Below are 259,183 nucleotides of genomic sequence, written 5' to 3' on the forward strand. Positions count from 1 at the left end.
GTCTTGGGAAGGCTTCTCCTCACTTTTGGGGGTGATTCCTCATTGCCAGGGCAGCATAACGGTTCTTTATCACTGTGGTGGGTGGGTTGGGAGTAGGAGTTGAGCATGGCCTGTTGCCAGAAGTAACCAGAGGCCAGTGTCCTCCCTGTGACAGAGCCATATCCTCATCCCCTGGTGGTGTGACAGCAGTCCTCTCTAGGTGGATAGCTTCCTCAGCCTTGGATGTCTCCATATAAATACTCTCAATGAATTCCTCATAGGCGCAGATGCTCTTCAGCCTAGTCACCTCCTCCTGTAGCTCTCCCAGCTGCTTCCTCAGAGATTCTACCAGCAGGCACCTTTTCACACTGGATGGTCTCCCCAGCCTGACTTTCTGAGTGGGAGATGTAGGTCACAGTCTTTGCAAATCCACACCTGGGTCTGGATAGAAGCATCCATGGTCAGGTTCTCTGGGCTTGTCTATACTACCGTGCGGGTCAATCTAGATACACAACTTCAGCTACGTGACTAGCATAGCTGAAGTCGACGTACTTAGATCTACTTACTGCGGTAAAAAGCAACAGAGGGTCCTGTGGCACCTTTAAGACTAACAGAAGTATTGGGAGCATAAGCTTTCGTGGGTAAGAACCTCACTTCTTCAGATGCACTTGCATCTGAAGAAGTGAGGTTCTTACCCACGAAAGCTTATGCTCCCAATACTTCTGTTAGTCTTAAAGGTGCCACAGGACCCTCTGTTGCTTTTTACAGATTCAGACTAACACGGCTACCCCTCTGATACTTACTGCGGTAAGTTGACAGCTGACACTCTCCTGTCGACTCCGCTTGCGCGTCTCGTTCTGGTGGAGTACCAGAGTCAACAGGAGAGTGCTCAGCGGTTGATTTATTGCTTCCATACTAGACATGATAAATCAACATCCCGTGCATCGATTGCTGCCCACTAATCTGGCGGGTAGTATAGACAAGCCCACTGTCTGATCACAGGTGGAGGAGACAGGCGCAGTGTTGACACTGGTGATGCGGCCCTTCCTAACCATAATAATTATATTACCGCTCCCTCCCACAAACTCCCGCTCAGACTCCCCTGTTTGCATGTAGGTGACTTGCTCAAGGTCACCCAGCAGGCCAGAGCCAAGACTAGAATACAGGTCACCTGAGTTCCAGTCCAGTGCCTCATCCTCCTCTCTGGCTTCTGCCCATTGAGACACAGCACCCCTGTTATGTATAGATCTCATGTCAGGCATGGGAGCCATGGCTGAGCCACATTCCCATTGACCTTTTGTTGGTCTCAAAGCTCTAAGGCAGGGGTCGGCAACCTTTCAGAAGTGGTGTGCCGAGTCTTCATTTATTCACTCTAATTTAAGGTTTCACGTGCCAGTAATACATTTTAACATTTTTAGAAGGTCTCTTTCTATAAGTCTATAATATATAAGTAAACTATTGTTGTATGTAAAGTAAATAAGGTTTTTAAAATGTTTAAGAAGCTTCATTTAAAATTAAATTAAAATGCAGAGCCCCCCGGACCGGTGGCCAGGACCCAAGCAGTGTGTGCGCCACTGAAAATCAGCTCGCGTGCCGCCTTCGGCACGCGTGCCATAGGTTGCCTACCCCTGCTCTAAGGTTTCAGAAAGCTTCAAGATCTGCTTGGGCAATGATGCCCTGGCTCCAAATACAGTAAAGTGGGGGAGGAGTTCTCGCTGCAATCCTGTGATCGAGAGTGGGGGCACTTTGTTCTGGCCTGAGGATCTCCCAATCCAGCTCTTGACTCAGTTCCTCCTGGCTGAGCTGGTGGGAGCAGGGAGCTGCACAGAATTGACCCTTTCAGGGCTGGGTGTGGCGGAGAGGTGCTAGGGCAGGACTGACTCAGACCCAGATGGCCCCAAAGGAAAGGGTGAGGGGCCCAGTAGTGGGGCCACGGCCTCTCCATGGCTGCAGACGGGGAAGAGGAACAGGTGAAATTCTGCCCTAAGAATCAGTGACCCTTGACCTCACCATGTTTGCTCAGCTCCCTGAGTCTGCCCTGTCTGACCCCATGAGCAGACGCTGATACCTGTCCCTCTTCCACAAGGTCCCACACAGCTGCAGGTTCTTCTTCGAGTGCTTGCTCATATCCATTCCAGTCAGGTGTGCGCGCGCCGCGTGCACGATCGTCGGAAAACTTTTACCCTAGCAACACCCGGTGGGTCGGCTGTGGAGCCCCCTGGAGTGGCGCCCTCATGGCGCTGGCTATATACCGCAGCCGACCCAGCGCCCCCTCAGTTCCTTCTTACCGCCCCTGACGGTCGTTGGAACTGTGGAGCACAGCATAGCTGGTCTCCACACTCCCTAGCTTCTAGTTCTCATTTCTGTAGATAGTTGTGTATAGTAGTTAAAGTTCTTTAGATAGTTGTTTATTTAGTTTGTAGTTGTTGTAAATTGTTAGCGGGGGTTAAGGGGGTTGTTCTCCCCCCTTTTCCCCCCGGAGCATACCGGGCTCATGCCCAAGGCTCCTGGCTTTAAGCCGTGCGCGTCCTGCGCGAAGCCGATGCCAACGAGCGACCCGCACACTTCCTGCTTGAAGTGCCTCGGGGAAGCCCATCAAGCAGATAAGTGCCCAATCTGCAAGGCCTTCAAGCCTCGAACAAGGAAGGAGCGGGACTTTCGGCTTCGGCAGCTCCTAATGGAGGCAGCGCTCAGCCCGGATCCTCCCTCGGCGCGCCCAGCCCCGGCACCGAGCGCCTCGGTGCGCAGCGCCCCAGCGGCCCCGACCGGCGCCGCGGACAAGTCCTCTCTGCACCGGCAGACTTCGGCACCGCGCCCGCCTCAGGGGACTCGGCGCCGATCTCTATCTCCGGGCCATAAGAAGGCCCGCAAGGCACAGGACATTGCTGCCCTGAAGACGCCGGCTCCCCCGGTGCCGGGGGTAGAGCCGCGTCCGCCTTTGGACCGCCAAAAGCAGGCGGCCACACCGTCGACTCCGGCACCGAGGCCGTTGAGTCCGGTGCGGACTGTTTCACCACCTAGGCTGGTGGTGGAACCTTGTCTTCCCTCGACTCCGGAGACATTTACGACCGCGAGGGACCTGATCGCCCTCACGGAGCCGGCACCGTCGCAACTCCCGGCACCGGTGGCTCCACGCATAGTGCAGTCGAGAGGCAAGCCTGCACTGGTGCGCCCACCGTCTCCAGCCGTAGACTCTCGGCACCGCTCCAGGTCTCGGAGCAGGTCCCGACGCCGCTCGGAGTCCCGGCGCCGACTATCACCTCGGCACCGGTCGTACTCGCGGTCGAGATCCTCTTCGCGACGCCGCTCTACATCTCGGCACCGTCGCGACCGCCGGCGCCGATCGGACTCGAGGCGCACCTCCCGGTACCGGTATGAGCGCCGCTCGAGGGACCGCTCCCGGTACCGGGTGTCGTCGCGATCGTCGTCTCGCTCCAGATCCGGATCGCGGCACCGGCGCGGCTACCGGCACCGATCCCGGCACCAATCTCCGGCACGCTGGGACAGATCGCCCTACGACCAGCACCGACCGGCACCGCACCAGCCGGGGACGGATGCATCGCGCTCGGCACCGCCATGGCCGTCGAGATCTGCATCCCATTCCTCTGAGGGGGCCTCTAGATCGGCCTACCCTCCCCAGGGGCAGGCGGCTTCGGCGGACTTCGGCCATTCGCAGGACACTGCAGAGGACCCTACGCAGGGACCTGCACACTGGTCCTTTTGGACCCCATGGGCCTACCACCAAGCCCAAGGGGCTCCGCCGTCTGCCTCCCGCTCGGCACGCTCTGAGCCCAGAGCCCCGGAGGCCACCATCTCCCGCCCCCCCCAGGGGGCATGGAGGCTCCAGTGCCCACGCCGGCGCAGGCCATGGACCCTGGGGCGAGCGAGGCCCAGCTCCAGGAGCACCTAGAGCAGGATTTGCCATTGGACCCCTTGCCACCGGGGGCATCCTCCTCCTCCTCCCCCGATGAGGCGGTAGCGGGGACATCCGCCATGGGCCCGCCCCCTATAGACCTTCGGGCCCATCAGGACCTGTTGCGCCGGGTGGCGCGCAATATGGACCTCCAGATGGAGGAGATCGTGGAGGTTCACGACCCGATCGTGAACATCCTCTCAGCGGACGCCCCATCCAGAGTGGCGTTACCGCTGATTCGCTCCATACAGGCTAATGCCACCTCGATCTGGCAAACCCTGGCCTCTATTCCACCCACGGCCAGAGGCGTGGAGAGGAAGTACTTTGTTCCCTCCAAGGACCACGAGTATTTGTACACCCATCCCCAACCGTGCTCACTGGTGGTGTCATCAGTGAATGCACGGGAGCGCCATGGCCAGCAGGCGGCAGCGCCAAAATCGAAGGACGCTAAGCGCTTCGATTTGTTCGGGCGCAAGGTCTATTCGGCGGGGGGGCTTCAGCTTAGGGCGGCCAACCAACAGGCGCTCTTAAGCCGATACAGCTTTAACACCTGGTCCTCAATGGAAAAGTTTAAAGAACTGGTTCCCCAGGAATCTAGGGAAGAGTTCGGCACTTTGGTAGAGGAGGGTAAGCGGGTGGCACGCACCTCCCTACAGACCTCCCTGGATATAGCTGACTCGGCCGCTAGAACCCTGGCGTCGGGTATAGCTATGAGGCGAACCTCCTGGCTCCAGGTGTCAGGCTTGCCGCCTGAACTGCAGCAGACCCTCCAGGACTTGCCCTTTGAGGGTCAGGGCCTGTTTTCTGAAAAGACGGACTCGAGGCTCCAAAACCTCAAGGACTCTCGGACAATGATGCGCTCCCTGGGGATGCATGTCCCAGGGCCACAGCGCAGACCCTTCAGGCCCCAGCCTCAGAGGTTCTACCCTCCCCCGCCTCGCCCGAGACAGGACTTTGCCAGGAGGCGGGGTCGAGGCGGTAGGAGAAGGTCGACTGGCCCTCAACCCGGTCAGAACCAGGGCCAGCCTAGGCCACCTTCAGGGCCGAGGCAAGCCTTTTGAAGGTGCGGTCGAGGACGGCACCATAACCAGCACCCAGGATTCAACTCCCCCCTTCCGGGATCGCCTCTCCCGTTTCCACCGTGCTTGGTCCCTTATAACATCGGACCGTTGGGTCCTTCGCACGGTGGAGAGGGGATACGCCCTCCAGTTTTCCTCGCCCCCCCCCCTCCCACTCCTCCTCCCCGTCCCTCTTCAGGGACCCTTCTCACGAGCAACTCCTTACACAGGCGCCATAGAGGAGGTTCCGCCAGAGTTAAGGGGCAGGGGGTTTTATTCCCGCTACTTCCTGATCCCCAAGTCGAAAGGGGGTCTACGGCCCATCTTAGACTTGCGCGGACTCAACAAGTTCATAGTAAAGTTGAAGTTCCGCATGGTATCATTGGGGACCATTATTCCTTCACTGGATCCTGGAGACTGGTTCGCCGCCCTCGACATGAAGGACGCTTATTTCCATATAGCAATTTATCCGCCTCACAGGCGCTTCCTGCGGTTTGTAGTAAACAAGGTGCACTACCAATTCGCAGTCCTTCCCTTCGGCTTGTCCTTGGCTCCCAGAGTGTTCACAAAGTGTCTGGCAGTCGTCGCGGCATACCTTCGTCGACAAGGGGTACAGCTGTTCCCGTATTTGGACGACTGGCTGGTGCGCGGCCGCACCAGAGACCAAGTTCAAGCTCATGTCCACATAGTGACACAGACTTTCCACGAGCTGGGCATTCTACTCAACAGAGAGAAGTCCACTCTAGTGCCAACCCAGAGAATAGAGTTCATTGGAGCGATCCTGGACTCCAGAAGTGCACGAGCCATTCTGCCAGAAGGCCGGTTTCAGACCATCGCATGCGTCATTCACGGACTGCGGGCATCTCCGTTCACCATCATAAGGACATGCCTTACCCTGTTGGGTCACATGGCCTCGTGCACCTATGTAACCAGGCATGCCAGACTACGGCTTCGCCCACTACAGGCTTGGGTGTCAACAGTGTACCGTCCTCACCGGGACGACCTGAACATGCTGGTCACGGTCCCGTCCTTGGTCTTGACCTCCCTCACCTGGTGGTTGGATCGCGCGGCGGTCTGTGCAGGAGTGCCTTTTCACGCCCCACAACCCTCCCTCCACCTAGTCACGGACGCTTCATCTCTAGGATGGGGCACTCACCTCGGGGAGCATCATACCCAGGGCCTGTGGTCCGCGTCCGAACTAGCCCTACACATCAACGTCCGGGAACTGATGGCGGTGCGACTAGCCTGCCAGGCATTCCTCAATTTCCTACAGGGCCATTGCGTGCTGGTCCTCACCGACAACACGACAGCGATGTTTTACATCAACAAGCAAGGCGGAGCCCATTCATCGCTCCTATGCCAAGAATCCATTCGCCTGTGGGACTTCTGCATCGCCCACTCGATCCATCTCACCGCATCATTTTTTTTTTATTTTTTTTTATTTTTTTTTTAATGGAGATATCCCATCTCCTAGAACTGGAAGGGACCTTGAAAGGTCATCAAGTCCAGCCCCCTGCCTTCACTAGCAGGACCAAGTACTGATTTTGCCCCAGATCCCTAGGTGGCCCCCTCAAGGATTGAACTCACAACCCTGGGTTTAGCAGGCCAACGCTCAAACCACTGAGCTATCCCTCCCCCCCCCCCGGAGTCCAGAATACGCTGGCGGACCGTCTCAGCAGGTCCTTCCAGACGCACGAGTGGTCGATTCGCCCGGACATCATCTATTCCGTCTTCCGGAGGTGGGGATTTCCCCAGGTCGACCTGTTCGCATCCCGGGCCAACAGGAAGTGCCAGGCATTCTGCTCCCTCTACGGCCGAGCTCCAGGCTCTCTGTCGGACGCCTTCCTTCTATCGTGGAAGGGCCACCTGTTCTACGCCTTTCCCCCATTTCCGCTGGTCCACAGGGTACTGCTCAAGATCCGCACCGACCATGCATGAGTAATTCTAGTCTCTCCCGCTTGGCCGAGGCAGCACTGGTACACCACACTGTTGGAGCTGTCGGTTCAAACGCCGATCACGCTCCCCTTGAGTCCGGATCTCATCTCCCAGGACCACGGCCGTCTGTGTCACCCCGACCTACAATCACTCCACCTCACAGCGTGGATGCTCCATGGCTGAATCAGACAGAGCGGCAATGCTCGCAGTCCGTCCAGCAGATCCTGCTGGGAAGTAGAAAGCCCTCTACGCGGTCCACCTACTTAGCCAAGTGGAAGCGGTTCTCCTGTTGGTGTGAGCAGCGGGCTACGTCCCCCTTACAGGCACCTATCCCTCTCATACTGGAATATCTCCTGTCCCTAAGACAGCAGGGCTTGGCGATATCTTCAATCAGGGTTCACCTCGCCGCTATTTCGGCATTCCACCCAGGAGAACTCCCGTCCTCGGTCTTCTCTAACCCGATGGTCGTTAGATTCCTCAAGGGCTTAGACCGGCTGTACCCACAAATACGCCAGCCGGTTCCAACGTGGGACCTCAACCTCGTTCTCTCCAGGCTCACAGGGCCTCCATTTGAACCATTGGCGACCTGTTCGCTCCTGTACTTATCCTGGAAGACGGCCTTCCTCGTAGCCATCACCTCAGCACGGCGTGTTTCTGAACTCAGAGCGCTGACGTCCGAGCCCCCATACACGGTGTTCCACAAGGACAAGTTGCAGCTTCGCCCCCACCCTGCCTTTCTTCCGAAGGTGGTTTCACCCTTCCACGTAAACCAGGATATCTTTCTCCCGGTCTTCCATCCAAAGCCTCACGCTACTCGTCAAGACCAGCGTTTGCATTCTTTGTACGTTCGCAGGGCCCTGGCTTTCTACATCGACCGTACAAAGCCATTTAGGAAGACGACGCAGCTCTTCATTGCGGTGGCCGACCGGATGAAAGGCTCTCCGGTCTCTTCACAGTGCCTGTCCTCTTGGATCACGTCCTGCATTCGTGCTTGCTATGACCTGGCCGGTGTCCCGACGCCACGCCTCACCGCTCACTCCACGAGGGCCCAGGCCTCCTCGACTGCCTTCCTGGCTCAAGTCCCGATCCAGGACATTTGTAGAGCTGCAGGGTGGTCTTCGGTACACACATTCGCTGCTCACTATGCGCTGGTGCAACAATCCAGAGACGATGCTGCTTTCGGGTCAGCGGTTCTGCACACAGCGATGTCTCACTCCGACCCCGCCACCTAGGTGGGGCTTGGGAGTCACCTGACTGGAATGGATATGAGCAAGCACTCGAAGAAGAAAAGACGGTTACTCACCGTTGTAACTGTTGTTCTTCGAGATGTGTTGCTCATATCCATTCCAAACCCGCCCCCCTTCCCCACTGTCGGAGTAGCCGGCAAGAAGGAACTGAGGGGGCGCTGGGTCGGCTGCGGTATATATCCAGCGCCATGAGGGCGCCACTCCAGGGGGCTCCACAGCCGACCCACCGGGTGTTGCTAGGGTAAAAGTTTTCCGACGATCGTGCACGCGGCGCGCGCACACCTGACTGGAATGGATATGAGCAACACATCTCGAAGAACAACAGTTACAACGGTGAGTAACCGTCTTTTCCCTATGCCTGCTGGGATGGAGGCAAAAACCCTATCGGTGCCAGTGCCTCCCTGGCTGCAGCCAGGCAGTCTCGACCCCAGGCGATATTCCACCCTGCTCTGGAGGGTGCGCAATGGGACCAGTCAGCCAGGCCATTGCTGGGGTGAGCTGCTGCTGCATTGGCTAGAGACGCTGCATCAAAGGAAAACAGATCCCACATAAATCAGAGTCCCACACAGCTCGCCTCCTCCTGAAACTCTGCTGCTTCATTGTGGGGCCGCCAACCCAGGGATCTCAGAGCAAGTCACAGAGATTCCTAGATTCCTAGATTCCAAGATCAGAATCATAGAATCAGGGTTGGAAGGGACCTCAGGAGGTCATCTAGCCCAACCCCCTGCTCAAACCAGGACCAATTCCCAACAAAATCATCCCAGCCAGGGCTTTGTCAAGCCAGACCTTAAAAACCTCCAAGGAAGGAAATTCCACCACCTCCCTAGGTAACACATTCCAGTGCTTCACCACCCTCCTGGTGAAATAGTGTTTCCTAATATCCAACCTAGACCTCCCCCACTGCAACTTGAGATCATTGCTGCTTGTTCTGTCATCTGCCACCACTGAGAACAGCCGAGCTCCATCCTCTTTGGAACCCCCCTTCAGGTAGTTGAAAGCAGCTATCAAATCCCCCCTCATTCTTCTCTTCTGGAGACTAAACAATCCCAGTTCCCTCTGCCTCTCCTCATAAGTCATGTGCTCCAGACCCCTAAGGGACCAATGTGACCATCTGGGCTGATCCCTTGTGTGATTAAGGCCAGAGACCTGCCCCAAAATAACCCCTGGAGCAGAGCTTTTAGAAAAACAGCCAGTCTTGAGTTAAACATTGTCAGTGATGGAGAATCCACCTCGACCCTTGGTCGTGCGGGAGAGGTTCGGGGTGCGGGCTCCGACCAAGCGTCGCTTACCTCAGGCGGCTCCCGGGTGGCAGGGAAGTGGGGCTAATGCAGGCTCCCTGCCTGCCCTGGCCCCGCACCACTTCCAGAAGTGGCCGGCATGTCTGGCAGCGGCTCGGGGGAGGTGGGGGGGAAGGGGCAGGTGGCGCTGCATGCTGACCTTGCCTGCAGGCACTTCCTCCATAGCTCCTATTGGCCATGGTTCCCCGTTCCCGGCCAATGGGAGCTGCAGGGTTGGTGCCTGCAGGTGAGGGCAGTGCGGGGAGACCCCCTGCCCCTCCCCCTCCACCCGCCGGAGCCACTGCTCCCCAATCTAGCAACATCCTTCCTGAATTGTGGGCACCAGGACACAATATTCCAGCAGCCGTCTCACCAGTACCAAATACAGAAATAAAATAACCTCTCTACTCCTACTCAAGTTTCCCCTGTTTTGGCCTCAGTGTCACACCAGCAGCTCATATTCAGCTGATTATTCGCCACAATCCCCAAATCTTTTTCAGAGACACTGCTTCCCGGGGTAGAGTCACCTATATGGGCTACGTTTATTTCTAGCCTAAGACATGAGGCCTTGCATCAGAGGCTCAGTATGAGGCCTGAGGTCTGAACTAAAGTAGTGGTCAAGCCCGCTAATATACAGCAAAGTCAGGCTGTGAGCAGAAGTCAGGCTCTGCCTGTGTGTAAAGCTCACAGAAACTTCACATTTATCCATATTAAAAGCGCATATTGTTCACTTGTGCCCAGTTTGCCAAGCTGTTTGCCCTGAATCAGTGACTGGTCCTCCTCATTATTCCCCCCCTTTTTGTGTCATCTGCAAAATTTACCAGTGATAACTTCATGGTTTCTTCCAGATCATTGATAAAAACGTTAAATAGCATAGGGCCAAGAAGTGATCCCTGCGGGACCCCACTGGAAACACATCTGTTTGATGATGCTTCCCCATTCACAATTACATTTTGCCAGTTTTTAATCCATGTAATGTGTGTAAAGCTAATTTTATATTGTTCTAGTTTTTTAATAAAAATGTTGTGCAGTATCCAGTCAAATGCCGTAGAGACGTCTAAGAATATTACATCAAAATGATTGCCTTTAGCAACAAAACTTGTAATCTCAGCCAAAAAAGGTATCAGTTTAGTGTGATGGTATCTATTTTCCATAAATCCACCTTGATTTGCACTCCTTTAATTCTGTATTAATCGAGTCCTGTATCAGCCGCTTCATTATTTTTGCCTGGGATCAATATCAGATTGATAAACCTATAATTACGTGGGGTGGCCGATTTACCCTTTTAAAATATTGGCACAACATTCGCTTTTCCTCCAGTCTTCTAAAACCAGTGTTTCAAGACTTATTGAAAATCAACATTAATGGTCCAGAGAGCTCCTCAGCCAGTTTTTTTCCAAACTGTTGGATGAACAGTATCTGGATCAGTAGTGGCTGTTTAATAGCCTCTAGAAATACTAGTGGAATGGAAAGAATGTCAGCATCATATGACATGCCTACATCATCATTTCCCCCAAATACAGAATAAAAATATTTATTGAATTCTTCTGCGTTTTCTGTATTATCATTGAGAATTCTACCATTTCCATTTAATAATGAACCAGTACCATTGAACCATTAATGAACCCTCATATCCCACAAGGAAGCAGGTGTAATTATCCCATCTTACAAATGGAGAAACTGAGGCAGGCAGCAGCAGTGACTTGACCCAGTTCACATAGGCAGCCTATGGAAGAGCCAAAACCAGAACCCAGGAGTCCTGACTCCCAGTCCTCTACTTTAGCCATGCACATGTCATCTACCTTTTACCCTCTCTACTGTAGCCATCTTCCAGCAGCTCCCACCTGCATCTGCCCCTCTGTCTTGCTTTTGGCACTGGTTGCCTCAGTCAAATAGAAGCAGTTATTGCATATTTTAGAGGGAGGCGAGGTTGGCATCTGCTGCATAACCTCCATCCCCACCCCCACCCCACCCCACATGGAAAGTCACCATGCTCATGTCCTCTCATCTGGCATTTCAGGAGCAAGTTGTTGCAGCTCCTTGTCATGTGGCAAGGGCAAACTCAGGGACCGGGCAGGTGGGTGGCATCACCCTCTGTGCCCTCCAATGACAGTCTGCATCTGTTGCATTTGGCTACTGCAAAGGGCACTTTATGCCGAGTGTATTTACCTCTCCATTCCGTCCCTCAATGTTAAACGTTCCTGGGCTGTGTCTCTTCCCCTGGACTTGAGCTGATCTGCATGTACCAAGGCAAAGGGGCTACAGTTATCACAGTGCAGAAACACGTTTGGAGCCAAGCTCAGCCCCAGTATAAGCAAGTGCAACTCCCCTGGGTTCATTAGAATCAGGCTGATTTACGTAAGGCCTGAATTTGGTCTTTGGCCTTGGAAACCTTCCCAAGCTGGGCCTGAGCAGAGTCCTTCAGAACAACACAGCAGCTGAAGCCAGGCCTCTCAAGGCTGGGGCAAAAGCTATGGTCCAGCCCCAGCAGCTCCCCATCACCAAGCTATCCATCGGCCCACCTGTGAGCCCCCTCCGGCTCTCCTGGGCAGGTGAAGTAAAGCAGTAGGTGCACTGTGTTACACACAAGCAGAGGATGGCAAGTTGCTAGAAGCTCTGTGACCTGCTCAGACTGCTGCTTGGAGCATCGGCTGTCGGAAAGGTCCCCACCTGGTGCTGACCTTCTGGAGTCCTGGTCATGGGGGAATCAGGTATAAAAATGATGGGTAAAACGATCAATACCAGCAGCAGGATAGCAATCCAGAACACAGCCAGGCGACGCTCCCATAGGAGCTGGCATAGCCCCCTGCACATGGACAAGCGGGAGGGATGGTGGATACCTATCAGATCTCTTCTACTGACGTCCCGAGGGGCTGGGTTGTATAATAACTCCACTGTAACCAGAATCTCAAGGGCTTCTTCACCGGCACTCACTTGACAGGACAAAGACGGCTGTTTGATCCAGCACAGTCTGTGTCCATCTAGCCAGACCTCCTGCAGGGTCTGCAGCCATGGAGGGAACTGGGTCACAACATCCATATTGGGCGGGAGTTTGGGGATCCCTCCGTCAGGGACATGCACTTGGGCTCTGCAGAGAGGGCAGGGGAAGGTCTGGGCTTGTTTCACGAAGACACAGATCCTCGACAGGCATTCCAGGCAGAAGGTGTGAGCGCAAGGGAGGAGCAGGGGCCTCTGGAAGATGTTGTCGTAGGGGCTATAGCAGATGGGGCACTCAGGAATGGACTGCTGAGGGGCCTGCAGCTCCTTCTGGTTGGGAGGGCTGGGACCCCAGTCCATAGCCAGAGTCTAGCCACAGCCCCAGCAGCCCGGAGCTGTTTAACCCGAGCGGCACTTGCCAGGGCAGCAGAGTTGAGTAAGTTTTATCAGAGCCACCAGCAGTGAGTGAAGCTTTTCCTGCTTCTCAGCCCATCTCAATGCTTGTTGCTGCATGGCCTGGGCTGAGGCCCCAGGCTTGGGCTCCCTCCTCTGCCCGGCCAGTCGATCTGAGGGGCAAAAGACCAGCACTGCTCTGCTGCATAGCCAGCCTGTTGTGAGTTCCTTCGCTTAGTAACCGACATTGAGCTCTAACTTTTGCTGAGCCAGGGTCAGTTCAGTCCCTCCCTCCTCACATAGCAACTCCAGCTCTGCATACACACAGCCAGCTCGCTGGGACACAAAGGAGACAGAGGCAGCCTTGGAAACTCAGAGCTCCCCAGGGTGGTGCAGGCATGCTCAGCACCCTTCAGACGAGCTAACAAGTGGCACGGCCCAGGATTTGGGCTGCTATGGTGGCAGGCCCAGTGGCACATGCTCCTGGGCCCCCATTGTTACAGGAAGCTACCACACCTAGGGAAAAGCCAAGCCAAATCTGCTCTGTCAAGCAGTGAAATAACCATGGCCTTTCCTTAGTCATTAGTAGCCGCAATTGAACCGAGAGCTGAAGCCAGACTTGATGGAGCCTGATATCCCAGTCACAGGGCTGGGTCAGCCAGCTGCCCTGGACCACTCAGGAGTGCAAGGGGGTGGTACTGATCTCCTTCACTCACAGGGAAAGCTGGGTGAGCCGGGAGCCACCAACAGCCCTCTCCAGCCGCCCCAGTGCCTGTCCAGCACAGAGACCCCAATCACCTTGGCTGAGTGGGTGCCAAAGCACAGCAGGTGGTGGGGGAGCAGGGGATGCCTTCTAGTCTCTGAGTAGGAGCCGATGGTATAACAGGTGTCAAAACAAAACCATGGAGTGGGCTCAGCAGCTGGGGAGAGAGCTGGGGGTGCTGAGCTACTGCAGGGCAGTGCCCGGCTGAAGAATCTAGGCTGGAACAGAGGGTCAGGTAATGCTGGCCTCCTTGGCAAGAAGGATGGGTCACCTCAGCAAGGGGCTGATTCACCTGTGTGTTGTCATTTACACCTGTGCTAGGAGGGGGAGCAATCCAGCAGTGCATTCTGCCACCAACTCTTCTCCCATACAATAATCCAACATGGCCAATCGTGCCCACTAGCGCCCAAGCCAGACCTGGCAAAGGCTGCCTCGCCTTCCCCAAGCTCAACACAGCTGAGGCAGTGCTGGAGTGAGTCCCCGCAGTGTGAAAGTGCCATGACTCAGTAAAGAGGGTGCAGTGCACTTACTGGCCTGCTAGCAGAACTAGACAGTGAAACTGCACTTGTTAAAGACATGCAGCCATCCAGAGCTGCAGAATTTACCTACAAAGACCCCTATGAACCTCTCAACCTTCACACCTGCCCATGCCTGACAGGAACCAGCTGTGCGTGTGACACGAGAGCAAAGTGTGCAATGCCTGTGTCTGGCTGTGTTACACAAGTGACAGATTTCAGTGAGGCTTTAAGTGAAGAATTAGCTGATTCTTCTAGGTTTTAATGTTTTTTTAATAACTAAGTTTGTCCTTAAGAAAAACATGAATGAACTTTACGGGGAGTGGGGAGAGGGGAGGAGGATATGACATAATATAGGTCCAAAGATGCAGATCAACATTAGCAAACTGCTGCCTACACACTACATTTTAGGCCCTTTGTGATGCTGCCCCTTGTCCCGATATGTTAGCAAATATTGGTGCAGGGCGGGGCCTCACTAGGCTGTTTCCATTAGGGGAAATTTATGGTAGAGTCAGGTATTGCTCTGGGCAATTCTGCTTATTTACAAAGCACACACACACACAGCCCTGTTTCCCTGAACACAGCAGGAACAAACAGCATTAGGCAGTTTCCTTGTTGACAGTTTCCGAGCCTGCTTCTCCAGACAGCCCTGTAGCTCCAGAAGCTCTGTCTCTGCTCCTGCTCAGGGCTAGCCACATAGTTGCTTCTCTGGGATTTCTGGTCACTTTCCACCTCTGACCCTCACAAAGGCAACCAATCAGTGTTCCATCACTGCATTTTAAATCAGTCCCCAAAGAAACTCCTCTTATTTGCCCTTAGTTCTTGCTCAGGCCTTCCATATGGTCCAGTGCCTTGGACGGTGGCTTCTGTTATTTCAGCTACGCTACGCCATAAACGAGCTTAATTGCTTCTTCCATTTAGCCTGAAGTGAGGATGGCTAGCACACCCATCCACTTGAGCTCTGAGGTATGTGATTGCCTGCAGACAGGGCCGGCGCTTCCACTAGGCGACCCTAGGCGGTCGCCTAGGGCGGCAGGATTTGGGGGGCGGCATTTTGCCGTTCTCGGTGGCAATTCGGCAGCGGGGGTCCTTCCACTCCGCGTCTTCGGGGCTCTTCGGCAGCGGGTCCTTCACTCACTCTGGGACCCACCGCCGAAGCGCTCCAAAGACGCGGAGTGGAAGGACCCCCACCGCCGAATGCTCTGAGGAGGAGCGCTGCCGCGTAAGGCGGCAAAAACCCTGGCACCGCTCCTGCCTGCAGATCAAAGCTGTGCCATTAACACCATGCAGCATAACTGCTATAACATTGGATTTCCTCTGCAATGTTCATTCACGTTTCTCCTCATGTGAAAAATCAGCAAAACCCCATAAAAATCCACTGAACTCATCAGTTAGTCACAATGTCGATAATGCCACCAGTGGCACCCAGCTCATGACAGACAAGGAAATAAGAACATAACATAAGAACGGCCATACGGGGTCAGACCAAAGGTCCAGCTAGGCCAATATCCTGTCTTCTGACAGTGGCCAATGCCAGATACCCCAGAAGGAATGAACAGAACAGGTAATCATCAAGTGATCCATCCCCTGTCACCCATTCCCAGCTTCTGGCAAACAAAGGCTAGAGACATATCCCTGCCCATCTTGGCTAACAACCATTGATTGACCTATCTTCCATGAATTTATCTAGTTCTTTTTTTAACCCTGATATAGTCTTGGCCTTCACAACATCCTCTGGCAAGGAGTTCCACAGGTTGACTGTGTGTTGTGTGAAGAAATACTTCCTTCTGTTTGTTTTAAACAGCAGCAGCCCATTCATCTCCTTGGGTGACCCCTAGTTCTTATAAAGAGAAGAGCCCTGTCCCAGAGCGCGCACCCAGCTGGAGTGGCGATGCTGGCACACAGCTGATTAGCTCCATATTTGAGAAATGCATTAGCATGTCAGAGGGAATGAGGGGTTTACAACCTCCTACAGACAGTAAGGCCTGACTGGCCTCCTGGAAGCCATGTGGTTATTTCCAGGGGGGACTCTGGCAAGCAGCAGAGCAAATGAGTGGGGACGTTCTAAGCCTTGAGGACTGGATGGAAGAAGGTGCAGAGCGAGTGTGAGCAGGATGTGAAGAGAGCAGTGCATTGTGGGGCTTAAGTGGAGTGAAAACAGAGGGGAATGAAGAGTTGTAAGAACAGCAAAGCAAGCAGGTGCTTGGGGCAGCACATTTGCAGGGGCGGCAGGGATCCACCATGGGAGCTGAGAACCAACAGGGGGCCCTGGAAGCTGTAGTTCCTTGGTTAGCTCCTGCCTATAGAGCCAGCCCTGGAGCAGGGAAAGAACTACATTTCCCAGCATTCCCTTGGCAGCTATCAACAGGAAAGGGAAGGGGAGGGAGTGAGGTAGCTGAGACCTCATGCTGCAGCTTGCTGTGAATGGAGAGATCACTGCTAGAATGGGGCGGCACTATGAACGGTAGGGTTATCATATTTTAACATTCAAAAAAGAGGACACTCCACGGGGGGGGGGTAACCCTGCCCCCTATCCACTCCCTCCCACCTCCTGCCCCCTGACGGCCCCCAACAGAACCCCCAACCCATCCAACCCCCCCGGCTCCTTGTCCCCTGATCGCCCCCTCCCAGGACCCCTGCCCCTAACCGCCCCCTGGAACTCCACCCCCTATCTAAGCCTTCCTTCTCCTTGTCCCCGACTGCCCCCTCCTGAGACCCCCCACCCTAACTGCCCCCCTAGGACCCCACTCCCTACCTGTCCCCTGACTGCCCCGACCCCTCTCCATACTCCCACCCCCTGACAGGCCCCCCCGAACCCCCCACCCATCCAACCCCCCCTGCTCCTTGTCCCTTGACTGCCCCCCGGAATCCCATGTCCCTTCTCCAACCTGCCGGCATGGCGTGCAGAGGCTGCAGGGGAGGAGAGGGGGGGAGCAGAGGAGGAGGCCTGGCTGCTGGAGGCCCCGATGTGAGCAGCTCAATCCGTCCGGGCCGCCCTGTCAGCCGCGCTGCGCTCTGCATTGGGAGGGAAATCTCAGACCTTTTGAGAGTTTTACAAATTCCTCCCGGACGGCTATTTAAAACCCAAAAAGCCAGACGTCCGTGAAAATACAGATCTATGATAGGTAACCGTAGAACGGGGAACAAGTATGTCCAAGGAGTAGAAGGCTTTGGCCCAGATATCCCCTTCAGAAGACATCCCCAGACTGGATTAGGGATACTGGTGTGACCTCACCTTGCAGCCCCCAAAGAAAGAATTGGGTGGACTAAATGGACAGTGCACCTCTCTCTCTCTGAAGCCTAGCAAGGGAAGTACGTGGATCCCACTAGAATTTAAAATGAAAAGTAAGGGAGGGGAGGCTCTGGACCTGGGCAGCTTTAGATACAGTACCAGGCACGTAGGAGGATTTCCACTTCTGAGCCATGGAAGCAGAAATTGACTTTTCCTTTCCAGATTTAGCTAATATTCAGAAAGGGAATCTAGCACCTGCCTTCCAGATTTGAACACCCTCAAAATTCAGGAGTGCTCAAGCTCAATTTGGGCAGCTGTTACTTCATTTCTCCCAAATCAAATATACTGATCCACTGTAACTTGCTGTAGAAAAAGTAGGATAACATTGAGCAAGAAATGCTTCCCAGTGGTTATTAGGAGTGGAATTGCTATTTTCAACAGCCATTGCCATTTTTTTATTTTTATTTTTTTATTTTATTTGTTTAAAAGGAAGACAGTGACATTGCATTGGCAAATTCCCCATAGAAACAAAGAGTGGAACAAAAGAATAATAAAGGCACCTCAACTTTTCCTCATTTATGTAGGACAGTCTTATAATATGCATCCAGATATCCTTCAATCACACAAGCTGAAAATTGTTCCACTTTACTGCAGTTCTGTAACCATATGGGAACCAATCCTGTCTGTGTTCTGTGCACATCCAAAATTCCTGCTGAATGACCCGCCCTGGGAGCGAGTTACCAGTGACCCAGGGCTGGGGCGGCAGGGGGGTGCGGGTGGGGGCCAGAGCTGGGACAGCAGGGGGTGCGGGTAGGGGGGAAGAGCCCAGAGCTGGGGCAGCAGGAGAGAGCAGGGGAGAGCTCAGGGCTGGGGTGGGGGGCACCCAAAATTTTTTTTGCTTGGGGCGGCAAAAAACCTAGAGCCGGCCCTGCTTCCAGCTCAGTATTTCTATTGCTGACAGACACCTCGCCATGGCGGGGCAATCAGCAAGACAGATGGGCTTCTGTTAATTACAGCTCCCATTAGCAAGCTGCCCTGCCAGCATAATAACACGGACACTGATGACTTTGAGGCTGCTGTATTAGGGCTCCCTGAGCTGCGCTCTCCTCTCTGGATGTGATGGTTGCACCAGACACAGGCCCTTTGACATACCTGGGCCAGTGCTGCTGCCCTCTAGGCTCAGTGCAGCCGCCATGGACAGTGAGTGATCAAAAGAGAGCCATGGGCATGCTGGGCAACAATGAGATTTTCAAAAATAAGCACCATCCTGCATGCAGCCTGAGGACACAGCTCAGGTACCTTACAAACACACCTTAGAAAGCAGGTATGAAAGGAACAAAGCAGGACAGACGGGAGGCTGGTTTTGTTTTGGGGGGCAGAGTTAAGGTTGTTCGGGTTCCATCACTCTATCTCTATGCCTTTCAGTGTTTGGGCTGCTGTTAAGGTTAACCTTAACTCTGAATTTCCTGGGTTTATTTTAATACCTGCAATAATTTGTGAGGGTTTTTACACCCGTGTTACAGGCTTTGACCCTTAACTTGAGCCCTACAAAGATTTTGCCTGGAAGTTGCTCTCTGCAGTACAGAAGGCTGAAGCAGTGGGCGTTGTTCTTGCAGCATTGATCATTTCCCCAGACTATGTCAAGAGCAGTATGGTGCTTCCAGAGAGCCTCACAAGGCAGGGCAGGGGCAGTACTCCAGGACATATGCACAGCAGAGCCTTTGCCAATCTCTCCCTCATCTGTTTACACAGCACGCAGGTCACTGATCCAATTAAACATTAACCCAGATGGTGAGAAAACAATCCTTAATTAGCCCTCAGTTCCCTGACACTGGCTCTCTAGCGTAGCATTTCTCAAATGCGGCCACTGTGACAGCATGCAGCCACCAGGGACTTTTCTTGCAGTCACGGCCTTCTGGGCTGTGATGGGGGGAGGGCAAAGTAATGCCCTCTCCCCCTCCCTGTTGCTCCTGGATGCACTGCCTTGGTGTTGGTTGCTACCAGCAGGGATTGGGCCCTGCCCTCCTCTGGAGTCACTTGGGGCACAACGCTGTAGGAGCAGGCAGCCAGTAAGTTCCCCACCTTCCCAGGGGAGTTGGGGTTCAGGCTTTGGGCTTCAGCTCTGAGGTGGCGGGGGCAGCGGGCTCTGGATATGGGGCTTCAGGCTCCAGCCCCGGGCTCTGGCTGCGCAACAGCAGGCCCCAGGCTCCAGCCACATGGCTTCGGGCTCCGTCCCTGAGCCCTGTCCTCTGGCCGGGAGGCTTCAGGCTCTGGGAGCAGAGCTTCAGGCACCGGCCCTCCACTACCTCTCCCAGCCTCCAACCCCCATCTCCCCTAGCCCCCACTGCCTTCCCCGACCCTCCATCCAGGGCTTATTTGTCCCTAGGCTTGCCAGGGCTGAGTAAGGCTGCTGTAAGAAGTGATACTTGTATGTTTGTTAATACCACTTTTCACAACAGACTTACTGGCTATCAATAAATAAACTCCAGTGATTTGGACGTATCTATGTGCATATTTATTTGGTTTTCCTAAAGCTAATGAAGTATTTTAGGAAAAAGTGAGAGCAGCCACCAGCAAGAGTTGGTGGCTGCATTCTGAGTCCACCAAAATTTTTGTCCTGAGAACCCCTGCTCTAGCGGGAGTTGTCAAGGCTCCTTCCCCACTCTGAACTTTAGGGTACAGATGTGGGGGCCTGCATGAAAACTTCTAAGCTTAACTACCAGCTTAGATCTGGTCCGCTGCCACCACTCCCAAAGTGCTAATTCCCTTCCCTGGGTAGCCTTGAGAGACTCTTCACCAATTCCCTGGTGAATACAGATCCAAACCCCTTGGATCTTAAAACAAGGAGAAATTAACCATCCCCCCTCCTCTCTCCCACCAACTCCTGGTGGATCAAGATCCAACCCCCTTGGATCTAAAAAACAGGGAAAATCAATCAGGTTCTTAAAAATAAGGCTTTTAATTAAAGAAAAAGGTAAAAATCATCTCTGTAAAATCAGGATGGAAAATAACTTTACAGGGTAATCAAACTTAAAGAGCCCAGAGGACCCCCCTCTAGCCTTAGGTTCAAAGTTACAGCAAACAGAGGTAAACACCCTAGCAAAAGGTACATTTACAAGTTGAGAAAACAAAGATAAAACTAACACGCCTTGCCTGGCTGTTTACTTACAAGTTTGAAATATGAGAGACTTGTTCAGAAAGATTTGGAGAGCATGGATTGATGTCTGGTCCCTCTCAGTCCCAAGAGCGAACTCTCCCCAAAAACAAAGAGCACAAACAAAAGCCTTCCCCCCACCAAGATTTGAAAGTATCTTGTCCCCTTATTGGTCCTTTGGGTCAGGTGTCAGCCAGGTTACCTGAGCTTCTTAACCCTTTACAAGTAAAAGGATTTTGGAGTCTCTGGCCAGGAGGGATTTTATAGTATTGTACACAGGAGGGCTGTTACCCTTCCCTTTATAGTTATGACAGGAGTGATGAATGTTTGATACATGTAGATGTGCTAGACAGAAAATCCAAAGCTATCTGATAAATCCACTGTGCCTGGCTGGAAAGCCGCCCCACAAGTCCAGTCTTTGGTATTGCATCGGGATCATGACTCTGGATTAGATCCAAACAACATGCAGTGTGAAAGCTCAGCAGACTGCCTAGAATTTGTGACCATTGCTCTGACTGAAAGCCTCGGATTTCGCCAGCCACACTCACAGCCATGGTACTTGCTGGTCAGGAACAGTCATGTCAGTGAGGGTTGTTCAGGGGTCAAGCCCCCTCAGATCTGCTTGTTTGCAAACAGGGGGGCTTGTGAGAACTAGACATTGCCAAACCTATGGTCACCCAGTGAGAGTAGCAAAAAAAGCATGTGACAAAAGACAAATCATAGCCTGCAAATGATGAATGTGGAGTAGCGTGGTACTCGAGAGAAGCATATAGACAGGAAGGGCTTGCATGAACTATTGGCTGAATAATTGTGTATAAGGAATAAACCAGTAAAACCCCAAGTCACTTTTGGGGATAATTCATCCCCAGAAACAGGGGCCTCATTGATTGATCGATCTTGATTTTGATCTTAAAATTGGCCACTTGCCACAGGGTGCTCACCCACAGCTTTGGGTGCCCTTGGCATGCATTTAAACACACTGTGCAGGAATCCGCATCAGTCAATGAATTCTTTGCATCGGTCTTCACAGCTGAGGATGTGAGGGAGATTCCCAAACCTAAGCCATTCTTTTTAGGTAACAAATCTGAGGAACTGTCCCAGATTGAGGTGTCATTAGGAGGTGGTTTTGGAACAAACTGATAAAGTAAACAGTAATAAGTCACCAGGACCAGATGATATTCACCCAAGAGTTCTGAAGGAACTCAAATGTGAAATTGCAGAACTACTAACGGTAGTTGGTAACCTATAATTGAAATCAGTTTCTGTACCAGATGACTGGAGGATAGCTAATGTGACGCCAATTTTTAAAAATGGCTCCAGAGGTGATCCCAGCAATTACAGACCAGTAAGCCTGACTTCAGTACCGGGCAAACTGGTTGAAACTATAGTAAAGAACAAAATTGTCAGACACATAGAGGAACATAATTTGTTGGGGAAAAGTCACATGGTTTTTGTAAAGAGAAATCATGTCTTACCAATCTACTAGAATTCTTTGAGGGGGGTCAACAAGCATATGGACAAGGGGGATGTGATGGGTTGGGTCACAGAAACCCCTTTGGGACTGCCACCTGATGTGTCTAGACTACCTCTGAGCCCATTTTCCCTGCCAGCTTGGGACTTCAGTACCTTGCCTTGTTTGAGCCAGACACGCTTGCCTGCTGCAAACACAGATCCAAGTCTGAACCACATCCCCCACAAGCTGCAGACTTAACTGAAAACAGCTTAAGAAGTGCTCCTGTCTCCAGCACTCAGATAACCCCAAATAAATCCGTTTTACTCTGTATAAAGCTTATAGAGGGTAAACTCAAATTGTTTGCTCTCTATAACACTGATAGCTGTGCATATCTCTCTGTTCCACCCCCCAGGTATTAATAAGTAAAAAGTGATTAAATACAAAAAGTAGGATTTAAGTAGTTTAAAATAATAACAAACAGAACAAAGTGGATTACCAAGCAAAATAAAATAAAACACCTAAGTCTAAGCCTAATACAGCAAGAAAACTGACTAGAGATAAATCTCACCCTCAGAGATGTTTCAATAGGCTTTTTTCACAGACTGGACGCAGGGGCGGCTCTATGGTTTTTGCCACCCCAAGCACGGCAGTCAGGCGGCTTTCGGCGGGGCCACGCGGATTCGGCGGCATGCCTGCGGGAGGTCCGCTGGTGTCGCGCCTTCAGCGTCCCCGCCACCGAATTACTGCCGAAGCCGCGGGACCGGCGGACCTCCCGCAGGCATGCCGCCGAAGGCAGCCTGACAGCCGCCCTCACCGCGACAGGCAGGCTGCCCCACGCGGCTTGCCGCCCCAGGCACACGCTTGCTGCGCTGGTGCCTGGAGCCGTCCCTGACTGGACGCCTTCCTAGTCTGGGCCCAATCTTTTCCCCTGGTACTGTCCTTATTCCAGCTCAGGTGGTAACTAGGGGATTTCTCATGACTGCAGCCCCCTTTGTTCTCTTCTACCCCCTTATATGTCCTTTACACCAAGTGGGAATCCTTTGTCCCTCTCTGGGTTCCCACCCCTCCTTCTAAATGGAAAAGCACCAGGTTAAAAATGGATTCCAGTTCAGCTGACATAATCACATGTCACTGTAAGATTTCATTACCCACTTGCCAGCACACAGGAAGACTTACAAGTAAAGAGAACCATTTACAACCAGTTTGTCCTGGTTAATAGGAGCCATCAAGAGTCCAAGCCACCATTAATGGCCCACACTTTGCATAATTACAATAGGACCTCAGAGTTATATTTCATATGTCTAGTTTCAGATAACAAGAATGATAAATTTATACAAATAGGATGACCATACTCAGTAGATTATAAACTTCGTAATGATACCTTACAAGAGACACTCATTAGCATATTTTCATAACATCATATGGAGTGCACCATCACAGGGGAATCTAGTGGATATAGTGTGCTTAGATTTTCATAAAGCCTTTGACAAGGTCCCTCACCAAAGGCTCTTAAGCAAAGTAAGCTGTCATTAGATTAGCGGGAAGATCCTTTCATAGATTGGTAACAGGTTAAAAGATAGGAAATAAAGGGTTGGAATAAATGGTCAGTTTTCAGACTGGAGAGAGGTAAATAGTGGTGTTCCCCAGTACTGGGACCAGTCCTATTCAACATATTCATAAATGATCTGGAAAAAGGGGTAAACAGTGAGGTGGCAAAATTTGCAGAGAATACAAAACTACTCAAGATAGTTAAGTCCCAGGCAGACTGTGAAGAGTTACAAAAGGATCTCTCAAAACTGGGTGACTAGGTAACAAAATGCTAGATGAAATTCAGTGTTGATAAATGCAAAGTAATGCACACTGGAAAACATAATCCCAACTATACATATAAAATGATGGGGTCTAAGTCAGCTGTTACCTCTCAAGAAAGATCTTGGAGTCATTGTGGATAGTTCTCTGAAAACCACTCAATGTACAGCAGCAGTCAAAAAGCGAACAGAATGTCAGGAATGAAGAAATAATAGATATTTCTTATAATAAAACAAAAGATATCATATTGCCGCTATATAAATCCATGGTATGCCCACATCTTGAATACTGTGTGCAGATGTGGTAGCCCCATCTCAAAAAAGATATATTAGAATTGGAAAAGGTTCAGAAAAGGGCAACAAAAATGATTAGGGGTATGGAACAGCTGCCATATGAGAAGAGATTAATAAGACTGGGACTTTTCAGCTTGGAAAAGAGATGACTAAGGGGGGATATGTCCTTGTAGCTCTGTGAGTGCTTCCCTCACTGTTGTACGGTCAAGCACCCCTGCTGATCTCACTGTGGGCTGGAGACGGCAGTGTCTTTCAAATAGGTAGGTCAAAATCTTCAGGCCCTACCAGCAGCCAGAGCAGACCCTGTAGCACCTGGCCAGGACCTCTGTTGGCACTGCTCTCTCCTGAGCACTCTACCAGCTCAGCGTGCTGCACAGACATTAACTAACCCACCCACGCAGCCCTCCAGGAGTTTGAGAGCAAGGCAGCAGGGGGCAGGGCCATCCTTAGGCATACACAGCTGCATAGGGCACCCGAAAATTTGGGGCACCACCGGGACAGCAGGTAAGAGCGGGTTCGCTTCTGCACACTCAGTGCATGCTGCAGTCTCCTTAGACAGGGGCCGTAATCACAGAGCCAAATGCACCGGTGCCACACATTTTGCTTGAGGGAGAGGGAATAGGGGTCTGTGGGGAACTGTGACTCTCTGCCACTGTGAGGTGGGCCGGGTGGCTCGGTATCCTTTGCTGCCTCGTCCCTCCCCCCCAAAGCCGCGAGCCCAGGCTGACACAGCGTCTGCTGCATACAAAGCTCGGTGTGTGTGAGCAATGGTGGGGAGGGGTTCTTCTGGGGGTCCGTGGGTGGGGGTGGTGTCTGTGCCCCAAGTCAGGCATAGGGGCACCAGTTTAATAATACTGCATAGGGCCCCATAAATCCTGGCAGGGGGCAGAGCTCCCCTCTCTGCTGAAAGCAGATGGACATCCCCGTTCCTGTGCCTGGCAAGGGTGAGCTCTCCCACAGCACCCCAGCTTTGGCCAGTGAGAGCTCCCATGCTCAGCTCAACCCACTTTTGCCACGAGAGAGGTCCATGAGCATTGGACGGTTAATGCCAGCCTGGAACTGTCATCGCTGCACATTAGCACTAACACCCCAGGACTATTAAGAGGTGTATGGGGAGCTCATTGGTCAGGCTGTCTTACTCAGGTAGACAGGACTGCTTCAGTTGCACTTGGTTTGCACAGGGAATGTTTTCTTGACATCCCAGGGGGTTTAGTTGCTTGAAATGAAAGCTCAGATTCTAGGGGATCTGGCTGTGCTGTGTGGCCCCTAAATACAGCAGGGGGGCTGCCTCTTTGGGCCCTGGTTTAGATTCTACAGTCAGGATTACAGGCATCAGGCTCCCAGTAGAATCTCTCTCCTTCCCACTGGCATGCCTGATTGCCACCCCGCCCATCCCATCGCCACCTCCCCTTCACCCTGCGCTGGGAGCGCAGGTGTCACAGATCCACAAAAAGAACAGGAGTACTTGTGGCACCTTAGAGACTAACGAATTTATTTAAGCATAAGCTGTTGTGGGCTACAGCCCACTTCATTGGATGCATAGAATGGAACATATAGTAGGATCCACAGAATCAGTGCAACGCCCACAGCACTGGGACAGGCTCTCGGAGGAACCCCTTCGGTGTGCCAGACCGCCAGCCGGGCTCACTCTTCCTCCATGGCAGGCCACACAGACTCATCGCCTCCTGAGACTGAATCTCTGGGGCCCCAGCCCTCCTGCTTCACCCTGTGAGTTCTGCCCAGCGATTCCAGTGACTCCGAATTAGAGACATGTTCACTCTGCAGGGACTGATGCACTTCACCCAGCATTTGCAGTGACACTCAGACAGCGCTGTCCATAGGCGCCGACTCCGTGGGTGCTCCGGGGCTGGAGCACCCATGGGGAAAAATTGGTGGGTGCTCTGTACCCATCGGCAGCTCCCTGCCCCAGCTCACCTCCGCTCCGCCTCCTCCCCTGAGCCTGCTGCCGCCGCTTCGCTTCTCCCCCCTCCCAGGCTTGCCGCGAAACAGCTGTTTCACACGGCAAGCCTGGGAGGGAGGAGGGAGAAGCGGAGTGGCAGCATGCTCGGGGGAGGAGGCAGAGCGGAGATGAGCTGGGGCGGGGAGCGGTTCCTCTGTGCCCCCCCCCCCCAGGGTTACTTTCTGCGGCCCTCCCCGCACACCCCCTCCCTGCCCCAGCTCACCTCCGCTTCGCCTCCTCCCCCGGGAAATGCGGCACGCCCGGGGGAGGAGGTGGGGCCGGGGATTTGGGGAAGGGGTTGGAATGGGGCAGGGAAGGGGCGGGGCCGGGGGGCATGAGCACCCACTGGCGCCGGGTAAAGTCAGCGCCTATGGCGCTGTCAATCAGGTGGGTTTATTAGTCAGCTGGAACACAGCATGGGAAGTCCTTAGGTTGGCAGAGAGAACTGAAGGTTAAAGCACAGACCATTCTGGTCAGTCCAGAGTCCAGCCAAGCCGTAGTGAACTGTTCAAGCTCCCACTCTCTCTCTCCATCTGACCTCCTGGGTTGGTTCCTGGGTGAGAGCCCTGACGCCTTCCAGCAGCCAATGCTTATCCCCCATCTCACACCTCCCCAGCCCTTTGTTCTCCAGCTGGGGATTGCGCTCAGTTTCCCTGCTAAGAGGTGGGGAAATCCATCTCCCCCGGGCCTTGCTTGCTAGGTGTCAATGTGCTGGTGATTGGCTTTGCTGTTGTCTTTCATATTCTCCATTGAGATGGGGTTGGCCTCGTCCAGTCCTTTTTAATGATGGTGCCTGGCTCAGGCATCTAGGTACCATTCACACCCATGTCTCCCAGCCTGCACCGAAAGCAAACAGTCCTTTTCTACCCACTGGGTAACAATACAGCAGATAGGGGAAACTGAGGCACACATCAGGGTCATAAAAATATTACTGAAAATTCCCACTTTGTGAAGCAGCTTCACAATGTCCAGTGTAGTCCTGGCCTGTCTGTGTGGCCCGGCTGTGCCTGTGCAGGCTGCCCATGTAAATGTGCTGGTTTGCATGGCTAACTTCCTGTAGCAAAGCATTCCCCTCTTATTTCCTGGCACACCTAGCTTGCTCTCAGTAAAGCTTGCTGGCTTCAGTCAGTTCAGAGAAGGTAGGGTTGATCCTTTGGGGAGGGCTGAACTTCTGCTGGCTCCCCAGCCTGAGGACGCTTTGCTTGGACACTGCAGCCTGCTTGGCACCCTATAGATAAGAAGTTACTGAGTCTGTCATTGGCCTTTAGAACAAAATCCAGGGAAAGAAAAAAGCTGAAATAAGAAATCAGAAGCTGCCCAGGGTTGTTACTCACCTTGCTGATATCAAGGTGAAATACGCTGAAGTAGTGACTCTCTGGGAGAAGTTAGAGGGTTCCTAGCATGCTGCGTCACCTGCTTTCTCCCCTTACAACTTTTTGCAAAGTTCATGTGACTGCGTTAGTGCATAAGTAATCCAGTGCTAGCAATCCAGGAGCAGTGTGCTCAGCATCCAAGCACACCCCTGCCATAATGCAGTGTGCACCGGGCAGCCTTCCTGATCATTGGCTATTAAACAAACAGCATTTTCCAAAAGCCACTCCTGCATTGGTTTAGTTGTTGTTAGTGGTGTTACTGGAGCATCCAGGAGTCCCAGCCATTGAGCAGCCCCCCCCCCCCCCCCCCCCAGTGTGCTAGGTGCTGGACAAACCCAAACCAGAAAGCTGGGCCCTGCCCCAAGGAGCTCTCAATCTGAATTAAAGCAGCTCTGTAAGTGTAACCCTTCCGGAGTACGATGGTCTGTTCCTGGTTAACAGCTAGAACTCCCAGGCATAACGCCTTGCTATAGCCTAATTGTTCCTATTCATATTCAGCACCAGAGCTGGTTGAATAAGCACCAAATAGACTCATGAAGAAATTATATGGTGGCAATGTCTGTTCTGTGCCAATGTTCCCCTAGCCAGGTACTCGGGTACCATGGTGATGGGCCCGGTGTAAGAACCAGACGGAAAGAGAATGAAATACTGAAAGGTTCATGCAGTAGTATCAAAGAACAAGCTGTTCCTAGGTCATCCTTTGCTGGTCACCCGGTGCTTTCTCCTCTTAAAAGGGCTGCTCGATTCAGAACCGGACCCTGGGGCTGATCACACATGTGAAGAGTCAGAGCGAATGGTTCAGGTAAGCACATTGGTGGCGCCTAACAGAGAGCACAGACAGTGGCAGATGTAGGGGGGAGGGGTTTAAATTAGCCAGGTTTCAACTAGCCAATGGTGGGTCACTGACTCCTGGACAACTATGGGGTGGATGGGCTGTAGCTAATGCTGTGGGGTGGATGGGTTGTAGCCAGCACGTGGGGGTGGATGGGTTGTAGCCAGCGCTGTGGAGTAGATGGGCTGTAGCCAACACCGTGGGGTGGATGGGATGTAGCCAGCACTATGGGGTAGATGGGCTGTAGCCAGCGCCGGGGGATAGATGGACTCTAGCCAGCACTATGGGGTGGATGGGCTGTAGCCAGCGCCGTGGGGTGGATGGGCTGTAGCCAGCGCCGTGGGGTGGATGGGCTGTAGCAAGCACCGTGGGGTGGATGGGCTGTAGCCTGCGCCATGGGGTGGATGGGCTGTAGCCAGGGCAGTGGGGTGGATGGGTTGTAGCCTGTGCTGTGGGGTACATGGGCTGTAGCCAGCACCGTGGGGTGGATGACAGGGGGTAATTCCCAGAGTGACCTGCCCGTGCACAGCCCAGCATGCAGTAAGCAACCCTAGTGCAGCCACACAAGGAGGGAAGAGGCTGGTAGTTTCTGCACTGGGCCCCTCACTGTGGGTTCCCGGGGCTGGGTGTCTCATGGGCCATGCTACTCTCACAGCTGTTCTTGGCAGGGGCTACTTGGAGCCTGTGTTAATGCGTCTTCTGACTGCCTGTGCCGCAGGCAGGACCAGCTGCCATGGGCTCCTTGGAGGAGCCAGCCCCTGAGGTGGAATGTGCTGTCTGCTTTAATCACTACAACAATGCCTCACACACCCCCAAGGTGCTGCCGTGCCGCCACACCTTCTGCCTGGAGTGCCTGGTCTGCCTTAGCTTCAAGTCCCAGCCGCCGGACGCCATCCAGTGCCCCCTGTGCCGGCACTGCACCAGGCTCCCGGCCAGCGGGCTTCCCCGGTTGCACAACAACCTCGCCTGCCTCCCTGAGCGCATGGAGAGGGCCTGCAGTGTCTGCTTCAGCCACACTGAGGGACAGCTCTGGGTCTGGCCCCAGGCCTCCTGTGCCGCTGGGAGGCCACAGAGCCATGTGAGCAGCATCAGCCACAGCTCAGAGGTGGGCTGCCTGCCGAGGCAAGAGATGTGGCCCCGCCAGGTGGAGCAACGAGATTGCTGGAGCCTCTTGCACAAACCGTTGTGCCTCATCTTGCTGGTGATGGTGGCTGTGGTCACCTCGTCAGCTCCATTCTATTCCTCACTGTGCACCACTCCTGCAGTGTCAGTCACAACCTGACAGCCTCCAGCCCTTCTGGGGCACTCCCCAGGACCCCCTAACAGCAGGCGGAGCAGGGCTAGCACTGGCTCCAGCAAAGACTTGGTCAATCCAGGGCCAGCTCTAGGTTTTTTGCTGCCCCAAGCAAAAAAAATTTTTGGCTGCCCCCCACCCCAGCCCTGGGCTCCCCCAGAACCCTCCTGCTGCCCTAGCCCTGGGCTCTCCCCCCCCCCACCCACACCCCCCTGCCGCCCCAGCCCTGGGCTCTCCCCCCACACCCACACCCCCTGCTGCCCCAGCCCTGGGCTCTCCCCCCCCAACTGTGCCCTCCTGCCCTCCCAGGGCGGGTAATTCAGCAGGAATTTTGGATGTGCACAGAACACAGACAGGATTGGTTCCCATATGGTTACAGAACTGCAGTAAAGTGGAACAATTTTCAGCTTGTGTGATTGAAGGATATCTGGATGCATATTATAAGACTGTCCTACATAAATGAGGAAAAGTTGAGGTGCCTTTATTATTCTTTTGTTCCACTCTTTGTTTCTATGGGGAATTTGCCAATGCAATGTCACTGTCTTCCTTTTAAACAAATAAAATAAAAAAATAAAAATAAAAAAATGGCAATGGCTGTTGAAAATAGCAATTCCACTCCTAATAACCACTGGGAAGCATTTCTTGCTCAATGTTATCCTACTTTTTCTACAGCAAGTTACAGTGGATCAGTATATTTGATTTGGGAGAAATGAAGTAACAGCTGCCCAAATTGAGCTTGAGCACTCCTGAATTTTGAGGGTGTTCAAATCTGGAAGGCAGGTGCTAGATTCCCTTTCTGAATATTAGCTAAATCTGGAAAGGAAAAGTCAATTTCTGCTTCCATGGCTCAGAAGTGGAAATCCTCCTACATGCCTGGTACTATATCTAAAGCTGCCCAGGTCCTCTAGTAGAGCCTCCCCTCCCTTACTTTTCATTTTAAATTCTAGTGGGATCCACGTACCTCCCTTGCTAGGCTTCAGAGAGAGAGAGGTGCACTGTCCATTTAGTCCACCCAATTCTTTCTTTGGGGGCTGCAAGGTGAGGTCACACCAGTATCCCTAATTCAGTCTGGGGATGTCTTCTGAAGGGGGTATCTGGGCCAAAGCCTTCTACTCCTTGGACATACTTGTTCCCCGTTCTACAGTTACCTACCATAGATCTGTATTTTCACGGATATGTCTGGCTTTTTGGGTTTTAAATAGCCGTCCGGGAGGAATTTGTAAAACTCTCAAAAGGTCTGGGATTTCCCTCCCAATGCGGAGCGCAGCGCGGCTGACAGGGCGGCCGGGACGGATTGAGCTGCTCACATCGGGGCCTCCAGCAGCCAGGCCTCCTCCTCTGCTCCCCCCCCTCCTCCCCTGCAGCCTCAGTGCGCCATGCCAGCAGCACTCTGGGGGGACGGGGCTGTGCGCTCCGCGGGGGAGCGCAGCAGCGTGTCTGGCTCCGCGTGGAGCCAGACACGCTGGTCTGAGTGGCACGGAAAGGAGGCCAGGGGGTTGGAGAAGGGGCAAGGGATCCCGGGGGGCAGTCAAGGGACAGGGAGCAGGGGGGGTTGGATGGATCGGGGGTTTGGGGGGGCTGTCAGGGGGTGTGGGTGTGGAGAGGGGTCGGGGCAGTCAGGGGCAGGGAGCCGGGGGGTTAGATGGATCAAGGGTTCTGGGGGGGGCCAGTCAGGGATCCCGGGGGGCAGTTAGGGGCAGGAGTCCTGGGAGGGGGCAACCAGGGGACAAGGAGCAGCGGGGGTTTGGATGGGTTGGGGGTTCTGTGGGGGGCAGGAAGTGGGAGGGAGTGGATAGGGGGCAGGGCTACCCCCCCCCTGTGGAGTGTCCTCTTTTTTGAATGTTAAAATATGGTAACTCTACCATTCACAGTGCCACCCCGTTCTAGCAGTGAGCTCTCCATTCATAGCAAGCTGCAGCATGAGGTCTCAGCTACCTCACTCCCTCCCCCTCCCTTTCCTGTTGATAGCAGCCAAGGGAATGCTGGGAAATGTAGTTCTTTCCCTACTCCAGGGCTGGTTCTATAGGCAGGGAGCTAACCAAGGAACTACAGCTTCCAGGGCCCCCTGTTGGTTCTCAGTTCCCATGGTGGATCCCTGCTGCCCCTGCAAATGTACCGCCCCAAGCAGCTGCATGCTTTGCTGGTGCCTAGAGCCGGCCCTGGGTCGATCCCTGCCTGCAAGTCAGCAAAGCGAGATTGTATCTCTTTCCCTTTCACCTGATCTCTTCCCAGACTGCCTCTCTCGCTTTCCTTCCCTCCACGCTCCCCACCCTCCGGCCACTCCCTCTCTGGACGAAGTCATTTATCTTTTGGCCGCTCTCCGCCAGCGCCTCATGTTTGGGGGTGCCTCCTGAAGCCCAGGGCTCTTCCAGCCAGATGGTTTCTCCCTGCAGCCAAGCTGTTCCCAAAGTCATGGTTTCTTTAGTGGTCTCTTTCACAGTCTTTGGCCAAAGCGTCCCCCGGGGTTTCCTGACAGGCAGGCCAAGATCAGGAAGATGTTGCTCAGACTAACCCAACAGTCTCCTCCCCTGGAGCTGACGGAGCTATGGGAAAGGAACGAGGTGTCTCAGGGTGGTTCCCAGGACTCATGAATACATCACAGACCAGACATCCCCCCTAAGTGGTACTAATGGCCAACTGTGTTGTCCATGGAGCCTGCCCTCTCCCTCACTCCTGGGGGTGCTCCCTTCAGCTCAGCCTGAGGGACACTGGCAGGGCAGTGCTGGGAAGCTCATGGTGCCAGGGCAGGTCCTGTTTTGTGCCTAAACCAAGGCTGTTCATCTCCAGAGATGCCAGGCTGGCACCTTCTCCACGCTTAAGGCATACAAGAAACCAAACAAGCCTCACATCTGTAGAGATGACAAGTTTGGCTGATAAAGGCAATAGTGGTGACATATGAGACAGACTTCTGTCAGATGTTTGACTTGGTGCCGCACAACATTGCGATTAAAAAAACTAGAAAGATATCAAATCAACATGGCACATGTTACATGGATTAAAAGCTGGCTAACTGATAGATCTCCACATGTCATTGCAAGGTGGGGAATCATCATCAAGAGGAGGTGTTTCTAGTGGGGTCCTGCAGGGATCAGTTCTTGGCCCTACCCTATTTAACGTTTATCAATGACCTGTACGAAAACATAAAATCAATACTGATAAAGTTTGCTGATGACACCAAAATTGGGGGGGAGTGGTAAATAATGAAGAGGACAGGTCAGTGATACAGAGCGATCAGGATCACTCGGTAAGCTCGGCACAAGCAAACAACATGTGTTTTAATGTGACTAAATGTAAAGTCACACATCTAGGACCCAACATAGGCCACACTGACAGGATGTGGGGGCTCCATCCTGGGAAACAGTGACTCTAAGAAGGAGTTGGGGGTCATGGCGGAAAATCAGCTGCACATGAGCTCCCAGTGTGATGCTGTGGGCAAAAGGGCTAATGCCATCCTAGGATGCATAAACAGGAATAATCTCAAGTAGGAGTAAAGAGGTTATTTTACTTCTGTATTTGGGGCACTGGTGCGTGCGACCAGTGGTGAGCTGGAGCCGGTTCGCACCGGTTCGCCGGAAACGGTTGTTAAATTTAGAAGCCCTTTTAGAACTGGTTGTCCCGCGGGGCAACTGGTTCTAAAAGGGCTTTTAAATTTAACAACAAGTAAAGCTCCGGCAGCTCCCCGCCCCCGGCCCCAGCTCACCTTTGCTCCGCCTCCTCCCCTGAACGCTCCGCCCTGCTTCTCCTCCCCACCCTGCTTCCCGCGAATCAGCTGTTCACGCAGGAAGCCTGGGAGGGCTGAGAAGCAAGCGCTGCCCGGCTCCAGGCGCTGCACTGCGCGGCCCAGCTCGGCTCCGGCTGCATGGCCCGGGCCCGGCCCGGCCCGGCCCCGGCTCCAGCCATGCGGCCCGGGCCCAGCCCTGCCCCGGCTCCAGCCGCGCAGCCCAGCCTGGCCCCGGCTCCAGCTGCACCAGCCACCTCCAGGCAGCACGGTAAGGGGACAGGGAGCAGGGAGGGGGTGTTGGATAGAAGGTAGGGGAGTTCGGGGTGGTGGTGGGGGGTTAGATAGGGGTCGGGGCAGTCAGAGGGCAGGGAACAGGGGAATCGAATGGGGGCAAGGGTCCCGGGGGGGCAGTCAGGAAGGAGCAGGGGTTGGATGGGGTGGTGGGAGGCAGTCATGGGCAGGGGTTCCTGGAGCAGTCAGGGGACAGGGAAGGGGGGTGAATGGGGCAGGAGTCCCTGGGGGCGGGCCACATGACCCCCTCGTGGGGTGAGGAGGGAACCGGTTGTTAAGTTTTTGGCAGCTCATCACTGCGTGAAGGACCCGCCACCGACATGCCGATGAAGACCCGGACCGCCACCGGGTGAGTAAAAAAATTTAAAAGGCGCCTAAGTTAGGCACTCTTCTTTAGGGCGCGGGGCCCTCTTAGGCGCGGGGCCCAATTTGGGGGAATAGGGGGAATCGGCCTAAAAGCGGCCCTGCCCAGGCTTGTGCAGCTGTTGGTTTATTAAGGCACCACTGACCCTGCATGGCAAAAGAGTCAGGCTGACGGGCCTTATCCCAGCTCTGCAATGAGCAGTGAGCGCTTGCAAGGCTGGGGATGACGCTGTCTGTCTGGAGTCACCTCCAGGTCCATGCTTTCATGGGGGTACAGATCTGGGCTACAGTCTGCGCCCACCTTTCCTTCTTTTCAGACTGAGCTCCCCTCTGCTGAGGGCGGCAGCGCGCAAGGTGCCACCCAAGGCATCGGGAGCCTGGGGTATTGGGCCCGGCTGTGGCAGTGAATTTCTGAGTAAGCTGTTCGCTTTGCCTCTGCTTCTCCAGGTATAACATGATCCAGCCTATACATGCTGCAGTGGGGATGTTCTCAGTGAGGTGCCATCATGAGTTCAGCCCCCAGCACAATTCACCAGCCGGTGTGTTTGCATCAGATCAGTATTTTTGCCTGCTAAGGGCACTCTGACCCTGAGCTGCACCTGCACCGCCCCCTCCAGACAGACGATCTCACACTGGCCTCTCTTTGGGTGTAATTGCCATGGTTACTGTTGCTTTGTCACAGGCCTTGGCTACACTCAGGACTTCCCAGCGCTGCCGTGGCAGTGCTGTGAAGCGCGAGTGTAGTCACGCCGCCAGAGCTGCGAGAGCTCTCTCGCAGCGCTGTAAGTACTCCAGCTCTCCGAGGGGAATAGCTTGCAGCGCTGCGAGCGAGCGTGCAGCGCTGCAGGCTCTGATTACACGGCGCTTTACAGCGCTGTACTCGCTGCGCTCGGGGGGGCATTTTCACACCCCTGAGCGCAGCAAGTTGTAGCACTGTACAGCGCCAGTGGAGCCAAGGCCACAGTGACAGGGGCACAGCTTTAGCTGGGACAGGTGAGCAGTGAAGGGCAGGAGCCAGAAATGCAAAAAACTGGCATGAGAGCCAGCCAGGCCTGACCCAAACCACAGGCTCTGTGCCCTGGGAAACTCTGGAGCCAGCACCGAGCCATGCAGCTGTCCTCAGGCCCAACCGAGTGCGGCCAGGGGCTGCCACACAGCTCCAGTAAGTGTCCGGAAGTGCGTTTCCTGCAGAGGTATTGCTGAAAGAAGCCAGCAGGAAGGAGGGGACCTGAGGTTTGATTCTAGCCACCAGCTGGAAGCAGAAGAACGGTGGTGTTGGCTCGCTGCCGAGGGCAAGTGAAAGCCAGCACAGGCCTGGAGACTGCTGCCCTCAGCCACAGCCCTGCAGCTCCCTGGAAATTGTGCTTACACCCCAGAGGGTCATCCATGGGCTTGTCCTAACTGGCCACTAGGTGTCACCATGATGCCACAGAAATCAGCCTGCAGGGAGCACTCTGGGGTGTGAGCATTGCTTTGGGCAGCAGCAGGAACTCCCCACATGATGCACTATCCACAAGGCACTGACCCCCAGGAGAGCTGCTGGGAGCTGTTGGCAATACGGGAACATGGGACCCGACGCATGGTGACGAGAGAGAGAGCAGAGGGGTGCCGCCTGTCACTCGGGGAGGGAAGAGGGGAGGGGTGACACTTGTCACTGCGGGGGAGGAAGATGAGGGGGCAGCTGGCTGAGAGGAAGGTGCTCAAGGTGTGGGTGGCTTGGAGGCTGAGTCCAGGTGGTTGCTGCTGACAGTTCTGGGGCCCTGAAATGTGCGCCTGGTTTAGCCTGCCCATGCAGGCCTGGCAGGTGCCCCAAACCCCCAAGCCTGACACCCAGTGACACTTGAAGGCCATTTTCCCCACCAACAGCACCATTGTCCCTTCCTCCCCCATCACAGCTGCACTTCAGCAGCACGAAACCCCTCACCCCCTGCGCACAGCCCTGCCAGCTGACGACAGGGAGACGAGGCTCCCACCTGGGCCCAGAGGACACTAAGCGCTGGGCTGTGGGGCTCCGTACCTGGAAGATGTTCCAGCTGGACTTGCCAGGAGTTGGGCACACCTTCGGGAGGGGTATCTGCTGCAGCTGGCACTTCTAAATTTTGGAACAGGGGGGCTGGCACCCCTGAAAAACAGGCCCTGGGGACTGGGCACCCAAAAGCGGAAGGACCCAAACGTAGTGGCCATGTTTGTACATTTAGGCCTAAGTGACTCAGGCCCAATCTGCAGGGGAACATTGTTCCACTTTAGCTAAAGGAGCTATTGGGCCATCTCTGATTACTGTTTAACCTGGGCTTAGTCTGGTTTAGCATAAGTCACTAGGAACTGTTGATGCTAAACTGAAATAAGCTGCTCTAAACCAAAAACTGAGCAGCCCCACGGGTTTGCAGCCATTAAACTAAAGGGTTTAAAAACCCCTTTATGTTAAACCCAGGACCATCTCTAGGCACCAGCAAAGCAAGAATGTGCTTGGGGCGGCACATTTCTTGGGGCGGCACATTTCTTGGGGCGGCAAAAAACCTAGAGCTGGCCCTGGCAGCAAAGATGGCTGCAATTGAATGCAGCAATGCTGTGGATTCGCTCTCCTCATGTCACGTCTTTCAAGGCGTTTTGCGAGGCAGCTGCGGGGTTAGGTTGCTGCTGCGGGAGGGAGGCAGACGCGGACCTCGCCGCGTAACCTGGGGCGGGTGTGCCATGAAGTGTGCAGGGGTGGCTGTTTCTGGGGACGGTGGGAAGTGACTACCCGGAGAGGAGGATGTATAAAACCCCCAGAGCGCTGCCTCGAGGAACTCCTCTGCCCTGGAAGTGCCACTGCCCCTGCAAATCCTCTGTGTTTTCAGCTGAGATCAACTGTACTTCATGAGGCTGTCAATGTTTTAATCTCTGTCACTGGGTAGAAAATCCCACCTGTACCCCAAGGGACCTGGGCTAGCTACCCAGGGGGAGCCAGGGCGCAAGAGGGGAGCCTTGGCCTTTCCCCTTGGCCAGCTCTTAGAGGAGACCCCCCTGCTCCCCGGCCCAGGAGCTATAGGGCTGGGGCTCCCCCATGCCCGCCCAAAGGGGCAGCCCCAGGCCGGAGTCCCAGCATGGGGAGGGGGTGCTCCCCGAGCCCCCAGGCCAGGCAGCAGCGCTGCCCGCCATGCGCCAAGCCGAGCCCTGCCCCCAGAGCACCCCGCTATCCACGTCTCCTCTGCCCCGGGACAGGTGCCCTACTGGAGAGGGGGGCCTGTCCCTAGGCCCCCTCATTAGGAAAATTCCGGTTGCACCCCTGGGGGGGAGGGGGGGGGGACAGTGGAACTTACTGTACCTAGGCAATGTCAAAATGCACCAAGTTAAAACGGGGGTAATGGGAGGGTGCGGAGGACACAAGTTGCTCTGATTCTATAGAAATGTCAGCCAGTATTTCAACCACAGACGTGATGCCGGGGAGAGGGTGGGGGCGTCTCTCTCTAAATGGCTGTAGAAAGACTTTTGCCATGGAGTTAAAAGAACTGCATTGTTACCATGTGTTCGGGGGCTCTTCCTGTAGCCGAGAGGGGAGGGGAGGGCAGGGCTGCTGTTGAACTACCATTCAGTGGGATGGGGGGGTCTTTAATTCAATATTAAAACCCCGCTCCCTACATTGCAGCAGTCTTCCCTCGAGCCAGGCTGGGGGGTGGGGGTGGGGCGCAGGGGTGGAAAGGCGCATTGCCCAGTGCTGTTGCTTTTCCTGATGGATGCTTAACCCATGCAGCGCTGCGGTGGGGGGGGGGGGGGGGGGCGGGGGGTGTCTCACCCTTCAGAGCAGGGGGTCAGCAAAGCCCCTGCTGGATGGCGGGCGTGCCCCGGGCAGCGCAGAGCAAAACAAAACAAAAAAAAACATTGCAAAGTACAAATGTGTAAAAGCCAAAAAGCGGGGGGAGGCGGGGGAAGCCAAACATTTTTTTGCTTGGGGCGGCAAAAAACCTAGAGCTGGCCCTGCTTAAACCAGCACAACTCTCTCAAGCAGCCCAGGCCTAGGCAGGGCTGGTGCTCACAGGGGGAGGACGCAGACCTCTAGCTTCAGCTGCCCCCTCGTAGGACCCTGCTCCAGGGCTTTGAGGCCATTGTCAGGAACACATTTCAGGGCTTGTTTGTTGCTCTGTCTGTTGGCCGAGTACCCAGCCCAGCGCTTTGGCTCTGGGGGAGCTCACAGCAAACGAAGCGCAGTAGTAGTTAGCAGGCAGTTCCCTTTCTGGAACCAGGGTGCACTCCAGTGGGGCGAATACTGGGGCTGGGGCAAGAAGAGATAGGCAGGTTAAGTCAGATAGGCACAACAGAGCCTGGAAGGGATGGGGATGGGGGCAGGTAGTGGTGCCCTGTTGCCCCAAGGAATCCAGTGTGTTTATGTTGCTCTGTCAGGTGGTTTTGCCTCTTTTGAATGGGAAGGTGCTGGAGCAGAAGCGGAGCCTGGGGTGAAAGGAGGCTGAGGTTGGAGTGTTGGAGGAGAGGCCGGGGTGGGGGACAAGGGCGATGGGGATCAGTGCATTTCAGTGAGCTGGGGTAAGGGAGACGGACTAGGATGGTTACTGACACAATGGGGAGGCAGGATGGCACAGTGCTTAGGGCTCTAGCTTAGGATTCAGGAAGAGCCATGTTCAGTGTCCTGGTCTGCCACTGGCGTCCCCTGTGACCTGTGTGACCCAGGCTGCCACATCCTGTGTTATCCTGGTCTGCTGCATGGAAGCTGATGCACATGACCTAATTCCCTCCTGTTGGTATTTTTATCCCCTCCCCTGCCTGTGCCTCTCTCCGGTGCCAGGTGCGTGCTGTAAACAACAGTCACTGACAGCCCTTTGGAGCTCAGTGCCTTGTGTGCTGCTCCATGGAAATCAGTTGCAGCTTGCACAGTGAGAAGGCACCGACCCCCAACTGGCCTGGGACCCCCTCCCAGGCCAGCACAGCTTCTCTGGAGCAGCTAGCTCATGGCCGTCTATCTTTCCCTCCCTCTTCTCTCCAATAGAAACCTGTTTGTCAAGGCCACCGCTGGTCCTGCCCGCTGCTAAGCCATGGTGTGTGGCTGCAAGTGAGGAGCAGGCAAATGCAGACTGCAAAGGAGGATGAAGGGCGAGGATCATTGCACAGGGCGTGTTCGCTAGCCTCTCTGAGGAGCAGGAGGACAGCTCCGCCACCCTGTGCCCCCTGCCAGGGGCTCCTGCTTAGCAATGTTGCTGGCGCTCAGCTGTGATACCGGGCCCCCTTTGTGAAAGTAAGTGTCCCCTGCAGCCCCTGGTTCCCCAAGGGCAGCTGGGAGGGAGCTTTCTGTAACACAGCCAGGCATGTTTCCTTGCTGTGCAATGGCTGTTTGTCTGTCCAGGGGCAGGGGTTGGGGGGTAGTGCTGCATCTTGGCAATCAGTCAGGAGCCCTCCTGAGTGGTGCTTTTGTGCTAGTGCCAGGTGCTGCTCTCTGGGCTCCCCTCTGCACTGTCACCGTTCAGCAGACCATGCCCAGACTGCCCTGGCTGGGGCATCACTCCAACACCCAGGCTGAGAACCCAGCACTGACTCCCAACAGACCCTCAATTTGGGTGCTGCATGCATTGGACAGATGTGGCTAGCTGGATCCAAGTGTTTTTCAAGCAGAACTAGTAGCCTGATGCCCCATTGTGCTCTTGATCTGAGCCCCTCCCCCAGCAGGAAGGGCCCAGGGCATTATGCTGAGCCTGCATTGGTGGTGGGGTTGGTAACCAGAGCATCCTTCTACCTCTCCAACAAGAGGCTGAGACCTCTATGCAATGAAAAAGACTTGGCTTGGCTTTGAAATGTGTTTGTTGCTCTGGCTTGAAGGCACAAGCTCTTTGGGGGAAGGCCAGACCTGCTTCTGGGTATATTTGCACAGGGCCCAATCCCGACAGGGGCCTCTGCTGCTATTGGGGTAGAACTTGGGCGTGCTCCTGCCTGGCCTTTGCCCGTGTTCTCCGGTTTCCTGGGCTAACTGAACACATTAAGGGTTCCCCAGCACATTCTGTATCAGGGTCAGCTGCATTCCCCACTGCTAAGGCCCATGATGGCTGTGAGCCATCTGCACCAGAGACAGCTTTAACGCCACCTGGACGGGCCAGACCTCCGAGTTCACAATCACCAGAGGATTTGTCTGAGTTCCAAGCTGAAGTCGCTGGGAGGAAGGGCCTGGCCTAACGGCTTCATGGCTTCTCCTGTCTGTTTGAAAGCCCGTCAGATCACATTGGAGCCAGCTCTCATGCTGTCACTTTTATCAGGCCCTTGAGAGCATGTTTTTTATGTCCAGTTCCCTGTAGCACCCACCCAGCTCCCTGCCTAGGGTCAGGTTCCTCACTCCCTCAAGGGATTTTGTTGCTGGTTGGACTAACCTGTTACCTGCACCGATTCTCCCCTTCCTGGGGTCCTTGCAGTGTGTGGCTGGATCAGCCCCCGTCCTGAGCAGGGTATATGTGCCTGGGGAGATTAGCAGCTCACTGGGGTGCAGACAGATGCATTGTTACTGGGCCTTTTGTGTTGTTCCAGGCAGCTGGTGGGATCATCTTTCCTGCAGCCCTCACAGCAAATGGGCTTCACGGGCGCAGCAGCTGGGGATGGCGCCTTGCCCCACTGAGACCATGTCAGAAGGGCTGCGCAGGGAGCCAGAGGCAGACTGCCCTGTTTGCTGGAACCCCTACAACAACACCTTCCGTACCCCAAAGCTCCTGGAGTGCCAGCACTCCTTTTGCATTGAGTGCCTGGCACACCTGAGCCTGGTGTCCCCTGCCCGCAACCGGCTGCAATGCCCACTCTGCCGCCACCCCACAGTGCTCCCCTTCAACCAGCCCATCACCGAGCTGCCCACCAACTCAGATGTCCTGCGGCTGCTCAAACTGGAGCCCAACCATATCATCCTGGAGGGCCGGCAGCTGTGCCTAAAGGACGAGCGGAAATCACGGTACTTCCTGCGCCAGCCCAGGGTTTATACCCTCAACCTGGGAACAGATCCAGGGCCCAGGCTAGGTAGCTTCCAAGCTTCCCCTAGGCCGACCTCCATCCCCAGCCGCTCTTCCCTTCGGCAATGCATCCGCAACCCCCAGTTCCGCATCTTCGCCTACCTGATGGCCATCATCCTCAGCGTGACACTGCTGCTCATCTTCTCCATCTTCTGGACCAAGCAGTTCCTGTGGGGCATAGGCTGAGGGCTTGGCAAACTCCACAACTGGAGCCCAGAGCTCAACATCTTCTCAGACAGCAAAAGGTCCCAGGTGACATCAGCTACTTGGCATCTGCTCTGGGCAGGGGAGCCCTCTCTGCACCCTCCAGGACCATCTCTGCAGGCTCTGGCTAATGAGCTTTGTTCCTGATCTCTTCTCAGTGATACACCCAGCCATACTAGTGGTCTGGCTGCATCCCAAGACCTGGGGGCTCCCCGGCAGCCACCCTGAGCATTGTGCACCAACAGCAGCAGAACCTGTATGATGTTCTGGAACTGCCCCATCAGCTGAAGCTCTTTGCTGCCTGTCATGGGGTCTGGGGCCCCGACCTGAGATCCAGGGCGCTATGGGAATACAGATGCTCATAGTAGTGGGCAACAGGGCCATTATACTGTATGGCCATGACTCAAGAGGAGGGGATGCTGCAAACCCCAGCCCAGGAGGAATGAGCCAGAACCTTATGGAAAGTGAAGATTTCTACAGGCTCGCCTGTGACTCATCTTCTTGTCTCTCCTGGGATAATACCAAGGATCTGGGTGCCACCAAGGACAACATGCAGGCCAGGACATTCATGTCCACAGACTGACACCGTCTGTTGTGCCAAAAGTCTTCACGGGGGGCTGCGCTTTTTCCATCTGCTGGATAAGCAGACCCCTGGCCCACAGCAAAGACCTGCAAGAAATTTAATCTTTTGTCTTTTTGAGCTAATTGTTGCACTTTTTGTTGTGTTGTTTACAATCAAACACATTCAGTTCCTGTGCCAGGGTCCCAGCTCTTCCTCTGCTCTCACCCCTCAACCTCACTTTCTTTTCCAGAGGCAAGAAAATAAATGTGAACGGTTTCCGTTTCCATGGGGCAGACACGGATTGCCTGAACAGAGAAAGCACCAGTGTCTGTCCTGTTTCCTTGTCTTGCCTCTGGATTAAGGCCAGTGGGTTCAGATTGCAGCAGCTCTGTTTGAAGGGCAGCATGGGGAAGGCTGTTCCAACTCCTCAGGTTTGCACTGACATGTGATTCCTCGGCTGTGCCTGTTCTGCACCAAGCTGGGCTCAGTAGCAGTGACAGTGTTCCCCATTGTGTACCTGGCTGGCAGCTAGCAGGAACTGCATGGTACTCTCACTGTGGGTAACTACATTAGTCCACAGGAGTGCTCAGTATCTACACAGCCTGAGCAGCTTTGTTTCTTTAACATTTACTCCATCAGCCCATCATAAATTGTGCTTTAGTCATACTGAGCAACCCTGGGCCTCGCTGATGTGGATGGGAGACCTTTAAGGAAGCAATAGCTATGAGCCAGACAGGGGTCTCTTCCCTTTGCCTCAGCACTCAACCAGTGTTCTGTAGGTGCTGTCTTTACCAGGTGAGACCTCAGGTCCCAGTCAATAAAGAGCAGGTGTGGCAGCCACTGGCCACATGCCAGGTGGGATAATTACATTCGGGTTCCTGCAGCAAGAGTTATGGAAGTTTGGCCTCATGTCCTTCCCCAGACGGTTGGGGAAGTTTACTGTGTGCTGTCATGCAGTAGGTGTGTTTCACCTCAGAGTTGGCTGCATTTCAGGGGTGGGAGCTGCAGTCCGAGAGGTAGGAACATAGTTGCAGCAATGCTGGAATTCAACTGCCACAACTGGGGAAGGAAAGGGCCCCACTTTTAACAGTTTGTTCGGCCATCAGAAAAGGCCTTGGCCTGTAGACAGTGTCATGGGGAAGAGGGTGGAGCTTCCTTCTTGCTGCAGGCTGTACCCCACCACCCCATTGGTGGCTCAAGTCTCCATCATAGCAGGCAATTCCTGTTGGTGTGAGAAAGGGGGCAGGTAACATGATGATGGAACCCATCGCTCCTCTTGGCATATTAACCCATCCCTTCTGCTGCAGAGACTGACAAGTCTGGACTCCCGTGTGGGGAACGACAGCCTGATGGATGGGGTGAGGCCAGGAGGAGGAGAGAAAATAGAAGCTGGAGTCACTAAGGAAACTATAAGGGACTGGATGGCTTCAGGAGTGGAGGCTGCTGGTTTGGATCCAGTTGTTACCATCTGAGAGCTGGCATGGGCCTCTCTACAATGAATTCCATGCTCAGCAGGCAGGTGGCTACATTTATTTAATAAAGCAAGTCCTGCTAGGTCAGAGTCCAGCTAGACCTCAGCCTGTTCCAGCAGCAGCTCCTTCTGCTAGCACCTCTATCTAAGGTCACTGTAGCTGATGCAACCCAGAGGAGGGACAGGGCTGGGTAGCTGAAGGGAGTTCAGTCAAATGATGTATTGCTGCTCAATCAAGTGATTTCTATTTGCCTGTAAACTACAGTGTAACCTTGTTTAAGGTACTGTCCAGAAGACCAAACATCAGTTGCTTAGTAAAGATGGATCTTAAAAGAGCAAATAAAATGCACTGGATAGCTCAGGGGATATTTTAAGTGGTGTCTCCAGGCCAGGGCTGACTGGAAGTGGGGTCCCTAGTGCAGGTCTCACTGTACAGGCTGGGATTATGGTAGGACTTGTTTTAGGTTTATATACAATGTCTGTGCTGCACTTTGGACGTATGTTGCCACTGCAACCCCTGGGCCCGAAAGATGGCCACTCCTAGCAGAGTACGCACCGGGCAGAGAACATGAAAAGGTGGGAGTAGCTATACCAACTGTAAGAGGCCAATCAATTGAGATGAGCTATCATCAGCAGGAGAGTCTAGAGACTACTGAACTTGAATTAATATGCAAATTAGATACAATTAACTTAGGTTTAAACAGAGACTGGGAATGGTTGGGTCATTACACTAATTGAATCTATTTCCCCATGTTAAGTATCCTCACACCTTCTATGGGTCACCTCAATTATCACTTCAAAAGTTTTTCTCCTGCTGATGATAGCTCATCTCAATTGATTGGCCTCTTACAGTTGGTATGGCTACTCCCACTTTTTCATGTTCTCTGTATGTATAAATATCTTCTTTCTGGGTGTTCCATTCTATGCATCCGATGAAGTGGGCTGTAGTCCACGAAAGCTTATGCTGAAATAAATTTGTTAGTCTCTAAGGTGCCACAAGTACTCCTGTTCCTCTCAATAATGAATCAGAGGTGATGGGGCAAAGAGCAGGTGAGACCAGATGCTTCATGTAGTCAGCTAGAGAGGCAAGGAGTAACCCCACTTCCTCAGCCAAAAGGGACCCATTTCATTCCTTTTCACTAACCACAGTACTTAGGGAATTGGTGGTGGAGAAGAACTACGCTGCTGCGGGCATGCACTGCTACTCTCAAGAGGAATGGGAGAAGATGAAGCTGCTTCTCCCTTGCTGGGGGCACTTTTCAGAGACAGCCCCACAAAGAGATCAGCTTTTCCACACTCCATGGCTATCTCCCTCACCCTGTTTAATGCACTGGTTAGTGCATACAAACAAAACACAGGGAAGCGTGCAACTGAGAACGAGCAACCCTGTATCACCCATCCACTCTCACAAGTAGACACACTGCTGCATGCAAGGTTCCTATATTGCTGATCGAAGTGTAGGGAGAGAAGAGGGACAACAGCTGGCCTGATGCCTCCCCCTGTCATGGGACTGCTTCCTGGGTACACAGCTGTGGCTGGTAACAGATGCTGCAGGCCCCTCCCCCACACAGCTCCAGTACAACCAAAGTGCAGACACTGAGGTCACAACAGGTTTCTTAGAAACAGGCACCTGCAAAACTTCACTGGGAAGATTTGAGAAAGTGAATGTTCTCTACAGTGGGTGGCTAGAGCAAGAACCTTAAAGTGAAACAAACTAGCAACAAAGCTGTAACTGACACCTCTGTATGCACCTCCCAGCAGAGACTTGCAGGCAGCTTAAGCTGGAGAAGTCCATGTGATTTGAAAGTGTTTGTGTTTTAATACTCTGAAGTATCACAGAGGCAGAAGGGGATCTAGGGCAGTGGGCAGTTCAAGCTTGATTTTGAATGAAGAGAAACTCCCTCCTCTCCCGCCGCTTAAAATTCACCCACAGCAGATGCCTAAGGGGGAATGGGCTTCCACGTTCTGCAGAGATCCAATCTCTGTGCTGGGAGAACCAATGTGCCATATTTAAATGACTGAAGCAGCTGACTCTTTGCCAAAAGCAAGATCATTCAGGCTCCATGGCTGGGGAAAGTCTCCTACAAAACTGATCTTGAGGGTGATGCCAACCGATGGGTTTTATGGCACAGTGCATCTGAAGGGGGGAGGGGGGTATTTACAAACATGTATAACAAAGAGAGTAAAGCCCATGATGAAGGGGAGGTAGAGCAGATGGCTCACACCAGAATTTCTCCCCCGAGGCAGGGGGTAGAGATTATACAAAGCAAGGTTACTGCATCACTCCAGGAGCTCAGATCAACTCTGACTTTGGCCAACTCCCAGCACAGGGGATGCACCAGCACCATGGGGAAGCCGACGCCAGCCAGTAACTCCAGCCACGATCGTAGTTGATGCAACAGTTGATTTTTTTTTTTTTTTTTTTAATATAAAAATGCAGGGACAGCCCAGTCTGTGATATTCCCCATCCTGAGTCACTGGCAGCTCAGAGCTACTCTGCCATCCACAACTTGAAGGTCCTGTCATATGAGCATGTTGCTATTAGCTGCCCATCTGAGGAGATATCCAATCCCATTACTTTTCCCTCGTGGCCAGCCAGCGTTTTCAGAGGGGACCAGCCTGGGTGAGTCCAGATCTTGGCTGTGTTATCATAAGCACTGGTGAGCAGGAAGTTACCATGCGTAGCTGCAGTGAAGGAGAGGGGAAGAGGTGAGGTTCGCATGTAGAAAAAGCAGACGACAATAGATTGCCAACACCAGATTGCAGATTCTGGAGAGGAGTCTGCTGAGTTCTGGGATTTCTGGCTATTACCAGCACAGATTGTTCTGCAGTTTTGTTGCACATACAGCTATCCCAACCACTTCAGCCCAGGGAATTAGGAGGAAGTGTTGCTAAGCAAACCAAAGTGTGGGAGGGGAAATACTTACGTTCAAACTTCACTCCCGTCACCAGGTTCTGGTGGGCAGGTATGGTGTAGACACACTTCCTCTGTCGGAGGTCCCACACTTTGCATGTGTTGTCCCCACTCCCAGTTGCTATGTGATATCTGCCATGGGGAGAAGGAAGAGCACACTGGTCTCAGCTGGAGTTCATGCTCTCAGAACCCCTAGCTGCACCATTCCAGCTCCCTCCTTACCCATTTGGGGAGAAGTTAATCCCATAGATTTCCTTCAGGTGGCCCTCCAGGAACATGATACAGCGCCCAGTACGTAGATCCCACACCCGACCAAAGGCATCCATGCCACTGGGGAAAGAAAACTCAGCATGGACACTTCTTAAACACACAAGAGTGGTCACTAGCCCAAACAAACACACACAGCCCAGCAAAGGGCATCTGATCCTGAGCGACAACCTTGCTAAGGTTCAATGTAAATCTTACCCAGTCCCAGCAAGAGAGCCATCAACGTGGAAGGCGATGTCATAGACCCCCTTGCTGTGCCCCTCCTGATGGAGAATCTCCTCTTGAGCTTGCAGGTCCCAGAGGCGCCAGGAGTGATCATAGCTGGAAAAACAAAGCCATATGTCCAACTCAATGTATTTTTCAGAATTCTAACCTTGGCTCAGACTAGAAGGTATGTGGGTGCTCAGACACCGTTAGAAACACAAACGGATAATAACTGCTTCATCAGCACATCACTGCTGGTCAACCCAGAACCTCATCTGCTGCACAGCATGGGATGACTAGGAACAAGCCTTGTCGCCCTGACGACACCGAGAAGACGTTAGTGTTCTGCAGTGTCCTTGCAGTGTGCTGGGGAAAAGGACGCTTCCCCAGTGCCACATGACAATGGCAGCCAGTTGGCCAGCCACCAAAGGGAACACAGATCCTGCCAATAAAATGAACATTTCACCCACTGAGTGCCCTGCATGGTATAAACGCAATAGCACATGCACACCTGTGGTAGTGCTGCTGGGATAAGTCAGCCCTGTGGTCAGATGTTTGGCTGCATGTGTATTCTTTCTGTGTGCTGTACTGATTCTGGCCAGAAAGCCCGTACAGGAGGCTCCAATCAAACTGCCCAATAAATCCACAAACTTGGTTCATAGCGAAGGCACTTGGTCAGGTTTATTGTCAACGAAACACAGTCCCAGTGCCCTGGCTCAATGGTTATAGGTACACTAACACATGGATGACCGTTGCAATGGACTAGCTCAGTTAATGGCAGGACTTTCCATTATCCCCAGGCCAGCCAAAGACACTCACTCTGAGATATATTTTATACATCAATGCAAACAAGTTACACACTGCCCCTCTGACATAGTCAGTTACCACCCATCACCTTGCACATCTCTATCCATCACACTGTCATCCTGACCTTATCTTTAGGATGGGTCAGTGTGTTCCTGTTATATTTAGGGAATATGCTGGTATCAAGGTGTTCTGGTACCACCCTTCTGGAATGTGTTCGTGGGAGTGCTCTGTTCCTAGCCTCACACTCTTAGGAGTGTGTGTTTTTGCAATATCAGTCCTGTTCTTGCCAGATTCTGTGAGCAGGGCCTGCCCCTAGTTCACAGCCCGATTTTGCTTTATAACAGCAAAGTTTTGACCGCTACTTTAGCCCAGGCCTCAGGCTTCATACCAGGCCTCTGACATAAAAGACTTATGTTTCAGGCCCTTTTCCTACTACAAGCCTCAAAGAGCAGAGCAAAGATGTGTATTCACTGCCCACACATGGAGAATTGCATTTGCCCCACGCTGTCAGATGCTCTCCTACAGCTCACTGTGCCCAGCTTTCACTCCGCAGGCATGTTTCCTAGCAGGGGGCTGAAAGATGCAAGTGACGGCACCTGAGTGAGAATTTGTTTCTCCAGGTAAGTCAGTTAGTCATAGTGACAGGCTGCCAGTTTGCGTCATTTTGGTTCCAAGGGGAACTGACTGGCAGATTTCCGAAGAGCATGTGAGCTTTGGCACCCAATGCTCTGGGAAGATTGGCAGATATTTACTTAAGGGGCGGTTGAGAGAGAGCATTATTTTTAATACCTGTGCATAGTTGGAGGGGAGGGGAGGGTGAGTCCCCATTTAAACAAAAAGTCAGGTGATGGTTTAAAGACCCAGGAAAAGTACATTATAACCTGCCAGTTACAGATGCAAGACACAGCAGGGAACAGAGTCTGGAGATCCCCTGGAACTGGAATGGAGGGAAGAGAAGCAAAGAGTGGGGCCACTGACTCATAAGGGTTATTACTGTTCTCCGTGGGGCCAAGCAGCAGGGTCTGTGTCTCCTTCTGGAGCCAGCATTTCAGATATATTCAGGCTATGTGTACGGCTGGGTTTCAGGATAGATCAGACCTTCTGCCCTCAGGGTATCTGGGTCTTAACAATGTCTCAATAGGATCTGCTCCACTCTTTGCCCAAGCCCATTAGCAGGAGAACCTCCATTCCCAGACTTATTTGCTCATGCTTTCTACTGATCAAAATCAGTGTTAACCACAGGCAGTGAGCTGATGGTATGGCTCGACAACAGGGCTTTGATAGTTGGCACATCCCAAAAGGCAGGAAGTGGTTATTCCACTAGTCAGTGTTTCCACAGGGATAAATATTATTCTGACCGCTTGTACTTTATACCCACTTGGAGACCAACAGGGTCTCACTTGAAGGGAAGAGAATGGAGGTCTGTCCAGGGTCCTGCCCTTTTAAGGCCCCAGCCCGCGGTAACCTGTGGCTTATTGCAAAAAATGGCTGGGTGTGACCCCTGTTGGACGATTTGAGATGAGATGTGCCCCCTTACCTTGGCAATCAGTTTGCCAACCCCGCTCTGCAGACATACACCAGCTCCTATTTGTTTGTTATAATTTAAGAGCTAAAGCTTAGTACCCTCAGTATGGTAAATCAACGCCACATACCAAGTGGTGCCAAGGAATCTCCCAGAGGGATGCCACATCACTCGTGCCACTCTCATTGTATGGCCCTCGATATCTGCCACTGGTTCATCACTGAAAGAAACAAACCAACCCTGTTACACATTCTCTCCAGGGAGGACAGGCCTACTGCACTACTGCAGCCACTAGGGTCACACAGCAACATGACTGACAAAAACTTGTATGCACATGGATGTGTGTCCAGGGCTAGAAACACCCAAGAGAAGGGTCGCCCCAAGAGAGAATTAATTAGAATGTTAGAAGCTCCGATTGTTTTCAGGTGCTTTGTAATTAAAATAGCAGCAGCAACAAACAATAACACTATTAAATGCCTGAGCTCCCTGGGGCAGGGCCTATCTTGTCTGTGGCTGTATAGCACCTCCTAGATGCTACAGTAATACAGAGAATAATAAACAGCGGACACGAAATCTGAACATGACCGAGAGGAGCAGCAGTTATCACCATCCCAGTCGCCCAGAACAAGTACAGTGATGGGAAGATACGACACCAGCCATGCGGAAGGAGTCACATGGTGGTCACGAATGGGCTGATATCCATTCTGCCAAAATTACATGCATCAGCCCAGCAGCCACTAAGAGGTTTGAAAGAGTATCAGAAAGAAAAACATTCATCCAAACAGGCCAATTAAAGAGATAACCGTCTCCATGTCCACATGGGACAAATAACTAAATCCCCTGGTGCAAATTTACTGCTGCCATGCCAAAGACAATTAAAAACCATCCCTCAAAGCTAATAGGAAGCTGCTGAGGCCCTCAAAGCCACCTGTGTCTCATGCAGAGACACACTGCAGGGCTTTGCTTTTAAAACAAGCCAGATGTCAATATCCTGCACCCCTCGTTGTTTTATTCTTGCCAGACTAAAGGCTGGACCTGGCTTTTGATGACAGCCACGTCTGCTCCTGATCCCAACAAATGACTCTTCGGTAGCAAGGTGTTACATTTGGTCCATCCCTCTTTGGATACTGGTGTTAACTGAGAGCCCAGACAATGTAAAAAGTTAACTCCTTAGCTCCCGTGGCTGGGAATTTTCTCCTGGCAGAAGACTACGGTGAAACACCGAACTCCCAATGCAGGGTTTTAAGACCTCAGCAGCACTTAGTCCATCACCCAGAACTTGGCTCCACTGTCCAGTGTCATTCTGACCTTTCAAGGTTCCAGAGTTTGACAGAGCCATCAGCTGCACAAGAGGCCAGGTTGATGTCCTTCTTGTCCAGGGAGACAGTAGCCTGGGGATGGAACACTATTGCTCCTACGTTGGTGTTGTGCCCTTAGCGAGGGTGAGAATGAGAGAGAGAGAAAGTCAAAAGACTGCATGCTCTGCTGGGTGATCTCTGCTTCCCCCCACCAGCTCTTCTGACAACAGGTTTTATCAGGTCAGAATTGTGCAACCAAGTTCTGGCTTATTGGACATGGAACCACAGGATTCTTCCTCACTGTGGACTAACCAGGGACTTGGACATCTGGCTAAAGTATGTCAGCACAAACTAGGAAACCCCCCCACCAATTTCAATGACCAGCGACAAACAATGAGCTCATGGCCCCCTCTCCTCCCCTCTCCAGCACTGGTGAAAGTTGCAGAGAGTCACCCACAAAGAATCCAGTTCCCAAAGCATCTTTAGCCAAACAGCAATGGTTTACATTATAACCAGACTCTGAGGGGAATAAGGGTACTTAGCAAAGAGCTTGCATCAGCAAAAGCACTTCTACCTCGTAAAGTATGAACGAGATTGCAGTCAGGCACAGACCAGAGCTTGCACAGGCCACTCCTGTTGAACACAAGAAACATGGTTGGAGTCACAGTCACAACACAGGAGGGATTGCGAACCCCAAAAGCACAGCTCAAAAAACAACTAAGAAAACAGAGAGTGGGGTTACTGCAGTGACTAAAATACTGGTAAACACTGACCTAACTCCCACAAGACTGATCCCTGAAGGGTTAGAGGGGGCTTTGGCAGGCAGTCCACTGAACAGATGAGAAGTCTCCTCCCTTGAGGAGTGATTGTGGGTGAAGGGCTCAACCAGTAGGAGAAGGGACAGTTCTCACTGCTCTTAGTCAATGCAAGAAGAGCCACCTCCAATGCAGAGGTGGAATGTGCCACTCAGTGGGTGGGTGGGTGTTAGCTGCAGGCTCAGATCCTCTTTGTGGTGCAGACACTAGAGCATCACATGATCCCACAAACCACACACTGAAGGGCTGGGCACAGGGCTTGATGCACAGAAGTGAAAAGTGAGGGCATGAAATGCCGGGAATGCTTTGTGACCTTGCTATAAGGGGAACAGATGATTCAAACCCTTGCTAGGAAGTAGAATGGTGTGAAGGCAGGGTTTAGAAAAGCAGGCATAAGCCTTACTTGAGATCTGAAAACCCTACTCCTAGAGGAATTTTGAACCACTGTGCAAGCGCAGAATTAATGTCCTCCGCAGTCTTTTCCCCCCTGCAGAATAATGTATTCTGACGAGGTGTCCAAGGGAAGCCGTGAGAGGGGTCACACTGCAATTACACCTTTCACCCACCAGAGGCTGATGTGGTGCCAGAAGAGAGGGCACCTGACTCAATGGCTGGAGCAGCCAGCCATGGAGAGGGAGGGGCCAGAGGCTGCCTTCCTCACAGTGCCCTGCCGGTCCAGGTGAGAAGGCATGGGATATATTGGGGAGGGGGTGGGGGAGAGATGGACAGAGTAGCAGGGCACATGGGGATGCTAGGGGTGGTCTCACACAATGGGGTTCAGAAGAGCTAGTGGGGGAGGCAGACTGGGGCAGGGGCACAGGAGCTAGTGGGGTGACATTAAGCCAGGGGCTGAATGGGCCTGGGGGTGAAGGAATACATGGAGACAGGGGCAGCTATGGCTGGCTGAGTGAAGGTGCAGGGCCACACAGGGACAAGGGGGTACAGGACCACAAGGGGACATGTGCAGACATGCCTGGCTGAATGGAAAGTTGGGTGCTCCCCAACTCCCTAACAGTCCTCCCCCCCCCCTCCCCAAATCCTATTCCACAGTTCTCCCACCAACACCCAACAACCCTCTGGGTTCACTCCCAGGCTGCTTCCCAGCAATTACTTCCCTCTCCCTCAGCTCCTCCATTACCCCTGAATCCCCCCAAGCCTTCTCACTGCTTCTGAGGGATGCAGAAAATACACACCTGTATTGTAGTTTAAATGAATCATTGCTCAAAGTTCTGTATTAATATGCCTAGTAAGGGATCTATTTGTCAAAAAACATTTCCTGAATCTTTTTTGGTCTATACTGTTACAGACACTTGTTAATGGGTATTTTGAAATAAATTACCAAAATAATTGAAACGGGTGTGATTATATTTGACAAAAAATATGCAGAATATTGCAGAATTTTAAAATATTGTGCACAATCTTTAAAAAAAATTGGCACAGAATTCCCCCAAGAATAAATCTCCCAGGACTGCCACATCCTTCTCACCCCTCCCAAAAGGTATTGTAAAAGGAAACTGACCAGCAGGCTGTAGCGAGGAGTTTGGAATTGGGACTGAAATGGCAGTAAGATATCGGGCGGTCATCCCCAATCTGACTGCAGAAATTATTCAAGGACTGCAAAGACATAGAGACAACTCTGACTCAAACCAGCACAAACCAGCAAGAGCCTCCCCTTTTTAAGGAGGCCATTCAAGTGACACACCCAAGCAAAGAGAACGGAGACCTTCACCAAGTCACTCTGCAAAGAGGTGAACTGCACCAGCACCATGCCAATTCCATGGAGCAGACACATTGTACTGTAGGGCAGGTCTACACGACAAAATTAGGTTGACTTAAGTCAATGTACTGCCACTGCAGTAATTAAAGCAGTGGTTCCCATCCACACTACATTCCTTCTGTCTGCGCTGTGCTTCCTCACAAGGAGCACTTCCACCAAGATATTGTGGGGCACTGACAGCTGTGAGTCCTGCACAGGGCGGGGCTGACAGCCGAAAGGTGATGTAAGTAATGCAGTGTCTACATGAACACCTTGTCACCCTAACTACATTGATCTAAGTGCTACGCCTCTCACGGAGGTGGAGTTATTAAATCAATCTAGTAGGCGACTTACATCGGTGGGATTTTTAGTGTAGACGCTTAGAGTTAGATCAGCATAAGCTCTCAGCTTGCTGGGCCCTGCACTACTGGATATGTTTGAAGGTGCACTTCAAAGTGTTGGTTCTGATCCAGAGAGCCCTATGTAGTCTGGGTCCCTCTTTTCCTACATACCGGGTGCAATCGCCATTGATTTTGCCAGGGCTAGTGGCAGGGTGCTCTCAGGAAAGAGTCCACCCATCTAAAGCTGCCCCCCTCTGGAGGTATTAGGTACAATATTACTGGCTTTAGGGCACAGTGTGAGAACGCTCTGTTAATTGGCTTCTAGTTCCATTTTTACAGAAGGGGGGGGGGGTTCATTGACTCATTCTGAAACAATTGTTACTATGTTGGTTTTTTCAATTGGTTTAAGGCTCCCAGGTGTCAAGGAAGCAGGTGAGAGAACAATCTTTAAAAAAAAAAACATGATCCCTCTTCCCTGCTGAAAAAAAGCCAGTGACCAGCCCAGGCAATTTCTTTATCACCATAGGCTACTCGTGCAGAAGTGCACAGATGTGTCTCCATCCCTTTGCCCTGCAGGGAGAGGATTAATAGAGCTGCGCGGATACAAATTTATATCCATGGATGCAGATATCTGCAGGTATAAATCGGCATCGGTCGAACTGCAGGGCTCTCCCGGGAACCGCAGTGGGGAAAGGAGCAGAATGTGGGGCCGCTGCTCCCAGGAGCCAATGCCCCATGCTGGCAGGTCCTCTGGCGCAGCTATAATGCCTCCGCCCTGCCCCCGTCCCTTCCATGCAGTTGACTGCGTCTCCTGTTTGGGATATAAATTTGTATCTGTGCAGGGCTATAAGGATTAAACCCAAACCCTGTCCTCTGAATCACTGACGGGACAGGACCATTTTAGGTTCAAGGCCCAGCCTGGTCACACGATCAGAGAAGGGGTAGAGCATGCTAGGCAGGGCTTGGAGAATAACATGCAGCTGGGAAGTCACTCTAGGCCTAGGAGCTTTGCTCTGGTAGAGCCATCTCTTGCTGATCAGAGATAAAACCACCCCTTACCCTCAGGGATTTGTGCAGTTCTTGCTTCTGGGATGTCCTGGTCGCCTCTGGAATCTCTTTGTACAGACGGGCTTCTTCCAGCCGCTTTGTTGCCCTGTGGCATGAGCAAAATTAGAGTGATTATACCTCACATCCCCCTGCCCTAGGGCTGGCATAGGTCCTGTCCTCTCCTTCCTGGCCTCAAAGCTGGGCTATTGCCAGCGCTAGTCATGTGTACAACCCCATAGTCCTTTATGCTTGGCTCCAACCACAGCTATGAGTCCCCTGTTCTCAAGCTCCCAGCTTTGCCCACCACAGGGCAATCATTAGCTTGGTTTAACAAGTCTGCTGCTCCTTATAACAGCTCATGTCTTCTCCCACTGTTTTCAATTTGTAACCTGGTTCCTTACCTGGGGAGCGAGTAGTTGGCGATCCACAGCCTAGCTATTTTCAGGCTGTTGGGCCCTTCATGGTACCAAGTTTGCTGATACTAAAAAACAAAAAAATGCAGAAAAAGTTTGAGTGATGCCACTGCAGCATCTGCTGTTAAATCTGTGCTGAGAGTGGGAAGCAGCTATTTTCGGGGGTTTATAAAGTGTGTGGATTAGTGTGGCTCTACTATCCCTAGAGAAGGGTTTAAGGCAGACGTGTCACACATACGGTCTCATGGACCAGATTTGGCTTGTCTGAGACGTTTACATAGCCCACATGCCATGTTCAGATTGCGCAGTCTCAGCTTTTCATTTAACCACTGCATAGTTAATTATTTTAGCAGATGGAAGGGGGAAGGAAGTCCAGGGAGTGGGAAGTGAGAGTTGCTGCAAGGAAGAGAACGCAGAGAGAAGAATAAAGGAAAAACAAAATGAAGAGGGAGAGAAAGGAGGGTGGAGAAGGGCAGAAAAAGTGGTGTGGTGGCTCAAAGTGGGTGGCAAAGACAATGAATGTGGCAATAAAGTACTTAATAATAGTAATTAAAAGGTTAATTACTCTAAAAGGACACATTCTGGCCTTGCTCTTCATGCAGTCCTCTCATTGCCAGCAGCAATTTTTCTGCTGTGGAAGGAGCGGGGCATGGAGCCCTACATCTACACTTCTGGCTCATGGACAATAACTAAATGTGGAATGCAGCCCTTTCTACACAAAGAATTTGATACCCCTGATTTAATAGGTTATAAAAGTGGAAGCAACAGGCTTTTTCAAATGGGTAGCAGTGGCAGGAAGGGATGATGCGTGGAGTGAATTCATACTATCAGACCCTCTATTGAAACAAGAATCCACCAGGATAGAGGCCTGGAAATAATATAGGCTGCCAAACAGGCTGTCAAGCAGCCTCCTCCTCTCTGCATTAACAGCCAGCAGACACTAAGAATGGGAGATTTTACCTCTTCTTTGGATTTCTTAGATTTTTCATCATCTTTCTTGGTCTTTTTTAAGGCATCTGTGCCAACCACCGAGAGGATATTTCTCAATCTGTAATGAGATGCATCAAAAGTTAACCCTATTCACTCAGTGAGTTCTAGATAATCTTGGCCAGGAGAGATGGTCAGTTTCTTTCACTGTCGCCTCCCTTCAACTCCCTCTACATCACCATGAAGACTCACTGGTCAACAATACTCACTGCACTCAACATCTCAAGGAATTTGACAGGAGATTTGAATGGGGGGTGGTGGGGGGTGGTGGTGGTTACCACTATCAGCCACACAGAGGACTAGGCACAGCACCTCTCTCTCCGTTCTGCAGGCCCCTCTCCAAAGAGCGTGATGGGCTCCCCAAGTGCTCGTAGGCACGCCTTGACTTCAGAGTCATCTGTGGAAACGTTGATCTGCCTGGCACGCTTCCTGCGCTCAAACTCAGCCAACACTTCTGCCTGACGCTCACTTATGTGGTCTTCAAGATCAAAGACCTCACCTACGCCAGAAACAGAGCCATCAGATTAAAACAACAACAAATGAAATTAAAGCAGCAAAGGTTTGGACAATTCTAACCACTAAAAAATATATATAATTTAAAAATGATTCTCACAACCATTTAAAGCAGGTCCCTTCCAACCCTGATATTCTATGATTCTATGATATTTGGTACCAGCAATGGCATGTTCCTCCAGACACCCTGCTCAAATCAAGATGGTGCACTGGATATTAGGACTTCTAGTCTCAGCAGCCCCAACCTCTGTATTGAAGTTCAGCAGCTGATTAAGTACAGCCCTCAGACTTCTGGCAAGCTGCCAGCATGCCTAGGGTCCTATTAAATCCATTTTATTTTTGTGGATTTTTAGATTTATTTTTTAAAAATGAATTCACTCTTCTCCAGCCCTGGAGCCACAGCCAGGAGCGAGAAAAGGAATTCCGTGTTATTGTTTTGCTTCCGTCTGTGTTCTTGTTAACGTAGATTTCAGAGGCCCTACATGCCTTTCAGCTGGGCAAAGTTTGTGCATCTACAATTTTGGCCAATATTCAAACCTATCCTTATAAACACTCTCCAAGTCAGTTAAAAATTAATTCCATCTTTTGGGGTGGGTGGGTGTTTAAATCAAGATTGTTTGATACACGGACAATAATTAAGTAGCCTTACTATAAATGCATAAAAATGTTCAGAACTGAATTGCAATGGGAAAAGCTGATTTTAAAAAAATGCCTACAATTTAAACAAAACATCCTGCAAATATACAGTATATGGTAAAAGTGACACATTTTAAATCACCTTTTAAAGTAGCACTCAGTAATATGACCAATGACCAATCTGACATTGCTGAACAGTAACACAAGAAGTCCACAGTAGTGTGTGTGTGTGTGTGTGTGTGTGTTAGGGGAGTTAGTGAGACAGCGTGTGTGTTTGGGGAGTATGTCTGCATGCTGTCTCTTTAAGCAGTGCACTCACCAGTCTGAACACTTGTTCAGACAGCAGCCAGGCTGAGCCAGAAGCTGGTGCACACAGTTGCCCCTTTGTCCCCCCCACCCAAGCTGAGACTGGGTATACCAGCAGGGGGAGGGGGACAACCTGACATCTGTGCCCCTCTCCCACCCCACACACCACAGCAGATCGGGGGCTCCCAATCGAGAGCAGCTTGACTAAGTGCGGCTGTACCTAGCTCAGCCATGCAGCCCTCCCTGACAGTGTCCTGCAGCAGCCCTAGTGGCAGGGAGAGCAGGATTCCACGTTAATGTTTTGATTCTGTGATTCCGTCTGTGTTCTCGTTAATGCAGATTTCACAGGGCCCAAACAAGAAGAGGGTGTTACACAGAGTGCACTCTTACCGCTGGTTATGTTAATATTGCCTGCTTCAATCGCAGCTTTCACTCTATCTCTTCCCAGCAGCCCTGATTCTCCTTTGGCAAGACGTTCCCTTTCCTTCTCCTCCAAACTGCCGTAGAAGATATGGGATCTCTTGGGTGGGGGAGCATCACTGTCCTCTGAGAGCTTGTTTTTTGTTGCCTGGAGAATAAAGGCAGGATTTCAAAAGACTCGTTAGATATTTATCTGGCTACAAAGCAGCAATTCAGCAATCTCTTCAGCTGTGTGAGACAGCATCCCCCAGGAGAAAGAGTTAATGAGGTCATCCAGGTGAGAAGCCCTGAAATTATATATAAAAGTTCATTTGAACATCGAGACTATTCCCCAGCAAAACTGTGTTAAAGAAGAGTTAGCAGCAAAGGAGTTTTAAAAAAACTGGACATGTGATCTTTTCTGCTTCTTTATGATGTTAACAAAAATCCTCTCAGGCTCTCCTTAACTTTTTTCCCCCTGCTAGTTTCTTCCTTTGGGGCTACACTTGAAAGTTAATTTTGATTAAGGTAGGTGCAAATTTAAACAGCATCAGCTATTTCTGATTAACTCCCTGCGAGGACGCTCTTATTCTGAAATAAGAGTGCCGCCTTGCTCCTCTCGATTCAGCTAAACCAGAACACCACACTCATGCTCCAGAATATGAGCATGCACACAGAGATATTCCTGAATAACTCCATGTAGAGACAAGCCCTTAAAATGTAGAGTCTGCTCTTCCCTAGCTTTTCTGGAGGACGTCTGGGTGATATAAGGCATGTCTTAACACTCTAACTGAAAAAAGGAAGGATCTGAATCTTTCACAAGGAATTTCATTATTCAAAACATTACTTAGCCTTAGAAGCTAAATAGGTTTTACTAAAAGTAAACAGAAGAAAAATGAACAGGAGTACTTGTGGCACCTTAGAGACTAACAAATTTTAGAAGAAAAATTTTAGAAGAAAAATGTTAAACAGTAATCCCTTCTCCACTTTAAAGCTGAACCTTCTCTGATCTTCAGATAAGAACATAAGAATGGCCATATTGGGTCAGACCAAAGGTCCATCCAGCCCAGTATCCTGTCTGCCGATAGTGGCCAATGCCAGGTGCCCCAGAGGGAGTGAACCTAACAGGTAATGATCAAGTGATCTCTCTCCTGCCATCCATCTCCACCCTCTGACAAACAAAGGCTAGGGACACCATTCCTTACCTATCCTCGCTAATAGCCATTAATGGACTTAACCGCCATGAATTTATCTACTTCTCTTTTAAATCCTGTTATAGTCCTAGCCTTCACAACCTCCTCAGGCAAGAAATTCCACAGGTTGACTGTGCGCTGTGTGAAGAACTTCCTTTTATTTGTTTTAAACCTGATGCTCATTAATTTCATTTGGTGGCCCCTAGTTCTTATATTATGGGAACAGGTAAATAACTTTTCCCTATTCACTTTCTCCTCACCACTCATGATTTTATAGACCTTTATCATATTCCCCCCTTAGTCTCCTCTTTTCCAAGCTGAAAAGTCCTAGCCTCTTTACTCTCTCCTCATATGGGACCTGTTCCAAACCCCTAATCATTTTGGTTGCCCTTCTCTGAACCTTTTCTAATGCCAGTACATCTTTTTTGAGATGAAGAGACCACATCTGTACGTAGTATTCAAGATGTGGGCGTTCCATGGCTTTATAGAAGTGCAATATAAAGAGATAGAGTGAAAGCTGTCTTACTCTCTATCCCTTTTTAAATGATTCCTAACATCCTGTTTGCTTTTTTGACTGCCGCTGCACACTGCGTGGACGTCTTCAGAGAACTATCCACAATGACTCCAAGAACTCTTTCCTGATTAGTTGTAGCTAAATTAGTCCCATTATATTGTATGTATAGTTGGTGTTATTTTTTCCAATGTGCATTACTTTACATTTATCCACATAAAATTTCATTTGCCATTTTGTTGCCCAATCACTTAGTTTTGTGAGATCTTTTTGAAGTTCTTCACAGTCTGCTTCGGTCTTAACTATCTTGAGCAGTTTAGGATCATCTGCAAACTTTGCCACCTCACTGTTTACCCCTTTCTCCAGATCATTTATGAATAAGTTGAATAGGATTGGTCCTAGGACTGACTCTTGGGGAACACCACTAGTTACCCCTCTCCATTCTGAAAATTTACCATTTATTCCTACCATTTCGTTCCCTGTCTTTTAACCAGTTCTCAAGCCATGAAAGGACCTTCCCTCTTATCCCCTGACAACTTAATTTACGCAAGAGCCTTTGGTGAGGGACGTTGTCAAAGGCTTTCTGGAAATCTAAGTACACTACATCCACTGGATCCCCCTTGTCCACATGTTCGTTGACCCCTTCAAAGAACGCTAATAGATTAGTAAGACATGATTTCCCTTTACAGAAACCATGTTGACTTTTGCCCAACAATTTATGTTCTTCTATGTGTCTGACAATTTTATTCTTTACTATTGTTTCAACTAATTTGCCCAGTACTGATGTTAGACTTACCGGTCTGTAATTGCTGGGATCACCTCTAGAGCCCTTTTTAAATATTGGTGTTATATTGCTATCTTCCAGTCATTGGGTACAGAAGCGGATTTAAAGGATAGGTTACATACCATAGTTAATAATTCCGCAATTTCACGAGTTGAGTTCTTTCAGAACTCTTGGGTGAATGCCATCTGGTCCTGGTGACTTGTTACTGTTAAATTCATCAATTAATTCCAAAACCCTCCTCTAATGACACTTCAATCTGTGACAATTCCTCAGATTTGTCACCTACAAAGGATGGCTAAGGTTTGGGAATCTCCCTAACATCCTCAGCCATGAAGACTGAAGCAAAGAATTCATTTAGTTTCTCTGCAATGACTTTATCGTCTTTAAGTGCTCATTTTGTATCTCAATCGTCCAGGGGCCCCACTGGTTGTTTAGCAGGCTTCCTGCTTCTGATACACTTAAAAAACATTTTGTTATTACCTTTTAAGTTTTTGGCTAGCTGTTCTTCAAACTCCTTTTTGGCTTATTACATTTTTACACTTAATTTGGCAGTGTTTATGCTCCTTTCTATTTACCTCACTAGGAATGGACCTCCACTTTTAAAAAGATGCCTTTTTATCTCTCACTGCTTCTTTTACATGGTTGTAAGCCACAGTGGCTCTTTTTTAGTTCTTTTACTGTGTTTTTTAATTTGGGGTATATGTTTAAGTTGGGCCTCTATTATGGTGTCTTTGAAAAGTGTCCATGCAGCTTGCAGGGATTTCACTCTAGTCACTGTACCTTTTAATTTCTGTTTACCTAATCTCCTCATTTTTGCATAGTTCCCCTTTCTGAAATTAAATGCCACAGTGTTGGGCTGCTAAGGTGTTCTTCCCACCACAGGAATGTTAAATGTTATATTATGGTCACTATTTCCAAGTGGTCCTCAGGACTAAATCGAGAATTGCCTCTCCCCTTGTGGGTTCCTGTACAGCTGCTCCAAGAAGCTGTCATTTAAAGTATCAAGAAATTTTGTATCTGTATTTTGTCCTGAGGTGACATGTACCCAGTCAATATGGGGGATAATTGAAATCCCCCACTATTATTGAGTTCTTTATTTTGATAGCCTCTCTAATCTCCCTCAGCATTTCATAGTCACTATCACTGTCCTGGTGAGGTGGTCGATAATAGATCCCTACTGTTATATTCTTATTAGAGCATGAAATTACTATCCATAGAGATTCTATGGAACATGTGGATTCATTTAAGATTTTTACTTCACTTGATTCTATATTTTCTTTCACATATAGTGCCACTTCCCCCTCCACACACGACCTGTTCTGTCTTTCCGATATATTTTGTACCCCAGAATGATTGTGTCCCATTGATTGTCCTCACTCCACCAGGTTTCTGTGATGCCTTTATATCAATATCCTCCTTTAACACGAGACACTCTAGTTCACACATCTTATTATTTAGACTTCTAGCATTTGTGTACAATCACTTAAAAAACTTGTCACTCTTTATTTGTCTGCCCTTTTCTGATGTATCAGATTCTTTTTATGTGAATGTTTATCATCTGATCTGGCCCATTCTTTATACTCTTCCATCCTCTCCTCCTGACTAAAACCTAGAGAATCTCTATCAATAGACTCTCCTCCAAGAGAAGTCTCTGTCTGATGCTGCAGAGGAGCAAGTGCAATCAGCTTTCCCCCCATCTCTTAGTTTAAAAACTGCTCTGCAACCTTTTTAATGTTTAGTGCCAGCAGTTTGGAGCCACTTTGGTTTAGGTGGAGCCCATCCTTCCTGAATACGTTCCCCCTATCCCAAAAGTTTCCCAGTTCCTAATAAATCTAAACCCCTCCTCCCTACACCATCATCTCATCCATGCATTGAGACTCTGAAGCTCTGCCTGCCTACCTGACCCTGCACGTGGAACTGGAAGCATTTCTGAGAATGCCACCATAGAGAAATCCACCACCTGGATTTCAGTCTCTTTCCTAGCAGCATAAATTTGGCCTCCAGAACGTCTCTCCTACCCTTCCCTATGTCATTGGTACCTACATGTACCACAACCACAGGCTCCTCCCCAGCACTACACATAAGTCTATCTAGATGCCTCGAGAGATCCGCAACCTTCGCACCAGGCAGGCAAGTCACCATACGGTTCTCCCGGTCATTACAAACCCTGCTATCTATGTTTCTAATGATTGAATCTCCCTTTACTAGCACCTGCCTTTTCCTAATGACTGGAGTTCCCTCCCCCGGAGAGGTAACCTCAGTGCAAGAGGATACCCCAACATCATCTGAAAGGAGGGTCCCAACTATGGGAAGGTTTCCCTCTGCTCCTTCCTTCTGATCACAATTGTCACCATTTCACAAGTTCTCCATCAGAGAATCTTTTAATATAGACAGGTCCTTAATTTCTCCTGTAGAAAACAAGTGGGAAAAACAAACTTTAAAAACCCACACTTTCTTCCCTTCTTTATCCATCAGATAGAAGCAAAAAGGGTACAAGACTATTTGCAGGTCACCTTTAAGACTGACAATGTTTTTCAATGGAGTCCAGCTAATATGCACAACAAAATTACACTCGCTACAAATTATTAAGACCTCCAAAAGCAAAAAGACCCCAGACTGTTGGAAAATGTAGCTGTGAAGCTGAGGGATTCAGTGAGTTCCTTCCCGTTTATAACACATTTCACTGACACCCTACCCCACTATACTCCCCCATTTTTCCAAAATAAAAACAAAGGTCAAACCAACCTGTTACTAGATTATAGAATCATAGAATATCAGGGTTGGAAGGTCATCTAGTCCAACCCCCTGCTCAAAGCAGGACCAATTCCCAACTAAATCATCCCAGCCAGGGCTTTGTCAAGCCAGACCTTAAAAACCTCTAAGGAAGGAGATTCCACCACCTCCCTAGGTAACCCATTCCAGTGCTTCACCACCCACCTAGTGAAAAAGTTTTTCCTAATATCCAACCTAAGCCTCCCGCACTGCAACTTGAGACCATTACTCCTTGATCTGTCATCTGGTACCACTGAGAACAGTCTAGATCCATCCTCTTTGGAACCCCCTTTCAGGTAGTTGAAAGCAGCTATCAAATCCCCCCTCATTCTTCTCTTCTGCAGACTAAACAATCCCAGTTCCCTCAGCCTCCTAATCATTTTTGTTGCCCTCCGCTGGACTCTCTTCAATTTTTCCACATCCTTCTTGTAGTGTGGGGCCCATAACTGGACACAGTACTCCAAATGAGGCCTCACCAACGTCGAATAGAGGGGAATGATCACGTCCCTCGATCTGCTGGCAATGCCCCTACTTATACAGCCCAAAATGTTGTTAGCCTTCTTGGCAACAAGGGCACACTGTTGACTCATATCCAGCTTCTCATCCACCGTAACCCCTAGGTCCTTTTCTGCAGAACTGCTGCCTAGCCATTCGGTCCCTAGTCTGTAGCAGTGCATGGGATTCTTCCGTCCTAAGTGCAGGACTCTGCACTTGTCCTTGTTGAACCTCATCAGGTTTCTTTTGGCCCAATCCTCTAATTTGTCTAGGTCCCTCTGTATCCTATCCCTACCCTCCAGCGTATCTACCACTCCTCCCAGTTTAGTGTCATCTGCAAACTTGCTGAGAGTGCAGTCCACGCCATCCTCCAGATCATTAATGAAGATATTGAACAAAACCGGCCCCAGGACCGACCCTTGGGGCGATCCGCTTGAAACCGGCTGCCAACTAGACATGGAGCCATTGATCACTACCCGTTGAGCCCGACGCTCTAGCCAGCTTTCTATCCACCTTATAGTCCATTCATCCAGCCCATACTTCTTTAACTTGCTGACAAGAATACTGTGGGAGACCGTATCAAATGCTTTGCTAAAGTCAAGGAATAACACGTCCACTGCTTTCCCCTCATCCACAGACCCAGTTATCTCATCATAGAAGGCAATTAGGTTAGTCAGGCATGACTTGCCCTTGGTGAATCCATGCTGACTGTTCCTGATCACTTTCCTCTCCTCGAAGTGCTTCAGAATTGATTTCTTGAGGACCTGCTCCATGATTTTTCCAGGGACTGAGGTGAGGCTGACTGGCCTGTAGTTCCCCGGATCCTCCTCCTTCCCTTCTTTTAAAGATGGGCACTACATTAGCCTTTTTCCAGTCATCTGGGACCTCCCCCGATCGCCATGAGTTTTCAAAGATAACGGCCAATTGCTCTGCAATCACATCCGCCAACTCCTTTAGCGCCCTCAGATGCAGCGCATCTGGCCCCATGGACTTGTGCTCGTCCAGTTTTTCTAAATAGTCCCGAACCACTTCTTTCTCCACAGAGGGCTGGTCACCTCCTCCCCATACTGTGCTGCCCAGTGCAGCAGTCTGGGAGCTGACCTTGTTTGTGGAGACAGGGGCAAAAAAAGCATTGAGTACATTAGCTTTTTCCACATCCTCTGTCACTAGGTTGCGTCCCTCATTCAGTAAGGGGCCCACACTTTCCTTGACTTTCTTCTTGTTGCCAACATACCTGAAGCAACCCTTCTTGTTACTCTTAACATGTCTTGCTAGCTGCAACTCCAAGTGTGATTTGGCCTTCCTGATTTCACTCCTGCATGCCTGAGCAATATTTTTATACTCCTCCCTGGTCATTTGTCCAATCTTCCACTTCTTGTAAGCTTCTTTTTTGCGTTTAAGATCAGCAAGGATTTCACTGTTAAGCCAAGCTGGTCGCCTGCCAAATTTACTATTCTTTCTACACATCGGGATATAATATTCTATTCCCTATGTAAAGGATCAATTTCCAATGATTTCATAACATCTTTGGGTACAACTCCATGTTTAGATGCTCTTATTCTGGAATAAGAGTGCCCTAAATGGTCCCAGTTACTTGACATTTTCCCCAGTTAGTGTATGGCTCTTATTAAGCTTTTGGTGGACCAAAGTGAAAATGGTATTTGAAAAAGAGTTAGGCCTACCGATGGGCATGAGACTAGCACACATTGGATTACGCTGTGTGTGTGCCCAAGAGGTTTGCTAACCAGCCAGTAAGCACAGGACCTGAGTGGGTCAAGAATAAACGTTACAGCCACTGTACTTGAGCAACCCCCAGGCACTGGAAATTCAAACCCAGCTATAATCTGCCTCTGTCAAGGGTTGTTTTGTTTTTTTCATTTTGAGGAAATGCAATCTGATTACAGCAGAAAATTCAGAAGGTGTTCACACTATTTTTGAAAAGAAAATAAATTACACAGGCAAATGCCTCCAGGGATGTGGGGGTTTAAAGGGTGGAGAAGCAGTGTGGGAGAGGGGTTTGGGGCAAGAGCAAAGGAGATAGGATTAAGGGCAGGGGAACAAATGGGTATGGGTGATAAGGGATGGATGATACGAAAGTGTGGGGAAGAGACTGGGGCAGTCCCATTTTCGCTCCTCCCATGTGTTCAGGGATCTGGAGGTATCTGAGCCCCAGACTCCTCTCCCTGCTCCCCCAGGTGAGCTGGCATCTAGGGAAGCCCTGTCCCTCTAGGTGGGGAGCTGAGAACAGGCATGCTAGGAACATGCACCAAGAACACACTGCTGAAAGATGGGGTGAGGAGCGGAGAACAGATGCTTGACATGTGTCACAGGCTCTCAAGCACTGGCACTGGAGAAAAGGGATAAGAACATTGACTCAGGGTATGTCTACACAAACTGCTACAGCGGCACGGCTGCAGCTGTGCTGCTGTAGCGCTTCAGTGAAGATGTTACCTTCTCTGATGAAAGGGGTTCTCCCACTGGCATAAGTAATTCACTTCCCTGAGAGATGGTAGCTAAATCCAGAGGAGAACTCTCCTGTCAACCTAGCACAGTCTACATCGGGTGTTAGGTCCATTTAACTATGTTGCTCGGGGTGTGGATTTTTCACACCCCTGAGCAACGTAGTTATACTGACTTAATGCCCTAGTGTAGACCAGGCTTCAGATGAACGGAGCAGTTACACATCTCAGAGCTATTGTTTCAGGCTCTATACATCTCCATGGGGCATTCCTCTTCACAGGAATACATCACAGTGAGCTCAACTGGCCTCTCCATACACCTCTCTGAGCCTCCTATGCTGGAGATGGATATGTAGAACCCCTTCCAAGAGCTTGTCTACACCACACAGCTTTTAGCAACAAGGCTGTGTTTGTCGCTAAAAGTCAGTGTGTGTAAATGCTCTTTTTTGGTACTTTGTCGGCACTTTTGCTGACAAAATACTTCCAGCCCCGCAAGCGGCGTTAGCTTTGTCAACAAAGCCACGTTCACACTGCCGCTTGCATCGACAAAACTTGTGTCTTTCATGGGGGAGGGGGGGCGGTGGGGGGCTTTTTTAAGTACCTGTGAAAGACAGAAGTTTTGTTGACAACTTCACGGTGTAGACAAGCCCCAAGTCACTACACCTCTTTATGCTTCCGTTTCCCCATCTGTACAATGAGGATAAAGTGTTTTGAGATCTACTGATGAAAAGCATTACATAAGATCTAGGTATTATCATTGTTACCTAGCCACAGTAGTGTCCCAACTACCAACCTAAATAACTACTACTTCCAAAATGATCACTAAGGCTGTGTCTACACTGCCACTTTCAGTGCTAAAACTTCTGTCGTTCATTTTTTTTTTGTTGTGAAAAAAAACAACACCCCTCTGAGTGACAAAAGTTTTAGTGCTGAAAAGCGCCAGTACAGACAGTGCTTTATCGCTGGGAGCATAAAGCTACCACCGCTCGTTTGGGTTTTTTTTTTTTTTTTAATCACTGGAAGAGTTCTCCCCTGGCAATAAAGCATGACTACATTGCGCATGTCACAGTTCTGCCGCAGCCACGCTGTAATGTGGGCAGTGTAGACATACCCTTACTCGAACACCAAGATTTCTCTTTATGTTCAAAAAAGTTAGGGTTACCATATGTCCGGGTTTCCCCGGACATGTCCGGCTTTTGGGTCTTTAAATAGCCATCCGGGGGGAATTTGTAAAAAGCTAAAAATGTCTGGGATTCCCCCCCGGATGGCTATTTAAAGACCCAAAAGCAGCTGACAGGGCAGCCGCGCCGGATTGAGCCGCTCACTTGGGGCCTCTCCGGCAGCAAAAGCTCCTCCCCCACTTCCCCCCCTCCCTTGCAGCTTCAGCACGCCAGCAGCGCTGTGCGGGGCATAGGCACCGACTTTAGCCAGCGCCGGTGGGTGCTCGGGCCCCCCCCGTCCTGCTCCGCCCCCATTCCAACCCCTTCCCCAAATCCCAGGCCCCGCCTCCTCCCCCAGGCGCGCCGCTTTTCCCCTCCACCCCCCTCCCTCCCAGACTTTTGCGCGGAAAGCCTGGGAGGGGGGAGAAGCGGAGGTGAACTGGGGCAGGGAGGCCTGCCCGCAGCAGGTTACCCGGGGGGGGCGCAGGGGAACCGCTCCCCGCCCCAGCTCATTTCCGCTTCGCCTCTGCCTGCTGCCTTGAACGCACAGCCACGCCGCTCCGCTTCTCGCCCCCTCCCTCCCAGGTTTGCCGCGCGGACAGCTGATTTGAGGCAAGTGGGGGGGGGGGGGGCGGAGAAGCGGGGCGGCTGCACGCTCAGGGGAGCAGGCATAGCCAGAACAGGGGGGTTGGATGGGGCAGGGGTTCTGGGGGGGCCTGTCAGGGGGCAGGGGTGTGGAGAGGGATTGGGGCAGTCAGGGGACAGGGAGCAGGGGGGTTGGATGGGGCGGGGGTTCTGGGGGGGCCTGTCAGGGGGCAGAGGTGTGGAGGGGGATCGGGGCAGTCAGGGGACAGGGAGCAGGGGGCTTGGATGGGGCGGGGGTTCTGGGGGGGCCTGTCAGGGGGCGGGGGTGTGGAGAGGGATCGGGGCACTCAGGGGACAGGGAGGGTTAGATGGGTTGGGGGGGCACTCAGGGGACAGGCAGCGGTTAGATAGGCATGGGAGTCCCGGGGATCTGGCGGGGGCGGGGGTGTGGATAGGAGTCAGAACAGTCAGGGAGTGGGGTCCTAGGGAGGCAGTTAGGGTGGGGGGGTCTCAGGAGGGGGCAGTCGGGAACAAAGATAAGGGAAGCTTAGATAGGGGGTGGGGTCCCGGGGGGTGGTTAGGGGCAGGGGTCCCAGAAGGGGGCAATCAGGGGACAAGGAGCAGGGGGGGTTGGAGGTTCTGTGGGGGGCAGTCAGGGGGCAAGAAGTGGGAGGGAGTGGCTAGGGGGCGGGGCTACCTCCCCTTGAGCGTCCTCTTTTTTGAAAGTTCAAACATGGTAACCCTAAAAAAAAGTAATACATTCACTGCCAAAGAACTTCGTACACACAGAGTTACGGTTGCCCAGTTCAATCTGGTTTCCTACAAAACATGAGGTTCAGCAAAACTCAGACTTTTGAAAACTAGGAAAAGCAGTTAATTACCTTAACTTTGCCCCAATGCGCCCATCACACACCCTTGCTCTCTGCCTTGGCCCTGTGGTGCACCGGAGCTCCCTGCTCCTGCCTAGCCCAGACACCCACTCAGCCTCCCCGCCAAAAGCGACATTATAGCCCCTTCCCCTGCATCTGACGCGCCCATCTCCCCCACGTTATGGGCGGCCCCTGCGGCTCTCCCAGAGCCTGGCCTCCGACCACACGTAAGGCTCGGAGAGGGGCTTCTCCCCACAACACCGCACACCAGGCACGGCCCACCCGCCGCCCCGTGCTCGGCGGGCTGGCACCTCAGCGCTGCGGCCTCCGGAGCGACACCGGCGGGGAGGTGCGCAACGCCCCCCCGACGCCCTAGGAGCGCCACGAGCAAGACCCTACCCGCGGGGATGGAGCCGGGCCCGGCTGAGGAAGCGGTGCCCGCCCCGGGACGACACGCATCGCGGAGGCCCGCGAGGAAGCCATGCTGCTCAAGAAGGGAGGGAGACCTGTGCGCCGGGCCGGGCCTCACATCCACTTCCGGGTCACCGGGTGGAAGGGGGTGTGCGTGTGCTTCCGGGTTACATGGGCATGGAGGGAGGTGCTGGCCGGCCGGATCGTGGCGCGGGGCATGCCGGGAGGTGTGGTCCCACGGGGCGGCGGCGCCGGTCGGGTTAGGGGCCCGTTTGCTTTTGGCGGGGCGTGGCCGGGCCAGGGTGGGTGCGGCCGGCGGTGAGTGCTGGGGGCCGGGGCGTTTGGGGTGGCAGGGGTCTGTGGGTCTCCTGGGGCCGGGGAGGAGTGAGGGAGTGTAGGAGCCCATTGGGGTCCTCTGCAGACAGAGGGCTGGGGATCCCTATGCCCAGGGCTGTAACCCCCTCCCCGCCCTCACTCACCGCTGCTATTGTAAGCTGTCCGGGCAGGGGCCATTCTGTGTGCAATACCCAGCACATGGGCCTGGCCTGAGTGCAACTGCTAGTTACTAGGGGATTGCAAATGATAACTGGTCAACTGCAGCAGGAGCTAGTTAATCTACTTGCCCAACCCACACACCATTCCATCAGAGGCGGCCAGGCCCTGTTCTGAGACCTCCCCTTGCTTGCAGCAATAGCCAGCAGGCCCTTGTTGTCACGCTGTGGAGCATTCTAGCTAATTAAAACTAAACTGCAGTTTTCAGAGTAACAAGCCAAGTAGTCTGTGCTACAGTATACTTAGTCACTGGCTAATTTACAACGTTCAGACATTTGTCTGGTTCTCCCTTGTACTAGTGCAGGGTTGGGCAAACTATGGCCCGTGAGCCGCATCTGGCCCACCAGCCCTTTTAATCCGGCCCTTGAGCTCCCGCTGTGGAACGAGATCTGGGGCTTGCCCCGCTCCAGCTGGGGCACAAGGTCGGGAGCTGCTCTGCATGGCTCCCGGAAGCAGCGGCATGTTCCCCCTCTGGCTTCTACACGTAGGGGCAGCTAGGAGGCTCTGCTCTGCATGCTGCTCCTAGCCCAAATGCTGCCCCTGCAGCTCATATTGGCTATGAACCACAGCCAATGGGAGTTGCAGGGGCGGCACCTGTGGAGAAGGCAGCATGCAGCAGAGCCACCTGGCCACGCTTCTGTGTAGGAGCTGGAGGGGGGACATGCCGCTGCCTCCAGGAGCCACTTAAGGTAAGTGCTGCCCCGAGCCTGCATGCTAGAACCACCCTCTCCTGCCCCAGCCCTGATCCCCCTCCTGCCCTCCAAACCCCTTGGTCCCACCCCAGAGTACCTATCTACACCCGAAGCCCTCATCCCCAGCCCCACCCCGGAACCCGCACCCCCAGCCAGAGCCCTCACCCCCTTGTACACCCCAACCCCAATTTTGTGAGCATTCATGGCCCGCCATACAATTTCTATGGCCCCAGATGTGGTCCTCGGGTCAAAAAGTTTGCCCACCACTGTACTAGTGCAAGATAGCCAGGTTCTGCTGACCCTCTATTAAAAATTCAAACAGGAACCAGTTTGTCTGAGAAGCATTCGAAATGCTGCGTCGGAAACCAACCCGCCTGGAGCTGAAACTAGATGATATAGAAGAGTTTGAGAGCATTAGAAAGGAGCTTGAGGTGAGAGTAAACCTTCTGGAGACACTCCTGTATGGAAATCCGGTGATTGAACCCTGGTAATTTGGACTTGTGCATAACGGGGCTTGTCTGAGAATAGAACCTCACTCTGCAGCAGTGTACGAGCATGTACAAAAACCAACAGAAAATTTCAGCTAGTGCAGAGCAGCAGCCTTTTCATTTAGTGATGGTTCATGTACTGAGCATCTTACTCCTCTGCTCTACAGTCTCTGCAGCCTCCAGCTAACGTCTGGGTGCAGTTCAAGTTGACTGATGTGTATCTTAGACATCTGCTTCTCTCCTCTTCTCAGTAGTCAAGTGAAGCTGGGAGTCTTGATTTGATGGTCCCTAAATTAGTACCTCTGGGGCCTGTCATTCTCAATGGAGAACTCTGATGTTGGAACTTGCTTTCTTGGGACCCTAATTGTGGGACCTCCAGGATACCTTGCATGGCCTGCCTATCTGCTCAGGTTGTCCCTGAGGGGATCGGTGAGTGGAGAGGGGCTCTATCTATTTCTGGTAGGGTAGGGGGTGCAGAGGAGCATTGATATTAATGTAGGTTTATCATTGTGTGAATGACATTTGTATTCATGCACCTGTAGCCATTGGGACAAGCATAATATTTACATAGAAAACATAGAATGATGTTAGTTAGGAATCTTGGGGCTATAGGTGTGAAAAGGTCTGGAACATCTTAAAACTTCAGAGCCATCAGAATCCCTGCCTGGAATGATAGCCCCATAATTGCGAATATATAGGCCTTCTCCATTTCTTCAGGGAATGGCTGTGCACCCGACCTCTCTTCCCCCCCCCCCAACACACATTTTGTGAGTAACTTTATCTCTAAACACATCCTGAGCAAGGCTTGGCTTCCCTTAACTTGCAGGTTTCAGAGTGGTCGCCGTGTTAGTCTGGATCCGCAAAATGAACGAGGAGTACTTCACAACTACCACTTTGAAACCTGTCACCATGCAAGGCACTGAATTTAGCCATATGAAGTGGAAATCCTTAACTTGCAGTGCACTGCCATGCACCTGTGTGACTGTAGCATCACCCCTATTAATTGATACCATTTGTATACATGCGGGTTGTGAGATGTCTTAATTCTGTGACTCGTGTATTAACACTTATGGGACAACATATTTTCATTAGGGCTGTCAATCACAGTTAACTCACGCGATTAACTCAAATTAATTGCGATTAAAAATTAATCAGTTTTAATTGCACTGTTAAACAATAGAATACCAATTTAAATATATTACATATTTTTGATTTTCTACATTTTTGTATATATTGTGTTGTAATTGAAATCAAAGTGTATATTTTTATTACAAATATTTGCACTGTAAAAATCATAAAATAAATAGTATTTTTCAATTCACCTCATACAAATACTGTAGTGCAATCTTTGTTTTGAAAGTGCATCTTACAAATGTACATTTTTTTTTGTTACATAACTGCACTCAAAAAACAAAACCGTGTAAAACTTCAGAGCCTACAGGTCCTACTTCTTGTTCAGCCAATCACTAAGACAAACAAGTTTGTTTACATTTACAGGAGATAATGCTGCCCTCTTCTTATTTACAATGTTACTAGAAAGTGAGAACAGGCATTTGCATTGCACTTTTGTAGCTGGCACTGCAAGATATTTGCGTGCCAGATATGCTAAACATCCGTATGCCCCTTCATGCTTCGGCCACCACTCCAGAGGACATGCTTCCATGCTGACGCCACTTGTTAAAAAAAAATGCGTTAATTAAATTTGTGACTGAACTCCTTGGGGGAGAATTACAATTGTCCGCTCTGTTTTCTGCCATATATTTCATGTTATAGGAGTCTTGGATGATGACCCAGCACATGTTCGTTTTAAGAACACTTTCATAGCAGATTTGACAAAAAGCAAAGAAGGTACCAATGTGAGATTTCTAAAGATAGCTACAGCACTCAACCCAAGGTTTAAGAATCTGAAGTGCCTTCCCAAATCTGAGAGGGACGAGGTGTGGCACTTCTTTTCAGAAGTCTTAAAAGAGCAACTCTCCGATGCGGCGCTTACAGAACCCGAATCACCAAAAAAGAAAATCAACCTTCTGCTGGTGGCATCTTTCTCAGATTATGAAAATGAACATGCGTTGGTCCACACTGCTTTGGATTGTTATCAAGCAGAACCCATTATCAGCATGGACGCATGTCCCCTTGAATGGTAGTTAAAGCATGAAGAGACCTATGAGTCTTTAGCGCATCTGGCACATAAATATCTTGTGATATCGGCTACAACAGTGTCATGAGAACGCTTGTTCTCACTTTCAGATAACATTGTAAACAAGAAGCGGGCAGCGTTATTTCCTGCAAATGTAAAAAAACTTGTTTGTCTGAGCAATTAGCTGAACAAAAAGGACTGAGTGGACTGGCAGGCTCTAAAATTTTACATTGTTTTACTTTTGAATGCAGATTTTTTTTTTTACATAATTGTACATTTTCAACTTTGATGATAAAGAGATTGCACTACAGTACTTGTATTAGGTGAATTGAAAAATACTATTTCTCTTTTTTACAGTGCAAATACTTGTAATCAAAAATAAATATAAAGTGAGCACTATACTTTGTATTCTGTGTTGTAATTGAAATCAATATATATGAAAATGTAGAAAACATCCACAAATATTTAAATAAATGCTATTCTATTATTAACAGCACGATTAATCACAATTAATTTTTTTAATTGCTTGACAGCCCTAATTTTCATCGTTACGGCTATCCAAAAACATCCAATGAACTTGTTCAGTCTGTAAGCAGTTTCTCTGTAATGAAATCAGCTTACCTAACATTTTTCATACCTTCACAGTTTGAAGGCTCTCCCTGTGGTCAGTTGTCCGAGCTGAAATGGACATCTCCTTGACAGTGCTAACATTCCATCCATTGAAGAGTTTCTCTAGTTTTCCATTGTCCTTATTTTTAGTTGATCACTTTTTCCCCCCCCCCCCCAGAGTTGTAAGAAGCAGCGTGAAGATGTGGATGAAGTGGGAGCCGGTGATGGAGAAGGAGCTATTGGTCTGAGCAATGACCACAAGAGTCGAGAACAAATGATAAATGACCGAATTGGTTACAAACCTCAGCCCAAACCCAACAACCGTTCCTCCCAGTTTGGAAGTTTTGAATTCTAGAGATATGATGGCCTGCCACCTTCCACGGGCAATTGAGTGTTCCATGATGGGGTGTTCATCCCAGACAGTGCTGGCAGAGATGTTCAAAGGCTGTTTGGGTAGCTCTAGAGTTGGCTGGGACTGGCCTGTGTCTGCCAATGAGTCTTGGGCTTCAATAGGGGAAAGTGTTTGCCTTTTCCCAAGGCTGGTGGGATGTGTTTTTAACCTGACTTGTTACTGTACCTCCAGAAACCCCTCTGCCCAGCCACTTTGTTTTAAATAAATATTTTTTTTAAATGAGAGGCTCTTAATGTATCAGAAAACACACACAGGGGCAGGTAAAGATTAATGGAAAATGTTAACAGCAGAGTTGGCCTCCTGTGGGGGAGAAAAACAGGAATCAACCGAGGGCACTGCCCCCATAGGGGTTTGCACAGAGGCAAAGCTCTGCCTCCCTGGAGCAATCTTTTCGGTGTTCTTAAAAACCCAGCTCCAAGTGATGCAGGTGTTTGAGCCCAGGGGAGTAATTCAGAGAGGTGTCACTCACATTTTTATGGATTGGGTAGCTGTGAGTGAAAGCCTGTTTCTCTGCACACCAAGGGGAGGCAGGGCAAACTTCCCTAGATACTGCGCTCGCACAACTGCCTGTTTACTCCAAGTTGTCGAATCCTTGGCCTCCCCTGAGCATGCCACGAAGGAAGCCAAGTACAATCGCAGCTATGTGGATTGTTGGTTTACTAGGAAATGGACCAGGCTTCAACTCATTTCACAGAAGTCATTTCATAGCTGCATTCAGACAGCTACTGCCAAGCTGAGGTGGATTTGAGCTGGTGCCTCAAAGATGAAAGGCTCAAATCCCTTTCACGATTCAATCTCCCTCTCTAAATACTTCCAAGAGTGCAACAGAATAAATGGGAGGCGACTCACTTTGTGGGCTTTCTGATAAATAAGTTTGACTTGGACAATGGAAGTAGTAAATAATTAAAAGCCCGACAGTGTGACTGGGCTGTAGCTATTTGGAGAGGATTTTTAGAGTGCTGAGGGGCGTTGGCTGTAAAGAGCAAAGGCCACCAATCATATCTGTATAGCTTAATGTCACAGACAAAAAATATGCCTAAATGGATTGTTTTCTGGCAGAGGCTGATCAGCAAAATACAGAGATCTGAGATGAAGGTTAGCAGTGCTAGGGTTAACTGGCTGCATGGCCAGCACCTGTACCTGAGTGAGGTCATGGTCAGCTAAAGGGATGGAGTTCAGGCCACAAGTAAATGACTGAGAGAAAGCTAGGTTACAAAAACTGAGGGAACTGAGTCTTGGTGTACAAGACTGACACTCCACTCCCTACTGGCTGAGCCTGGGGACAGAAGGCAGGACATGGACCCTCAGAGTGGATGACTAAGTTAACATCTCTTTGTCACCTTCTGTCCAAGGTTGTTTCCCACCAGTTTTTGATGCATTGGCCATTCTTGTTCCAAGTAGCCCAAGTGATGGAGTAACCACCATTTTTTGAGGGAGACCAGTACTACACAGTGGCAGATTTTCCTTGTCTTAGTTTTGTCCTGCTACTCCTAGTTATAAACTCATCTATCATACTAAATTCCTCTCCAGCATTGCTGTTCACCCACTTGAAACAGCTGTAGGTTTATGGCCCCTCTGCTCAGGATGTATATAGAAAGCACAACCTCCTCCAAAATCTGCTCACTACTGTTCCTCTACTTGACTTTTCCCATCCATTGTAAGCTTACATGAGCAGAAAGTTACCCTTGCTGGTCATGCATCAGTGAGCTCCAGCACTACTATCCCAAGAGCTTTGAAGGCTGTTTTTCATGGGCTGGTATTGGTACTCAAGTGCCCCAGCAAATGCTGTTTCTTTTCTCCATTCTTAAACACAGCAAGCCTGGTACTCAAAGCCTCTGCAGTGTACTTGCCCTGTGAAGGTGGGTCAGCTGGAAAGGAGCTCGGGATAAGGCCATGTTGAGCAGTCTAGGTGCTGACTGCATCAGCCACTTACAGCTGGGTAGTTACTCTTCGTGGAGGCTGGTGGTGTTTGCTCTGGCTCAGTGCCCAGCTTTACCTTTTCCATGTTGGAGGTAGCTTCCAAGACACTTCCACCCCAGTAAAATGCAGTCTACTTTATTAACTAATTATATACAGGAAGAGCTCTATTTGCATTTCAAACAAGTTGTTTCCAGAACAGTGGATTTAAAAACAAAGTCATGGTCCCCTGTAACCAACCCTGTGATACAGCTGGAACAAGCTATAGCTCAACTAAAAGGCACTACCCCCAATTGTTTCCTAAAGGCACTTAGATTTAAAAAAAAGCAACAAAAGACAGTTTATTTGCAACAGAATTCAGAGCCTAGGAGTTGAGTGAACACTGTAATTCATCCAAGGTCACAATCAGGAGGTACAGTCTGAAAACATACTTGCATACAGCCCATCATACATTATCTTTAAGCTTGTTAAATAAATGTATTAAGAACAATTATTAGTCATTGGAGGGGGGCTTTCCTCCAATAGAAGTTTAGTGTCAGCATCAGGAGGTCTGCCTCAAACACTCCTGCAAAAGATTCCAGGCAGGAAAAGGGGTGTTACTAGAAGGTGCTCTAGAGAGGTTGGCAAATCAACCAGCCTGGGCCAGGAACACAGGGATGTTAGGACTGATGTACCATGTGGAGACTGTAACCCAGTGAGGGATGTGGCTCTGTCAGTTTATTTTATAAACGCACCACTAGATTGTCAATTTACATTTAACCACAAAGGGTAAAACCTGGCCATGGATTGAAGGCTCATGAGAAGCCCACAGAGATAATAGGGGCACACTCATTAAGTGAGCCTCAAGGCTAAGACATGGCCCTGGTCACTCTTAGCAAACTTATGAAATACAATGATTCAGGCTAGTAAAGTCTATGAACATTGTGAGACAGCAGGGTCTCATCAAGCAGAGAAAGCATGCTGCAACCAGGGTAGAGTAGAGAGGCACAATTCACGTATGGAGGATGGGGAAGAGTAGTTTTGAATTGTACTTGTTACCAATGTGCCCCTCTCTTCCTCTCCCAGCCTTGGCCTGACTAGCATCAGAACATACTTCACCCACTTGAGCCAGTGCCAACCCCTCTAGTGAAGTTACTTAATGGCTCCATGCCCTGAAGTTTAACAGCTAGGAGGCAGAAAGGAGGGAGTTGAGGGGGGGCCTAAGTGCTATGACAGGAGAGAATTGTTTGAAGTACATTAGGAGGCTTTTTCCTTCCATGATGCAGCTGGTACAGGCCACTGCTGGAGAGAGGACATCAGTCTGGCTGGAACTTTGCTGCACTATTGTACCCTGCCTAGTTTTCACTGTACATTAGTTACTCCTCAGGAGGCCACTCCTTCCACAGCACCTTGGACATTTATTTGGGTCTGGAAAACACCGGGACTGTAAAGGGAAGAACCTGCACTGCCAGGCATGGAAGAATGGAGCCAGGAGTCTTCCTTATCTCCCGTCAAAATCCCAGAAGGGGTAGTCACATCTGATCCCCTTGATTTTCATTCACATGCTGATCAGCTACATGAAACAGCAAAAGCTGAAAGTGCGAGTGTGTTCATGTGTGAGCACTGGGAGAGAGCTCTCCCAGCACTCCTGGTAAACCACCTCCATGAGGCGTCTAGCTCCGAGCGCTGGGAGCCTGTCCATACTAGCGCTTTAAAGTGCTCAGACTTGCTGTGCTCAGGGGGGTGATTTTTCACACCGGAGCCAGCAAGTTAGAGCGCTATAAAATGTAAGTGTAGACAAGCCCTCAGAGTCTCTACAATGAGTACACTGTGACAAAGGAAACACTACTGCCAGTTCATCACAGCTGAGCCCATAGCCTTCTGGGACATTAACAGCTGTCAGCAGTTGCTTAAAGTAGCAACAAGCCACAATGTGCTAAGAGGTCAGTGGCTATTTGGACACGACCAGAACATGAACTGGAGTTCATGTTGGGACTGATTCTAAGGCCGTACTGACCATGCATCCCCTGGGCCAACCTAGCTTTTTCTTCCTTGCCTCTGCCATTTCTCACCCTCTGGTGATTTTATTTAATTTCAGAGCATCTGGGGATAGTAGAGTTTGTGTGAGAGGCTGCTTGAGACCACGCAGCCCTGCCCCTCACATCACATTCAGGGGCTGTAAAACAAATATCATTTTTGTAGCATCTTTCATCCCAAAGTACCTTACAAATGAGCTAATCAACTCTGAATAGCAGCAGTTCTCCAGCTTTCCCATTCCATGACACTCTTTGGGAGAGACCCAGGCCCACCTTTCCCACAGCCAGATCAAGAAGGGCTCCAAGGGCCCAAGATTGACCTTAGGCCACAGTATCAGAACCAACAATATACAGAGATCACATCAAGAACCCGATCAGTCATTTCACACCACATAGCTGCTTAGGACAGGAGATGTGGTGTAAAATAACCAGTTAAGCTGCAAGGGGATTTAAGGAGGCAGAACAGCATTTCTCCCATCAGAATCAGGCCAGCACACTCGGCTAACAGCCCACCTCCTACCCAGAAAACCAAGAGATCTTTAACAAGCGGTCAGGAACTCAGATTTACATGTCATCTCTAGCACCTTAGCAACACAGAATTCCCTAGTTCCACAGTTTAGCTGTGACTCAGAGGGAAGACCACCAACTATTGAATCAACCCTGCTGCCCACAGGGATCTCCCAGAAGGACCTGAACCCTGCCTTGTTCATGAGATCTGTTGGGCTCCTAGCACGAGGGGCCTGGCTGGAGGGTGGGAAGCTCTCCACTGGCTGCTGCCCAGCTCTGACGTTGGCATTGGTTGCTCTCCACTGGCTGCTGCCCAGCTCTGACGTTGGCATTGGTTGCTCCAGCACAGCCATGTTGAGAAGTTCCAGTTTGGTGATTATGATAAAGAAGAGTCCTCAGGGTTGGAACTCCTTTTACTGACCCTACAGTCTCTTATCCCCCAACCCTCATCTAAGAGGAGCAAGTTTTAAGGCTGCTATATCCTCCCTACACAAGTTTGGTTCTTTACCTGCCAGCCCAGCCAAGGAATTTCCTCTACAGAAATGTCAATCTTTAATAGCTTTCTTCGTGTCACTTGGTTTAACCGGAAAGAAAAAAAGAAATCACAATATTGTAAACAGTCAGAACAATAGAGCCAGCTGCTGACAATTTGCATTGAATGACAAATCTGAGTCTAACAGCACATGGCTGCAAATCGTGATGAAATCAACAGGGCTTCAATGGTTTATTTAAAGTCTCTTTCTACTACTTAAAAATGCAATTGCTGATTTGCATATGGCGAGTACATTTCCATGATCAGTAAGCCGAAGTGGCCAGTTTGAAATGTTCCTGCTGTTCAGAGCTGAGCAGAGCAAGAATACAGCAGAAAACCAGCAACATTAAACAGACTTGAAAGCGGCCCCAGTCTGGCCCAGATACAATATGCCCACTGGAGTTAATAAGAATGGTGCACACTTCTCGGAGCAGACCTGAGCCCACTAGCCTCTGGTGATTTACCAGCAGCACTCTAATTTTGTGGACAGAAGTTTCTACAAACTGTCCCAGAGGGTTTTGCTGGCCCAGAGGTCAGTCACATCCCCGCCTCCCTCCCCCAGGCATTAAGTACAGAATTTTTTAGAAAATTAAAATAGCCATTGTCACATACTGGCTCCTTTATCGACCATTCATAAAACCCCCAGATCTGAGCATTTATTCTTTAAAAATAAAATGCTTTAAAAGGACAGTTCAATAATCTTGTAAATATCTACTTGCTACATAATTTCAATCAGGGAAAATCTACAAATACAACATAAATCGTGGTCAAGGGTGGCTCTGGTGTGACCTCAAGAGCTGGTCCATCTAGCGTGGGTGCCAGGCTGCTTGGTGGGAAATCCCCAACACCAGGAATCCCTGTGAGCTGCCCAGACATTGTCCTGACTAGGACATTGGTGGTAAAACACACACTGATTTTCATGGTGTATGTTGCTTCTCAGTCAGCCGGGGAATGATCCTCATCCTCTTGGTGACTGCAGTTAGAGTGAGCGAAGGGGCAGAGAGAGGCTCTCGCTCTGTGTCCAGCATTAATGGCAGTGCTCCGTGATATCCACAACAACTGCCTTTTTCCAGCTGAAGAGGAAGTAGCCAGTGCCTGCACCTGCTGCCACAGCTATGCAGAGGTATGCATTGTAGGTCATGAAGATCAGCATGAGGAAGTAACTGACCACCACTTGTATGATGTGCAGCACTGTCTGCAGGAGATGAGGGAAGCTCAGCATCTGTTGTCTGAGGAATCAGAAAAATATGACCAGTCAGTGAACAAGAGTCACAGGATGGGAAATGCAGGGTCCCCGCAGAGAGAAAATAACCCATGGGCTGGGAATGCCAAGTTACATAACATAAGCCCGGCCGTACTGGGTCAGACCATAGGTCCAACCACCCCAGTATCCTGCCTACCGACAGTGACCAATGCCAGGTGCCCCAGAGGGAGTGAACCTAACAGGTAATGATCAAGTGATCTCTCTCCTGCCATCCATCTCCACCCTCTGACAAACAAAGGCTAGAGACACCATTCCTCACCCATCCTGGCTAATAATGGACTTAACCTCCATGAATTTATCCAGTTCTCTTTTAAACCCTGTTATAGTCCTAGCCTTCACAACCTCCTCAGGCAAGGAGTTCCACAGGTTGACTGTGTGAAGAACTTCCTTTTATTTGTTTTAAACCTGCTGCCCATTAATTTCATTTGGTGGCCCCTAGTTCTTATATTATGGGAGCAAGTAAATAACTTTTCCTTATTCACTTTCTCCACACCACTCATGATTTTATATACCTCTATCATAGCCCCCCTTAGTCTCCTCTTTTCCAAGCTGAAAAGTCCTAGCCTCTTTAATCTCTCCTCATATGGGACCCGTTCCAAACCCCTAATCATTTTAGTTGCCTTTCTCTGAACCTTTTCTAATGCCAGTATATATTTTTTGTGATGAGATCACATCTGTACGCAGTATTCAAGATGTGGGTGCACCATGGATTTATATAAGGGCAATAAAATATTCTCCGTCTTATTCTCTATTCTTTTTTAATGATTCCTAACATCCTGTTCGCTTTTTGACTGCCACTGCACACTGTGTGGACGTCTTCAGAGAACTATCCACGATGACTCCAAGATCTTTTTCCTGATTAATTGTAGCTAAATTAGCCCCCATCATATTGTATGTATATTTGGGGTTATTTTTTTCAAATGTGCATTACTTTACATTTAACCACATTAAATTTCATTTGCCATTTTGTTGCCCAATCACTTAGGTTTTCTCAGATCTTTTTGAAGGTGGCCATGAAACACCAAGAGAGATGGGATAGTAAAGGGCAGAGATCTCCTGTCATGTGTATTTGTCCTAGATGACTAGAATGTCCTCCATGAAGCTGGGTGCTTTGTAATAAAACCGGTTATTCCTGGATAAGGAATAATGAGGTTCACAGAGTGATCACAGCTGCTAAGGTTTGAGGATCAAAATCATTCCAGCTCATTTTACTACCTGGCCCTCATTGCCAGCCACACAGGGCAGCTTGTCTGCAAACAGAGGCCTTGACCACTTGTGGGCACAGAAAGATCCTTTGGTGCCTTATGTAAGAATAGGCAGAGAGTCTAGTGTCCTGGCCAAATTAAAATGTGGAAACAGCACACCTCCCTACGAGCTTCCCCTGCTTTTATTTGTTGTTTCCCTTTTCGTAAAAAGGGCCTCCTGTGGCTGATGCAGAGTAGCTGTTGCATTCCCTTCCCTCCAAAAAAGGGAGCTGCAGGTTCCTGTATTTATAGTTCATTCTTTAGGCTCCTTCAGGATGAAGCGTGTACAAGCATGAAGTTAGTTTTACTGCAGAGGACTTTTTGATCTGCCTAGAATTTGCTATGTTTCAGTCTTCGTGTTTTCTGCTGAGATGAGCAGGGTTTGTGTTAGAAGGAAAGTGGATTCTTACCCAACTGTTTTGTGCGTCTCCATCAAAGTGGTGCCATTTGGTCCCGGGACAGGCATGGAGTTGTAGCGAATGCTGACCTGTGATTTACGGAGCAGACTCTCCCGGGCTATTTTGAGGCCCTCATAAAACATGGCTAGGAAGAAGACTGCGACAAAAGCACCAGCCATTTCTGATAGACAGGAAAGGACAAAACAAGGTTACTGACTCTGCACAGGATGAGTCATCTGCTTCAAGCACACAGAGAAAAGCACCTAACAATCCAACAAACAGCTCCCACCACACAGGCCACAGGGAGTGTGATGTCCAACCCCATAAAGTGAAACTCTCAACCACATTCGCTAAGGCTTGTGCAACACTCAAATAGTGACACGGAAGTCATCCCATCACCTTCAGCCTCTGTGCCCCAATTTCCAACCTGTTAACATCTTGCCCTGGACACTCTAGGAACCTATGACCTCATGGGGTGGGGTCATTCAGACAAGACTGACCAGTAGCAAGCCTTTGGTTTGGCCTGGGGTGAGCAACAAGTCAGCTGCTTTGCTAAAATAGCTTTACTAACCTCCAGGTGTATTGATCACTAGTCCAGAAAACAGCAGCGGCACGTTCTTGTAGCTGAAGTGGAAAGTCATGTCCTGGCCAAGACAGAAAAATCATTTAAAACCTCAGCAAGATGTGTAAGCTCCAAGGGAGGGAGACAAAGCTTCACAGAACACACAGACAAGTCCTAAGAAAGTTAAATGGAAGGACTTTCTTACAATATAACTAGAGTTAACCTTGGAGGCAGTTCATTCTGGTCAGTAACTAAGTACATAGTTGAAATAACATTCTACCGCAAACCTAGTGTAGCACTGCGGTCTGTGTTTCTGCTAGGTATTGCTGTGCACACTCCAGTTACAGCTATAACTAGTCCCTTGTCCATTTGTAACTAACTATTTTAATTGAAAAGTCACTGGATTTTACTCTAAAAATTTCTCCAGCAGCATTTTTATTACTTTGCCTATATGTAAATTTCAATCATCAGTGGATTTTTTTTGTCAGTTTGTGTGTGCACGGTGATTAACATTTATCCATAAAAATCTAACCCTTCAAACCCTACCTATAAAACTTAAATAAAGGGCTTATTGTTTTGTTAATTTCTTTTTAAAAAGTGATCCCACGTAGATCATTAAGGTGTGCCCAGTGTGTTGTCTGAAGATGCACAGTTCTGTGGCGATGCACCTTTTTTTTTTTTTTTTCCAGTGTTAAAAAGATCTAGTGGATTTTCTCCCTTCTGTGAATCTTACTGGCAGATGTCTTCAGGTTATAAAAAGATGACAATGTAAATTAAAGACAGAACAGAGAGAGAGAGGGGATGCTTCTTCTTCAGGCCACTAACAGAAGTTACTAGATCACAGGCCCTGGTTTTCATGGGGGACTTCAATCACCCCGATATCTGCTGGGAGAGCAATACAGCAATGCACAGACAATCCAGGAAGTTTTTGGAAAATGTAGGGGACAATTTTCTGGTGCAATTGCTGGAGGAACCAACTAGGGGCAGAGCTCTTCTTGACCTGCTGCTCACAAACAGGGAAAAATTAGTAGGGGAAGCAAAAGTGGATGGGAACCTGCGAGGCAGTGACCATGAGATGGTCAAGTTCAGGATCCTGACACAAGGAAGAAAGGAGAGCAGCAGAATATGGACTCTGGACTTCAGAAAAGGAGACTTTTCTGCTGATGGGCAGGATCCCCTGGGAGAACAACATGACGGGGAAAGGAGTCCAGGAGAGCTGGCTGTATTTTAAAGAATCTTTATTGAGGTTGCAGGAACAAAACCATCCCAATGTGCAGAAAGAATACTATGTATGGCAGGCGACCAGCTTGGCTTAACAGTGAAATCCTTGCACACAACACAAACACAAAAAAGAAGCTTACAAGAAGTGGAAGATTGGACAAATGACTAGGTAGGAGTATAAAAATATTGCTCAGGCATGCAGGAGTGAAATCAGGAAGGCCAAATCACACTGGAGTTGCAGCTAGCAAGGGATGTTAAGAGTAACAAGAAGGGTTTCTACAGGTATGTTAGCAACAAGAAAGTGGTCAAGGAAAGTGTGGGCCCCTTATTGAATGGGGGAGGAAACCTAGTGACAGAGAATGTGGAAAAAGCTAATGTACTCAATGCTTTTTTTGCCTCTGTCTTCACAAACAAGGTCAGCTCCGAGACTACTGCACTGCGCAGCACAGTATGGGGAGGAGGTGACCAGCCCTCTGTGGATAAAGAAGTGGTTCAGGACTATTTAGAAAAGCTGGACGAGCACAAGTCCATGGGGCTGGATGCACTGCATCTGAGGGTGCTAAAGGAGGTGGCAGATGTGATTGCAGAGCCATTGGCCATTATCTTTGAAAACTCATGGTAATCGGGGGAGGTCCAGGATGCCTGGAAAAAGGCTAATGTAGTGCCCATCTTTAAAAAAGGGAAGGACGACAACCAAGGGAACGACAGGCCTTTTAGCCTCACCTCAGTCCCTAGAAAAATCATGGAGCAGGAATCAATTTTGAAGCACTTAGAGGAGAGGAAGGTGATCAGGAATAGTCAACATGGATTCACCAAGGGAAAGTCATGCCTGACCAACCTGCTTGCCTTCTATGATGAGATAACTGGCTCTGGGGATACGGGGAAAGCGGTGGACGTGTTATTCCTTGACTTTAGCAAAGCTTTTGATACAGTCTCCCACAGTATTCTTGCCAGCAAGTTAAAGAAGTATGGGCTGGATGAATGGACTATATGGTGGATAGAAAGCTGGCTAGATCATCAGGCTCAACAATGGCTCCATGTCTAGTTGGCAGCTGGTTTCAAGCGGACTGCCCCAAGGGTCGGTCCTGGGGCCGGTTTTGTTCAATATCTTCATTAATGATCTGGAGAATGGCGTGGATTACACCCTCAGCAAGTTTCCAGATGACACTAAACTGGAAGGAGTGTTAGATACCCTGGAGGGTAGAGATCGGATACAGAGGGACCTAGACAAATTGGAGGATTGGGCCAAAAGAAATCCGATGACATTCAATGGACAAATGCGGAGTCCTGCACTTAGGACAGAAGAATCCCATGCACTGCTACAGACTAGGGACCGAGTGGCTAGGCAGCAATTCTGCAGAAAAGGACCTAGAAGCTGGATATGAGTCAACAGTGGGCCCCTGTTGTCAAGAAGGCTAACAGCATTTTGGGTTGTATAAGTAGGGGCATTGCCAGCAGCTGGAGGGACGTGATCATTCCCCTCTATTCGGCATTGGTGAAGCCTCATCTGGAGTACTGTGTCCAGTTTTGGGCCCTGCACTACAAGAAGCATGTGGAAAAATTGGAAAGAGTCCAGCGGAGGACAACAAAAATGATTAGGAGGCTGGAGCACATGACTTATGAGGAGAGGCTGAGGGAACTGGGATTATTTAGTCTGCAGAAGGGGGGAATTTGATAGCTGCTTTCAACTACCTGAAAGGGGGTTCCAAAGAGGATGGATCTAGACTGTTCTCAGTGGTACTAGATGACAGAACAAGGATTAATGGTCTCAGGTTGCAGTGGGGGAGATTTTGATTGGATATCAGGAAAAACATTTTCACTAGGAGGGTGGTGAAGCACTGGAATAGATTACCTAGGGAGGTGGTGGAATCTCCTTCCTTAGAGGTTTTTACGGTCAGGCTTGACAAAGCCCTGGCTGGGATGATTTAGTTGGGGGTTGGTCCTTGTAAAGATGCGTGACTCACCCCTGCGGCACCTCCTGCTGGTCGCTTCTGGGAATTAGCTTGTCCAGCCTCTGGAGCACCCTGTGCAGGCTGGTGTCCTGCTTGTAGCTGGCCCCCGTGTTCCTCCCAGACCCCGGTGCCCCTTTACCCTGGGGCTGCCCCCTGGCAATACCCCCACCAATCTCTATGGGTCTCCCCTCTCTGGGAAACCCCCAACCCTCTAATCCCCACCTTGCCTCAGTCTGGGCTACTGCCAGTCATCGCCAAGCCCCCGCTCCCTCAGGCAGACTGCAGTGTAAAAGCCACTCATCATAGGCAAGAGGGTTCAGACCTGCTGCCTTCCTGTGCCTCCCAGTACCTCTATGGGTCTTGGACCAGGCCCTGCAGCCTTGGGAGTTGCCAGCCTAGAGCTACCCTGCTCCTATGGCTCTCCCCAGTCCTGCTTCACTTCCAGTACCCTTACTGCAGGCAGTCTGGAGAGAGACTCCTCCTGGGCCTCTGGCTCACAGCCTTTTATACAGGCCAGCTGTGGCCTGATTGGGGCGTGGCCCAGCTGCAGCTGCTCTGCCAATCAGCCCAGCTTTTCTCCTGCCCCAGCCCTCTGCCAGTGCTGTTTTAAGCCCTTCCAGGGAGGAGCAGGGGACCACCCCACTACAGTCCTGCTTTGAGCAGGTGCATGGACTAGATGACCTCTTGAGGTCCCTTCCATCCCTGATATTCTATGATACACACACTCTACAAGTATTGATGAGAGAGCTTCACAGAAGAGAGTCCTGACTCCACCGGCATAACAGAAATGAAGGGTGGGTGTCTGGGCTGGTACCAGCAGGATTCAGGAAGCTGTAATAGCAGGGAGGGAAGCCACCCATCTCATTTCACATGGCAAACCAGACAGCAGCAAATGCCAAGTGAATGGAATGGCCCCTCTCTCCAGTGGGCCACAGTATGCAGGGTCCACTTAATCATAGAATATCAGGATTGGAAGGGACCTCAGGAGGTCATCTAGTCCAACACCCTGCTCAAAGCAGGACCAATCCCCAGACAGATTTTTAACCTAGTTCCCTAAATGGCCCCCTCAAGGATTGAACTCACAACCCTGGGTTTAAGGAGGCCAATGCTCAAACCACTGAGCTATCCCTCCCCACTTACAGGAGCAGCATCTGCAGTGGCTGCCACATAACATTTAGTATGAAAATGGGTGCAAAGACACAACTCTCAGTCCTAGGGGGAGGAACAGTTTGTAAGGGAAAAAGCAGCACAAATACCAGAAAGCTAGTGGAGCCAGTCAGTAAGGTATTTCCACCTGTAGTGAGAGGAGAACAATGGAGACAGACAGCCAGGGTGGATTAGAGGGAAAGTTTCTGTCTCCCTCTGCTGGCAAGAGGGCGCTGTGACAGTGCCACCCATAAGGCTTTATGGAAATATGCTTTTATATATATATATATATATATATATATATATATATATATATATATATATATATATATATAAAAACTAGAATGAGTTTTATGCTACATATGCCATGTAACATATCTCTGTAAAGGTCATGATCTACTGAATCTATTAATCCTATTTGGATGCACGTATCATTTTTGTAATCGAAGTTATGAATACTGGCTGCATACTTGTTTGATTCTAAGTAGTCTGTAGTGAAGCAGTTGGTCGGCTTCCTGAGAAAAGACTATTCTCAATAAGTGCCCCATTAAGAAACACTTAAGCCAACAATGAACTTGGAGACACCAATCCACATCTGGACTTTCCCAGGAACCTGGCTGGTAAGGAACTCAGTCATGCATGGACATGTGACTTGCCCAGGTGACTCCAATACTCCATTTTGTACCTGGACTTTGCATAGGAGAGAGGTGGGGGTCTCCACCCACAAGAGAAAGTCTATTTAAGCCCAGGGGAGACCCCTCCATTTTGTCTTCAGCTGGCTAAAGAGAGAGCCTCTCCAACCCCAAAGATACCTGAAAGAAACTGGAACAAAGGACAGTGAAAGGGGTGTGAGTGATTACTGGACCCAGACTAAAAGGAGATTAGTCTGTAAAAGGAAGCTTACCGGTGAGATTATCTGTATTCAGTTTGATTAGACATAGATTTGCATGTTTTATTTTATTTTGCTTGGTGACTTACTTTGTTCTGTCTGTTACTACTTGGAACCACTTAAATCCTACTTTCTGTATTTAATAAAATCACTTTTTACTTATTAATCAACTCAGAATATGTGTTAATACCTGGGTGGGCAAACAACTGTGCATATCTCTCTATCAGTGTTATAGAGAGTGAACAATGGGCTGTAGCCCACGAAAGCTTATGCTCTAATAAATTTGTTAGTCTCTAAGGTGCCATAAGTACTCCTGTTCTTTTAACAATTTATGAGTTTACCCTGCATAAGCTTTATACAGGGTAAAACGGATTTATTTGGGTTTAGACCCCATTGGGAATTGGGCATCTGAGTGTTAAAGACAAGAACACCTCTGTTAGCTGCTTCCAGGAAAGCCTACAGCTGTTAGGGGACATGATTCAGACCTGGGTCTGGGTTTGCAGCAGGCTAGTGAGTCTGGCTCAAACCAGGCAGGGCACTGAAGTCCTAAGCTGACAGGGCAGAAAAGCAGGGGCAGAAGTAGTCTTGGCACATCAGGTGGCAGCTCCCAAGAGGGTTTCTGTGATCCAACCCATCACAGGCTCCTATGCCCTCTCCCAATCAGTAGAGCAGGGGTGGGCAAACCACAGCCTGTGGAACCATCCTGCCCGGCCCCTGAGCTCCCGGCTGGGGAGGCTCCCCCCGGCCCCTCCCCCACCTTCCCCCTCCCCCAGAGCCATGTGGGCAGCACTCTGGGGGGGTGGGGCAGCGTGTCAAGGGGGTGGGGGGCGGGGCCGGGGTGTTGGATAAGGGGCAGGGAGTCGTGGGGGGGGGCAGTCAGGGGACAGGGAATGGGGGTTGGATAGGACGTGGGAGTCCTGGGGGGCAATCAGGGGACCAGGAGCGAGGGGGGTTGGATGGCAGTGGGGTCCTGGGGGGGGTGATTACGGTTGGGGGTGTTTCGGGAGGGGTGGTCAGGGGACCAGGAGCGAGGGGGGTTGGATGGGTTGGGAGTTCTGAGGGGGGCAGTCAGGGGGCGGGAAGTGGGAGGGGGTCTGATGGGGGCAGAGCCAGGCTGTTTGGGGAGGCACAGCCTTCACTACCCAGCCCTCCATACAATTTTGCAACCCCAATGTGGCCCTTGGGCCAAAAAAAGTTTGCCCACCCCTACAGTAGAGGAAACAACATGGTGATTGACACACAAACTGGCACCCCCAAGATACTGTACATTCAGCCTGGCACTGTCCTGCACTCAGGGCATGGGGATGAGTTAAGGAATGGGGTTGGGCTTGGTTACTTTGATTCAATCATAACTTAGATCCTTCTCTCATTTATTACAGTGAATGTTCTTCACAGAGCTGGTTAATGTTCTTGCTAAGAGCTCAGGTGAAGAGTTCTATTCCAGGAGTTCTCAAATGGGGGTCAGGACCCCTCAGGGGGTCACGAGGTTATTACATGGGGGGGGTCGCGAGCTGTCAGCCTCCACCCCAAACCCCACTTTGCATTCAGCATTTATAATGGTGTTAAATATATAAAAAAGTGTTTTTAATTCATAAAGGGGGTCACACTCAGAGGCTTGCTATATGAAAGGGGTCACCAATATAAAAGTTTGAGAACCACTGTTCTATTAATTTCCTTTTGTCTATAGGAGAATCCCAGTAAGGAAAGACCACATGTTCTTTGGTCCAAGTGACTGAGCAGCTATCCCAGCAAATGCCTAGAGAGGCCCTTCCAGAAACACTCAGGCTTTCATGCATGTCTTCTGCTCACAAAAGGTGGGGTGCCAAGCATGCAGGCTACCTTCTGCAAGGGAAGCACAGGTTGCAATAAAATGAGCCCAACTCTTGAACACATTTCATATGACCGAATATCCTCTGGGGAAACTGCCCTTGTTGCCTCTCCCAGCTCAGACACACAAACCAAGGCAGGACAGATTTTCATTTGTTAGCAGCTGCCACTGAAGACAGAACAGCACATTTGGGGCAAGCAGCAATATTAGAGGATTTAAAGAATCCTTGTAGAGAAACACCTCTCAGGAAGTGAGCTCAGCAACTGGGTGGATGGATTTAGTACTACTAAGTCATGTCCTCCCTGCAGCTAAACCTTAATAAATAAGCATTTTAGAAAACTGATTCTGACTCCTTGCTACAAAGAGCCACCTGTTCAGGGAGGCAAAAGTCTTTGGATTTTGGAAACTGAGCTCAGCTTAAGCTCTAGATGATGTGTACTTTTCTGGACTTCACTTACCATCATCATCATCCCTTCTCCATGATTGTGCCCCGGTGATGTTGTAGGGTGATGATGTTCCGAGGTCGGATGATAATGCTCAGAGGTGGATGCCATGGAGCTGTTCATCATATGGTGGCTGGACATCTTTACTGCAGAGTTGTCAATGATGGCACACACAGGACAGTGGGAGCCTTGAAGAAAGATGGAATAATGGACGTTAGGGCAAGAGTCACAGGAAACCCTTCCCCAAACAGAAGGCAGTTTCTATTGTCCACAAAGAAGAAGTCAGGCCTCCAACAAGCCACACCCTGAGAACTGCTGTCCTAGAGATGTGGCTCATAGCTTGGGACATACCATCATCCCTCAAGCTCCTTACACAGAACTCAAAGCAAACATTGCATTTCCAATGAGGTGTGTGTCCATTAGGTTAATTTCTTTAATATCTTTGCAACTCTCTAGTGGGTGGTAGGCACACAAGGTCGCTACCCTGAAGAACCTACAATCCAATTGAGAAAACATGCAGCAGGGAAGAAAGGATCCTTTTAAACTCATTAAGTGAAAAAGTCTCCTCTAAACTCCAGACATTGAACATGCAAAAGCTGACTTTTGTTGCTTCAGAATCTAATTGCTCCCAAGCCCCATTTTAATTTAATCTATCAAAAGATCAGATTCACAATAATTCTCCTAATTGGCAGCCATGCATTTGATTGGGAACAGGTCTATCCAAAAATTGAATTAGTTTGGGACAAGAGTTATTGCTCATGAAAAGGTCTGGAATAGCCCCAGGCAAGCCAGTCACATTTTGAGGAACTTTCGTTCTTCACCTCTCCCCTATAATTACTTTAGACATAATGAGAGAGAGAGGGGAAAAAAAAAAAAACATATAGAAGGCTGCAAATCCAAACCCATTAAATCTGTTTACTGCAAATCAAGTGGGTCTGGACAGGCACTTTAGAACAAGGAGAGAGCAAATAAATGGTTAATGGTGGTCATGGTTTCTCCCCCTCCCTGGGGTGAGGCGCCTGTCACAGGAGCTGATCTCAAAATGCTCTGCAGAGTAAAAGAGCAAAGGCAGAAAGGGATTAAGGGTTCAGAGGAGATTTAGAAAGGAGCTGAAGAGTCAGTGAGGCATAGGGATACAGAGAAGGGGACAACTTATACCTCATATCAAACATTGAAGTGAATGATATAGCTAATGTAATCTACTGGGCAGAGGGGGAAGAAAGAATCCCTCTTTCCATATTTGCTGTTCAAACCCAAGGGTTTGGCATGAGGAGTACAGAGGCCACACAGGCATGATCAGACTATGAGTAAATTAAGGGAATATTAAGGGCTAGTGCAAATAGCAGAAGAAAGTCACTACTGTATCCTCAGCGCTCTCACCTGGGAGCAAGCAATACAGGTGGGCTCAGTGTATTTGTTCAATGCATCCGAAGAGCCTATTGCCTCATCTACATGCACATACAACTGTTAAATTTCAAAGCCAAAGAGCCAGAGTGGAGGAAACACACACACACATGCGCGCCTCAAATCTCTCCTGCCCAAGCAAAGGGGCAAACAACTGTACAGCCCTGTATATTAGGTCATGCAAGAGACATGCTGCATGGGCACTGCAGAGCAACCAAGGCCTTGGGCAGAAGCACGGTGCCTCAAATAGACAGTGACTCAGGAGACCTGGGCTCTCTTCCCAGCTCTACCACCAATTTGCCGTGTGGTCTTAGGCCTGGTCTACACTAACCCCCCAATTCGAACTAAGGTACGCAACTTCAGCTACGTGAATAACATAGCTGAAGTCGACGTACCTTAGTTCGAACTTACCGTGGTCCAGACGCGGCAGGCAGGCTCCCCCGTCGACTCCGCGTACTCCTCGCGCCGAGCAGGATTACCGGAGTTGACGGCGAGCACTTCTGGGTTCGATTTATCGCGTCCAGACAAGACGCGGTAAATCGAACCCAGAAGTTCGATTGCCTGCCGCCGAACCAGCGCGTAAGTATAGACAAGCCCTTAGTTAAGTCATTTAGCACCAGTCCTGAAGGATCTCCCAGTGCTTGACAAAACTGAAAAGCATTGCTCTGCTCCCCTTGGAGAGATGTGCTAGGTAGCCCTATTGACTACAACAGACTGTGCTCTGCGTCCTTTATGGTCTAGGATTCTATTCACAACAAAATGATCCAATTTTAAAAAAAAACAATGAAATGAAAACCCACCAGCTACAGGAGACAGTGGGAAGGGGAGTGTTGTGTGCAGAAGAGATGGAGAAAGGTCTTCAATATGGGAGCAATGGTGATCAGGAAACAAACCAGCTTTTGCAGAAGTTTTTAGGTGGTTGGGAAGTGGAAGTGGAGAGGCTGAGATAAGCACACCAGAAACTGATGCAGGCTGGAGTGAGCTCTGAGTTTACCAGTGCTCTCAAACTTTTTTACTGGTGACCCCTTTCACATAGCAAGCCTCTGAGTGTGACCCCCCTTATAAATTAAAAACACTTTTTTATATATTTAACACCATTATAAATGCTGGAGCAAAGCAGGGTTTGGGGCAGAGGTTGACAGCTCACGACCCCCCCATGTAATAACCTTGTGACCCCCTGAGGGGTCCCGACCCCCAGTTTGAGAACCCCTTTAAGCTAAATAATTAAGTGATGTTTCCAGAGTTTGAGGATTTTGTGCATTCTGCCACCCCTCCCTTCCCACAGTAGGATAATATGAAATCCCCCGCACCCCCCACAGGAAACCGCCTTCATTCCCCCACTGATGTCTTTAATGGCTTTTCCCTGGATGCACCAGTGTCCAAATTAAACAACTATCCCTCTGTCTTAGAGTTTTAAACTGCCACCCTTCTCCCTAACATACGGAGACCTGTAAAATCAACAGCAATAGCCAAGTCCCTAGCAGACTCCAGGAAGTCTTGGCTCTTCTTCCTTTTCAGGTAAAAAACTGTGTGGGAGGTAGGGATTATTTTTTAGATTTTAATGATTTACTCTTTGTCTTGGGATGCAGGGGATGTCAGCAGTGGGAGGAGCATTCAGAAAAAGCTAACTACCTTAACAAAATGACAGTGAAGTATTTGAGTGAGAAAGTGGGGTTTGGTTCTATTGTGCCGTTTGGGGGGGTGGGGGGGGAAGGGATTGGTTTTGTTTTTTCAAGTCTGAGTTGGTTAATACTGCCCTTGGTGTTCACACAAAGCCCCCCACACCTTTCTCCCTAAGGAACGAGGACCACCGCTCTCCCCGCCACCCCCCCACCCCACCCCCAAGATCTCTACAGCTATTTGACAAGTGTAGTAAGATATTTCGTGAGCCCTTAAAGTAAGATAATGATGGAAAGACAGCTCAAGCCATTGTGCAAAGGGAATCAATACATGGAAAAATCATTTAAAAATAAGAGAGTCACCCCCCTGGAGAGCAAGGAAAAAGTCAGCCTGGCTGCATGGTGAGTGCTGGGCACTAATCGACTGAAGTTACAATCAAGGATGTTCACTCTCCCCAGCTCATGGTGGGAACAGATGGCTTGGAGCAGCAGCTCTAGTAAATTAGTGGGTTTGTGGGTCTGCAACAAGTCTTAAGGCAGCAAGAGCAATCCAGAGTAACAAGTTGGCTGCCAGCCGAAGAGCTGCATATCCTGCAAGGGACACCACTTTTACAAAGCCAGAGTCTAACTGGGGCCAGACACTAGCTCCTATTATGGCAAAAGCTTTAAATAGGTTCAGTCCAGAGCACACACCCAGCCGTCAGCGGCAGGTATTTTTATGTGAAGGGGAGGTTTGCTCTCCAGACTGCACTGCTGCCTGCTCTAGCATTTGTTAATGCAGTCAGGGAAGGAGATAAAATTGCACAGTGACTACTGAGACCTGGACAGGTTCACCTGTCTACACAGCACTTCTAGCACATGCAGCGGGTTCACCTGCATCCTCAACAGTATCCTACTGGATGAGGAAGAAAAGTAGGGAAGGGAAAAATAGGTTAAGGGATAAATTTCTTCAGCATCTCGTTTTGCTGACCCTTTCACATCACAGTTTAGTTCTGGGGCCAGCTCTCTATACAGTGGCAGTGCGTTCCGTTTGGAGGCTCATCAAGACATTAAGAGAAGCAGACCAGGACTTACACACAGGACTAGGAGTGCGGAACCAGATCCTGAGTTCTGATCCCAACTCCGGACACCAATTCCCTCCATCGCTTTGGGCCAGATGTAGGTGGGGTCACTCCTCTGTGGAGCCCTGGGACAGACGTAGCAGAGTATTACTGGGGATTATAGAGAGCGACTGAAGGAAGATTGGCCACCTCTTGGCTTACTCTCAGAAGATGCAAGACAAGCACTGGTTGTACCATAGGGATCCCGATGCTCCCCGTTTCCCAGGGTATCTGCAAGGGCCAGTTAAGAAGAACGAGGTGCTTTGAGGAGGCAATACGCTATGTAAAGGATAGTTCATTGTGGCTCTTCCCTGGAGACAGCCAGGCCTGTTGCTCAGACCTCTCTGGGGTAAGCTCTCCAGTGGCAGCCAGTCCTTCACACATCCCAGAGAGACACTACAGGTCATGAAAGGTCTAGACTGTGGGAGGGATCCAGACAAATGCTGAAGAGGAAGCACTCAACCTGGTCTAAGGGTCTGTCTACACTTAACTAGAGGTGTGACTGCAGCCCATGCAGATGCACCCCAGCTCACTTAGACGTAACTAGTGCGAATACCAACAGCAGTGAAGCCCTAACAGCACAGGCTTCAACCCAGGCCAGCCACTCAAGTCGATATCTAGGATCCCTGGCAGGCTTGTAAAGCCCATACTAAAGACTGTGCTGCTGCGGCTTCACTACTATTGGTACCAGAGCTAGATCGGGTACATCTACACATGCTGCAGCCACAACTCCAACTGCAGCACAGACAAACCCTAAGACTCCTAGTGAGCAAATGGAGCCCTTCTTGCCAAGCCAGACAACTAAGTGGATTCCAGTACACTGAGCCCCCTTTGAAATTAATACCTGCACAGACATAACCACAGGGCATAACCAAAAAATAATCAACTCCCACAGCACTTAAACATGCTCCACACAATAGAGTTGTTTAGCTTTTCACACACCAGCTATTCAAAGGAATAAAAGCCATCTATTTCCATGGCTACTGCCCAGAAGAATGGAACCCTTGCAAAACAGCTATCAGGTTCTCTTGTATGAGGGTTATTTACTCTATTCCTGGAATAGTGTTTGTCAGAGGTCCTAGTGACAGTACATGAATCAGCCATGTTGGGAGGGAGACATCAGTCCCCAGATGGTTCCATCTTGCAACACAGGTGGGACAGCATTCCTGAATGGGGGACAACTATGTGGCGAATGGGTCTCCTGACAGGGTTGATTTAGTAGCAAGGACAGCATTTAGAGGTTCACAAACTAAAGCCAGCTAATCTCTACATTCCCCAGAGCAGGTAGTGAAAGTTTCAGGATTTAAAGCTGATGCCAAACTGTAATGAAAGCCCTGAAAGCAAACCTAGAGAAGAAGAGAAACTGAACTGTTCACAAGTCTTAAGCACAAAAGACACAGTTTCTGTGCCATTCCCAAGCCATGAATCTGCCAATCCTGCCTGATACTAAGAAGCGATACATACAAGAAATACATGGCAGTTATTAGCAGTCTACTTACAGCAGTCCAGCTAGCAGCCAGCGATTTCCAACCTTCCTGACTTGCTCTGAGCAGCCACCCTCGAGCTCAGAGCTTTTCAATGGAAGACACCCCAGCCAGACGTGGGAGGGGGAGGAGAGTCCATAGACACACTGCAGTACTGTTCACTCACTCAACCTGTGGTCTGCAGTGAATGGTCTGAGCTAGTCATCATAAGACCAGAGTGCTGCCTCCGGTTTATTCCATTTCCTGACACCCTTGCCAGCTTCAAATGCTTCCTCTCCAAAATAAAAGCCTGCCTCCTGGGCATCACTAAACCCAAGGAGATAGTTGATGGTACACTCAAAAGCAGCCAGCATATTCTTCCTGTTGTATGTCATAAGTTGGGGTTCTAAAGCTGTATTTCTTGGTTTCCCAGCTCAGCAAGGTGTGGACTCTGTACAGCAAGTCTCAACCTAGGATCACAGTGGCCATATACAGTGAAGTATGTAGGATGCAACAGGCTGATACCCCTGATCCACCTCAGAAGGCATGGGGGAAGTGAGTCTTTGGGGGTTCAAAGGAGGAGAGGGCAGATCTTGTGACTGTTTAGCTGGGAGATGCCTAGGCAGGAGTGAAAGAGGAAGGGCAGGAGGCGAGGAGAGCAGGGATGTGGCCATGGTACAGCTGTGTTGAGCTATGAAGGGGAGGACGAGTGTCTTAGGCTAGGTCTACACTACAGCGGGGGTCCGACCTAAGATACGCAACTTCAGCTACGTGAATACCGTAGCTGAAGTTGCGTATTTTAGGTCGGCTTACCTGGCGGTGAGGACGCGGGAAAGTCGACCGCTGCTGCGCTGCCGCCGACTCCGCGGCCGCCTCTTGCCGAGGTGGATTTCCGGAGTCGACGGCAGAGCAATCAGGGATTGATTTTACCGCGTCTTCACTAGACGCGGTAAGTCGATCCCTGATAGACCGATTGCTACCCGCCGGATCGGCGGGTAGTGAAGACAAAGCCTTAGATGTGATCTGAAAAGGAGTGTGGAAGCCAGCAATGGGACTGGACAAAGGGAGATGAGGACAAACTGGCGCGTGAGGGAGATGGGCATTTGGGCAGCTGCATATAGCACGCACCAGAATTGGGGGCTTCTGTTTTCTAAAGAACAAAACTCGAAAGAATTCACAGCCTTGTTACCGTTTAAGATAGATTTCCAGTGGCCTTTGAAAACCTCAGCCTAGGAGTATTACTGTACAGACCCGGCACCTCTCGCTATGGACCCAAGGGATCTGCCTCGTCTCCTCACTGCATAGGGCCATGGTGGCCTGTAACAGCCCAGGCTGACCTGTGCCAGTCCCAGGCATTGCTCGTTAGCCCATGTGCTAAAGAGACCATCCTAGCTAGTCCTAACAAACCTAGAGGTTATAGGAACCGGTCTCCTGAGAAAGATGGAGCAGATCCCCGCCTATGCATGGCAGGAGTGTTTGGAGGGACTATTAGGACAGGTTCCAGTAAAGCAGGGGTGGGCAAACTTTTTGGCCCGAGGGCCACATCGGAGTTGCAAAATTGTATGGCGGGCCAGGTAGGGAAGGCTGTGCCTCCCCAAACAGCCTGTCCCTGTCCCCCTCCAACCCCCTCCCACTTCCTGCCCCCCAACTGCCCCCCTCAGAATCCCTGACCCATCCAACCCCCCCTGCTCCTTGTCCCCTGACCGCCCCCTCCAGAGACCCCCCCGCCCCTAACCGCTCCCCCCGGACCCCACCCCCTATCTAAGCCCCCCTGCTCCTTGTCCCCTGACTGCCCTGACCAATATCCACACCCCCACCCCCTATCCAACCCCCCCATTCCCCATCCCATGACTACCCCCCCCCAGAACCTCCGCCCCATCCAACCATCCCCTGCTCCCTGTCCCCTGACTGCCTCCCGGGATCCCCTTCCCCTTATCCAACCCCCCAGCCCTGGTCCCCTTATCATGCCGCTCAGAGCAGCGTGTCTGGCAGTGGCGCAGAGCCAGACATGCTGCCCTGCAGGAGCGTGCAAACCCGCCCCGCAGAGTGCTGCTCGCATGGTGAGGTGAGGCTCCGGGGGAGGGGGGTCGGCGGGAGAGGGGCCAGGGGTAGCTTCCCTGGCCAGGAGCTCAGGGACTGGGCAGGACGGTCCCGCAGGCCGGATGTAGTTTGCCCACCCCTGCAGTAAAGAAATATCCAACTCATGGACCCATTTCCACTTTTAAATACAGTCCGTGGGCTGTAGTTTAGGACTCCAGCTTCCTTCAGTGCCTGTCGGATCTCCCTGCCAGCAGTCACTGGGAGGGTCTGGGTCCCCCCAGGCAGCCTCACAGAGATCTGGGGAGAATCTGGTCATATGCAGTAAGTAACAGGGTGGTTTCTTTTCTGTTGTTTTTTACATTTGACACCACTCAGTGGGAATCTCCCCCTCTTAGGGCCACTGCTGCTGCTGCCCTTTGGCCTCTTTCCTCCCCTTCCCCAATTTTTGTTTCTTTCCCTCCTCCCAGTCTCCTGCTTCCTTCTCTCTTTACCCACATTCATGCTTCCCGACAGACAGGGCTGTGCCCTCCTCACACAACTGTGTGTAGGATCCATGGCAGGAGGCCACCAGCTTTCTCACACTGCTTCTGCACACATAAAACAATGGCCTGATTAGAGCACAGGCTTGGTTCAAATGCTGGCTCGTGTACATTTCCCGGAGCTGCACAATTTTGATAGGGAAACCAGAGAACAAAGCAGCACTAGTTAGGCTTTAATGAACTAGTTAGGCTTATCAAAGAAAGGCCAGGGAGGACTAAGTAGCATGACAGCCTGCATCTGACCCATCCACATTCTCTCTCTTTGCCCCAGAGACAGAGCTGCAGACGGGCTTTTAGGAGATAGTCGCTGGAGCTAACTTAGCGCATGCACGTGCACACCCCCACCCCCACCCACCAGAGGAGAGGCCAGTGCTCTTCCCCTTAACAGGATTAGGATCACGTTCCTTCATGGAGTTTATTTTCATAATGTACAAAAAAAAAACAACAACCACTCGTCCAGTCAGTAGAGCTCAATTGATCGACTCCCCACATAAATGGAGAGTCCTAATGTTCCAGCCTGTTCAGATTTCCCAGGGACAATTCTGAACTTTCAACAAAATAGGAGACGAAATAGGGAATTAAAGACAATACCTTCCTACAAGGACAATGCCACAGAACTCTACGAAACAAGGCTTTATTCAAGCAGAGTTTACTAAAGCAGTTTCTACTATACTGCAAGACAGCAGAGTGCAATATTGGATGGCAGACAAAAGCATTCAGCCATAAAAACAACAATGGGGAAGGGATATTGAGATGCACAGGAAAGGGTGTAGATACAATTTAACAAGGACAGAGATACAGGGGCGTTGAGATATAGAATCATAGAACCACAAGCGTCATCTAGTCTAACCCCCTGCCAAGATGCAGGATTCGTTGTGGCTAAACAGATGGCTATCTAGCCTCCTTTTAAAAACCTCCAGTGAAGGCACTTTCATGACTTCCCTAAGCAGTTTGTTCCATTGTCCTACTGTTCTTACAGTTCAAGTTTTTCCTGAGATTTCATCTATATCTGCTGTGCTGTAGTTTGAACCTATTGCCTCTTGTCCTGCCCTCTGTGGCAAGAGAGAACAATTTTTCTCCATCTTTTTATGGCGGCCTTTCAAATATTTGAAAACTGCTATCGTGTCCCCCCTTAATCTCCATTTTTCCAAACTAAACATTGCCCAGTTCTTTCAGCCTTTGCTCGTATGGTTTGCATTCCATCCCTTTGGTCGTCTTTGTCGCTCGCATCTGGATCCTTTCTAATTTCTCTCCTTTCTAAATTAAAATTAAAATTAAATTAAATTAATACAGCAGTGACCAAAATTGGACACAGTCCTCCAGCTGAGGTCTAACCAGTGCTAAGTAGAGCAGTACTTGCATGCTCTGTTAATGCAATCTAAAATTGCATTTGCTTTTGTTGCAACAGCATTGCATTGCTGACTCATGTTGAGGTTGTGATCCAGCACACCTCCCAGATCCTTCTCAGCAGTGCTGCTGCCAAGCCAGTTATCCCCCATTCTGTATTTGTGCATTTGGCTTTTCTTTCCTAAATGTAGCACCTTACATTTGTCTGTGGAATTTCATTTTGTTGTTGATGGCCCAGTTCTCCAATTTATCAAAATCCTTTTGAATTTTAGCTCTATCCTCCAACGTGTTGGCAATCTCCCCTACCTTTGTGTCGTCTGATGTCATCAGTATGCTCGCTATACCTACATCCAGGTCATTAATAAAGATTTTAAACAACACGGGATCCAGAAGAGATCCTTGTGGAACCCCACTTGAGACCTCCCTCCAATCTGACATAATTCCATTAATAGTTATTCATTGTGGTTGTTTAAACAATTATGTATCCATTTAATACACATTTCTCCAGATTACTAATGAGAATGTCATGTGGGACTGTGTCAAAAGCCTTTGCTAAAATACAGATATATTATATCCACCGCATTCCCCCATCCACCAAATCAGTTACCCTGTCAAAGAAGGAAATCAAGCTGGTTTGGCATGATTTGTTCTTGGTAAATCCATGCTGGGAGTTGAGCATCTGAGTATTAAAGACAGGAACACTTCCTAAGCTGTTTCCAGGAAAGCCTACAGCTGTTAGGGGACACGGTTCAGACCTGGGTCTGGGTTTGGAGCGGGCTAGCAGGTCTGGCTCAAACCAAGCTGGAAAGGGCAGGAAAGCAGGGGCAGTAGTATAGAGGGTGAACAATCTAGGAGTAAAACAGATTTATTTAGTAGTAGTCTTGGCACATCAGTTGGCAGTTCCCACGGGGGTTTCTGTGATCCAACCCGTTACAGCGGGGACCCAAGGGACAGGACAGGAGCCACAGGACATGCTGTGTGACCCCTTGAAACATTCTGGTGACCCAATTTTGGATCTCTACCCACAGGTTGAGAAACCCTGCTCTAGACCATAACTAACATATTTAACTTGCCACATCAGGAGGCTTCTGAAACTAATGATTTGGAGACACTCTAATCTAGATTCCTGGACTTTGAGAAGAATGTATCCCAAAAGATGCAGTGGGCACATAGCAGCCCTCCAGTGGGTACTGATCAGCAGCAAGGCTGGTGTTAATAATTTGTTATAGCAAGGGCCATATTACTCAACTCTTGTGCTCCATGGTGCTTTGTCTTGGCAGGGTGAGGCACAGGGACAGCCTGATAAGATCTATTTACGCAAAAGTCTACCACTTCCCAGAGGGATCTTAAGCCTGGTATGGAGTTATAATTAGGAGCAGGTTGCTTATCAAAGTTGTCTGCTCAATAGCAGAGACCTTATTAATGCAATGAGCAGCCTGGTCATGATCAGATTGAAGCTTAGTCCTCCCATCTGGCCTGGGCACTCATGGAAAGGTCAGAAAAACAGTTGTGACAAGACAGCAGGTTTGAACTTCCTTCCAACTAGGGGCAGTTTGCCTACAACAGTATTACCTTCCCAGGCACCATACAGCATAAACAAGCCATTTAAAGATACCTTCAGCAATAACATGCAATTAAAAGCAGATGTTAATGTGCTCCCAAAGAGGACTGATCCCAGGCACCAGGAGGCAACTTCAGAAGATCCTTCTGGATGGCCCCTGCGTGTGCAAAGGACACTTGTGAGAATCTCATCAGGACCATACTGTTACAACTGCACCTCTGCTGTGTTCTGCCACATGCTATAAATGCAGAGAAAGCAGTACAGAGGGATGCAGTGAGCTCTGCTCCCACAGTATTGGTAACGCAGAGATGGGTGAGCCTAGCTAGAACAGCAAACACTGAGTACTCCGGAGAAAGGGCATCTGCATGATTCTGTGAAGGGCTAACAAAGGGCAAAAGAGGACACGCGCAGGCCGACTGGCTCATTCTATATTTTTTCCTCTTCTGCTTCTGCTCACTGGCACTGCAGAGCGCATTGACTTTTAGTAGGCATCAGACTGGATCTCTGGCTTCTCATGCTCCCATGTCAACGGTCTTCAAGGTTCTGCTTTCCTGTGACATGAAGAGGAGATGCTCTTCAGAGTAGGGAGAGTCTTCATTGTGTCCTGGACAGCCCAGATGGTTATTTAAGCACTGACAGTCAATCTAACCCTTGTGCCAAGTAAGTCTCTTCTGGGGATCTGACCACTTCATGGGATGCTTTTTACTCTACCCTTGCTTTGGCACGAGGAGCTCTGCTAAGCTTTGTGTTTGCCATGGCCATGACTTCTGTGGCAAAACCCAGGAATATTTCATGGTCTTTTCCCTCTAGCTGCATGCTACTGAGTAAGCCTGTTCTCTCACACTTCACTTGTGCTTTTTTGATAACTGTCCCTAATAGTCTGAAAGCTTAGAAAGATATTTTCCATTAGAAAAGGATTAAGCTAACAGTCACTAAAACAGCATGGGCCTGGACTTTTTGTAAACTAAAATTATGACCTTTGCACCGTTGTCATGATTTTCCATTTGTTGTCACTTCAATCAGCCCAAGCATGGCTTGTTAGGGGAGCTGGAGTTTGCAGCAGGGTCTTACATAAGAACTTAAGCCCTACCTCATCTCCAAGCCTTGTGCAGCATGTACAAAAAGCCACCCCTCTGCTTTTAGGACACATTTTAAGATGTTTAGTTGCATAAACTGCTGAATGAATTATTACTTGTACTTTACACTTCCACAGGGCCTCCCGCCCAAGCGTTTCAGAGGTGGCTCAGCATCATCCTCCCTATTTGACAGAGGGAAAGAGGGAAACTAGACAGAGAGGTCAAGCAGAGGAATCCAGATCCCATTCCTCCTACCCTCCTGGGGTTTTCACAAAGCAAAAAAATGTCAGTAGAAAGATACTGCAAAAAAGGGCCCTTCTGAACCCTGTGAAATGGAAACTAACATTTTTCACAAAGTAATTACATGTTTTTAGCCAGCTTTATCTAAGAGTCTAGGTAGAGAGTTTACTATTCAAAAAAAGGGCTAAACAGCCAGGATTTACCAAATCCAGGTATTTGTTTTTACCTTGGGACTGGCAGCTATTCCCAAGTTCATAACAGAATAGTTAAATACCAGAGCAATATCCAATAGTATGTTTTAGCAGCAGCCACTATACTAACAAGACATTGCTGCTACTTTTATCACATATAGACAATTTCCTCTAGCAACACCTAGAGCAATTCATTTCAGTAACACACAAAAAGCACTACTGGAGATCTTAAAAGGACACAGCCTACTTTAAAAAAATATTTCAGATTTTTTTTTTTTTTTACCAATTACTGTTACAATACTCAAGATGCCTATAACTGAAGAAAAAAGTTATTTATTTTTCCAGTTCATTTATTTTGTATATTTAGCACTGCTGTCAGTTGCTGGCTGAGTGTGTGTTCACTCTCTGTGTTGAACTGGTTCTGGCCAGGTAGCCAGCACAGCAGACCTCGATCCCACAGACTCAGTTCAGTGGCGAAGGCGCTCAGCCAGGTTTATTGTCAACGAAGCACAGTAATAGCACCCCATAGATCAGGGGTGGGCAAATTACGGCCTGCAGGCCCTCGTGCCTGGCCCCTGAGCTCCCGGCCGGGAAGCTACCCCCAGACCCTTCCTGCTGTTCCCCCTCCCCCGCTGGGCGGCAGGCTGCAATCTCCCAGGGCAGCATAGCTGCAGCCTGACCGGGTGCTCTGTGCTGCGCAGCTGCCTGTCCTGGTGCAACCGCGCTGCCAGCCACACGTGCTCTAGACAGTGCAGTAAGGGGGCAGGGAGCAGGGGGGTGGGTAGGATAGAGGGCAGGGGAGTTCAGGGGGTGGTTGAGGCGGGGGTGTGGATAGGGGTCAGGGCGGTCAGAGGGTGGGGAACAGAGGGGTTGAATGGGGGCAGGGATCCCCAGGGGGCAGTCAGGAATGAGAGGAGGGGTTGGATGGGGCGGCAGAAAGCAGTCAGGGGTGGGGGTGCCGGGGGCGGTCAGGGAGAAGGGGTGGTTGGATGGGGCAGGGGTCCCGGGGGGGGGCACGTCAGGAAGGAGAGGGGGGGTTGGATGGGGCAGCGGGGAGCAGTTAGGGGCGGGGGGTCCGGGGCGGTCAGGGACACAGAGCAGGGCGGTGGATGGGGCAGTGGTCCCAGGGGGATCGTCAGGGGGCAAGAAGCAGGGGGAGGCAGAAAGGGGGCGGGGACCATGCCACGCCTGGCTGTTTGGGGAGGCACAGCCTCCCCTAACCGGCCCTCCATACAATTTTGGAAATGCAATGCGGCCCTCAGGTCAAAAAAGTTTGCCCACCCCTGCCATAGATTCTACAGGGATACTAAGACAGTTATGCCCGTTACAATGGGCCAGCAATCAGTGAGCAGCAGGACCTTCAGCCAGATAAAGACACCCCCCGGTTACAACTCTTTTATTCCCTGATACAAACCAGTTACGTATTCCTCTGATGTGGTTAGTAACCACCCTTTACTTTGTACCTCTTGGTTCGATCAAAATATCTCTATCCCTGTCATCCTGATCTTATCTTTAGGAGGGGTCAGTGTGTCATCTTCGGGGTGTGTGTTGGTATCGGGGTGTTCGGACATGATCTTTCTGGAATGTGTCTATGCAAGTATCCAGTGTCTAGCACTTCCTAGGAGTGTTTGTGGTTTTGCAGCACGAGCCATGTTCATGTACCAGACAATGAACCTGTAAGCAGGAATATTTTGTAACAGGGCCTGACTTTTGCTCACAGTCTGACTCTTGCTAACTTTGCTTTATATCAGCAGGGCCTGACTTTTGTTTGGGCCTTAGGCAGTACACCAGGCCCCATGTTTCAGGCTCTCTCCTTCTAGTACAAGCACCAGTGCTATGTGATCAGTTTCAGTTTTCCACTATACAGTAAAGTTTTTCCATCAGTTTCTTCTGCTGTTTTTGTGGGTTTTCACACAGCAATGAGTACATGGGGGCCAGGGGAGAAATGTAACAAAGCCCATAAAAATTGACTGGGGGAGTCCCACCATTGCAAGTTGTGACATTACCCAGGGTACAGTCTGGACTGTTGAACAGCTGTGTCCCCTCAATTCTCCAATTTGAGGTACCAGCCTCTAGCGGGCAAAATCACTCCCAGTTGAATTGCATGAATGCTCTGGCTAGCCACTCATGAATTACATACAGGGTGACACCAGCAAACTCCCAGTCCCAGATCTATCCCAGGGAGGAGGGATAGCTCAGTGGTTTGAGCATTGGCCTGCTAAACCCAGAGTTGTGAGTTCAATCCTTAGGGATCTGAGGCAAAATCAGTACTTGGTCCTGCCTAGTGAAGGCAGGGGGCTGGACTTGATGACCTTTCAGGGTCCCTTCCAGCTCTATGAGATAGGTATATCTCCATATTTTTTATATATCTTCCCCCAGAAATGTGCATCTTGTACTGCTCAGCTCTCTACTGGACAATGTAAGATCATAGAAGGTCCATCATTTCATCAATGGAAAATGATATGCACAAACCTTGTTATCTCAAGTGGAGGTTCCTAACACTTCAATCCAAACACACACTGGCTTAGATAAAACCATAAAACAAGCTTATTAACTACAGAAAGATACATGTTAACTGATTACAACTAATGAGGCTTAAAAGTCAGAATTGGTTACAAAGAAAATAAAAGAAAATGCAGACGGATATCTAACTTAGCAAGTTAAATGGATTCAAAGCAAAGGTTTTTCTCACCACATGCTTTACAGTCTTTATTGTCTGGAAGCCTCCAGACCAGGACCTCTCCCCCAGTTCAGTGTTTCTTCAGTTGTTGCTGCCGTGAACAGAGTGGAGTACAGAGGTAATTGATGTTGTATGTGTTCTCTATTCCTATAACACTCTCCTCTCTTTGAGGATTATCTCCAGCTGGGGTTCAGCTGACAGCCAGTCTGTTTACACAGGAACCCACAGCTGTTCTATTGTCTATATGTAAAGTTCTTGCTTACACCCTTCTTTCTGCTGAAGAATGGCTGCTTACCTAGGTGAGAGTTTATGATAGTTGTCATAACTATAAAGGGAAGGGTAACAGCTCTCCTGTGTAGATACTATAAAACCCCTCCTGGCCAGAGACTCCAAAATCCTTTTACCTGTAAAGGGTTAAGAAGCTCGGGTAACCTGGCTGACACCTGACCCAAAGGACCCATAAGGGGACAAGATACTTTCAAATCTGGGGGGGGGGGGAGGCTTTTGTTTGTGCTCTTTGTTTAGGGGGTTGTTCGCTCTTGGGACTGAGAGGGACCAGACATCAATCCAGGTTTTCCCCATCTTTCTAAACAAGTCTCTCCTATTTCAAACTTGTAAGTAAAAAGCCAGGCAAGGCGTCTTAGTTTTACTTTGTTTTCTCAACTTGTAAATGTACCTTTTACTAGAGTGTTTATCTTTGTTTGCTGTACTTTGAACCTGAGACTAGAGGGGGGTCCTCTGAGCTCTTTAAGTTTGATTACCCTGTAAAGTTATTTTCCATACTGATTTTACAGAGATGATTTTTACCTTTTTCTTTAATTAAAAGCCTTCTTTTTAAGAACCTGATTGATTTTTCCTTGTTTTTAGATCCAAGGGAGTTGGATCTGTATTCACCAGGAGTTGGTGAAAGGAAGGAGGGGGGAAGGGTCAATTTCTCCTTGTCTTAAGATCCAAGGGGTTTGGATCTGTATTCACCAGGGAATTGGTGAAAGGTTTCTCAAAGCTTCCCAGGGAAGGGAATTAGCTTGTGGGAATGGTGGCAGCGGACCAGATCTAAGCTGGTAGTTAAGCTTAGAAGTCTTCATGCAGGCCCCCACACTTGTACCCTAAAGTTCAAAGTGGGGATACAGCCTTGACAATAGTCCATTTGATTATGCTGATACCTCGCCGAGACGTCAATGTGTCTTTTGTTTCTGAAGACCTGGTTTGGGCCTTCTTTTCTAGCTTTGGGACATGTCAGCGCAGTGTTATCCAGCAGAATCTTATAACTTTACATACAATCTTGCCACACATATTTTATCAGGAAAATAACATTCAGCAGATTATGAGTTTTTAAATGATACCTCACAAGCAATGTTCCCTCTAAATTTTTACATCCATGTGCAAATGAATTTTGTTATGTGAACCAATATGGAGGTGATGTGTGGCAGGGATGGGGCCGAGGGGTTCAGAGTGTCGGAATGGGCTCAGGGCTAGGACAGAGGGTTGGGATGCGGGGCGGGCGAGGGGTGAGAGTTCTGGAGTGGGGCCAGGGATGAGGGGTTTGGGGTGTGGGAGGGGGCTCAGGGCTGGGGCAGAGGGTTGGGGTGTGGGGGTGGGTGAGGGCTCCAGCTGGGGGTGCAGGCTCTGAGGTGGGGCCAGGATAAGGGGTTTGGGGTGCAGGCTGCCCCGGGGCTGTGGAAGGGAAAGAGGATTCCCCCCAGCCCTCTCTCGCCGCAGTAGCCGGGGCGCTTCTCTCTTGCCTCAGCAGCTCCAAGGCTGAGGCAGGGGAGAGACGCTTCTCCCCAGCCGTGGCAGCTCCGAGGTTGGAGCCGGGGGAGAGGCACCTCTCCCCGCCTGCACGATCCTTAACAGCCTGCTGGGCAGCCATGCAGCTTAGAGGGAACTTAGCTCACAAGACATAATTTGTACAAATGTATCATAGTTTTGTAAAAAGGATGAATTTAGGGATACAGTTGTGACGTTGTGCAGTCTATATGGTTTTATAAAAATATGATAATTAGTGAATATAATGTAACTGGGATATGCTTCATGCAAAAGGTCTCTTGTAAGGTATCATTACAAAGCTTATAATCTACTGAGTGTGATCATCCTATTTGTATAAATGTACCACTCTTATATCTGAAACTAGGAATATGAAAAATAACTCTGAGGGCCTATTGTAATTATGGAAAGTGTGGGCCATTAATGGTGGTTTGGAATCTCGATGACTCCCATTAACCAGGACCATTGTTTGCAGATGGCTGTGTTTTACCTGTGAGTCTTCCTGTATACGTGTGTGCTGGCAAGTGGGTAATGAAGTCTTGCAGTGACATGTGATGATGTCACCTGAACCGGAATCCATCTTAACCTGGTGCTTTTCCAGTGTGGGGGGAGGGGGTGGTGGAAACCCAGAGGGACAAAGGGTTCCTGCCTTATGCAAAAGATATATAAAGGGGTGGAACAGAACAAAGAAGAGAGAGGAGCCATCATGAAGAATCCCCTAGCTACCACCTGAGCTGGAACAAGAGCTGTACCAGGGGAAAGAATTGTGCCCAGGCCTGGAAGGTGTCCACTCTGAGAGAAAAAAAACCAAACTTACAGATAATCTCACCCTCAGAGATGCTTCAGTATTCAGTTTGATTAGACATAGATTTGTGTATTTTATTTTATTTTGCTTGGTGACTTACTTTGTTCTCTCTGTTACTACTTGGAACCACTTAAATCCTACTTACTTTATTTAATAAAAATCACGTTTTACTTATTAATTAACTCAGAGTATTTATGAATACCTGGGGGAGCAAACAACTGTGCATCTCTCTCTATCAGTGTTGTACAGGGCGAACAATTTATGAGTTTACCCTGCATAAGCTTTATACAGGGTAAAAAGGATTTATTTGGGTTTATACCCCATTGGGAGTTGGGCATCTGAGTGTTAAAAGACAGGAACACTTCCGTTAGCTGCTTTCAAGTAAACCTGCAGCTTTGGGGCAAGTAATTCAGACCCTGGGTCTGTGTTGGAGCAGACGGGAGTGTCTGGCTCAGCAAGACAGGGTGCTGGAGTCCTGAGCTGGCAGGGAAAACAGGAGCAGAGGTAGTCTTGGCACATTAGGTGGCAGCTCCCAAGGGGGTTTCTGTGGTCCAACCTGTCACAACAGTGTCACACAAGTATAGTATTTGAAAGGTCTTTCTGGACCCCAACTAAATTTTGAGTTGACTGCGTCCCTTTGACCCCCACAAACAAGCTCCAGATCATGATGGGTTCTCTGTTATACAGATCTTGTGAAGAGATTGTGCCATCAATCCTGAGGCTACTTTATACCATGAAGTCTACAGAGTGTCCACATTCATCGTTCACTAACATCAGGACCACCCATTAGAAAATTGTGGCAGCGTCTGGCCAGTGTAGTTACTAGAAGCCCATATGTATGTTCAATATCAATTTCAAGATTTTGGGCTAGCCATCTACCTAGAGCAATGCTACTCAGACCCACTGTAAGTGGATCCAACTCCACTACAGTTCAACCTGCTTAGCATGGGTAAAAAGTGGGCCTATGATGTCTTAGCCTCAGTCTACACTAGGAGCATTTCTCCAGTATAAGAATACTGGTCTATTATACCAGAGGCAAAGCACTTCTAGTGTGGCAGCTGTTATATCAGCAAAGCAGCACTCTGTACTGCTGCAGTAAAACCACCGTGCATGAGTGAAACAAGCTATACCAGTAAAAGTACAGTTCTGCAGCTGTGTCTACACTAGGGGCTTCTGTGGGTCAGGGCTCACCCCTCTTCAGACAAGACAGGAGACAGCTATGTCAGCAGAAGCCTCTAACAGAGCGGCCTGGAAGTCAGGTCAGATTCATGGAAAGCCACTTTGGCCCTAACAATGCTCATACTTCCTGGAACACGACTCAACATGCACATGAGCAACCCACGGCAGCAATGGTTCTTGGACTGCAGATCATCCTTTGGACTTTCACTCCCACTCTACCGGCTTGGTCTTGGGTCCAAGCTCATTAAAGCTAGTTTTGTTATTGGGCAAGAGTGCCCAAAGCTTCTAGTCAGAGGGATTCTCTGCACATAATTCAGTTCAGAGCCACAGAACACTCACTGGTCAAGTGGGGAGAGTTGGCCACTCAAACATTACTGGCTCCCCTCCTGTCACCAGTGGAGAAGGACAGAACAGCCAGGAATGGAAGAGGCAACAATCTCCTCTTCCTCATGTAATTAACTCTTCCCAAAATAGACAAACCGCATTCAGTAACAGCACTTTCCTAACATTACTCAACCACAGCCACAACTGCTGCAGTTGCCACAGAGGTGTTGTGTAATTGAGAGTGAGAATGTGACCATGAGATGGTTGAGTTCAGGATCCTCACAAAAAGAAAGAAATGAGAGTAACAAAATACAGACGTGGACTTCAGAAAAGTCTCCCTTAGGGAACTGATGGGCAGGATCCCCTGGGAGGCTAATATGAGGTGGGGAAAGGAGTCCAGGAAAGCTGGCTGTATTTTAAATAAACCTTATTGAGGACGCAGAAACAAACCATCCCGATGTACAGAAAGAATAGCAAATATGGCAGGGAACAAGCTTGACTTAACAGTGAAATCTTCGGTGATCTTAAACACAGAAAAGGAAGCTTAGAAGAAGTGGAAACTTGGACAGATGACTAGGGAGGAGTATAAAAATATTGCTTGAGCATGCAGGGGTGTAATCAGGAAGGCCAAAACACAACTGGAGTTGCAGCTAGCAAGGGATGTGAAGGGTAACAAGAAGGGTTTCTACAGATATGTTAGCAACAAGAAAAAGGTCAGGGAAAGTGTGGGACCCTTAATGAACGAGGGAGGCAACCTAGTGACAGATGATGTGGAAAAAGCTGAAGTACTCAATGCTTTTTTCGCCTCGGTCTTCACAGACAGGGTCAGCTCCCACACTGCTGATCTGGGTAATACAGTATGGGGAGGAGGTGAGCTGGACATGCACAAGTCCATGGGTCTAGATCTAATGCATCCGAGAATGCTGAGGGAATTGGCTGATGTGATTACAGAGCCATTGGCCATTATCTTTGAAAACTTGTGGCGATCAGGGGACGTCCCAGACGATTGGAAAAAGGCAAATATAGTGCCCTTCTTTAAAAAAGGGAAGGAGAACCCAGTGAACTACAGACTGGTCAGCCTCACCTCAGTTCCTGGAAAAATCATGAAGCAGGTCCTCAAGGAAACCATTTTGAAGCACTCGGCGGAGAGGAAGGTGATCATGAACAGTCAACATGGATTCACCAAGGGCAGGTCGTGCCTGACCAACCCGATTGCCTTCTATAAAGAGATAACTGTGTCTGTGGATATGGGGAAAGCAGTGGACATGATACATCTTAACTTTAGTAAAGCTTTTGATACTATCTCCCACAGTATTCTTGGCAACAAATTAAAAAAGTATGGATTGGATGAATGGACTGTAAGGTGGATAGAAAGCTGGCTAGATTGTCGGGCTCAACGGGTAGTGATCAATAGCTCGATGTCTAGTTGGCAGCCAGTATCAAACGGAGTGACCCAGGGGTTGGTCTTGGGGCTGGTTTTGATCAACATCTTAATTAATGATCTGGATGATGGGATCGATTGCACCCTCAGCAAGTTTTTTGCAGATTACACTAAGCTTGGGAGAGAGGTAGATATGCTGGAGGGTAGGGATAGGGTCCAGAATGACCTAGACAAATTGGAGGATTGGGCCAAAAGAAATCTGATGAGGTTCAGCAAGGACAAGTTCAGAGTCCTGCACTTAGGATGGAAGAATCCCATGCACCACTACAGGCGGGGGACTGACTGGCTAAGCAGCAGTTCTGCAGAAAAGGACCTGGGGATTACAGTGGATGAGAAGCTGGATATGAGTCAGCAGTGTGCCCTTTTTCCAAGAAGGCTAACAACATATTGGGCTGCATTGCTAGCATATCGAGGGAAGTGATTATTCCCCTCTATTTGGCACTGGTGAGGCCACATTTGTAGTATTGCGTCCAGTTTTGGGCCCTTCACTGCAGAAAGGATGTGGGCAAATTGGAGAGAATCCAGCAGAAGGCAATGAAAATGATCAGGGGGCTGGGGCACATGACTTAGGAGGAGAAGTTCAGGGAACTGGGCTTGTTTAGTCTGCAAAAGAGAAGAATGAGGGGGGATTTGATAGCTGCTTTCAACTACCTGAGGGGGGGTTCCAAAGAGGATGGAGCTCGGCTGTTCTCAGTGGTGGCAGATGACAGAACAAGGAGCAATGGTCTCAAGTTGCAGTGGGGGAGGTCTACGTTGGATATTAGGAAACACTATTTCACTAGGAGGGTGGTGAAGCACTGGAATGGGTTACCTAGGGAGATGGTGGAATCTCCATCCTTAGAGGTTTTTAAGGCCCGGCTTGACAAAGCCCTGGCTGAGATGATTTAGTTGGTGTTGGTCCTGCTTTGAGCAGGAGGTTGGACTAGATGACCTACTGAGGTCTCTTCCAACCCTAATCTTTTTCTATGATTCTATGAATATGAGTGCTCACAAGACATATTCCATTATGGAGGATAGGTCCATCCCTGGCTATTAGCCAGGATGATCAGGAATGCAACCCCATGCTCTGGCTGTCCCTAAACCTCTGACTGCCAGAACCGGGGAGTGGATGACATGGGATGGATCACTCAATAATTGCCCTGTTCCCTCTGAAGCCTCTGGCAGCACCTACTGTCAGACAGGATACTGGGTTAGATGGACCATTGGTCTGACCCATTATGGCCGTTCTTATGTTATCAGATGCAAGCCACACTGCGAGAGTTTGAGAATCCCTGCTTAAGCTTTTACACAGGAACCAGTGTGTGTGTGTGGGGGGGGGGGGGGGTGAGGGGGGGGGGGAGGAAGGTGGAAGGGTTCCACTTTCAGCACTGCTACTCATTTAGGCCCTGGAATACTCTTCAATTGCTATTCAAGCCAAACCCAGCACTAAAAGCCCTATCCGGCACGTTACACTAGGTGCCCTCAATCCCTCAGAGAACAGGTTCCTTAGAAAATGAATGTTTACCTGATTCTCTGTAGAGATACTGTACTTTGCATGTACTTCAGGGCAGTTTCCACTAACATTTTTGTCCTGCCTACAATCATTTTACATTATTTCAGGATTTTTGACTAACTGAAAATAAATCAGAAATGTGACCCCGTAATAAATACTTCATCAGGGAATATTTTCATCACACTTTGAGAAACAATCTTAAGTGGCACCCAAATGAAGTTAAAATTCAGCCAATGCATCCTCAAGATACCAGTAAGGAAAAAACTTCCTCCACTTGCAGAAAACTTAAGGTGACTCATCACACCCTACCGCATACACTAGCTGGCCTGAAATAGCTTGCTCCCTAGCAAGATAACAATATAACCTAGCTCTTATACAGATGAGCAAGTCTTACATAGAGACCATAAAATAAGACAGAGGACTGTAGAGGAGCGGATTCACCCCTGCGGCGCCTCCTGCTGGTCATCTCGGGAATTAGCTCTTCCAGCGTCCTGGAGCGCCCCCTGCAGGCCGGTGATCCGCCTGTCCTCTGGCCCCGTGTCCCTCCCGGACCCCGGTGCCCTTGTATCTGGGGTGCTGCCCCCTGGCCGTACACCCCTCAGTACTAGGGTCTCCCCTCCCTGGGGAACCCCCACCCACTATCCCTACCTCGCCTCAGAATAAGGCCACTGCCAGCCACCAACTAGCCCCCACTCCCTGGGGCAGACTGCAGTATAGGCCACTCATCACAGGCAAGGTTGGGTTTGGACCTGCTGCCTTGGCCTAACCATGGGCTGCCCTCTGCAACCCTCAGTACCCTTGGCCCAATGCTAGGCTGCAGCCTGGGGCTTTCCAGGCTGGAGCTCCCCAGCTCCTCAGCCTTTCCCCAGCCCTGCTCCACTCAGGTACCCTGTCTCTGCTCCCTGCAGCCAGGCCCTTCTCTCTCTACATGGAGAGAGAGACTGCTGAGCTCTTGGCTCCCAGCCTTCTTATACAGGCCAGCTGGGGCCTGATTGGGGCATGGCCCAGCTGTGGCTACTTCCCCAATCAGCCCATTAGCTTTTCCCTTTGCCCCAGCCCTCTGCCAGGGCTGTTTTAAACCCCTCAGGCAGGAGCGGGGTAACCACCCCGCTACAGGACACTAAATGTGATGACAACATTAGTTTATCAGGGACCACACTGAGCAGGAAACAAAGGCTGACAAACACAGAACCTCTCCACAAACTGACCCTTGGGGAGTAGATGCAGGAATGGTTCTCTCCTAAGCGGTACATGAGAGAAGCAGGGGTCAGAGATCAATGGGAGCTGTTGAGTGCTCAGCACCTTTGAGAATCAGGCCACTTGGTTAGATACCAAAATATAGATTTAGAAGCCTAAATTTAGGCTCTTACTTTTTAAAATCTCAGCCTGGGGTTTCTTGCCATAGAAATCCTCCTCACAGAAACTCAGTGTTACTTACTTAGAGAGTTAGCACGGAAAGATGCACCACCTATGCTGCAGGAAGCATGCGAAGGTCAATTCAAAACATTTTGAGAATCTACACAACACAAACAGCATCCTACAGGAGTCAATACTCCTTCTGAATTAAGTATTAGAAAACCACTCAATTCCTTGTTTACACATATTGGTCTAGATGGTTAATATAAAATTCGATCTATCCCTGTGATTTCACATTCAACCATTTCAAACTATATTTCAAACATAAGCTCCCAAGCTGCTTTTTAGCATAGTATCCAAGGACTAACTGGCTCACAGTCTCCTTTCCTTGTTGTATGTCCCTTAATCCAAAATAAACAAACAAAAGAAAATAATAAGCCATTTGATTGTACTTTGCTCCTTCACTTTTTTATCTCTTAATGTCTATTTAGCAAATGTTTCACAGGTGAGCCTCAGTTCACTGAGATGAGGTGCAGCTGCTGTACTGACTACACCACTGTGACTTTTGGGGATTACCCATGCAAGTAAGGGGTTCTGTCACCACCCACCCTCTAAACTTGGGGTGCCTTAATACTATGCTGCTGTGGTTCAGATCTCTGACACCAGTAGCATGCCCATAAGCACAAGGTCTCCCACTAGCTTTCATCAGCCTTGTTACTCCTTGAAGAGTTACAACCAACAGCTCTTCCAGTCCCAAGTCTCCCCAAATCTACCTACCCAGATTCTTAATTACCAGACAACTCTGACTGTTCCCCTCAGGTTAGTCACCCTGGAAGGTGTGAAATCAGCCTCTCCACCCCACCCCCTCAGTTATCAGTTCACTTTGGGGCACACACTCCACACAGTTTACACACCAGAGACCCACTTGGGGTAAGAACAAAGAAGACGTTTATTTAACAGAAAAACCACGTATTAAAAGATGAAATAGTAAGGGAGGGCAAACATATACAAGTTACACAGAAACTAAACAAAGACCCAACCCCAGGCTTGACACTTCTATATTAGATAAATTCTAGGGCTGTCAAGCAATTAAAAAAATTAATCATGTGATTAAAAAAATTAATCGCGATTTAATCGTGGTATTAAACAATAATAAAATACCATTTAAATATTTTTGGATGTTTTCTACATTTTCAAATATATTGATTTCAATTACAACACAAAATAAAAGTGTACAGTGCTCACTTTAAATTTATTTTTGATTACAAGTATTTGCACTGTAAGAAAACAAAAGAAATAATATTTTTCAATTTACCTAATACAAGTACTGTAAGGCAATCTCTTTATCATGAAAGTTGAACTTACAAATGTAGAATTCTGTACAAAAAGAACTGCATTCAAAAATAAAACAATGTAAAATTTTAGAGCCTGCAAGTTCACTCAGTCCTACTTCTTATTCAGCCAATCGCTAAGACAAACAAATTGTTTACATATGCAGGAGATAATGCTGCCCGCTTCTTGTTTACAATGTCACCTGAAAGTGAGAACAGGTGTTCGCATGGCACTGTTATAGCTGGCGTCGCAAGATATTTATGTGCTAGACGCACTAAAGATTCATATGTCCCTTCATGCTTCAACCACTATTCCAGCGGACATGCGTCCATGCTGACGACTGGTTCTGCTCAATAACAATCCAAAGAAGTGCAGACCGATGCATGTTCATTTTCATCATCTGAGTCAGATCCCACCAGCAGAAGGCTGATTTTCTTTTTTGGTGGTTTGGGTTCTGTAGTTTCTGCATCGGAGTTTTGCTCTTTTAAGACTTCTGAAAACATGCTCCACACCTTGTCCCTCTCAGATTTTGGAAGACACTTCAGATTCTTAAATGTTGAGTCGGTGAGAAATCTCACATTGATACCTTTTTTGCGTTTTGTGAAATCTACAGTGAAAGTGTTAAAACGAACACGTGCTGGGTCATCATCCGGGACTGCTATAACATGAAATATATGGCAGAATGCGGGTAAAACAGCAAGGGACATACAATTCTCTTCCAAGGAGTTCAGTCACAAATTTAATTAATACAGTTTTTTAACAAGCGTCATCAGCATGGCAGCATGTCCTCTGGAGTGGTGGCCGAAGCATGAAGGGCAATACGATTGTTTAGCATATCTGGCACGTAAAGTAAATACCTTGCAATGTCAGCTACAAAAGTGCAATGCAAATGCCTGGTCTCACTTTCTAGTGACATTGTAAATAAGAAGAGGGCAGCATTATCTCCCAGGGGAAGGAATAGCTAGTGGTTTGAGCATTGGCCTGCTAAACCCAGGGTTGTGAGTTCAATCTTTGAGGGGGCCACTTAGGGATCTGGGGCAAAAATCAGAACTTGGTCCTGTTAGTGAAGGCAGGGGGCTGGACTCAATGACCTTTTGGGGTCCCTTCCAGTTCTATGAGATAGGTATATCTCCATATATTATTATTATTATTTATCTGTAAATGTAAACAAACTTGTTTGTCTTAGCAATTGGCTGAACAAGAAGTAGGACTTAGTGGACTTGTATGCTCGGAAGTTTTACACAGTTTTGTTTTTGAATGCAGTTATGTAACAAAAAAAAATCTACATTTGTAAGTTGCACTTTCACAACAAAGAGATTGCACTACAGTTCTTGTATGAGGTGAATTGAAAAATACCATTACTTTTGTTTATCATTTTTATAGTGCAAATATTTGTAATAAAAAATAATATACACTTTGATTTCAATTACAACACAGAATACAATGTATATGAAAATGTAGAAAGACATCCAAAATATTTAATAAATTTCAATTGGTATTCTATTGTTTAACGGTGCAATTAAAACTGTGATTAATCGCAATTAATTTTTTGAGTTAATCATGAGAGTTAACTGCGATTAATCGACAGCCCTAAAAGATTCCTTTTTCTAATCCAAGTTACCTATTGCTTTTGAACAGTTCCCCAGCACACACACCCCTCTTTCCCCCCCCAAACCTAAATTTAGCATTTCACAGGGCTTTCTGCCAAAGGGTGTCCCTCAGTTTCCAGATTTCTTTCACTTCAAACCCCTTCCACTTTAACAGGGTTTGAAGTTTATTTGTTTCTTCAGTAACTATAGATATTCAGAGTGGGGAAATCCCCAGTTGTCTCAATGTCTTTCCATTAACGTTAATGGCCCATCCTTGTGTCTTTCTGGGTTCTGCAATGGATTGTTACTTGGGAGGTGCCTCTCCCTGTCTGATTGCTCTGTCCTGCTGTGAGGTAGAGCCAAAGTTTTATGAACATCCCTCTCTATATACACAAGTACATACTGGTAATCCATAACAATAATCTGTACATCTCACAATGATTATTAAATTTAGAACATTATGAGTTTTCAAAAAAGTTCTTACTTGACATGTTTTTATAGTACAATAACACTGTATATAGTCAATTGGATTCTTTGGGGTTCAAACACACTGTTGTCCCCTTGGGATATCTGGTCCCTGATTGTCAGAATCCCCAGTGTGTGTCGTGCAGCCGCCATCAAGTATTGTTGGGTAACATTTTCAAAGCGCCCAAGTGACAGGCTCCTGAGGGAAAGACTTCAAAAAGTGCTCATGTGCCTAACAACCTTAAACAATAGTCCCGGGAGCTCATTTTACTACTCTCTCTTCTCCCCCCACTCCCAAATGTCATTTGGAAGAGACTGTTTGGGCATCCAGGGTTAATCTACAGATGTGGGAGCCATTCAACCCTTGGCCTCTCTATTGACAACGCCATGATTATCTGGCATTAATTGGAACTTGGGAGTTTCTATGCCAAGGACACAGAGTCGTAAGGAACTGGATTGAGATCTTCAACCCACTCCATGCCTTTAGTACAACAGCTACTTTTGTTCAGAACCTGGGTCACATTTTAAACTTCTAAACAACATCCCCTCCCTCCCCCCATGACTAATCACCACCTACAGGAGATTTTTAGAAAAAGATTTAGTTTTCCTAGTTTGCAGGAGAGTTAAAAATGCAGCCCTCTCCTTCCACTTGAGATCACTAGCTAGCTACAGATCTCTGGCAAAACCAAAACTTGTCCCACTCCAGCCATGGAAAAATGGAGCAGTTCCTTGGTGCATCCATTGCCAGAAATGGCTGTGGCACTGGGAAGTTTGAATTTAGTCTCTTCTCTGCAGAAATCACTCTAGTGTGTGCACGCCTGTCAGCCAAGTGCATGCCACAAAGTCTACTTTTAATTAAACCCAGAATGCATGACCCTGGTTTCAGGAGAGGAATAAGGCCAGACTAGCAAAGGCCCCAATCTCCAGAGGCACTCTCCTGCTCTCCAGCTGACCTATAAAGCTCCCAGATCAGGAATGGATTCACCCATCTGTCCTTATTAAATGACATGGAAAAGGTCATGGAAAAAGACGGATGGAGAAAAAAAAGACAAAGTACAACAAGCAAATTGTTTCCATCCATTCATCTAGGAATGGGTGAGAGCCAGGATGACACTCTGGGAGCACTTCCCCATCATCCAGTGCATTTGACAGTATCAAAACCATTAAGGTATTTTTGCCTTTATGGAGTCAAAAACCCATCCCTCAAAAAACTACCATCTTTATCAACTCACCAAGACAGCAGTTTTCTCCTCTGTGGGGATTGGGAGGGTGCGAAGGGAGATAAAAAAGATGACAAACAAAATCCTCTGGAAGTGATAATGCCTTTAAAGAGTATTTTAGGTGAACAAGACAGCTTGATCATTCTTACAGGTCACTTTTAGGGCTTGGCAAACACAGCACTGGATAGGGAACAATCAGGGACCAACAGAGTAGTTTGCTCCATGGTCTAAATGAAGATTATCCAGCACATAAAACACCCTAACACCCCCACACACCCTCCAAAGGAAGCCAGAGTCACAGCCAGAGAAGCTGTGCTGGGTACTTACTTTCCCAGAGCCAGTTTTCCCATCCACTGTCTCCAGGAGACCCGTCTCCCCCAATACAGCAATCCTTAGATGGATCAAAGTTTTTAAAAGGGCAATTTCACATAATGCTGACAAGCAGAACCCAGATCCATTATCTCTACCCTGTGACTAATTATTAACTAGTGCTCAGATTTAACTAATACCTTTTCCTACTCTCAGCGCTTTTACTGCTGTCCTAGTCCTTTTGTTGCCAAACTCCCAACCTATCCCAACTCAGGTCCATTTAGTCCCAGTAACCTCAGAGAGAATGAGTCACTCTTGGCATATTTTGGGGGTGCGTGGATCATGGTAGGGGCTGGAGGCAGGAAGGATTCAGCACCATTCCATCCTGAGTCAAATAATCTCTCCCCCAAAACACTGATATTTTCAATTAACAAAGCCAAAGACTTTTGTACGTGTAAGACACGTAGTTATAACTGGCCCGGAAACAGTTCCAGGGAGGCAGCCTGCTGTAAGCCTAGCTGGCCGCACGACAGCAGAATGTACATGGGCAATGAGGTGGGCTGGGTCACTGGAGTGAGGCTTCCCTTTCCCCATGGGGTGTCTATCACCTCTCTTACAGGTGCATACTATGTTTCCAGGAGCAGCACAGTTCATACTTTCTTCCCAGCTGGCAGAACGAGGACATAGAATCATAGAGTATCAGGGTTGGAAGGGACATCAGGAGGTCATCTAGTCCAACCCCCTGCTCAAAGCAGGACCAATTCCCAACTAAAGCTTCATTATACTGACATTATAGTTCAGGCTTTTAAAATACAATAGGGGGCCGAGGCAAAGCAGGGGTCTGACCTGTGGGGAGAGGAATGGTCACAACCTAGGGACTCCATTTTCCCCTCCACTTGTAGACGTGGTTGGCACTGAGGCAGGGAGCACAGAAGAGAGGGAGTAGGCAGCACATATGCAGCATGCTCCCATGCCCAAGTGCCCCTTTGTGCAGCATGGTCTCCCAGCAGGTTCCCAACTGGAAACCTTGTGGGACATAATGGTGCTTCTTGCACTGTGAACTCCCCACCTGTGGGGAGCAGTGCTAGCACACAGCTGCAGAGGGAACCTTGCTGATGTGAGGGGACCCTTAGAAAGCAGAGTGGAGGGGAAGACTATTCCTAGCTACTGCTGGGGATCCATGCAGTTGGATTCTGCTTTCCACAACATCTGTGGAGTTCACATTCTGCAGCTCCTTCCTGCTGCCACAACCCCCTCTCCTTGGAAGAGAAGCTCCAGATTCTACTTGATGACAAGTTTTTGGAGTGGGATTTCCCAAACCATGGGTTTTTCCACAAGAGGGAGCATTGAGGCCCAGATCTAGTTTTCACACACATGATACACTCATACACAATCCTCTCCTACCCCATCTATATTACAAGCCCTGGAATACGGTAGATTTCCAGCCATTATAAAAATTCACTTTAAGCTTTTGAAGATCAACAAGCTCCAGCTAGGCCAATGACAAAGCTGACTCAATACTAACCTCTAGACTTGCAAGGGGAAAAACTGCCCCCAAAGCAAATATAAGATGCACAAACAAGATGGAAGGTGGGTTGAGAGATCTTTTAGTATCACTAGCTTGGGAAGCTCTGCATAACTCACTTATCAGTGCTGTGGGCACCTGAACACATGACAGAGACAGTAAGCCACCCCCATATCATCACGTGTTTTTATAATGCTTTTATTGCCATGAGTTTAGGATGACAGCATAACTCACTCATGGCTCTCCCACTTGTGAGTACTGATGGCTTTTGCAAATAGCAGCTACAGACTTTATAGCTCCCTCACTTCCCCTTGTGTGGCATAAACGTGGAACAGAGGTGGCTCTGAACACTCATTACAAACATGTCAAAGGGAATTTGAAGGGTATTTGCTTTGGATGTTTCACAAAGTCAGTCAAATCTCATTGGGTATGGAAAAAAGTGTGTTAACAGACTTCATTTGCAAACTTCTTGAAATTCTTCAGCTATTCTTCTCCATGCATCTGAAGAAGTGGGTTTTTTACCCACGAAAGCTTATGCCCAAATAAACCTGCTAGTCTTTAAGGTGCCACCGGACTCCTCATTGTTTTTGTGGATACAGACTAACACAGCTACCCCTCTGATACTCAGCTAGGCTGGTCTCTGTAAAGATGCCAAGGTCCAAGCAGCAATGCAGCTTCTGCCAGCTTGAGAACAGAGCACTTAGAGCAATTCCCTGCACACTGATACCCTATGGAGACATGGTGCTCCACTCCAAATCCCTTCAGAGCACGCTGCTCTCTGACCTTCCTACCTAGGCAGAGACTGGTGTAGGCTGGCAGCTGCAAGGGAGGTAAGGAGGGATACTTGGAGGGGAAAAGCCAAACAGGAGGCAGAAAACCCAGAAGTACTATGCTCTGGAACATAAATGCTCTTGTCCTGGGGACCGAGGTTCCAGCCCTGATCAATGGCAAGGGTGAGGTCTGCAGATGGAGCAGCTGACCTTCCAAAAGGGATCAAGCGTTAAGCTCACTATGCAATTACCATGATTAAAGCACACACCTAGAGATGCTTTATTGTCTGTGCTATAACTGCAGAACAGTTCAAGCTTCTGCTGCAGTCTCCTCACATAAAACATGCCGTCTCCTTGGAAACAAAACAGAACTCTGATCCCAAGTTCTGAATCATAGAAGATTAGGGTTGGAATAGACCTCAGGAGGTCACCTAGTTCAACCCTCTGCTCAAAGCAGGACCAACACCAACTAAATCATCTCAGCCAGGGCTCTGTCAAGCCGGGCCTTAAAAACCTCTAAGGATGGAGATTCCACCACCTCCCTGGGAAACCCATTCCAGTGCTTCACCACCCTCCTAGTGAAATAGTGTTTCCTAATATCCAACGTAGACCTACCCCACTGCAACTTGAGACTATTGCTTCTTGTTCTGTCATCTGCCACCACTGAGAACAGCCTAGCTCCATCCTCTTGGAACCCCCCTTCAGGTAGTTGAAGGCTGCTATCAAATCCCCCCTTACTCATCTCTTCCGCAGACTAAACAAGCCCAGTTCCCTCAGTCTCTCCTAATAAATCATGTGCCCCAGCCCCCTAGTCATTTTCACTGCCCTCTGCTGGAGTCTCTTCAATTTGTCCTCATCCTTTCTGTAGTGGGGGGTCCCAAAACTGGATGCAATACTCCAGATGTGGCCTCACCAGTGCCAAATAGAGGGGAATAATCACTTCCCTCGATCTGCTGGCAATGCTCCTACTAATACAGCCCAATAGGCCGTTAGCCTTCTTGGCAACAAGGGCACACTACTGACTCATATCCAGCTTCTCATCCACTGTAATCCCCAGGTCCTTTTCTGCAGAACTGCTGCTTAGCCAGTCAGTCCCCCGCCTGTAGCGGTGCATGGGATTCTTCCATCCTAAGTGCACGACTCTGAGCTTGTCCTTGTTGAACCTCATCAGATTTCTTTTGGCCCAATCCTCCAGTTTGTCTAGGTCCTATCCTATCCCTATCCCTCCAGCGAATCTACCTCTCCCACCAGTTTAGTGTAATTTGCGAAGTTGCTGAGGGTGCATTAATAAGATATTGAACAAAACCGGCCCCATGACCAACCCCTGGGGCACTCCGTTTGATACCGGCTGCCAACTAGACATTGAGCCGTTGATCACTACCCGTTGAGCCTGACAATCTAGCCAGCTTTCTATCCACCTTATAGTCCATTCATCCAATCCATACTTCTTTAACTTGCTGCAAGAATACTGTGGGAGACCGTAACAAAATCTTTGCTAAAGTCAAGGAATAACATGTCCACCGCTTTCCCCATATCCACAGAGCCAGTTATCTCATCATAGAAGGCAAGCAGGTTGGTCAGGTATGACTTGCCCTTGGTGAATCCATGTTGACTATTCCTGATCACCTTCCTCTCCTCCAAGTGCTTCAAAATGGATTCCTTGAGGACCTGCTCCATGATTTTGCCAGGGACTGAGGTGAGGCTGACCGGTCCGTAGTTCCCCAGGTTCTCCTTCTTCCCTTTTTTAATGATGGGCACCATATTTGCCTTTTTCCAATCGTCCAGTCACCACGAGTTTTCAAAGATAATGGCTAATAGCGCTGCGATCACATCAACTAATTCCCTCAGCACCCTCAGAGGCATTAGATCTGGACCCATAGACTTGTGCATGTCCAGCTTTTCTAAATAGTCCTTAACCTGTTCTTTCACCATTGAGGGCTCCTCACCTCCTCCCCATTCTGTGCTGCCCAGTGCAGCAATCTGTGAAGACCAAGGCAAAAAAAGCACTGAGTACTTCAGCTTTTTCCACATCATCCGTCACTAGGTTGCCTCCCCCATTCAGTAAGGGTCCCACACTTTCCCTGACCTTCTTGTTACTAACAAGAAGAAACCTTTCTTGTTACCCTTCACATCCCTGCAAGAACTTAAAGTTTGAGAAACATTTCTCAGTTTCTCTAATGCTTATATTTTAAATGTTACTGTCTAGACATTTGTTCCCACCTTTCCTTATACTATCTTTGGATTCCTTCTTCTCACCTTAAAAGCATCTAAATCATCCCCTCCAATTTCTGGCATTCCTCCTCTCACATCTGAATTCACTGTATCCTAGCCTCATTTGCAGACTGCACTAATTTTTCTTGCAATGAGAGCAAACTAAATCTGGAACTCAAAGTTATATTAATAGACTTTTCACACTGCGAGAGAACAGTCTTCTAGACTCCACTGCAGGAACACAAAACACGTTGTAGGTTCTTACCAAATTTTTGTTAAGAATATTCCTACAAAAACCTGCATAAAATCCAGCTTTTAGGAGATATTGCCAAGATAGGTACAGAACCCAGAAGTCACCATAAACAGTCCCTTGGTTCAGAGTATATCTACACTGTAATTAAAAATCCACAGTTGGCCTGTGCCAGCTGACTTGGGGGCTCGGGCTATGGGGCTGTTTGATTGCAATGTAAACATTCTGGCTCAGGCTGGAACCCAGGCTCTAGGATACAGTGAAGAGGGAGGATCCCAGAGCTCAAGCTGCAGCCTGAGCCCGAATGTCTACACAGTACCACTCCTGGGGGAATTCTGCACCAAAAAATGTAAAATTCTGCACACAATATTTTAAAATTCTGCATATTTTGTTAATCAAAACAACACAATATAATCACACCAATTTCAATTATTATGGTAATTTATTTCAAAATACCTGTCAGCAAGTATGTCTGTAATAAAACAGACAAAAAATAAGATCCAAGAAATGTTTTTAATAAATAGATTCCTTCCTACACATATTAATACAGAACTTTGAATAATAATTCATTTAAACTACAATACATAAATGTATTTCCCACCCCCCTCATAAGCTGTGAGAAGGCTTGGGGGAGTCAGGGGTAATGGAGGAGCAGAGGGAGAGCGAAGTAATTGCTCGGAAGCAGCCTGAGAGTGAACCTGGAGGGTTGTTGGGTGTGGCTGGGAGAAGTATGGAACAGGTTTTTTTGGAGGGGAGAGAAGGGATTGTTAGGGAGTTGGAGAGCATCTCCCATGCAGACCCTGGCTGATCTATAGCCTCTCCCATTCAGTCAGACACATCTGCCCCTGTCCCTGTGTATCCCTGTACTCCCCTTCCCCTGTCCCTATGTGACCCTGCACCACCATTCCCATTCAGTCCCTGGCTCAATACTATCACCCCACTAGCTCCTGTGCCCCCACCCCAGTCTGTCCCACCCTCCACTAGCCCTTCTGAACTCCAGTCTGTGTGACTCCCCAGCAGCCCCATGTGCTCCACGCTATCCCCCCATATCCCATGCCGCCTCACCTGGCTCTGCAGGCAGGGTGCTGTGAAGAATGCAGTCACTGCCCCCTCCCTATCCATGGCTGTCTACCCTCTGTTCTGGTACCACAGCAGCCCCTGGTGGGCAAAAGGTGTAATCTATCTTGCTGGTAGAATCTATTTTCGGGGGGGGGGGGAATTCTGCATGTGCACAGTGATACAGAATTACCCTAGGATTAAATTAAACAGCCCATTAGACTGAGCCCTGAATTAGCCAGCATGGGCTAGCCAGGAATACCTAATTGCAACGTAAACATACCTATAGACCACACTCTAAAGAAAAGTTACAATTTACTACTGGTTTAAGAAGATCAATATACTGGTATAGTACACAAGTCTCACCGTAAAATCTTTCTGACCCAGTAATCGCAAGCTCAGTAGGAATTAAAGAATAAGAAAATCAGACTGGCATAATAAAGTGCAATTAACTCCCTGACTTGCTGCTCCAGCCCTGGAAGTACTGTACAGCAGCTCGCTGTCCTATTCCCACCCTTATTCTGATATGCAGTAGGGGAGGGTTCACCAAATATAAAAAAAGTGGCATCTCACCCTGTCACCAGAACAGAGCACTACACATTGGCTTGAACTCCTGACAAACAGCCATCTGCTCACTGCCAACAAAGTAGGAGTGAGACTATTTACCTGATGGGAACACTGGCTCTGAGTCTCCTCTACATTTGCTAATATCTTTCAGTAAAGGACAGATAGTTATCCCAAACACAAACATGCAGTCAGGTTTATACAATACTGTGAAGCTTCCTTAGTACAATTCCTCTTTAGCCCTCTCTACTCTGCAATTTTTAACTGAGTTTGTAATCAGCTAGTCACCTGGCTGGCTTTAAGTACTGTTTCTGTCCACACAACATTTAAACTTTGCTAGTAGTTGTGGCTACTAACCGTGCAGCTGGGGTCGCTCAGTTAATAGAGGACACACACACAATCCCCAGCTGAGACATCAGGAGACAACTGACAAGATTTCCCCAGAATGCACTGATACAAGACAGACCACATGGTAGGTAGTGAGATGCAGGCAGGGTTGAAATAACAGAAAAGCTGCTATGTGGACACAAATTGAGTCACACAACTTTTAACGGATTGATGTGGCCATGCCTATAACTAACTAGGAAAGTCACAGTTGTAACTTTAGTGTGAACAGGCCTTTCATGTCAAGGGATAATGCTCTTAACTATGATTCAGAGCAAGCTCTGTTCCAGCTTTCCGTCTCCAGACAGACAGCTGTCTGAGTTATGGAGGTAGACATCTCCCTTCAAAGAATGGAGGAGGACACTGCAGCTGGGAAGTCCTGACCTTTAAGTTATTTCTTTGACTCCTAACCTCCCTTGGCCTAATCCTATGAAGTGCTGAGTACCCTCAACTCCCACCAACTTCAATGGGAGTGGAAGGCCCTCTGCACTTTACGGAATTGGGCCCCTAATCTATACGTCCCATGCTCTGTTGCCATAACATTAGAGGACTATCACAATGAGCAGATAAGGATTTCAAAAAAGAGCATTTTATGGGAAGCACAGGCACACCTATGGTATCACATAAATAACAGTGACTAAAGTTCTCCAACTAACACCTTTAAGATGTTAAGAAGTCCTGCAGCGAGGTCTCCTTTGTTTCCAGCTCCTAAAAACAGCATGAAAACAAAACTACAAAAACATTAAATTATTTCCTAATATTTTTCCATATAAGCAAGTGCTGTAGTTGGCACAGAGAAATTATTCAACTGCCAGTGAGAGCAGAGGGATGCCAAGCAATTATGAATGGAAGAGGTGGACACAGAAAAGACTCCAGCGTTTCTGTAGTGATGGCCATATCCCTGATCTCAGAGAAAGACATCGAAAATGATACTCACAGGGAGGCACAGAGAAAAGGTGGTAGATTATGGAGTTTTTTCCCCTGACTCAAGTGCACTTATATCCTCAATTCCACACTCACTTCCAAGTGGGGCAGCTTGGTTCCAAGGACCAATGAGTTAAAGGCTTTTACAATTAATCTGCAGTGTAAAAAAAATAGAGCTTTATCCCTTTAGAATAACTAGTTCCATTATCCTCTGCACAGGCAGATTCTGGCTTTCAGCCAAGCAAGAGGGTAATGAAGCATCAGTGGATTAAAAGGACAGAAATTGGGAAAGTTCCCAGAAATGGAGATCAAGGCAAGAAATGGTGGAGTAGGTTTGATTTTTCACAGAGAAGCAGCATAAACTGGCTCTGCTTACCAGCCCCTGAAAAAGCAGCTGAGGTGGCTTCCGGGAGCTTCTCCCTAGCAGATAATCAAGTAAGAACATAAGAACATAAGAAAGGCCGTACTGGGTCAGACCAAAGGTCCATCTAGCCCAGTATCTGTCTACCGACAGTGGCCAATGCCAGGTGCCCCAGAGGGAGTGAACCTAACAGGCAATGATCAAGTGATCTCTCTCCTGCCATCCATCTCCATCCTCTGACGAACAGAGGCTAGGGACACCATTCTTACCCATCCTGGCTAATAGCCATTTATGGACTTAGCCACCATGAATTTATCCAGTCCCCTTTTAAACATTGTTATAGTCCTAGCCTTCACAACCTCCTCAGGTAAGGAGTTCCACAAGTTGACTGTGCGCTGCGTGAAGAAGAACTTCCTTTTATTTGTTTTAAACCTGCTGCCTATTAAAGTCATCCACATGGAGCAGCTTGCTGGGAAGCATCACTTGGGCAGCTCGACTCCAGGTCTGTAAGCAGGTTCCTGGCAAGCTTTGAATTGACCAGGGAGGTGTAAAGGTGTGGGATACTTCTCTTTTTGGGGTGGCGTCTTTATGCAGAATAAGAAAAGCCTGAAACGGGGAAGATTTTGTTTGATTTTACTTTCAGAATATCAAGTCTTGTCTTCCTTCTCCTCTTTTGCTGAAGGTCTGCTCGGAAGAAAAGCTAACCGGCCTGGAGGTTCTCTTGGCCTCAGTCCTGAAGGTGCCTCTGCATGGACACAGGTATGGTATACTGCAGAAGGGATCTACCCACTCACAGAATTGGACCCTTCACCCTTAATTGAAGATGCTGAGAAGAGGGGTTAAAGATCTTTAACAGAGATCTGCATTAGATAGATGTTACAGAACAAGTTTACAAGTTTCTTCCCCTCTCAAGTGTTCCGGTTTCACTTGTTTGGTAACTGTGAAGCTATATGTCAGTTTTCCAGGTGTCCATAGAGTCTACTAGTAAGAACAGGCTTAAGTCAGCGCTAAGGAAGGATTCTAAGGGAATTCCTTTCAATAATCAGAACTGTCTTGCAGATACCTTTTATTACTGTAAGTCTGCGCACTGGCCTGAGGAAACATTTCTACTTTCTAGCCCACTTAACAAGTTGCTCTAGCCACAAACCTGACAGGAGAAACATTACATTTCATGAGCTTCCAATAAGCAGCAAAACCATGTGGCCCTCACAAATAGCTGAACTCCAAAGGAGACTAAAATATAATCAGGAGGCTACAATAGTCAGTGGTTTTATTGTCCTTAATCTTCCTATTTTACTCCTGGGGGGATTCTGCGCCTCTGTCCCCTGCAGAATTTTTTTTTCTCCACAGAAAATACGTTCTGCCAGAGAGGTGCTGCAGTTATGCATTTCGCCCACCAGGGGTGCTATGGCCCCAGAACAGAGAGCAGCCACTCCCAGGCGGGAGCAGATAGGGAGAAGAGGCTGCATTCCTCACAGCAGCCTGCCAATGAGTGCAGGTGAGGAGGCATGGAATATGGGGGAGGGGGGGAGATGGACAGCATGTAGCACATGGGGTGGCTGGGGAGGGTCACGGACTGGGGTTCAGAAAAGCTAGTGGAGGGGGACAGACCGGGACAGGGACTGAATGGGAGTGGGCATGCAAGGCCAGATGGGGATGGAAGGTGCAGGGACACATGGGGAGGGCTGGCTGATTGAGGGTGCAGGGACACAGGGATGGGGTGTAGGGACATGAGAACGGGCAGAGGGGCGGTAGAAGAGTGGGAGTGCAGGGACACATGGGGACAGGACCAGATGTGCCTGACTGAATGGGAAAGGCTATGTGAGCCAGGGTCTGCATGGGGGATGCTTCCAAATAATCCCCTCCTCCCCCCCAAAAAAAGTTCCATGCTTCTCCCACCCACACCCAACAACCCTCCAGTTTAACTTCCAGGTTTTTTCCCAGCAATTACTTCCCTCTCCCTCAGCTCCTCCATTAGCCCTGACTCCCCCAAGTCTTTGCACGGCTTCTAAAGGGGTGTGACAGACCCAGACCAGTGGGGTACAGGAGTCTGGTAGAGGGCAAATATACTGGTCACTGGATGAGTAGTTTTCTGTTCCCTGAGTGACCGGAGCAGGGGCTGCACTAGAGTAATCAGGAACCTGCTAGAACCAGTTAAGGCAGGCAGGCTAATTAGGACACCTGGAGCCAATTAAGAAGAAGCTTCTAGAATCAATTAAGGCAGGCTAATCAGGGCACCTGGATTTTAAAAAGGAGCTCACTTCAGTTTGTGGTGGGAGAGTGAGGAGCTGGGAGCAAGAGGCACAAGGAGCTGAGAGTGAGAGGGTGTGCTGCTGGAGGACTGAGGAGCACAAGCGTTATCAGACACCAGGAGGAAGGTCCTGTGGTAAGAATAAGAAAGGTGTTTGGAGGAGGCCATGGGGAAGTAGCCCAGGGAGTTGCTGCTGTCATGCAGCTGTTACAGGAGGCACTATAGACAGCTGCAGTCCACAGGGCACTGGGCTGGAACCCGGAGTAGAGGGCGGGCCCGGGTTCCCCCCAAACCTCCCAATTGACCTGGACTGTGGGTTCTCCCAGAGGGGAAGGTCTCTGGGCTGTTCCCCAACCCACATGGTGAATCTTTGAGGCAAGAAAATCCGCCAATAAGCGCAGGACCCACCAAGATAGAGGAGGAACTTTGTCACAAGGGGTAGAAAATACATTTCTGTGTTGTAGTTTAAACTCCAAGTTCTGTGTTAATATACCTAGGAAGGAACCTATAAACATTTAACATATAACCAATAAACATTTCCTGAATCTTTTTTGTTGTCTGTATTGTTACAGACATTCTTGCTGACAGGTATTTTGAAATAAATTTCCAAAATAACAAACTAGCATGCTTATATTGTGGTATTTTGATTAATAAAATATGCAGAATTTTTAAAATATTGTACACAGAATTCTTAATTTTTTGGCACAGAATTCCCCCAGGAGTACTATTTGTTGGGGCTTGTTCCAAACATCTGTGTGTTCATCACATGAAGTATCATTTTATCCTATGTTTGCGCAGAAAGGTGGTAACAGCCAGCTATGTGAAATACGCAGATATGGAGGCAGTGAACATTTAGAGGTAGAGTTTGCACATCAACTCCAGTGTCCCCTTAGTATTTTTCTATTAAATTAATTTTTAAAGTCTAATTTAAACCTCAGCAAAATGCGGTGAGCGGGACATGTGGCCCGACTCAGTGACAACAGATGGACTGCAGCTATATCTGAGTGGTATCTGCGAGAACTGAAACGGCCATGACAAACATGGCAAAGGATGGCCAGAACGAGAGAAGATTGGAAGATGTATTGTGATCGGCTCAGTCTTAACTGATGAAGGACCGACAGTCTACGCAATTTAAACCTCAGAGTTTCAGAAGATAATTCACCACAAACAGGATTACACGCATGCTAATGTGGTTTTAAAGATACATACATAATTTTGAATGAAAAAATAATTATAATGGCTTGCTCAGTTGCCTCTGGGCCCGAAGTAAATTAAAATCAAATTGTTTCAAAGTGAATGTAACTAATGCTTCTGAATAGACTTTAATCCATCTCAAGCCGCCAAGTTATAGTGCTCCCATAAAGTTCACTGTTTGGGGATTATTCATGTTAGAGAAAGCATGGTTATACCATGGGACTGCAGCACGAACCTGAATGTGTCACTTATCCCCTTTTTACAGATAGGCTAATACTTGAGTGTGCTGACTTTCAAAGTTTATGAAGTGTTTTAATCCTCAAATGAAAGGTGTCCTAGGAGGACATGCTTTATTAGTAGTACTAAAGATGCTGTGCTTTATCTCCCTACATTGCTTCGTAAATTTCTCATATACAGGAACTCCTCACTTAAAGTCGTCCTGGTTAACGTTGTTTCATCCGTTGTTACGTTGCTGATCTATTAGGGAACATGCTCGTTTAAAGTTGTGCAATGCTCCCTTCTAACGTTTTGGCAGCTGCCTGCTTTGTCCACTGCTTGCAGGAAGAGCAGCCCGTTGCAGCTAGCTGGTGGGTGGTTGGAACCAGGGTGGACCTGCAGCCCCCCCCATCAGCTCCCCGCTCCCCTAAATTCCCTGTGCAGCAGCTGCCCAGCAGGCTATCAATTACTGGCAGTTCAGCTGTCCCTCCCCCACTGCCATGTGCTGCTCCTGCCCTCTGCCTTGGAGCTGCTCCCAGAGACGCCTGCTTGCTGGGGGGGGGAGAGAGAGGAAGAGGGGGGCTAATGTCAGGGTGTCCCCCTCTCCCCTGCTCCTGCAGCCCGCTTACCCCATCTTCCATAGAGCAGGGACACAGGAGGGAGGGAGCTTCCAGGCAGCAGCTGCCGCTCAGCTTGCTGATCTAATTAACAAGGCAGTGTACTTAAAGGGGAAATGCACATCTGCCCTTCCTGCTGCCTTGTACAGTGTGAGAGTTAACCCTTGAGGGCTCAGCCAATTGCTAGTTCATCATTTAGCAGTAAGGCATTCCCTGGGAAATATCCCACCCTCTGACTCCTCCACCTCAACCAAGCTTTACAATCATCATCACTGTGTTCCCACTGAGGAATACACTAAGAAACTGCACCATCTACTCAGGACACTCCCTACACTAACACAGGAACAAATCAACATACCCTTAGAGCCCCGACCGGGGTTATTCTATCTACTACCCAAGATCCACAAACCTGGAAATCCTGGACGCCCCATCATCTCGGGCATTGGCACTCTCACTGAAGGACTGTCTGGATATGTGGACTCCCTACTCAGACCCTACGCCACCAGCACTCCCAGCTATCTCCGTGACACCACAGATTTCCTGAGAAAACTACAATGCATTGGTGACCTCCCAGAAAACACCATCCTAGCCACCATGGATGTAGAGGCTCTCTACACAAACATCCCACACACAGATGGAATACAAGCTGTCAGGAACAGTATCCCTGATGATGACACAGCACAACTTATTGCCGAGCTCTGCGACTTTATCCTCACGCACAATTATTTCAAATTTGGTGACAATATATACCTCCAGACCAGTGGCACCGCTATGGGCACCCGCATGGCCCCACAATATGCCAACATCTTTATGGCTGACCTGGAACAACGCTTCCTCAGCTCTCGTCCACTCACGCCCCTTCTCTACCTACGCTACATTGATGACATCTTCATCATCTGGACCCATGGGAAGGAGACCCTGGAAGAATTCCACCATGATTTCAACAGCTTCCACCCCACCATCAACCTCAGCCTGGACCAATCTACACGGGAGGTCCACTTCCTGGACACCACAGTACAAATAAGCAATGGCCACGTTAACACCACCCTATACCGAAAACCCACCGACCGCTATGCCTACCTTCATGCCTCCAGCTTCCACCCCGGACACACCACACGATCCATCGTTTACAGCCAAGCACTGAGGTACAACCGCATCTGCTCCAACCCCTCAGACAGAGACCAACACCTACAAGATCTTCACCAAGCATTCTCAAAACTACGATACCCACACAAGGAAATAAAGGAACAAATCAACAGAGCCAGACGTGTACCCAGAAGCCTCCTGCTACAAGACAGGCCCCAAAAAAGAAACCAACAGAACTCCACTGGCCATCACCTACAGCCCTCAGCTTAAACCTCTCCAACGCATCATCAGTGATCTACAACCCATCCTGGACAATGACCCCTCACTTTCACAGACCTTGGGAGGCAGGCCTGTCCTCGCCCACAGACAACCTGCCAACCTTAAGCATATTCTCACCAGCAACCACGCACCGCACCATAACAACTCTAACTCAGGAACCAACCCATGCAACAAACCTCGATGCCAACTCTGCCCACATATCTACACCAGCAGCACTATCACAGGACCTAACCAGATCAGCTACAACATCACCGGCTCATTCACCTGCACGTCCACCAATGTTATATATGCCATCATGTGCCAGCAATGCCCCTCTGCTATGTACATTGGCCAAACTGGACAGTCACTACGCAAGAGGATAAATGGACACAAGTCAGATATCAGGAATGGCAATATACAAAAACCTGTAGGAGAACACTTTAACCTCCCTGGCCACACAATAGCAGATGTTAAGGTAGCCATCTTACAGCAAAAAAACTTCAGGACCAGACTCCAAAGAGAAACTGCTGAGCTCCAGTTCATTTGCAAATTTGACACCATCAGATCAGGATTAAACAAAGACTGTGAATGGCTATCCAACTACAGAAGCAGTTTCTCCTCCCTTGGTGTTCACACCTCTACTGCTAGCAGAGCACCTCACCCTCCCTGATTGAACTAACCTCGTTATCTCCACACTGATTTATACCTGCCTCTGGAGATTTCCATTACTTGCATCTGAAGAAGTGAGGTTCTTACCCACGAAAGCTTATGCTCCCAATACTTCTGTTAGTCTTAAAGGTGCCACAGGACCCTCTGTTGCTTTTTACAGTATTAAATTGTTTGTTTAAAACTTATACTGTGTGTATATATCTATCTATCTAGTATTTTGTCTGGTGAAAAAAATTTCCCTGGAACCTAACCCCCTCATTTACATTAATTCTTATGGGGAAATTGGATTCGCTTAACATCGTTTTGCTTAAAGTAGCATTTTTCAGGAACATAACTACAATGTTAAGTGAGGATTTCCTGTACAAATGAAATTGGATAGAGAGGGTAAGATTTCCAAAAGCATTTAAGTGACTTAGGAGCCTAAATCCTATTTTCAAAAGTGATTAAGTCGGAGCCTAAGGAGTTAGGCTTGTGAAGAGGTGTGATTTCTGATTGACAGCGCTGTTCCCCTAGTGTAGACACACGTATACTGGCAAAACTGGGTCTTTGTTGATATAGCTTATTTTGCTTGGAAGGGAGAGTGGGGTGAGGGGGTGAGCCATTGGAATAAACTATACTGGCAAAAGCACAATTTTGCCAGTATAAGCTGCATTCACACTAGCAGCCACCGGCACTGACTTTTGTCAGCACCGGTGGGTGCCCGTACCCCCCCACCCCAACTTGACTCCGCCCCAAAGTCCCCGCCCAAACTCTGCTCCTCCCTGCCCCATTGGACCCCTCCCCAAATCCCCATCCTGGCCCTGACTCCTCCCCCGAGTGTGCCGCGTTCCCCCTCTTCCCCCCTCCCTCCCAGGCAAGCTTGGGAGGGAGGGGGGGAGAAGCAGGAGGTGGCGGTGTGCTCAGGGGAGGAGGCGGAGTAGAGGTGAGCTGGGACGGTGGGTGCTCTGCACCCACCAATTTTTCCCCAGGGGTGCTCCCACCCCGGAGCACCCACAGAGTCGGTGCCTATGCTAGCAGCACTTTGCCAGTATAGTACACCAGTACGGGGATACCAGAAGCACGCTTCTAGTGTAGACATGGTCTCAGTTTCACTGAAAGTCAATGGAACTTAGCTTAAGAGGCTTCACTGCAAAAGAGGTGTGTTTTTACTAACTCTATATAGAATCTTAGCAGAGGCAAGTCTAGTTTTTACCTCAATGTAGCTGGGTGGGGGGGTACAGTGTTGACTTTCAAAATAAAATCTGCCTGTTGCCTTGTCTCCACTAGGATTTTTCACTGAGATAGGGGTTGTGGTATGTGTTTTATTTGCAGTGAAGATGCAGCTTTTATTTTTCTGTAAAAGATTCAAATACAATATTCTCCAGGGAAACCAGATTACCACTCAGCATTTCTCCCTGCCCCTATTCTCATAGGAACCTACAATTACACTGGCCTACTGTCTGGATCTTCTTCATCTCTAGTTCTGGATCACTAAAAAAAAGAAACTCTAATCCAATGTCAGTTCAGGCCCACACGTTTGATGATTAAAAAGGATGAATATAAACAAATAACAAGTATGTAGGGACAAAAGATGAATATAAACAAACAACACAAGTATGTAGGGACAAAATTAGAAAAGCCAAGGCACAAAACGAGTTCAAACTAGCTAGGGCCATAAAAGGAAACAAGAAAACATTCTACAAATACATTAGAAACAAAAGGAAGACCAAAGGCAGAGTAGGCCCATTACTCAATGAGGAAGGAAAGACAATAACAGAAAATGTGGAAATGGCAGAGGTGCTTAATGACTTCATTTCGGTTTTCACCAAGGAGACTGGTGGCAATTGGATGTCTAACATAGTAAATACCAGTGAAAATGAGGTAGAATCAGAGTCTAAAATAGGGAAAGAACAAGTCAAAAATTACTTAGACAAGTTAGATGTCTGCAAATCACCAGGGCCTGATGAAATGCATCCTAGAACACTCAAAGAGGTGACTGAGGAGACATCTGAGCCATTAGCGATTATCTTTGAAAGTCATGAAAGACAGGAGACATTCCAGAAGACTGGAAAAGGGCAAATACAGTGCCCATCTATAAAAAGGGAAATAAGGAAAACCTGGGGAATTACAGACCAGTTTGCTTAATTATTTGCTCTATTATCTTTCCAGGTACAGAAGTTAAGCTATCATTTTGCAAACACCTAGAAGATAATAAGGTGATAAATAACAGTCAGCATGGATTTGTCAAGAACAAATGGTGTCAAACCAACCTGATAGCTTCCTTTGACAGGGTAACAAGCCTTGTGAATGGGGGGAAGCGGTAGATATGGTATATCTTGACTTTAGTAAAGCTTTTGATACTGTCTCGCATGACCTTCTCATAAACAAACTAGGGAAATACAACCTAAATGGAACTACTATAAGGTGAGTGCATAACTGGTTGGAAAATTGTTCCCAGAAAGCAGTTATCAATGATTCACAGTCATGCTCAAAGGGCATAACAAGTGGAGTCCCTCAGGGATTGGTTCTGGGTCCGGTTCTGTTCAATATCTTCATCAATGATTTAGATAATGGCATAGAGAGTACACTTATAAAGTTTGTGGATGATACCAAGCTGGGAGGGGTTGCAAGTGCTTTGGAGGATAGGATTAAAATTCAAAATGATCTGGACAAACTGGAGAAGTAGTCTGAAGTAAATAGGATGAAATTCAATAAGGACAAATGCAAAGTACTCCATTTAGGAAGGAACAATCAGTTGCACACATACAAAATGGGAAATGACTGCCTAGGAAGGCGTACTGCAGAAAGGGATCTGGAGGTCATAGTGGATCACAAGCTAAATATGAGTCAACAGTGTAAGGCTGTTGCAAAAAAAAGTAAACATCATTTTGGAATGTATTAGCAGGAGTGTTGTAAGCAAGACATAAAAAGTAATTCTTCCGCTCTACTCCATGCTGATTAGGCCTCAACTGGAGTATTGTGTCCAGTTCTGGGCGCCACATTTCAGGAAAGATGTGGACAAATTGGAGAAAGTCCAGAGAAGAACAATAAAAATGACTGAAGGTTTAGAAAACATGACCAATGAGGGAAGACTGAAAAAATTGGGTTTGTTTAGTTTGGAGAAGAGAAGACTGAGGGGGGACATGATAACACTTTTCAAGTACATAAAAGGTTGTTACAAGGAGGAGGGAGAAAAATTGTTCTTCTTAACCTCTGAGGATAGGACAAGAAGCAATGGGCTTAAATTGCAGCACGGGCGGTTTAGGTTGGACATTAGGAAAAACTTCCTAACTGTCAGAGTGGTTAAGCACTGGAATAAATTGCTTAGGAAGGTGGTAGAATCTCCATCATTGGGAATTTTTAAGAGCAGGTTGGACAAACACTATCAGGGATGGTCTAGATAATACTTAGTCCTGCCTTGAGTGCAGGGGACTGGATTAGATGACCTCTCAAGTTCCCTTCCAGTTCTATGATTCTATGAGCTGATCGATCATAAACTACAAAGAGTAAAAACTAGAACGGGGTGGGCAAACTTTTTGGCCCAAGGACCACATCGGCGTTGCGAAACTATGGAGGGCTCGGTAGGGAAGGCTGTGCCTCCTGAAACAGCCTGGCCCCCGGCCCCTATATGCCCCCTCCCACTTCCCACCGCCTCACTGCCCCCCTCAGAACCCCCAACCCATCCAACACCCCCCCCCCGCTCTTTATCCCCTGACCGCCCTGCCCTGGGACCCCCCCGACCCCCCTGCTCCCTGTCCCCTGACCCCTATCCACACCCCCGCCCCCAGACAGTCCCCCTGGGACTCCCACACCTATCCAACGCCCCCATGTTCCCCATCCCTGACTGCCCCCCCAGAATCTCCGCCCCATCCAACTGCCCCCTGCTCCCTGCCCCCTGGGATCCCCTGCCCCTTATCCACCCCACTCCCCACCATGCTGTTCAGAGCAGCAGGAGCTCGCAGCCCTGCCGCCAGTGCTGCCCGGCAGGAGCGGCAGCCCAGAGTGCTGGTGGCATGGCACACTGAGGCTGCGGGGGATGGGGAACAGCAGAGGAGAGGCTGGGGTCTAGCCTCCCTGGCTGGGAGCTCAGGGGCCAGGTACGATGGTTCCACGGGCTGGATGTGGCCCACTGGCCATAGTTTGCCCACCTCTGAACTAGAACTACTAGTATAAAGCATTTGACGCTAAGTCCAGCAACTTACAAGTTATTAGACCTTAGACTCACACTATTCTAATTTTTCTTATTATTTTTCTTTCCCTCATACTTCAGTTCCATTGTCACCTAAGCTCTGGTCTGCTACAGCTAAGAGCCAAAACTACAGCCACTTAAATGCAGACAAGAATCTCTACTTTCCAAGGGTAAAAATGCACTCTTTTCAGAGGTGGTATCTGCTAATATCATCACAAAAAGTCTTGCAACAACTTCCTTGCTGGCAGGGTGTCATAACTATAAAGGGAAGGGTAACAGCCCTCCTGTGTACAATACTATAAAATCCCTCCTGGCCAGAGACACCAAAATCCTTTTACCTGTAAAGGGTTAAGAAGCTCAGGTAACCTGGCTGACACCTGACCTAAAGGACCAATAAGGGGACAAAAACAACAAGGAGTCTGGTGGCACCTTAAAGACTAACAGATTTATTTGGGCATAAGCTTTCGTGGGTAAAAACCTCACTTCTTCAGATGCATAGAGTGAAAGTTACAGATGCAGGCATTATATACTGACACATGGAGAGCAGGGAGTTACTTCGCAGGTGGAGAACCAGTGTTGACAGGGCCAATTCAATCAGGGTGGATGTAGTCCACTCCCAATAATAGATGAGGTGGTGTCAATTCCAGGAGAGGAAAAGCTGCTTCTGTAATGAGCCAGCCACTCCCAGTCCCTATTCAAGCCCAGATTAATGGTGTTAAATTTGCAAATGAATTTTAGTTCTGCTGTTTCTCTTTGAAGTCTGCGGTGATCTGGAAGCCTACTTTCGCCGCCTCCGACTCAAAGAATACTTTCAAGATAACACTGAACACCGCACTGATACACAGATACCCTCCCACCAACAACACAGGAAGAAGAACTCCACATGGACTCCGCCTGAGGGTCGAAACGACAGTCTGGACCTATACATAGAATGCTTCCGCCGACGTGCACAGGCAGAAATTGTGGAAAAACAACATCGCTTGCCTCATAACCTAAGTCGTGCAGAACGCAATGCCATCCACAGCCTCAGAAACCACCCTGACATTATCATCAAAGAGGCTGATAAAAGAGGTGCTGTTGTCATCATGAACAGGTCTGACTACCAGAAGGAGGCTGCCAGACAACTCTCCAATACCAAATTCTACAGGCCACTTTCCTCAGATCCCACTGAGGAATACACTAAGAAACTTCACCATCTACTCAGGACACTCCCTACACTAACACAGGAACAAATCAACATACCCTTAGAGCCCCGACCGGGGTTATTCTATCTACTACCCAAGATCCACAAACCTGGAAATCCTGGACGCCCCATCATCTTGGGCATTGGCACTCTCACTGAAGGACTGTCTGGATATGTGGACTCCCTACTCAGACCCTACGCCACCAGCACTCCCAGCTATCTCCGTGACACCACAGATTTCCTGAGAAAACTACAGTGCATTGGTGACCTCCCAGAAAACACCATCCTAGCCACCATGGATGTAGACGCTCTCTACACAAACATCCCACACACAGATGGAATACAAGCTGTCAGGAACAGTATCCCTGATGATGACACAGCACAACTTATTGCTGAGCTCTGTGACTTTATCCTCACGCACAATTATTTCAAATTTGGTGACAATATATACCTCCAGACCAGTGGCACCGCTATGGGCACCCGCATGGCCCCACAATATGCCAACATTTTTATGGCTGACCTGGAACAACGCTTCCTCAGCTCTCGTCCACTCACGCCCCTTCTCTACCTACGCTACATTGATGACATCTTCATCATCTGGACCCATGGGAAGGAGACCCTGGAAGAATTCCACCATGATTTCAACAGCTTCCACCCCACCATTAACCTCAGCCTGGACCAATCTACACGGGAGGTTCACTTCCTAGACACCACCGTACAAATAAGCGATGGCCACGTTAACACCACCCTATACCGAAAACCCACCGACCGCTACGCCTACCTTCATGCCTCCAGCTTCCACCCCGGACACACCACACGATCCATCGTCTACAGCCAAGCACTGAGGTACAATCGCATCTGCTCCAACCCCTCAGACAGAGACCAACGCCTACAAGATCTTCACCAAGCATTCTCAAAACTATGATACCCACACAAGGAAATAAAGAAACAAATCAACAGAGCCAGACGTGTACCCAGAAGCCTCCTGCTACAAGACAGTCCCAAAAAAGAAACCAACAGAACTCCACTGGCCATCACCTACAGTCCTCAGCTTAAACCTCTCCAACGCATCATCAGTGATCTACAACCCATCCTGGACAATGATCCCTCACTTTCACAGACCTTGGGAGGCAGGCCAGTCCTCGCCCACAGACAACCCGCCAACCTTAAGCATATTCTCACCAGCAACCACGCATCGCACCATAACAACTCTAACTCAGGAACCAACCCATGCAACAAACCTCGATGCCAACTCTGCCCACATATCTACACCAGCAACACCATCACAGGACCTAACCAGATCAGCTACAACATCACCGGCTCATTCACCTGCACGTCCACCAATGTTATATATGCCATCATGTGCCAGCAATGCCCCTGTGCTATGTACATTGGCCAAACTGGACAGTCACTACGCAAGAGGATAAATGGACACAAGTCAGATATCAGGAATGGCAATATACAAAAACCTGTAGGAGAACACTTCAACCTCCCTGGACACACAATAGCAGATGTAAAGGTAGCCATCTTACAGCAAAAAAACTTCAGGACCAGACTCCAAAGAGAAACTGCTGAGCTCCAGTTCATTTGCAAATTTGACACCATCAGATCAGGATTAAACAAAGACTGTGAATGGCTATCCAACTACAGAAGCAGTTTCTCCTCCCTTGGTGTTCACACCTCAACTGCTAGCAGAGCACCTCACCCTCCCTGATTGAACTAACCTCGTTATCTCCATACTGATTTATACCTGCCTCTGGAGATTTCCATTACTTGCATCTGAAGAAGTGAGGTTCTTACTCACGAAAGCTTATGCTCCCAATACTTCTGTTAGTCTTAAAGGTGCCACAGGACCCTCTGTTGCTCTTTGAAGTCTGTTTCTGAAGTTTTTTTGTTCAATGATAGTGACTTTTAAATCTGTAATCGAATGACCAGGGAGATTGAAGTGTTCACTTACTGGCTTATGTATGTTACCATTCCTGATGTCAGATTTGTGTCCATTTATTCTTTTGCGGAGGGACTGTCCGGTTTGGCCTGCATCTGTAACTTTCACTCTATGCATCTGAAGAAGTGAGGTTTTTACCCACGAAAGCTTATGCCCAAATAAATCTGTTAGTCTTTAAGGTGCCACCAGACTCCTTGTTGTTTTTGTAGATACAGACTAACACTGCTACCCCCTGATACTTGACACCATGCAAGGCACTAAATTTAGCCGTATGGAGTGGAAATCCATCAACCTCAACAAAAAGCTTGCACAGATACAGACAGACATCATCTTCCTCTCCAAATGCAAACAGATGGACATCATACCAAATGGACTGAAGGTAAAAAATCCATTGCAATCAACATACTACACTGACTATGGTGAGAGACTGTGCCACACACTCTCAAAGAAACTGAGGAACCACTTGATCAGCATCCTGTACAGCAGTCAGGAGAAGATCAAGAATGAGCTCTCAGAACTGGAGACTCTCATACAATACCAACCTTCCACACAAACTTCCACGTGGCTGGACTTTACAAAAATGAGACAAGCCATTTACAATGCACACTTCACTTCTCTACAGAGGAAAAAGGACAGTAAGCTATCTAAACTCCTACCTGCCACAGGGGGCTACAACAGTGGTACCCTCAACTCATCTAACAACATTGTCAATCTTTCCAACCACACACTTAGCCCAGCAGAAGAGTCTGTCCTATCTCGGGGACTCTCTTTCTGTCCCACCATCCCCACGAACACAATACAGTTCTGCGGTGATCTGGAAGCCTACTTTCGTCGTCTCCGACTCAAGGAATATTTTCAACGCACCACTGAACAGTGCACTGACCCACAGGAACCCTCCTACCAACACTACAAGAAGAAGAACTCTGCGTGGACTCCTCCTGACGGTCGAAATGACAGACTGGACCTCTACATAGAGTGCTTCCGCAGACGTGCACAGGCTGAAATTGTGGACAAACAACATCACTTGTCCCATAACCTCAGTCGTACAGATCGTAATGCCATCTACAGCCTCAGAAACAACTCTGACATCATCATCAAAGGGGCTGACAAAGGAGGTGCTGTAGTCATAATTAACAGGTCGGATTATGAACAGGAGGCTGCCAGGCAACTCTCCAAGACCACATTCTACAGGCCACTATCCTCTGATCCCACTGAGGAATACCAAAAGAAACTACACCATCTGCTCAAGAAATTCCCGCTACAGTACGGGAACAAATCTACATGGACACACCCCCAGAACCCCGACCAGGGATATTCTATCTGCTACCCAAGATCCATAAACCCGGAAACCCTGGACGCCCCATCATCTCAGGCATTGGCACTCTTACAGCAGGATTATCTGGCTATTTGGACTCTCTCCTCAGACCCTACGCTACCAGCACTCCCAGCTATCTTCGAGACACCACCGATTTCCTGAGGAAACTACAATGCATTGGTGTTCTTCCTGAAAACACCATCCTGGCCACCATGGATGTAGAAGCACTTTACACCAATATTCCATATGAGGATGTCAGGAACAGTATCCCTGATGAGGCCACAGCACACCTGGTGGCTGAGCTTTGTGACTTTGTCCTCACTCACAACCACTTCAGATTTGGGGACAACTTATACCTTCAAGTCAGTGGCACTGCTATGGGTACCCGCATGGCCCCACAGTATGCCAGCATTTTTATGGCTGACTTAGGCCTGGTCTACACTAGGAGCTTATATCGAATTTAGCGCCGTTACATCGAATTAACCCTGCACCCGTCCACACCAGGAAGCTACTTAGTTCGAAATAGAGCTCTTTTAAATTCGACTTCTGTAATCCTCGAAAACGAGAGGAGTAGCGCTAAATTCGAAATGGCAATATCGAATTAGGCTAGGTGTGGATGGAAATCGACGGTAATAGCTCCGGGAGCTATCCCACAGTGCACCACTCTGTTGACGCTCTGGACAGCAGTCTGAGCTCGGATGCTCTGACCAGCCACACAGGAAAAGCCCCGGGAAAATTTGAATTCCTTTTCCTGTCTGGCCACTTTGAATCTCATTTTCTGTTTGGACAGCGTGGAGAGCTCAGCAGCACTAGCAACGATGCAGAGCTCTCCAGCAGAGTTGGCCGTGCAATCTAATAGAAAGAGGGCCCCAGCATGGACTGATCGGGAGGTCTTGGATCTCATCGCTGTGTGGGGCGATGAGTCCGTGCTTTCAGAGCTGCGCTCCAAAAGAAGGAATGCAAAGATCTATGAGAAGATCTCTAAAGCCATGGCAGAGAGAGGATACAGCCGGGATGCAACGCAGTGCCGCGTGAAAATCAAGGAGCTGAGACAAGGCTACCAAAAAACCAAAGAGGCAAACCGACGCTCCGGATCCCAGCCCCACACATCACGTTTCTACGAGGCACTGCATTCCATCCTAGGTGCGGCCGCCACCACTACCCCACCAGTGACCGTGGACTCCGAGGATGGGATATTGTCCACGGCCGGTTCCTCCTCGGAAATGTTAGGTGACGGGGAAGATGAGGAAGGAGATGAGGAGGACGAGGCAGTCGACAGCGCTTGCACCGCTGATTTCAACGACAGCCAGGAGCTCTTCATCACCCTTACCGAGATCCCCTACCAACCGTCCACAGCCCTTACCCCGGACACCGAATCAGGGGAAGGATCAAGCAGTGAGTGCTTTAAACATCTAAACATTTCATTTTAACATAAGTGGAATATTTATATTGTTAGGAATGGGCTTTTCAGTCACTCAGTTAAACATAGAAACTTTTATTTATAACAAAACAGGAATAATAACTATATCAGTAATTTGTTGTTCATGATTTAGTTGGCTTAGTAAACTTTTTTCTACTAACTATCTATTTAAAATCAAGTACTGTCCGGATATTCATGATTAGTCCACAACACGGCCCCTCCACTCTGTAGTCCGTTATGCTCAACTTAAAGGAAAAGGCGGTCAATGTGCCCGGGAATGGACAGACAGTCCTCCTGTGATAGCTCCGCATAGCTCTCCTGGAGGTACCGCTCCAGCATGCGCACGAGGTTCAACGGCAGGGCAATCTTGTTTGGTCCCCCGTGGTAGCACACGTTCCCACGCCATGAGTCCATGAGGTAGTCGGGGATCAGTGCGCGGCACAGCATGGCGGCATATGGCCCAGGCCTCTGCATGCATTCACGCAGCATCCTTCCCCTCTCGGTCTCCGAGATCCTCATGAGGGTTATGTCACACATGACGCCCTGCTTTAAATTAGGGAGGGGAATGTTAGTATTTGGACTGCTTTACAGCCACGCGGTGGAGGCGGCAGAGGGGCAGCATACAGGGATCTTTCCCGGGGACAGCCGCGAGGTGGTGGGACAGGGGCAGAGCTCATGCTTCCCTGATTGCTGCCAGCAGAGAGTGGCCTTGCATTCAGTGCGAAAGGAGCCCGGTGCTACTATTACATGTTTAAGCTGCCACAAGTCTACGGCTTACCATGTTTTCCCGCAGCAGAAGTAGAGGTGTCCTGCAACGCTTCTCTGATCGCAACTGCAGGACCCCAGACACATAAGGCGAGGGCCGAAAATTCGACCTTGTCCTGAGTGCGCATGTGAAAGGTGCAGTGCATGGTGTTGTTCACAGAGAAAGACTATGCTCTTTGTTAGCAACTTCATTTATCTGTCTCAGGAATTTACTCCCTTTTTCCCATTCCAACAGACACATCTGCGACTGTCTCCCAACCCAGCCTGGCATCACACTCCCAGAGGCTAGCGCAGATTAGAAGAAGGAAGAGAAAAACTCGTGAAGACATGTTTTATGAACTTATGGAGTGCTCACGAGAGCAGGCAGCCCAGACGACACAGTGGAGGGAGAACTTGTCACAAATGCACAGAGCAGTCATGGAACGGGAGGAGAGGTGGCGCCAGGAGGACCAGCAGGCTACTCAAACCCTGCTTGGACTAATGAGGGAGCAAACGGAGACGCTCCGGCGCCTAGTGGATGTTCTGCAAGACCGGAGGCAGGAGGACAGAGCACTGCTGCTGTCTATCTCTAACCGCCCTCCCCCGCCACCAAGTCCCACACCCCCCTCACCAAAAGTACAAAGAAGGAGGGGCGGCAAGGGCCGTTAAAACTGTCAGTCGGCCACTGCACACTGCTGCAGCAATGGAAGGCTCTCGTTCCAAAGTTTGAAAAGTCCTTTCCTACCCATCTCACACTAGCCCATGTCCAAGTTTCCTTCCCCCCCCCCCCTTTTCATGTGCGGTTCGTAATAAAACATCGGTTTCTGTTAAGTACTGTTTCCGAGAGTGTCTTTTGGAGGGGATTCTGTCTGAAGGGGGGGAAGGGGTTTGTTACTTGGACAGGACAGTCACCTGTAGCAGGCTACAGAGGCGGGGGCAGGTCCAGCATCAGGACACATACACAGCACAGTCACCAGTTACCCTGGTCAGTCTGGGAGGCGGTTTTCTTGTTCTGGGGTGCGAGGGGGATTGATCTGTGACTTTGTGTCGGGGGAGGGCAGTTAGAGATCCTATGCCGCGGTCCTTATCCTGGATCACAGAGCCACGCAGCAGGGGATCTGTTACCCTCCGCCCCCTGCCAGAAAGTCACTTGGCCGACACATACATCCAGTCCCGCCCAGGACTGCTGGCAGGCTGCGTTGAAACAACCAATGCAGCACTGCGGAGCCTGTCATTCCCGGACTTTAGAAGCATCATTTGCATCAAAACAGTAAGCCCGCCACAGTCTGCGTCCCCGGTTTAAAACATTCCCGCGAAAACAGTAAAAAAGAGAACCTTGTTCATTAACAGAACAGAACAGATTTTATTTGTTGGGAAGGTGGGGAAGGGGGTATGTAACTTGGAAGGATAGTCAACGGTAACTGGGTAAAGAAACGGGGGCAGGTTCAGCATCTGTGTCCACAAAGTAAAAAGTCACTGGAGACCCTGTTCAGTCAGGAACCTGGCTTTCAAAGCCTCCCTGATGCACAGTGCGTCCCGCTGTGATCTTCTAATCGCCCTGCTGTCTGGCTGGACGTAATCAGAAGCCAGGCTATTTGCCTCAACCTCCCACCCCGACATATAGGTCTCCCCCTTGCTCTCACACAAATTGTGGAGCACACAGCAAGCAGCTATCACAATGGGGATATTGGTCTCGCTGAGATCACAGCGAGTGAGTAGGCTTCTCCATCTGCCCTTGAGACGGCCAAAAGCACACTCCACCACCATTCTGCACTTGCTGAGCCGGTAGTTGAATAGTTCTTTCCCTGAGTCCAGTGCGCCAGTGTAGGGCTTCATGAGCCAGGGCATTAGCGGGTATGCAGGGTCCCCGAGGATGACTGTAGGCATCTCCACATCCCCAACAGTTACTTTGTGGTCCGGGAAGTAAATACCTTCCTGCAGCCGTCTACACAGACCAGAGTTCCTGAACACCCTAGCGTCATGAACCTTGCCAGGCCATCCAACATAGATATTGGTAAACCGTCCCCGATGGTCCACCAGTGCTTGCAGCACCATGGAAAAGTAGCCCTTCCGGTTGATGTACTGGCTAGCCTGGTGGTCCGGTGCCAGGATAGGGATGTGAGTCCCATCTATAGCCCCACCGCAGTTTGGGAATCCCATCTCGGCAAAGCCATCTCTGATGAGCTCCACGTTTCCCAGGGTCACTACCTTAGATAGCAGTAGCTTGACGATTGCCCTGGCTACTTGCATAACAGCAACCCCCACGGTAGACTTGCCCACGCCAAACTGGTTAGCGACGGACCGGTAGCTGTCTGGCGTTGCGAGCTTCCAGAGGGCTATGGCCACTCGCTTCTGGACAGTCAGGGCTGCCCGCATCCGGGTGTCCTTTCGCTTCAGGGCAGGGGACAGCAACTCACACAGTTCGAGGAAAGTCCCCTTCCGCATGCGAAAGTTGCGCAGCCACTGGGATTCATCCCAGACCTGCAGCACTATGCGGTCCCACCATTCCGTGCTGGTTTCACGGGCCCAGAATCGCCGTTCAACAGTATCAACAAGACCCAGTGACAGCGAGATGTCCTGGGCGCTGGGTCTCATGTTCTCAGAGAGGTCGGAGCTAGTGTCCGACTTCATGCCGTCACGGTAGTGCCGTAGCCTCCTCTCATGATTGATCTGCAGCTGCCTCTGGTACAGGTGGAGGAGAAGCTGCGAGGCGTTGAGAACTGCCACAACTGCAGCGATGGTCGCAGCGGGATCCATGCTCGCACTGCTGTGGCGTCCGCGCTGTCAGTAATCAGAAAAGCGCGCGAACTGATTTCCCGCCGGCGCTTTCAGGGAGGGAGGGAGGGAGGGCTTGAGTGACGGACGGATGACGACAGGCGCCCAAAAGCACCCTCGACACATTTTTTTACCCAGAAGGCATTTGGGGCTCGACCCAGAATTCCAATGGGCAGGGGGGACTGCGGGAACTGTGGGATAGCTGCCCACAGTGTACCGCTTCCAATGTCGACGCTTGCCCCGTTAGTGTGGACTCACAAAGTCTCACAAAGTCGAATTACTGTCCTTAGTGTGGACACACACGTTCGACTTAGTAATATCGATTCCACATAGTCGAATTAACTAAAATCGAAGTACTCTCGTAGTGTAGACAAGGCCTTAGAACAACGCTTCCTCAGCTCTTGTCCCCTAGTGCCCCTCCTCTACTTGCGCTACATTGATGACATCTTCATCATATGGACCCACGGAAAGGAGGCCCTTGAAGAATTCCACCCGGACTTCAACAATTCCACCCCACCATCAACCTCAGCCTGGACCAGTCCACACAAGAGATCCACTTCCTGGACACTACAGTGCAAATAAGTGATGGTCACATAAACACCACCCTATAACGGAAACCTACTGACCGCTATACATACCTACATGCCTCCAGCTTCCATCCAAGACACATCACACGATCCATTGTCTACAGCCAAGCCCTAAGATACAACCGAATTTGCTCCAACCCCTCAGACAGAGACAAACACCTACAAGATCTTTATCAAACATTCGTAAAACTACAATACCCACCTGGGGAAACTGAGGAAACAGATTGACAGAGCAAGACGGGTACCCAGAAATCACCTACTACAGGACAGGCCCAACAAGGACAATAACAGAACACCACTGGCCATCACATACAGCCCCCAGCTAAAACCTCTCCAGTGCATTATCCACGATCTACAACCTATCCTGGAAAATGATCCCTCACTCTCAAAGACCTTGGGAGGCAGGCCAGTCCTCGCTTACAGACAACCCCCCAACCTGAAGCATATTCTCACCAGCAACTACACACACCACACCACAGAAACACCAACCCAGGAACCAATCCCTGTAGCAAACCTCGTTGCCTACTCTGTCCCCATATCTACTCTGGCGACACCATCAGAGGACCCAACCACATCAGCCACACCATCAAGGGCTCATTCACCTGCACATCCACTAATGTTATATATGCCATCATGTGCCAGCAATGCCCCTCTGCCATATACATTGGCCAAACCGGACAGTCCCTCCGCAAAAGAATAAATGGACACAAATCGGACATCAGGAATGGTAACATACATAAGCCAGTAAGTGAACACTTCAATCTCCCTGGTCATTCGATTACAGATTTAAAAGTCACTATCATTGAACAAAAAAACTTCAGAAACAGACTTCAAAGAGAAACAGCAGAACTAAAATTCATTTGCAAATTTAACACCATTAATCTGGGCTTGAATAGGGACTGGGAGTGGCTGGCTCATTACAGAAGCAGCTTTTCCTCTCCTGGAATTGACACCTCCTCATCTATTATTGGGAGTGGACTACATCCACCCTGATTGAATTGGCCCTGTCAACACTGGTTCTCCACCTGCGAAGTAACTCCCTGCTCTCCATGTGTCAGTATATAATGCCTGCATCTGTAACTTTCACTCTATGCATCTGAAGAAGTGAGGTTTTTATCCACTAAATAAATCTGTTAGTCTTTAAGGTGCCACCAGACTCCTTGTTGTTTCTGTAGATACAGACTAACATGGCTACCCCCTAATAAGGGGACAAGATACTTTCAAATCTTGGTGGGGGGGGAAGGCTTTTGTTTGTGCTCTTTGTTTTGGGGGTTGTTCGCTCTTGGGACTAAGAGGGACCGGACATCAATCCATGCTCTCCAAATCTTTCTGAACAAGTCTCTCATATTTCAAACTTGTAAGTAACAGCCTGTACGGGGAGACTTTGGCAAACCAGTAAAGTGCCTAAAACCACAATGGCTTATTGTTAAAAAGCAACCTAGTCAGCAAGCTGTAAATTGGCCATTCAACAAACTCAGCTTGACCAAGGCAGGAGGGGCAGGGGTTTTGGGGTGCCACAGAAAGGGCAGCTTGACCCCGCGTCCTTCCTGATAAGAATTATGTTGAAGTTGCTGATACATGCATTTTAAAAGAGCAGGAATGTCTATTGGGGTCTCAGAGCTGCAGACTCTGGAAAAACCCACACCTGGTTAATCAATAATCAGAAGGAACCTCTTGCTTGAAACTGCTTACTTAACAAGGTTTCTTTAAGGGACATGTCATTCTATTACTAATGTATAAATAAGGGGACTCCTTTGGGGGACTCTTCGGGACTGGTCTCTCCCTCTGGATGCATCTTGTGTTCCCCAGCAGAAGACGGGCTGCCACTGTGCCACTCGAGAGCCACACTCAGCTTTGGTAATTATCAAGGGTTGGAGGTGTTTTACTAATCTTGTTGCGGACGTGTGTAAGTGCTTGAGTCTAAGTAAAGTTTAGTTTTAAGTGAAAGCACTCGTGTTGTCCTGTTTGTGCCAGCCATCTATCGGTCGGACGGCCGTGTCTCCTCTGATTTATTTCCTGACACCTCCTCGCACAGAGTTAAATTTACCAAGAGCTTTGGGTTGAAAGAACCCCAGGTAACAAGCCAGGCAAGGCGTGTTAGGTTTATCTTTGTCTTCTCAACTTGTAAATATTCCTCTTGCTAGAGGGTTTACCTCTGTTTGCTGTAACTTTGAACCTAAGGCTAGAGAACTTGTGGCACCTTAGAGACTAACAAATTTATTAGAGCATAAGCTTTCGTGGGCTACAACCCACTTCTTCGGATGCATATAGAGTGAAACATATATTGAGGAGATATATATATATACACACACATACAGAGAGCATGAACAGGTGGGAGTTGTCTTACCAACTCTGAGAGGCCAATTAAGTAAGAGAAAAAAAACTTTTGAAGTGATAATCAAGATAGCTCAGTACAGACAGTTTGATAAGAAGCAAGTGTGAAAATACTTACAAGGGGAGATAGATTCAATGTTTGTAATGGCTCAGCCATTCCCAGTCTTTATTTAATCCTGAGTTGATTGTGTCTAGTTTGCATATCAATTCCAGCTCAGCAGTCTCTCGTTGGAGTCTGTTTTTGAAGTTTTTCTGTTTTAAGATAGCCACCCGCAGGTCTGTCATAGAATGGCCAGACAGGTTAAAGTGTTCTCCCACTGGTTTTTGAGTATTATGATTCCTGATGTCAGATTTGTGTCCATTAATTCTTTTGTGTAGAGACTGTCCGGTTTGGCCAATGTACATGGCAGAGGGGCATTGCTGGCACATGATGGCATATATCACATTGGTAGATGTGCAGGTGAACGAGCCCCTGATGGTATGGCTGATGTGATTAGGCCCTATGATGATGTCACTTGAATAGATATGTGGACAGAGTTGGCATCGGGCTTTGTTACAAGGATAGGTTCCTGGGTCAGTGTTTTTGTTCAGTGATGTGTGGTTGCTGGTGAGTATTTGCTTTAGGTTGGGGGGTTGTCTGTAAGCGAGGACAGGTCTGTCTCCCAAGATCTGTGAGAGTAAAGGATCATCTTTCAGGATAGGTTGTAGATCTCTGATGATGCGCTGGAGAGGTTTTAGTTGGGGGCTGAAGGTGACAGCTAGTGGTGTTCTGTTATTTTCTTTGTTGGCCCTGTCTTGTAGGAGGTGACTTCTGGGTACTCGTCTGGCTCTGTCAATCTGTTTTTTCACTTCAGCAGGTGGGTATTGTAGTTTTAAGAATGCTTGATAGAGATCTTGTAGGTGCTTGTTTCTATCTGAGGGATTGGAGCAAATGCGGTTATATCTTAGAGCTTGGCTGTAGACAATGGATCGTGTGGTGTGTCCTGGATGGAAGCTGGAGGCATGTAGGTAAGTGTAGCGGTCAGTAGGTTTCCGGTATAGGGTGGTATTTATGTGACCATCGCTTATTAGCACAGTAGTGTCCAGGAAATGGACCGCTTGTGTGGATTGATCTAGGCTGAGGTTGATGGTGGGATGGAAATTATTGAAATCATGGTGGAATTCCTCAAGGGCTTCTTTTCCATGGGTCCAGATGATGAAGATCTCATCAATGTAGCGCAAGTAGAGTAGGGGCGTTAGGGGACGAGAGCTAAGGAAGCGTTGTTCTAAGTCAGCCATAAAAATGTTGGCATACTGTGGGGCCATGCGGGTACCCATAGCAGTGCCGCTGACTTGAAGGTATATATTGTCCCCAAATGTGAAATAGTTGTGGGTGAGGACAAAGACTCCAATGAGAGACTGCTGAGCTGGAATTGATATGCAAACTAGACACAATCAACTCAGGATTAAATAAAGACTGGGAATGGCTGAGCCATTACAAACATTGAATCTATCTCCCCTTGTAAGTATTTTCACACTTGCTTCTTATCAAACTGTCTGTACTGAGCTATCTTGATTATCACTTCAAAAGTTTTTTTTCTCTTACTTAATTGGCCTCTCAGAGTTGGTAAGACAACTCCCACCTGTTCATGCTCTCTGTATGTGTGTGTGTGTGTGTATATATATATATATATATATATATATATATATATATATATATATATCCTCAATATATGTTTCACTCTATATGCATCCGAAGAAGTGGGTTGTAGCCCACGAAAGCTTATGCTCTAATAAATTTGTTAGTCTCTAAGGTGCCACAAGTACTCCTGTTCTTTTTGCGGATACAGACTAACACGGCTGCTACTCTGAAACCTAAGGCTAGAGGGGGTTCCTCTGGGCTCTTTGAATCTGATTACCCTGTAAAGTTATTTTCCATCCTGATTTTAAAGAGAGATGATTTTTACCTTTCTTTCTTTAATTAAAAGCCTTCTTTTTAAGAACCTGATTGATTTTTCCTTGATTTAAGATCCAAGGGGGTTGGATCTGGACTCACCAGGAATTGGTGGAGGGAAAGGAGGGGGAATGGTTAATTTCTCCTTGTTTTAAGATCCAAGGGTTTGGATCAGTGTTCACCAGGAAATTGGTGGAGAAGTCTCTCAAGGCTACCCAGGGAAGGGTTATAGTACTTGGGAGGGAGATATTCGGGGGGGGGGGGGGGAGGGAGGTAGAAAGAGTTTCCCAAATAACTCATAAATAATTTGGGTGGTGGCAGCAAAAGCAGATCTAAGCTGGTAGTTAAGCTTAGAGATTTTCATGCAGGTCCCCACATCCGTACCCTAGAGTTCAGAGTGGGGAAGGAACCTTGACACAGGGCCAGTACAAATCTTTTCAGGATCAGTAGACTTTTTCAAGTATTGGTCATGAACAGGGTGGGAAAAATAGCAATTTTGTGTTCCATTTTCCTTGAAATATTTACTTTTGCAAAACTTCATCACAGAGTTGTGTATTGTACAACACTTCCTGCACTCCAGGCCACTTCTCAGAAGCCAAACCAAGTCCGGAGCATGGAGGACTGTCTACATCTTTTATTATCCCTCCGACAACACAGCAAATTGTAGATTTACATGGTCACTGCTCAGATCCATAAGCAAAGCTGTAATGCCCCATGCTTGGCAAAAGCAGTATTGTGCTCCTGTAAACAGTAAAGTCTTGACACACTGTTGGTGCCTGACCCTCCTGCTGCACTTGCACCTCTATCACGGAAATAGTGAGGGTATGTTAAAAATGGTATGTGGAGATTTTCTCATGGGCAGTTCTAGCTCTCCCCTTCAAAATCAATGCTCTTGTGTTAATAAACAGAACAGATCTGCTTAACCTTCCTATCCACACCAGACTAACTCCATAGACTTACCAACCAGCACCATCCTCCTCCTACCCACTCACCTCACCACAACTTAATGAGTTCAGGGATGTGCCCCTGGGTCAGGACCTGGTGCATCACTGCTACCTGACTCCTATTCATTTGTGCACAGTGTAAGCCACATATGAACCTGGAGCACCTCAAGTCTCAGAATCATACCAGATTCCTTCAGTTTGGGGTTCTGATCAGGCATCATTCCATAGAGGGTTAAAGGATAGACAACTCAGCAGGAAGTGGGAGGTAATGGAACACACAGCCCAGAATAGAAGCCAGACCGGAGTTAAAATTTTGTTTTAAATTATTTTAATGACTTTCTCCCCTCAACACACCGTCCCTACCGCTTTGTTCACAGAGGGGTTGCATTGAGAAATGCTAACCAAGTATCAGTGGCAAAGCTTGAAATGCAAATACTATTACATCTCCCCGTAGTCAGGTTCAAATCAGCAACAGATACACTAGAGGGTAGGGATCGGATACAGAGGGACCTAGACAAATTAGAGGATTGGGCTAAAAAAAACCTGATGAGGTTCAACAAGGACAAGTGCAGAGTCCTGCACTTAGGACGGAAGAATCCCATGCACTGCTACAGACTAGGGACCGAATGGCTGGGTAGCAGTTCTACAGAAAAGGACCTAGGGGTCACAGTGGACGAGAAGCTGGATATGAGTCAACAGTGTGCTCTTGTTGCCAAGAAGGCTAATGGCATTTTGGGCTGTATAAGTAGGGGCATTGCCAGCAGATCGAGGAACGTGATCGTTTCCCTTTATTCGACATTGGTGAGGCCTCATCTGGAATACTGTGTCCAGTTTTGGGCCCCACACTACAAGAAGGATGTGGAAAAATTGGAAAGAGTCCAGCGGAGGGCAACAAAAATGATTAGGGGTCTGGAGCACATGACTTATGAGGAGAGGCTGAGGGAACTGGGATTGTTTAGTCTCCAGAAGAGAAGAATGAGGGGGGATTTGATAGCTGCTTTCAACTACCTGAGGAGGGGTTCCAAAGAGGATGGAGCTCGGCTGTTCTCAGTGGTGGCAGATGACAGAACAAGGAGCAATGGTCTCAAATTGCAGTGGGGGAGGTCTAGATTGGATATTAGGAAAAACTTTTTCACTAGGAGGGTGGTGAAGCACTGGAATGCGTTACCTAGGGAGGTGGTGGAGTCTCCTTCTTTGGAGGTTTTTAAGGCCCGGCTTGACAAAGCCCTGGCTGGGATGATTTAGTTGGGAATTGGTCCTGCTTTGAGCAGGGGGTTGGACTAGATGACCTCCTGAGGTCCCTTCCAACCCTGATATTCTATGATTCTATGAACAGTTTAAGTGTTGAATACTCAGAATTCAAGTACAAGGCACTTTACGCAAAAACCCTATAGCCATGCTACATCTTGTGCTGTGATCATGCGAAAACTCATAAGCTAAGGAGGACTGGGACAGTCAACACACAGATACAAAATCCTCAATGAAAGCATGCAGTGCTGGAGAAAATGGTGCTGGTGGCTGAACTGGGGTACCTCTCCCTCTGAGTCTATAATGACCAATGCCCGTGTAGGTCCAGTGAGCACTGGATTATAAGAGAGGTCATTTTGGCTGGGATGCAAGACCCAGGGCTTAATCACCTGTGACATTTCTCATAAGAATATGGAGCAATCTCTAGGTTCCTGGCCAAACTCCAATTGAGTATGTACAATCTGCCTCCCAAACGCCCTCTACAGTGTCATTCTCTTTGGTTACTCTGCACTTTTACTTCCTGTCCTAAACTGCTGCCCAGGGCTGGCATGCAAAGCTAAGCAGGTGCTGTGCTAAACATCTGCCCCCAGGGGAAGCGAACGCCCGGGGCTCCCAGCGGAAACGTGCTATCCGGGGGCATCGTGCAACCGCGAGCTTCAGCTCCCCCCTGAGACAACGAGGGGTTAAACCCTCTCCCTCCAGCGCTGCACAGACGTCAGTGACCCAGGCCTCGCCCGGCGGGCACGTGTCCCCGCCCCAGCCCCCCAGGATCTGAGCCATCACCCGCTAACTGGCTCAGCTGCATCCCCCGGCCGGCCGGGTCCCCGCCGCACCGAGGGGGAGCGGCAGAGAGAAAGGGCCCGGGCGGGCCGGTGGCAGCGTTGGGAACGGAACCCAGGCGTCCGGGCTCCGCTGCCGGGCCCAGGGCGCGTGGGCTGGGGTCCGGCCCGGCTAGGAGGCGCGAGCAGGGCGACCCCTCCCAGGGACCGCCCCCCATGGCAGGGACAAGCCGGTTCCATGCTACTCACCGCTCCAGACCGGACACCGGCACAAGACTCATCCGCCGCCCCGGGCCCACTCAAGGGCTGCAGACCCCGCCCCCTCGGACGTGGCCTCAGAGCCTGGACCTGCCCCTGGAAGGCGGGATGTCGCTCCATTGGGCAACGCGATCCGCTCCCGGGACGGGATGGGCGCTATTGGTCAGTGTGGCAAAGGCCCGCCCCCAGGCCCAGCTGGAAAGCAAACGAGTCCTTAGGTGCTGCCGGGCGACCGTTTTGCGACACACGCTGGAGCTGTCTTGGCTGTTGTCCCGCTTCCGAGTGCAACCGGGCCGCTGAGATCGACCGTCCTGAATTAGCATGTTCGGGGCCGCGGAGGAGGATGACGCGGATTTTTTGTCCCCTACAGGCGGGTGAGCGCCCCTGGGTGGGTCTGACCACCCCTTCCCCCCCCCCCCCCCGCGGGGCGCCAGCAGCTCTCCCTGCTCGCTCGCGCTGGCTCCCTGGCCTCGGCCCCCGACGGGCCTGCCTGAGGTGACCCGCGAGCCACAGGCCTAGGGGCTCCTGCTGCCCGCGCCCGGTATTCGCCGCACGGGGTAGTTGCAGTCATCCCCGTTGCCCTGCTTCGCTTCCTGTCCCAAATCGCCGACCGGACACGGGCTCTGCCGGGTCGTGGGGCTGGCCCTTTCCCCCGACGAGTGACTGACAGCGGGGGCCGGGCCGGGCCGCCGCCTCCTCCTCCCTTCGTGCATGGCCCTTGGCGACAGGCCCCCGGCTGGCGGGGCTGGCCGCTCCGGGACAGCTCGGTGGCACAGTCGGCTCCGGCGTGAGGCTGTCGGTCGGGCCTCTAATAGCGGAGTTGTACCGAGGTCGTCCTGGCGCCAGCCGTAGTGTCGCAGCATCGCCGCAGCGCTAGTAATCCTTCGCGAGGGGCTGCCGCGTTAGCATTGTCCTTTCGCTACTGCTTATAAAAACAGCCCGTTAGCAACTTGAAACTGGAATCTTAACGCTCTTTGCCTTCATTTTGGCTGACTTGCCTTTCTGCTCTCCAATCTTAGTTGTTGGTGTAAGCCTGGTGGGTGGCCAGAAGGACCCATATAATGTATTTGTGGATTCCTGAAATTCGGGCAAAGGAAGGAGTGAATTTGGCAGCCAGTTACTTTGACAACATGCTTTGTAGGGAGATCCTTTTTATAATGAAGTAACTTCTCTCAAAGCTTCACTCTCTAGTCCAGTGTCTATTACAAATACAGTATTTATCTGGAGATGGCCACAGTCCATTTGAAATGACTAGTCTAGGCAGGCCATAAGTGTAAGCTTGCTATAAATGGAATTGCAAAATGCACACTGCTTCAGTGCATTGAAATGGTAGGACACTTTCATTCAACTTCATTGTAAATGTTTGACATCAGAGTAAAGTCTGTAGTCCTGTTCCACTGTGTTTCCAAGGGTTGCATTAGATACTGTAATCAGAGGAGTATTTTGAACAGTTGTCTTTCGACATTCCTGACTCTGGGGAAGAAAATGACTGGTCATGCTGGCTTTCATAAAGTAGTTTAGAAGTGAAACTACAGCTAAGGGGTGACTTGGAAGAATTCTTGTTTAAATGGCTAAGAAGTCCATAATGTTGACTCTTAAGTGATAAAGGAATGTATTTCAGCCTCCTGTTTTAAGGCTGCTTTTGTGTAGAAATCTCTTAAAATATGCTAAGGAAAAACATTCATGAGTGGCAGGATCCTGTTTTTAGAAACTATACAAATCTAAGATTATATAGGCTTTTTCATATGATGCAGCTTAATAGTTCTAGCAGTTGCTCTGGGATCATTGATCTTTACTTGAAAAAGTCCATGACTTTCACTATTGCTTCATGCTGTATATGCATTATATCCATTCAGAACTAACTAAAAGTGGTAGTGAAGCCCTGCTCTTTAAACTCTGCAGGGAGATTTAGGGCCCTATGTCTTTGAGTTCAGACTATTGTGAATTGCTGGTGCAAGGTTGTCATGAAATAAGAAACTACAGGTCAAATTTTGCAAGTGGAAAAGTGCTCTTCAGGGAAAGAGTGTGTTAATAAATAAAAACTGCGTTCTCAACCTGGCTCATTATTAAATGTGGCCTTTCAGTAAGTTGGGCTACAAAGGAAGCAAAGAGCTCATGCTGCCAGTCCTCATACAGCAGCAGGACTTCTGTCTAACCACTAACCAGGAGAAGGCAGCTCTGGTGCAGTCAGAGCAGTATCATTTAAGTACTCCTCCAGGGCAGACAGAACTATTTGAGAATATAATGTTGTGAAATACCCTCCTTATTTTAAATCCCATACTAGGGAAATCTTGTTGGTACCTACAGTGACCCTTTGTGTTAGAGATGGGCAATGATCCAGAATAATTGTCAACTGAAAGGTAGAGAGATAAGGTAGTTGGTTTGGCAGTGCCAGTGCTGGTCACTGGCTCCCAATGGAAAACAATTGTCTTCCCCCTGAGGAGAAAATTCTTAGAGGACCCCCTTGTTGTATGAGACAATATGGTCCAAGGGCCTGTGACTTGGGAGATCTAAGAATGCCTGTGTGTGTGCCCCCAACCCAGGTAGTCAGACTTCCACTAGCTCTGCTCCAGCTAGCTCACTAAAAATAGCAGTGTGGCGGTGGAGCCTAGGTGGCGGCTTGGGATAGCTACCTGAGCTCAGTTGGTGGGGTGGGGTGTGTGCACTTGGAGTTAGGTGGCTAGCCTGAGCCATTGCCCATGCCGTAATATCCACTGCACTATTTTTAGCACACTAGCTCGAGAGGAGCTAGCGCAAGTCTGTCTACCTGGTCTGGAGGCATGCTCCCAACTACGGTGTAGTCATACCCTCAGTTTCTCTGTGCCTCCATTTCTAATCTGTCCAATGGGGATAATAGCACTCTCTCTCCTATCTCACAGGTGTGGTTGCATGTAAGGATAATGCACTGAAAGACTGAGGTGCTCAGTTACTACAGAGATGGGGGTCACACAGGTATGATAGATACATGCTAGATTGAGAAAGGAAAGTTCCATCTATCATGACATCTGGTCTTTGGCTTGGCAGTTCCAGTGCTGCTCACTGGCTCCCAAAGGAAAAAGGAGTAGTACTAGATCCCTCTAAAGCAAATCCAGTATGGTTGATGCCCTTATTTTCCAAAGTGTATCTACTCACAAATGTCTCTTTATTCTAAAGGTCATTTGAGTTTATTTTATAATTCACTTTTATTTAGGTTTCAGAGTAGCAGCCGTGTTAGTCTGTATCCACAAAAAGAACAGGAGTACTTGTGGCACCTTAGAGACTAACAAATTTATTAGAGCATAAGCTTTCGTGGGCTGCTGTAGCCCACGAAAGCTTATGCTCTAATAAATTTGTTAGTCTCTAAGGTGCCACAAGTACTCCTGTACTTTTATTTAGAGTATCTATCTTCTCCCTGTGTCCTGTAGCCACCCTTACATGCAGAGCTGGATCTGTGGTGCTCACAGTTTCCTCACAGAAAAACACTATGGGGTTAAGTCGACCTAAATTACGCAACACCAGCTACATGAATAATGTAGCTGGAGTTGCTAAGACCCACTAAATCGATCCCCAGTGGATCAATCACTGTAGTGTACAGTAAGTGTAGACAAGCCCATATATTAGAAGACCTGCTGCTGCTTCCTTATTTTCAAAAGGAAGTGGAGTCAGGCGGGTGTGATGGTCTTGTGATGAGGTTAATTGTGAGTTTGCAAACAAAGTTAACTTGTGACCCATCTAAGTTTCTCTTCCATTTTTAGTTTTTGTAGATTTAAAAAAAAAAAAAAAGCTGAACACTAATCCCCTCTTCCCACAAACTTCTCAAGTACAAATGGCAATCAGATGTTTGTAATATTCTACTTAGAAGATCACATGTGCTTTCAGAAAATCACTGCTGTGGAAAAAAAAGTGCTGTTTAAAATCAGTTTCTACTACTGCTGTTCCTGTGGGGAAATATGCTGAGGTGCTACATTTCACAGAGAGCCGCAATAAAGCTTGGGCTCACCCCAGAATTTGTAATAGTGTTAGAAAAACAGTGTTCAGAAAATGACCTTTCAGAGCATGCTGTCGGAAACATGGAGCCTGGAATATCTTTGTCAGGAAATCTGTGAGTTTGTTTTCACAGAGGTAGTTTGATTTTATAGACATTCTCTTGGGCCTTGGCTACACTTGCAAGTTACAGCGCTGTAAAGCCTCCCCCAGCGCTGTAACTCACTCCCCGTCCACACTGGCAGGGCACTTGCAGTGCTGTATCTCCCTGTGTACATCGCTGCAGGTACTCCACCTCTCCGAGAAGCATAAGAGATACAGCGGAGTGGCTATGACTCTCTCCTGTGAGTGTGTACCAGGAATCAACCTGCAGTGCTGTAATGATCACCTTGTCAAGTGGCCAATCCTCTCCATTGTTGTGACCGGCTGCAGGAATGCGGAAGTGCCGGTTTCAAAGCTCGTACCAGAGAAAAAGCAAACCGTTTGCTGTTTGCGTTGAGTGAGTGAATGAATGAGCAGGGGGCCGGGAGTTCGGAACTTGCAAAATAGAGTGCTGACACGCTCCAAAAAGCACTCTCTCTCCCCCCCACACTCCCTGTCACGCTCCACCCCCCCCCCCCCTGTTTTGAAAAGCACGTTGCAGCCACATGAATGCTGGGATAGCTGCCCATAATGCACTGCTCCCAACACAGCTGCAAATGTTGCAAGTGTGGCCACGCCACTGCGCTGTCAGCTGTCAGTGTGGACAGACTGCAGCGCTTTCCCTACTCAGCTGTACGAAGACAGGTTTACCTCACAGCGCTGTACAGCTGCAAGTGTAGCCAAGGCCTTGGTGGAAGCTGAAACCTCACAATCTGTACTTAAAACTGAACCTCAGCCATAATACCACACTTTCAGTTGCAATTCAGAACAAACCTTTTGAGTTTCTGATCTCATAATGAACTAATAGCTCTTTTTTTCTATTATCCATTTAATATGGAAGTTCACTAAAATGAAGGAAGTCTAGCAATGTTTTCTCTCTAAAATGCAGTATGAAATAAAGTTACAGTATAAGCCAAATCTTCTTGACCTTAGTAATAGACTCAAGTTCTCAATCTGTTCAGCTTAATAATAAAAGGTTGGTTGCAGTCTATAAGTCTCTCTGTGGGGAACAAATATTTGATAATGAGTTCTTTAATACAGCAGACAACGTTATAAAGATCCAGTGGCTGGAAGTAGAAACTAGACAAATTCAAACAGGAAATAAGGTGGCAGTTTTTAAATCAAGATTGGGTGCTTTTCTAGAAGATATGCTCTGGTTCAAAATTATTTTGGGGGAACTTCTCTGGCCTATGCTATGCAGGTCAGATTAGATTATCACAATGGTTCCTTCTGCCCTTAGAATCAAAGAATATGAATGTGATAAAAATAAAAAGAAAAGAATTGAACTTTTAGGGCAGGAGTGGTGTCGAAGAATTCAGTAAAATTCTAATCTTATTGCTGGATGTTACTTGGGCAGGAAAAAATATCTTTTTGCCTTTTCTCTGATGTAAAAAGTTATCAAGGCTGTACATTTTATAGTTTGCTGGACTGTGCTCCTAAACACCCTTTGTTCCTATGTTTCTTAAACTGTGCATCACAATACCAAAGTACACATTAAAATACATTAAATCATGAAGTTTCCTTGCTTTGATAGATTTTTTTTTTTTTTTTTTCCCAAGGAGCAGGAAACAGACTTAAAGTATGTAGGGCTTTCATTCATGCAATTGAGATGTCAGATGTTAAACTCTAAATCAGGGGTCGGCAACCTTTCAGAAGTGATGTGCGAGTCTTCATTTATTCACTCTAATTTAAGGTTTCGCGTGCCAGTAATACATTTTAACGTTTTTAGAAGATCTCTTTCTATAAGTCTATAATGTATAACTAAACTATTGTTGTATGTAAAGTAAATAAGGCTTTTAAAATGTTTAAGAAGCTTCATTTAAAATTAAATTAAAATGCAGAGCCTCCCAGATTGGTGGCCAGGACCCGGGCAGTGTGAGTGCCACTGAAAATCAGCTCGCATGCCGCCTTCGGCACCCGTGCCATAGGTTGCCTACCCCTTCTCTAAATGAAATGTGCTGGAGGAGGGAAGCGTTGCAAGCCTAGACCACAGCAGCATTGTGGAAGAGAAGTAGTAGTGAAACTGACTAGAGTAGTTCAATTGTGAAACTTCAAAGTAAACCTGTAGTATGAAAGATGGAAAGTAAATTAGATCCACACTCTTCCACCCTTAGTTCCCTAAGGTGGTGGTGGTAATGCAGTCAAGAAAAAACAAGATTTTTAATATTAATTAAATCTAATTTTTAAAGAGGTATTTCTTGCACACCAGTTTTGTTTGGAAATAGGTGTACATTAACATCTGAAAATGAGGCTGTCTTCAAAGACTGAAAGCAGCTATGCGTTAAATTCTTGATACAGTAATAAGTATGCTCTTACAGTTTTTTTAGGGATGAACACTACGAATAATAGGGGTTGCTCACATTACATCGTACTAATATTTACTTAACCATAAAAATAAAATCATATCCATTCGATAGCAGTCTTTAGCCATTAGCCAGTGAACTCATAGAATCATGGGATGCAGAGTCCTGCACTTAGGAAGGAAGAATCCCATGCACCGCTACAGGCTGGAGACCGACTGGCTAAGCAGCAGTTTTGCTGAAAAGAAACTGGAGATTACAGTGGATGAGAAGCTGGATATGAGTCAGCAGTGTGCCCTTGTTGCCAAGAAGGCCAACGGCATATTGGGCTGTATTAGTAGGAGCATTGCCAGCAGATCGAGGGAAGTGATTATTCCCCTCTATTCGGCACTGGTGAGGCCACATCTGGACTATAGCATCCAGTTTTGTTCCCCCCATTACAGAAGGGATGTGAACAAATTAGAGAGATTCCAGCGGAGGGCAACGAAAATAAGGGGGCTGGGGCATATGACTTATGAGGAGAGACTGAGGGAACTGGGGTTATTTAATCTGCAGAAAAGAAGAGTGAGGGGGGATTTGATAGCAGCCTTCAACTACCTGAAGGGGGGTTCCAAAGAGTATGGAGCTAGGCCGTTCTCAGTGGTGGCAGATGACAGAACAAGGAGCAATGGTCTCAAGTTGCAGTGGGGGAGGTCTAGATTGGATATTAGAAAAAACTATTTCACTAGCAGGGTGGTGAAGCACTGGAATGGGTTCCCTAGAGAAGTGGTGGAATCTCCATCCTTAAAGGATTTTGAGGCCCGGCTTGACAAAGCCCTGGCTGGGATGATTTAATTGGTGTTGGTCCTGCTTTGAGCAGGGGATTGGACTAGATGACCTCCTGAGGTCTCTTCCAACCCTAATATTCTATGATTCATTCTGATTCTCTTTATCTAGATTGCTGCTGTTTGGGTTTATAGCACTCAAAGGGAATGCTCTTAATCCCTTCTCTGCTTTCTTAAAAAACTTGTGTTTAAAAAATGCTTTACATCCTTAACTCCTGTATCTCCATTGTCTATAAATGTCTGCAGTTGAGGGCCCTGGGGTATATCAGTGTGCATCCTTGCTTATATGGAGCAATTCAGTTTTGTTGTTCTCTCAATCTTGAGTACTTGTGGCACCTTAGAGACTAACAAATTATATATATATCTTCCTACTGTATGTTCCACTCTATACATCTGATGAAGTGGGTTTTAGCCCACGAAAGCTTATGGCCAAATAAATTTGTTAGTCTCTAAAGTGCCACAAGTACTCCTAGTTCTTTTTGCGGATGCAGACTAACGTGGCTACCACTCTGAAATCAATCATGAGTGTGTATTAGGTTTGGGGAAGCATAACAAAATGGATGTTCTCTATAATCCCCACTACAAATAGTTAAAATGATTTGTGCATCTAAAACTCCAGCTTTTTCCAAATTTAGTGATCAGTTAGTCAATACTAAGCTATTTTATTTCAATCCAACTGCAGGTCTCTAAAACAGCAAATGACACTTTTATCTTGGTATAATTTAAAGTTAGCAAATTCCCTGTTCTTTAAAAAATCAAGAAAACTGTCCCATAAACAAAATTAATGATTTATTTTCTCTTAGCAGCGCCAGATTGGCCTCTCTCTTTGGATTGGATCAGACAGTATCAGTCCATGGAAATGAATTCTTCCAATATACAGCACCAAAACAGCCTAAAAAAGGCCAAGCAGCAGCAAGTAAGTATCTGGTGTGATGAATGTGTGAATTTTAGCAATTTTTATTATTCTTATGCATGCCTCAGTTTCCCTCTGGGCTTTGCAGCACTATGCACTGAGTGTGAAGAGAAGGGATGGGACAAAGTGTTAACAAACTGAACAAAGTCTACACATGTGACGGGAAAATCTAGAATATACAATGGAAACCCCAGTGCCCGGAACATTCACGCTTTGCAACCAACACCTCAGAGGAAGGAGATTCACCATCTTACTCTGCTCTCAGGGAAGCAGAGCAAAGGCCCTGAGCTGGAGACAATGCTGTTAGGTGGCTGTGGTAAGAGCTAAACTCACAGACACATGGCTCTCATGTGGGGCTAAGACAAAGGAATAGAGACAGAAAGGAAGCAAAGATGCTTGCTACAGCAGCATGGCTCAAGAGTGCCTTAGAATTTGCTGTGTCTTAACCTTTGCTTCTCTGTAGACCTAAGGACTTTCAGATTCCTTATCCCAGGTGACTAACAAATTATTACATTGCTTTGAAAAGGCTGCCTGATGTTGCTGCAAATACATACTGAGAGGCATTGCTCTGAGAAAAGGTACAGAACATGTCTCATACAGTTGTCTGTCTTGGCTTCCGGGAGCCCCTAAGAGGGATTGCAAGCACCCAAAGGCCCAGTTTTGGAGCTGTGGAGGCCATGGGCTTGCCCCTCTGGAATTGTGTGGAACCTTGGAGTCTGGCACACTAAAGGGGTCCCTCCCAAGGGATTGGTTACAGGCTGGGGCATAGATCAGACCCTGTGAACCCATGACAGCTGGGTTACACGCATGAATAGCAAACCCTCTAGGCATGTGTGTTGCTGGCTAGAAAAGAGAACTAAGGCCAAGACTAACAGCAAACTAACGTAGTCTTTTAATGAATAACCTACAGCAGTAGACAGGGCCTTTTGTATTTTAAGATACCTTGGAATTTGCCACAGTCTCTTGCAATAAAATAGTGCTCAGGAGTATAAGCTCTCACTTAAAGTTTACAGTCCTCAAGGTGCTAAAGAGAGCATTGAAAATATTAACTAAATGTAAATAAATTAAAAAAATCCAAGGTTGTCTCATAGTTTCAAGCTGTCTGCAGACTCAATCTGACAACTCTGAACTGCCCCAATTGTCTCAACGGCCTGGTAACTATGAAACTTAGAGCATGTCTACTCTTACCTCCGGAGCGATCAATGCAGCGGGGGTTGATTTATCGCGTCTAGTGAAGACTCAATAAATCGACCACCGAGCGCTCTCCCGTCAACTCCTGTACTCCACCGGAGCGAGAAGCGTAGGTGGAGTCGACGGGGGAGCGTCAGCAGGCGACCTACCGCAGTGAAGACACAGCGGTAAGTAGATCTAAGTACGTAGACTTCAGCTATGTTATTCATGTAGCTGAAGTTGCATAACTTAGTTCGATTTCCCCCCCCCCCCTCCACCCCCCGACCAGGCCTAAGACGGCAATTTAAATTTCAATGTTAACTCTTTCATTGCTGAGTAGTTCACCAGAAACATCCGGCTAAGGCTTGAATCTTGAAATGCCAGACTATTTTCTGTTTTCTCAGTTACCAACTGCCAAAACTTTAACACCTTCTCCTGACAACTTTGCATGGTTCTGAACTGTTAATACATAAATCTGCTTGCTGCAGATTGAGGCCTAGGCCAGAGAACAGTGTCTTCATGCTGCCTAATACCAATAATTGCTGCTGTCAGCTGATATATAATGAGCTGCTTCAAGTTGGCCCAGGTCTGTGTTTCAATGGCTCTTTGCAGCCCTCTAACTTCGTGCCGTGTTCTCCATTATAAACTCTTAAGGCGTCTATAATTCTGCTTAGCTTGCTGTTGGGAAATCCTCTTCTTGAACCAGATAGCAAATGTGGATAGCTTTGTTTCCATTAGTTTATCTGTATTGGTTGGCTAGCTGCTAGTAAAAACATAAGGTGTTTTGAGGCGTTAAAAGTGCCTGAAATAGCCGAATTATTAAAGGTGCACACATTTTACTATGCATGTGCCTTTGCACTGAGCATGCTGAAGGTCATGTTTGTTCTTCTGACTAGGCTGGGTATTAAAGTGAGCTCTGCTCTTTGAGGTCCAGAAAACCCTGTCTTGTTATATTTCAATATTCTGCCTGATCAGTTGAATCATGTAGAGCATCAAGGTGTGCATGCACATCAAGTTAGTGTCCTGCCCACCAGAAATATGAGGTTCTAATTTCCTCATCAGAGAGCAGCAGGCCTTTTTTTTTTTTTTTTTTTAAAGGTGCATGTTCTTGTTTTAAATCACTTCAATTTTTGATGGGACCAAAATGTGTATGCTAAGGGCCAGATATTTAAATGTGTCTAACGCCTATTGACTTCAGTGGGAGTTAAGCACTGATAGTTGGGCCTACAAATTTATTCTAACTGTGAATTTAATTGTAAAAAGTAGTTCATAAGATGTCACAATAACCTGCAAGAACAAATATTGATGGGAAAAGTTGCGAAAGGGAGACTCATCGATTTTAAGGTCAGAAGGGACCATTATGATCGTCTAGACAGACCTCCTGCACAGCACAGGCCACAGAATCTCACCCACCGACTCCTGTAATAAACCCCAAACCTATGTCTGAACTATTGAAGTCCTCAAATCATGGCTTAAAGACTTCAAGGTGCAGAGAATTCTCCAGCAAGTGATCCGTGCCCCATGACGTAGAGGAAGGCGAAAAGCTTCCAGGGCCTCTGCCAATCTGCCCTGGAGGAAAATTCCTTCCCGACCCCAAATATGGTGATCAGCTAAACCCAGAGCATGTGGGCAAGACTTACTAGCCAGACACCCAGGAAAGAATTCTCTGTAGAACTCAGATCCCACCCCATCTAACATTCCATCACAGGCCATTGGGCATATTTACCGCTAATAGTCAAAGATCAATTAATTGCCAAAATTAGGCTATCCCATCATACCATCCCCTCCATAAACTTATCAAGCTTAATCTTGAATCTGTCTTTTGCCCCCACTGCTCCCCTTGGAAGGCTGTTGCAGAACCTCACTCCTCTGATGGTTAGAAACCTTCGTCTAATTTCCAGTCTAAACTTTCTGATGGCCAGTTTATATCCATTTGTTCTTGTGTCCACATTGGTACTGAGCTTAAGTAATTCCTCTCCCTCCCTGGTATTTATCCCTCTGATATATTTATAGAGAGCAATCATATCTCCCCTTAGCCTTCTTTTGGTTAGGCTAAACAAGCCAAGCTCTTTGAGTCTCCTTTCATAAAACAGGTTTTCCATTCCTCGGGTCACCCTAGTAGCCCTTCTCTGTACCTGTTCCGGTTTGAATTAATCCTTCTTAAACATGGGAGACCAGAATTGCACACAGTATTCCAGATGAGGTCTCACCAGTGCCTTGTATAATGGTACTAACACCTCTTTATCTCTACTGAAAATACTTCGCCTGATACATTCCCAAGACCCATTAGCTTTTTTCACGGCCATATCACATTGGCGACTCATAGTCATCCTTTGATCAATACTTCGAGGTCCTTCTCCTCCTCTGTTACTTCCAACTGGTGTGTCCCCAGCTTATAACAAAAATTCTTGTTATTAATCCCTAAATGCATGACCTTGCACTTTTCACTATTAAATTTCATCCTATTACTATTACTCCAGTTTACAAGGTCATCCAGATCTTCCTGTATGATATCCCGGTCCTTCTCTGTATTGGCAATACCTCCCAGCTTTGTGTCATCTGCAAACTTTATTAGCACACACCCAGGTTTCGTGCCGAGGTTAGTAATAAAAAGATTAAATAAGATTGGTCTCAAAACCGATCCCTGAGGAACTCCACTAGTAACCTCCCTCCAGCCTGTCAGTTTACCTTTCAGTATGAGCCGTTGTAGTCTCCCCTTTAACCAGTTCCTTATCCACCTTTCAATTTTCATATTGATCCCCATCTTTTCCAATTTAACTAATAATTCCCCATGTGGAACCGTATCAAATGCCTTACTGAAATCGAGGTAAATTAGGTCCACTGTGTTTCCTTTGTCTAAAAAATCTGTTACCTTCCTTCTCAAAGAAGGAGATCAGATTGGTTTGGCACGACCTACCTTTTGTAAAACATGTTGTATTTTGTCCCAATTACCATTGACCTCAGTGTCCTTAACTACTTTCTCTTTCAGAATTTTTTTCCAAGACCTTGCATACTACAGATGTCAAAGTAACAGGCCTGTAGTTACCCGGATAACTTTTTTTTTTTCCTTTCTTAAAAATAGGAACTACACCTCTACCCCGATATAACGCTGTCCTCGGGAGCTAAAAAATCTTACCGCATTATAGGTGAAACCGCGTTATATCGAACTTGTTTTGATCCGCCTGAGCGCGCAGCCCCGCCCCCCCGGAGCGCTGCTTTACCACGTTATATCCGAATTGGTGTTCTGTCGGGTCGCGTTTTATCGGGGTAGAGGTGTATGTTAGCAATTTTCCAGTCATACGGTACAACCCCTGAGTTTACAGATTCATTAAAAATTCTTGCTAATGGGCTTGCAATTTCATATGCCAGTTCCTTTAATATTCTTGGATGAAGATAATCTGGGCCCCCCGATTTAGTGCCATTAAGCTGTTCGAGTTTGGCTTCTACCTCGGATGTGGTAATATCTACCTCCATATCCTCATTCCCATTTGTCATCCTGTCATTATTCCTAAACACATCATTAGCCTCATTAAAGACTGAGGCAAAGTACTTGTTTAGATATTGGGCCATGTCTAGATTATCCTTAACCTCCACTCCATCCTCAGTGTTTAGCAGTCCCACTTTTTCTTTCTTTGTTTTCTTCTTATTTATATGGCTATAGAACCTTTTACTACACCTCTACCTCGATATAACGCTGTCTTCGGGAGCCAAAAAATCTTACCGTGTTATAGGTGAAACCGCGTTATATCGAACTTGCTTTGATCCACCCGAGTGCGCAGCCCTGCCCCCGGAGCACTGCTTTACCGCGTTATATCTGAATTCACGTTATATCGGGTCGTGTTATGTCGGGGTAGAGGTGTATTTGTTTTAATTTCCTTTGCAAGGTCCAACTCTACATGGCTTTTAGCCTTTCTCACTTTATCTTACATGTTCTGACCTCAATAAGGTAGCTTTCCTTGCTGATCCCTCCCATCTTCCACTCCTTGTAGGCTTTCTGCTTTTCCTTAATCACCTCTCTGAGATGCCTGCTCATCCAGCTTGGTCTACAACTCCTGCCTATGAATTTTTCCCCTTTCTTGGGATGCAGGCTTCTGATAGTTTCTGCAACTTTGACTTGAAGTAATTCCAGGCCTCCTCCTGCCTTTAGATCCCCAAGTTCTTCAGTCCAATCCACTTCCCTAACTAATTTTCTTAATTTTTTTTTTAAAGTTAGTCCTATTGAAATCAAAAACCTTAGTCACAGATCTATTTTTGTTTATCCTTCCATTCAGTTTGAACTGAAGTAGCTCATGATCGCTTGAACCAAGGTTGTCCCCTACAACCATTTCTTCTAATGGTCCTCACTACTCACCAAAACCAAATCTAAAATGGCATCCCCTCTTGTTGGTTCAGCAACTACTTGGTGAAGGAATCCATCAGCTATCGCATCTAGGAAAATCTGAGCCCTATTATTATTACTAGCACTTGTCCTCCAATCTATATCTGGGAAGTTAAAGTCTCCCATGATCACACAATTCCCATTAGTATTTACTTCATTAAAAACATTAAAGAGGTCTCTCTCCATATCCAAATCAGATCCCAGTGGTCTATAGCACACCCCAAGCACTATCCCAGGGGAGGCTCTAGTAGCTTTCTTCCTCAATGTCATTTTTGCCCAGACAGACTCTGTCTTATCCATTCCATCACTTCTTATTTCTTTACAGTCTACTGCATCATTGCTATACAATGCTACTCCTCCACCTTTACCTTTATTTCTGTCTTTCCTAAACAGCACATACCCTTCAATACCTGTACTCTAGTCATGACTACTATTCCACCATGTTTCTGTTATCCCTACAATATCTGGTTTCAGTTCCTGCACTAGTAACTCTAGTTCTTCCATTTTGTTACCTAGGTTCCTTGCATTGGTGTACAAACATCTTAATTTTAGCTGTTTAGCCTCGCTCACATTCTTTACCTGATTAGGCACGGACATTCTACCGCCAGTATTACCTATTAGACTAGTATCTACAGTACCCTTCCTCCTTTTGTCCATTCTCCTACCCATGGCTGTATCCTTTCTTACTTTGTTTTCTTCCTTCTCAATGTTAAAATCCGGCATGGCGATTACCTGGACATCTCCCAACCATCTCCCCCAAATTCCTAGTTTAAAGCTCTCTTAATCAGTTGTGCCAGCCTCCATCCTAGAAGTCTATTTCCCTCCCTATTCAGGTTAAGTCCATCCTGAGACAACAATCCTCTGTCCATGAATGCCTCCTAGTGGCCATACATTCCAAAGCCCTCCTTATAGCACCGCTGCCTGAGCCATCTGTTGATAATCATAATCTTGTCACACCTTTGTTGCCCTTCTCTAGGAACAGGTAGAATCCCACTGAAGATCACCTGAGCCTCGATTTCCGTAAACGTCTTCTCCAGCCTGGCATAGTCTCCCTTGATATGTTCCAGTGAGAATCTAGCCGTATCATTTGTTCCCACATGAAGGACTGTCAGTGGATTCTTTCCCACTCCCGTTAGGATCCTCCTCAGCCTCAGGTCAACATCCTATATCTTAGCACCCGGCAGACAGCACACCCTTCTGTTCTCTGGATCTGCTGTGGTTACAAGGCCTGTCTATTTTTCCCCAGTAAGGAGTCCCCAATCATGTAGACCTGCCTTTTCCTGGTGATGGCGCGATTCTCCGGTCTATCCCCTGTTCCCTCTGGCTGCAAGTCCTCTCGGTTCCTATTCTCCCTTGCAATCCTCTGCAACCCATCCTGTATCCACCTGCTGTACCCCTTCTTCATTTTCCAACTCTGCAAACCTGTTCCTGAGCTCTATTTCTCCTTCACTGGCCCGACTTTTCCTCTGCCTGGTTCTCTTAGTCACATGCTTCCACTGTCCATTTTCTTCACCCAGCAGTCTCCTCTCAGAGTTCTTTGGTCCTGCTTCCATCTGCAAGTCTGAGCTTTTCCCTTCAGACTCCTCATGTCTTTGCTCCAGCATCTGCTTGAACTCCCTTCTAAACTCAACCAGAGTTTCCACCTGCATCTCCAATCCTCAGATCTTTTCTTCCATCAGCTCTATCAGGTGGCAGTTCTTGCAGACGAAAGTCTTTTCAGGTACCCCCTTCAAGATCGTGTACATACCGTAGCTTCCACATCCAGTCATCTTCATTGTGTCCTCCACTGCTTGGGTCACTACCACTGCTGCCTCTGTATCGGTCATAGCCTTCCCACCTAAGTCCTGTTAGTCCAGGAAACACAAACCAAACCAAAACACCACCACCCACAGCAAAACAAACCTGCAATGAGCACCACAACACTGCCAGAACACCACACACTCCCTTCACTAGCCTATCTGTTCCTCTGCTTAGTTCTCCTAGTCTCCCCCCCCAAAAAAACTCCCGTTGCAAACTCCCTCTCAAACTCCCCTGTTTACAGCTCTGTTTGCTGGCTCCTGTGCCACTGCAACTGTCTGAATTAGTCCAAACAAAAAGTTCTACTGTGTTAAGATCATGTTAGGTAGGTAGACGAGAAAAGTGTGGAACCATAAATTAGTGAACTGAAATTGGTGTATTGGAAACTAGGCCCAATTGGTGGATAAAATAAAAGGATGGGCTATTCCGCCCATCACTCCCTTTCTGGTTCCATAAAGAGACTTTGGGGAGAAAAATTGGCTATTGCAGCAAGCTTCATCCTCATGGCTGCCAACTGATCCTGAAAGTTGTCCTGACTAGACTGGGTCAAAAGAGAGAGGGAGCCAGATGGCATTGCAACCTCCACGGGCTGGAATCCAAAAAACCCCTGGGATGTGAGAGACTTCCTCCCCGGCCCACCACCTTCTCCCCCTCCCTCCCCCCCTTATTTCTTGTCTTTCCTATCCCTCAACTTTTTTCTTCTGTCTAATGAGTCTGGTTTAGCCAGTTAAGACTGAATATTTTGTGACACTGCTGTTAGCTTGTGACCAGAGAGGGAATGAAAGGCAGTGCTCTAAACAGCCCAGTGCTGGTACAAGTTTATCAAGTCTTTGAGTAGCTCATCAGACCATGTGATTGACCTGAATAGTAACTCCTCACTTAGTCATCCCAGTTAATGTTGTTTTGTTGTTATGTTGCTGATCTATTAGAGAACACGCTCGTTTAAAGTTGTGCAATGCTCCCTTATAACATCCTTTGGCAGCCACCGGCTTTGTACACTGCTTGCAGGAAGAGCAGCCCGTTGGAGCTAGCTGGTGGGGGCTTGGAACCAGGGTGGACTGGCAGCCCCCCTATCAGCTCCCCGTTCCTCTAAGTTCTCTTTGCGGCAGCCACCCAGCAAGCTATCAATTGCCAGCAGTTCAGCTGTCCTTCCCCATCCTCCCCCACTGCCATGTGCTACTCCTGCCCTCTGCCTTGGAGCTGCTCCCCCGAGCCTCCTGCTTGCTGTGCAGGTGGGGAGGGGACGAGGGGAGCTAATGTCAGGTTGTCCCCCTCCCCCCCTGCTCCTGCACCCCACTTACCCCATCTTCATAGAGTGGGAGGGACAGACACAACAGGGCTCAGGACGGAGGGAGCTTCCTGGCAGCAGCTTCTGTCTCAAGTTGCTGATCTACTTAAAAAAGCAGTGTACTTTGAGTGGGGTCAGCGTTCTTAAAGGGGCAATGCACATCTCACACACACACACACCCGGTGTGTGTCTCTGTCTGTCATGCTGTCTCCCCTCCCTCCATTCGTGCTGCCTTGTAGATTGTGAGGCTACATTAACAACCAGTTGACCCTTGAGGGCTCAGCTGATTGCTTGTTCATCATTTAGCAGTAAGGCATTTCCTGGGAAATATCCCACCCTCTGACTTCACCACCTCAACCAAGCTTCACAATCATTGCTGTGTACCAGTATTAAATTATTTGTTTAAAACTTAGTGTGTGTGTGTGTGTGTGTGTGTGTGTGTGTGTGTATAATATATATAATAGTCTTTTGTCCTGGAACCTAACCCCACCTATTTACATTAATTCTTATGGGGAAATTGGATTCGCTTAATATCATTTCGCTTAAAGTCGCATTTTTTAGGAACATAACTACAACGTCCAGCTTTGAGGCTGCAAGTGAGAGTCCTCACCAGAGATAGAAGCTGCATTTTCTCTTTTCTTTCCCCTCCTGGAATCGACCTTAAGAACAACAGCTCCAGTCCATCTCAACTAACTTCTCTTTTCCTCCAAAGGACAGTTATTCCATCTTTAATACCAACTAACAGACTGTCAAACAAGTGTGTTTTCCTTTAGCTGGAGAGAGATTTTAGAAGGAAAAGGGAACAAGGGATGTTGTTAAAATGAAAGCCTTACTTAGTACTTTTCAAATGCTTCAACTTTTTCCTTTTCTGTATCTTTAATAAAAGGATTTTAATTGTTTGCCTACTAAGCAGGCTGAGGTCTCTGTAAACCAAACCTTGAACCTTGTTTAATGTTGGCCTGTGATTGCCTTATGATAACACCTTTAGCCCACATGTATTCCATCTTAATTAATACAGCAGCACCTAAATAACTTCAGGAATGTTTTGTGTTAAGTCCCTTCAAGTAACAAAACAAAACTTGCCTGACCTGATGTACTGTATCTGGCATCCATAATTTCTTCAATCTATTGTTCCTTCTACAGTACATGTAAGATGGCAGTGAGGTATTTGCCATCAATATTCATTTTATGATGCACAATGCTTGTATGATTTTCAGTGTGTGTGTGTGTGTGTGTGTGTGTTGGCAAGCAGTTTTTCAAATTATACAGTACATTACAGTCTGTACTTCACTGAACAGTATGAATAGTAAAACAACTGCTCAGGATGTGTAAAAATGCAAAGTAAAGGATTCAGTTGCTGCTGTTGGGAACTATCACTGTTGTGATTGGAACAGACCACAGATCTCTTGAGATGTCAGTAGGCATGTTTTCCCTTTTTATCAGTACATAGCATTTCTCTAGTATTTCACCCAAAGCTCTTCACAAAACGTGAACAAATTTTACCTTCATCTTACCGCTGAGTAAGTGAGAGTTCAGCATAGAACAGGGTCCCTTGTCTTGGGGCTGGTCTGTATGGAGACTTAGTGCATGGTAAGTTGCAGTATGTATCTAGAGCACCTCAGCCTGCTGCACATAAAGTGACTATGTGGACCCTGCTATTGCGCACTAGAATTTCCCTTTTTCACTTTGACCTATTACACTGTTAAACAGCAGTAGGTCAACGTGCACTAGAAACTCCTAGTGTACAGTAGTAGGGTCCACATGGACACTTAGTGCACAGCAGGCTGGTGCACTGTAGATTTACACCCTGGCTTGCTGCACACAGTCTGCTTACAGACCAGCCCCAAGCGAGGGACTCTGTTCTATTCTAAACTCTAAGTAAACTAAGGATTGAACTTCAGCCTTGGTAGTTTCCTTGGCTTGTTTGGGAAATGGAATACTGTTGCACAGTGACCTTTTGGTTTCTTTATCTATTACCTGGGTAAAACCATAATGATGGCTATCCCAATGATCCTGTCAGTTGCTGTCCCCTTTGACCCTCCATTTGAGATTTGCTGCAATGACAGCTTTGCAACAACTCTAGTTGCACTAGTAGCAGCTGTTGGGCAAAGAACAGCTCTCACAGACTCCTGTTTCTCTTCTGAATTTGGTTCTTTGCGTTGGTAGGGACTAGTTCTAGGTAAATACAAAAATGGATTCAGCATCTGGGTCAGTCTACATCCACCTTGCTATTAGTTTGATAAACTGTCTACAGTAGACAAATCAATGCCATCTTAAATTTAACACTACTGTATTTTGAAGCATGCTGGTCAATTCCAATTGTGAAAAAAGTTCCACTGCTGTCATTTCTCACTCTGGTTTATTTTTCAGCAGGTCAGCCAGCCCAGAAGATGCCTACAACCACAGCGGCTTCAGCAGCCCCATCAGTATTTGTCGCCGCAGCAGTTCATGCCTTTCGATAGTAAGTACCATAGTAGGCAGAGCTGAGAGTTCCTGCACTGGCCTTTCATTGCTAGAGACCTGGACTCCAATTTTATAATTTTATCACAAGCGGAAAATATTTTTGGGCGAGGAAAGGGATTTTTATGTCTGTATCCCCATTACACAAATGCCACATGATTTGGTACAATTCTTGGGTCAAAAAAAGCCTATGAATGGAACATCTGTGTTCTGTAGGTTAGGAATACATGGTCCATTGCCTGATGTCTAGGAAGCCCAGGACTTAAACTGTGAGGGGTGTTGCATGTTTTGATTGAGGAGCAGTAGGGGGATTCTTGCACTGTTTGTGACCAATTCAGTCAGATCCTCTTTATCAATGCTAAATTCACCCCCTGGAAAACCGAAGGGGGGAACCTAGTACCAAAACCATACATGTTGTCTGTCTGTGTTCTGCTGTGGAAAGATCACTCAAGTTTAAAAAACACCAGAAATTAAGTTCCCTATGACTTTTTTGGACAAGCTAAAAAGATTTAGCTCTACTAAGTTAAGGAGACGTCAGTCTGACATAGAAGCCTATAGGAAGTGGCCCTTGGATATCAAGGTGAAAAGCTCCTCATAAACACCAAAGAAATGTGAAGAAGGAATGGATTTGCAGCAGACTATCTTACTTTGCCTTTTAGCACAAATGGGCAGTATGTGAAGCAAGGCAAGTATGGAGCAGCTGTGGTGGGGAGCCATGCTACCAAAGAGGTGAGAGAAGCTGCATTTCTCTTTAACATACTCCTATACTAAAAGCACATCTTGTTCAAAGCTGAATTGCTTCTCATTTTTAATGTTATCATTTTTAGTACCATTCCTGTTTGGTGATTTCCAGCCCTGTTAGGTTTCTTGTAGTTCAGGTGCTGAGCAGCCAACTACTTTTGTAGCTGCACCTGTTCTCTGAGCATTCAGCAAGGCTATTGTAAAGATATTTTCCCACCTGAGAATGAAACACATTAGAGAAGGTGGACTGTCTGTTCCATTGCAGTCTTTTTATGCAAAAGCTATTTTGGTATTCGTTCGGATGCTTTCAAACTGTGAACCTGATCTCAGATCCATTAGCAAATACCTATGCATATCCCTTATAATTGAGTTCATGTAAACAAATTGATATGAATTATGCTCTACTTGACCTTTTTATACAAAAAAATAAGTTCTTGAATGCAGCTCCACTCTTATAGCTATCTGCCACTCTAAGTGTAGAACAAAGGAGTATTTAGCAAGCTGTATTAAAAGAAATAACCTAAATCCAATCTGCCCTTGATCTGGTGCTGCCTCTTACCCTGCACCCTTCCACCCTCAGCCAGCTCCAGCTTCCCTTCTTCAGTTGTCTTCCTAAATTGCTGGGTGTGTGGTTTGTCTTTTTTTTTTTTTTTTTTTAAGAATACTTCTTACAGTAAACTGATTTTGAGACCTTTGGGTTTGTTTTTTTTAAACTTTCTCCCCCCAAAAATTCTCGGGTGAACAGGGAAGTGGAGGGCTGGCCAAGCATGAAAGGGAGGTGCTTATACTACCTTTAAGGCTCTCTCAAATTGTGCTTTCATAAAGGAATTTATGTGCACAGGTATGCAACTGCGTGCTTTGCATGCAATACTAATACTTGTTAACCTTTGTTTAACTATTGTTCAGTAAACCAGCGATGTGTGTACTTAATATTGCTAGATAGCTGCTGGCCTTTGCTACCTGATCCATTAGAGAATTGAGGAGATCTTTTAATCTTTTAGTGAACAAAAACCTGGGAAATTAATGTCAGACTGTTAATGCAAAACTATGGCTGCATGGTTAATCTCTCAAAAGTCAAGAAATATAAAAGTTATAGTTGAACACCCATCCTTTACCATATCCCTTGCATATAGGTAGTCTTATCGGCTGAAGAGTTCATATGTTCTAAGGTCAGATGGAGCTATTGTGATCATCTTGTCCAGGGGTAGACAATGGGCAGACCACGGGCCAAATCCGGACTGCCATACGCTTTTGAATGGACCCAAAAATCTTTTTATTTTGTTGTTTGTTTTCTCTGGAGTCTGGATCTTGACTATACCTTGACCAAGAAATTTGGACCTTGACAAAAAAATAATTGATTACCCCAATCTAGTCTGACTTCTGAAGGTGAAATTACTTGCCTATGGTCACCCTGCAGGTCAATGATAGGGTTGGGAATAGAATCCAGGTCTCCTGAATTCCAGTCTAGTGCTCTGTCTACTAGGCCACACAACATCTAGAGTAGACTGTGACCTGAACACAGGTCCTCTAGACAGCTCGCCACCCTTACAGCTGTGCTGTTATCCTGCAGAATAGGAGGAAGCAGAATACAAAACAAGAATCAAAGCTAATTTGGTGTAATCAAAGCAAGGTGCTTCAGCAAATGAATATTTAAGAGCTGTGAGGTGACTCTCCAGGCCAAGTACGTGTGTATGGAAAAGTGTTGAAAGTATACGCACATACTGCGCATGCTCTAATACAGAAGTGCATAGATTCATGCGGAGTACAGTACAACCTGCTATTTACATTTCAGCGGTTAAACTTCATTGCTTTGAATTCACCTACTGCTGGTGCATTTGGCAGACAAGCTATGGCCCTAATGCTACTGTATCTCTTATAGTGCACACCAGAATTTCACAGATGTGTTGGGGGTTAATTTTGTTTGTTTTTTTGTTTCCCCCTCCTCCCTCCCTCCCTCCTGTGGAATCAAGTACAAGATTCTCCTTTATATCAATCAGCAGCAGCAGGTCACAGTTGCCAGGATCCATCCAGGGTTTGTGCTCACGGTAAGACTCTGCATTAGAAAATCTTTTTTTCGGTAGTCATATGTGTTTGTCTTCACTTAGACCTGGTCTACACTACAAATTTACATTGGTATAACTATGTAGTTCAGGGGTGTGGAAAAAAAACCAGTGTAGGCATCACTATGTCAACAGGCAGGCTTCTCCCATCCACTTAGCTACCACCTCTCGGGGAGGTGGATTAACTATGCCAACAGAAGAAGCTCTCTCACTGACACAGTAGCATCTTCACTGAATCACTAGAGCAGTGCCGCTGCAATGTTTTAAGTGTAGACCTGCCCTTAAGCTTCTGGTACACTGTACTCTGTGCAGCAACTAGGAATTGTCACCTTCCCTCTCCTGAAATTTTGTCCTCTTGGCTATAGATTGTAAAGTCTTTGAGACAAGGCATGTGACTCAGGCCCTGTCTACACTAAAGGGAAAAGTCGATCTAAGCTACGCAATTTGAGTTATGTGAATAGTGTAACTCAAATCGACATAGCTTAGATCTGCTTACCGCGGGGTCCACACTATGCGACATCGATGGGAGATGCTCTCCCATCGACTCCCCTTACTCTTCTCGATCAGGTAGAGTACAGGAATCAACGGGAGAGCGATTGTAGACAAGCCCTCATTCATGTTTTGTAAAATACAACATTCTGAATTCATGGTGCACAACTATTCTTTCTCCTCCTATCATAAATTGCACAAGAAATTTTTTCAACAGTAGATCTCACAGCACTGTACAGTGGAGATAATCCTCATTTTACAGAGCAAATTACATTGCTTTGCTTTTCTTGTACACTTGCAATGGGATCAGAGAAACCCAAATTCACATATGTCCTAGACCAGGGGTAGGCAACCTATGGCACTCGTGCCGAAGGCGGCACGCGAGCTGATTTTCAGTGGCACTCACACTGCCCGGGTCCTGGCCACTGGTCTGGGGGGCTCTGCATTTTTATTTAATTTTAAATTAAGCTTCTTAAACATTTTAAAAACCTTATTTACTTTACATACAACAATAGTTTAGTTATATATTATAGACATAGAAAGAGGCCTTCTAAAAACGTTAAAATGTATTACTGGCACGCGAAACCTTAAATTGGAGTGAAAAAATGAAGACTCGGCACACCACTTCTGAAAGGTTGCCGACCCCTGTCCTAGACTTTTCTTAAATGATTAGGGGAATGGGGAAAAAATGCCGTGTCTGATGAAGAGAGGGCAAGAAAATGCCTGAGCTCTGTGTGAAATCTGACAGCATGTTTCTCTTTCAGTAAGAATTTGCTAGGTTTTTGCAAGCCTTTCTGAAAGTTTCCATTTAACTTTTCCTCCAATTTCAGAGAGAACCGGAGTCCTGAGTAGGTTAAAAATAGCTATCAGTAACAAGTAGCAGGAAAGATGTCAAGCCACCTCCATCCCTTTATTTGATTTAAGAATAATTCCTCTTGCCCTTTAGCTCTATAATCCATTTTCAGCAAGTTTGTGTTACTACCCATGGACTGAAAGTGATTTATATCAGGTGTTTATAAACAAACATGGAGCCAAAGCTCCATGTGGGTACAGACGCTCCCCGAGTTACGTAAACTCGATTTACACAAATCCGAGCTTATGGAAAAAGTTCCGTAAGCTAGAAATAGGAGGGTGTGTTTTTAAAATCCAAGTGCTTGAACTGAACACATATTTGTAATTTTGATATGGGACTGATTTCTTTTTCCATAGGTTCAGCCCAACAACTACAGTACATTTTATGATGATCAGAGACACAACTGGTCGATCATGTTCGAGTCAGAAAAGGCAGCCATGGATTTCAGTAGACAGGTAATCTTCTTAAGCCAGCAGGCTGCCCTCTTGCACTAACTCTACCTATGCTGTTAGTGCTGTATCATGTTCAGAACAGCAAACAAAAATCATGGTTGCTCACAATTTGCTAAGCTGCATTCTTAATCAAAGCCCAGTTCAGTCTCATCTCCCCACTAAAGTAAAACTGAAATGCATATTGCAGCTTTGTGAATGTGCTGCGCTTTGATTAGTTGGCATTCTGTTTGGTTCACTTGAATACAGGGTAGCATGTCTCAAATTGTGATACTCCTACTTCTCTAGCGCTTTCATCCAAAGAAGTTAGTGTTTTAAAATGTTAATTAAACCCATCAACACGCTGTTGTGAGCGAAGTGGTTTTCTCATTGTATATATAAGCAAAGTGCTGCATAAGGAGATGAAGCATCAGTAATGTTCATGTGTGTAAAGTATATCAGTAACACTCAGCTTCTTACTGATATAGTGAGAAATAAATCCGATATTGCCTGTCTTCAGTCTAAGTGGAATTTATTGTGCTGCTGCAGCTGGCCACAGACAAAAGGTACTAATGTTCGGACTTCCTTTGTAGTTATGCATTGCCAAATGCAACAGCAGCCCTTCACTGGACTCAGTACTGTACCAGGATCTCATTGTTGGAGAGGGGCAGGGATTGGAAGTAGGAGACTCTCTGGAGGTTGCCTATACCGGTTGGCTGTTCCAGAACAATGGGCTTGGACAGGTAAACGGGCTTTTACTACTAGAAATGGGTTAATATTAACCCTTCTCAAATTAAGTCATTGGAAGAGACTTGTAATCTCAACACCATTGGATGGCAAAGTATTCTCTCCATCACAACTTACTCTGAGGCATGCATGTCTCTTAGTTTGCCCTGAGAGCAAACTTATTTCCCCCCCCCCCCCCCCCCCACTGGACAGCAATGCTAAATATAGGGGGAACCGAGCTACACATAGGATTTGTAAAAAAAATTACAGAAAATTCCCTTCATAAATTCCTTTGAGTATTGAACAGTGAGGATAGTAACTGGTTCCATGTGTGTTCAGGAAGAGATGATGGAAATTCTTGTGACTTATTTTTAATATCAAACATGGATATTTAACAGAAGAGCCATGAAAACAGAACTAATCATCCTGGCTTTGAAAATGTCTTGACCAGGCATCAGGTGTAACTTTACATCTGCCATCAGAGCCTCCCTTCTCTAGAAACTTAGGAACGTTTGAAGATGTTACTCTTAAACCACAAGTTCTGCTTTGTTTAGTAACGAAGTGGTTAGGAAAGTGCTTTGAGGGAGGTTGGGAGCTTCTTATTCCTACAAAGTCAGCTTCTCATGCTATGTGAGAAGAATGCTTTTCCTCCAATAAGGCATCCAGATACATAGTCAATAAGGTGACTTCATTTCTTCTTTGGGAAGCAAGTCACTAGGATGTCAGCATAATGCGACACTCCCATGGTCCTGTGGCTCATGATCTCTGCTACTGTATAGATCAGAGATCGGCAACCTTTGGCATGCAGCCCATCAGGGTAAGTCCCTTGCGGGCTGGGCTGGTTTGTTTACCTGCTGCGTCCGCAGGTTCGGCCAATCACATCTCCCATTGGCTGCGGTTCGCCGTCCCAGGCCAATGGGGGCTGCGGGAAGGGCGGCCAGCACATCCCTCGGCCCGCGCCTCTTCCCGTAGCCCCCATTGGCCTGGGACGGCGAACCACAGCCAGTGGGAGCTGCAATTGGCTGAACCTGCCCTGCCCGCCAGGGGCTTACCCTGACGGGTCGTGTGCCAAAGGTTGCTGATCCCTGGTATAGAAGATCCAGGTCTAATTTCCTTTCCTTGCTGTAGGACACTATCATCTGTCCACTTAAACTGGTGGTACTAAGAGTACTAAGGTTATACAGTGGTATAACACTTTACAGAAGTTAAAATCTAGTTGTGTCTAGTAAACTCCCAGAGGTCACAAAGCTAGCAACAGGTGGCTGGGCCCATTGTACTATTGCTACGGCAATCTGGCTGTGTAGCATTTAATTTGATTCACTCTTGCCCAAGCTGTAGAACTTAAAGTTGCGTTTCAAGCCTGAGTCTCCAGTTACTGCACGCCTACAAAACTGTCCATGTGCAGTTTGTTAGAAATTTGGGGCCTGCTGCATTTTTCGTTTTTTTCCCCCTCCCCCTTGATTAGCATTCATTTTTGAAGTTACCACACTGAGAGACACAAGTGGTGGTAGGTATTTATGAAATAAAGGACATTGTGCTTTTTTGTGTGGTGGTTTTTTTTTTTTTTTACACATTATTTACTAGTTTGAATACTGCGTTACAACTGCAAACTTCATCAGCCCCATGGTAGGAAATCCTAGTGATTGTACCCTGTTAACCTTCAATTCCATAGGTGTTTGATTCAAATGTCAACAAGGACAAGCTGTTGCGTCTGAAGCTGGGTTCTGGAAAAGTCATTAAGGTAGAACTTCTGGCATTTTACCTTAATCTTCTGTGTACTAAAGTCTCGTAGATCTTGGAGGACTTCTGAAAGTTCTGTCTGGAGTCACACAAACCATAATAACTTCTATTGTATTTATGATAGTATGATAAAACTTGTGCTTGCTTGAAAGAAATTGCTGACATCTTTTTTTAAATCTCTTCTTTCCTTGTTTTGCACAGCATCTTGCATCTATACTTATTGCCTTCCCTTCCAATAACCAAGCCTCTTGTTCTCTCTCGGTAATAGAGAGCGAAGTCCATAGAACTTTCCTGTGCGGTAGAAAGGAAGCTGCCTGTTTGAAAATAAATCTTTATATCAGGAGGTTCCTTGATACTTTTCTGGTGGCAGCACTTCTACCCTGCAAGGCTTCCAGAAAAGTAGCTTCCTTGTGAGGAAACTCGGTTCAAGAAGAATGTATTCTGTTATGTTCATTCATGTGTACAGATCACTTGAAGCAGTGCAGGGATTTTATGAAACTCCTCTGAAGACAACCTCAGCATCATGGCACCCCCTCTGGTCCATCAAACTGGTGCAGATCTGAGATTCTTTCATAGTCGGGGAGGAGGGAGAGGGTTTTTTGGTCTGCTAGGGGCTTGTCTGTGCAGACACTTAGTTTGTGCAAGCTGGGGCATAAATCTACCCACACTAGCCTGCTGTGCCCGAAGTGTAAGTATCTGCGTGTACCCTGCTGCTATTGACTACAGAACTTTTAGTGCATGGCAGCAAGATCCACACATAGTGTATAGCAGGTTAGTGTGGGGTAGATTTACACCCCAGCTTGCCCATGAACTAAGTGTTTGTGTAGACAGGCCTCAAGATTTCAAAACCAGTTATTCCCAATTTAAACTTTAATTACTGCATTAATAGTAATTTGTACTGGTCCTGTGGCAAGCTGGCACTAATTGAAGATGAATTCTGTCATCTGTCTGTTTAAATGCATATCTGCATGTTAATCCAGTAGCTGATATTGCTATAAACGGACTTTTTAATTTGCTCCATTAACTTCTACATTTTTCTACCCATAATCAGTTTCTTAAATGCTATGTCTAAACCTAAGCATAGCACTTATTTGGCCAGATTACTAACATACAGCAGAAGTTACCAGAGGTTACTCTTTAAAGTATCCAAGTGTTGACCCATGAAAACTATGGATATGTCTACACTCAAACCACTCCAGCAATACAGCTGCAGCTGTGCCGCTGTAGTGCTTAGTGTGGCCACTACCTATGCCAATGGGAAGGGTTCTCCTGTTTGTGTAGGTAATTAACCTCCCAGAGAGAGAGGCAGTACTAGGTTGACGGAAGAATTCTTCCATCAATCTAACACTGTCTTCCACTCGGGCGGGGGAGGAAGGGGGTTGGCATAGCTACGTCTCTCAGAGGTGGGTTTTTCACATCCCTGCAAGACGTAGCTATGCCAGTATAAATTCCCAGTGTAGACCAGCCTTGAGTTACTAGGCAAGGCTTCATCCAAGCTTCTGGAACCCAAATAGAGGTCCTGGAGGCTGGCTGCATCTCCATATTAAAGATGGCAGAAGGTGCAATCTGCTCCACTGTTTGTATGTTAGGTGTTGTCTTCTGATGCCTAGAAATTAATATTGATACTCTTAATTGGATATCATGGGTCCTCTACTCTAAGGGTTTTTTATTCTAAATGGAGCAATGCTGTATCCCCTGGGCTTCACAAGAAACTTTTCAATATGCATACTGGAACCTTTATAATCTGGCCTAGAACAGCCTCACCAGAATGATTGCATATATTTTTGTGTCACTGAGTCAGACTGCTGCTTACAAATCAACTTTCTCTTCTTTTGTATTTCTGAAACGTAAAGGGTTGGGAAGAAGGGATGATGGGGATGAAGAAAGGGGGGAGACGACTTCTCATTATTCCTCCAGCATGGGCTTATGGGTCCCAAGGAGTAGCCAGTCGTATTCCTCCTGATTCCACCCTGGTTTTTGAGGTGGAAGTTAAGCGGGTGAGTGTCTCCTTCCCAATATATTTTTGTACATCTGGTTTGGGCTGTTGGTTGGCAACACTTCTGTCATTTCTACCTGTAAAGTAACAACACCCCTGTACATGAGAATTACAACATAGTTAGAAGCTTCTATATACCTAGTAAAATATCAGGATAAGTACAAAAATATAACTGCATTACTAAGACACATCTGATTTGAAGTATCTTTCTTCCACTTGCATTTAAGATGTCCAGGAACAAATTAATAACTTGATGAAGGCTAGATTTAGAGTGAGATGGAGAGGGAAACTTCAAACCTATAGTTCTTAAATAGATGTAAATTTTTACTCTGTAGCAAATGTGTGATGAACAAAACATTGGCCAGAATGAAGCAGAATACTAGAGAGTTGTTTCAGGACCCAGAAAAACAGGTCTGTGTACCTTCATACCTTCATCATGGTTTTCTTAGGTGAAGCTGGTAAAGGAGTCTGGCTCTGATGGGCAGAGTATTGGTTCTAGGGATTCTTCTGCATCTTCCCCAGTACCCAATTCGGACAGCTTCTCCACGGACCCTGTCGGATTGCCTCCTTTGACAATGCCTCCGAAGCCTGGGTAAGAAAATAAGGAAGCAGAATGAGTTCAGAGCTCCTAGAACTTAGTATTTGTGAAAATATCTGTAAGACCCAAACTGATGGCAACCCCTCTCTTGGTATTGACATCTCCTCATCAACTATTGGGAGTGGACCACATCCACCCTGACTGAATTGGCCTTGACAACACTGATTCTCTACTTGTAAGGTAACTCCCTTCTCTTCACGTGCCAGTATATTTATGCCTGTATCTGTAATTTTCACTCCATTCATCTGAAGAAGTGGGGTTTTTTACCCATGAAAACTTATGCCCAAATAAATCTGTTAGTCTTTAAGGTGCCACCGAACTCCTCATTATTTTTGTGGCTACAGACTAACACAGCTACCCCTCTGATACTTATCATCAATGACTTGTGTATTTTGCAATTCCACAGTCATGGAATTTGCTACACAATAGTGGTACAGAATCTAAGCTTTCATATATGGTTACAAATAGCTTTCCAAACATGAAGTGCTGAAATATCTTATGATGGAAAAGTGAAGTTTTGCTTGTGGGGACTACAGTTGACGGGTATGTTCAACAATTTAGAGATGTAGCGTACTGTTCATCAGTTCTTCAGAGATTTTTTTTTTTTTTCTAACTTTAATCCCACCATATACTTGTTTCCTCTCTGCAGAGAGCCAGCTGTTCGGGCCAAGTCTAACTCTATAAGTGAACAACTAGCAGTAAGTGTTGCTTTAGTTAATGTGAAACATACACAGGAATGTCCAAATATTTAAGTCATGCCCAAATTATTAAAATAATGCTAAGGGCCTATCTGAAATGCATGTAAGCAAAGCATTATCTCTTTAACACTTATATTGTGTTATTACCCAGAAGCCTCACTTGGGATCAAAGCCTAGTTTTGCTTTGTGCTGTACAAACATGGGAAGACTTAGTCCTTGTCCATTCAGAATTAAGATTGAAACTTTGTCCTTAAATGAACAGCAAGAGTTTTATTTTATTTTATTTTATTTATTTATTTATACTGAAAACTAAGCTCCCTGGATCACCAGTGGAATGTTTTAGGGTTTATGCAGCCTGAAATGATAGATGGATAACTTTTGTCTGTCTGTAATATACAAGCACCCTGGGGTTCATGATTTCCTTAGAATAGCCAATAGCCTCTGCTCTTGAGGGAATTCTGCACCAAAAAATTAAAAGTTCTGCGCACAATATTTTAAAATTCTGCGAATTTTATTTGTCAATAAATGAACGTGGCTCCAGCATGGCAGTGGGGAGCACAGGCCACTGGCTGCATTGAGGTGGTAGATCACCCTGACACCTCCACCTCACCTGCTATAGAGGCTCAGCCCAGCAGGATCCAAGTGTGGAGGGGCTTAGTGTGGGGGGGATCCAGGTGTGGGGGTGAGAGGTTTTGGTGTGGGGCAATCTTGGTACAGGTGGCTTAGTGGTGAAAGTGATTGGGGGTGGGGGGGTCTGGCTGGGTGGAACTTGGTGGGAGGGTCTGGATGCTGGGGGAGTGGTGCTTGATGGGGTGGGGGTGCAGGTGGTTGGGATCGGTGGAGTGGGGGGTCGGAGTTCAGCTGCAGAGTCAGCGGAGCCAAGACAGATAGTCTCCTTCAGCTGGGCAGCTCTGCGCTTGCAGAATGAGGGGGGGCAGTGGCATGTAACCTTGTGTGCCCCCCCCATGCCTTGACTCTGTTTGGAGAAGGGCAGTTCCCCCCAAAACTGTGCCCATGGTCACGCCCTCCCCCCCAGCTTCCCTTTGATTCCCTGCTGTTTTGGGAAACATGGGAAATCTGCAAGGGGGAGGAGGGGGATTTTCTGCAGGCACGCAGTCCTGCAGAATCCCCCCAGGAGTAAACCTCATGGGAGCCTGAAACAACTCTGTCCCCTGGGTTCAGGGGCTTTGTCATCACTGACGTTTTCAAAGAGAAACGTCTTAACTCCTCCTTCGCTTCTCTGTGGCCCCTCATTTGGTAAATTGTTTTAAAATGTTGCATCTCTCATCCTGTTAATGGTTAGGGGCATCTTCAGTAGCTCCATTCTTTAGAAAAGCTTTTCATTTCACCTTGTCCAGTAGCCTGAAGGTTATCACTTGAGGGTCTGGTTCACTCCCACTTCCCTGGATGAGGCCATGTCTATTGGAGTTAAGGCAACAGTTTCAGCCTTGAATCTGACTTGCTTGATCCTCTACACGCATTTTAGGAGAGCTTGAGGATTTCCCTGTCATTTTTAGTTGTGATGTGGGGAACTCAAGGACATATGGGTCTATATGCTTTTTTAAAAACATTATTTGTACAAGGATCCTTAAAGGGTAATTTTGTACAGTATTTAAGGGCTTAGTTTCTTTGGCTCTGTGGGTGCTAATAGAACTATAACGGTCTTCTCATATGTAGTGATCAGATACCATGGTGATAGTCAACTTAATACTCCTTGCTATCCATTTTATTTTTAGGCCCTCAGAAGTAAAGTTTGTTAGCTGCAATAGTGTGCGGTGGTCTCCTATGTGCTACAGAATAGAATGGGCTACTGTCAAGAAATCTGGGCTCCTTTGTATCCCTTATGCAGATGGAGCACAGCTATAGAATGAAGGAGCTGGTTAACTTTGAAAATCAGTTCTAGGAGTTCAGGCATGAAACTCTCCATCTTTTGCAGTGTTGTTGTAGCCATGTTTGTCCCAAGCTATGAGAGAGACAACGTGGGATATTATCTCATCTCTTATTGGACCAATTTCTGTTAATGAAAGAGACAAGCCTTTGAGTTTCACAGAGCTCCTCCTCAGGTCTGGAGAAGGAAACCACAGTGTCCAAGCTAAATACAAGGTGAGACAGATTAAGCATAAGGGATTCACACCTGTTGTAGAAGACAACTTAAAATTAATACCTCTGCTGTTGTAGGACAATTGAGAATTCGTAGGCAGCAGAGTGTTACAAGTTGTTGTAATGGGCCATAAAACCAGTCTCTCTGTCAAGTCCATGTTCTGCTGGACACTCAAGAATTATGAATTTAAGGTCCCAAGCTCGTGTGGTGAAGGTGTCGTGCAGGTTTCCTTTAAGGACGAGGACTGAAGTCAGATATGGAGTGATTGCTTTGTGAAAAGTGTTTGCCAGTTGGTGATAGGGTGTTTTGTGTCTTATCATTTTTCTGCATGAGTTCTTCTGAGAGCGTGATGACTGTCTAGTTTCACCTACATAGCTGCTGTTGGGGCATTTGATGCACTGGATGAGATACACACATCTATCACAACATGTGGTGTAAGCCCTATGAATCTAGAAAGATGTGTTGTGTGGGATATTGATTATTGTAGTGGAGATATGGCTGCAGGTTTTGCATCTATTATTTTCGCAGGGTCTGGTGCAGCTTTGAGTTGGTGTGTCCTGGTCTGTGGACAGCTTTCTTCTGATGATTTTGGAGAGGTTGTGTGGGGTTGTCTGAAGGCCAGAAGAGGGCATTCTGAAAGAAATATTTCCTGGATGTGGTCCCCATCAGGTATGGGTTGTAATTGTTTGATACCCCATATAGGGTCTAGTGTGGGGTGGTAGCTGACAAGTAGGGATGTGCATTGGTGGGTTTTTTTCTGTATTGAAGCAGGTTCTCTTGTTGTTTGTGGGTGGACTGTTCCATGTTGCAATCTACTTCTCTGGTGAAGTGTCCTTGTTTGATGAAGGCGGTTTTAAGTGTGTTAAGATGTATATCTCAGACTTCCTCCTAAGAGCATATTCTGTGATATCGGAGTGTCTGTAGATAACAGATTTCTTGGTGGGTCTTGGGTGGTTACTGGATTTGTGAAGGTAGGTGTGGTGATCCTTGGATTTCCTGTGTATAGTTGTCTGTAGGGTTCCATTGCTGAAGCTTATCATGGTGTCCAGGAAGCTGATGTTGGTGTGGAAGAGCGAGTTTGATAGATGGGGGATGTGGTTACAGTGGTTGAAGCTGTAATGGAAACTATGAAGGAGTTTAAGTTGTCTGTTAACTTTAGAGGATGAAAATATCATTGATGTATCTCAGGTATAGTACTGATTTTGTGGTGCGTCTTTCTGGAAGCTTTTCCTCAGTACCCCATAAAGAGATTGGCATAGTGGGGAGCCATCCTAGTACCCATGGTAGTTCCCATGGTATAGACAAAGTGTTTGTTAAATGTAAAGTTATTATCAGTGAAGATAAAACGGATGAGTTTGGCTATGTTTGGGTTGGATTTCTGTGTATGGTGCATTGTCTTGTAGATGCAGTAACTCCTCACTTAATGTCCCAGTTAATGTTGTTACATCGCTGATCAATTAGAGAACATGTTTGTTTAAAGTTGCACAATGCTCCTTTATAACGTTGTTTGGCAGCCGCCTGCTTTGTCCACTGCTTGCAGAAAGAGCAGCCTGTTGGAGCTAGCTGGTGGGAGGCCTGGAACCAGGGTGGACCAGCAGCCCCCCATCAGCTCCCCTAAGTTCTCTGTGTGGCAGCCACCCAGCAGGCTATCAATTGCTGGGCAGTTCAGGTATCCCTTCCCCCACTGTCGTGTGCTGCTCCTGCCCTCTGCTTTGGAGCTGCTCCCAGGAGCCTCCTGCTTGCTGTGCAGTGGGGGGGGGGGGAAGAGGGGTGCTGATGTCAGAGTCCCCCTTCCCCCCCCCGTTCCTGTACCCCATCTCCACAGAGCAGGGACGGGACAGGACAGGGCTCAGGCTGGAGGGAGCTTGCTGGCAGCAGCTGCTGTCTCAACTTGCTGATCTACAGTAACTCCTCGCTTAAGGTTGTAGTTATGTTCCTGAAAAAATGCGACTTTAAGGCAAACAATGTTCAGCAAATCCCATTTCCCCCATAAGAATTAATGTAAATAGGGGGGGTTAGGTTCCAGGGGGAAAAAAAATTTCACCAGACAAAGACTAATATATACATACACACACACACACACTCTATATACGTTTTAAACAATTTAATACTGGTACACAGCGATGATGATTGTGAAGCTTGGTTGAGGTGGTGACGTCAGAGGGTGGGATATTTCCCAGGGAGTGCCTTACTGCTAAATGATGAACTAGCAATTGGCTGAGCCCTCAAGGGTTAACTCATTGTTAATGTAGCCTTACACTCTACAAGGCAGCACGAATGGAGGAAGGGGAGACAGCATGGCAGACAGAGACACACCCTGTCTGTGTGTGAGAGAGAGAGAGAGAGAGAGAGAGAGAGAGATGCACATTGCTCCTTTAAGTATGCTGACCCCACTCTGAGTACACTGCCTTTTTAAGTTAATCAGCAAGCTGAGACGGCAGCTGCTGCCAGGAAGCTCCCTCCATCCTGAGCCCTGTCATGTCCCCCTGCCTCCCCCATATGGAAGATGGGGTAAGCAGGGTGCAAGAGCAGGGGGGAGGGGGACACCTTGACATTAGCCCCCCTCTTCCCACCCCCCGCACAGCAAGCAGGAGGCTCCAGGGAGCAGCTCCAAGGCAGAGGGCGGGAGCAGCACATGGCAGTGGGGGGAAGGGACCGCTGAACTGCTGGCAATTGATGGCAATTGATAGCCTGCTGGGCGGCTGCCACGTGGGGAACATGGGGCTGCCGGTCCACCCTGGTTTCAAGCCCCCACCAGCTAGCTGCAACAGGCTGCTCTTCCTGCAAGAAGTGGACAAAGCAGGCGGCTGCCAAACGACATTATAAGGGAGTATTGCACAACTTTAAACAAGCATGTTCCCTAATTGATCAGCAATGAAACAACATTAACCGGGACGACTTTAAGTGAGGAGTTACTGTACTTAAAAAGGCAGTGTACTTAGAGTGAGGTCAGCGTACTTAAAGGGGCAATGCAGGTCTCTCTCTCTCTTACACACATGGGGTGTGTGTTTCTCTCTCTCACACATGTGCACCCCCACTCCCCGGCACTTTGGAAAGTTGAGGGAGTGGTGCTCTTCAGTGGGATAACATGGGTTCATCATCACGTTCCGTTTCCACAGGGAATGTTTGCAGCCACTGCCATTCTGTGTCTCCTCCCTCCATTCGTGCTGTCTTCATGAGGCTACATTAAATTAACAACAACATGTTAACTTTTGAGGGCTCAGACGAGTGCTAGTTCATCATTTAGCAGTAAGGCATTCCCTGGGAAATATCCCACCTTCTGACTCCACCACCTCAACCAAGCTTCACAGTCATCATTGCTGTGTACAGTATTAAATTGTTTGTTTAAAACTTAGGCCTGGTCTACACTAGGCGTTTATGTCGAATTTAGCGCCGTTACATCGAATTAACCCTGCACCCGTCCACACCACGAGGCTATTTAGTTCGACATAGAGGTCTCTTAAATTCGACTTCTGTACTCCTCCCCAACGAGGGGAGTAGCGCTAAATTCGACATGGCCATATCGAATTAGGCTTGGTGTGGATGGAAATCGACGGTAATAGCTCCGGGAGCTATCCCACAGTGCACCACTCTGTTGACGCTCTGGACAGCAGTCCGAGCTCGGATGCTCTGACCAGCCACACAGGAAAAGCCCCGGGAAAATTTGAATTCCTTTTCCTGTCTGGGCAGTTTGAATCTCATTTCCTGTTTGGACATCGTGGCGAGCTCAGCAGCACTGGCAACGATGCAGAGCTCTCCAGCAGAGATGGCCGTGCAATCCCAGAATAGAAAGAGGGCCCCAGCATGGACTGATCGGGAAGTCTTGGATCTGATCGCTGTGTGGGGCAATGAGTCCGTGCTTTCCGAGCTGCGCTCCAAAAGACGGAATGCAAAGATCTATGAGAAGATCTCTAAAGCCATGACAGAGAGAGGATACAGCCGGGATGCAACGCAGTGCCGCGTGAAAATCAAGGAGCTGAGACAAGGCTACCAGAAGACCAAAGAGGCAAATGGACGATCCGGATCCCAGCCCCACACATCCCGTTTCTACGAGGCACTGCATTCCATCCTAGGTGCGGCCGCCACCACTACCCCACCACTGACCGTGGACTCTGAGGATGGGATATTGTCCAGGGCCGGTTCCTCGGACATGTTAGCGGACGGGGAAGATGAGGAAGGAGATGAGGAGGACGAGGCAGTCGACAGCGCTTACCAAGCTGATTTCCCCGACAGCCAGGGTCTCTTCATCACCCTTACAGAGATCCCCTACCAACCATCCCCAGCATTTAACCCGGACACAGATTCAGGGGAAGGATCAAGCAGTAAGTGTTTTAAATATCTAAACATTTATTTTTAACAGAACTGGAATATTAACAATAAGAACAATGTGTTTTTCATGATTTCTTTGCCCTAGGCGCTTAACTATTCAGTCCCAACTATTTAAAAAAAATCTAACAGTGTCCGGTAGTGCATGATTCTGTTGCCAAAGACGCTCCACTCTTTAGTCCCTGCCAGTGCAGCTATATTAAAATGCGGTCTATGTGTCCGGGGATAGAGCTGAAATCCTCCAGGGACATTTCGAGGAAGCTCTCCTGGAGGTAATTGGAAAGCCTGTTCATCAGGTTCCTGGGGAGAGCGGCCTTATTGGGTCCTCCGAAGTAGGAGACGTTTCCGCGCCAGGAGATCCTCAAATACTCCGGGGTCATAGCCTTGCACAGCATGGCGGCATACGGCCCTGGTCTTTGCAGGCTTTCCCGAAGCATCCTTTCTTTATCGCTGTCTGAGATCCTCATTATTGTGATGTCGCTCATGATGACCTGCTTTGAATTAGGTAGGGGACTGTTAGTATTGGGACTGCTTGCCCGTTCCTTTACAGAACTGTAACCGCCGGTTTACAGCCACGCGGTGGAGGCGGGAGAGGGGCAGCATACAGGGAGCTTTCCCTGGGACAGCCGCGAGGGGGTGGGACAGGGGCAGAGTTCATGCTTGGCCGATTGCTGGCAGCAGAGACTGGCATTGCTTTCAATGTGAAAGGAGGCCAGTGCTACTATTAAAGTTTTAAGCAGCCACAAGTCTACGGCTTACCATGTCTGCCTGCTACAGAAATTCCGGTGTCCTCCCCGCTTCCCAGATCGGCAGTGCAAGACCCCAGGCACTGAAGGCGAGGTCCGAAAATTCGACCTTGTCCTGAGTGCGCATGTGATAGGTGCAGTGCATGGTCTTGTTCACAGAGAAAGACTATGTTCTTTGTTCACAACTACATTTATCTTTCGGAGGAATTCACTACCTTTTTCTCTTTCCCACAGCCACATCTGCGACTGTCTCCCAACCCAGCCTGGCATCACACTCCCAGAGGCTAGCGCACATTAGGCGGAGGAAGAAGAAGACGCGAGAGGACATGTTCTCAGAACTAATGGGCTGCTCCCGAGCCCAGGCAGCACAGCAGAACCAGTGGAGGGAGAATTTGTCCCAAATGTTCGACATAGAGGTCTCTTAAATTCGACTTCTGTACTCCTCCCCAACGAGGGGAGTAGCGCTAAATTCGACATGGCCATATCGAATTAGGCTTGGTGTGGATGGAAATCGACGGTAATAGCTCCGGGAGCTATCCCACAGTGCACCACTCTGTTGACGCTCTGGACAGCAGTCCGAGCTCGGATGCTCTGACCAGCCACACAGGAAAAGCCCCGGGAAAATTTGAATTCCTTTTCCTGTCTGGGCAGTTTGAATCTCATTTCCTGTTTGGACAGCGTGGCGAGCTCAGCAGCAGTGGCAACGATGCAGAGCTCTCCAGCCGAGATGGCCGTGCAATCCCAGAATAGAAAGAGGGCCCCAGCATGGACTGATCGGGAAGTCTTGGATCTCATCGCTATGTGGGGCGATGAGTCCGTGCTTTCCGAGCTGCGCTCCAAAAGACGGAACGCAAAGATCTATGAGAAGATCTCTAAAGCCATGGTCTACACTAGGCGTTTATGTCGAATTTAGCACCGTTAAATCGAATTAACCCTGCACCCGTCCACACCACGAGGCTATTTAGTTCGACATAGAGGGCTCTTAAATTCGACTTCTGTACTCCTCCCCAACGAGGGGAGTAGCGCTAAATTCGACATGGCCATATCGAATTAGGCTTGGTGTGGATGGAAATCGGTAATAGCTCCGGGAGCTATCCCACAGTGCACCACTCTGTTGACGCTCTGGACAGCAGTCCGAGCTCGGATGCTCTGACCAGCCACACAGGAAAAGGCCCGGGAAAATTTGAATTCCTGTTCCTGTCTGGGCAGTTTGAATCTCATTTCCTGTTTGGACAGCGTGGCGAGCTCAGCAGCAGTGGCAACGATGCAGAGCTCTCCAGCCGAGATGGCCGTGCAATCCCAGAATAGAAAGAGGGCCCCAGCATGGACTGATCGGGAAGTCTTGGATCTCATCGCTATGTGGGGCGATGAGTCCGTGCTTTCCGAGCTGCGCTCCAAAAGACGGAACGCAAAGATCTATGAGAAGATCTCTAAAGCCATGGCAGAGAAAGGATACAGCCGGGATGCAACGCAGTGCCGCGTGAAAATCAAGGAGCTGAGACAAGGCTATCAGAAGACCAAACAGGCAAACGGACACTCCGGATCCCAGCCCCACACATCCCGTTTCTACGAGGCACTGCATTCCATCCTTGGTGCGGCCGCCACCACTACCCCACCACTGACCGTGGACTCTGAGGATGGGATATTGTCCAGGGCCGGTTCCTCGGACATGTTAGCGGACGGGGAAGATGAGGAAGGAGATGAGGAGGACGAGGCAGTCAGCAGCGCTTACCAAGCTGATTTCCCCGACAGCCAGGAGCTCTTCATCACCCTTACAGAGATCCCCTACCAACCCTCCCCAGCATGTAACCCGGACACAGATTCAGGGGAAGGATCAAGCGGTAAGTGCTTTAAACATATAAACCTTTATTTTTTACAAAACTTGAATATTAATACTAATAACAATCTTTGATTCATGATTTCTTCCCCCGGGCGCTTAAATAATCAGTAACAAGTATTTATAAAAAAATCAAACAGTGTCCGGTTGTGCATGATTGTGCTGCCCAAGCTGCTCCACTCTTTTGTCCCTGCTACAGCAGCTATATGAAAAGCCGGTCTATATGTCCGGGGATAGAGCAGTAGTCCTCCACAGACATCTCAACAAAGCTCTCCTGCAGGTAAAGGGATAGCCTGTTCATCAGGTTCCTGGGGAGAGCGGCTTTACTTGGTCCTCCAAAGTACGAGACGTTCCCGCGCCAGGAGACAAGCAGGTACTCTGGAATCCGTGCCTTGCAAATCATGGCAGCATAGGGCCCCGGTCTCTGCAGGCTTTCTCGAAGCATCCTCTGGATCTCGGTGTCCGGGATCCTCATGAGGGTAATGTCGGTCATGACAACCTGCTTTGAATTAGGTAGGGGACTATTAGTATTGGGACTGCTTGCAACAAGTTCCTTTACAGAACTGTGACCACTGGTTTACAGCCACGCGGTGGGGGCAGGAGAGGGTCAGCATCCAGGGATCTTTCCCTGGCACATCCGCGAGGGGGTGGGACAGGGCCACAGTTCTTGCTTGGCCGATTGCTGGCAGCACAGACTGGCATTGCTTTCAATGTGAAAGGTGGCCAGTGGTACTCCTAAAGTTTTAATCTGCAACAAGTCTACGGCTTACCATCTTTGCCTGCTACAGAGAGTACCGTGTCCTGCCCCGGTTCCCAGATCGGCAGTGCAAAAGCCCAGGCACTGAAGGCGAGGTTCGAAAATTCAACCTTGTCCTCAGTGCGCATGTGATAGGTGTGGTTCATGGTCTTGTTCACGGAGAAAGACTAGGTTCTTGTGAATCAAGGTTCTTGATTCACAACTACATTTATGTTTCGGAGGAATTCACTGCCTTTTCCTCATTTCCCACAGCCACATCTGCAACTGTCTCCCAACCCAGCCTGGAATCACACTCCCAGAGGCTAGCGCACATTAGGCGGAGGAAGAAGAAGACGCGAGAGGACATGTTCTCTGAACTTATGGGCTGCTCCCGAGCCCAGGCAGCACAGCAGAACCAGTGGAGGGAGAATTTGTCCCAAATGCACCGGACACACATGGACCGTGAGGAGAGGTGGCGGCAGGAAGACCAGCAGGCGACTCAAACGCTGCTTGGACTTCTGAGGGAGCAAACGGACACGCTCCGGCGCCTTGTTGATGTTCTGCAGGAACGGAGGCAGGAGGACAGAGCCCCGCTGCAGTCTATCAGGAACCGCACTCCCCCGCCACCAAGACCCATACCCCCCTCGCCCAAAGTCCAAAGAAGGAGGGGCGGGAGAGTCCGTGAAAACTCTCACTCCACCCCTGCAGACTGCTCAAGCACCAGAAGGCTGTCATTCCCCAAAATTTGAAAAGTCCTTTCCTGGCCGCCTCAAGCAAGCCCCCGTCCAAGTTTCACCCCCCAGTTTCATGTGTGGTTGTTAATAAAAAATACGTTTCTGTTCATTACTGTTTCAGTCATGCTGTTTTGAGGGAGAGTCTGTCTGCAGGGGGGGAAGGGGCTTGGTAATTGGACAGGACAGTCACCTTTAGCAGGCTACAGAGGCGGGGGCAGGTCCAGCAGCAGGGCACATACACAGTGCAGTGACTAGTTACCCTGGTCAGTCTGGGAGGTGGTTTTCATGTTCTGTGGTTGGGCGGGGGGGGGGGGGGGGGGAGTTGCTCTGTGACTTTGTGGCGGGGGAGGGCAGTTACAGATGTTATGCAGCGGTCCTTGTCCTGGATCACAGAGCCACGCAGCAGGGGATCTGTAACCCTCCCCCCCCCCTGCCATAAAGTCACATAGCCCCCACATACACGCAGTCCCGCTCAGGAGGGCTGGCAGGCTCCGTGGAAACAACCAATCCGCCACTGCGAATCCTGTCATTCCTGGAGTTTAGAAGGATCATTTGCATCAGTACACTACACCCGCTCCCCACCACAGTCTGCGTCCCAGGTTTAAAACATTCCCGCGAAAACAGTAATAAAGACAACGGTGTTCGTTAACAAAATAAAACTGAATTTATTTTTTTGGAAGGGGGTGGAGGGGGTCTGTAACTGGAGAGGATAGTCATCCTTAACCGGGTAAAGAAACGGGGGCAGGTTCAGCTTCTCTGGACAGAAACTTAAAAGTCACTGGTCACCCTGCTCACTGTGGAACCAGGCTTTCAAAGCCTCCCGGATGCACAGCGCGTCCCGCTGTGCTCTTCTAATCGCCCGGCTGTCTGGTTGGGCGTAATCAGATGCCAGGCTATTTGCCTCAACCTCCCACCCCGCCATAAAGGTCTCCCCCTTGCTCTCACACAGATTGTGGAGCACACAGCAAGCAGCTATAACAATGGGGATATTGGCTTCGCTGAGATCACAGCGAGTGAGTAAGCTTCTCCATCTCCCCTTGAGACGGCCAAAAGCACACTCCACCACCATTCTGCACTTGCTCAGCCGGTAGTTGAACAGTTCTTTTTCAGTGTCCAGGGCGCCAGTATAGGGCTTCATGAGCCAGGGCATTAGCGGGTAGGCTGGGTCCCCGAGGATCACTGTAGGCATCTCCACATCCCCAAGAGTTATTTTGTGGTCCGGGAAGTAAATACCTTCCTGCAGCCGTCTAAACAGACCAGAGTTCCTGAAGACGTGAGCGTCATGAACCTTGCCCGGCCATCCGACGTTGATGTTGGTAAAACGTCCCCTGTGGTCCACCAGTGCTTGCAGCACCATTGAAAAGTAGCCCTTTCGGTTGATGTACTGGCTGGCCTGGTGGTCCGGTCCCAGGATAGGGATGTGAGTTCCATCTATAGCCCCACCGCAGTTTGGGAATCCCATTGCGGCGAAGCCATCTATGATGACCTCCACGTTTCCCAGGGTCACTACCTTTGAGAGCAGTACCTTAACGATTGCGTTGGCTACTTGCATCACAACAACCCCCACGGTAGATTTGCCCACGCCAAACTGGTTCGCGACTGACCAGTAGCTGTCTGGCGTTGCAAGCTTCCAGAGGGCTATGGCCACTCGCTTCTGGACAGTCAGGGCTGCTCGCATCCGGGTGTCATTGCGCTTCAGGGCAGGGGACAGCAACTCACAAAGTTCCATGAAAGTCCCCTTCCGCATGCGAAAGTTTCGCAGCCACTGGGATTCATCCCAGACCTGCAGCACTATGCGGTCCCACCAGTCCGTGCTTGTTTCCCGTGCCCAGAATCGTCGTTCCACAACATCCACATGGCCCATTGTCACCGTGATGTCCTCGGTGCTGGGTCCCGTGCTTTCTGACAGGCCTGTGCTACTCTCAGACTTCAGGCCCTCACCGCGGTGCCGTAGCCTCCTCGCCTGGTTTATCTGCATCTGCCTCTGGGAAAGGTGGATGATAAGCTGCGAGGCGTTGACAACGGCCACAACTGCAGCAATGGTCGCAGTGGGATCCATGCTCGCAGTGCTGTGGCGTCCGCGCTGTCACTGACCAGAAAAGTGCGCAAACTGATTTCCCGCCGGCGCTTGGAGGGAGGGAGGGAGGGCGGTAGTGACGGACGGATGACGTCTATTACCCAAAAGCACCCTAGACACATTTTTTTTACCCAGAAGGCATTGGCGGCTCGACCCAGAATTCCAATGGGCAGCGGGGACTGCGGGAACTGTGGGATAGCTGCCCACAGTGCACCGCTTCCAATGTCGACGCTTTCCCCGTTAGTGTGGACTCAAAGTCGAATTACTGTCCTTAGTGTGGACACACACATTCGACTTTGCAATATCGATTCCACATATTCGATTTAAGTGAAATCAAACTACCCTCGTAGTGTAGACATACCCTTACACACACACACACATACATACACACAGTATAGGTGTGTGTATATATAGTCTTCTGTCTGGTGAAAAACATTTCCCTGGAGCCTAACCCCCCTCCTTCTCCCATTTACATTAATTCCTATGGGGAAATTGAATTCGCTTAACATCGTTTCACTTAAAGTAGCATTTTTCAGGAAAATAACTACAGCGTTAAGCAAGGAGTTACTATCTTTGAGGCAGGCAGCAATTCCATCATGATGATGGTTTTGGTGTATAGGGAGATTGACATCCGTAGTGGCAAGGATGGTGTTCTAAGGGAGGTTGTTAATGTCGTGGAGTTTCTGGAGGCAATCAGTTGTGTTCTGAAGGAAACTGCCCCTTGTGTGGTGAGTGTTTGAAGGTGGCTTCTGTGAGTCCTGATATTCCTTTGGCTAGATATGATGGCCTTGCCTGGGTTCCCTTGTTTGTGTATCTTGGGAAGCATGTAGGAGGTCCCTGGAGTGGGGTCCCTGGAGGATGAGGTGGTAGAGTTGTTTCAGGAAAGATTTGATTCCCTTCAATTCCTGTGTGAATTTTCACAATGTGAACACTCTGTATCTGACCTCTGTCATGTTCTCAAAGAAAATCTGCACACCTTCAAAAGCTATGCTGCAACCTGTGTGAACGCCTTATGCTTAACAATCTGTCCCACCTTGTATTTAGTTCGGAAACTTTGGTTTCCTTGTTCAGACCTGAGGAAGAGCTCTGAAGTTCGTCCCATCCACCAACAGAAGTTGGTCCAATGAAAGATATTACCTCATCCAGCTTGTCTCTTTCTATCTTGTTAATGTGTTTGTACAATAGATAGCCATACAGTACTCATGACTGTAAAATCAGTTGTAAAAACAGTATATTAATTCCTATTCTCTCTTTAGTTAAAGTATTATCTAAAGGAACAAAAGATCTCAGGAATTCTCTAAATACAGAGACTTTCTTAATTTGATAGCTGGAAAAAGACTGAACAAAGCTTCTGCAACTGAGTCAGTATATAATTCTGTGCTCTATAGAACCATAGTAATCCGGGTTAGTGTCAAGAGGGCACTGAAAAACGGGTTAAAAGATACGGAGGCAATGTAATTGCAAATGTTTCTTCCAGAATCCTGATGTAGCAAAAGCAAAGCTGATTTCTCGGATGGCTAAAATGGGACAGCCTATGCTACCTTTCCTTGCAGGAACAGCAGGCACCCAGCTTGACTCCAGTGACTCAGAAATAGAGGTGCGTCACCAAGCACTAATGTTCCTTAAAATGTAGGATTTGATATACATTCCAGGCAGTACAAGAACTACTGCTGAGTGCACAGTGGCTGCTCTGCCTGCCTGCAGGGTGACTGCTGTCAGTGTCTCGCTTGTGCCTTTTTGAAGCTCATGGGGACACCTTGTATGATTGGAACTGTTGACATTCAGTTCCACATGAGGCTAGCATTCCTGTCAAGCTTAAATTCCCTGTCTATACATGGGTGCATTGCTGTTAATCATATCTTGTCTTAGGAATGGCTTTGCATCCAAATTTTTGACTAAGTTGTTAGCTCACTAATACTGACTGAAATTTGGGAATGTTTTAGGACCCAAATACATTGAGAGGAACAGCACAGCCTGTCTCTTCATCCCCCAAGAGACCTTTCTTGCAGCCAGCTCATGCAGTACTGCCTCAGTTGACAACGCAAGGTAATGAATTGGTCTGCTTGGGTTTGATGGGTTTGATAAGTAGAAACTGAGTCATGGACTGGCATGTTTAACCATTTTCTGCTGCATGAATTGTGTGTTCCTTTAAGGAACTGAAAAGAGGATGTGACTTGTGAGTGACCCTCCCATCACTCAGCTCTCCAGGTGGACTATTTCTTGTACCCGAAGGCTGAGTTATTGAGTGTAGGTTCTAGTTATCTTCACTGAAGTTACTTCTCATGAGTTAGTCTAGCTTGAGTGGAAGAGGACCGCAAAGCACAGTAACATTTGAGCTGCTTATGTCCACAGTGGCACTGCACTCGTTTGTGTCACTAAGACTTCGGGGGGCACATCCCATCGCTCGCTGAGCTGCTGTAGGAATTTTCCCAGTAGATTGTGGGAGAATGTCTGTCCTTTCTGTGTACATGAGGGAGAGAAGGGGAATTATGGGAAGGCATTGGAGGACTCGTAGCACTCAAGTGGAGCTAGCTGGCTTCCACATTGCAGAGTTGTCATGTTAGCAGCTGAGTTGTGTTCACCTTTACCTCCTGGCAGGCCAGACAACTTGAGTTAAAAGCACTACCGCACTTGAGTTCAGCATTTCTGTGTGTGGAGGGAACTCAGGTTAGGGGCAAACTCTTGCTTACTTTGAAGTGAAGATGGCCCCTTAGGCCTGGTCTACACTAGGCGTTTATGTCGAATTTAGCACCGTTAAATCGAATTAACCCTGCACCCGTCCACACCACGAGGCTATTTAGTTCGACATAGAGGGCTCTTAAATTCGACTTCTGTACTCCTCCCCAACGAGGGGAGTAGCGCTAAATTCGACATGGCCATATCGAATTAGGCTTGGTGTGGATGGAAATCGACGGTAATAGCTCCGGGAGCTATCCCACAGTGCACCACTCTGTTGACGCTCTGGACAGCAGTCCGAGCTCGGATGCTCTGACCAGCCACACAGGAAAAGGCCCGGGAAAATTTGAATTCCTGTTCCTGTCTGGGCAGTTTGAATCTCATTTCCTGTTTGGACAGCGTGGCGAGCTCAGCAGCAGTGGCAACGATGCAGAGCTCTCCAGCCGAGATGGCCGTGCAATCCCAGAATAGAAAGAGGGCCCCAGCATGGACTGATCGGGAAGTCTTGGATCTCATCGCTATGTGGGGCGATGAGTCCGTGCTTTCCGAGCTGCGCTCCAAAAGACGGAACGCAAAGATCTATGAGAAGATCTCTAAAGCCATGGTCTACACTAGGCGTTTATGTCGAATTTAGCACCGTTAAATCGAATTAACCCTGCACCCGTCCACACCACGAGGCTATTTAGTTCGACATAGAGGGCTCTTAAATTCGACTTCTGTACTCCTCCCCAACGAGGGGAGTAGCGCTAAATTCGACATGGCCATATCGAATTAGGCTTGGTGTGGATGGAAATCGGTAATAGCTCCGGGAGCTATCCCACAGTGCACCACTCTGTTGACGCTCTGGACAGCAGTCCGAGCTCGGATGCTCTGACCAGCCACACAGGAAAAGGCCCGGGAAAATTTGAATTCCTGTTCCTGTCTGGGCAGTTTGAATCTCATTTCCTGTTTGGACAGCGTGGCGAGCTCAGCAGCAGTGGCAACGATGCAGAGCTCTCCAGCCGAGATGGCCGTGCAATCCCAGAATAGAAAGAGGGCCCCAGCATGGACTGATCGGGAAGTCTTGGATCTCATCGCTATGTGGGGCGATGAGTCCGTGCTTTCCGAGCTGCGCTCCAAAAGACGGAACGCAAAGATCTATGAGAAGATCTCTAAAGCCATGGCAGAGAAAGGATACAGCCGGGATGCAACGCAGTGCCGCGTGAAAATCAAGGAGCTGAGACAAGGCTATCAGAAGACCAAACAGGCAAACGGACACTCCGGATCCCAGCCCCACACATCCCGTTTCTACGAGGCACTGCATTCCATCCTTGGTGCGGCCGCCACCACTACCCCACCACTGACCGTGGACTCTGAGGATGGGATATTGTCCAGGGCCGGTTCCTCGGACATGTTAGCGGACGGGGAAGATGAGGAAGGAGATGAGGAGGACGAGGCAGTCAGCAGCGCTTACCAAGCTGATTTCCCCGACAGCCAGGAGCTCTTCATCACCCTTACAGAGATCCCCTACCAACCCTCCCCAGCATGTAACCCGGACACAGATTCAGGGGAAGGATCAAGCGGTAAGTGCTTTAAACATATAAACCTTTATTTTTTACAAAACTTGAATATTAATACTAATAACAATCTTTGATTCATGATTTCTTCCCCCGGGCGCTTAAATAATCAGTAACAAGTATTTATAAAAAAATCAAACAGTGTCCGGTTGTGCATGATTGTGCTGCCCAAGCTGCTCCACTCTTTTGTCCCTGCTACAGCAGCTATATGAAAAGCCGGTCTATATGTCCGGGGATAGAGCAGTAGTCCTCCACAGACATCTCAACAAAGCTCTCCTGCAGGTAAAGGGATAGCCTGTTCATCAGGTTCCTGGGGAGAGCGGCTTTACTTGGTCCTCCAAAGTACGAGACGTTCCCGCGCCAGGAGACAAGCAGGTACTCTGGAATCCGTGCCTTGCAAATCATGGCAGCATAGGGCCCCGGTCTCTGCAGGCTTTCTCGAAGCATCCTCTGGATCTCGGTGTCCGGGATCCTCATGAGGGTAATGTCGGTCATGACAACCTGCTTTGAATTAGGTAGGGGACTATTAGTATTGGGACTGCTTGCAACAAGTTCCTTTACAGAACTGTGACCACTGGTTTACAGCCACGCGGTGGGGGCAGGAGAGGGTCAGCATCCAGGGATCTTTCCCTGGCACATCCGCGAGGGGGTGGGACAGGGCCACAGTTCTTGCTTGGCCGATTGCTGGCAGCACAGACTGGCATTGCTTTCAATGTGAAAGGTGGCCAGTGGTACTCCTAAAGTTTTAATCTGCAACAAGTCTACGGCTTACCATCTTTGCCTGCTACAGAGAGTACCGTGTCCTGCCCCGGTTCCCAGATCGGCAGTGCAAAAGCCCAGGCACTGAAGGCGAGGTTCGAAAATTCAACCTTGTCCTCAGTGCGCATGTGATAGGTGTGGTTCATGGTCTTGTTCACGGAGAAAGACTAGGTTCTTGTGAATCAAGGTTCTTGATTCACAACTACATTTATGTTTCGGAGGAATTCACTGCCTTTTCCTCATTTCCCACAGCCACATCTGCAACTGTCTCCCAACCCAGCCTGGAATCACACTCCCAGAGGCTAGCGCACATTAGGCGGAGGAAGAAGAAGACGCGAGAGGACATGTTCTCTGAACTTATGGGCTGCTCCCGAGCCCAGGCAGCACAGCAGAACCAGTGGAGGGAGAATTTGTCCCAAATGCACCGGACACACATGGACCGTGAGGAGAGGTGGCGGCAGGAAGACCAGCAGGCGACTCAAACGCTGCTTGGACTTCTGAGGGAGCAAACGGACACGCTCCGGCGCCTTGTTGATGTTCTGCAGGAACGGAGGCAGGAGGACAGAGCCCCGCTGCAGTCTATCAGGAACCGCACTCCCCCGCCACCAAGACCCATACCCCCCTCGCCCAAAGTCCAAAGAAGGAGGGGCGGGAGAGTCCGTGAAAACTCTCACTCCACCCCTGCAGACTGCTCAAGCACCAGAAGGCTGTCATTCCCCAAAATTTGAAAAGTCCTTTCCTGGCCGCCTCAAGCAAGCCCCCGTCCAAGTTTCACCCCCCAGTTTCATGTGTGGTTGTTAATAAAAAATACGTTTCTGTTCATTACTGTTTCAGTCATGCTGTTTTGAGGGAGAGTCTGTCTGCAGGGGGGGAAGGGGCTTGGTAATTGGACAGGACAGTCACCTTTAGCAGGCTACAGAGGCGGGGGCAGGTCCAGCAGCAGGGCACATACACAGTGCAGTGACTAGTTACCCTGGTCAGTCTGGGAGGTGGTTTTCATGTTCTGTGGTTTGGGGGGGGGGGGTTGCTCTGTGACTTTGTGGCGGGGGAGGGCAGTTACAGATGTTATGCAGCGGTCCTTGTCCTGGATCACAGAGCCACGCAGCAGGGGATCTGTAACCCTCCCCCCCCCCGCCATAAAGTTACATAGCCCCCACATACACGCAGTCCCGCTCAGGAGGGCTGGCAGGCTCCGTGGAAACAACCAATCCGCCACTGCGAATCCTGTCATTCCTGGAGTTTAGAAGGATCATTTGCATCAGTACACTACACCCGCTCCCCACCACAGTCTGCGTCCCAGGTTTAAAACATTCCCGCGAAAACAGTAATAAAGACAACGGTGTTCGTTAACAAAATAAAACTGAATTTATTTTTTTGGAAGGGGGTGGAGGGGGTCTGTAACTGGAGAGGATAGTCATCCTTAACTGGGTAAAGAAACGGGGGCAGGTTCAGCTTCTCTGGACAGAAACTTAAAAGTCACTGGTCACCCTGCTCACTGTGGAACCAGGCTTTCAAAGCCTCCCGGATGCACAGCGCGTCCCGCTGTGCTCTTCTAATCGCCCGGCTGTCTGGCTGGGCGTAATCAGATGCCAGGCTATTTGCCTCAACCTCCCACCCCGCCATAAAGGTCTCCCCCTTGCTCTCACACAGATTGTGGAGCACACAGCAAGCAGCTATAACAATGGGGATATTGGTTTCGCTGAGATCACAGCGAGTGAGTAAGCTTCTCCATCTCCCCTTGAGACGTCCAAAAGCACACTCCACCACCATTCTGCACTTGCTCAGCCGGTAGTTGAAGAGTTCTTTTTCAGTGTCCAGGGCGCCAGTGTAGGGCTTCATGAGCCAGGGCATTAGCGGGTAGGCTGGGTCCCCAAGGATCACTGTAGGCATCTCCACATCCCCAAGAGTTATTTTGTGGTCCGGGAAGTAAATACCTTCCTGCAGCCGTCTAAACAGACCAGAGTTCCTGAAGACGCGAGCGTCATGAACCTTGCCCGGCCATCCAACGTTGATGTTGGTAAAACGTCCCCTGTGGTCCACCAGTGCTTGTAGCACCATTGAAAAGTAGCCCTTTCGGTTGATGTACTGGCTGGCCTGGTGGTCCGGTCCCAGGATAGGGATGTGAGTTCCATCTATAGCCCCACCACAGTTTGGGAATCCCATTGCGGCGAAGCCATCTATGATGACCTCCACGTTTCCCAGGGTCACTACCTTTGAGAGCAGTACCTTGACGATTGCGTTGGCTACTTGCATCACAACAACCCCCACGGTAGATTTGCCCACGCCAAACTGGTTCGCGACAGACCGGTAGCTGTCTGGCGTTGCAAGCTTCCAGAGGGCTATGGCCACTCGCTTCTGGACAGTCAGGGCTGCTCGCATCCGGGTGTCATTGCGCTTCAGGGCAGGGGACAGCAACTCACAAAGTTCCATGAAAGTCCCCTTCCGCATGCGAAAGTTTCGCAGCCACTGGGATTCGTCCCAGACCTGCAGCACTATGTGGTCCCACCAGTCAGTGCTTGTTTCCCGTGCCCAGAATCGCCGTTCCACAACTTCCAGATGACCCATTGTCACCGTGATGTCCTCGGAGCTGGGTCCCATGCTTTGTGAGAGGTCTGTGCCCCTCTCAGAGTTCAGGCCCTCACCGCGGTGCCGTAGCCTCCTCGCCTGGTTCATCTGCCTCTGGGAAAGGTGGATGATAACCTGCGAGGCGTTCACAAGTGCCACAACTGCAGCGATGGTTGCAGCGGGATCCATGCTCGCAATGCTGTGGTGTCCGCGCTGTCAATGACCCGAAAAGCGCGTGAACTGATTTCCCGCCGGCGCTTGGAGGGAGGGAGGGAGGGCGGTATTGACAGACGGATGACGACAATTACCCAAAAGCACCCTCGACCCTTTTTTTTTTACCCAGAAGGCATTGGCGGCTCGACCCAGAATTCCAATGGGCAGCGGGGACTGCGGGAACTGTGGGATAGCTGCCCACAGTGCACCCCTTCCAATGTCGATGCTTTCCCCGTTAGTGTGGACTCACAAAGTCGAATTACTGTCCTTAGTGTGGACACACAAGTTCGACTTTGCAATATCGATTCCACATATTCGATTTAAGTGAAATCGAAATACCCTCGTAGTGTAGACATACCCTCAATCTCCATCATACAGATTCGTTTAGGCAGGATTGTGGGCAGTCTCATAGATTATCAGGGTTGGAAGGGACCTCAGAAGGTCATCTAGTCCAACCCCCTGCTCAAAGCAGGACCAATCCCCAATTTTTTGCCCCAGATTCCCTAAATGGCCCCCTCAAGGATTGAACTCACAACCCTGGGTTTAGCAGGCCAATGCTCAAACCACTGAGCTATCCCTCTCCCCCTCTCCCTTTAGCCTTGGTCTGTTCAGTGACTGTAGTTACATGAATCATGTAGGGGTCCCATACACTTATGTCAAGTAACTTAGACAACTGAAACTGACTGTCAACAACAAAGGATAGACTTACTGTGCTAAATATCTTCTCTTGTTCCTTTTCAGTACCTCAACCATCTGTTTCTGGGCTCCAAGTGCCCTCTGCTGCCTTAATGCCTGCAACCCTCCAGCCCCATTCAGCTCTCCCTGGAAGTGCACAGAGCTTTCAGGTATTGAAATCAAACTAGTGGAGACCTCTGATGCTTCTGATGGCAGCGCTCCCTTAGATGTATGCTCTTCTCCATTGTTGGGAAGAGGGGATCCACAACTGGAATAGAGGAGCCACATAAAGAAGGAGCCGTCTCACCAAACTGAAGGATGTTGAAAAATCAGAGGGTTCAGGGAGAGAGCCACAAGGATAATTAAAGAACATAAGAACAGCTATACTGAGTCATACCAAAGGTCCATCCAGCCCACTATCCTGTCTGCTGATAGTGGCCAATACCAGGTGAACAGAACAGTCAATCAGCGAGTGATCCGTCCCCTGCCATCCAGTCCCAGCTTCTGGCATTCAGAGGTTGAGGGGGGGACACAGCATGGGGTTGTATCCCTGACCATGTTGGCTAATAGCCATAGAATCGTAGGAGTGGAAGGGACCTCGAGAGCTCATCTAGCCTAGTCCCCTGCACTCATGGCAAGACTAAGTATTATCTAGACCATCCCTAACAGGTATTTGTCTAACCTGCTCTTAAAAATATCTAGTGATGGAGATTTTCACAACCTCCCTAGGCCATCAATGGACCTATTCTCCATGAACTTATCGAACTCTTTTTGAACCCAGTTATACTTTTGGCCTTTACAGCAACCCCTGGCAATGAGTTCCACATGTTGATAGTCCATTGTGTGAAGAAGTACTTCCTGCCCATTAATTTCATTGGGTGACCCCTGGTTCTTGTGTTATGTGAAGGGGTAAACAACACTTCACAAATGGTGTGGTGAAAATTAATAAGGATTTTATATACCTCTGTCATATTTCCCCACCCACCCCCACCCAGTCTCTCTTTTCTAAGATGAAAAGTCCCAGTCTTTTTAATCTCTCCTCATACGGGAGCTGTTCCATACCTCTAATAATTTTTGTTACCCTTCTCTGTGCTTTTACCAATTGTAATATCTTTTTTGAGATCAGGTGACCAGAAGTGCAATCAGTATTCAAGGTGTGGGCATACCATGGATTTGTATAGTGGGTATTACGGTATTTTCTGTCTTACTATCTATGCTTTTCCTAATGGTTCCTAACATTGTTAGCTTTTTTGACTGCTACTGCACAGTGAGCAGAACTTTTCAGAGAACTGTCCAAGATATCTTTCCTGAGTGGTAACAGCTAATTTAGAAGTATCAGAGGGGTAGCCGTGTTAGTCTGAATCTGTAAAAAGCAACAGAGGGTCCTGTGGCACCTTTAAGACTAACAGAAGTATTGGGAGCATAAGCTTTCGTGGGTAAGAACCTCACTTCTTGCATCTGAAGAAGTGAGGTTCTTACCCACGAAAGCTTATGCTCCCAATACTTCTGATAGTCTTAAAGGTGCCACAGGACCCTCTGTTGCTTTTTAGCTAATTTAGACTCCATCATTTTGTGTGTATAGTTGGGATAATATTTTCCAATGTGCATTACTTTGTATTGAATTTCATCTGCCATTTTGTCACCCTTTGTAACTCTTTGCAGTCAGCTTTGGACTTAAGTATTTTGAGTAATTTACTATTGTCTGCAAACTTTGCTACCTCACTGTTTACCCCTTTTTTCAGATCATTTATTATTATGTTAAACCGCACCGGTCCCAGTACAGATCTTTGGCAGACCATGCTATTTTACCCCTCTCCACTGAAAACTGACCATTTATTCCTATCTGTTGTTTTCTATCTTTCAACCAGTTATTGATCAATGAGAGGACCTTCCCTCTTATCCCATGACTGCTTACTTTGCTTATGAGTCTTGGGCAAGGGATCTTATCAAAGGCTTTCTGAAAGTCCAGGTACACTATATCCACTGATTCACCCTTGTTGACACCCTCCAAGAATTGTAATAGATTGGTAAGGCATGATTTCCCTTTACAGAAGTCATGTTGACTCTTCCCCAGTATATCGTGTTCATCTGTGTGTTCGAGAATTCCATTCTTTACTATAGTTTCAACCAATTTACTGGGTATTGAAGTTAGACTTGCTGACCTGTAATGGCCTGGGTCACCTCTGGAGTCTTTTAAAAAAAAAAAAATTGGTATTCCATTAGCTCTCTGCCTGTCATCTGGTGCAGAAACTGATTTAAGTGATAAGTTACATACCGCTACCACTCTGAAACCTGATACCACATTTAGTAGTTTTGCAGTTACATATTTGAGCTCCTTCAGGACCAGATGGTATTCATCCAAGAGATCTGGTGACTTATTACTCTTTCATTTACCAGTTTGTTCCAAAACCTCCTCTATTGACACCTCAATTTGGAACAGTTCCTCAGACTTGACATCTAAAACGAATGGCTCAAGTGTGGAAATCTCCCTCACATCCTCTGCAGTGAAGACCAATGCAAAGAATTCATTTAACTTCTCTGCAATGGCCTTGTCTTCCTTGAGTGCTTCTTTAGCACTTTGATCATCCAGTGGCCCCACTGATTGTTTGTTAGGCTTCCTGCTGCTGATGTACTTACAAAAACTAACAGCAATTTTTTTTGTGGGTTTATTTTTATTTTTATTTTATTTTTCTCGTTGCTCTTCAGATTTGTTTTTGGCTTGCCTAATTATACTTCCACACTTGATTTGCTAGAGTTTTTTCCTTTCTATTTTCCTCATTAGGTTTTGATTTCCAATTTTTAAAAGTTGTCTTTTTGTCTCTAACTACATCTTTTACTCTGTTTAGCCATGGCAGCTTTTTTTGGTCCTTTTTTTTATTTTTTTATTTGGGTTATACTTATAGTTGGAACCTCTACTGTAGTGTTTTTTAAAAGTTTCCATGCAGCTTGCAGGCATTTCACTCTTATGACTGTTCTTTTTAATTTCCATTTGACTAGCCTCATTTTTGTGCAGTTCCCCTTTTATTTTTTAAGTTAAACTGTGGTGGATTTCTTTGGTATTTTCCCCTTACAAGGATGTTAACTTTTATTACATTATGGTCTCTGTTACGTAGTGGTTTAGCTATACTCACCTCTTGGACCAGATCCTGTGTTCCACCTATCTGTTTCCCCCACCCCTTAGTTTAAAAATGCCTCTAGACATTTTTTAATTTTACATGCCGTTATTCTGGTTCTGTTTTGGTTTAGGTGGAACCCATCCTTCCTGCATTGGCTCCTCCTTTCCCAAAAATTTCCCCAAGTCCCAATAAACCTAAATTCCTCCTCTGAACTCCGTCTCATCCACTCATTGAGACCCTGCAGTTCTTCCTGTCTAACTGGCCCTGTGTGTGGAGCTGGAAGCATTTCAGATACGCTACCATGGATGTCCTGATCTTCAGTCTCTTACCTAGCAGCCTAAATTTGGCTTCCAGGATATCTCTCCTACCTTTCCCTATGTCATTGGTACCGACTTGTACCATGACCACTGGCTCATCCCCAACACTGCACATAGGTCTGTCTAGATGTCTCGAGAGGTCCTTGACCTTCACACTGATCAGGCAACTTACCATGTGGTTTTCTCAGTCATCAAAACCCAACTATCTATATTTCTAATACTCCAGCCCCCCAGTCAGGCTCTCTGAAGTAACTCATGACTGTGAGTGCCAACCTCAGGGCAGATTGGGGTTTGTGCCCGGGTTTGTAACAATCAGTAGCGTGTTCTTCTATTAGATTTCACCAACCAGGTGTCAAGTGTGAACTTCTCAAGCACTATAACAGCCTTAATGTGGAGTCACAGACAGTCTCATTGGGTATTCTGGTTTATCTTGCCTTTGTAATAGATGGCACCTTACACCAAAAATCAAAACAATATTCAGGTTATTCGCAGTGCTAAAGGACCAGTCACTTACCTCAGGGCAATTGTACCTCAGATTTGAAACCAAAGACAATGCTTGTAACCAATCCTAGAATGCTGACTAAAGATTTATTAATTAAGAAAAAAAAAAAGAATTATTTACAAGGTTAAAGCAGGTAAGCATATGCACACAAATGAGATATAGTGTTAGATTCCAAAAGGTAACAGTAGCTGCTATAATAGAGAGCTTGCATATGTCCTTTAGGGCTAATCCAAGCCAAGCAGATGGGGATCCCTTGCTTATGCTAGAAATATTGCCCTCTCTGAATTCCAGGGAGCATAGTGATAACAATTTTCTTCTTTTCAGGCATTTTGATCCCTTTACCCCAGAGTACAAGCTGTGATGGGATGAGGGCTTGTGTATGTCCCCTTTTGATGGGGAACAAATATTTAACAATGAGCTCTTCAATCTGATAGAATGGTGTAACAGTCCAATGGCTGGCAGGTGAAGTGAGATAAATTCAAGACTTTCATCCTCCTCAACAGCACAGAGGCTGTCATATGGGGAGTGGAACTTCTCTACTGTGTCCTGAGAGTCTCCTCTATGTGCCTCTCTGTCTCCCTTAGCTCCTCCAGTTCAGCCACTCTAGTCTCAAGAGCCTGCACTTGCTCTGAGGGCTATCTGCCACTTTCCCACAAGGCAGGTAATAATACATGCCGTATTCAGTGCAATAAACTAGATAGCCTCTACTCTGTTGCTGGACTTGTGCCTGTATTATTTGTACTCTTGCAGGGGTTTTTTTGTTGATGTTTTTTGTGGGTGGAATGTTAATTGACCTAAATTTAGAGAACATTTACTAGGTGTATCCGGCTCACACACTCCCTTGCAAAACTCCTGTTTTGGACTAAATGGAAAGTCTTTGCGTTAATAGCATTTGTGACCCCCAAATGCTTCAGTTCACTTACGTTGAGTGAGGAACGCTTGTCAGGAGAAAATTTATTTGGGTTTTGTGGTGGTCATCTCTAGGTAGGACAGAAGTGAATGGGTTTTATTCTTGTTCTTCCTTAAAAATGGCTTCATTGGCATTTGCTGTTTTAGCATCCATTTTGAGACTATTTAATCTACAGATGCTCCACTCAGACCTTGTTTCTCAAACTTCATCCATAACAGAAATTATAGTGAGTAGCGTGTAACTGAAACTGTTAGAACAAAACAAAATGAAGTGTCTTCTTTCCTTAGCCGTATGCAGAAATGGCATATGCCTATTCACAAACTGCAGCTGCTTCCCAGCTCCAGCCTGTAGGACAGATGTATCCATCACCTTTCCAAGGTATGTCAGGAAAATGTGCACCATATGAAATCTCTCAGCTGCACTGATGCATTGTAAATATTTTTTTGTAATAAATATCCACACAGGACTGGAAGCAAACATACACCCATCCCATTCAGAGCCCTTACATCTGCTGGCTCAGTTTTATGTTGTGCCATGTTATTTTTTTTAATGTCAGATAAGGACAAATGATTCTTAATAATTCAAATTCCTCCCCCCACCCCGCAAGGTGCACTCAGGGGAGGGACTAATATGGGCAAAAAAATTCCTAAGATCTATTCCTGAGTGTGCACGTGGCTAGTGACTCTTTAACATAGTCACTTGTTAAATTTCATTATAAATTATTAATTGTTTATCCTATTCCATGTGGTTGTCATTGTGGCTGCCAATTGTTTAATCTATAAATTCCTACATGGGGAACAAATATTTAACAATGAGCTCTTCAATCTGATAGAATGGTGTAACAGTCCAATGGCTGGCAGGTGAAGTGAGATAAATTCAAACTGGAAAAATATGCCATACATTTTTAACAGTGAGGATAATTAACCATTGGAACAATTTCTCAGGGGTCGTGGTAGGTTCTCTATCATTAGCAGTCTTTAAATCAAAATTGGATGTTTTTCTGAGAAATGCTCTAGGGCCAGTGGTTCTCAACCAGGATTCCAGGGCCCACTCGGGGGCTGCAAGCAGCTTTCAGGAGGGCTGCCAAGCAGGGCTTGTATTAAACTTGCTGAGGCCCAGGGCAGAAAGCCGAAGCCCCACCACAGGGGGCTGAAGCCTGGGGTCTGAGCTCCACCACCCAGGGCTGAAGATGAAGCCTGAAAAAGTTAGCTTTGTGGGGGTCCCTGTGGTGTGCGGCCTCAGGCAATTGCCTTGCTTGCTACCCCCTAACGTTGGCTCTGGCTTTTGTATGCAGAAAAACAGTTGTGACACAGGTGGGCTGTGGACTTTTTATAGCATGGGGGTGGGGGGAGTAAAAGGTTGAGAATCCCTACTCTAGGGATTATTTTGGGGAAGTTCTCTGGTCTTTGTTACACAGGAGGTCAGACTAAATGATCACAATGATCCTTCTGGCCTTGGAATCTGTGAATTGCTGTAAACAAGTCCCATTGATTTCCTGCCATTATAGACCTGGTTTCTTATAGTTAAAGCAATAACATGTCTTGTTTTCTAGATCTTCTTAATCACTGACCTTTAGGAAGATGGCAGTCCCTGTAGCTGCCAGGCTTTGAACGCAGACCAATGCAAATACTTCTGCTTCTGTGGTGGTCTTTTTGCCACGCTAACTGGTCACCTCTCTCCTTCCCATTCTAGCACCTAGTGATGTTACTTCATTCTTGATGACAGAAGCTCGACAACATAACACTGAAATCCGAATGGCTGTTAGCAAAGTAGCTGATAAAATGGATCATCTAGCTGCCAAGGTAATGATATAGACCTGGCAGTAAAGGAGAGAGACCTGATGTGGAGGGGGCTTGTTCACAAGGGGATAAAGCCACTTGCCCTTCTCAGCCATATAGTGCCTCAGAAGTAGGTGTTCTGTTGAAGAGTTCAAGCTGCTGTGTTTAGCTTGTACATTATGCAGTAACTTAACCATGTAAAGGTGGAGTTTTCACTAATTATACTTCACATGCAATTTGACTACTATAAAAAAAGCCCAGTTGCAGCAAGATGATCCTCATGAAGGAGCTGTCTATTATGATCGTACACTTAGTGCCTCGCATCCGAGGAATCCCACAGCCCTGCACAAGATGGCATGGCTGTAGTTTACATGCATATTCTACAACTGCTGTATGAGTGATCAGATGAAGCTAGAAAGCTTGTATCATCCACCAACAGAAGTTGGTCCAATAAAAGATACTACTTCACCTACTTTGTGTCTCTCAGGTGAAGTTGTGACAAGTTGTGATGTGCTAAATGCTCACATTAACATCCTGCTGAAGTTTGGCTTCCATGGTTTGTTCCTTACAGGTGGAGGAGTTACAGAAACAAAATACTAGCAACAACTTGCTGCTACCTGGCATCTCTTCAGTTACCATGGAAACTGCCATGATCATGAGCAACATCCAGCGCATCATTCAGGTGAGGGTGGCTGAGTGCTAGGGTAACCTTGTTGGTTCCTCAGTAAGGAAACTGATACTGTGTTCTGTAGCTGCCTAGGCGGTAGCAGCATTACTATTAAATTTCTTCTGATAATGAAGTCAGCTGTAGGTGGCATCCCCTAGGTCACCCCAAATAAGATGACTATGCTCATACTCTGTGGTTACACCTTAGGAGAACGAGAGGTTGAAGCAGGAGATATTTGAGAAGAGCAGCCGTATTGAAGAACAGAATGAGAAGATCGGCGAATTGATTGAGCGGAATCAGCGGTGAGGAATGGGCAGGTGCAGCCTACTCATGGCTACAGACCTGGTTACTAACTGCACTTTCTCTTTTGCCTGTAGAGAAGGTCTTCATTTCACTGCTGAATGGAACAAAGAGTGTTAAATTCAGGGGACAGGGGTCCTAGATTCTTTGGGTTCTAGCACAAGGACATGCCTTTCTTGTAGGTACTTTAGGTGTGCATATCTCTGAAACTGGGGTTTGGCATAAACTTGGAGCAAAGCAGGCAGGTAAAGACCTGCTGCTGCTTTTCCTGACCACATCACAACAAGAGTCCTTATGGCCAAAGGGAGAGGGGTCTGCTCTCTCTGGTTATTCTTATTGCTGCTCCTTCGGGTCAAATGGAGAAGGGTGCTGGTGCATGGGATGTATTCCCAATGTATCCCCATTCTCAGATATATGCCATACAATGTCTCTAGAATGGAATAGTCTCCCAAAGGAAGTGGTGAAAGCCTCATCACTTGGGATATTAAACACTTCATTGTACTGCAGCAACACTGCTCTCTTGGCAGGAGGATGGAGCAGAGTTACTAACCAATTTCCTCTATCTCTAGATTCACCAATGTTTCTGTAACTTGCAGCATACTGTCTCTCTCATCTGGAATACTGTGTATGATCCTGGTCACCCATGTTCCAGTCTTTAAATTCATCTTGAACTAGTGCAATGAAGATGATTAAGGGAATGGAGGGCCTATCTTATGAGAGGAAACTGGAAGAGATTGGCTTGTTTAGTCTAGCAAAAAGGCAGCTGAGATGGGAATATGATTGCCCTGCCTAAATACATTAGGGAGGTAAATACCAGGGAGATTGGAGAGCTATTTAAACTAAAGGACAGTATTGGTACAAAAACATATGGACGTGAACTGGCCATGAACAAATTCAGCTGGAAATGAGAAGATTTCTAACTATTGGAGGGAGAGGTTCTGGAACAGCCTTTCCAATAGGAGCTGTGGGAGCAAACAACTTACAGTACAGACCCGTTTACGCTTGGATGCCGGGAGTCAAACCGTCACGACTGCGTGTTAATGGACCACGGGTTAAGAGGGCCATGCTGAAATATCTTAAGATATCTATATATACAGTACATGTATAATTATCTAGGATTACATACGTATTCACAGCGTCTCAAATACTGCAGGTCTATCTGTTAACGGCGCTTTGCAAGAATATAAATTCAAATGTGTAATCTAATAACATTAAATACGCAGCAAATCACTAAAACTTTGAAAGAGTACTGTACCAGTTTAGCGGCATTCCTTTCAGCCTTTCCTGAGCAAACCACGTGCGCATGGCTTTGTCGATTGTGGGTTTTGCTGAATAGTGCACACGTTTTTGCTTAAGCCCTGTGGCAGAATCAATATTTTGTACACAGCCATTCAGTTTAGATTCGGTTTTTAGCCATTCTCGGAGAGTAGATTCAGCAATCCCAATATCTTTTGAAACTTTGGCCTGGGTTTCTCCACTATTTACTCGATCTATTGCAGCTAGCTTTTCTTCTACAGTGTAGGAGCATTGACACTTGCCCTCTGCCATTATGTTAGGCCTACAGTTAAAATTTTCTAATGTAGTATATACAGTATATTACTATATATTGTATATCTCTCTAGCGTGACAATGACTAAGCGTGCGTGATACGTCTTTACCAATATCGGCGATCAAAGGAAGAGGAAACGCCAGTAGGCCTACAACACGTTTCCGCTCTGCACTTCCTGTCGATTTCTATGTCAGTGAGTTAGTGAGCAAATCTGTAGCGCTACATAGCAAGTTCCTGTACCGCATGTTAACGAGTCTCGCGTGTTAAATAGGTAGCACTGGGAGGCATGGCGCTGCTCTGTGTTAAGCAGATTCGCACGTAAACGGGTCTATACTGTAATTAATTCTAACAGAGCAGGACAGATTTGAGTGCAATTGTGTGATGGTGCTGGGCAGAGCTCAGCAGCCATGGAGCTCACTTCCAATTTATCTCTTCTGTTCCTAAAGCTTATGCTGCAGGGTTTCAGCCAGCCAGGAAGATAATTTTTTCTCCCAATGTATTCTGGGAGGGTTTTTTTCCCTACCTCTGAAGCATCAGGGATGTTTATGGCTAGAGATGGGACATTGGGCAGGATGGGCCAGGGCTCTGAGATGGCACTAAGCATTCTCTCTCTCAGGTGCTTGGCTGGCTGGTTCTTGCTCACATGCTCAGAGTCTAACTCATTACATATGTTGCATCAGGAAGGTATTTCCCCCCAGGTCAGATTGGCAGTGACGTTGGGAGGGTTTTGCCTTCCTCTGCAGCATGTGGGTGCATCTCATTTGCCAAGATTATCTGGGTGTATATCATTTAATTTCCCTGGCATTCAGGGGAGCCTCAAATACTGGTATACCTCAGTCCCGCCTGTGGCACAGAATAATCTAGTCTCCTGTGGTCTATAGTACTTTGATTTCGTTTTGGTTGTTGGGTTTAGCGTACAAGTGCTGGGTGGTGTTGGTGGCCTATGCAGTACAGCAGGTCAGACTAGATGCCCTAATGGTCCCTTCTGGCCTTAAACTGACAGATCTTAAATAGTCACATATCCTTAGTTTCATTTGTGTGCACGACATCACACAGAGTTGTTTTAAAACTTATTCTGTTAACGAAGCTTTGTCACAAACACTGTTTTCTTTCCTCCATAATAGGCTTTTCACTTCAAGTCCCCTTTTGTGTTTGTGCTCAAGTCGCTTTCTATGATTTTTTTCCCCCCCCTTTCCTAGGTATGTTGAACAGAGCAACCTGCTGATGGAGCAGAGAAACAACTCATTGCAAACAACAAATGAACACACTCAGGCAAGGGTGTTGCATGCAGAGCAGGAGAAGGTAAAACTAACCAAGCAATAAGTACAAGCACAGAGCTCTGACCGAGGCTAGAGAGGGGTTTGCAGTTCTATCTAACAGACACTGGGAATTCTGACCTAAAACTCTCCTAAAAAGAGAACCCAGTGGTTCTCAATCATGGCTTCTAAAGCCGTTACCTTAGTGTTCATTATGATCTGTCTAGGTGTTTGCATGGCCCCAGCACTGTAGCTTCTATTTCATAAGGCTTAAAGATGTTTTAGCTTGGATATTCTTTCAATTGCTAAATTGATATGGAAGGTACAAAAGTTACTCTTAGCTACCATTTGGTATGAAAACAGAAAGTTAAGCTGCCATGTATATTAGCAGGGCCTCATAACTATTTCAAAATGCACATTGCCTATTTTACTACATTGTCAGATTCCCAGAAAAGCTCCTCTCCTACTGCTAAATGGCTGGTAGAACTTGGGCACAGCTAAATATCCATATAACAATCCTCTTACCTGATAGATTTGATTCTCTGGTAAGATGTCTCGATTTCAAAAATCAGTGAAACCTCAGGTTTCAGATATGGTAATATTGTGTTATTTGTCAAATTCACTTCTAGTAGCCATTTGTAGTGTAACTGTGTTTGGTCCCAGGAAATTAGGGAGACATGGTGGGTGAGGTAATTTCTTATTGGACTTACTTCCTCACCCATCTTCTCTCTCAAGTAGCCATGTCAGTTTAACGTGGAACCAGATGTTGCTTTCCATCCTGCTACCTTCAGTTATTTACCATGTGTAGGAACCCAGTAAGTACAGCCATGTGTTGCTTGTTAGGCCTGTGCAGATGCATTTGGAAGACTGTAGCCCATTCTAATATACTAGCGTGAGGGGGCTTTGAGTATATTGCTGGCCCCTTTTGTACTTTGCCAAAATAACATATGAACCTTGCACTGCTGTGCCCTGCTTTGTGGTGTGCACTCCATATGTATTGATATATTTCTTGTTTGGCGTTAATCATAAGTGCTTGTGTTACCTCTGCTTCCTTGTATGAGACCCACTGGTCTCATTGGTGGACTTCAAAGAAGTGGAGACCCTAGTTCCTTCTAAAGTATAGTAGCTGCCTCTCCTGTTGGTTAGGGAACACACAGGATCCAGAGCAATGAGTGATTGAATATATGCTGTGTGCAACTAGACCATGAAGCAAGGAGTACTTTGCTGGGGTATGTTCTCCAGCAACAGCCCTTGGCAAACTACAGAAACAATAACTATTGCAAGTCAGCTCCAGCCATGTGGCATCACAGACTGAGGCTACTGATAAACCTCCATTCTTGTCTGAGCACACATCATCACTGTGGCAACCACAGGGATTGCTTATGTGGGAAAGTACCATTCATTCAAAGTATTTTCTTTAGAGCGATTGCATCCATCCTTAGGCCCTGTCTGTGCTGAGACTTGACCCAATTCCAGCAGTCAATTGCAGTGGCTCATTTGGCTCTCCTGTAGGTTAGAAAAGCCATGATTTGCACTGGAGATGCTTACCCTGGCTTCAAACGTGAGTAGGGTGACCAGACATCCCGATAAAATCGGGACTGTCCCAATTTTGAGGAGTTTGTCCCGTGTCCCGACCGAAGTACGGTCGGGACGCCATTTGTCCCGATATTTTGTTTCGGGATTTTTTTTTATTTATTTATTTATTTTTTTACACTCACCCGTCTGGGTCTTCGGCGGCAATTCGACGGCGGGTGCTTCTGTCTTTGGCGGCAAGATTTATTACCCACCGCTGAAATGCTGCTGAAGACCGTCAGTGACTGAAGGACCTGCCGCCAAAGACCCGGATGGGTGAGTGTAACAATTAAAAAGGCGCCTCCCCTGCAGCGGTCCCGATATTTTCAACTTAGCATCTGGTCACCCTAAATGCGAGTCAGCTGTATCACTGCAAACTCTGTCTTTTCTTGTCTGTCCTTGGGGTTTGCTCTGGTGTTGCTATGTCAGTTGTTGCAATGGAGACCAATTCCTGATGTAGTTTTAGTAATAACAAATCAGGGGAGAGGACCTTGGAAGATCTGAGAGGATTCTCTGCTCCCGTGTATGCAAACTGGGGGGTAGCCCTCTGTCCCGGCATGGCCCAGGTCTCAGTCGAGGAGCAATGAATCTGTAACTTCCTGCCCTTGGGGTAATACATTTCTGCTTAGCACTTTGAGTATTTGATATCAACGTTTTTGCCATGTTCTTGTAAGGTTGGTGGTATCACCGCTCTCCAGAATGGTGAAATGACTTGCTGTCACTGGCAGTACAGAGATTAGAATGCAGAAGCTCCTGGCTCCCAGTTGAGTGCATAGTCCATTTGACTATCCATGTTCCATACAGTCATGCACATTTGGAGAGATTTAGCCCCTTGCTTTTTAAAAATGGCTTCACTGCTGTTCTTTCTGTCTTTGAGCTTTTGCAGCTGTCAAACAAGAAATAGGTTGAATGCTTCTCTTGTCACATTTCAGGCCCCTGTAATGCCACATTTAGCTGTTCTAAGTAATCAATGCTTTTGCCTTTCTACTTGGCGTTCTTAACTCTTCCTGTTTCCTGTCACTGCTTTCTCTTCCCAGCACACGCTGCCAGTGGATCGGGGCTGGGACCAGGTGAGGCAGTGTGTCCCTGACTGTCTAGAGCCTTGGGGTTTCTCTCCCATAACCTACAGTTTACACATGCCTCTAGCTTTGATAAAGTCTTTCTGAGCTGAAGATTCTCCTGCATCTTTACAGTCCACAGCCAACACTTTTTTTGGCAGGAGGCTGGGTAGGAAGAATTGTGAGCAAAATCCTTTCAACTGTTCGAACTGAGTGGATGGAAACTTGCCAACCTTAGGAGTTCAGATACTGTTGCACAGAATACAGAAGTTAATAGGGGAAAACCCAAACAAAACAAAAATCCCACTCTTTTTGACCTCTGCTGATTTCAGCACAGAAACAGTTTGTTTGTTTTTTTCCTTTGAGTTTATGAAAACTGCTGGAGGCAGCTTATCTGGAGATGAAAAAACCAAACCAAAAAAAAAAAACACCACAATTTACAAGCTACATTGGTAATGATCTTTTTTCACCCTTCCAAAAGAGGAGAACAAAAGGGAATGCTGTTCTAGGAACTATGTCAGCACTGATCAATTCACATAGCTTATCCACAGGTGCTTAATCCACAGGTACTAGTACTTTGTTGTTTAATTAAGTGATCACACAATTTTTCCCACTGGGGAAGTGTGATTGGCAGCCCCGTAACTAAGATACTTTTGAGAGAGGTCTCTAAGTAAGATTGATTAATAGCCACAGTGTCAGTCTCTGGTGTACAGATCCATTTTCCAAGTTTGAGACCAGCAATAATTCAAGACCTGAGGTAGTTCTCTGAATGCCAGCAAGTAGCTAGCCCAAGAGGAAATTGGGCTGGAACTATGTGGGGCACAAAAGAGAACCTGTTGGGAATCTGAATGCAACTTTTAACTACAATAGGAACTGTTTAAGTTCACACTATTATAGTGCAGCCTGTCTTTACAGCATATTCTTCATGAATTTTGTCCCTATCCCAAAAGACTTGGAGCTGGATCTAGTTTGTATCCTTTTCCTTGAGATGCTTTGAGCCTTTTCAGTGTTTTTGTTTTGTTTTTTTTTAACAAGTGTTAATTAACAAGTTGTCTGTGAGAACCCCTATTAGCTCTGGTTTCCTGTGAATCACTGACTTAAATAAAATCCAAATGTAAAAGTTTAATAGAACAGTGATCACTGTTCAAGTATATAATACTTGCACTTTACAGCGCATAACTTGGCAAGCCAGAAAAATACTTTGGCAAATTAGCGTGTACCTAACCATCTAGAGAATGCAGAGTACACATCCTGCTCTGAAATTCCCTCTCCACAACTAGTCCTTCATAAACTGATCCCTATACTCACTTGAAAATAGTCTGCAAGTCCACTCCCATCTGACTATTACCCATCCCAAACATAGCTTTATCCCCAGGAGCACATCATCCAGTCCATTTTAATTGTTTGACAAATCTAGAAGGACGGGCGGAATTGTAACATCAGACTTGCTACCCTGGCACTCAGTCTGTTTGCAACCTCCAGGGAGCTGTGTGTGTCTGGGAGTGGCAGACTCCTGCTAGGCTTTTTGTGGGCAATTAGGCTTTGATGTCTGGCCAGCTGGTAGTCCCAAAGGGCTGAACAGAGCAGCCAACCAGTGAAACACATGTCTCATTTAAAGCTTTTTCAGAAAAAACTTCCTGAAGTGACCTGCTTTAATCTGTCTTGGAGATGAGGTTGTCGCCAGCCACTAGAATAAATCAGGGTGTGGGGTGTGGTCAAATAGGGCCCACAGTGCTTTACTATGTATCCCAGAGCCACCCTGTTTTTAGTAGGGCAATGATCCTGTCCCTGCTGCCACTCAGCTCAATGTACAGTGCTTCATCTTTGGCCTGCAACTTCCACCAAGGTGTATCTCTAATGGAGGAGGGCATCTGCCATCTAGTTATGCAAACCAAGCGTGGAATCTGGGCTCCTAGCACTGACCTGTGAGTCAACTTTTGGAAACCCCACTTCATAGAATATCAGGGTTGGAAGGCACCTCCAACCCCCTGCTCAAAGCAGGACCAATCCCCAATTTTTTGCCCTAGATCCCTAAATGGCCCTCCTTAAGTACTTAGGAGTTCTGATATTTCCCCCTGTTCTGTGCTGCAGGTCAAAGTTGCAGAGGAGCTGGCAGCTGCTACAGCACAGGTCTCCCGTCTGCAGTTGGAGCTGACTGCTCACCAGAAGAAGGAGATGGACCTGCACACACAGCTGACCACAGCCCTGCAGGAGGCAGAGATGAATGAGGCACAGCTCAAGAAACTGCAAGCACAACTAGCCGGTAAGGGGTCGGTCAGGGGGTGGGTTCTATTGCCTAGATCATGGTCTAGTTCTCGGTTAACTTGAGGTCAGCTGTATTGGTGACCTTAACTCTATACTTCAGTGGCAGCTGTCTGAATTGCCAAAAAAAGATCTATTTAGCATAATGTGCCTTAGCTTTCAGCTAGAGGGGCCAACTAGGGGAGAGAAGGAAGCTCTGCCTCTATGTGCAAATCAGTGCTTAGCCTCCCTGCTGAGATTGCCAACAAAGGAGCCTGTTAGGACAGCCTCTCATGTGGACACCTTCCTGTTAGGCTGGTGGGCTTGGTCCTGTACCTACCACTTTTGTCTCTACTGAGCTAGACTAGATTTAAACGGATGTACTAGTGGTTCCCTTTCACCCACTGAGGGTGCCCTGCCAGAGAGTATGGAAGTCCTTAGTGAGTCGTGCAACTATGCCCCTCTTGCAGTTGGGTCAACTAGTCCATGTTCCTATAGCACCATTATCCCAAAGATTACTGAAGCTAGTTCTAGTGTGGAACACAACCAAGGGTTAAGAGAGGAAGTCAATAATTAGCATAAATGCAGGGATTAGTTAGGCATAATGGAACTACCTGAGTTTGGACTGCATGTGAGATACACCTTCTTTCTGACATTGGCACCTCTTGGATGAGCAGCCTTCTTGAAATACCATGGTACAGAATATATGCACTAACTGTGAAGCCTCCTGCTTCCTGCCATAAGAAGCTATGGAGATAAATAACTCGGTGAGATAGATAAAAGGTTATGACTTTTAGATGAATAGTAGCCCATAAAATGACAAGGGTTTCAACAGTCCTCATACTCTGACAGCATAAGCTGATTACCAGATGGGTTCAAAAAGAAAGCTTCTCCTCCCCATACTTAATATTGCACAGCCGAATGCAAAACCAAAAAATTGACTGAACACTTCAAAGCTTTTGCTGCTTTTTTTTTTCACTACTTACTAATCTATTAGAGTTCTTTGAAGGGGTCAACAAACACATGGACAAGGGGGATCCAGTGGACATAGTGTACTTAGATTTCCAGAAAGCCTTTGACAAGGTCCCTCATCAAAGGCTCTAACGTAAATTAAGTTGTCATGGGATAAGAGGGAAGATCCTTTCACGGATTGAGAACTGGTTAAAAGACAGGGAACAAAGGGTAGGAATACATGGTAAATTTTCAGAATGGAGAGGGGTAACTAGTCGTGTTCCCCAAGGGTCAGTCCTAGGACCAATCCTGTTCAACTATTCATAAATGATTTGGAGAAAGGGGTAAACAGTGAGGTGGCAAAGTTTGCAGATGATCCTAAACTGCTCAAGATAGTTAAGACCAAAGCAGTCTGTGAAGAACTTCAAAAAGATCTCACAAAACTAAGCGATTGGGCAACAAAATGGCAAATGAAATTTAATGTGGATAAATGTAAAGTTTCTGCTTCATCTAATTGAGCTAAAAAGGGGGCTCTACTTTTCAGTTCACTATTAAGCTCTTCTTGGCTATATATAGGCACTTGCCTTCAGGAGACTGTGTACTATGAACCTGAAGAGGAGTTGTTAGTTTTTTATTGTTGGTTTTTTTCCGCACTATACTGACCAATTCCTCCTGCCCCCAGCCTGAATCCTGGCTGCTCTGTCTTCAGCTGACAGTCTGCTCAAGCTGGTAGTAGAGAAGTGGACTGGATGCAAGCAGAAGTTCAGTTTTGTTTTGTTTTTTTTCCTGGCAGCAAAATATCAGATTAGGAGTAGCTTTGGTCAGGAGTCCTGACCCGTCCTGTCCTCCCCTGGGCCAGAAACCTTTCCACCTCTTTCTGAAAACAGCTAGTTTCCCAGGTGTCTTCCATGTAGGAGCCATATAGACTCTGAAGGGTTAGTTCAGTCAATATGTAATGTACCAGTATTTCTTTAGGGTAATAAAATCAACACAAGTAGTCACTTCATTGGATATCTTTGGAGTTTAATAAGAGGTCAGTGTGCAATGCGAGAGCCAGAGACTCTTAGAAATGTGATGCAGTTGTGAAAAAGGTTAATATCATTGTGGGGTGTATTAACAGGAGTATTGTGTGTAAGACTTGGGAAGTAATTGTCCCACCTAGCACTGGTGAGGCCTGAGCTGGAGTACTCTCCAGTTCTGGGCGCCACATTTGAGGAAAGAAGAGAACAAATTAGAGTCCAGAGGAGAGCAACAAAAAAAAGGATTTAGAAATCCTGACCTATGAGGAAAGGCTAAAATGTTTAGCCGCTAAAAGAACTCTTGAGGGGGAAAAAAGACTGGGGGTGTGTGTGTGTGGGGGGGGAATCTGATAAGTCTTCAGATATGTTAATGGCTGTTATGAGGACTGAAGGTAGGACAAGAAGTAATAGGTTTAATCTGCTGCAAGGGAGACTTAACCTATTACTACTTGTCCTACCTTCAGTCCTCATAACAACAGCCATTAACATGTTCTGTGACCCTTCTGTGTTCTACTCTTGCTATGGGCTGTAAGTTTTCTTCCACTCAGATTAATCTGAAATATGAAGTGTGGAAACCCACAGTGAGCTGTGTTCTTGCAGAGCTCCAAGAATCCTCAGAAGACACGCAAGCTAAATTCAGAGCTGAGAAGCAGAGCCGCAGGCAACTGGACCTGAAGGTCACGGCGATGGTAGAAGAGCTAGCAGACCTGAAAGTAGAGAAAGAGAACCTGGAAAAGGTAGGCCCAGGCATCTACATTTCAGGGGAGATGCACAGTTCCAGTCGGATGCTAAACTTAACCTAGTGTTTCTGCAGACCCACACAAGGCAAGCCAAATTTTGGATTGGCAACTCTTTTTCCCTACAAACAACACAGTTTTGGTGCATCAGTTCAGGAGTGCACTTACATAGATTTTAAAGTTCTCTGTATGTTAATGACCATATATAATAGTAATGACAATGAGATTGCCCACAGTGCCCCAGGGGATGAGACGCTATCTGGATGCAGTCCAGATCTGTGCTCAGACATACCACTATCTGTGCCCCAGAACCTTGTTGAGAGGAAGAAGAAATCCCTCTTGGAGAGAAGCCAGGCTGAGGAAGAGATGGATGAGATTCGCAGGTCCTACCAGGAAGAACTGGACAAGCTTCGACAGCTCCTGAAAAAGGCACGGACTTCAACTGATCAAGCAGCAGCAGAGCAGGTGAGGGGACCTCCTCCAACTGGATAGGTTTGTGTGAGTTCCATCTGGAAAGCCAGTTGATTATAGATAGCAAATACATATTGGATAAAGCTGCATCAGTTGCTCAGTGAAGAAATAGCACCCTGCTTCACTAAGGGGATTAGTCTTCAGTGCTTCTCCTCTGCTTTGCTGGCCTGTGTTGGCTTTGCCTTTACCTCCTGCTCCAGGATTCTTACCGATGACTTCAAAGAATTAAGTAACCCAGGCAGACAGGAAACTACACTAGTTGGGGAGTAAGGAAGGCTCCTAACTTCAAAACAATGGGCTGTGATTCTGAGTTTGGTCTCCAGCCAGCTGTTGTGTGGCTTTGGGGCAACAGGAGCAGCCTGAATTCTGATGGGTGCAAATCTTGCCTGCTTGGTCTTCCAGAGCAAGTGATGCAGTGATCAGAAGATGGCACAAGGGTGGATGCCTCTTGGCTAACAGAGCAGGAGAAGAGCGGAGCTCCTTTTTAACTAGTCAGAGCGGAGTTGGGGAAGAGTAGAGTTGTTGGTAGAGGGAAGGGTGAACGGGGCTCCATCACTTTTGGGCTTCCTTCGCCAGTTGCTGTTGCTATTTGAAGCAAGGGGCTGCAATCTGAGCCAGCATTAGAGAATTGCTCTCCCATGGAGGATAGAATTGTGCCTTGTGTGGGGAGGAAATGCTGCAGGGATAGAACACCAACTCCAAGATGGCAGAACTAGGCAAGAGAATTTGCCTTGCCCCGGCCCCACCCCAGAATTCTCTGCTCATAAGAGTGGATGTAACTGTCCTGTATTGGTAGCTCCCTGCTAATAACTTCTGTTACTTCATGGGCAGCAGTCACTCATCCAGGCAGAGCTGGAATCCCAGTGGGAAGCAAAATGTGAGCGCATGCTGGTCTCTGCCAAGGAGCAGCACTTACGGCAGTATCAGGAGGTGTGTGAGCAGAGAGACTCTCAACAGAAGCACATCACCCAGCTGGAAGAGAAGGTAGACTCTCCCTTGCTAACCACTTGTCTATACACTCACTTCTCTACCTCTTTCCCGCATGCTGTTGTCCTTCGGAAGCAAATGGGAGGGGTGTAGTCGGGAATCACATACCCAGTAGTGCTCTGCCACCTTGGTGTGGCTAGTGTTTTCCGTTTCCTGGCTTCTCAGAGGAGATGACGGTGCCCCTCTTGACTGGAGGATGTGTCTGGATGTTGCCCCCATTAACTCTTGAGTGGTTGGGATTAACGCGGAGGCTGGCTGATGTATTAGCAGGGGTTCTGTACAGGGCAGAGATGGGGCATGCTGACCTCAGAACAGAATTAGCTAGCAGGAAATGCTGCAGCTGATGTCTACTGAGCATGACAGTTTTTCTGAGGGGAAAGGTTTGATAGGTCTGGTGGAAAGGGAATAGTAAAAATGCATCTCTGCTGCTGATTAAATTAAAAAACATAGAGAATCAAAAAAGTGCCACCGTGGCTAAACAACAAAGTAAAAGAAGCAGTGAGAGGCAAAAAGGCATCCTTTAAAGTGGAAGTTAAATCTTATTGGAAAAAAATAGAAAGGAGCACAAACTCTGACAAATGAAGTGTAAAAGTATAATTAGAAAGGCCAATAAAGAATTTAAAGAACAGCTAGCCAAGACTCAGAAAGTAATAAATTTTTTTTTGCTAAGTACATCAGAAGCAGGAAGCCTGCTAAATAACCAGTGGGGCCATTGGATAATTGAGATGCTAAAGGAGTACTCAATGACAATAAGGCCATTGCAGAGAAACTAAGTGAATTCTTTGCATCGTTTTTCACAGCTGAGGGTGTGAGGGAGATTCCCAAACCTGAGCCATTCTTTTTAGGTAACAAATCAGAGGAGATTGAGGTGTCATTAGAGGAGGGTTTGGAACAAATTGATAAATTAAACAGTAATAAGTCACCAGGACCAGATGGTATTCACCCAAGAGTTCTGAAGGAACTCAAATGTGAAATTGCAGAACTAACAACTTTGGTATGTAACCTATCATTTAAATCAGCTTCTGTACCAGATGACTGGAGGCTAGCTAATGTGATGCCAAGTTTTTAAAAAGGCTCCAGAGGCAATCCTGGCAATTACAGCCCAGTAAGCCTGACTTCAGTACCAGGCAAGCCGGTTGAAACTATAATAAAGAACAGAATTGTCAGACACAGATGAACATCATTTGTTGGGGAAGAGTCAATGTGGTTTTTGTAAAGGGAAATCGTGCCTCACTAATGTACTAGAATTATTTGAGGGAGTCAACAAGCATGTGGACAGGGGTGATACAGTGGATATAGTGTATTTAGATTTTCAGAAAGCCTTTGACAAGTTTCCTCACTAAAGGCTCTTAAGCAAAGTAAGCTGTCATGGGATAAGAGGGAAGATCCTCTCATGGATTGGTAACTGGTTAAAAGATAGGAAACAACGGGTAGGAATAAATGGTCAGTTTTCAGACTGGAGAGAGGTAAATAGTGGTGTTCCCCAGGGGTCTGTACTGGGACCAGTCCTATTCAACATATTCATAAATGATCTGGAAAAAGGGGTAAACAGTGAGGTGGCAAAATTTGCATATGATACCAAACAAAAAAATCAAGATCGTTAAGTCCAAAGCAGACTGTGAAGAGTTACAAAAGGATCTCACAAAACTGGGTGACTGAGCAACAAAATGGCAGATGAAATTCAGTGTGGATAAATGCAAAGTAATGTACATTGAAAACATAATCCCAACTATACATGTAAAATGATTGGGTCTAAATTAGCTGTAACCACTCAAGAAAGAGATCTTGGAGTCATCATGGATAATTCTCTGAAAACATCCATTCAATGTATAGCAGCAGTCAAAAAAGCGAACAAAATTTTGGGAATCATTAAGAAAGGGATAGATAATAAGACAGAAAATATCATATTGCCTCTATATAAATCCATGGTACGCCCACATCTTGAATACTGTGTGCAGATGTGGTCGCCCCATCTCAAAAAGATATATTGGAATTGGAAAAGGTTCAGAAAAGGGCAACAAAAATGATTAGGGGTATGGAACTGCTGCCATATGAGGAGAGATTAATAAAACTGGGACTTTTCAGCTTGGAAAAGAGGTGACTAAGGGGGGATATGATAGAGGTCTATAAAATCATGACAGGTGTGGAGAAAGTAAATAAGGAAGTGTTATTTATTCCTTCACATAACACAAGAACTAGGGGTCACCAAATGAAATTAGTAGGCAGCTGGTTTAAAACAAACAAAAGGAAGCAACAGAGGGTCCTGTGGCACCTTTAAGATTAACAGAAGTATTGGAGCATAAGCTTTCGTGGGTGAATGCCCACTTCATCAGACACAAGTAATGGAAATTTCCAGAGGCAGGTATAAATCAGTATGGAGATAACGAGGTTAGTTCAATCAGGGAGGGCGAGGTGCTCTGCTAGCAGTTGAGGTGTGAACACCAAGGGAGGAGAAACTGCTTCTGTAGTTGGATAGCCATTCACAGTCTTTGTTTAATCCTGATCTGATGGTGTCAAATTTGCAAATGAACTGGAGCTCAGCAGTTTCTCTTTGGAGTCTGGTCCTGAAGTTTTTTTGCTGTAAGATGGCTACCTTTACATCCGCTATTGTGTGGCCAGGGAGGTTGAAGTGTTCTCCTACAGGTTTTTGTATATTGCCATTCCTGATATCTGACTTGTGTCCATTTATCCTCTTGCGTAGTGACTGTCCAGTTTGGCCAATGTACATAGCACAGGGGCATTGCTGGCACATGATGGCATATATAACATTGGTGGACGTGCAGGTGAATGAGCCGGTGATGTTGTAGCTGATCTGGTTAGGTCCTGTGATGGTGTTGCTGGTGTATATATGTGGGCAGAGTTGGCATCGAGGTTTGTTGCATGGGTTGGTTCCTGAGTTAGAGTTGTTATGGTGCGGTGTGTGGTTGCTGGTGAGAATATGCTTACGTTCATTTACAGCAAAAAACTTCAGGACCAGACTCCAAAGAGAAACTGCTGAGCTCCAGTTCATTTGCAAATATGGCCGTTCTTATGTATGTTGTTATAATTCTGTTTCTTTTTTTCAGCTTTCCGCTCTGAAACACTCTAGAAATGCCGAGGAGCAAAAACTCTCTGTGTTTCAGGGGAAGCTGGAGCAACTGGGGCTGATCAACGAGAAGGTAAAGGGTGAACACTGAGGCCAACCCTCACTGATGTTTGTATCTTGACTGAGGCCACCGATGTTGTCCCATTGGATGAAGGAGAGAGCTTTGTGTTGCTTCCAGTGGCTGATATGGGCCCAGTGATAGGATCTAGCCCTTCTGCCAGAGAATGCTGCTGCTTAGCATCCCAGTGCAGTCCTACCCCCTCTTTGACATCCCAAGGTTGGGGGAGTCCACAGGCTCTTCCTTCCCAGCATGACTATTGTCTTCACAGGGGAAGGGGCGATGGTGGTTGTTCCTAGGACAGTTCTGAGGGAGTTTTGTAAATACCTCAGATAGTGAAATCCTGCATAAAGCTGCTTTATCAGGAACAGGAGAAAATTGCAGCTTGTGTGTGTTCTGCCTCTTAGGAGCTCTCTGCAAATGTTAGGCTTTTGTTGTTGGTTTTTGTTTTTTTTTTTAAATCTCTTGCAAAGACAATCATGGCATTGTGAACAAATGTGCTGCTGTCACTAACCTGTCCTGCTGCAAACTGGGCACAACAGTAGCAAGATGTGAATGTCAGTGAGGACCTATTGAGCTACTCTGACTACCTCTTTACCTTGACAGTATTCAGCCTTACAGTCCCATGTTGCTGCCCTGAAGGCTCGCTATGAAGAACGTATCAGGGAGCTGGAGAAGGGCTCTGTACTGGAAAATCAGGAGAGATCTCCGCCTGCAGACTCTACAGAAGAGGTGAGCTGGCCCAACCAGGGCGGTCTGGTTTACCCTCATCTCTACTCCATATCTACCCTGAACTATTTCCCTAGGTAGGGGGAGAGTTATTTATTAAACACGCTGGAAGTGCCTTATTCTTTGGGGGAAGCATGCCCAGAGGATGAGCTTGTTCCTGTGTAGAGTACTACTCCTATCAAGGGCCTTAGAGGGAAAGATGCAGTGTGATTCCTGGTGTGAAGTCCTGACCCCTCAATACAGATTACAACTTCTTAAAGAATGAAAATCCTGGTAGCCGTACCTGGTAGACATACCATTTGCACATGCTCAAGCTGTCACTAATTATATTTTGTGCGCCTCTGGCAGTCTCCAGCCCTGCCATGCCTAATGTGAAAGGTGCATTCTCGTAAAACAGAACTGTGGTTCCTCTTGGACTGACTGTTCTGCTGTATGGAGAAGCCTACGATGTTGGTTTGGTGGCCCATTCTTTCTTACATGTTACAAATGACGCAGATATCATATTTATATGCTCCTCTTCATTGTTCTCAGGTGAAGAAGATCATGAATGGGGTATTTCAGACTTTGAGGGGTGAATTTGAGCTGGAGGAGTCGTACAGTGGCAGAACAGTTCTTGGTGTTGTCATGAACACCATCAAGGTACAGTACTGATGGGATACAAGCCAACAAAGGTGAGAATGAGTCCTGGGCCAAAAGAACGCATATACCTCTAGCCTGGATCTGGAATAGTGTGAAGCTGTGGTTAGTAACCGCGGTGAAAAGGGTACTATAAAATAATGGGAGGAGATGCAACAGTGAGGGACAGTAAAATATGAGAACCTTTTCTCCTAGAGAAACTAGGACAATGCATCTGATATGCTCAACATTCTTGTTGAGCTTTCACAAGGCAGTAGGGGATAGGCTAAATAAGAAAGGGTGGTTTAATTTGATTAAGGAAAATTGGGCACGAGAACTTGGAGTATTTCTTTAGAGGTAAAAACTACAAAGTGCAGCAATGCAAGCTGTCACTGTGGTACTGGAGGAAGTGGATCAGTCAGAGTATGGGCATTGGACATGGGTACCTAGCTCAGAGGACTGAGTTCCTGTTGGCTTTTTGCTGACTTGAATCTAAGAAGTTTGCTTTTGCCCTTCCCAATGTACTTTAGAAAAGTACACATGGCACTTTCCAAAACACCCACTCTTCCCTCTCAGATCAACTTGAGAGATGATTTTGAGGATTGTTTTAGGTCCCTTCACCAAAAAAGGCTAAGAGTAGGGCTTAGTTCATGGCAGATGTCTCATTTCAACAATTAAGGTGGAAACAGTTTTTGTTAGAAATTAGACTTTGCCTCTGCCCAGAATCCCCACACACATAGCAGCCTCAGGATTGTCAGGTTAGGTTTGGGGCTGCAGTAGAACTTTTACACAGCCAGAAGTGAATTGGACAAGTGCTTCCTGTGTTGGCACTTGGGGGTAGGGGAAGCAAGGGTTAGGAAGCTGAGAGCATCAAGGATGAGACATGACCTTTGACCTCCAGGACACTGACTCAGTCCTGAACATGTCAACAGGTGGGATGCTGAGTATTGGCCTGAGTAGTGGGAGTTGGGTGGCAAACACACGTCCACTCAGTGGCTGCTTTGTTGGGAGGCTCAGCAGAGAGGGCAAAGTTGGAAGTCTCATCTCCCCAAAGTGCACTTCTTGGGTTGGTTTCAAGTCCCATTGGTTAGGGGAAGGAAGAAGGACTGTGCTGTGTAACTGGAAACAGTGTTGCCTAGTGGCTAGAAACATGGGATTGGGAGTTAGGAAACGAGTTTTAATTTCTTCTCCCTTACCTCCAAGAACAGACCGTGACTTGCTGTGTCCCAACTGCCCAACCTTGGTTTTCCTGTTTGCAGGTAATGCATTGCCTGCCTCTTTGGGGAGAAGTGCTGCCTGATGCTTGTCTAATGTCCGCTGCCATCTTCTAAGAGTACAAGTGCAGTAGCATTTCTACCTTAGATAGTTGCCTTCTGCAAGAGTGCAAGAACTTATCTGAAAATGCCTCAGAGGCCCAGCTAATACATGGACCACTCAAGTGCACCTGGCTGGATGATCCTCTTTCATATTAAAGCATCAAGAAACTTTCCTTCCTTCAGTGGAGCAGCAGCTGTTACATGGTGGTTTGTATCTCTAGTGAGTAACACTTCCTTGCCTTTTCCTTTTCCTTTGTTTTCCAGACTGTAACTCTGCAGCTGCTCAGTAGACAACAGGAGAGACGAGACAGCAACAGTGACGAGGAGGAGGCGGAGCCTAGAACTGGAAAGAGGAAACAGGAAAGCCCACCAAAAGCAAAGGAGGACCATGAAGGTGCTGTCCAATATGGGCCAGCACCAAGCACTGTGTGCCCAACTAAACCAGCAGGTGAGTCTGCTGGTATTGCTACACCTCCTAGATCTCCTGAGGAAGGGCAGAGGACCCAGAACACTACAGCATCAGAAGTGAAGATGATCCAGGAGATGCATGAAGCGCATACCTTCTCTGAATCGGTTCAGCCAGTAAAGCCCAACCAAGGACTGGTGGATCCTGAGGAGGATGTAGACTCTGTACTGGCTGAGCAAAGGCAGGCAAGTGCTCCCAGTGGGCTAGCTCAGCATGAAGGCAGCTCCCAAAAAATAGCATCTGTTCAGGCAGAAACGCCAGAGCCCTCTATTCTAGACACAAAGCTGGGAGCAATGGAAGAGGCTTTGCCTTCGGAAACGCCAGCTACAGAGCACAAGGCAGAGGAGCCTGCAGGAAGACTGGAACCCCTGCCTCTGAAAAGTGCAGAGGGGGGGAGTTGTCTGGGAATTCCAGATGCACCCAGGTTTGAAATGGGTACAAGCATTTCTGACTTCTCATCTGAGATGGCAGAGAAGAATCCAGCCACCAACCATGAAACTACAGAACCCCAAGGACTGGCATCTAGCCCCAAGCAGAAGGATTCCAGGTTAGTGGTGATTGGAGAGTTCTATGGCTACAGTAGCTCCTTTCTCAATTTCCCATTGTTGTGCAGTTGCCCTGCCGCTGGTGGTGGGCTAGTGGGGCCTAACCATCTGGCAGCTGGTGCTGCTATCCCATTGGTGCAGGGCAGTGTGCTAGGTTGGGCTGGCCAGCCAGCTAGGTACGTTTTCAGAGCAAATCTGAACAATGGTGGCTAAAATACTAGTAGCACTAATTTAGACTGGACACCTGCAGCTATCTCCAGGGGAGAAACTGAAAAGTGCTAGTATGGCTGAGACCTACAGGATAGGTGATTGCAGAGCTGCACTACAAACTGGGCAGTCAGTATGGTCCTTGCCCCTTGTTTCTAGCTGAATCAGTAGATTCCATTGCAAAGCTGTTATCAACAGCTAGCTATTGTGAAGTTCCATTCCAATGTGTGATCTTGTCCTGGCTGCCTAGAGGGGAATCCTGTTACTTCACTGTATAATCCCCAACTAGCTTCATACATCCGTGAGTAGCCTGTTACTGCCATACAAACCTGAGTGGTGGGACTAGAGCTTATTCCTAAAGTGCAGGCAAATTGCTCTTGGCTTCCTTTCCCACATTGAGAATTAGCTTCTTTTAATTCTCTGTTCTTTTCTAGTCTCACTGAGAACGATGATGACTTGTTTAAAGTTGCAACCCATAAACCACTAAAGCCTGGAGTTCCACCAGAAGAGGAGGATGAGGAAGAAGTGGTAAGAACTTGGGGTGTGATCCACAAAGTAACTTAGAAACCTGAACTCCAGAGTTAGGCACCTAAGTCTCTATGCACAGGACCACTGCAGTCCACAAAACTAGATCTTCTTCACCACCTCATTGCGCTGTGTGCATTGCCGTACGGAGTGTGCCAAAGAGTGGCAGCGCACTCTGCAGCAGGGCGCAGCAGATGGAAGGATCAAGGCATACAGCTGCTGCCATGCCAACCCTAGGGGCAGGAGGCACTGCAGCAGCAAAAACAGTTTAGGTTTGAGGGGAAGTGTCGGGATTGGGTTGAAAACAGCTTGACCCTTGAGGGCTCCAGTCAGGTTGGGCCTAAAAGTTAAGGGAAACTCCTGCTTGGCTGTCACCTAACATTATAGGTGCCTAACCTTCACTGGAAATGTTCCCTAGACACCTAAGTTCTAGATCCTGGGGTATGTGCACTTCTGCCTCCATCTAGGCATTCAGGCGCCTGTCTCCTACCTAAGCCCGAGGGTGCTTTGCGAACCGGGGAAGACAGGCGTTCGTCCACCTAAGTCGAGGACCGTTTCGGTAGGCATGCTCAGAGGCTGCCTGCTGGATTAGGTCTCATACAAAATCCAGGAGGAGATGGTGCTAGTGCTCAGTCATTCCCACTCTCTCAGGCCCAGTGACTATTTAGATATTTGTTCCACTGGCTGGGGATAATCATCGGGTGGGGGAGTGTGGTCTGGTGATTAGGGCACCAGCCTGGGAGGTAGGAGGCCCTGGGTCCAGTCCCCGGGCTCCGATCACTTTTTTCATTAGTTATCCACAGTGGAACAGCTTCAGCAGGAGAGAGAGGGAGCCTCACATTAAAATATCCCAGAGCCCAGTGGTTACAGCACTATCCCGGGATGTGGAAGATGCAGGTTCAATTTCCATCCCCTGCCTGCAGGGGAGAAAGAGAGGTTCCTGTTCAGATCTCTTCTCCCCTTGGGCAGGGAGGAGAGGTTTGAACCTGGTTCTCCTACATCCTAGGTCAGAGCTCTAGCCACTGGGCTAAAAGTTGTAAAGTGGATGGTACCACCGCATGTAGAGCAGCACCTAACTCATTATTGCAAGAAGCAGCTTAAGCAACTCAGCCTCCTGAGTCCAGGCAGGGGTATCCCATTCGCAGAGCGGGTGGGGCTCAGCGCACACCCCTCTACTTAGCATCTCCCACTGGTTAGCTTAAGTCGCTCTGCACCTAGTGTGTTGGCTTTTGTGGTGCCTATCTCTCCCCATTTATTGTATAGGGCACCTAGGGGCCTGACTTGGCTTTATGGATCAGTGTTCCTGTGATTTTCTACGTGCCTAAAGGTTATGTGCTGGGCCACTCAGCATTGTAACATCTAAGTCCCTTCATGGATACCACCCCAGTCTTTCTGTTATCTCTGAAATGACTGAGGCATTAAGCCACAGCTTGCTCCTGGAAGAACTTTCGAGACATGGGGGAACCTCATGTCTGACATCCAGTAGCTTCAGGTTATCACTACTTATGCGCCCTGCATTTACTTTAGTTCTGATTAGTTAGGTTTTTGGGAGCCCCTCTGAACTGGAGACTGTCCAGTGAATCTGAGACATTACATAAGGGATGAGCTACATACATAAAGGCAGTGACCAGCAACACCACCTGTCTGGTGACAGGTCAGCAGGAAAACAGATCACCAGGTTCAGAGCTAATGTATTGTAATGATGGGACAAGATAGACCCTCCTGCAAGGGACATCTAGGGGATGTTAAGGCTCCATAGCCATATTCTGTGACTGCAGATCTTCCTACCTGATGTAAAAGGCTTGAGCCACCATGCTAGGTAGAGGAAGACAGTCCGCTGGGAGGTTTCCTGGTGCTGTCTCCCTCAAGACTGTACAGAGACTGAACTCTAATAATCTCACCCTGCTTTCCAATTGGGCTTTCAGAGCATGAAAGGGCACCCTCCCCCAGCCCCACTCTTTGGGGATGATGACGATGATGATGACCTGGACTGGCTGGGATGAAGAGTTGGAAGATGATTTGGATGTGGCTGGCAAGCAAGCCTGTGAGCTTCCCCTTTGGGCACATGGCCTCTTCTCAAGTGTATTTTGCACTTACCAGCTGCATTTCCTTGGGATGGAAATGGAACAGGCTTGGACTCTCCAAGTTCCCCGGGTTGCAAGTTAACCGGGGCTATAAGCAAATGACAGCACTGCTGGGCAGTTGGACCCAGTCTCGTTGGCCTGATCAGCTAGCCCGGTTTAAGCAGCCAGCCACTCGTCCTGCATGTTCCTGTCACTGTCCTTTTGTGTGAGCCATCAATTTGTTAATCTGAAACTCTGATGTAAGTATGAACTTTGTAACCAGTTGTGGAATAAGCAAGTCTGGCAGTATTCTGCAGCGGACACAGTGACAAAAACGGGGCAGAGAAAATTGCTCCTCTCCCAGTACAATTGATACTAAAACAACAAATATAGAATTCCAAAGATCTGTGGGATGTCAGATTAACCCTCCACTAGAGAGACTTCAGGATCCACCTGTAGGGCTTCACATCCAGCCATCACAAACATGCTCACCAAGCAGTTAGATGCCAATTGAAAGTACATGAAGTAGGTTACTATGGAGACTTATAATCCGAGTATTTCCTGCCCACGAACATGCCTTGTGGAAACTGAAGGAGTTGAGGTAACAGGCTTTGAGTGTTGAACACTGAGCTGTAGAAAACAGTAAATGGTGCTACCCGAGCCAAGGGCTACTCTGCAAAGGCTGTGAATTCATCACAGCTCCATGGAGCTCTGACAGGCTGAGACCAGAGTGCCAAGAGAATGAATACTCTGTTAAGTATAGACCTGCAGCTTCTAGTAAGTGCTTTAAAGATTCCTCTAGTGTTTCCCATTGTGAGAAGTTAAATCCCTTTACCCTCCTTCACTAAAATGAGTGACACAGAAGGGTTATAGTATGTTCATGTGTATCCAGTATGTTCTTAATGTGTGTGCCAGGACATCCTGTAAAACTAATCCAATGGAGGCAGCACGCTGGCTGAATATAGGACCAAGAGTGAGACTGAGATTGCCTTTCTCCTAGCCCTTTTGCCTATTGTGAACCTTCATCCCTTTAGGGCTGAGCTATCCCACTAGCCTCTCCAAACCACAAGCCGAAAAGCCTGCAGTAGAGGCAGCCTGTTGCTTACCAAGTGTACAGGTCCAGTGAAACAGTAAGAAAAATTTGCAGCTACTATTGACTATTTAACTGTGTATGGCACTTAGCAGCAGTGCAGTTCTGATATGATAAATATCTGCACAACAAAACTTTTTGCCTCCTACTCACTGCAGTCTGACACCGTGAAACCATCGTGTCCCACAACCCCTGGCTTTTAGTGCTCCCCACCAGTCCCACCAAAGGCACCTTTGTCACCGCACAGTCTGCTCACACCCCGTCCTTACTTCACTCACATCATGTATGTCCGTCTGTGATGCAGGTTAGATCATCTCAGGCTGCACTTTGCCATTGGCAATAGAAACCCCACAACAACAGCACTACAGACAACAAGATGTTAATGGGATCCCTGTCCAGACAGAGTTACTCCGGGCAGTCATTTGCCAATCTGCTGTGCCTTTTTTCTCTGCTGCTAAAGGTGGCAGGATTATAGTATAAAGTAGAACTCTTTAGATTAAAGGGGCACTGTTAAATTATAGATGAGGGTGTATATATCTTAACCGGCTTATTCAGGACACCATAGGTTATTGGAACAGAATTTGTAAATCCAATTTTCATTCTTTGTGCTCTATTTACTTTTGCTTTTCACTCAGCTGGGAAGTTTCAATCTTACTTATGTTCATTTTCTAGTCATTTTACTTCATGTACACAACCCTGCAGCATTTTGAGTTGCAAATATTGCACATGAGGGGAGGGAACAAATTGTCTTTAAAAACAAACATTTCCACTTAAATTATAATAGCGTAATGGAAATTTTTTTAGATCTGTCCTAGGTCTGTGAACACTTTTACAAAAATACCTGAGCAAAATCTGCAAGTGTTCTGTTAAATATAGAATAACTTGTTTTAATTCAGGCAGTGCAGAGTACAAACCTGATTGACAGCAGTGACTCACATACCCAAGGGCTGCTTTGTTCTAGTGAATAAAAATGGGATAAGTAGCCAAATTTAACTAAAAATATGAAAGACTAAGTCCTGTGAACCAGCCAATGTACTGAAGTGTAAACAGTTGTTTCCCATAACTCCTCTAGCTTGGGGTAGAGCACCTTGCTCTCAAGTAGAAACTATCTAAAGTCAAAGTATGGAATAAATGTGTAAGAGCAAAGGGATTAACACATGTACACCAGGTTTTCCAGAAGTCCCTTCATTGTGATAGTCTCTATGTATCTGTCCTTTAACTGTGGTCTTTGGAATCAACATGTCTGTGGAAACTGTAAAAGCCATGTCTGTCTCCTACACAGATTTGATAAAACCTAAAAAATAAAAGTGCAATTAAACAAATCTATTTCTGGATCACACTGTCTTTAATTCCTGCTTTTAATGTACATGTTTGCAAAGCTCACCGAGCTTAGTTGTAAATCCAGACAACTCATTTTATTCATTCTTTGTCCAATTTCCCTGAAATTCCTGTCCGAAAAGAGAAATGGAGGCCTGTCGCGGTGATCCAGGCTTTTTCGGAGGTCTCTCCAGAAGGGTGAGTAGAGCCTGTGCAGTTAGCCCCAGAATCGGGAAGTGACTGAGCTGCTACAACATCCTTTGCAATTCCACAGATCTCAGCATAATTGTTGCTTGTCTTAACAGGCCAAGCTGCTGCCTTTTTGAGGGTGTGAATTAATTACACCAATGGGAAAAACTCCTTCCATGTTCAGAGCAAGTGTGTACCCTACAGTAACCATAGGCGCCGACTTCCTCTTCTCCCCGGGGGTTGGTGCTGATTTCCCACCCTCCCCTCCCCACCCCACACACACACACACACACCAACCACCTCTTCCCCCAAGGGCCCACCCCTGCGTTGCCTCCTCTCTCCCCCAAGTATGCCCTGTCCCCGCTCTTCCCTCTCCCTCCCAGTGCCTCTTGCATGCTGCAGAACAGCTGTTCTTCTTCGAGAGATGTCCCTGTGGGTGCTCCACTCCAGGTGTTGGTGCGTCCCTGCGCCTTTGCTCGGAGATTTTTTGCAGCAGTACTCATAGCGGCCACGCATGCTCAGAGGCTGCCCCCCGCTGTGAGTCTAGGTTGATAGTACGCATGCGTGGCCGGTCTCCTCAGTTCCTTCTCTACCGTCCCCGGCCTGAGACGGAGCTCAGCAGACTCGTTAGGAAATCCCTCACTCTTGCTACAATTACCCTTCTAGTAACTAGTTTGTTGTCAGTTCTTTGTTAGTGTAGTTAATTATCTCGTTTATCTGTTACAAAAAACAAAACAAAACAAAAAAAAACTTTTTTTCTGTCAGCCGCAGCCGCTTTGGCCATGCCGGGCTCCACAGGCTTCAAGCACTGTTCTACATGTAAGGAGGCTATCCCGCTATCAGATGGCCACTCAAAGTGTATAAAATGTTTGGGGGAAGCCCACATTCCCCAAAAATGTGCCCACTGCTGTAAACTCCGTTCCAGGGCACGGAAGGACAGGGAGCTTAGACTTAAACTGCTCCTCCTGCAAAAGTCTATCGGGTCAGTTTCAGACCCAGGTGCTGAATCCAGCTCCGCTGCCCGCCACAGCCCCCCCGCCTCAAAAAAACTGAAAAAATCTACAAAGAAGGGACAGCCTTCTTCACCAAAGAAGGTTATGAGGCACAAGGTTTCTTCAGGCAGATCAACGGTCTCCCTGCCTGTGTTTCCTCACCTCAGCAACTTTGATGAGCCGGGCTCCTCAGGAACCGCGCGAAAGCCACCTGAGGCTGCGGCGGCGGCGCGAGGCTCCGGTGCCGAGGCATCAGGCTTTCAGTTGCCTGCCTCTATTATGGCACCGTTCGGCACCGCGACAGACGCGGTGCCGACATTTTACAACATGCCTGATCCCCTGCAGGCTGATGTTGCCTGCCCGGCACCGACCGCGGCACCAACAACCGCGGAGCAGACTGACAGGGAGATCACAGGCAAAACCCCTGCTCAGAGGAATGTTCCCGCACGGCAACCTCCCCCTGCACAGCTTTCACCTCACGCAGGAGCCTCACCATTTCAATTTACTCAGACAGCAGATCTATTGGTATCACCTATCCTGCAGTCTCCCCTGATGAATGCCTGTTCTTCTCCAATGCCTGAGTCAGGATCTGAGCAGCCTTCCTCCAGTGAGGAGGAAACTGATCCACAGGGAGTTTTTTCTCCATATCAAGACTCCCACTCCCAGACCCCAGTCAATAGAGGTTATAAGAAAACTACCTCATCCTACTCTCAGGATCCTGCCTCCTGGGGGGTGAACCCCTGGATGGCACCACCTATGCCCTACCCACCACCATGGCAATATTGGACACCATGGGCATCGTACCCTCGAGAATACGTGCGCTATGGCAATTCGACCAGGCGCAACACCGGTCTAGCACCACCACCTGACGAATCTGCCAGTGACACGAGACACCTGGCAGCACAGTCACACTTCCAGGATAAACCTAGCCCTGCTCCTATTCCAGCAGAGCCGGAGCTAACGCCTGAAGAAGCCTTACTTCCCCTTCCTCCAACACCATCGGATGACTACGCAAAATTCCAAGACCTCTTTAAAAGAGTTGCCAGTGACTTGAGAATTAACTTGGAGGTAGTCACTGAACAACAGCATGAGCTAACGGACATCCTACAGCCCTCTTCTTCCTCTAGGGTGGCATTACCAATCAACGTAGCCCTTTTAGAACCCGCTAAGTCCATCTGGCAGACTCCAGCTACAAACCTACCTACCTGTAAACAAGCGGACAGGAAGTACTTTATCCCTCCAAAGGGTTCTGAATTCCTTTTTACCCACCCGGCACCAAACTCATTGGTAGTAGACGCTGCGAACCAAAGGGCCAAACAACAGTATTCCCGTTCCACCCCAGCCAACAAGGACAGCAAATGCTTGGACCTCTTTGGTCGTAAAATATACGCATCCTCGACCCTACAATTTCGTATAGCTAATTATACTGCAGTCCTTGCAAAATATGACCACAAAAACTATAATAAATTCATGGATTTTATTGACGACATTCCAGAACAAAAAAAAAAACAAAACAATTCACAGCTCTGGTTTCCGAGGGACAAAGCATATCACGCACCGCTCTTCAAGCGGCCCTCGATGTAGCCAACACTGCAGCAAGATCGACCGCCACAGCAGTAGTCATGCGACGGGGTTCATGGCTCTCCTCCTCTTTCTTTCCTCGAGAAGTTAAGAGCACCATTGAAGATCTTCCCTTTGACGGTGACAAACTTTTTGCTTCTACCACGAACGACTTGCTTCATTCAATGAAGGACTCAAGGGCAACCCTCCGGTCTTTAGGTGTCCAGACACCTATGACCAGAAGACAGCAATATAGATACCAACCGTACCAACGTCCACGCTATCCCGCATTTACACAACATTCCCATAGACCACAGGAGCAACAACAACGTCAAAGACCAAGATTCCAGCGTCGTCGTCCCAATTCTGCAGGGGCGCCTCAACCCCCTCCAACTAATAGGCAGATTTGAAGCCTTGGTCGAGGGTTTAGAAAACAGCGTTCCCACTTCAGCCAACACACCTATCTTTGGACACCGCCTACGACCATTCTCCCACCAATGGAAGAACATTACCTCTGACAAGTGGGTCATAGAGGTAGTTACAATTGGATACGCCATCCCCTTCCTCTCCTTGCCTCCCACCCTCCCCGTCCCTCTTCAGGGACCCCTCTCATGAGCAGCTACTCCTCCAAGAAGTGCAACATCTCCTTCATCTGGGAGCAGTAGAAATCGTGCCAGAACGACACAAAGGGAAGGGTTTTTACTCCCATTATTTCTTAACAGAAAAGAAAAATGGGGGATGGCGACCAATCCTCGACCTGAGGCGGCTCAACAAATTTGTCAAAAAGCAAAAGTTCAAGATGGTTACCCTCACCACCATAATCCCAGCGCTGGAGCAGGGCGATTGGTTTTCTGCCCTCGACCTACAAGACGCCTATTTCCATGTCACTATACATCGGGCCCACAGACGCTTCCTTCGATTTACCCTCGGCTCAACACATTTTCAATACAGGGTTCTCCCCTTCGGACTGTTCACAGCCCCCCGTGTCTTTTCCAAGCTCCTAGCCGTAGTCACTGCCTACCTCAGGAAACAAGGGGTCATAATATTCCCTTACCTCGACGATTGCCTCCTCAAAGCCTCAACGTTCGACGAAGCTCTCCGGGCTCACCGTCGATTGTTTCCTATCTCTCGGCCTACAAATAAACAAAAACAAATCCACATTACGCCCCACCCAGCACCTGGAGTTCATAGGAGCAGACCTCGACTCCCGGACGGGGTTGGCATCTCTCCCACCCGACCGCTTCAACTCCATAAGCCAACTGGCCACAAAAATTCACAACAGTCCCCAGGTGACTGCCCGAGACTGCCTACAAATACTAGGTCACATGGCCTCGTGCACTTTTGTCGTCCAGAATGCACGCCTCTACATGAGGTGCTTCCAAGCATGGTTGGCCACGGTTTACAGACCGAATGTGCACTCTCTAAACAAGACTCTCTCTCTCCCTACCTGTCAGAGTCAAAGATTCTCTACACTGGTGGACAGTTCACTCCAACCTCTGCTCTGGAGTCCCTTTTCTTCAGCAGGCTCCATCACTCATCCTGACCACCGATGCATCTCTGACAGGCTGGGGTGCACACATGTCTCACCACACGGTACAGGGGCTATGGTCGTCAACCGAGACCTCCCTGCACGTAAATGTCCTAGAACTTCGAGCTATTCGCAATGCGTGCCGTCACTTCCTGCCACTAATCAAGAATCATCACGTACGCATAATGACAGACAACATTGCATGCATGTTTTATGTAAACAGGCAGGGAGGAGCTCGATCCCATTCGCTGTGCACAGAGGCTATGAAGCTCTGGAATTGGTGCATTGCGAACAACATCTGGGTATCGGCTGCCTATCTTCCCGGAGTAATGAACACCACAGCGGACGAACTAAGCAGACGCTTCCCATGGGACCACGAGTGGGAGATAGACGAGAAAACCATTCACAACGTATTCAGCACTTGGGGTTACCCAACCATAGACCTTTTTGCAACTACAAAAAACAAAAAATGTCCCAATTTGTGCTCCAGAGCAGGACTGGGCAAACATTCCCTGGGAGATGCATTCATGATCCCATGGCACCGAAACCTACTCTATGCGTTTCCCCCGATACCGGTTCTCAACAGGGTCCTGATAAAAATACGAACAGACCGGGCCAAAGTGATCCTAATTGCCCCGTCGTGGCCCAGACAACCGTGGTTTCCGTTCCTCACCAGAATGTCGATTCAACCACCAATCTCCTTGCCTCTCATTCCGAACCTCCTATCACAACAACACGGCCGCTTTCTCCACCCCAACCTGTCCATGCTTCACCTCAAAGCCTGGTTCCTACATGGTTTTCCCAAAGCGAACTAGATTGCTCTGAACAAGTTCAAAGGGTGCTCCTACATAGCAGAACACAATCTACTCGCACCACCTATCTACGAAAGTGGAAACGATTCACACATTGGTGTTCCGCTAAACAACTTTGTCCCACGTCGGTATCTCTTTCGCTCATACTTGACTATCTATTGGGCCTTAAGCAATCCGGCCTTTCTTTCAGCTCTATCAGGGTCCATTTAGCTGCTATTACAACTTTTCACGACAGAATTGATGACACGTCTGTCTTTGCTCATCCTATCACCAAGCGTTTCCTCAAGGGACTCCAAACCCTATACCCAGATATTAAACCACCTACCACCCCGTGGGACCTTCATCTAGTACTGTCTTGCCTAACTCAACAACCATTTGAACCCCTAGCCACGTGCTCCCTTTTACACCTCTCGATGAAAACAGCATTTCTAGTGGCAATTACCTCTGCCAGACGGGCAGGAGAAATAGCAGCTCTTATGGCAGACCCACCATATACGCTATTTTTTTAAAGACAAGGTTACCCTCAGATTACACCCCAAATTTCTTCCAAAGGTGCACTCGTCATTCCACATTAATGAGCCAATACACCTACCGACCTTTTTTCCGAAACCACACGCGAACTCGTTTGAAGCCTCAATGCATACACTAGATGTACGCAGGGCCTTGTCCTTCTATTTGGATAGAACCAAACGTTTTAGAAATTCTTCCAGACTTTTTGTCTCCATTGCGGAGCGCTCCAAAGGTACGCCTATTTCTACCCAGAGACTTTCGAACTGGATTTCTCAGTGCATCCGGTTGTGCTATCAGATGAAGAAAGTTACACCTCCAGACGGCATCAGAACACACTCCACTAGATCTCTGGCTGCCTCTGTAGCATTCTTACGCAAAGTTCCCCTGGCTGATATCTGTAAAGCAGCCACCTGGTCCTCTGAGCACACATTTGTTAAACACTATGCCCTTACTCAAGGCCCTCTATCTGACATACGTTTGGGCAGGGCTGTACTGTCCACGGCGTTCCTATCAGATCCGAAGTCCCTACCTCCTTAAGATACACGGCTTTTAAGTCACCTGGAGTGGAACACCCACAGGGACACCCATCTCGAAGAACGTCAGTTACTCACCCTGTGCAGTAACCTCCTCATCCTGGCGGGCGTGAGGTACTGGGAGGGAGGTGGGAGCTTGGCTGCTGGTGGGTGCTAAGCACCCACAAAGTTTTTTTCTGTCAATGCTGCAGACCTGGATGGAGTCAGCACCTATGACAGTAACATGGCGCACCGCCATAGCTGTGCCTCTGTGGTGTAAACATAACCTCAGGCTTATTGATCACAAGACCAGAAGGGACCACTGTGATCTAGTCCAGAGGCAGGCAAACTACGGCCCGTGAGCCCGTCCTGCCCAGCCCTTGAGCTCGTGGCTGGGGAAGCTACCCCCAGCCCCTCCCCCACTGCCCCCCCTCCTCCGCAGTCATGCTGGCTCCATGGGGCGGTGCAGCTTCCAGTCCTGCCACTCTGAGCGGCATGGTAAGGGTGTGTGTCGGGGGGGCGGTGTTGGAGGTTCCGGGGGGCAGTCAGGGAGCAGGGGGCGGTTGGATGGGGTGGAGGTTCTGGGGGATGCGGTCAGGGAATGGGGGGGTTGGATAGGCGGAGTCTCAGGGGGCTGGGATGTGGATAGGGGTCGGGGAAGTCAGGGAGCAGGGGGGGTTGAGGATTCTGAGGGGGGCAGTCAGGGGGTGGATAGGGGGCAGGGGCCAGGCTGTTTGGGGAGGCACAGCCTTCCCTACCCAGCCCTCCATACAGTTTCACAACCCCAATGTGGCCCTCGGGCCAAAAAGTTTGCCCACCCCTGATCTAGTCTGATCTCCTGTATAACAGACCTGTCCTGAAATAATTCCTGTTCGAACCTTGGTATGTTTCTTAAAAACCACCTAGCCTTGATTTTAAAACTGCCAGTGTTGGAGAAACCACCACAGCCCTTGGTAAATCGCTCCAATGGCTTAATTACCCTACCTTTTAAAAATACTATGCCTTATTTCCAGTCTGAATTAATCCAGCTTCAACATCACCTTTGTCTGCCAGCTCAAAGAACATACCACATTTTTGTTTCCCATGTAGGTACTTGCATACTGTGATCAAATCACCCCTTAGCCTTTTTGTTGTTAGAACTCCTTGAGTCTGACATGTTTTCTAATCCCTTAATCATTCTCACAGCTATTCTCTGAACTTTGCCAATTTTATTAAATTGCAGACAGAACCGGTCCCAGTATTCCAGTAGTTGCTATCCAAGATTCCTGTATCTCAGGGGAGCTCATGTTCCACCATGACTCCCAAATCTGTTTGTCACTGCTTCCCAGGAGAGTCCCCCACCCTGTCGCTATGACCTGCATTCGTCATTCCTAGCACCTAGCCAGCGTAAGACACCAGCATTCCTGTGCTATTAAAGCCTAGCTCATAGAAAGAAGGTCTCGGGCTGAGTGTGCGGATCACCTAGCTATGAGCTGTAGATGGGTGCCATTTCTCCATTTGGCTGCTGTGCTGTATAGGTGAAGCTCTTTTTGCCCAGGCCCCAACCAAAATTAATTAGAAGAGCAGAGAGATTCCAAGATCCCAGCTGCTTTGCCAGGGCCGCTGAGAGAGTTGAACTCTTAGCCTCTGGTTTCCAAGGCCAATGCAGTACCCCCGAGCTCCAGAGTCAGGTAGAAAGCTATCTACCACAAGTGTGGGGCATGCCCTTATGTGTGAGATGGTAGCCACAGTGACAAGGGCGGCGTGTAATCCCCCAAAATGACAGTGCTGGAGCATGCCCAAGACTTTTCTGCAGTAGAGGAGATGATTTTGACTTGTGCTGAATGGCCAAGCAGTTACGGTGATGGACGTAAACCCCCAGGGTGTGAAGCTGTGGGGGTTTGAAGTCCACTTCTGTTTGCTGCTGCTCTTTGACTAGCTTGTACAAGAATGCACGCTGCTGTTTCTATTTAACATGGCCTCTCCCGTGCCCCAAAAAACCCAACCCACCACTCCAGGGGCACGATGCCTCTTCTCAAAACCTGCTACTTGGCCTAGGCTTCTGCAAGACTGGAGCACATGACCTTTGACTTGGGCAAACTACAGGCCACATCTGGCCCACGAGACCATCCTGCCCTTGAGCTCCTGGCCGGGAAGACTAGCTCCCCCCTCCCTCACAGCCTCAGATGGCTGTGCCACCAGCTGTCTGGGCAGCGTAGCTGGCTCTGGCCGTCCGGTGTGGCTGCGAGCTTTTGCCACTCTGAGCAGCATGGTAGGGGGTGGGGAGCGGGGAGGGGGGTTGGATAAGGGGCAGGGGGTCCCAGGGGACAGGGAGCAGCGGGCAGTTGGATAGGTGTGGGAGTGCTGGGGGGGCCTGTCGGAGGGGGGGTGAATAGGGGCCGGGGCAGTCGGAAGACAGGGCATAGGAGGGGTTGGATAGGGGGTCGGGTCCCAGGAGGGGGTGGTCAGGGAACAAGGAGCGGGGGGGGGTTGGATGGGTCGGGGTTTTTGAGGGGGAAGTTGGGATGGATGGGGGTGGGGGCCGCTCCATGCAGCTCTTGGAAGCATTCGCATGGCCCCGCTCCGGCACTCCAGCCCTGATCCCCCTCCTGCTCTTTGAACCCCTTTGTCCCAGCTCAAGCACCTCCTACACCCCAAACTCCTTATCCCCAGCCCCACTAGCCTTGGTTGAAAATGCTGCAAAAGGCTGGGGGTGAGCTAAGACTGTCCTAGACAGGAGGTTAGCCTGTTAAGTTTAGGCTCCAGAATGTGTGTATTGATTTTTGTTTTATAAGTAACCCTTCTGTTTCCATTAGCCTTACTCACTAGCTCTTAAATCTTGATCTGTGGTAACTCAGGATTGTTTTCACTATAAATATATCTCAGTACTATGGTAATCATACAAAGCAAGGAACTGATCCCAAATTGAGTCTGCACTGTTCCCTTGGGGCCAGCAAACCTGGTATTTCTGTGAGTGTTTAAGAACATAAGAACGGCCACACTGGGTCAGACCAAATGTCCATCTAGTCCAGTATCCTGTCTACCAACAGTGGCCAATGCCAGGTGCCCCAGAGGGAGTGAACCTAACAGGTAATGATCAAGTGATCTCTCTGCTGCCATCCAGCTCCACCCTCTGACACCATTCCTTACCCATCCTGGCTAATAGCCATTAATGGACTTAACCTCCATGAATTTATCCAGTTCTCTTTTAAATGCTATTATAGTCCTAGCCTTCACAACCTCCTCAGGCAAGGAGTTCCACAAGTTGACTGTGCGCTGTGTGAAGAAGAACTTCCTTTTATTTGTTTTATACCTGCTGCCCATTAATTTCATTTGGTGGCCCCTAGTTCTTGTATTATGGGAATAAGTAAATAACTTTTCCTTATCTCCTTTCTCCATATCACTCATGATTTTATATACCTCTATCATGTCCCCCTTTAGTCTCCTCTTTCCCAAGCTGAAAAGTCCTAGCCTCTTTAGGGTTAGGGTTAGGTTAGGGTTTAGGGTGAGGGTGAGGTTAGGGTTGTTAGGGTTAGGGTAGGTTAGGTTAAGGGTTTAGGGTAAGGGTTAGGTTAGGGTTTAGGGTTAGGGGTTAGGGTTGGGGTAGGTTAGGATTTAGGGTTAGGGTAAGGGTTAGGTTAGGGGTAGGGGTAGGTTAGGGTTGGGGTAGGGTTTAGGGTTAGGGGTTAGGGTTAGGGGGGTTAGGGTCAGAGTTAGGTTAGGGTTCGGTTACGGTTAGGGTGAGGGTTGGGGTAGGGTTAGGGTTTAGGGTTAGGTAGGGTTTAGGGGTTAGGGTTAGGTTAGGGTTTGGGGTTAGGGTTTGGGGTAGGGGTAGGGTTGGGGTTAGGGTAGGTTGGGGTGAGGGTGAGGGGTTAGGGTTAGGGGTTATGGGTTGGGTTAGGGTTTAGGGTTGGGGTTACGGTTAGGGTGGGGTTAGGGTTTGGGTTTGGGTTAGGGATTAGGGTTGGGGTTGGGTGAGGGTAGGGTTAGGTTAGGGTTTAGGGTTAGGTTAGGATTAGGGGTTAGGGTTAGGGTTAGATGACTTTTAGGTGAAGCTTAATTGGGACATTTGTCAGTAGCACAGATCATGAATGTATTTCTCATTTTTCGTCTTTCTCACGTACCGATCATTTCCAAGCCCTCAGGATACAAACCCAATGGATTCTAGATGAAGAGCCCTTGAGAAATTTGTAATAGCACAGATCAGAAATGAATTTCTCGTTTTTCGTTTTCCTCACGAACGAATCGCCGCCAATTGGCCAGGAGACAATCCTAATGGCTTTTAGACAAAGAGTCCTTGAGAAATTTGTAATAGCACAGATCAGAAATGAATTTCTCATTTTCCTTTTCCTCATGAACCGATCTCTTCCAAATCATTAGCAGTGCATCCTAATGGCTTTTATACGAAGATTCCTGAGAAATTTCTCAATAGCTCCGATCAGGAATGAATTTCTCATTTTTCTTCTTTCTTGCTAACCGTTTTCTTCCAAACAGCCAGGAAAAAAGCCTTATGGCTTTTAGACGAAGATTCCTTGAGGAAGTTGTCAGTAGCAGAGATGAGAAATGAATTTCTAATTTTTCATCTTTCTCATGAACCAATCGCCTCCAAATGGCCAGGAGACAATCCTAATGGCTTTTAGACAAAGAGTCCTTGAGAAATTTGTTACTAGCATGGATCAAAACTAAATTATTGAGTACTCATCTAACTCATGAACCGATCTCCTCCAATCCATTGGCAGTGCATACTTCTGCCTTTTAGACAAGGCGTCCTTGAGAAATTTTTCAGTAACACAGATCATAAATGTAGTTCTCATTTTTTGACTTTCTCAGCGACCAAGCTCTTCCAAACCATTAGCAGTACATTCTAATGGCTTTTAGACAAAGATTCCTTGAAAAAATGGTCACTAGCACAGATCAGGAATGCATTTCTTAGTTTTTGTCTTTCTTGCTATACGGCCAAGAGAAAAGCCTAATGGCTTTTAGACGAAGAGTCCTTGAGAAATTTGTTACTAGCACTGATCAGAACTTGATTATTGAGTACTCCTCTTACGAACTGCTCTTCTCCAAACCATTAGCAGTCCATCCTAATGGCTTTTAGAAGAGCCCTTGTGTAATTTTTAACTACCACTGGTCAGGAATTAATTACATATTTTTAGTAATTTTCACCAACCGAGGTCTTCCAAACCATCCGTAATGCATCCTAATAGCTTTTAGATGAAGATGCCATGACATTTTTCTCACTAGCACTGGTCAGAAATGAATTTCTCACTTTTAGTATTTTCTACCAACCCATCTCTAGCAAACATCCAGGAGAAATTTCTAATGACTTTAGGGGGACGATTCCATGAGACGCTTACAACTATGACTACCCAGCAATGAAATGGTCATTTTTAGTAATTTTCATGAACCAAGCTCTACCAAAGCACCAGGAGAGAATCTGAAAGGCTTTCTGAGGATTATGCTATGAGAAATTTGTGAATAGTACTATGCAGCAATAAATGGTAATTTTTAATAAATTTTCACTAACCCATCTCTTGCAAACCACCAGGAGAGCCTCTGAAAGGCTTTCACAGGTTGATTCCAAGAGAAGTTTATTGCTACCACTAAACAGCAATGTAATGGTCATTTTTAGTTATTTTTCATTTAACGATTTGTGCCAAACCACCAGGAGAGAATCTTATAGAGTTTTAGAGTAACCTTCCCTGGAAATTTGTCACCAGCACAGATCAGGCATTAATTTCTCATTTTTCATCTTTTTCATGACTCAATCTCTTCCCAACGGCCAGGAGACAATTCTAATGGCTTTTAGACAAAGATTCCTTGAAAAATTTGTCACTAGCACTGATCAGGAATTAATTGCTCATTTTTAGTATTTTTCACAAACCGATCTCATCCAAGCCATCAGTAGTGCATCCTAATAGCTTTTAGACGAAGAAGCCATGAAACATTTCTCACTAGCACTGGTCAGAAATGAATTTCTGACTTTTAATATTTTCTACAAACTCATCTCTACCAAACATCTAGGAGAGATTTCGAATGACTTTTAGGTGAAGCTTAATTGGGACATTTGTCAGTACCACAGATCAGGAATGAATTTTTCATTTTTCTCCTTTCTCATAAACTGATTTCTTCCAAACCACCAGGAGACAATCCTAATGGCTTTTAGATGAAGAGTCCTTGAGAAATGTGTTACTCTCACGGATCAAAAATGAATTATTCAGTACTAGTATTACTCATGAACCAATCTCCTCCAATCCATTAGCAGTGCAGCCTAATGGCTTTTAGACAAGGAGTCCTTGAGAAATTTGTCAGTAGCACAGATCATGAATGTATTTCTCATTTTTCGTCTTTCTCACGTACCGATCATTTCCAAGCCCTCAGGATACAAACCCAATGGCTTCTAGATGAAGAGCCCTTGAGAAATTTGTAATAGCACAGATCAGAAATGAATTTCTCGTTTTTCGTTTTCCTCATGAACCGATCTCTTCCAAACCATTAGCAGTGCATCTTGTATACGAAGATTCCTGAGAAATTTCTCAGATCAGGAATGAATTTCTCATTTTTCTTCTTTCTTGCTAACCGGTTTCTTCCAAACAGCCAGGAAAAAGCCTTATGGCTTTTAGACAAAGATTCCTTGAGGAAGTTGTCAGTAGCAAAGATGAGGAATGAATTTCTCATTTTTCGTCTTTCTCATGAACCAATCGCCTCCAAATGGCCAGGAGACAATCCTAATGGCTTTTAGACAAAGAGTCCTTGAGAAATTTGTTACTAGCATGGATCAAAACTGAATTATTGAGTACTCGTCTAACTCATGAACCGATCTCCTCCAATCCATTGGCAGTGCATACTTATGCCTTTTAGACAAGGCGTCCTTGAGAAATTTTTCAGTAACACAGATCATAAATGTAGTTCTCATTTTTTGACTTTCTCAGCGACCGAGCTCTTCCAAACCATTAGCAGTACATTCTAATGGCTTTAGATGAAGAGTCCAAGAGAAATTTGTCACTAGCACAAGTAGGACGGAATTTATCTTGTTTTGTCTTTCTAATAACCGGTCTCTTCCTAAACACTAGCAGTACATACTAATGGCTTTTAGATGAAGATTCCTAGAGAACTGTGCCCCAGGCACATCACAGGACTCAGTAGTTCTTGTTCTTCCTCACAGAGACGAGAAGCATCACCTGGTCCCCGGTAGCATGGGGTGGGCACATGCTGAGCGGTCGTACCAGTCCTTCTGCTTCCTTTGTGCCCTTGCTAGATTTTTTCTAGCCAATCCCATGAGCTCCATGAGCTTTTCCCAGTAAATCAGTACATACTCCACCACTGATTTTTTCCCCCAGAAGAGGATTACCCCTTCCACTCATCCCTCATGAAGTCGAGGGGTCCCCTCACTCTCCTCCCATACAGCAATTAGGACGGGGAAATGCCTCTGCATTCCTGGGGCACTTCCCTCTTTGCGAACAGCAGGTGGAGTAAATAACTTGTCCCAGTCCTGGGGGTACTGGACCATAATGGTTTTCAGCAGCATCTTTAGGGTCCATTGAACCTCTTCACCTGTTTCGCATGAACCGATCTCTCCGCAACCATTAGATGTACATCTTAATGGCTTTGACACAAAGATTCCTTGAGAACGTTGTCAATAGCACAACTCAGGAATGAAAAATCTCATTTTAAGTGTGTCTCTCCAGCCGATGTCTTCCAAACCCCTAGCCATTCATCGTAATGGCTTTTGAAGCATCATTCCTTGAGCAATATCTCCTTAGCATAGTCAGCAACGAAATTCTCATTTGTCGTCTCTCACGAGGCGAGCTAGTCCAAATCAGGAGCAGTGCTCACTAGTGACTTTTGAAGCATGAATCCTTGAGAAATTTTTCACTGGGACAGCACAGGAATAAATTTCTCTTTTTTCACCTTTCTCAGCTACCGACCTCTTCCAAACCACTAGCTGTGCAGCCTAAAGGCATTTAGATGAAGAATCCTTGAGACATTTGTCCCAAGCACAGCTCAGGAATGAATTTCGTATTTTCAGTATTTCTCACCAACTGATCGCTTCAAAACCATTAACAATCCATCCTAACGACTTTTCAAGCATGAATCCTTGAGAAATGTATGGCTAGCACAGAACAGGAATGAATTTGTGATTTTTCTTCTTTCTCATTAACTGATGGAACCGAACCATTAAGAGTGCATCCTAATGCGTTTCGCAGCATGCTTCCTTGAGAAATTTATCTCTAGCACAAATCAGGAATGAAAGTCTCATTTTTTTGGCCTTTCTCACAAACCGAGCTTGCTAAACCATTAAAAGTACATCCTCCTGTCTTCCAGGCGAGGTTTCCTTGAGACATTTGTCCCTAGCACGGATCAATAATTAGCTGGTTTTTTGTCTTTCTCCCCTACACGTCTCTTTCTAAACACTAGCAGTGCATTCTAATGACATTTAGATGAAGATTCCAAGAGAAATTTGTCATAGCACCAATCTGGACGGAATTTATCTTGTTTTGTCTTTCTAATAACCGGTCCCATCCTAAACACTAGCAGTGCATTCTAATGGTTTTTAGATGAAGATTCCTAGAGAACTGTGCCCCAAGCATATAACAGGACTCAATAGTTCTTGTTCTTCCTCACAGAGACCAGAAGCATCACCTGGTCCCCAGTAGCATAAGGGTGGGCACATGCTGAGCGGTCATACTAGACCTTCTGCTTCCTCTGTGCCCATGCTAGGTTTCCTCTAACCCAAGCCCATGAGCTCCACGAGCTTTTCCCAGTAAATCAGTACATACTCCACCACTGATTATCCCCCTGGAGAGGCCTACCCCTCCCACTCATTCCTCATGAAGTCGAGGGATCCCCTCACTCTCCTCCTGCAGGCCGGGACCTTGAGACCCCTGGTTTAAAGGCAGCTATCACTGGTTTAGTTAAACCTGTTCCAAACTGAGTTAAAATAAACAATAAAACAAAAGGCCTCTCTTACACAAAAATCAGTTTCATGTGGCTTTTTGCACCAGTTTAACTAGATGGTTTTCAACTTACACCTTGTGTTAAATCACTGCAGCTTCACAAGGTCTTTGTTTAGCAACGTAGTCACGAAAACCTGCAGCAGCCCATGGTGCTACAGCCCAGGTCTACCCTAGGAGTTTGTTCCTAGTAGCTATGCCAGAGTACACTGTCTTCAGATGTTGATAGATATTTGGCTGTGTGTGTGTTCTTTCAGCGTGCTTTCCAGCTCTGCGCAGATAGCAGAGACAGCAAGCTGTGATTGAACCACCCAATAAATTCACAGACTCGGTTTTCAGCAAAGGTACTTGGTCAGGTTTATTGCTGACGAGGCATGGTACTAATGCCCTGGCTCAATGGTTACAGGTACACTAACACATGTATGCCTGTGACAATGGACCCGCTCAGTGAATGGCCCCGACTTTCCATTTTCCCCTCGGCCAGACAAAGACACCCTCTCTGAGATACATCTTTATACACAGATACAAACAAGTTACTCATTACTCCTGATGTACCAGGGTGCCACCCTCTGACGTATTAGGGTGCCACCCATTGATGTATCCAGGAGCCACCCATTACCTTGTACATGTTGGTTCGATCAAAAAATCTCTATCCATCATGCTGTCATCTTGACTTTTTCCTTAAGATGGGTCAGCGTGTTCCTGTTCTCTTTGGGGAACGTGTTTGCTATCCAGGTGTTCTGGTGCCACCTTTCTGGAATGTGTTTACATATATTTGTGCCTAACACTACTTAGGAATGTGTGTTTCTGCAATATCAGCCCTATTCTTGCCAGATTCTGTCTGCTTGCAAGCAGGCAAAACCCGACTTTGCTTCTTTGCTTTATATCAACAAAACTACTTTAGTTCAGGCTAGGGTGACCAGACAGTGAAAAATCGGGACGGGGGTGGGGTGTAATAGGAGCCTATATAAGAAAAAGATCCAAAAATCGGGACTGTCCCTATAAAATCGGGACATCTGGTCACCCTAGTTCAGGCCTCAGGCCTCACACCAGGCCTCTGATACAAGGGCTTATGTTTCAGGCCCTCTTCCTACTACATAAACTATACCAGCAAAATGGTCCTGGTGGTTTATACCGGCAAAGTGACTTTGTACCACCTTATTTCACCCACCCTGAGCAAATCAAGTTTTACGGAGAATGGTCACAGCTTTGCCAGTATAACCGTATTTACACTAGGGGTAGCTTGCTTTCTAGCATTGCCAGGCAACTGAGAGTATCTTCCTTATGAGTGTGCTACAGAATTCAGGAAACAGAGCAGGACCAGGGATATAAAGTTTAAACCAGAACTCTCGTTATAACATGACAAGATGGCTCCTACAAACTTTCAGCATACAGCCTCTGCGTGTATCTACTTCATGTGAGAGACCTCTGATAATGGGAGGCCTTCTGGTGATTAAACAACTAATTTTAAAGAGACTATAAATACAATATACTGCTGCATCACCCTTGCTTCATTCTTTAAACTTGTCCCAATAAATAACTGAACTTCTCAAACAAACAGGCCAGAGGCATGAGTAGAGAATTACAGCACTGATTGCTGTTAAATCTTCATCTGCGTGGGTCTGAGACTAACGCTTAACCTGCTGGCACTTATTTTTACCACTGGCGCAATCTGTCATCTCTGTATGGGGGGGAGGGATAGCTCAGTGGTTTGAGCATTGGCCTGCAAACCCAGGGTTATGAGTTCAATCCTTGAGGGGGCCACTTAGGGATCTGGGGCAAAATCAGTACTTGGTCCTGCTAGTGAAGGCAGGGGGCTGGACTCAATGACCTTTTAAGGTCCCTTCCAGTTCTAGGAGATAGGATATCTCCATTAATTTATTTTATTTTTATTTATTTATGTCATCTCTGAAGACAATTGTCATACGAATCCTGGTCGCAAATGTGTGTGTGAGAGAGAAAGCGCGCGGGGGGGGGGAGGCAATAGGCCACATGTGCTCCCCTTCCTTACTAAGGCTGTGGAGTAACTGCTCACCTGCTACTGCAACTTGGCACTTAAGGTTTCTAATCCTCAGCCCCTCATACATTCCATAGAGACATAGATGTTAAGGCCAGAAGGCACTTTTATGATCATTTAATCTGACCCTCTGTATGACACAGGCCAGAGAATTTCTCCCAGTGATTCCTGCATCCAGCCCAGTAACTTATGGGTGAGCTAGAGCAATTATTTATTAATTTATTTATTTTTAAGGAAGAGACTTACAATTCTGATTGAAGGACTACAGGAGATGGAGACACCACCATGTCCCTTGTTCCAGTGATTTAAGTACACACATTGTGAAAAATTTGCACCATATTTTGTCTGGCTTCAACTTCCTGCCACTGGAATTGTTATTTCCTGGAGCTCACAGCCAGTTTAGTTGGGCTGCTTGCTCTGTTCAATGATACGCCTTATCATTTTATCCTGGAGGTCTGGAATGTGTTTCCCAAAAAAGTAACTGTTGTGCTATACAGGAAGCCCATGACATGCAGGGGGTTAGATTAGATGCTCTAAAGGTCTCCTCTGGCCATAAAGTCTACTAATTTTGGAAAAACTGAGTGTAGCCTTGGGAGCAGCCTCTGATGTTTTACTGTCTAGCCGGCTTGCTTCCTAGAATGAACACGCATTGAGTGGGGTGATCCACAGAGAGTAGCTCAAACCTTCAAAGTGTCAGGCCAGCAGCAGGACATTAGCACTTCAGGGGATGGGTGGGTGTGGCAGTGACATCACAAAGGCCTTTTGCAGGACCTCAGCCTATTGGTCAAAGGTGTTAGGGAGGTGGTGACCTCACAGAGAGATGCTGACATCAGCCAGGCAGGACAGGGGCGCAGGGCCAGGGAAACCTCAGAGACCCCTGTGGCTTTGCTTCAGCAAGTCTCCTTCTCGAGGTCTCTCTTTGAGGACTGAGAGAGTATTAGGGTTCACGTATGTGAGTGCGAGCAGGAGCCTCTTTCGAGTTTTCTCCTTTCCTTTTACTGATTTTACTAGAAAACAGACGTCCCTGTTTAGAAGGTAAGAGCTCCAAGAAGTTTTGGAACCTGCTTAGTCTGATCCATCTGGTGCCAGCTGAATTCTAGGCATGGAAAACACTAGTTTAAGGTGGCAGAATTTTATTCCCTCCCTGGGATTTTGTCCCGTAGAATCACTGGGGACATTAGGGTTTGTCCTTTTCGTTTTACCTTTTCCTCCATCCCTCCTTCCTTTCTCTTCATCTCTTACTTCTTTTGTCCTTTCTCCTGTTCCCCTCCCACCACCAGGAGTGGGGTGTGTGTGTGTGTGTGTGTGTGTGTGTTGCTGGGGGTGCTCTTCACCTCCCCTTGTGGGAAGTTCATCCAAAACTGTGGGATTGAAATAGTGCTTGGACTCCACTGACACTAGATGCTGCCATCCTGTGGCTTAGCATTAGTGTCTGGGATGACTTGGGGCAAGATCTCAACCTCCCCGCAACCCACTTCACTGCTGCCAGAATCCCTCCTGCCCCCCCTGCTAGAGCCGCCTCCCTGCCCAACCTGGGTGGGGGTGGAGAAGAGGGTTCTGAGAACTTGAGCTGTGGTTTGGAGGTGGAACAGCTGTCAAGGGCACTGAGGGGGAGGTAGCAGGAGCTCACCTTACAAGGAGGGGTGTTGGCACTGGAGGTTACTAGAAAGGACAAGAAGACTCCATTCGGGGGTTCAGGAGGTGAATTCATCCCTCAGTGGTGGGCAGGTGCTGGGTGGAAATACTGCTGGTTCCAGGTGCCCTTAATTCCCCCTGATTCCTCGGGGCGTTTGAGTCTCTGACAGGTTCTCGTTCCCTTGCAGCAGGAGGACGTCACGGCCAAAGTGATGCACCAGCTCCGCATCATCCGGCACTTGCGCCAGGTGCCTGAGACACTGCGGGGGCTGTGCCTCTGAGGCCATCAGCAACTCCCGCTCCCTGCTGCAGGTACTGCTCTGGCTCACTGTAAATGGGGAGCTAGTGGAAGGGGAAATGGAGCCCCCTGGCACTCACTAAAAGGGAAAGTGGTGGATTCTCCATCTCTTGATGTCATTGAATGAAGACTAGATGCCTTTCTGGAATGTGTTTTCCAAAAAAGTAACTGTTGTGCTATACAGGAAGCCCATGATATGCAGGGGGTTAGATTAGATGCTCTAAAGGTCTCTTCTGGCCATAAAGTCTACTAATTTTGGAAAAACTGAGTGTAGCCTTGGGAGCAGCCGCTGATGTTTTACTGTCTAGCCGGCTTGCTTCCTAGAATGAACATGCATTGAGTGGGGTGATCCACAGGGAGTAGCTCAAACCTTCAAAGTGTCTGATCAGCGGCAGGACAATAGCACTTCAGGGGAGGGGGGGTGTGGCAGTGACATCACAAAGGCCTTTTGCAGGACCTGAGCCTATTGGTCAAAGGTGGTGGGGAGGTGGTGACCTCACAGAGAGATGCTGACATGATCCAGGCAGGATAGGGGCGCAGAGCCAGGAAAACCTCGTAGACCCCTGTGGCTTAGCTTCAGCAATTCTCCTTCTCGAGGTCTCTCTTTGAGAGAGTATTAGGGTTCACGTAGGTGAGTGCGAGGAGGAACCTCTTTCGAGTTTTCTCCTTTCCTTTTACTGATTTTACTAGAAAACAGACGTCCCTGTTGAGAAGGTAAGAGCCTCGGAGAGGTTTGTAACCTGTTCAGTCTGATCCACCTGGTGCCAGCTGAATTCTAGGCATGGAAAACACTAGTTCAAGCTGGCAGAATTTTATAGCCCACCTGGGATTTTGACCCGTGGAATCACTGGGGACATTAGGGTTTGTCCTTTTCGTTTTACTTTTTCCTCCATCCCTCCTTCCCTTCGCTTCATCTCTTACTTCTTTTGTCCTTTCTCCTGTTCCCCTCCCACCACCAGGAGGTGTGTGTGTGTGTGTGTGTGTGTGTGTGTGTGTGTGTGTGTGTGTGTGTGTTGCTTGTTGCGGGGGGTGCTCTGCATCTCCCATTGTGGGAGGTCCACCCAAGAAAGTGGGGCTGAAATAGTCCTCGGACAGTGATCCCTACCGGTGACCTGGGCCTTCCTTTGGGCTCTCTGGTGAGAACTCTCAGCCTCCCGCCCCTCAGTCTCTACCCTGATTGGTTGAGCAGGGGGTTATTGACAGGGAGGAGACTCAGGTCCTTTTTGTTCTCTTTTAAGAACAAGTAAATAAGGCATAACCAGTCATCTGTTTGACGAATTTTGCTGCTTCTCTACATTAATTGTCTCTGCGCAGTTCATGAACTGTTGTTGGTCTGGAGCTCATTTGAGAGCACTTTATTCAGGCTCTGGCTTCGGCAGGGATGGGGAGGGACCAAAAAGGCTGGTTAGTGAGAGGCTGCCTTGACCCCAGACTCACACCTGCTCCCCGCTCGGTTCCAGGCTGTCCAGGCTCCTGAGGAGGTTCAGGAAGAAGGCTCTGCAGGTGGCCCCAGAGCCTGAGGGAAGCAGCTGCCATCTTCCCCAGGAGCAAAGCGGCTTCTCCGTCCCTGCTGGCGGGGAAGGAGCTCCCGGCCGAGCGAGGAGGTGGAAGTGCCCAGCCTTCTGGCAGAGGAAACCCGCTCCCGGCGCAGGCGCTGAGGTGAGAGAGCCACCGGCCAGGCCGAAATGGAGCTGGCCCAGGATGCGGCTGGGCAGGCAGGACCCAGCCCAGAAGGGGAGCCGGGCAGGGTGGCTCTGGGGCTTTTTGTGTGGGAAGCACCGGCCCCAAGAGCCCAGCCCTGATTCTCAGCAGGAGGCATCGCCCTGCCTAGTCCCTGAGGACCTTCCAGCCTCCCCAGGGCAGGAGGTGGAGGATCCCTGTCGCAGCACCAGCAGCTCGGCCCACTCCCCAGGGGACAGCAGCAGCACCTGGGACTCAGGCAGTAGTGAGGCCGATGGGTGCTGCTGCTTTGTTCCAGGTGAGGAGCCAGGCTGGGCTCAGGGAGGGGTGAGGAGGGGGCTGTGAACACCCTGGGCCACGCACTCGACCAGTACTATGGGGGCGGGTCCCCAGCCCAGGTGTCTGGTCTGAGCCACGTGAACCCCACTGACACTAGATTCTGCGAACCTGTGGCTTAGCATTAGTGTCTGGGATGACTTGGGGCAAGATCTCAACCTCCCTGCAACCCACTTCACTGCTGCCAGAATCCCTCCTGCAAGAGTCCCCTCCCTGCCCTACCTGGGTGGGGCTGGAGGAGAGGGTTCTGAGAACTTGAGCTATGGTTTGGAGGTGGATCAGCTGTCAAGGGCACTGAGGGGGAGGTGGCAGGAGCTCACCCTACAAGGAGGGGGTGTTACCAGATGTGCCCATTTCTTTGGGGTATGCTCATTTATTCGGGTTACTCTTCTGGGGAAGGGGGTTCTGTAATTCTATCAATGTACTGCTTGTGTCACTTGTGTTTTCATATGAAGCTCTACTTCTCCCTTCTGCAAGTCCCCTCCCAGTGGAGCTATCTTGCAGGACCTAGGCTCCCTAGGGCTGGGTTACTCCAGCCCCAGAACCGGATGAACACCCACACACCCACACATACATTAACAGAGCAGGTGTGAGCAGACCGGGTCAATCAGCACTGTCAAGCTGACCCCTTATATGTCTCTGGACTCACTGGGCTGGATGAAGCAGCACTTTCAAGCTACCTCTCCTTATATGCCCCTGGGCTCCATGGACTGGGTCAAGCAGCACTTTCAAGCTGTTACCCTTATGCGTCCCAGATTCAGCACGTCCCTATCCCCACTCCCCCAACACAATTGTACTGGCAGTAACCTACTTGATGAGCAAACCCCACAGTATTTTGGGCGCTGCAGGGATCTTTAGCTTAGGTAAAAGAAGCGTTGCTCTAGAGTCAATGGGGGAAGCTAAAAACACAAAAGAGTAAAGTTCAGCAACAGAGAGAGAAGCAACCAAGTTAACCATAACAGTTATTTATTGAATAATAGTGATAACTACACAAGGAGAGCTAAACCAACATAACATACATTATTAAAGGTTAATACCTAAGGTAGAAAGGAAAACACAGAGAGAGAAAGAGGGGGGATCTCACCCACTCCATGAGGCTTGAACTGGTCGGGGTTCCCAGGTGATGGTGGTCGCAGAGGGTCCTGAATGTAGGAGACAGGCAGAGCCGCCAGCACGATCAGTCAGGAGAAGATGGAGTTCCAGTGGAACTGATGCATAGTTTGGATCTAAGCATCAGAACCCTGACTACAGAGTGAGTAGGGATTTTTGTAGAGAAATTGCAATTGTTCAAGGGAGAACACTAGATTTGTTTATAGGTAAACTGATGACTCAAGGGTTTTCTTTAGACTAGACAATAGGAACTGATCACTCTTGGCTATGGGTGGTGTTTTCTTCCAGGGAGCTCACAATGCAACTAGCCTACTTCAGTATTTAGATATCAATTAAGGATTCATTACTAGAATTGGTCTGATAATTGCTGAGCCGGGTGTGTGCAGCCATAGGTTCATTAGCATCTGGAGCAGAGATTCCCGTGATGCAGTGCTTCCCTGCTTTTTCTGGTCCCAGAGTTCAGTGTGGTTCTCTGTTCTCCATTCTGTATGTAAATTGAGATGTCTTCCTGTCTCATCTTTCATGCAGATGAGGCTAGGGGAGTTGTCTCTGCTCTCCATTCTGTATGCTAATGGAGATGTCTTAATCTTGTCACCCTTGTCAGGAGGGGTCTAGGTGTGTCACCCAATCCCCTTCACTGCTCTCTGCAAGTTTTTTCCTCTGATGGGTTTTAGTTTAAGCAGAGGTGTGTGTGTGGGGGGGGGTGTCTTTCATGAGTCAGGCTGGATACTGCACCCTGGTTCCCCAAGAACACACAGGTGTCTGGTATCACGGGGTTGGCACTGGAGGTTACTAGAAAGGACAAGAAGACTCCATTCTGGGGGTCAGGAGGTGAATCCATCCCTCAGTGGTGGGCAGGTGCTGGGTGGAAATACTGCTGGTTCCAGGTGCCCTTAATTCCCCCTGATTCCTCGGGGCGTTTGAGTCTCTGACAGGTTCTCGTTCCCTTGCAGCAGGAGGACGTCACGGCCAAAGTGATGCACCAGCTCCGCATCATCCGGCACTTGCGCCAGGTGCCTGAGGCACTGCGGGGGCTGTGCCTCTGAGGCCACCAGCAACTCCCGCTCCCTGCTGCAGGTACTGCTCTGGCTCACTGTAAATGGGGAGCTAGTGGAAGGGGAAATGGAGCCCCCTGGCACTCACTAAAAGGGAAAGTGGTGGATTCTCCATCTCTTGATGTCATTGAATGAAGACTAGATGCCTTTCTGGAATGTGTGTGCCCAAAAAGTAACTATTGTACTATACAGGAAGCCTGTGATATGCAGGGGGTTAGATTAGATGCTCTA

The 259,183-nt window shown here is 47.9% G+C and overlaps 5 protein-coding genes across 5 annotated transcripts; 3 read left to right on the forward strand and 2 right to left on the reverse strand.

Moving 5' to 3' along the window:
* Positions 1–40,256: 40,256 nt before the first annotated feature.
* Positions 40,257–40,946, forward strand: RNF183 (ring finger protein 183). Its single transcript, XM_065418598.1, has one exon. The coding sequence runs from the start codon at positions 40,257–40,259 to the stop codon at positions 40,944–40,946; it is 690 nt and encodes a 229-aa protein (XP_065274670.1).
* A 4,441-nt stretch (positions 40,947–45,387) lies between these two features.
* PRPF4 (pre-mRNA splicing tri-snRNP complex factor PRPF4) lies at positions 45,388–68,591 on the reverse strand. Its single transcript, XM_065418627.1, has 14 exons — positions 68,450–68,591; positions 57,214–57,391; positions 55,681–55,867; positions 55,342–55,429; positions 54,370–54,449; positions 53,981–54,074; positions 52,344–52,438; positions 50,584–50,642; positions 50,020–50,143; positions 48,842–48,931; positions 46,377–46,499; positions 46,134–46,241; positions 45,925–46,043; positions 45,388–45,682 (listed from the first exon to the last, which is right to left on the reverse strand). The coding sequence occupies exons 1-14, from the start codon at positions 68,531–68,533 to the stop codon at positions 45,489–45,491; spliced, it is 1,623 nt and encodes a 540-aa protein (XP_065274699.1). The 5' UTR covers positions 68,534–68,591; the 3' UTR covers positions 45,388–45,488.
* Positions 68,592–68,698: 107 nt separating this feature from the next.
* Positions 68,699–73,536, forward strand: CDC26 (cell division cycle 26). The gene is made up of 3 exons (XM_065418913.1): positions 68,699–68,779; positions 70,028–70,136; positions 73,118–73,536. Exons 2-3 carry the CDS (start codon positions 70,056–70,058, stop codon positions 73,292–73,294), a joined length of 258 nt encoding a protein of 85 aa, XP_065274985.1. The 5' UTR covers positions 68,699–68,779; positions 70,028–70,055; the 3' UTR covers positions 73,295–73,536.
* Positions 73,537–78,501: 4,965 nt separating this feature from the next.
* SLC31A1 (solute carrier family 31 member 1) lies at positions 78,502–153,832 on the reverse strand. Its single transcript, XM_065418738.1, has 5 exons — positions 153,766–153,832; positions 89,285–89,457; positions 81,800–81,872; positions 81,241–81,409; positions 78,502–79,551 (listed from the first exon to the last, which is right to left on the reverse strand). Exons 2-5 carry the CDS (start codon positions 89,408–89,410, stop codon positions 79,350–79,352), a joined length of 570 nt encoding a protein of 189 aa, XP_065274810.1. The 5' UTR covers positions 89,411–89,457; positions 153,766–153,832; the 3' UTR covers positions 78,502–79,349.
* Positions 153,833–154,019: 187 nt separating this feature from the next.
* On the forward strand, positions 154,020–233,318 carry FKBP15 (FKBP prolyl isomerase family member 15). The gene is made up of 30 exons (XM_065418704.1): positions 154,020–154,148; positions 161,806–161,918; positions 172,919–173,009; positions 173,668–173,737; positions 175,720–175,794; positions 177,508–177,606; positions 178,173–178,322; positions 179,978–180,046; positions 181,899–182,042; positions 182,491–182,633; positions 183,289–183,337; positions 197,372–197,491; positions 197,838–197,940; positions 204,405–204,508; positions 209,471–209,561; positions 210,876–210,985; positions 211,533–211,643; positions 211,836–211,930; positions 214,677–214,779; positions 217,343–217,375; positions 219,455–219,626; positions 222,175–222,311; positions 222,621–222,776; positions 223,614–223,766; positions 226,835–226,927; positions 227,519–227,644; positions 228,173–228,280; positions 229,837–230,585; positions 231,225–231,318; positions 233,241–233,318. The coding sequence occupies exons 1-30, from the start codon at positions 154,096–154,098 to the stop codon at positions 233,316–233,318; spliced, it is 3,792 nt and encodes a 1,263-aa protein (XP_065274776.1). The 5' UTR covers positions 154,020–154,095.
* Positions 233,319–259,183: the final 25,865 nt, after the last annotated feature.

Source organism: Emys orbicularis, chromosome 18 (genome assembly GCF_028017835.1).
Source record: "Emys orbicularis isolate rEmyOrb1 chromosome 18, rEmyOrb1.hap1, whole genome shotgun sequence".
Lineage (NCBI taxonomy): Eukaryota > Metazoa > Chordata > Testudines > Emydidae > Emys > Emys orbicularis.

Coding starts and splice junctions, on each gene's coding strand:
- RNF183 (XM_065418598.1), top strand. CDS start 40,257: ATGCATTGTTACTGGGCCTTTTGTGTTGTTCCAGGCAGCTGGTGGGAT.
- PRPF4 (XM_065418627.1), bottom strand. CDS start 68,533: ATGGCTTCCTCGCGGGCCTCCGCGATGCGTGTCGTCCCGGGGCGGGCA. Junction 57,392..68,449: donor GCCCGGCTCCATCCCCGCGG/GTAGGGTCTTGC, acceptor TTTATTCTCCAG/GCAACAAAAAACAAGCTCTC. Junction 46,500..48,841: donor AGATTCCTTGGCACCACTTG/GTATGTGGCGTT, acceptor TTGTTTTTCCAG/CTATGATCACTCCTGGCGCC.
- CDC26 (XM_065418913.1), top strand. CDS start 70,056: ATGCTGCGTCGGAAACCAACCCGCCTGGAGCTGAAACTAGATGATATA. Junction 70,137..73,117: donor GCATTAGAAAGGAGCTTGAG/GTGAGAGTAAAC, acceptor CCCCCCCCCCAG/AGTTGTAAGAAGCAGCGTGA.
- SLC31A1 (XM_065418738.1), bottom strand. CDS start 89,410: ATGTCCAGCCACCATATGATGAACAGCTCCATGGCATCCACCTCTGAG. Junction 81,410..81,799: donor AGTGATCAATACACCTGGAG/GTTAGTAAAGCT, acceptor CCTGTCTATCAG/AAATGGCTGGTGCTTTTGTC. Junction 79,552..81,240: donor GAGACGCACAAAACAGTTGG/GTAAGAATCCAC, acceptor CTGATTCCTCAG/ACAACAGATGCTGAGCTTCC.
- FKBP15 (XM_065418704.1), top strand. CDS start 154,096: ATGTTCGGGGCCGCGGAGGAGGATGACGCGGATTTTTTGTCCCCTACA. Junction 161,919..172,918: donor AAAAGGCCAAGCAGCAGCAA/GTAAGTATCTGG, acceptor TTTATTTTTCAG/CAGGTCAGCCAGCCCAGAAG. Junction 227,645..228,172: donor CTGCAGACTCTACAGAAGAG/GTGAGCTGGCCC, acceptor CATTGTTCTCAG/GTGAAGAAGATCATGAATGG.